This window comes from Anticarsia gemmatalis, chromosome 3, assembly GCF_050436995.1.
Source record: "Anticarsia gemmatalis isolate Benzon Research Colony breed Stoneville strain chromosome 3, ilAntGemm2 primary, whole genome shotgun sequence".
Classification (NCBI taxonomy): Eukaryota; Metazoa; Arthropoda; class Insecta; order Lepidoptera; family Erebidae; genus Anticarsia; species Anticarsia gemmatalis.
This window is the reverse complement of record NC_134747.1, coordinates 496,692-740,484: the sequence shown is the minus strand read 5'-3', so window position 1 is coordinate 740,484 and position 243,793 is coordinate 496,692. Positions and strand designations below refer to the sequence as shown.

At 36.2% G+C, this 243,793-nt stretch overlaps 14 protein-coding genes and 1 non-coding gene across 21 annotated transcripts; 8 read left to right on the top strand and 7 right to left on the bottom strand.

Moving 5' to 3' along the window:
* Positions 1 to 516: 516 nt before the first annotated feature.
* On the top strand, positions 517 to 20,899 carry LOC142987144 (uncharacterized). 2 transcript variants are annotated; one of them, XM_076135707.1, is made up of 11 exons: positions 517 to 774; positions 12,469 to 12,555; positions 13,162 to 13,265; positions 13,683 to 13,754; positions 15,449 to 15,598; positions 16,112 to 16,310; positions 16,864 to 17,034; positions 17,438 to 17,598; positions 17,974 to 18,194; positions 18,558 to 18,783; positions 19,271 to 20,899. In XM_076135707.1, exons 1-11 carry the CDS (start codon positions 762 to 764, stop codon positions 19,499 to 19,501), a joined length of 1,635 nt encoding a protein of 544 aa, XP_075991822.1. In that variant the 5' UTR covers positions 517 to 761; the 3' UTR covers positions 19,502 to 20,899. The 2 variants fall into 2 exon arrangements, with proteins under 2 accessions (XP_075991822.1, XP_075991821.1); XM_076135706.1 differs by lacking the exon at positions 517 to 774 and having other exon boundaries at positions 11,954 to 12,555.
* A 31-nt stretch (positions 20,900 to 20,930) lies between these two features.
* LOC142987143 (kelch-like protein diablo) lies at positions 20,931 to 35,985 on the bottom strand. The gene is made up of 14 exons (XM_076135705.1): positions 35,761 to 35,985; positions 35,564 to 35,634; positions 30,752 to 30,815; positions 29,809 to 29,988; positions 28,505 to 28,673; positions 27,883 to 28,062; positions 27,056 to 27,214; positions 26,482 to 26,674; positions 25,698 to 25,921; positions 24,085 to 24,237; positions 23,523 to 23,773; positions 22,651 to 22,789; positions 22,185 to 22,297; positions 20,931 to 21,100 (listed from the first exon to the last, which is right to left on the bottom strand). Exons 3-14 carry the CDS (start codon positions 30,796 to 30,798, stop codon positions 21,076 to 21,078), a joined length of 1,833 nt encoding a protein of 610 aa, XP_075991820.1. The 5' UTR covers positions 30,799 to 30,815; positions 35,564 to 35,634; positions 35,761 to 35,985; the 3' UTR covers positions 20,931 to 21,075.
* LOC142987142 (uncharacterized) lies at positions 24,858 to 25,610 on the bottom strand. Its single transcript, XM_076135704.1, has one exon. It carries the CDS (start codon positions 25,484 to 25,486, stop codon positions 24,998 to 25,000), a length of 489 nt encoding a protein of 162 aa, XP_075991819.1. The 5' UTR covers positions 25,487 to 25,610; the 3' UTR covers positions 24,858 to 24,997.
* A 432-nt stretch (positions 35,986 to 36,417) lies between the features above and the next one.
* Cog4 (conserved oligomeric Golgi complex subunit 4) lies at positions 36,418 to 41,856 on the top strand. The gene is made up of 14 exons (XM_076135703.1): positions 36,418 to 36,588; positions 36,661 to 36,858; positions 36,975 to 37,077; positions 37,255 to 37,387; positions 37,483 to 37,603; positions 37,789 to 37,974; positions 38,252 to 38,425; positions 38,659 to 38,786; positions 38,874 to 38,987; positions 39,237 to 39,465; positions 39,876 to 40,128; positions 40,633 to 40,799; positions 41,117 to 41,319; positions 41,604 to 41,856. Exons 1-14 carry the CDS (start codon positions 36,502 to 36,504, stop codon positions 41,644 to 41,646), a joined length of 2,139 nt encoding a protein of 712 aa, XP_075991818.1. The 5' UTR covers positions 36,418 to 36,501; the 3' UTR covers positions 41,647 to 41,856.
* A 286-nt stretch (positions 41,857 to 42,142) lies between these two features.
* Positions 42,143 to 56,032, bottom strand: LOC142987140 (CKLF-like MARVEL transmembrane domain-containing protein 4). Of its 3 annotated transcripts, none has more exons than XM_076135700.1 (4): positions 55,941 to 56,032; positions 52,170 to 52,314; positions 47,238 to 47,504; positions 42,143 to 46,932 (listed from the first exon to the last, which is right to left on the bottom strand). In XM_076135700.1, the coding sequence occupies exons 2-4, from the start codon at positions 52,302 to 52,304 to the stop codon at positions 46,783 to 46,785; spliced, it is 552 nt and encodes a 183-aa protein (XP_075991815.1). In that variant the 5' UTR covers positions 52,305 to 52,314; positions 55,941 to 56,032; the 3' UTR covers positions 42,143 to 46,782. The 3 variants fall into 3 exon arrangements, with proteins under 3 accessions (XP_075991815.1, XP_075991814.1, XP_075991817.1); XM_076135699.1 differs by lacking the exon at positions 55,941 to 56,032 and adding an exon at positions 55,707 to 55,934; XM_076135702.1 differs by lacking the exon at positions 55,941 to 56,032 and adding an exon at positions 54,997 to 55,131.
* Positions 56,033 to 56,530: 498 nt separating this feature from the next.
* LOC142987137 (CKLF-like MARVEL transmembrane domain-containing protein 7) lies at positions 56,531 to 67,605 on the top strand. The gene is made up of 4 exons (XM_076135696.1): positions 56,531 to 56,991; positions 58,493 to 58,658; positions 60,578 to 60,844; positions 63,937 to 67,605. The coding sequence occupies exons 2-4, from the start codon at positions 58,503 to 58,505 to the stop codon at positions 64,075 to 64,077; spliced, it is 564 nt and encodes a 187-aa protein (XP_075991811.1). The 5' UTR covers positions 56,531 to 56,991; positions 58,493 to 58,502; the 3' UTR covers positions 64,078 to 67,605.
* A 143-nt stretch (positions 67,606 to 67,748) lies between these two features.
* Positions 67,749 to 73,769, bottom strand: LOC142987139 (CKLF-like MARVEL transmembrane domain-containing protein 4). Of its 2 annotated transcripts, none has more exons than XM_076135697.1 (4): positions 73,556 to 73,769; positions 72,694 to 72,822; positions 71,872 to 72,132; positions 67,749 to 71,523 (listed from the first exon to the last, which is right to left on the bottom strand). In XM_076135697.1, the coding sequence occupies exons 2-4, from the start codon at positions 72,811 to 72,813 to the stop codon at positions 71,437 to 71,439; spliced, it is 468 nt and encodes a 155-aa protein (XP_075991812.1). In that variant the 5' UTR covers positions 72,814 to 72,822; positions 73,556 to 73,769; the 3' UTR covers positions 67,749 to 71,436. The 2 variants fall into 2 exon arrangements, with proteins under 2 accessions (XP_075991812.1, XP_075991813.1); XM_076135698.1 differs by lacking the exon at positions 73,556 to 73,769 and adding an exon at positions 73,450 to 73,468.
* Positions 73,770 to 74,104: 335 nt separating this feature from the next.
* Positions 74,105 to 89,440, top strand: Bmcp (uncoupling protein Bmcp mitochondrial). Its single transcript, XM_076135695.1, has 7 exons — positions 74,105 to 74,441; positions 75,127 to 75,274; positions 83,060 to 83,264; positions 83,799 to 84,056; positions 84,694 to 84,783; positions 85,428 to 85,607; positions 85,960 to 89,440. Exons 1-6 carry the CDS (start codon positions 74,378 to 74,380, stop codon positions 85,545 to 85,547), a joined length of 885 nt encoding a protein of 294 aa, XP_075991810.1. The 5' UTR covers positions 74,105 to 74,377; the 3' UTR covers positions 85,548 to 85,607; positions 85,960 to 89,440.
* Positions 89,441 to 89,845: 405 nt separating this feature from the next.
* Positions 89,846 to 97,284, top strand: LOC142987135 (uncharacterized). Its single transcript, XM_076135694.1, has 8 exons — positions 89,846 to 90,065; positions 90,417 to 90,548; positions 92,838 to 92,923; positions 93,426 to 93,518; positions 94,046 to 94,103; positions 95,655 to 95,753; positions 96,220 to 96,402; positions 96,799 to 97,284. Exons 1-8 carry the CDS (start codon positions 89,907 to 89,909, stop codon positions 97,159 to 97,161), a joined length of 1,173 nt encoding a protein of 390 aa, XP_075991809.1. The 5' UTR covers positions 89,846 to 89,906; the 3' UTR covers positions 97,162 to 97,284.
* A 3-nt stretch (positions 97,285 to 97,287) lies between these two features.
* Positions 97,288 to 118,485, top strand: LOC142987134 (uncharacterized). 3 transcript variants are annotated; one of them, XM_076135691.1, is made up of 26 exons: positions 97,288 to 97,409; positions 98,571 to 98,732; positions 99,619 to 99,737; positions 100,486 to 100,522; positions 100,882 to 100,904; positions 101,011 to 101,056; positions 101,241 to 101,269; positions 101,645 to 101,690; positions 101,773 to 101,801; positions 101,962 to 102,007; positions 106,994 to 107,095; positions 107,432 to 107,557; positions 108,699 to 108,773; positions 109,243 to 109,329; positions 109,697 to 109,837; positions 110,232 to 110,312; positions 110,890 to 110,994; positions 111,675 to 111,740; positions 111,892 to 112,002; positions 112,484 to 112,583; positions 113,023 to 113,141; positions 113,559 to 113,689; positions 114,282 to 114,419; positions 114,914 to 115,166; positions 115,453 to 115,557; positions 117,282 to 118,484. In XM_076135691.1, the coding sequence occupies exons 1-26, from the start codon at positions 97,350 to 97,352 to the stop codon at positions 117,378 to 117,380; spliced, it is 2,436 nt and encodes an 811-aa protein (XP_075991806.1). In that variant the 5' UTR covers positions 97,288 to 97,349; the 3' UTR covers positions 117,381 to 118,484. The 3 variants fall into 3 exon arrangements, with proteins under 3 accessions (XP_075991806.1, XP_075991807.1, XP_075991808.1); XM_076135693.1 differs by lacking the exons at positions 97,288 to 97,409; positions 98,571 to 98,732; positions 101,011 to 101,056 and having other exon boundaries at positions 99,636 to 99,737; positions 117,282 to 118,485; XM_076135692.1 differs by lacking the exons at positions 109,243 to 109,329; positions 109,697 to 109,837; positions 110,232 to 110,312; positions 110,890 to 110,994 and having other exon boundaries at positions 117,282 to 118,481.
* A 300-nt stretch (positions 118,486 to 118,785) lies between these two features.
* Positions 118,786 to 129,137, bottom strand: Atg14 (autophagy related protein 14). Its single transcript, XM_076135690.1, has 7 exons — positions 128,878 to 129,137; positions 127,724 to 128,146; positions 126,396 to 126,523; positions 125,414 to 125,558; positions 123,306 to 123,506; positions 122,732 to 122,864; positions 118,786 to 122,142 (listed from the first exon to the last, which is right to left on the bottom strand). The coding sequence occupies exons 1-7, from the start codon at positions 129,054 to 129,056 to the stop codon at positions 122,038 to 122,040; spliced, it is 1,314 nt and encodes a 437-aa protein (XP_075991805.1). The 5' UTR covers positions 129,057 to 129,137; the 3' UTR covers positions 118,786 to 122,037.
* On the bottom strand, positions 124,647 to 124,719 carry TRNAT-UGU (transfer RNA threonine (anticodon UGU)). Its single transcript has one exon. It is a non-coding gene; the product is annotated as a tRNA-Thr (tRNA).
* A 72,406-nt stretch (positions 129,138 to 201,543) lies between the features above and the next one.
* On the top strand, positions 201,544 to 206,076 carry LOC142986604 (uncharacterized). The gene is made up of 4 exons (XM_076135133.1): positions 201,544 to 201,731; positions 202,442 to 202,553; positions 202,968 to 203,032; positions 203,137 to 206,076. Exons 1-4 carry the CDS (start codon positions 201,646 to 201,648, stop codon positions 205,691 to 205,693), a joined length of 2,820 nt encoding a protein of 939 aa, XP_075991248.1. The 5' UTR covers positions 201,544 to 201,645; the 3' UTR covers positions 205,694 to 206,076.
* A 19,288-nt stretch (positions 206,077 to 225,364) lies between these two features.
* LOC142986594 (uncharacterized) lies at positions 225,365 to 228,525 on the bottom strand. The gene is made up of 4 exons (XM_076135120.1): positions 228,379 to 228,525; positions 227,835 to 227,970; positions 227,212 to 227,297; positions 225,365 to 226,542 (listed from the first exon to the last, which is right to left on the bottom strand). The coding sequence occupies exons 1-4, from the start codon at positions 228,462 to 228,464 to the stop codon at positions 226,482 to 226,484; spliced, it is 369 nt and encodes a 122-aa protein (XP_075991235.1). The 5' UTR covers positions 228,465 to 228,525; the 3' UTR covers positions 225,365 to 226,481.
* A 9,480-nt stretch (positions 228,526 to 238,005) lies between these two features.
* On the top strand, positions 238,006 to 242,230 carry nop5 (nop5 ribonucleoprotein). The gene is made up of 5 exons (XM_076135688.1): positions 238,006 to 238,186; positions 238,886 to 238,962; positions 239,391 to 240,539; positions 241,450 to 241,579; positions 241,923 to 242,230. Exons 1-5 carry the CDS (start codon positions 238,142 to 238,144, stop codon positions 242,133 to 242,135), a joined length of 1,614 nt encoding a protein of 537 aa, XP_075991803.1. The 5' UTR covers positions 238,006 to 238,141; the 3' UTR covers positions 242,136 to 242,230.
* The last annotated feature ends 1,563 nt before the right edge of the window (positions 242,231 to 243,793 follow it).

The window sequence follows — 243,793 nt, the reverse complement described above, 5'->3', positions numbered from 1 at the left end:
ACATACACGTAGCGTTATCTAAACAGACTATTTCTAACTAAATAACTAGAATACATTTACAGTTAAATTTTTATACAGGTGAAATAATAAATAACTAATTAATTCTAAAAATAAAATGTATTGTAAAACAAATGTAGGCAGTATAAATTAAAAGATACATGCCTATATTAATAGGTTACGAGAAGTAAAATCTAAGTATCTAATAAAATTGGTTTTACTTTATCAACCCGTAATAAATACATTTATATACTACAGGCTGATAAAGCAAAGATGTGACAAAACAAACATGTTGGTACTCAGTCTGAGACCACACGCCAGACCACACTCAAATTAACATAACTCCGCACAAAAGACATAAAACTTTATACAACCAAATTATTTTCCAATTACCGTAAACTGAGTTTAAATTACTTATGTAAATGTATGGAGAAACGTAGGAATATCGCGTGCTTCGGTAACTTAGTAAGTTAAAGTTATAATTGGGGGAACGCGCAGTGGAGCCGCGATCGTCCGACGATGTGGTTCACCAATACTTTCAAATAGTCTTACTATAGTGCGGAAACTAAACGTCAAAATAAAAAAAATAAAACTGTCAAATTCAATTTGTCATAATTGTGTTCTATATTTTAAATATTATACTTTTTCTGTGACGAATAAAAAGTTCGGAAACCTATAAATAGATCTGTCAAACGAATGTTTTGTTTATTTAAATAGTGTAAAGACGTTGTTTTGTGTATAGAGACTGAAGTGAAACTGCAAATATGAGGCTCTCTCGTCAGTATTAGCGAATATTCAGCTATTTGTTTTCAAGCTTCGACACATGATTAGAAAATATGCACTAGAAGTAAACTGCAATTGATGCTTAATGCAATGCTTCATACTCAATTTCAGCAAATATACTGTTATGCTTATAAATATATTGATGTAAATTTGGTTTTATTTAATGTAAGCTTATTTTTAGACACTAAAAAAATGATAAACACGTAGAAATACGCATAGATTTAAATAACATATTTTTAATTTTGACACCATACTTAACGATCCTTCCTTTTACCAAAAAAAGTATAACGTAAGACTAACTGAATTATGTGGCTCCGCTCAGGTACAAAATTTTAAGTCCGGTTCAAATGCCCAGGGGTCTGTTATTAGAAAAAAAATAGCCTTTGACTCAGCAGATAGACGAACAATACTAACTATATAGTGAAATGAAACATTAAAAGAGCACCTGTTTATAAGTAACACGTCGAAGCAATTAGCATTATAAAAACAAAATAGGTTGTTATTTGAATTTGAAGATATAAATTATAGTAGTAATTAGTTTGCAGCTAGTCTAGTTTACTAGAATGTAGTTCGTGTATTAATTCCTTTCTCCTCACACGGATGTCGACTTCCTCTGGTGTACCGCAGGACAAAGGGAAGCGGTGTGACATGAGTATGTGCATGACGCATACATGTCATGTGTGTTTGTATGTCTGTGTGTATGTTATACTCTCTCACGTTTACTACAACAATTGAGTTAAGAGATTTAAGAATTGTAATTTTAACTTTACAAACTAGATACTGAGTTCTTGTAATCTTACGCAATTTTAACCGACTTAAAATAGAGGAGGTTCTCAATTCGACTGTATTATTTTTTAATGTATGATTTTATTTATATCATATTTTACCGCATATTTCCGGTACTCATAGCCCGATGTAAAAAAATGTTTTTTTTTGTAATGACCTGTTTAGCAGACCACGTGTGATAGCGAAATGTACGTGTGTCTAAAATATACGCTTAATAATTTGCTATTTCTTCGATTTTTCTTAGAATGCCTGCTCTAAACAAAACGATAAAAATGTCAGGTTATATGACTGATCAAACATAATTTCTACTCATAAATATTATATCAACTTAAGTAATTTCAAATTCACCACAAAAAATAAACAACAATTATGAAAAACTCAGTCACAACATCTGAAAAACTCCCAAACATGTTGTTAAATATAAAACAGATCCGAAGTCCCGGGTTCGTGGCCCGGAAGTGATAAAATATGAACTCACCGCAGGAAAGATTAGTGTGTGCATGATAAAATTATGCTTTTTGAATATGCTTTGATAATTTTAAATGAATTCTACCCCTGCTTACCCACCCTGTTTAAGGAGAGGTTTGTTCGTGAAATGGTAAAAAAAATGCAGAGTTACATGAAATTAAATATGAGCAATAAACATGAAAATCTAAATTTAAAATAGTGTTGCGTCTTTGGTCTCTGCCTACCCCTATGGGAAAAAGGTGTGATTTTATTTATGTAATAGAGGCCCGCGTGTTAACCCTTCCCGTGTAAATCCCGATACCCCGGAAACTCCGGGGTAAAAATTCTATGTGTAATTCTGAGTCTTCAGCTACCTATATACTAAATTTCATCGTAATCGGTTCTGTAGTATTTGTGTGAAAGAGTAACAAACATCCATACAGATATTCTCAGAAACTTTCGCATTTATAATATTATAGTAGGATGTACCTAAGTATTTTAAATCATTATACATATAGCTCTGCTTAATTTCGAATAAAATGGCCGTGTGTGAGTTGTCCAATGATATTTATATTTATTTATATATTTTTATACCTAAACAGCACATACTATTACATACCTTACTTCGACAGGAAGGAAATGACTCAATAAGTTGGGAAAATTATCAAGTAGTAAAACATTACTAGTAGGTAGTATTACTAGGTATCGTTTGATGTAACTACCTCTTTACATGGATAGCATGTTGGTTAGCGCAAAAATACGATTCATTTGTCAAAGCGTTTTTCTTTTATTTGTTGCTACTATTTTCAGGACTTCATGCTTAACATTAGTACGTAGTAGTATATAGGTACTATTAGTGTTACTAAATAATATTAAATGTTATTAGATTAAATGTAACATACATTTTACCTCATATTGAAATGTTATTAGTATTACTCATTTGTGATTCTTGAAGCCAAAGAGATTTTATTACAAGTTCGTACATACTATGTATAATGCGAAAATACTTTTCCCCGACCTAATAGGTATTATAAAACAAAGTCTCAGGATCTATTTGTTCGTAATAAAATCAAAATTAACTTAACGAATTTTCTAAAAATCAGTTTCCAATATCTAAGCACACATAGGAACAGATAGTGCAAACCGACTTTATTTTTCACTATGTCCTTTTTATAGCTAACCCAGGCGAAGCCGGGGGAACCGCTAGGTTTCGTATTACTAGTAGTATTTCCTCAAGGTCACAACTAAAGATGAAAGGTTTGATAAAGCATGTCTTTACGGAAATATGTGTGTCGTTATATTATTTATTAACATCCTGCTTGGCCGCCATTTCCGACAATATGGCTGATATCTCTGATGTATTGCTCGTCAATACGTTGGTCTGTTCAAGGGTATTGCTTAAGTGTATGTATTCAATAGGTTATTCAATGTTCATAGTTTATGGAAATTATGTGTTGTGGTTTCGTATTATTAATAGTATGGTTATATGCAGCGGCTTTGAAAGTTATGAACGACTTTATAAATGAAATGTTGAGATTAGAGTTAATTCTACAAATTTTATTGAACAACTTTGTCCTTAGAAGTGTTAACTACTAAAGCACTGACTAAAATTGTCTAGACTAGCTAGTAAAGAGTAAGTAATATAAGTAAAAATTCATTCTGTTACCAAATCGCCCAAATTCGCCTTAAATTGTACTTAGTCGATTTCTTAATGTCCTGTTTTACGAAAAAATAATAAGTTTTGTTTTTTATATCGCTATTTTGTAATATACATTCTGAATTCAAATGTGAAACGAGTTAAGTCCAAACTATACTTTATGTATCTGGCTGAAATATTTTAGATCAAGTATAAATAAATAGTTTAAATTTCGAATCCAACCTACGATCTACAATTCACCAGTGGCTAGATGGACATGGCATTAATGTGCAGACTTGACAAGATAATAAATTCATATTGTACAACAGCATTAACTAACAATCAGTAGCAGCGGAACCTTTCTCAAAAAGGCGGTACCCTCATGTAAATAGATTATTAGCATATTAATGTGTGGGGTTCTGCGTCCGGGGCATGTACATAATTTAGAAGCGCATTAGCTTTGTGTCGAGAGCTTGGGGCCGTGGGGCCTTAACGCAAAGCTTCGCAAACGTACCGCAGGGAATCACTACTTACTTACATGTCCAAAGAAAGTTTTTTAATGGTAATTTTTAATGGACCTATTGTGAAGTTATGATGTGGAAACTTAGGAAAATATCTTAATCTACGTTTGTAGCGACCATGATAATAATATTATTATATTCTTTTGCGTAATGACTCAGATTTGAACTAATCTTGCAATGAGAAAATTTTCATTTGCTTAGGTCCTTTGGTGAAATAATTTCTTTGTATTTAATGTAATCTTAGCTAGTTTCTCTTTCATTATTAAAAGTTTAAGAACATTATCCTTATTTTCTAGACTAGTTTTTTTTTACATAATTTTTTTTTCTTAAAGTGAAATAATCTTAATATTGCAAAAAATATTTAAACCAGGGCGAAGTCGCGGATCAGGCCTAGTACTGACGATGCTATAGATCTATATTTAGCCGCCTCAAATCCATTACGCCAGTACCTAAACGCAGCCTAGTTACAGCAGAATTAATTTATTTCCCTCACTAAAGGCTGTACATAATAAAGTTTATTCCTTAGCCATTAACCTGATGGAATTGAACTCACGACGGCTACGGAATGGGAACAGACAGAAAAGAGTATTATAATTTATATTTCTTTCAAATAAGGTAAAATAGTATTAATATGAAAATTGCTTGGATTTTGAAAATCTTAATTTAAAAAATAATTAGGTAAATCTATGCATAAAAAAGTTTGATATATAATTTTACTTATTAATGCTAGCTAGCAATGCTGAATTGTTAATACTAGCTTTAAGGGCTCATCGTAAAAGGTTACAGTATCTGGAAGTAACTAACAACTCTATGCTTAAGACAATGGCAGTAAATGCCATAAAGATAAATTACACCACATCCATAAAATTACACACCTAAGACTATCACACAACAAAAAAATATATTTCATAATCCTAAATTCCAAACTATAAAAGTCTTTAACGAAAAACTTTAAAAGTATCATCAATAAAAACTGTCTTGACAATTTCCTTCGCTACATTTTTTCATGCGAACGTCCCGCGAACTGTCATGGCGGCTGGCGGCTAAATAACAAACAAACTGGCACGTGGTCGCGTGAGCACACTATTGTGAATAGACACAAAATATACGTAAAACTAGCTATAACCCCGGGGTTTGGACGCGCTGATGGTTCTCACGATTTTCGTTATAACGTTACCTCATTAGATTGTTTTGTTTTATTTGTTTTTTAGGATTTCATATCTAAAGGGTGGTAACGGGTCCTTATTACTGCTTTCCAATCTGTCTCTCTGTCGGTATGTTACAGGATGTATCTCTTGATATGGAACCTTGCATGCGCGAGTGCGACTCGTACTGGGCCGGTTTTTAAATTGAAAGTATGCAATTTTTCATTAACCACGTGAAGTTTTACAAAGAATTTCATTTACTATTTAAGTCAGGTCTTAAAATATCTCCATACCAAATTTGTCAAGTACTGATATTGCTTATGTTTTTTAATAAGAATAAGTTACTAAAAAACACAACTCACGTACAAAGGATTGCTCTTGTGTCGCGGGGACTTTTACAAACATAGAAAACAACGGACACAGTACAACCAGACATGAAACAATTATTTGTAAAGCGCACAAATATTTATTTCATGTGGGAATCGAACCCACGCCCTCCCGACGCACTGGTAGCGGCGTGGCGACCTAAACCACTGAGCCACAAAGGCAGTCAGAATACCAATAGTCAATTATTTAGTTACTCAATGAACCAAGTCTATCACAATTTAACCAGCTAAAAAAATATTTTCAAAAACTATCAGTAGATTATTTCCCCTCTATTTGACCTGCTATTACTCAGGTATATAAAATCAGTTATAAATTACACAATACATACCTAAATACATAAATCTTCCCCCATGATATCATGATTTATAACCGAAGTACGGAATGTTTCAGCTTGTTCAGTAATGTTCAGGAGTTATTTGCATTAAATGCTGCATTCTTATATTGTTATGATTGATGGCTGTACAGGATCTTTTTATAAGTTCACTGAATGTTCGTGTGTAAGGCCGGGGCTAGGTACCGATTTGATTAGAATAAGGTATTTTTTTTATTGATTAATTAAATAAAATGATAATATATTTATTAGTTGTTAAAAGATTCTACATAATGATTGTTATTGGAGCCTTTCGTTAAACATTAACAGCCTGTATTGGAAGACATCGCTTTTCCATATCGTTAACTTAAACATAGAACCAATAAAATTTTGTAAAATTATAAATGCATACGTATGTATGTAAGAACCAAACTATAGTTTAGTATGAATAAACAAAGTTAGTTGTTCTTTAAAAAGAGCAAGTTTGATGCACAGATAGTTTATAAAGTGGATTAAACCATAGAATACTCATACCCCGCCAAATAAATTCATGCGAGCGAAACCGCAGACAGAAGCTTGTCCTCAAAATAACTACATGAGAGAACCACCTATAATAAAACGGGTAAAACCCATAAAATCCTAATGCATCAAACTCTAGAAGTCAAACTTATTGCATGGAGTCATACATCAAATGATTCATTAATTCAAGTCACTGTGGTCGGCGTTACTCGGCTAAACTCGGCTATATTCGGCTAAACTCGGCAATATTCGGCTAAATTCGCCTGTATTCCGTATTTTATGAGACAGCTATCTATGTCAAGTCATGCAATCAGTACATTTGTACAAATTAATACGTTTCTTAACTTTACAGTTACGTTTTACTTTCGTTTGAAGGAAACGTCTAGAACTTTCTGGCTATTTTTGTTTGTGAAGGTTTTATAGGGCTTACCTTGGGTTAAATTTAGACAATGATAATAATATGTAAACGGCGTCCATAAACTTCAAATTTGTAAATAAAATGAATGAATAAACTTTGCTTATATAGTTCTTACTAAGTTAAGCTTCTGTTTGGTTCTGGATTTGATCTATTGGTCTATAGTTTATTAAATTGTAACCTTCCATTTATAATATTCCATTAAAATTATAACAACAAAAACCCCGGATTTTGGAATTTAAATCAAAAATATAAAAAAGCCAACACAAGTTTCCGACACAAGAATCCTATTAGTAAAATATCAATTGATTCTAAATAGGTAGTCATCGTCTCTTTGTAAAGATACATGAAATGGTGTAACTAATACTTTGTTTAACTAAAGTGAATAAGCTACCAAACTAAGCTTTTTCTCCCGAAATAAGATATTTTCAAGAATAAGTTCTCAGAACATATTTTTCTGCAAAATGTTATACATATATAGGACAGGTTTTTTTAAACCCATAACTTTCTCGTGACTTTGGTTACTTTTGAATCACGCAAAAAAAGCTTTGCATGTCATTTCACCCCCTTAAACGACGGGGTTTTTAACAATCGTAGCGTCTTCCATCAGATCCTAACAGAGCAAAAATTTAAGTAAAAATCTTTAAAATCAGTTTATGTCCTAAAATAAAGCACTGCAATGTATGTATGCAACTATGCGCATATCCTTTCAACAACGAACCCAAATAAGATAAGTAATTATTTTTCTAATACGTTTGTAACTGCAGGAGCAAGGTTTGTATGGGATCGACGGGATCAAAATTCTCATGGGAATGCAATTAACAGGATAATATTGTATATTTCATTTATATTATTATATCATCAGGGTTATTTATTTCTACACATATAAGTTTACATAAAAAATAACGCGAAAATCAGGCCCAATCTTTAAAATATTACATTTTACGAATAATGCGAATAATAGATGTGAATGAATTATCTATAAATTATACCTACTTCACATTCATCCAGTCAATTTATTTGAACGATTTATATCGAAAAGATAAATGTATTGCATAAAATTATCATAATTTTGATAAAGTGAAAGTGACATTGAACTTGAACATGATGCTTGCATTAATCGTAGATTTCAGTACTTTATTGGCAAAAATAACAAATGACATTTTATGATACGAAACTTGAATTTAAAATATTGAGTTGGTGCATCCATATTTTTAAGAAAAGATGTTTCTATTGTGAAGAAAACCTTGAAAATTTCAAAGTTTTTTTAAGTGCTTTTAGGTCGCGTACTACGTAATCAGCTAAGATTTATACCTCACAAATTGATCCAGTCACAGCATGACAGCAGTCAAGACTTAGCCATGACTTGTCTTAGTAACTGATAGCATCTATTAGAATAAAAGTAAGACGTTTAGGAGAAGGAAAGACTTCTGAATGATTTACACTAATAGCTTCTTTTTGCTGTATGTGACGCGGCGGATGCGGGAACTGTATTCGACTACTAATCTTTTTTTTTTATTCTTTATTTATTTATTTAGGGGACTACTAATCATGAGGTTCGAATTCGCGTTCGAAAACCGGGTCGGGTCAAAAAGTTGTTTCTGAATTTTTCTGTTAGAAGTTTATAAATGCCTGAGTATTATGTAAAATAGTATCTTTTTATTTCGCAGTGAATTGCAGGCAGAACATTAAAAATATCAATAAACAATTAAACACTATGGTAACCTGTACCATGATTTTCTACCACTATCAACTACTGATTAGCTGTCAAAAAAAATGTATGACAATAGGTTTAGCGCCTCTAGCGGGCGTCGTAGAAACTATTGTCTCAGTACATTTTAAATGTCAATCTCTCGTTTACCGACCAACAAGCTCAATTCCAGCGCTTTTACCTTACCAGCTTCTCCAAACTAAAACGTAGAACGCAACTACTAAATGTTGCCTCCAACCATCTTGCATTTACATTATAATAATAATATGCAGTACATTAGTGTCCGTTTGTGCACAGTCGCGAGTAATTCAGCGGTTTATTCATGCTACGAGATATTAAATCATGACTGAAAGCTCTCCCGCCGAGGATGTTATACTTTAACTTTGATATATTTTGTGCAGTTGCAATTTGATAGCTGCTTTAGTCATTCCTCATTCTGGGTGGAGACCTTTTGCCCAGCTGTGAGACAAAAATAGGATAACTTTATACTATGTTGTAATGCTTATAATCTAGTGTCGTTTGGGCAATTGCAATTTAATAGTAGCTCTAGTCATTTTTCAGTTTGGAATACTCTTTGCCCAGCAATGGGTACTTTTTTAACGTTACAAATCTACTTAGCAACCTTAGAGTTAAACTGTGTGAAAAGCCGTTTCTAAATCTTAATCCGATTTTCTTTGATAAAATTGATTTATAATGACCAGTTATGATGACAAAATAAATAATTTTGTAATCTATCTTTTCTAATAGAATACTGGTCAAGACAGCTTAGTTATAAAATATGTGCAGCAAAAGAGCTCAGACTATCGAAGAGAAACTAAGTTCTTCTGGTTACTACAGTACCTACGATTATTGGTTTCTAAATATTCAAAGGCGCTTCTCATAAGAATCTGCGGTATTTAACCCTGAGTAATCATTTATTCTAAAACTTCCCAGGTTTTCTTACACTTACCAAAATACGATAGAACATTTTCTAACGCCAACAAAAGTCCCTTCTAGCAGTCAAAAAGCCAGGGGTGGGCTAAAAGATTGCACGAATGCATTAACTGGCTGGTGACGGATTGCTCTCGGTCCGTAATTGATTACGCGTTGACAGCCCTAGCTGAGTAATTGAATGTGGTTCAAATTAGCCGGATTAAATAGATTTGCGAAGGTACGACGACAATTTTAAGGAAATAAAAAATGTGCGTTCAAGATTGTGTTTTTCACCTTTGAATATTATTTACATGTGGTTTTTATTCTACAGAGTGTGCTGAACACTTTTTATGTGGAAACCTGGGGTAAAATTATAGTCTAAACAGTAATCTAGGTATGTCCTTTTCTATTAGATTGAGTTTTATAACAAAAACAAGGGAAATACTTTTGACAGTAACTGTAGACAGTCGTATTTATGAATGACCAAATTATACATCACTTGTTTTGTAAAATTTTGAAACTACTAGAATGTTGGTTAAAGCGCCATCTAGCAAAATCTTAAATAACCTCTATCTGTGGCTGTCAAAAGCGACGCTATGGCCATCTAGTAACAGAAAATGATAAACAGGAATCCAGTTGTGTTTAACAGATGGCACTTATTTTTCCACTAGATGTCGGTAGGTTTGCTTTAAAATGCTACCAACCTAACCTAGAGGGCGTTGTATTTACGGGAGTAGGGTAGACCGTCAACTCAGCACCGATTCTCATTTTGTGAAATGTGTTAAGGTCAGGGTTGAGAGGCGTATTTCATATATGAAATCAAATCAGATCAAATAAAAATAGTAAAGTTACAGGCCTGTTCCTGTCTTCGAACTATTTTATTGTTTTTTCCCTTGATATTCAAGGGGTGTCGTCACTCAGTTTATTTATCTTTTAATTACTTTAACTTAACAATGAGTTGGGTATTAGACCCAAGTCTAACCGGACTTTCATTGAAAGAGAAAACCAGCAGAGTGATAGTACGAGTTAATTTTTTTCAATGGTTACTTACTCTCCGCACTCTGCGTGGTATCATTTTTTTTACGTAGGTCACGCAGGAGGACATAAATTAAACCACAGTCAAAAAGTACATCAAGATCCGAAACTATTTTAAATTGCTCATCAAAACTTTAGTAGGTACCTACTTCTTATTTGAGGATTGAACTACATCACCTGAAGCAATTAGAATAATGAGGTGACGACTTCATTCAATAGTTTAAATTATTTTCAATTCGACCTTCCCTAGGAAAACTGGCATCAGTGTCCTCTATTAAATCATGATCGATACAACATGTCGGCGTTTACGTAAAACTTTATTTAACTCGAGTTTATGTTCGCGACAACAGATAGCATCTACTGAGACGATAAAACGTACTTTTTGCTACTTTTTAGTTTGACATGCGAGGTACATGGAGCGAGCTTGAAGTGAGGTGGCGATTTACTATATTTTCGACATTAATATTGTTGAGAAATACTTAAACAAAGTATCGTTAGTTATACATGTGTACATAAATAATATCACGCCTTTTTCTATAGGAGTAGGCAGAAGCCAAAGAACTTGGTACGATAAGCAACACCAAAGAACGCCACTTGTTACGATCCTTACTTCTTTTGCCTCTCTTACCTCCATACATCTAGTCATGTAGTATAACGTTATAATCTATACTAATATTATAAAACTATAGGTACTAATATTATAAAGCTGAAGAGTTTGTTTGTTTGTATGAACGCGCTAATCTCAGGAACTACTGGTCCAATTTGAAAAATTCTTTCAGTGTTAGATAGTCCATTTATCGAGGAAGGCTATAGGTTATAATCATCACGCTACGACCAATAAGAGCAGAGTAGCAATAAGAAATGTTACGAAATGCGCGGGTCAGCTAGTATTCAATAAAATGTCTTTGGTTAGATAAAAAAAAGTCGCTCCTGAATGATTCTGAATTCATATGGTTCACATTTATGGGCCTCCGTGCCTCATAAAACACGTAGGTAGGTTCTAATAAATTTCGCCGACCGTGTGTGTTTGTCGTTCCATCGGATTATGGGAGTGATGGAAATTAAGTGAAGGAATATAATCACATTACAGTTTCAAGCACTCTCAATTTGGAATTTAGGCAGGTTCTTTCATTATTTTTCAAGTCTTTAAAAAATACGCGTTGTTCAGTAACTTTCGATAAGAAAAATGCAGAAGTATTTATTAGCTAACCTAGAGTTAAAATACCTACTTAAGATTTAAATTCTTGAAAACTATGATGTTTGCTATACAATAATTACTAGACTACACAGTAACTAGAGAAACAATTACAGCTCAAGATCTATCTAGTAGGCTTGCGAAGAGAAATGTTTATTGTCATGATTTGTTTTGATAGTTGTTTTCCCTATTCCTGTCAGCAATAATGCACTAAAACACAGCAATAATAACACAGATGCGTGACTGAACTAACCACAAACCGTAAACACATAAAGCTATTCACATGCCGCCTCCACGCTGCGATCGTTGGCTCCCATCATACACATACGCCATCGCTTACACCATACCTCGCATACCTTACGAGGAACACGGCATTTGCTTCCAATACGCGGCATACCGCTGCCGTGTCGGCGGCAAAACGCGACAAAAGAGACTTGCTGGCGGCAAACGACAACGGCACAAGCGGCAAAGTTTTACTGCTTCGTGGCAAACGCATCATTTGGGGCAGAGATTTGTCGTGTTGGCAATTGGCGACAGTCGTTTGTTTCTCTTGCTGTGTCAAACAATCTCTGGCTCTCGTTTTGCCGCCGGCGTCGCTTGCACCCGCGTGCATGGCTCTGACGAGTGCGGTCGCGAACGCCGCTGCCGCTGCCGCCGCCGCCGGGGCAGGCAAGAAGGCGGCGCAGGTTCAGTTACAGGCCGAGCTGAATACTGATGATGATTGGAACAAGTTCCTGACGAGAGATGGACTTTTGGGTGAGTGCTTTTTACATTTTTGTTTAATTACTGTCGCACTGCTGGGCAAGAGTCTCCTCCTATACGAAGGAGAGGTTAGGCCTTAAGTCCACCACGCTGGTCAAGTGCGGGTTAGGACTTTGCATGTCCTCAATAAATGCATTAGTGCAATTTAATGTTTTCCTTCTCCGTTAGTCACTGATGTGTTGCCTCGGCAAAGAACACTCGACCACTTACTTTTTTTTTGTTTAGATTAAAGTTTCATTGGTTCTGTAAAAATTAGTTAGTAGATAGATAGATACATTTTTTAAATGGAGCCTTCGGAGTGTTTTGCGTAAAAACCCATAAAAACTTTGGTAAAGTTTTTGATTAACTTTTTCGTATTGGAGTGGTACGAATATTGGAAATCTATTTTAAGTTTCGCTACAGCTCCAGTCAACATATGATATGAAATAGCTACCTATTTGTAGAGAATTTAATAATTTGACAAGCAATAGTAGTTATGGCCTTAAGGCAATTATTTTGTGACTAACTTTTATCAGTTGACTGCACTGTAAAAAGTATACCTGTTCCATTTATACCAGTTCTATTTAGATGAATAATTAAAAGTGTTTTCTTTATGTCCAGTGGTGGACGTGTATTCGGAATGGTGTGGACCATGCATCGGCATGGTGGGCAACCTGAAGAAGATCAAGGTGGAGTTGGGAGGAGACAACCTGCACCTTGCTGTCGTGAGTTCTGTTACATTTACTACATTAGATAATACATTTGGCCGAAATAAACGACCGAAATGAACAATGAGTTAATGAGTGGATTAGGCATTTATAATCTATACTAATCTATACTAATATTATAAAGCGGAAGAGTTTGTTTGTTTGTTTGTTTGATTGTTTGTTTGTTTGTTTGTTTGAACGCGCTAATCTCAGGATCTACTGGTCCGATTTGAAAAATTCTTTCAGTGTTAGATAGCCCATTTATCGAGGAAGGTTATAGGCCATATATCATCACGCTACGACCAATAGGAGGGGAGTAGCGACGAAAAATGTTACAAAAAACGGGGAAAATTATGTGACGCAAGCGAAGTTGCGCGGGTCAGCTAGTACTGCAATAAACTAAAGACATTGAGGCTAACAAAAAACTTTTTTCAGGCCAAGTCGGACACGATAGAATGTCTGAAGAGGTTCAGGAAACGAAGCGAGCCAACGTGGATGTTCATAGCTGTGAGTTATTATCTATCTGCTAAGTACAGGACCTACCTCTGTTTATTAACACTGTATCTGCCTAGGTTTTACATACAGAAATGTACTTACCTACCAATCTAGACCACTGCTAATGGTACTTAAAAGATTTAACCGAAGAATATGAGATTTAGATGAAGATTAGACCGGACAAAGCGGACGTTCCGATAGCCGTCTGGGAAAGTCGGACTGCAGAATGAAGAGTTACGAAACGTAGCAATACAATAAGTTAACCTTAGGATGAATTTCGAAACATTGATTTTTAATATCAGTTAGACATCATAGAATACGAACGGATATAATATACCTACACCGTGAAATCTTGAACCAAACCTATCCTTATAACTACGGCAATACAAAAGCCCTCGCACAATCAATTCCTAGTTTAATTAAGTCCAAACACCTATTGAATGAAAGCTCGAGTCATGTGCCCCGCACGAACTCGCACCGGTGCGTCCTTGCTCGTGTGTTCACATACTAATAAGCTAATGAGGAACTGTCCGTTTGTCATGTGTGACGTAGTAAACTGCTGGATTTTAATGGTAAAAGGGAATGGTCGACATGTATTTTTTTTAATTCGTAGTGTTTTTTCAAAAAGAAATAGAAATGATGACTGTTTAAGGCAGCATCTCTTTTGCTTTGATATTGAATTACATATAGAAATAGCTATTTCTTGATTTCCAAGACATTATTTAAATCAGTTCTTATTTTAATTATTTCATTAAAAGTTATTAGCAGTTTACACTAAAATCAATCACATTACGCAAACAAATCCGAAGACAAAGCTAGTATCCAACAGTCGTAGGTAAAAGTCTTTATAGCCTCATATGAAGCCAATGATTTGCGAGCCAACAACACGAATGCTTATCGACCAAACGCCTTTGAAACAAACCAACTACTTTTAAAAGTAAAAGTTCTTTTAAAAGTAAAAGTACTTTTAAAAGTGCTTTGTAAACTTTTATCTACAAAGTTTATACTTTTAATCGGTTTAATGTTGTTAATGGTGTTTAATATTCATGTAACAAGGACTTGTTAAGTCGTTATTTAAATCTTTAGGTTAGTTTTAACATTCTTAAGTGATAAAATTCCGCTTTAGTAGAAAACTTTTTTCTAGACTTTTGGTAGAAATAATAAGTATGTTAAATAGGTACTTACTCGTTACAATATTTAAAGGAGAACCAATTATTAGGTATACATAGTCTAGTCGGAAAAAATAAGCCACGCAGTATACGCATGCGCGTCATTGTAGTTCTAAATTCAAAATGTTGTATACAGACAACTATGCAGGCATCTAAGCCTCTCTACTAAGTTATTAGAAGATATGATTATAAAGATAAGTTATTAGAAGATAAGATAGGAAGATATGACCTTTCAATTACCGAAATGGACCCATTAATAAGCGCAAATTGTATAACGTATTTCTACCAAACTGGAATTCCAAAATACCTATGCCATTTGTGCTTGCGACTTTAACGAAGTAAGTAATTCATGAATCCGTTCCACTCGCGGTGGAAACCGGGCTTAACTTTTGAATGCCTATTTTTCCAAACTACTAGTTGAAATTACAATAGTTTTTATCCTTTACAATACGGTAAACAAAATCTCGAAATTCTTATCCTGTCCTGTCCCGCTATTGTCTCACAAAGTTGTCTTAAATAAACTTACCTGGTTTCCAGTCCGGTCAGCTCATCAACGTGGTCTTCGGCGCGGACGCTCCTCGCATCGCGAAGACCATAGAACAAGAGCTGATCAATGAGGAGCTCGCCAAGAAGGGGGAACTGCAGCGGGTGAAGCGAGCACCTCATGAACTAACCACTCCTGAACAGGTACCACCATTAGACGAGCCACTTATTTTATTTTATTGTATAGTAACGGTACGGCAGCGACTGCTGAATTTTTGCAATAAAACAATTGAGAGGAAACACTAACCGCACTTTACAATGACACCTGATTTTATTTTTGTTAGTGGTGTACCTAGTGTCAAAGTTGTAGTTGGCTTTTGATTGATGTGACGCCACTTTGCCGCCTAACCTCACTTTTTTTATTTTTTTTTTAAATTATTTATTCCATGGGTCCTTGAAATACAGCCTCTGCAGCGTGGTCGCTCTGAGCTATGAGAGTGACGGAGAAGAGAGTACAGGCACCCGTGTATAGTGCGTATACTAGGACATTATAAGCAAAGTCCGACACATTTGGCGGGATTTATTTAAACTTGTCGCTATGGCCGAATATCGGTTAGGAAGACATACTTACTATTCTACGGAACTTTTCATTCCTATAAGAGCGCTCTTTTATTAATTGAACTGCTATGAAAATAAACGGTTTTTTCCTCGTTACAGGAAGTAGCAACAATCCAAGAGAAGCTGCAAGAAGAACGCAAAGCGAAAGAGCAGGCGGCGGTAGAAGAAGCGAGGTTCGACCGCCGGGAGACGCGCGCCAAACGACTGGAGACACACTTCAATGACATCTGTCCCGGGCTGGTGATGCCGCACGCGCAGAAGAATCTCAGGAAGATCACTGATTCTATTGAACCTTTTGGTTAGTACAACGAGAGGAATAGTTTTCGAAAATTACATTTCCCTGTATTAGGCACCTACCTACGCTAGGAGAGCTGAGCACTAGCACAAATGTCTTGTAAAAACACGCTCGTTCGAGGCTCCGCAGTCAGTCCACACTAAACAAATTTGTGTTCGGCTCGTGCTCGGTTCCTCCAGCGTAGGTAGACGCACCTTTAGGAGATATTACTGGTTTTACATCGTGTTATGATTTCACTAGAGCTTTATCTAGTGAAATCATAACATCACGATTCATGTAGAAGTTGGTAAAGGTATAAATGTATTGCCAAGTCAGTAATTAAATGATATCCTCGCAAGCAGGCATAAGATATGGTTCATTTATAGTTATATTTTATCCATCATTAGGCCTAAAAATCTGGAGATTATTTGATGGTTAGTATTGGCTAGACTGCTTTTTAATGACAGGCGAACTAGTCCTGTACAGCTAAACTTGTTTTTATACAACCTCTAGGACATCGACTATTTCCTTAAAAATACTTACTAACCTAAACATTTTTTCTTCTTACTACTTCCAGGTGTGATATTAGCAGACAAATGTCCAATAGTAGTGGGTAAGGAAGGCGCAAGGATCCTGGCGGTGGAGGAGCCAGAGTTCGCTGACCCCGCTGCCGCGGCCGCGCTGATCGAACGACCCTCACTCGCCTTGCTGTTCAAGAAGGCTCCCGATAAAGAAGGAGATATTATTGGTAAAGGACTGTAGCACTATTGTTTGAGCTGATTCTGTTTAGTCTAACTCAGTTCAGTAGTGCTAGCGTATGCTGTTATTGCTGATCGGTTTGGAATTTATTCTCGACAATTCATATAGAGTTCTTATTAAAGACATGAAGTAGGTATGGTAATATGCATGGCAAATAACAAACGCCTGTTTAACATGAAGGACGAACATATTAAAGAAATCTACAGTGAGTTGATATTCCGTAAAATACAGGGATTTGGGAGTATCGCCATGGTGATCTCCCGGGCGCTCTCATTTGCAGACCTACCTATCTAAGATTATGTCTCAAGTTTGAACGTAAATATTTCGTACTTAGATTTTTTATAATCAATTTTGTAAAACACTTAATAATCAACATAGTAATGTGTCTTCAGAACTATGTCGCAAAGCGCTCTGCGGAGATGGTCTGGCGGAAGACGATGATGCAAGGAAGAAGCTGCCCACGACGGAGCTAAGAGCTGATAACATCATTGGCTTGTACATACCCGCTGATAGACACCAGCGAGCTGCTACACTTGATCTATTGTTTCCTAAGGTAATAATTGTACGGTTTTACTTATTTTCGTTAATGTGTTTTTTATCAGAGGTCAATCTAGTGTTAGTTAATACAAGCTGTTTGCAGTCTACGATCGCGGTCTCTGTCTCAGTCCCCTTTCTGTCTCGCTTGCGAATCGCCACTTTTACATACCACAATATTTATTTATCGTCTAACTACCATGAAACAAAAAAATAATATGTAAATCTCGCATATTCAGGACTAATGAAATTGTAGAACAATAAGCAGTAACATATACTTATCTTTTGTTTTAAAGCTTATCTAGTGCTTCCTATAATTATATTCAGCTTAATGCAGCAAACAACGAGTAAAAGTTCCTAATCAGCATACATTTTCTTACAATTTCTTTTGCAGATGGTAGCGTCAGTAATCGAGCCACCAGTGCCAGCAGAGCCTCCCCACATCGCCCTGATCTTCGGCGCGTGGCAACGTCGCGCTGTGCTCGGTATTACGTCACAACCGAAGTTGGCTACGAGGTTACTGAGATACGGGTTCTTTGCTGATGCAAGTCTTGAAGAGCCTAAGTTGTTGTGCAAGAATGTTGACCAGTATGAGCAGAGACCGGAAAAAGACTAGTGAGTATTGTTTGGATGAATTATTTACTTGATAAGAAGATTAACGTGACGAGATGATATTTTTCTAACTTGATAAAACCCTTAAGCGTTTATCGAACTGTAAAATAAACAAACGTTAATGTGAAGGGAACCCTAAATAAAAAAACATCAGCCTTCTAACGTACGAATCCTAGGCTTTATTACCGCCAGTCCACGATGTCACCAGTATTTACAGCTTAAGTAAATACATAACTATTAGATAAAGTGGTATACGCATCATTTGTTCTAAGCGAATACGCGCACAAAAGTGCGTGTCCGCTCCTATACGTAGCTAAACATTTACGACTTTTACTTAAATTCAGTTTTGTATGTTCCCTCTTTCAGTTGCGAGACTATAGTCCTTATGATAGCAGTAGGGTTAGCCGAGCCATTACTAGCTGATCCAGAAGACTTGTTCCCTGACGGAGCCCCGGCAGAACTGCTGGCGTTAGGACCCTTGCACGTGAGTGAAGACGCCGTGAAGGGCAGCGAAGAGTGTGCCAAGTTCTTCCCGCCAGGGTACAGCGAGCCCGAGAGGAAACATAAGCCCAAGAGCAAGAAGAAGAAGAAGGTGGGTTCCTGATATTGTTTGATTAAGTTATTAATGAAAATTCCTTTGTACACTTCAGACCAGACCTTTGAAGAGTAAGGAAAGCAAGGCAATATGGCCGATTACCAAAAACCGAGTAACTTTTGATAAATATTTTTTTGCAATCGATCAGCACCCCTGACATATTCCACAAGCACTACATTACTCAAGTAATTTTAAAAGTCAAACTCGATTGCATCGAATGCAGTAAATCGCGTTGCTGGTCCTTGCATCCCTTGTTGAAATACGATCCATATAAATAGAAAAAAACAAATATAACCTACTTTTTATAAAATAGACAATTTAACATTACTATTTTATTATTAGACGATTAGAAGTCTATTATAGTTCTAGTTGTTAAATTAGAATTTGTATCATTTTAATGGACAAATAAAAAAGTTACTGTTTACTGTTTAAGTCTTTTCATATCTAGAGTCAGTCTACTCATATCCTTTTCATATTATTTCAGAGACGTCACGAAAACAAAGAAGAAAACGCAGAATCAGCCGAACGTACACAAAGCCAGGAGAACGCAGAAGAAGGCAACGGAGACGAGAACGGGGGAGAGGGAGAAGAGAATGGGGAGGGGGAGGAGAACGGGGACGGGGATGACGAGGAGAATGGCAATGGAGATGATGAGAGTGATGAACAGCAGGCGGTGGATAAGGCCACGTCGCCGCCGCCGCCCACACCACATTAGACGGTGGAGAATGCTGGTGAAGCTAGATAAAGCTGTTTTATATGAGTTTTGCAAGTGAAAGATAGTTTAACGTTAGAAAGTAATACCTTGAGGGTTTTAGGATATTTCTGATGTATTGATATGATAGTATTGAGATATGTTAATTGATAGTTTGATTACTTTTTAATACGTATTGGGGTTTTGAATGTTGCAGGGGCCGAAACAGGTCAGTAAAGTCAGTAGAAGTCAGTATTTTTGGACCTGGTCAGTAAAAGTCAGTATTTTTGAAAATCGGTCAGTATTGTCAGTATTTTTCCAAACTCAATTTTTGGTTTTCCTTTGCTGTTGGCCAATCAATCTATATTATGTGGATGATCTACGTAAATATTGAAACACCACATGACTTCAAAAAATAGCAAACTAGAATTTACTATTTTTTTAAATCAGCATTTTTGAAGTGAAAACTTCTTTAGCGGTGTTGTGCACTTTTTTTTGGGATGGGTAAAAACTTCTCAACTCGCGTCAGGATTCAGGGACACGCGACCTGATCAAAAACTCGTAAGACCTGATCGAAAATTCGTAAGACCTGATCGAAAATTCGTAAAATCTGATCGAAAATTCGTAAGAACTGATCGAAAATTCGTAAGACCTGATCGAAAATTCGTAAAATCTGATCGTAAATTCGTAAGAGCTGATCAAAAATTCGTAAGACCTGATCGAAAAATCGTTAAATTATCGAAAATTCGTAAGAACTGATCGAAAATTCGTAAGAACTGATCGAAAATTCGTAAGACCTGATCGAAAATTCGTAAAATCTGATCGAAAATTCGTAAGAGCTGATCGAAAATTCGTAAGAGCTGATCGAAAATTCGTAAGAGCTGATCGAAAATTCGGAAGACGGAAAGTTTATTAGAGTTTTTGGTGTTCAACGGAGTTTATTGGAGTCTATTGGACATTTAACACAATAAAAAGGCGGTGCTGGTTGGCTATGGGGATGGTTTATATTTCATTGGCTTTATATGTCACACCATTCACCCAAAAAAACGGTTTGGAAATGGTCAGTATTTGGTCAGTATTTTTGAATTTTTGGTCAGTAAAATCAGTATTTTCGACCATGGAACTTGTTTCGGCCCCTGATGTTGAAATATAGAAATCAATAACATTAGTAATAGCAACATATCAACGCACGTTATATGTTGACCGAGCCATAGAAAAAAAAATAGGGAATATCTTGCTCTAGGATTCTTATCTGTCGAGTAATCAAATAGCTGTAGAATCATTTTATAAGATGGCTGTGAAGAATACAAGAATAATGGACAATGAAGTTAAATGAATGGATAGCTAATCAGCAGCGCTTTTGTATTGTATATTTCAAATACGTAACTACTATTACTTCTAACTAATACTATATACTGCCAATAATAAAGCTTAATAAATAAAACTTCACACATAATATTCTAAAATTTGTATTTTCATTTATTTATAAATAGTCAATTAATTATATAGATATTTTTATTTAACAATAAAATAAATGAGTAACAACTTAACTGATACGAGTGGAGGGGGATATCTTACATCGCTGGGGAGGGGGTGGTTCACACCACCGAGTCTTTTCTGTTCCTGAAAACAAAACTACTGTTAGTACAAATATGTACGATGATGTAGCTATAGCTAGGGTTACTAGCGTATCTAGGGAATGTTAGGGGCAATAGCTCCTGAATAAATATTCTCTTTCTTAAACATTAATCTATCTAAAATTTCATCTGTATATTGAAATCACAGTTATCTCCTCTATATTGAACAAAAAAAAACGAAAAACTATAATATCATGTGAAAATCTTTAACTTTAGCAACAATTTGTTGAATTTTTTTTATAGGTTCACATGAACACTAGAAGTAGTAAGTATTAATATTACGACTATTATTAAGTGGCTAAGAAAGTTGCTCAACTAAAAAACCCCACCATATTAACGGCCCTTACAAAATAACGTTAATAAATAATACCTATATTAAACTATTCTTATGATATTAATCAAATATACCTAAAGAATTCTTATAATAAAGTTCGTTATATCGTTCGTAACAGACTTCGTAAACGCACATAACACCAGCATCTACTATGCGTATATAAACGTCAAAAGTCCTTCAAACTTGACAGCTACGGTAACTGTCAGTTTCATAAAGGATATAAATGTACTGTTTTATATATTAAAACAATAAATATATCCTCATTTTTATAGTTAATGATACCAACCCCCTCCCCATTTAATTGACTATTCAATCACTTATTTTAAAATTGTAATATTAATTAACTTTTCGTAAATCCCCCTCCATAGAACATGAACACACACTTGGTGGTTTATTTCTTTTAATTACTTCACTCATTTTACTTATCATAATAAATGCATTTTTTCATAAACAATCAAAAACACTTTTTTTATTAAAAATCCATTTTCCTACATCCTTTTCTGAAAATCACAATTACAAAAAGCTTACATGCAAAATCGATTCTTTTTAGACATTATACATCAGACAATACTTTGTTTAAAAACTTTTCAAAACGTTTGTTCGACGTAAATCCTCAGTATTTGGTTCTTACGCCGTTTTTCCACTGAAACGTGTACATCAAGTTCATTATAATAACATAGGCGCCTCAGATCTGTAAGGCCATAAGTATAGTACATAGTAAGGGGTATATATTTACCATATGTAATGGTTGTCGTGGTGCGGCGCCCGCATCACACCGACTCCGCCGCCGAGCCGTCTGTAGTTCATAGCGCCGCACAACCGCCACTGGTTCGATTCCGGGTCGAACACCTGTGTCAAACAAGACTTGTTATTGATTTACATTCATGAGCTAGTTTTCACTCATTCTTTTGGCCACAAAACCGGTGCGTCCATTTGATGTTAAGTATCGAAATGGCAAGCAGTGATAATCGAGTGGTTTAAGTTGGCACCTCCTACGTAAGTGGTCGCAGGTTCGAATCTGAGGCAACACATAACACACCAATGACTTTTCGAAGTTATGTGTGTATTAGAAATAATTATCACTTGCTCTAACGGTGAAGGAAAACATCGTGACGAAACTTTACACACACGTTTACATTCACTATGCTATGTGGATATTAGTCGTAAAGTTAACAAACAAACCAAGCAGTAAAACAGCTTACCTCTATAGACTTAAGATAAGCGGTTCCATCGAAGCCGCCGACGGCGTAGAGCTGTCCGTTGACGACGGCGAGCCCCACGCCGCTGCGCCGTGACGTCATCGCCACCACGGGCGACCACGTGTCCGTGCTTGGCTCGTACCTGCACCGGGCACGTACAAATAAATAGACAAGGAATTTAATATGGTAAGATTTAAATGTTATTAGGATTGTCATTGGCACCGCGCTAACGGCGATGATGCAAGCAGTATGATTGGTTCGAATCCAAACAAGAATCAATATTTGTGTAAATATCTTTTAAAGACTTCTAGACAGTCGTATTATCGATATAAAACTACATAGAAAAGTAGATCACAGAACTCATTGATTCAAACGATTATACCAGTGTATCTCTTATAGGATCATTGAGGTGTATGGGGTCGCATAAGTGCAAAGTTTGCGTAGTCATCGAGGTCACACACTTATCAAGGTCACATAGAATCGGGGGGCCTCAGAATCGCTTTGATCAACAGTACTATAATGTCATCTTGTGCTATTATACAGTATGACTTCAATACTCGGTACGGAGAGTACTCGGTACTCGATTCTCGTTAACTTGATATAAAAAAAATAGAAGCTTAATTTTTATCGAAATTTCTCTAAAAATAAGTGAAATTTAAATATTATACTCACGACACGCTTTACTAGTTTTGTTGCTAAGCGACAAGCTGTCAAAAATGGACTCGACTTTTTTACTAAGAAGTTATTTAATATTTAGTTTTTATGTTATTTTATTTCATGATATATGTTCGCATACTATCACGTCCTCAAATATTGAAGGTATCTCACCAGTCATACTGTATAATCTGTATCAACAAAGGTCATTGTTACTATACCTTTCAGCAGACGACAGTTCAGTACAATCATCCCTGCCGCCAACAGCATATATCTGTCCATCGAACACAGCGCAGCCGAGGTGCTTGCGCCGCGTAGACATGGGCGCTACGGGCGTCCACTTGTTGGCGCGCGGGTCGTAGCGCTCTACGGAGTTGAGCGGCGCCTGACCGTCCGACCCGCCTACGGCGTAGAGGTGCCCCGCTAGGACTGCTACTGCTACGCCTAGTCGTCTTGTCGTCATTGCTGCCACCTGGAGAATAGTTAGATTTTGTTACGTGGATAATAGGTTGATAAATATATCACTATCAGAATATATTGATACATTTATAAGAAATACTTAATAATAGGGATTTGGAGATAAATATATATTCATCTTTAAAAGATGTGAAAGTATTGCGAAACGGTACAAACGTATACGTACGCGCACGTAAATACTCGTGTTAACGAATGGTAAAAGAAGAGCTTATATGACGTGTCCAAAATCACTCACAAGACTTGAATTTATTATAACTCCACTAATCTGAATGACGCTGCAATACCTGTAAGTGACGTGTTACGTACCTTACTCCAGCGGTTCTCCTTGGGGTCGTATCTCTCAACATGGTTGAGGCACTGCACGCCGTCCTGCCCGCCCACCGCGTACAGCGCGCCCTCCAGCACCGCCACCCCCACGGACGTCCGGCATGATGACGTCGGAGCTACTGCACCGCACCACTGGAAACAATAAAGTTAAGTTTAATAACAAATTCATACATTGTCATTTCACTTTATACACTAAATACAAAGACTTTATACACTAAATAGAAAGTTTGGATTCTATACCTACGTCAAGGTTTTTCTAATAAACCAAATATTGAAAGGGATGAGACATTTGAGCATGGATCGCGTCTTCACGGACGTTTTTTTTTTTTTTTTTTTTTGTCCTATGGTTAGTGGTCAACCTAGTGTCAAAGTTGTTCAAGCCGCCCGAGAGGCCTTTGACGTGGCTTAACGACTGTTCTCTTAGTAGACAACAACCGGGACCGACTTTTAACGTGCCCTCCGAAGCACGGAGACGCCCAGTTCAAATACCACTATGCGGTCACCCATCTATGGAATGACCGCGCCAATGGTTGCTTAACCCACAGATCGTTTACCGACCGGTGAACGCAACTGGCTAAGGACGTACGAAGCTGTTTCACTGCATACGTTGGTCGCGTAGCTTGTTACACGTTAGGTTTGCTACGCACACACGCTTTGGCTGACTCGACGCACTTGTGGGTTGATGTACACGGACACACTGAGCAACACATCCGTGGAGCCTACGCACCTGGTTGGTCTGCGGGTCGTAGCGCTCGATGGAGTTGAGGTAGCTCTGTCCGTCGTGGCCGCCCACGGCGTACAGCAGGTCGTGCAGCACGGCCACGCCCACGCCGCAGCGCCGCTTGGACATGGGCGCCACCATCTTCTATAGGTCGAGCAACATCCGTGGAGCCTACGCACCTGGTTGGTCTGCGGGTCGTAGCGCTCGATGGAGTTGAGGTAGCTCTGTCCGTCGTGGCCGCCCACGGCGTACAGCAGGTCGTGCAGCACGGCCACGCCCACGCCGCAGCGCCGCTTGGACATGGGCGCCACCATCTTCTATAGGTCGAGCAACATCCGTGGAGCCTACGCACCTGGTTGGTCTGCGGGTCGTAGCGCTCGATGGAGTTGAGGTAGCTCTGTCCGTCGTGGCCGCCCACGGCGTACAGCAGGTCGTGCAGCACGGCCACGCCCACGCCGCAGCGCCGCTTGGACATGGGCGCCACCATCTTCTATAGGTCGAGCAACATCCGTGGAGCCTACGCACCTGGTTGGTCTGCGGGTCGTAGCGCTCGATGGAGTTGAGGTAGCTCTGTCCGTCGTGGCCGCCCACGGCGTACAGCAGGTCGTGCAGCACGGCCACGCCCACGCCGCAGCGCCGCTTGGACATGGGCGCCACCATCTTCTATAGGTCGAGCAACATCCGTGGAGCCTACGCACCTGGTTGGTCTGCGGGTCGTAGCGCTCGATGGAGTTGAGGTAGCTCTGTCCGTCGTGGCCGCCCACGGCGTACAGCAGGTCGTGCAGCACGGCCACGCCCACGCCGCAGCGCCGCTTGGACATGGGCGCCACCATCTTCTATAGGTCGAGCAACATCCGTGGAGCCTACGCACCTGGTTGGTCTGCGGGTCGTAGCGCTCGATGGAGTTGAGGTAGCTCTGTCCGTCGTGGCCGCCCACGGCGTACAGCAGGTCGTGCAGCACGGCCACGCCCACGCCGCAGCGCCGCTTGGACATGGGCGCCACCATCTTCCACTCCGACGTCTGCGGGTCGAAGCGCTCCACCGACGCGATCGCGTCGCCCGAGCACCAGCCGCCCACCGCGAACAGCACCTCGCCTGCGAACGACCATATACTTAGTCAATCTCCCGGAAAACAAAAGAAAAGATAACAAAAAACTTCACGAAATCCTGAGCTACATTCAAAACAGAACAGAGAAACCGCGCGGTTTCTCGCGGTTTAAGAACTAGCGCGCGGGTCGGAGCGCGCCGCACCGTATCGCGCGGTGATGTAGACGATACTAGCTGTTTACTTCGATCTTGTACCGCTCGGTTGATAAATCCGCGCGGCTCCGCGCGATCATATAACTTAGCCATAAATGCTTTTTTTTAAATTTGTGTTATGACCCTTTATTTTCTAGACAACTTTTTTCAAATGCTTTTCGCTGAATCGTCCTCAACTACCCACTATTGGGCAAGGATTTTCTCCTGAATGATAGAAGGACCTTTGAAATACATACCAAACAAAAAAGAAATTACGAAAAAAAAGATGTTGGGTGATTTACATCCCTTCAAGAAGCACACTTCTGCATTCCAGACCACAGACTCTCACTGTGCCATCAACCAACCTCTATGAAATATATGAATTATAAACTAGCCACAAAATTTATGTTCCCTACCTCGTCTGGTGGGTTTCCTGGGCCGTGTCCGGGGTCCCTGCATGAGCGGCCGCTCCTGCGGCAGCAGCAGGTAGTTCTTGGCCTCGTCCAGCAGGTCGCGGCACGCGTCGTCTGATCTGATGAGCAGCTCCGACGACACCGTGCCCACTAGGAACTTGGGGCTGAGCAGAGGAAGGCGAACGTGTTGGAGGACCTGCGATATAAAGTAATGTTTTTATGGTTTCGTAAATATAGCATTTGGGTAGAAATCGCCTAGGTTGTAACTATATTAGCTACAATATACATTGCAGACATTTTAAGAAGTATTAATAGCTTCTAACCTCCAAATATTTAAACAAATAGTGTTATCCGTCGAATAGCTGTTTTACCTGCCACTTTGATAGGTTCAGAAAAGCAAATATGTACAGCTAAAAACAGCGAAAAACTTTAACGACTTTAACATTAAGCTACTATACTGACAAAAATTAGTATCGCATGTCAAGTGGCAAAGAAAATATAAAACTTTTAAAACATGTCAGTATTCGGCCATCATTATAATTTTTATGTACAAAATAGGCTTAGGTTCAAGACATACTTGTGCTAGGTGCTGTCTCCTCTCGGCCACGTTGTACTTGACCCAGGACATGACGGCCTGGAAGGTCTGCTCCTCCGAGCGCACGTTGAGCTCGTCCGACGACACGATGTCGATCAGCTGCGCCGCCGGCAGCAGGAGGAACTCTTCGCTTTCCATTACCTAGAATAAACATTCATTTGTATTTTCACGAAATTTATACGTATAAGCGTATGCGTCCCGGTGTCAACTTATATACCATTCGGCTATCACTGCTATTAAAAATAAAAATATGCTGTAAAAATAGTTCATTAAAATACATTTAAAAAAAAATTGATATACATTGGTGGCTTAGATGTGTCACGTCGATTTACGATATTGTCGAAGTACAACATGCCTGAGAAGAGTACTTCGAAGTTTACTGCTGTCGACCTAGCATTATTTTCGAAGGAGTATGTCGTCGAAGTCGCATTGTTTCTTATTAAAGTTATGTCGAAGAAACGGTTTGTCGGTGTACAATAGTGTCTGAGACTAAGTATATAGAACTCTAGTATTGTCTAAATTAAAACGCATCGGAGTGCCATTTTGTCGGAGTAGAGTAGTGTCGTACAAGAATTTGTCGAAGTTCCGTTTTGTAGTCTTAACAATTAAAGAGCCTTTACGCAGAAAATACTGAAATCATTTGTAAAATGCTGCAATACCAAAGCTCTGTGACCTTGAATCGTGGATAAAAACGCTCAATTTGATGTTTTAATAGTTACCGTGATAAGTTTAAATTATATTTATTACTGTGTTATTGGTGGAATTCGGAATAAAACCAGGATCGACATGAAAATAAGGTAAACAACTACCTCAGGAAAGTTTTGCTGTGTGAATTTATCAGCGATCCGTAACAGTTCGCGACACGAGTGTGTGTCGGCGAAGGCGCGGATGCCGAGGCAGTTGGAGCAGTCCAGCTGACGCTTCAGGAACTCGCAGCACACGTCCTGGATCTCTTGTAGCTGGAGCAGGCACGCTGCTGGCAGGAGGGCCTGGAAAATACAACCTTAATTACTACTAGATTCATAGGCCGATGACCACTATGCAATATTAGTATTTCTTAGTGTAGTATTCTATATTATACAATGTAAAATAAAGGGTTTCTTCATTTTAATTTCATAATCAAAGCTTTTAATTTGCAATTTCGTCAGCAAGGTGGACTAAATTCCTCTCAAATTAGGATCCATCCCTTTATAATGGAAAGGTAATTTTACCCAGTCTAGTCATTCTACCAGGTCATAGGCTAAAAGGACTACGTCACAATAACCAACGTAATTTTATACAGGCTTCTATCCGCTTCTAGGTGTCCAATTTACGTCAGAAGTATAGGAAATCTTTGGTGTTACGCAATGGATACATGTTTAGAGATGAGCACTATGATTAGATAGCCACTTGCTAGTACCGGCGCATGTGGCCACATGTGGCTAGCGGTACCTGCACGTTGCTCTCCTCGACGACGATGTGCGCCGTGTAGCAGAACTCCACGAGCTGCTCCATGGCCTGCTCGTCCACGTCTCGGATGGTGACCTCGGTGGCGCGGGACTCCGCCAGCTCGCCCGTGAACATCGCGCGGAAGTACGGACTGCATGCTGACAGTATCACTCTGAAACAACAGTTGCCTTTACATTCATCGCTTTAACAAGTCAAGACTGGGAACAACATGGGCCGTTTGCTAATGCCGATTTACTGCTCTATGATAGTAGAGCATAAAACATGCAAATAGACATCGTGTAAGAAAGAGCGCGCGTGCAAAGATTGCTCTATCAACCAATACGTTATATAGTCGACCACGCAATCCTGGACGCTCCCGAGAATACTCCAGCAATATACACATTACATACAATGACCGTATAAAATCAGCTATTTAGAAACTTTCAATAAAAAACTAACAAAAGAATAACCAAAAATGACCTATAGCGGAAATCAAGAGACGCCGATCCCGAGAATAACAACTATCAAGTAAATAAGTGGCAACACAAATTATTCGATTCACTTAAGTGTTGCCATGCTACTGAGTACAATAACCGTATTATTTAACAACTGTAAATGTAACAATACATTAACCTCAATTGACACTAATTCTAATTACGTATGTAAATTAGATAACTATCGGACATTGTTCTTCCGGAATAATCTAATTTTACATTATAAAAGAAACTAGCGATTTCTAAATAAAACGGAGTCCGATCACCTGGCATTATATTTTTCTTCTTTTCATTCTCGTTATTTTTTTTTATTAAAAAGGACAACTCCCGTACGATTGTTTTTGTGTCGCGGGGGACTGCTAGGCAAGGGTCTACTGTCGTAGTGAGGAAGGAGTTAAGCCTTGCGTCCACCACGCTGGCCAATTGCGGGTTGGAGACTTTGCCTACCTTCTAAAGAACTGCTTTCACTGCTCAAAAATCACTATCAAAATTCCATCTGATAAACAATCTAATACTTATCCAGAAGATTTAAAAACCTTTACATAGCCAAAAAGCTTGAAGCAATACATTACGACAGGTTTCAAAGTGCAGTGTTAAAATATGTGGCACTAAGTGTTATTGGTATTGAGTGACCTTGCCGATAATTGCTTAATCTCACTGATCGTTTACCGACGTGAGTCTACTAATATCTACTAAAATAACAGTCGTTAAGCCATGTCAAAGGCCTCTTGGGCGGATTGAACAACTTTGACAATAAGTTAACCACTAAGCGAATGGCAAAAAAAAATTGTTCATTTCCTATGGTGAATTTACCTGTGTGCGAACAGTTTTCTATTAGCGACGTTTAGCACAACATCGCACAGCTCCCTGTGCCGGCGCAGCGCCGACAGCTCCCCCAGTATGGCGCGCGGGTGCTTCTCTGACGTGTGCGACAGCCGCGCCCCGCCGCCCGCGCCGCCGCCCCCTCCCCCGGGCGAACCTCCCTCGCCCATCCTGGGAAAATAAACTTTATACTTGTAGATACTGGTCGTGTTCTGATAGATCCCTATGTCCTGGCTAAAGAATAATAGATATTATAACTTCATATGCTAGGTTCTGGTGGGTCCCTATATTGTAAGCAAATAATGACGTATGTTGCTGGTAGATTTTGCTTTTTCAGAGTTGAACAATAATGATTTTAACCCCCGGTTCCTGAGGCACATTTAGCGGTAGTTTATCTACCCAATAGCGTTTAAGCTCATATAAACATGACAGTTGAATAGATAAACTACCGCTAAATGTACATCCGAAACATCGCATAAGTCAAAGGTTAAAAGACAATGTCCTTAACTTTCAAATGACGGAATGAATAGTCTTTATGTCACGTAATTTCTACTAAATTCACCTAAGTTAAATTCAATTGACGAATTGCCCTAGTTTTCCCTACACTAAAGGTGTTATTCGGACAAAACATCGGAAAACAAGCAATGATGCAATCGAGGCCCATTTACCTATCATTTTATTATGTAGCAAGTAATAAAAACAACACTTTGTTTATAAAAGTGAACTCGTAACGCTAGGGTTTATTTCTTATTAGTTTTAATAAAAGCCTTTAGAATACAAACTTAACGACAATAAATTATAGAAGAATTCTCACGCATTCTAGTCACTAAACTCACTAGTCGTAGCCCTGACTCCATACACCCAAGAAATGAAAAAGAAAGTGGAGGAACGATATACCGTTACCGAAGTTATACTGTTAGTAGTGAAGGAATACCTTAGACGACTCTTACGACACCCAAGGGAACTGGTTGGGTGTGCCATCGGAAGCCGAGCTCACCCTGGAACATATTTTATAGAAATCACGTTAAATATTTACAATGAAAAGAACAAGACAATAGAACAGTGGCGTTAGTAGCCAGTTACGCGTATGTTAACAGGGTAAGCGAAGATTTGTGTGGATAGGTTTTAGATGGGTGAGCCTTCCGTAAGCTATCAGCAAGGATATAAGCCAATTAATTTGATCATATCCTGATCATGTCGTAGTATCGTAACTTTGTAAAAAAGTTCCGTTAAAATTCCAGGAAAGCAAAAGTAAAATTACTGGACACGGGATAACACGCAAAATTCCGGGACAATCCCGGAAATCCCGGCCATCTAGCAACCCTAACTGTAGGTCATAAATAAATTAAATGTTTTCAAAATAAGCCAATGGAAGGTAAGTATGAGAAATCAATATACCGATAGCTCTTTGTTGAATAAATCTTCGCTCTTACACCGGAAGGTCAATATTGATTGAACTCACTGAGATCGCCTTTGTTCACATCAATGGTATATTATTATTAAGATTAATAAACTATCTTGCCTGAGTCGCTTCATAAAGGTTATACACATGTATTGAATATCTTCATGTGAACTGATAAGTTAAAGGTAATCTCGGCTTCTCGGAAACGAAGAAAACAATAGAAATTACTTTTATGCTTTCGTTGAAGAGGAGACTACATTGACTTTAGCTAACGTTTAGTAACCCTAGTGAAAACCCAAATCCGTCGGATATACTTAGCTAACCTACGGATATCTATGGTGCTTATATCTTCACAATAGAATTGGAAGGCGTATATTTAGTATTTTTGGTTTGACTATATACCGACTCAGCGTTTTAATTACCTATTTCCTTTTTAAAGCGTAATTATTGGGTTGGTCTTTAAGGAGAAAATGTTTGCACCTAGGGTGTCGTAAGGTTGTCAGAAGGATTTTCTAATATTAGCTAGATACTATAATATTAGAAGCTTTTTAAAGAAAATATACCGAATATAAATATTATAATAGAGTATAAGAGTTTATGTGACGAAGGGCAGACGATGACGCCTCCGCGGCTGGCAAGAGTTAATAGATTGAAGGCTTTTCAAGGGCATATCATTGTCTCCTTCACAGCTTACAAAAATAAGCCTGAGATCCATAATAATAATAATGTTATACATATTTATTTTTCAAGATTCTTGCTTTGGTTGTGGGGGGTATGAAATACGGTCTATGCTCGCAGGACCGCACGTTTATCACAAAATAAAAAAGAGTAGCCCATAATATTCCCCGTGAAATAATCTATCTTCGTCTGAGTAGTTCATACAAGCACTAAGCAAAACTTAGACACATGATGGGATTAATTATACAGCATACATAAAAATTATCTGATTTTCTTTCCGGGTACGTAAAGTAATGTAGTAACTTATAAATAACACTCAGTACGATACCTAAGTACATACATTGAGACACCATTTATAAGTATAATAACTCACATAATATATGCTTATCAAAACATCATACGAACAAAACGTAAGCGGAAGCCTCACGTAATCAAAATACTAATTAGGCTAAAACAATTAGGTAATTATGAGAACGTAACATCGTTCATTCATTGCGGCCCGTGACCCAGATGAGAGCTAGCACTATTTATGTCCGTGAAATTATGTAGGTCATCTTACACCCTGCTTGTAGATATTATGACAGGGGTGGTGACGTAAGAATAGCTTTTATTGCAACCTGGGGTGGGCATGGCTATTGGCTGTTTTGTTTTCATTCATTTGAGCGTCAATAGCTGTTAAATGAAGTCTTATCACAAAATAAATGTAGGTTTTTAAAATACTATTGTGAGCAGCACTTGAGTCATAGTAAAGCACTTTTGAGTTTAAGGTTTCATAATCTATGGCGACCGAAGCACGTAAACCAGTTTACCTCCCCTCGAGACGGACAATCGACAACCCTATGTACCTATATTTAAAACAGATTCAACTACCTAGGTAGCTAACCTGCGTTTCCACCACAGATTTGCGCGGTAGCAAAAAGAAATCGCATCATAAGGGTTTAAGCTTTAGGACAGAGTTTTAATAGCCGGTGTAATGTAGAAATGCAGCCTTACTGATCGCGCCAGCGATTTAATATATGAACTACTTAAAGAAAATAGTATATTCAAGATGCGTTACGTAGTCGACAATTTCTTTATCGTCAGAAGATTATCTTCAAGGCTTCCCATTCATAATCATAAAGCGGTTACAGCCTTAAGGTTTACTTTCTTCCGAAGCTGTTGTCGGACGAGTGTAAGAATAAAGACGTTGTTCTGTATAACACTGCACGGCGATGTGCTCAATCTACGTACGCGACCGATCCAGCGTAGAAGGAAATAAAGCCTTAGTTAAATGTTCAGTCATTGGGTTATGTTAGGGTGAATCATATTATAGAAAGCATGAAATATGCAGTAAGTAGCTGATGAATAAAAGAGAATGATCATATAAACAGAGGTATTTCTTAGTGAGAGTGGATTGCGTGCGAAAGGCTGAGCTTGGATGTGTGCACGGAATACTGAGTAATATGTTTGTATGACGAAGTATGTAGATGCTACAGAAGGAAGATAAGCATAATTTATTTTGAGGTGAAGTTTTTTGCAAACATAGTACTTTGAATGCAAAAAGTAACTTAACTTGGCAAAAATATCATTATTTTATATTAGTATGTGCCTTTTAGCGGTCAAAATCCCGGCAGCAATTTCGCCGGGAAAGACATGTTAGGCTATGTAGTGTGTCGAATAAAAACCACACTACAGCCACCCTGGGAGCTAGGGGTTCTTTGATTGGTTATGCCTCTTAAGACCTGGCATTCCATACACACTCTACAGCGATTCAGTTTTGGTAAAAACACGCTCCGAGTGGACCATACGCCAATGTTCACTCACACTTAACATTACCCAATGGCATACCCAGAAGTTGTGGAGTCTGGAGGGAAGAAATACAAATTTGTTTGATCAACAAAAATGTTGATAAACACTGAACAGGGACTATCATAACTTTGAAACTCACGGTATATTACACGGCAATTAACGCTACCCTTAACTGGTTGTTTTCTTGATATTTCAGCACAGAATATGTACATTATATTGAGAATGACCTGTGTGACCGAAACTTCCCGCAAAAACCCGTGATCAAAAAAATCTCGTGATATTTAATTGAACACCAAAGCCTATAATAAAGACATGTCTCTTGAAACCAAAAAAAATGGTGTCAAGGCAAACCACTTTCCTGTCCTCTATCAACAAATGTTTTAAGATTCAATTCACACGCTTCCCCAATAACCCAATAACCGATTGGTATGCAAAAGCAATTTGAGCAGGAAATAATGGATGTTCATTCACATATTTACACAATCACCTTGTGTAATGGCAGCTTTATGACGTAATGCTGAGCTAGCCATTCTAATTATATAAAAGTAATTACTCTTGTATGTGGACTCATTTTGAGCGTTTTTGGCAATGAGGTTAATATGCTAAGTTTGTATACTTTATTTGTTATATTGTTTGTTTGTATTTTTTTATTATTTGGCTATTAATTAAGGATTAAGTTGTATTATAATTATATAAAAATAATAAGGATATCCTTTATTATTGTTTTTTGTTAAATCATATTTAATTTTTCATAAAATTTGGGATATTTTCTTTAAGTAAAATAATTCAACATTTTTTTTTTGTTATGTAGAACTTAGATACAAAAAATCTTATAAATAGACTTGTAACTGTGACATGTGACAAAAATTAAAAATTACACTCATAAAAAAACTGCAAATGGTTGCTAGAATTAGAATTTAATGGTATTAAGACACAATTAACAAGTTTTACTCATTAAGGTCACCCAAATGATAGATAGGTATTATGGTAAAGAATAATAATTGTATTATTAGTGATGGTTAAATTTCAAAATATTTTTGAATATAGGTGGGAATAATATTTATACATGTTTCGTCCATTATTAATAGGAAGTGTTTATGTACACAAATCCTATAAACACATCCACTACATTTATTTATTTTTAAATTAAATTAGATTTATAACAGATTTCAACTCAATTAGGATTGCTCAGTGAACAATAGACACAGTTACTACACTGAATTAACTAGATTATGACAAAAATAATGTGCAAATCTTATACCTAGTATAATTAAAGACAATGTGTATGTGACCTAAAAGTCTACATAAATTGTAGCATTATACTTGCCAAAATATTTGCTTTTTTATCTAAATGAAGCTTATCTTTGTAGATAAAAACACAAATATTTTGGTAGGCATTGTTTTCAAAAATATTTCAGGGAATTGTTTCTGTCTAATTAGAACAGTTGTATTAAACTGATTATTAATGTTTTCCATAATAATATGTATGTTTATGCTTCTTACATTGTTATGTTAGTTGATTTCAAAACTATGTCTGACGCATTGAACTCTTATCAAAGGATGTGTTGCTACACAAAGCAAACATGTTAAATAGTTATGTATAAATAATTAATTTAATTATAATGTTATTGTGAAGTATTGAATGATATTGTTGTTGTGAGAGCTATACAAACTGTATCAAATGTAAATGAATGTTACTAGGCTGTATAAACAGTCAGCTGTTGCCTGCCCCAAATTCACGACAGAAACCCACCAGAGACAAAACAATGAGTTCATATTTCCAATGTTATCACAGCCACCAATTAATAAACTATTCAAACTATGTGAAAGAAAAATCGTGCCAATTATTTCTCAATGATAGCAAGAAAGTTCACTCACCTCTTGTGCCCGCGTGAGTTACCCAGCTGCAACCGCAGCGGGGGCGAAGCCCAACCCCACACGGAGTCAATCTGCAACCAACCGAACACACCATCCAACGATACCATGAAATAAGCCCGATTCACACAAAAAAACCAATCCTGTTTGCCAATACTAACTAATTTATGCAATGTATGCCCGTCTCGCTCGGGACTCACCTTTGACGATTATTATTCGACTCCACAAAGAAATCTGCCCTCGAAGGAGTGTTAATCACTTATTAAACTCCCCGAGGAATGTAAAACAGTTAACGGCACATCGATTTTACGATTTCACAAGTTTTTATGTTTACTAATGTTGCAGCATAGGTATCGTACTTTTGTCCACTAGTCAATTTTTAGAAGGTCTGATCAAAATAGCTGACAAGGCAACGAGTGGCCTTCACTCAGGGACGTGTTAATAACAACTCTTGAGTAATATAAAATAAAAATAATATTTATCACTCAAAATATATATTTTATATATACTTTATCATAAATAAATATAGAAAACATGTCTTCAATACACAACATATCAAACATCAAATGTTCGTCAAAAGTTTTGTCAAGGTTTCGAATGTTTTTGGGTAATGTCAAGTTTCATTATTGATTGCCATTCATAAAAAAATATTTCAAATTTTTACCTTCACAAACTCAAACAGGCTTGCTGCAAGTGAATAATATAATAAAATACGTGGAACACTTATTTCGTTTTTAACTAAATTATACAAATATTAAAAGGATTCACGAAAATAATCCTTTAAAAAAACGTCAAGCACTGATATCGATCACTCAGCTGATAAGAAATTGACATTTGATTTGACAGTCATCAATTGACATTTAATTGTTGACGTTCTCAGAATTTTAATTTGGAGGTTACGGTGTTAGTAAATAAAAATAAACAATATTTAAACATTAAGTATGTCACTAAGTCTTCTTCTGGAGAAATATGATGTATCTACAGATGAAGGACTACAGAAAGCACTCAATGAGATTGAGAAAGAGGAGGTAAGGTGTCAGTTTTCGTATTGTGATGACGATGGCACAGGAAAGGAATCATTCATCCTATATTTTTATTAGACGGAGGTGGACGAGGCTCTGTCAGGGGTTTTATCTCGGGCCTGTTCTCTAGAGGGCCGTCTGCGCACTGCGAGTCAGGCTTATACCAAGTTGACCGAAGTGAAGACAGATGCTCAGATCGCTGCGGATATGGTGGACAAGACAGCAGGCCTAGCGAGGGACGTTAGTGCTAAAGTACGACAGCTGGACCTTGCAAGGGTAAGTCACACATACAAAGTTTATAGAAATTAATTTGGGGAAACAAAGTTTCTTAGTAATTCATTTGGGAAATAAACTATTTCTATGTTGTTCATACAAACTTGTTTTTGATCCAGTCTCGTGTAGCAGAATGTCAGCGACGTGTACACGACTTGATAGATCTACAACTATGTAGTGCTGGAGTAGAAGCTGCTATCAAAGCACATGATTATGAAACTGGTATGCTATATTCTCTACATTTTTCTTTTTTATTTGATAAAATTTGACACAGTGAATGTTATTAAAAGTCCAAATACTCTCAGACTATTGTTATGTAATTCTAATGATCTCAAAATATTATTTGCTTTCATTACACACAGAAGTAAACATAATATAAAATTAAGATTCTGCTTCTAGGTGCGGGTCACGTATCTCGTTTCCTCAGTATGGACCCTGGTTCTGTGGCAGCAGCAAGAGCTCGTGGCGCACCTGACCCTCGGGACGCCATGACACGTGCTGCCAACACACTCAGAGAACATCTAGTACGCAAGTACGTACATTCCTTAGAAAAGATTCAACAAAAGTGTTAAACATTTTATACAAAAGTGACATTTTACTATTATTGTTGGTTTTGCTTGTTGTTAGATTTGAAGAAGCAGCTCGTAAAGAAGATGAGGCAAGCATAGAGCGACTCTTCAAGCTGTTCCCACAGATTGGACGAGCAGAAGAAGGTGTTGATCTACTAGCTAAATATCTTACTACTCAGGTACCTTATTTACTTAACATAAGTTTTGACCATGTTTCTTACAAGAAATATTTTTTCTTAAATGGTTGTCATTTTTTGCAACATTTTTCATCAAAATTCATCTAGATTTGACTTCATTGACTATGACTCCTATTGATGCTGTTTGACGAAACTTGTATTAAAATATTTTTTTTTTACTTACACAGACAGAGGCTTCAATCCGCCGCGCCTGCGTGGTGACAGACATAGGATCAGACGCGTGTGTGTTCGCGGACGCCGTGACCCGCGTGGTGGAGGCGGCGGGCGGCGCCGTGGAGCGCGCCAGGAATGCGCACCTGACGGCTCAGGCACACTCGCTACTTACTAACACTATCAAGATTTTGCAACCAGCTGTGAGTATCGTAAAGAAATAGCAACATAACACTTTATTAACTAAAGTATACTGTATAATAGAATATGCTATACTGAAAGCCTTCCTACTGTCTGCTCAATGGCTATGCTACACTTTTTGTTACTACTCATAATGACTTTCGGGCTCGAGTCCTCAATATTTCTTAGAAGTTAAGATCTGCATTAAATCCGCGGAATAATTTCATAATGTAGCAAAATCTAATTAGAAAATCTTTAAAAGTAAGTGCTCAGTTCAACAAATGGTCTTTCTCTTCCCAGGTGTGTGCAGGCGTTCGTCGTGTTTACAACGAATTGGTTGTAGCTCGTCGATTAGAGGCAGATCCGCAGCGCACAGCAATGTCGCCACTCAGTGCTGAACCGATACTGACAGAGCTGGCCCTCATACACTCAAGGATATGGCTGTATTTCATGTTCCTTAGGAGGAAGACTGAGGTAAGGAACATATACTTTTTCAAGAAGAGAATATTAAAATGTATGGATGAATTTATATTTGCCTTAGGAAGGATTTTGACAGCATAGATTACAGAAAATATATCAAATATCTAAAATTTAATAATTTACTGTCTTAAAATAAAAGGTTAGTGTGTAAAGGTTTAGTGTTTTAAAATAAAAATATATGCCAATGGAATGTCCATTAAGTTCTAAGAATTCCTGTCATTTCTCAGGTGGATGCGGCACCATCCAAAGAGGCAGAAAAAAAGGCGTGTATGGATAAAGTAGAGAAAATCATAGCTGACTGTGATCTAATGAGAACTGCGCAAGATATTTTAGGACATTATTTGGCTTTAGAGAGGTAAAACATAAAAGGCTTATTTTATTAGTGAGTTTTTATTTTATTATGTGTGAGATTTGTAATTTTGAAATTTTTGTTTGTTTACAGGTACTTTTTGGAGGAGAGCGTAAATAAAGCTTTGAAGATGGCAACACCACAGGCTGGTGTTACCACTTCCAGTCTCGTCGATGATGTGTTCTTTATCGCTAGAAAAGTTATCAGGTAAGTCCCTGTTTTTGTTACAAAGAGACATTTATTATCGTTGAATGTTTTGCATGTGTATTTCTTTTAATAATATCAACTTCTTACTTAATAAAAAATTACCCATAGATTGACCTTTTAATTCATAAATCGTGGCAAACATCAGAGGGCCCGCATGGTTCGTAATCAAAGCGTCTCTACCAAAAGTAAGTGACCCGTCGATGTTTACCATGTCATCAAAAAATTAAACGACATATTTCTACGTGTTAGACGCGCGATATCATCAGGCAGTGTAGACGGAGCCTGCGCAGTACTGAACGAGGTAGCGGCGGCTCTAGAGCGCGACGTGGCGGCGGCACTACGTCGCTGGCTGCGCTCGCCGCCACACGAACCACTGGCGCTGGCGCCGCCGCGGGGACCACAGGCGCCGCTCGATGCCGCCGCTGAGTTCGCACACCGGTTGAACAGGGATGTGGATGCACAGAGACTGTTGTATCTAGTGAGTTGTTTGTATGGTGCTAGGGTAGGGTGTTAGGAAGCATGTGATGAAATTAGGAAATAACTTTTAAATATTGTTTTTTCTCTTTACGCTGCAGACGAGAGCAGACGCTCGTGCTGTTGTTTACTAAATTGCTCCGTTTCGGACAAGCACCGTTGCGTTTCCACAGTGAACATACGCCTGCCACGGGCATCCGTTTAATGCAGTTTCAGGCTAAAAACAAAGTCTATGAACTCGATATTGACTAATAGAAATCAGCCTATTACTGTAAAAACAACTGGGTACAACCCAATAACTTTATAATAATAACGACATAACCTTAACCAACATTTTAAAACAATCCTAACGCACACATACGTGCACGTACACGCATTAACGTAACAGCATATAAACAAACTTGTTAATACCAGGCTCACATGAACGAAGCAGAGGCCGGGGCAGAATGGTCAGAGCGTCTAGCCACCGAAGCTTGTTCAGCATCATCAGCTCTCGCTCGCAGCTCAGCTGAGCGAGACAAGCTGACGTCATGTGCGGGCGGGCTGGGAGCCGCCGCCGCTGCTTTCCGCGCCGCTCATGACTTAGCACTGGCTGCGTTGACTGCTGCTATACATCCAAGACTGGTTGCCTGGGCATTAAGGCTGGTAGATCCTCAGCCACATGCAGGTGAGTCCAGTAGCTTAAAGAACAAGTTCATTCAACTGATCGGTTTTGTGCTCTCTGCTACATCTTGGTCTAGTCGATATAAAATTTGTTTTATCTTGACATACTAACTGCTATCAACTATAAAGCGTAGCGTACCATTAATTTCAGCAGATTGCTGTGTTTCTGTGAAACAAATAAAATTTTACTTAGATTTAACAGACAGATGTGGTATTAAAGTCACAATACAAACATTTGTCATGATTGATTTGTCTCGTTTTTAAATTACTTGTTAAGCATAATATGTGTATCCATAAGATTCTTGCCGTTTCTTCTCACGAGCAACAGCTTTTCCAAAACGTTGATAGATTTAAAATACTACGACGATTTCAAATACTTGTTGAAAGTTTATGAAATAAAACTTTGTACGTATACGTACATGTTCGTATACGCTCATTACGTGTGAACTCTAAAATACAAACTGACAATAATATGAGAATTACACAATATTATTCTTTCGTTCCTCAGATGAAATGGAAGACGATGCAGACGCATTACCTCAAGCATTAGAACAGTTCACGGAGTGTGCGCGGGCGCAGGTATCAGGGCGAGCTGTTGACACGTTGTTGTTGGCCGCGCTGACGGAGATAGCGGCGAGAGCCGAGGCTGCTATACTACATAATAGATATGATCGGGTATGTTCGTTGTAATATATTATGTTTAACTTATGAATAGGTTATAATGTTTTTTATCCGACTGTAAAGGAGGGTTAATGTAAAGAAGGGTTATTTAAGTAAAAGTTGTTGCAACAAATTATTGATTTTACTATTTGACATGTGTCTATTGTATGATGAGAAATGACGAAGGCAGATGTTTTTTTAATGTGTCTATTCGAATTGAATGGTAAAACTAGTATCAAATCGTTTTCTTAATTCCAAACCAATGAACTGGAATGGGGTAAGGTCGCGAAACTTGTCGTGTATTGTACCTGTTTGCCTCTCCCCTCCCCCAGGAGGGTGGTCTGGCGGTGGAGCGTCGTGCCCGGCGCGTGTCGTCGTGGGCGGGCGGCAGCGTGCCGGCGGCGCGCGAGCGCTGCGCGCGCCTCACGCAGGCCGCCGCGCTGCTCGCGCTCGAGCTGCCCGCGCATGCGCACGATGCACTACTGCCTACACCCAGGCTCGCTGCGCCCGATGCTAAGGATATACTCGCCAGGAGGTAACTGATGTTCTGTGAACTAGCACTCATTGACCTACAAACTACTATACACCTTTTTAAGTATTCCAACATCTATATTATTACGCGACCTTTTTTTACCTTACTCAGACTGATCCGATGATCATTATAAACCCAATCAATTAAGAACAAATTGTATCAGATCCCGTGTCATCGTTTAAATATTACCTTTGATGATTCGAAATGGAACGACCCATTCTCATGTAAGCAATTAAGCAATTATCAAAATTTCCTGAAACAATACTCAACGAACTTTTGTTTTTCAGGACCGACTTCAAAATGGAAGATATCAAGCGTCTGAAACTATAGTATTTAATGTTACGTCGCAAGCGAATCTACTATAAGAAATCATAACATATTTTACCTTAGATTACTTGACGTTTCGGCACAAGTTACAAAGACTCGCCCTTAGTGTAACCCATACAAAAACACTAAATAATCCAAGGTAAAAATCATAATATATTACTATAATACATATTATTATAACGATGCATTTAAAATAAATAAATATACTTACTATTTAACCTATAAAACCTGTTTCATTTCAGTAATAAAAAAATAACCCATTACTATCTCTGCTGTGCACGGGTCTTCTCCCGGACCGTAGGAAGGGTTAGGCCGTGAGTAGACTACACTGGCCTAGAACGGGCTAGTTTCTACTATTAAAAAACATAACTTCACAAGTCTTTATTTTCGTATTTTTTTACTTACTTTCCTTTATTGCTATACACTAATGGACGCAACTATAATAAAAATGAAAATGTCATACTCTCAAATATCGAAAGATCAAATAAAACGCCGTAAATTGTAAGTAATAATAACACTTTAATCTAATGATAATGTCGAAATACATTGAGTAACAGATTAACATTAAATACGATCGACTCTTAACAACAAAAACTTGACAACTATTATAAAACTCTGATTATGACACGGAAAAGAAGTAACTATTCGATTTCTGGACAAAGTATAACTCGGTCTAACCTGAGGGACCTTACCCAACGCTATGCGACCGTCGTCAAACGCCTTCAAATCAAAACTTGCTGACAATTTTATTTATAACTAGCTGACCCGCGCAGCTTCGCTTGCGTTCACATAAGAGAGAATGGGTCAAAATTTACCCCGTTTTTGTAACATTTTTTACTGCTACTCTGCTCCTTTTGGTCGTAGCGTGATATATAGTCTATAGCCTTCGCCAATAAATGGGCTTTCTAACACTGAAAGATATAATATAATAAATCATTTAAAAAAAATTAAATCGGACCAGTAGATTCTGAGATTAGCGCGTTCAAACAAACAAACAAACTCTTCAGCTTTATAATATTAGTATAGATTCTTACTTAGCTATTGAATAGTTTAGACAAAGTGCAAGATTTGATAGTATTTTTAGAAAACATAGTGCAGCTCTTTGAATTATTTTTTGGTTTTATATAGACAAACCCAATGACCAGTCATAGCTTGGTCAACATTTGAATAACAATCGAGTAACTCGGTCAAAAAGTAACGATGAGACGATGCGCATTCATTCACAAGAAATATCACTTCTTTTTCGTGTCCCAATAAAATTTGTGATAAATATGGTAAGTTTAAAGTACATGGAATTCTTAAGGCACCATTATTTGTGGTTATCATTAAAATACTCATAAAATATAGTTTAGTGTCTATTAGTAATTAAACAAGCTTAGGCAATGTGCAAAATTCTTACAAAGATTACAATCTTACATAAAAATATACAATCTTATCACACACCTATATTTTATTTTGAGTCCATGTAAATTGATTTTATACAAACACTAGCTGACCCGGCAAACGTTGTTTTGCCATAAAAATAAAAAAAAAGGGTCACTTAGGGGCATGAAAAAAAGATGTTGGCCGATTCTCAGACCTACTCAATATGCTCACAAAGTTTCATGAGAATCGGTCAAGCTGTTTCGGAGGAGTACGGTAATGAAAATTGTGACGCGAGAATTTTATATATTAGATAGTACGCCCTAATTAACATTGTGTCTGAATAGAGCATATAGCGGCTAGCCGATTCCGCGTTAACCACTAGTGCATAAGGGTGCAAAGTTAAATGTCATAGCTCAAAGTATGTTAATAAAATAACGGTAAATGGCAGTCAATAACATAATCTAATAGCCATAAATAATAATAAAAAAACATCTTAAATATACTGATAATGCATTCATATTTACAGCGCAATAATAATAATATAAAAGCAGACAGTATTTCAGCAAAGAATATAATACATTATTTCTGTTAAAACGATTGATGGCTGGTTTTACCTTTTCACCACTTCTGAATAAGTCTCGATTAGGATATCAGATGGAATACTGACAGTTTTATACATATATTTGCCGTCACCCATTAGATAGGTTATCCAGCACTTATTCATAAGCGATGAATTTGAAAACAACAAGAGTGCGATGACAGCGCCATCTACAAGTCATTAAACAAGCTTTTATTTAAAAAAAAATGCTTTTCTGCGAATTAGTTGCGTTGGGATCTTAAAATAAAAATATATGCTTAACATTTAAGTAGTTTAATAATAATATAGTATTGTAATATATTATCGTCATTTATATATTAAATAGAAAATGAGCAGTCAATCTTAAGTTAAAATAAAGTATTAAAATATTATTTAATATGTATAATATTTGTGTATAGTATACATACGTACCTGAACGTTCAAAACAAAATGGCGATTAACATATTAATACTTAAATTAATTTAAAAAAAACAATATATTTCCAAAAAGGCACATATCCTGTCTTTGTACCGAGACTTATGTCCTTTTCAAATTAGAAAGTTCATAGATTTGTTAAAAATAAGGATGCTATACAAAAAGATGCATAAAATGCTTTGAAAATAAGAATAGAAAGTTGTATATTGGAATCGAGATGACTATTATCTTGAAACGTTTAAGTTAAGCAACCGTTACGCGGTCAGTACAAAGATGGGTGATCATTTAAAAGTGCTTATCAGAACATTTCTTGTACAAACATACAAACAACGGAGACAAAGTAAAGCTAAAACCCGACCATTCGTGCTACAGTCGATTGTCTTCTGAAGAGCTCATTATAAAGTTTCGTAGCCTCTTGGTATTAAAAAAGCATGAGTTAAGCCTATTTTTGGCTAGAACCACTTTTAAGACTAGGTTAATTACAAAAAAATGCCATAATAAGTATATAGAGAGTATGAGAGAGTACATGTACTTATATAACATTAAAAGAAAAATAGAATATAAATACTTCGTTGTTATAGGAAGAGGTATATAGATACGTTTCAAAATCATTTGCCGACGACTTACAATCAATAGTTAACATTCACCGGCAAAGTTTCATGAAACAAATTGTTATATTAAAGTGTATTGTTTCAAAATGATTTGCCGATAAATTTCGTTTAATTGTAAACTGTTTTACTTGCGGTCATCGGCAAAGTCTTGTGAAACGATATATTAAAATTAATTATGACTATAATATAACTTCTAAGTTTTAAACAAACAAGGCACTGTGTAAGGCTATTTAATAGTGGTTTAAGGCTCTTTTTTAAGTGCTATAGAAAATATTTTTCTTTAAAAACGTGTATTTATATTTCAATATTGTAGTGTATTTCAGTTATTTTTCTAAGCTTTCTAGAATACCCATATTAATTATATTTCTTGTTATTAAAATGGCAGAGTGCATCGTTTGCCACGCCAAAGGCGATGTAAGCAACGGACTCTAGGTTGAGAATAAGATGGGTTAACAAGTCACTGTGACATAAGTGCTTAGAAGACAACACTAAATTCGGTAAATATGGGCGTTTTAACCATACTAGGTTTTTTTTAACTATTTTAATTCATACATTATCCCAAGAGGATATAACACCATATATTAAAAAAAACGTATAGCATTTTCAGGAAGGATATTTACTGAAATACACTATAATGTACATATTTTAACAATCCATAATAAAGTGCATACAAACATTTTGGTGCAAACATCGAATACAAAAATACATTAAATGTCATGATTCCATTCAGATCACCATGTATAATCCAGTCGTATTGAGCCGTAACACCCTGTAGGTACATTGTTTCTTTGGTTAATACCTTTTTGTGTTAATTACAAGTAATTATAACTATTGAACTAGCACACTATGATATTAAGAAAAAAATAAACAAAAAACATGATTTTTGTCCCTTTTTAATTTACTATAATAAGGATATTAATATAATTTAACGTTCCTATATAGTTACGCCATCATAGTTAGATGCACTTACCGGTCGATAAACGATCAAGTTAAGCAAATTTTGTGCGGATAGCTTATAGATGGGTGACCGCATAGTGATATTGAATTAGAGGCGCGTGGCGACCATCTTAACTATTGCGTAACATTGCTACGTAGGCCAACTATAAGAGGTAAAATCGGGTCTTGATCTTTTATAGATTGTAAATATCCCAATTATAATAATTATAAAAGAGATAAAATAAAATGATTTCTTGGTTGAAGTAATAAAAATATGAAAAAATGAAGTAAGTATATAAAAATGCATTTAGAAATTGTTCGTTGATTGTTCATTGGCGCTAGTGTGCCAGTATTTAACAAAAATAAGTAAGTAGAAATTAATTAATATAAGTACATGATTTTGTTCTATACTTAAATCTATAATTAAAAGCTAGAAGGTTAGACCAGAAAAACATCGGCTGAGCTGAGCCTTTAAAAAGAATAACATTATATACCAAAAAATATTTTACTAAAGTTTCAGCTACGTTTTGTTTCCAGTGTTAAAAACAGCTTAAGTGACATTATTTTCATTATCTCTTACGACTTTTTACAAATACGAAACATCTTTTCCATTGTTTTATAGTAAGTACTTCCAGAAGTTTTCTTATAGCAACAAGAAAACTCAATAAATGTCAAATAGTATGGAAATAGTTAAGATAAAGGCATACAATAGTTCAGCTCAACCGCCATGCGATGCATGCATGCATGCAACAATATTTACATGATAAACATTCAAAACACATCTATAAGTGCTTTGTGACTATGTCTTTTAACCTGTCCTATAAGTGTGGCTAGGGGTGGTTTAAGTGATAGTTAGCTTAACCTGTAGATAGTGATAATATGTATAAACGTATTATAAGTAACTCTCACAGTACAGTTACTCAAGAAACTGTTTACGAGTGCCGATATTATCCATTGTCATAATGGTATAACAGGAATTATGGACTGTTTGTATGTATGTCTGTGTGAATACATGGAAAATCTGCCAAATCATAAAATATATACATACATCAAACACTAGCAACTGACTTGATATTTCGGCTTTGATAATAATACTTTTCATCAGCACCTACTAAACTTGCACATCACACAACAATATTTTCAAAATACCTTCCTCTCTTCTCTTCTCTTAACTTCTAAAGCTCTTATTCTACCTCCTAGCCACATCAGAACTTATTAGTAACCTTCCCTGGGAGGTGGGGACTCCACAGAGGTGGTCTGCTTGGAGACGACACGAGAGCCCTGGGCCAGGCCACCGGCACGGACGGCCACCCATTTGAGGTAGCAGTCACCCGCGTATGCAATCATTGCTACGAAGCCGAAGAACTGGAAGAATAAATACAATGATGAATTGAAAATTTAAATATCATTTATTTCTTGGGACAGTAATAATATGGGTCATCAAGGGTCGAGCTGCCAGAAAAGGCTACACAAAATTACCCTTCCCGAATCAGACACAAAAATTTTAAAGATATCTTTTACCAATAGCACAAGCATATGCCAGCCTCTAAGCTGCGAGTTAATTTTCACACTCCCACCCCCTTGGAAGCTGAAGAAATAATTTGTCTTCATGCCTATTTTGGCCGTTTATTAATTAAAAATATACTTATTACCCCAAGAAATCAACTTACCGAAGCAGCCGAATGCGGGTTATCATGCACAGTAGTCGCTAGAATCGACACAAGCAGATAGAAGAAGGTCCACAGCGCACAGAAGACAAACTCGATCTTCAGCCACGGTATCTTGTAGAACTTCTCCAGTATGTGGAACAGGTAGAAGCCGAGGAGTATGCCCGTGAACCAGAACGCGATCATGGAGATCCAACTGAAGAAGGAGCCGCGACTCGCGCTGTTCAGGTTCGAGAACTGAATGCAAATGAAGCCTAGGAGACTGCATGACTGGAATTAAAGAAAAGTTTCCGTTAAAATATATGTGATAGGTTAAGTTACGTTTTTGTAAGATTGTTACATAAAACATAATTTAAAAAAAAATACATGTTTTTGTTAACGGGCGTTGTGGTCTTTTTGAATATGCATATTTTTAAGAGTTGAAAGTGTCTGAAAAGTTGGTTGTAAATAAATATGACTCTTAACCACTGGACGTAAATGCTTTTCTGATAAAAAAAAAGAAGTAAAAGTTCTTGTGTGCGGGAATCCAAGAAGAGTTCTACGCGTAGAATTAATTTGGGCTCGTTTGATAGCAATTTTATTTAGATTCTAGCAATATGCTACTAACAACTAAAATTAGAATTTATCCTAATATAACCCCGCGAAACAATTGATTTCAAAGACAAGACCACATTTATTTGAACAACAAAGAAACTCCTTATTTTTGCTTTCCAAAATAACTAATTAGCTGATATCAGAATTGTATTTATAAGATTATCATATTTAAATTATGCATATATCACGCATCACAATATTCACGTTAATCACCTGTATCATTTAACGTTTTCGCTGTAATATTACGAACAATACCAATATAATTATTTGTGGTTTCTACCCATCTTTTCCTGTAATTATGATACACTGATCTAATTTAAATAATCTGATACCGATCAGGCATATAGATTATTTGTTTCAAAATTGCCCAATCAGATTATCAAACTTTATAAAATATTTGGTATCTTTATAAAGTTCTACTTAATTTAATAATTCTTTAAGGGATACAGTCGCTAATCTGTACTTGGCCAGCATGGCGGGCTTAAAACACCCATCTCTCACTACAGGTGGTGGCACAGGTCCAGCTGTGGGACAGTCTTATTGCAAGAGAATAGGCGTCTCACCTAATATCGACAAACATACTCCTAACTAAGTACAATTAAACAGATAACTAAATAGAGGATTCCGCATACGGTTAACAGTTTAAAAGCACAATAAAACAAATTCAACCCATTAATGCCCCACTGCTGGGCAAGGGTCTCCTCCCGGAAAGAGGGAGTGCTTATGCTTTGAGTCTACAACGCTGGTCAAGTGTGGGTTGGGGACAAAAAAAAACGCAATCATCTTCTAAATTCTTGTTTGTTTTGCAATTAAATACATACAACCGAATACCTACTAAATTCTTTTAGCTATTTCGTATACTAAACCTCATAACACTAACTCTTACAACATATAAGTAGCGAGTTTTACGAGTCGTGAGAAAAGTTATTGTGTTCACAGTCGGCGGGAAAACATTTTGTTTTATTGTGTACTTGGCCCAGTATTACAAACATACTCATAATCAAGGGCACACATCATTTACCATATCAAAGTTCAGAGGATTATGGAAGATTTAATAACTTAACTTACTCTACCCTGTAAAAATTGTAATGCCTGAAAAAGGCTACTAAGTTTGTCACTACCCTAATATAAGATCATTTTGTATATATAACTTAGTAAGCAATAAATGATTTGAATTTGAAGAAACGAATGTACTTTAGGAATAAGAAACTGTCACCTAACGACTGAACAATACTCCGATCATATTTCATATGGATCGTTTGTGATAAACAAATCACAATATCGACATTATACATTATTATGATAGAAGTCTAAGTCTGTGCAGAGAAGCTCTGATGATTTTAAGTCGTTGTTGTTAGTCCAAAACAGAATTTAATCGTTGAATCTACTCTAACGTGTCTGTAGATATGAACAAAAACTGGTTGTTGACCATAGATAGAGAGAAATTTTAAGGATCAATGATAACAATGAATGAGACATACGCTTGGCAGACGATTGATAAAAGAAAAAGGATTACAATTTTTTCCTTCTGACACCACTTTTGTTTGCCAGACATAAGCTACGTTACAATTTTGGACGAACGCTTCTCAAATTGGAACTCCTAACACCCAAGGACCTGACATAATGGACTTTTCAAAAGCCTTTTTGATAACTTTTTGGGCCAAGGAATTACAATAAGTTTTATAGAAATACAACAAATACAAAATACAAAAGGCAGTATCGCGTGTATAACACACGTCGCAGCGGTGGTCGGTGCCGGTCACGTCATTTAGCCAGTTGATAAAGGCGATAAGGTAACATTGAGCCGCACAAGGACACTGCTCTTTACAAACAATACACAGCTTATTGATTCTTAACAATAACAATAAATCTAGGCAACGATTTACTTTGTTATTTGCCTTTAAGGAAAATCGATAGACTGATACCGAAATCAGAAATGGCGGCCATACATGAGCAAGTTTACTTGCGGTTACAGAGAGTTTTTACGAAAAGCAGAGTAAGCCAAATATCGACGAGATTACTAGGGGAAATCACTGACTTGCCTAGTAACTCTGCAAGTCTGCTGCAGGCTTTATAGTATACTTACTCCCGGTTTCTGAGGTACATATTCGATAGCCTTAAAAATAGAGATAAACTACGGCTTAAGGAGCCGACCTTTACAGAAACCCTAGCAACAAATCGGGTGACTAACGCAATGTAGTCACTAGCATGACGAGTTGTGCATTGTCATGCATCATCACCTGTTTTTTTCCCTATGAACTTCCCTTCTAGCATCATGTTAGTATGATAGTGTTTTTGGGTGCCGTTATGCATATAAAAGGGTCACTTAAGGATTTTGGCACGACTTTATACTTGAATAATAAAAATTGCTACGTTCAACTGTCTAGCTAAGTACAATAGCAGACAGAATCGATAAAGAAAGTTCTTTGTTCATAACTAACATGACATTTTTCACGGCAATATTATTAACGCGAAAGCAAAGAATATGTGTATTCGGAGACGCTAAAGCGGTGCGCCTTCACAGCAATAAAATTTTATATGGACAGCGCTTATTTATATCATAACTTTTTTTATATGCTTAGCTTATTTATATGCTTAGTAAAAACCTATACTAGAGGTAGAACTGCCTACGGTCTTCAAGACACCGCACAGAAAGAGAAGACCCGATGTCAGTAAACCGCTGCTATACCTACAGACAGGTCTATGGGTCTAACAAGTACAAAAATTGTCTAAGGTAACTGAGTGATGACTAAAGTATTATTAAGTTTAAGTCAAGTGCACAAAATCACCAGGAAAATAGCAATTCAAATAATGGCAAAAGTCGCGTATTCGTCAGTCATTCATAAAACAGACAGCGTAACTGCGTATCTAATACCTAAATGACTAGTCAGTTGAGATCATCAATACAGCTATAAACATTAACGGTTACGACAATATTATTATACACTAACTAACGTTAATCCTGGTCGTTACTTTATTATTGTTTGAAGTTTTGGCCCGCGACTTTACGTGGATTTAATTTAGCAAATAACCTGAGTGAGTGTGAGGTTACAGAATACGGTGTCGATGATAGAGGGAAGTATAGAAGAAGAATTTGGAAGGCTAACGCCACTACCACATGGGAATTATAATGGGATGCATGTAAGGGAAAACCAAGTAACTGGCCTAGAAGCTGCTAAGGTCTTAAGACTCCTCAAAAAGCTGCTGAGTTAATTCCTATCAACATCGCGTTCAAGCATCAAGCTTCAGACTTCCAGAAACCGTAAAAGGCCCCCTCGCACCAACACCCCGAATCGACGCTTCATGTACCCAATGTCCTTCTCTATGAAATAATAACATTTAATTTTATTGTCCTACCAAATTATATTTAAATTGACAGTTCGTGAACGGAAGACGAATAAACAGAGTTACTTTCGCACTTATTTCTATAATGGTATATGTATACGAATGTCTATGCCTTGGTGGGGTCTAGGCTAAATGTAGTCGTCTCCTAACACTTCCTTTAATAGATGTTAAGATAAAGTGGCGTTAAATACGGTCACTATCGTAAAGGTCAGGTGAATTGACTTCAAGTTCACGGTCGACTAAAATTGGTAGCTTCGGCCGCAGGGTGAAGAAAGCTAAGGGTTTTAATGAACTGTGTCATTTACATAAAATGGTCTACTCACGCAAGTATTGAGTGGCTTTGGGGCCAGTATTAAAGGTAGGTTAAGATTTTATGCGTCACGATGAAAATCTTTGTTAGCAAAATTCCGGGGTTTCAACACATTTTTGTAAGTAAGCTGTGTAAGCTTAAATACTGCTGTACCTTAGAAAAAGCCTAAAGCCTAGGGACAGATTTCTTTGATTTGAACTTTGAACATTATTTTTCGAGGAAGGCGCATGCCAATTGCCACGCCTTGCGACAATTTAGTTGCCTCAATGAGCAAGCTTAGTTGCAGTTAGCCAACACATACAACACCGGACGGCGGCGCATTTTGAGGATTCAAAACAATGCACCTTTAAGTGTTTCAACTAAGATTATTTCAGCTTTGCGACGAATAGTGATGTAAATGAGTTTGTGATAGCGGCACTGTAACTTTTTCTTTACGAGATTACTCTCGCTGTAAGGATTGCTCTTGTATCGGGGGGACTTTTACAAACATAGAAACAACAGACACAAAGTAGGTACAACCAGACCCGAAACAAATATTTATGGATCGCACAAATAATTTTCCGTGTGGGAATCGAAACCAAGACCTGATAGCGACGTGGGGACCTAATCCACTGCGCCACGGAGGCAGTCACATGGCAATCATCAATAATCATAGTAATAAAATATTATAATGTCTTGGTACTTACAACTTGCACAATCTTGAGTATGCCAGGTATAGTCTTGATGTAGGACGGATCAAACCGTATGTTTGTCTGCACGGCGGTGCTCGACGTCACTGTCGTCGTCGTCGTGTGCTGACCGGGGAACCCTACTTCTGCCATTATTGATTATCTGAAGACAATAAAATGTACACTTTGTATTTGATTCATTTCTTAATACTCGTAGTTACTAACTATTTGACCGGATGCTTCCACTCGTATGAAATTGGACTAAATCCGTTGAAGAGGTTTTGCGTAAAAATAGCAGGATATTAGTCGACCTCTCGTGAACTGCAGTTCACGCAAAATACGACAAGCTTAACCACTCCTTAAACACTTCAATTGGCACCAAAAAATGAGTACTTTTAAAACAACGAAATAAGGATAACATTAAATAACATTATGCATTCCTATAAGCAAACTACTCAATGTATAATAATTTAATCTGAGGTCTAGTTTGTGAGTTAACTAATTATACTTTTTGCTATTTCATTCAGGAAATCTAGTCAAGGTCTACATAGCAAAAAATGTCTTTGAAATGTTTGTCAATTTCAGCCACTCAAACAACAAGAATGTCTACTATCAGTAGTGGTTTTTGCCTAAGATCTGTTAGAATAATCTACAAAGAGGTTGTAAGATGTTAAAATTCATACATTATTAAATAGTTACCTAGGTAAGCACTGCAAAACAAGACTAACAGAAAAAATTAAAAAAAAATGTATCAATGCCAAAATATAAATACCTAAAAAGATATTTAACAAAACATAATGTCACAAATTGGTACATTGATTAAACCAACACCAAACCTATCTTATCAGTTAAATACAATTTTGGGTGATGATAGCATACCGCACTGGTTTATTGATAAAACGTTCAACTCATTACGGACACATTACCGCAGATAACGGTGCCTGAACAACGTGAATGACATATGCCAATATTACTGATGACAAAATTGTGACTAATTCTGATAATGTGCAATGGTATAATGATTTTATTGGCCAGACATGATGGCTGATGATTAAAGAGTTTTTGTTGAATAGATAAAGTGCATTGATTTATTTCACATTGAAAAAGATATGAGAATGCCCTTTGATTTCAAAAATTATAGACATATTGCATAGAATACCAACATACATCTTAATTTCACTGATCATACTAAACTGCTTTAAAGAATTTTTGATGATTATAATTTATAAGCCTCTATTGTTCCTCTGCAGTTCATCCCTTCCCTCTTTTCATCTATCTCTACCCAAAGCTATTTGATGCCAATCTTTAATATGAGATTGCTATGCATCTCTCTTTAAAATAATTACTGTGATATTTTTTTAAATATTTTAATTCAGGGGAAAATACTAGCAATCATTTAACTTTATCAGGTAAGCTGGAAGGTGTAAATTAAGAGAATAAAAATAAAAATGGGTAGTGAAAATTAAAAGGGATATTTAATACAAAATTAAAGGTATATTTCTGTCCAATTTTTTTGGCAATAGGACAAGACTCCTATTTGATTTTGTTATAATTACATTATTATCAAAGTAAATAGAGAATAGAGGTGATTAACATTTACTAATGTTAATCATGTTATAAAATCTGATATAATGATTAGTTGGAGGCAATAATTACAATGAAATGCTACACACAATAGCCTTACTCTCAAGGGAGTGTGTGGGCATGGTGCATGAAAAAGAAAGTAATAAGGTTGTATAACAATATTACTACAAGAGAAAGTTGTTTACATATTAAATAACACTGAGCCCTCGATGAGAGACGACTTTTTTGCATTATTGCTGGAGCACATAGTAAATAACAGTTTTTTTAAAAATCATGTTTTAATTAAGTGTCAAATTTATAGAATGAGTCACACCAATGATTTTTGTTATAAGCATATTTAAAAACTAGGTACTTCAAGGATAAAAAATCTGTTTTTATTTTTTTCGTATCTTCAAAAATGACCGAGATATTAAACGTCAAAGTATGGCCTTCGCGCCAAACTCCGGCGAAGCGGCCGCACGGACGTGTGACGTCATCTTACGACACTGCTATTTCGTTAGTACTTGCCGATACCTACATAGGCTCGTTGTCTCTCGCGGTTTCGCTTTAAATCATTTGTTTTGCTTATAGTGGACAAACAAAATGGTTAGAAAATATTGTATTGTTCCTATGTGTACTAAGTCCAGTGAAAAAACACCCCAAAAAATGTTTTTTTCTGTACTATGTACCTAAACTGTTTTATATTTTTGCAAGAGACACCTAACCTAAAACTTAAAGCCCGGTTCAGATAATGTCAAGCGCAAATGTTAAATAGAAGTTTATTGCCTTTTGAACACTTCCTCAAGATCAAGATGCCATATCATGTTCATACCTAGCTAGCAATGAACATCTACTAAACAGTGGATAGGTACTATTTAATGAGCAGTTCAATGACCTCACAGGCGGCGGCGAGCCGAGCGCGGCGGTTGAGTTGGCGTTGGTTTTTTGTTTTGAAAATTGTTGTAGTTGTATTAAATCTAATAATATCAAAATTAAATTGTTTAATTAAAAGTTCTCATTACACACCCAATCATATAAGACATCCTACAGAGTAGATTCATGCATTCATATGATAGCCATAAACCTGACTAAAATTAGAGGCAGGGTGACAATTTTTTTTTTATAATATTATATTAAAGCTATGTTTTCCAAATTTACACTTGGTAGGTACGTAACACTCATTATTTGTAATGCCAGTTGTAACAAACTTTCAATTTTATTGTTAACTACACACAATAATATTATTAGTAATTTAGTAGTATACGAGTTCAACTTTCTTTACCTGGGTCTAGTTGATGATTGTGTGCGTGACGATCGAGATCGAGGATATCTTAGTGGAGGCTTATTTTACAAAAAACACGATGATTAAATTTATAACACATACACATACACAGACTCTTTAAATATTAAATGCAAATCACTTTTCAAGTCAAAACTCCGCATCACCCGCAGTCGAACAAGCGTGTCTATCGCGTCGTGACGTCAGCGCATAGCGCGCGAAGCAACGCAAATTTAAAAATGCAGTGAAACTTTATAACGCTGTAACTTCGGTAATTTTGACCCGATTTTGATAAAACAAAAACTATTATTATCAGCATAAGTACACAAATTTAATGCAGTATGTTTAATAGTCATATTTTGATGTGCTGGTGTGACTCATTTTGGGACTGTTCTGGTAATTAAATAAACGGCAACCCACATTAAAAGTAGGTGGTGACTAATAACTACTCCCCTATAAAGCTATTATCGATCCATTTATGTAATCAACCAGCCAGGAAATGCTGTAAAAGGTGTTACAAAGAAAGCTACCTGTTAGGTAAACTACGTAATCGTATCTCGTAAAATATCAATAAACACGTTAATTCTGTGAGTGAACAGATTTAGTTACGCTACGCCGCCTGTCACCACTTAAAATAGCGATTATTGAGCAACATTCCACTAAAATAAACACAACAATTCAAAATTCTAAAACATCTTGTAAATTATTCTTACCTCGTACGTTACTCTTAAACTAGGTCACATACACTTATTCTAACAAGTACACACGGTTTTTCACACACTTGCCGCAATTTCACAAATTAAAAATAGGTGTAAATTAATATCAAGTGATAAATCGAAACTTGACAAACGTCAAACGCAGATTAGCATTTTGTAACAACTCGAATTTCTGTTTACATTAGCATTAAAAATAGATCAACAAAATTCTGGCCGGAACGATTTACTTACGTGCGAATGCAATAGCAAGACTGATGTTTAAAAATTGCAAATGAATGTGAACGGAACACAATCACTATTTGACATTGACAATTCGTTTGACACCCACTTTAATCGTTCAGAAGCTAGGCGTCTTAGGATGTTAACTTGACTTGTTGTAAGTTTATAGAATACCATCTGAGACACATTTGTTTGGGTACCTATTGTTAGTCATATGGAAAATTTATTAGTTCAAAAACTTATACAAAAAAATATTAAATACAATGCGGATTCTATTGTGTTTAATATTTTATTGTACCTATAAAGAATTCAAAGTTTTCAACTTCCACAATGTTTAGAACTCGAATAGATATGACAGTTTTTTGAGAAACGTCATTTGATTTAGTAACACAAGCCTCATCTTTGTATCGACTAAGATATATCGGAAGCTTTCTAGACCAACAGAATGAGTAAAAATTAAAATAATTCCAATATCTCTTAGGCTAAAAAATATTTCATCGAATTGTATCCGTTTCACAGCCCGCTCTTCAAAAAATCAAAGACTGACTTCCCGATTTGACGTTTGGTGTAGTCGATTAAATTATTATCAATTCGTTTGACAAACACTACCGAACCTACCTCTACTTCGCAGTTATTTTTCTATTGTCGTGATAGCGGCCTGTGTTTCTTATTTTAATTTAAACATTTTAATTGCGGTTACAGTTAATTAAACCCTAATTACCGAAACTACTCAAAACGTTGCACAAAGTGTTAACTTAAGTCATAAAAACTTGTAGTTGTTACAGTCAGTAATTACGTGTGTACGTTTCGTATGAGTAAACAAATAACACCCGCGAAGTTATGTACGACCGCTGTATTCTTCAGACGTATGTTATTTAAAAATATGAGTCATTGATGTTTAGCACGGCTCGATATCGGTTAGTAATATAGTGTCAAGGAGACGGTGACTGAATAGCTAATAGTTAAGAGCATCCTTCCTTATCGCGATGTGGGTGTTGCAGTTTACGTGATTCCTTTGCGTGCTAGTGTTGTGCAGTTATAGGCTGATTATCGCGCTGTTTGTGTAAGTATAATTTAAATTAATTTTATCGTTAATAAATAAAAATAATAAATTACGTGTTACAGGTGTCTCTGAATATTAATATTTTCTTGTTGGATTCAAATAATTTAGAAGTTGACAACTTGTAACACAAATATTTAAATGCAGTCTTAGTATAATTTATGTTCTAAGTATATTTCAAAGTCCTTGACTTATTACTTTAGTCATAAATATAAATTAATAAATAAATTCAAGGTCTGTATTATTATTCTTTTAAACAAGATTCTCTCATATTGTCATTCTTTTTTCCTTATCTCAATACCGATTACTTAGGCTTGAGATAAAAACAACAGAATATTTATCTTATATCTTTAATTTGAAAACTGGGATTCACATGTTTTATATTACCTTTTTTTTTATCTGAGCGATAACATCTACTATCACATCTCAACATATCAGTACAAAAGTTGCTCTTTCATTAAAAGTCTAGGTGTAACACAAACACTTTCCACTCTGTAAAATATCCTTTTAGTAATATGTTTCTTTTCTGTTCCTGTTCCCAATTATTTTCAGCAAAATTTTGTCCTTTACTTATGAGGTTTCCAGTTTATATACATTGAATTGTGTATCTTAGCTAGTAAAGCTGTTGAGAATAGTATTTATTGACTATTTCTTGCCCTACTGATTCTCCTACTAAGAGCTAAGCATCTGTAGACATTTCTTACAAAAATCCTTTATTTGCTTTTGCAGAAGAAACCACAGACAATAGCTAGTCATATACATAGATAATATTATGAATAGAGTCAATTGCTATTGACCTCCCAATGTTATGAGTAATTTGGTGAATCACTGTTACCTAATACAGTTAATAATAAAATCTTCAGAATATAAATTGACTCATAAGCCTTATGGTATTCTAATTATGATCTATGACTATTAAAGTATGAAACATGATGTTGCTAAGGCCTCCAATAAAGCTTTGGAAGTACTCCTTGTACCTATATGAAGTAAAAAGAATTTGAAGGTACTAGCAACAAGAAAATAAAATCTTGAATTCCTCTGGATCCCTTGTCATCTATATTTATTCTTAGTTCTAAGTAATGAAGGGCAAATTTTGCTTTAGAATCCTGTTTGATGGTTCTCAGCCAGTTTTGTTGGAACTACTTAATTATATGACAAAGTCTTATAGTAATCACCTGGCCACATAAGGAGCGCATTTTATTGAGACACTCTATACCATCTTCTTGAAAAGACAAGAGGCATTGGACCGATACAATCGGCGTAGCAATAACTGCGTGACGTTAAGCGCTCTCTTGGGCATGGTAACCCGTTACATAATATATCTCCGAGTTATTCACGAAAAATTTTCTTGACAGCAAGATTCAGCATTGAATTTCAGCCCAAATTATGTCGAAATCGTTGTAGTACAGGAGCAGTTCGTGTACTTTTTGCCCTACCTTCGCGATACATTTTGGAAAAAAGACCAGTTATTCATACAGCATTCACGCATTACCTGTTGTTTCAGATGAGAAACCATGGCGTACCCCAGCCGCCCGCCACCGGCGCCGCCCGCGCCGGCCGCCCCTCCCGCCCAGACTATGGGCTCCTCAAACACTGTGTTCAACACGGAAACCCGTTTTGACCTCTCCTACATAAAAACACCGCCGGGAGTCATTAAGATTGTCGTCATAGTAAGTATAAACTTGAAGACGGTACTTAAATTGCTTTTTGTTGCTTTCTTGATACTGAAGAAATTTACCTGCTAGTATTCCATAATCTATTGTTAGTTTAGTTTAGCGATCAATAGGTAATAGTCAGAGTATCTTATGTATCAGAAGTACCTAATCTGTGGTTCGCGACGAAGTAAAGCATCTTTGTTGTATTCCTACTCCTAGCCTAGAATGACTGTTTTCTTCGAACGCTAAACAATCGTCACTAGCCAAGTTCTTGGTGGTCTATAATATAAAGAAATAAATTAACAGTACAAAAGACTATCTTGATCGAAGATTCTTGCAAAACGGCTAATCAAAACTCAGTGCTATTAAAAAGAGAATAAGACTAAAAAGATCGTTACTTTACGAAAAGTCGACGAACTAAGTGTGTATTTAGTATCGCTAGTTACTTCATTATTCCAATTAAAATAAGTGCTTATAATTACACCGTACTTTCCATGAGGACAATTTTATAAATAACTGCGCGCCACACCTGCTCGTTTTACTTAATTACTTAACTCCCTCTGGATACACGTACAATTTTAATTACTTTGTTCAGAGCTAGATAATTGCCTTGTAGTTGTAATGTACGATAAACTTACTCTACTCTTAGTTGATATGACATGTGATCCCGGCTATAAGGTACACCCCCGAGGTCTATTTGAGAAGTAGGTAGCAGCATTTAAGTCCCGTTGCATTATAATATTAAGTTCTTTAATCAATTTAGAATACCTACCACAAAAAAATGGGCTAAGCATTCGTGGTGTAATTCGCGGACGGAAGTTTTATATGACTTTATAATTGCAAGTTATGATATTTATTGCAACAGGAACTTAGTTATCAATCTACTTGTTCCTATGTTTAGTATTACACATATAGAATTTCATTGCTCGTCATTATTTCCTACGTATGGTGTTGGTTACCTGTTTGTTTAGTTATTCACTTGTATGAGTTTACTCGTTAAGCTAATTACTCATTAGTTTCTCATTATCACTCGGTGAATATCGCTTAAACTATGTTGTTTCGATTGTAGGCCTTATATAAGGTGCAATCCGGTAAAAGAATTACAACAGTTTCGTTTTCCGCTTGAAAGAAAACCCAGGAAAATGTTCCATAAATACCTATTTTAAAGTTATTGTATTAAATACATTACTTTATTTGTTTAAAAGTAAAAAGAATAAAATATTGTTATGGAAAATACCTTATATAATTAATAGCTGACCCGCGCAACTTCGTTTGCGTCACATAAGAGAATCATAATTTTCCCCGTTTTTGTAACATTTTTCACTGGTACTCTGCTCCTATTGGTCGTAGCGTGATGATATGTAGCCTATAGCCTTCTTCGATAAATGGGCTATCTAACATCGAAAGAATTTTTCAAATCGGAACAGTAGTTCCCGAGATTAGCGCGTTCAAACAAACAAACAATCAAACAAACAAACTCTTCAGCTTTATAATATTAGTATAGATTAATTCTTGACACTTATTACTGAATTACCACATCTACTAAGCTAAATAGCAATGTAATGCAAAATACCGAATCACACTGATTAGCATAATTGTAAAGCATTATCTAACGTAGCGTTTTACGAAGTAAGGTAGGTTTTATATAAACACTAGAGGCCGCCCGCGACTTTGTCCGTGTGGAAACCCTTCCCGTGTAACTCCAGGATAAAAGTCTATGTGTTAGTGTGGGTCTACAGCTACCCCTATACCAAATTTCAACGTAATTGTTTCAGTAGTATTTGCGTGAAAGAGTAACAAACATCCATACTTTCGCATTTATAATATTAGAAGGATAAATTACGTAACCCAACAATTATCCTAAAACAACTCCATCCAGACTACCTTTAACCATTTTAAAGTCAAAACTCTGAACTACTATACTTTCCCAACAGGTCTTCAACCTAATTGGCTTCATCTGCATACAATCCTCAGCGTTCTGGTCAAACGGCCGAGGGGTCTACTTCAACATCGTGGCTCACCTTGGGCTCTGGTTCTCAGCCATCCTGCTAGCCTGCTACCTGTTCCACGTGGTGGAGAGGTATCATAACATCAAGTGGCTGAAGATCGAGATGATAGGGTACATCGTGCTGGTCTTCCTGTATCTAATCGCCTCTACTATTGTGGTCGCGTTTGGTGCTGCTGCGTATTCCGCTGCTGGGGTAAGTAAACTTTTGGATTTTTGAAGTAATTGATTTTTAAGTATGTGTGTATAGTGTTAATAGTAAAGGTAGGGGTCCACTATAGACCGCCAACAGTAGCTTCAGACAGCAGCAACAAGCTGTATTTGCCTATTTTGCATATTTTAGGGCATCTTCTACAGTTGTAGATTGCCTAGGAATCGATGTCATGCTAAATAAAATTTCATGCGAATCATAAAGGTCTTTACGACACCAAATTATCATTTCAGGTTGAAATAATAGTGTGGTCTCAGTCAAAATGATCGCAGAATTTTGTTTTTTTTTCTTTTTTTCTATTCTCCGTATATTTAAGTTCTAAATGACTGTATTTTTTACACATAGACCTTGACTTATATAAACCAGCAGCATGGTCCTGTATCAGGGATATTGCTCAAACAGTATTATTATCAACAATTTCGACACTACTCATGAGCCGTGCGTGACCCCTAGCTTGGATGCCCGCATACAATATTTGCGTAACCTATTGATAGCAGCAGGGTACCTATTGCCATTGAGTTATAGTACTACACAAAAGATATTAATTCAATTACTGTACTATTTTTCGTTCGTAGGGACTCCCGCAAACATTTAATTTAATGCCACTCTTACCGATTCAGTTTCCCTGCAATATACTAAAAATACTTTCCTTAATTTTGATCGGTGTCCCCATTTCAGATTTATTTTTAGGAGTCCGTCGTGATTACTTAATAACTCAGGCAGCTCACGCTTGACCACAACCGTGTATACGATACCATGTTATATGATTATTTCCATCGAAATATAACTAATAGTAGAAAAGTATCTATTGAAGACACTGCGGAAAAAAGAAGTTAAGTTTCGTATTTCTTTTCGTTTTTAAAACTACACACACGTCCTTCACTCTATACATTTTCTTCTCTCAATCACCATAATATTATTGTTATACTATAAACTTTCCCTTCTGCATACAATAAAGGACTCTCAAAACAAACCAAGCACACCTGTGTCTCATATTTGTCCAACAATCACACCGACACACTTTACCTTAATAAAATACCGGCGATACGTGAGCGAGCTATCAAACAACTATTTATATACGCACGTGACTACATATTGCATGTTTCTGGGTTTACGGCCTCTAATGAGAGGGTAAATTACCATTTGTATGGTGTAGTGACAAATTCTGGGGCAGTTAGTGACCTGGAATACGGCTGGGTTAGTGGAAGATCCTGGAAGCTTGGCAACATGGAAGCCTTGGAGCCTATATGTAGTTGATTATAGCCTCTAGCTAACTCGCTATACTAACTCACAGCTTCTTAGGGGCTTAAGAAAAAGAGTAGCCTATGTTTAAACAACTATTTTAATGCAAAATTTTATTAAAATTGGTTTAGCGGTATAGCCGAAGCGTGAGACTGACGTGGGTTAAATGCGACATTTTCCCAAAAAATCGGTTTATTGGTTTTGAATCATTTCATCTCTAAATAAACTAAGAGTTGTATTAAAATACTACGTCATTTTGGCTAATTAGGTTTTCACGGGGACTGTCCCTTTGAGAATACAATAGACCGTACATTTAATTTTATGCACGTTCGTGACTACTACAAGTTTATGAGTTAGAATAATACCTGTGTGTAATGTTCAAGGGCTATTAGAACGGAGTAAATGGGTTTATGACTAACATGCTATGTTAGGGCTGAGGACTCATAATTTTACTCTTTTCTAGAATACTGAGTAGGTTCTAATTTCGGTCACATAGCAAGAGTACAGAACAAGTCAGTTCTTCAAAGAGAATATCAAATAAATATCTTGACTGCCTCCGTGGCGCAGTGGTTTAGGTCGCCACGCCGATACCACTGCAACGGGAGGTCGTGGGTTCGATTCCCACACGGAGCAATTATTTGTGCGATCCACAAATAATTGCTTCGGGTCTGGTTGTGCTTTGTGTCCGTTGTTTCTATGTTTGTAAAAGTCCCCGCGACACAAGAGCAATTCTTAGTGCGGGAGTTGTCTTTAAAAAAAAAAAAAAAAAAATAGGGACTGTTTTAGGTAGTAAAGGACTGTGAATAGGTAACATAACTATAGGGCTTGGGTAGATAAATAATAAGGAACGTAAAATTAAGATAACTGCACGTTAGGCGCAGTGGCTAAAGCGGTCACCTCTCGTCGCAATAACCGCAGCGCCGCGTGTGATGGGTTCGAATCCCACTCGGGGCATATGTGATAAGCACGAGTATTTGTTCTGAGCCTGGTTGTCAATTTATCTATATAAGTATGTATTTAGAGATATATAAGTAATTTTAATTGTTATTTAGTTACCATAGTACAAGCTCTGCTTAGTTCGGAATCAAATGACCGTGTGTGAGTTGTCCAATGATATTTTTTTATTTATTTTAAGATGCGCTCTCCAAAAGAGGGAGCTTTTATCGTATACGACCTACCGGTGTATCTTATTGTCCCGATGATCTAAAACGGTAGTTTGCTGTTTCCTAGCTCCGTAATATTCCCTAGAAATTTACAGTTGGTTATGTCAACTGAGACTCATCGTTGTACGTTGTTGTTAACGAAGCGTGGTAAATCTATAAATAGTGCCTTATGTCAGTTTGTCGTTTACGTGGAATTATGCTATAAAACTCAGCTATAAACTGAACGTTATTGAACTTACAGGACACCTATAAATAGAAATATTATGAGTAAAATGTTTAATGTCAGATTCTCTGACCCATGACTGCGTTTCTGTGTGTTTTACAGCAAAGATGTGGTCTCGCGTATCTATGCTTGTTGCAACATTTGTTGGAACCAAAATCGTATCGAAGTATGAGTGTTACTGATTTTTTTATCAGCCCATCCTTTCCAAACCTGTCTGTCCTGTGCCATATTTCGCCACGATGGACCCGCAAATGCCATTAAATCGTCATGACACCTACGACGTGGTCGCCCTCGACAACGATGTCCATCTTATGGTGTCCAATCTGCCACCAGCGGCATCCAGCCTATTATTGTTAACTTTTGTATTTTTATGAGTTTAAAAATTACAAGCTTGCCCTACGCCTATTTAGCGACATCTGTCTTCAACTAAACGAAACCTCTCTTTTCAGTTCTTCGGCTACCTAGCGATGGTGCTGTACGGCATAGACGCGTTCCTCAAGTACAAACAACTGAAGGCTGGAGAACCGGCGCAAGGTCATAAAGTCGTGGCCAAGCAGACGCATGTGGTGACGCCGCCCGCGTTGCCATAGCAACCAGGCAGGTGGTAAGAAAAAGTGAACTGTGGAATATTAGTAGTTAGACTGTTTAACTGTGCTTCTACGAGTATGGGCTTTATATCTCAGTTTAAGAGGGCTAGGCTACTCTCTTTGCGAGATAAGTTTCTTCGTAGTGAAGGAGGAGTAACATCGAAGCCCTTTGTGAAGACTTTTGTTGTAATCATTTAAAAGGTACACCTTTTTAAAATGGATGATTGAAAATAACGACCGTTTTGTGAGTTACCAGCGTTTCATGGGCTGTATATTTGATGCTTGTGCCTAAAAAAATTGTCTTTTCCGCGCGAAAAATAAGTGTCTTCATAAAAAAAAGAAAATTGGTGTCAAATTATAACTAAACTGTTTTGTTATTATCGGAAATAAGAAAATAATGAGATTATAATGACTCGAAGAGAATGTATAGAAAAATCAACCTTATTATGAAGTGTTAAGGTATAATGTTGATGTTTTGTTTGAAACGTTTGTCGCAGAGGTAGTACGTAAGTCACATCACAAATTATTGTATTTATATTTAGTTTGTAAGTGTATTTAATTCCCACCTATTTATTTTAGTTGTAAATGTAGCTGGAATATAGTAAAGACAGAATAAATCAGAACTGTAAAATTCATGTTTACAATTTTAAATAAATACCATTGTCTGTCTTTCCATTCCAATAAAATCTATATTTAGTAACTCCTTTGTAAGTCTACTTGACTTGGTAACCAGCATGTTGTTTTTTCTAAATCTTTAATTACGTCAATGTACAATAATGTTCTACATTTATTCTTCTCACCAACTTTTCATTCTATTAAAAAGTTTTATTCCTTATTTCTTCATCATCCTAGAACTATCTCAACAACTGTCACTTAAACAGATAATAAGAGAACAGTAATATCGAAACCTTTTCTTAACCGCAGATAGGTTATTGAAAATGACAATTTGTAAACCTATATTTCGGCTACGTTTCGCTCAGTTTCTGACACAAGATAAATCTGAAATCATGTAGCAAAGTGTCCTTTATATAGAGATAAAATATACGTTATTGACCCACATTGTTGCAGATTGCAATGTTTGCAGGAAAACAGGACCATGATGTCATCATAACAGTGGATATAGCACAATCATTGTTATATTATATTGTACTTATCTGATTTACCCTAATAAGCATGAAATTAACTACATTATATGCCCAAAAGAAGTACTAGGAGTCGCTTTTGTCTCTACCCCAGGGTAAGATTGATCGCTCGTCAAACTTTATCCATATCAGTACAGCCGTTTTGACGAACGTAATCCCGAAGCTTACAAAAGCAGAATTAGGAGGTATGTCATAGATAGGCATGCATCATCCTTGTTTTATGGTCACTTACCATCAGCATGGGAGACAAATAGTTATAGTAATAGTTTTAATAAATTATTAATTATAGGATTTAACCTATAATTAATAATTTATTAAAACTATATATTGAATGTATCCAATAAAAATCTCTTTGTCCTTCAGTTGTTATCGCAAAAATCTCTGAATTAGGTTTATCTTATATCTAAAAATGTGTGTTAGTGCTCAAACATTTGGCATGCACATTTGGCAATTTGTAAATGATGTAGGACACTGTACAGTCCGCTACAAAAGTCGTTTAGCAAATTAATTTTATCAAAATCCCTTTATCACGAAATTTTGACGCGAAAACGTACCTGAACAAAATCAAGTACAATAGAAGTAGTTGGTTATAAACCCAACAATCAATATCATTTTTTACTAAATACTATGCATGCTTCAAAATTAACGGTTTTGAATATATTTAGTGACTTGTGGAACTGACTGTACCAAAGTAACTGTGCAGTGTTCACTATGTCATATTTATTTTTGTAGCAATTCTTTGTAATGAAATAATCTATACTAATATTATAAAGCTGAAGAGTTTGTTTGTTTGTTTGAACGAGCTAATCTTAGGAACTACTGGGCCGATTTGAAAAATTCTTTCAGTTAGATATAGATAGTCCATTTATCGAGAAAGGCTATAAGCTATATATCATCACGCTACCACCAAAAGGAGCAGAGTAAAAGTAAAAAATTGTTTTGTTGTCAGAAACTAAGTATTTAGTTTAAATATGTATTAATATTGCACTAGGGTTCCAAATACCTCTTTGCGTACTTACTTATTGATATAAATTGTATTATTTTATATACTTACTAGCTGACCCGCGCAACTTCGCTTGCGTCCAATAAGAGAGTATGGGTGAAATTTTTCCCCGTTTTTGTAACATTAATTACTGTTACTCTGCTCCTTTTGCTCGTAGCGTGATGATATATAGCCTATGTCCTTTCTCGGGTATCAAAATATCTCCATACCAAATTTCATGCAAATTGGTTCAGTAGTTTAGGCGTGAAAGAGTAGCAGACAGACAGACAGACAGACAGACAGACAGACAGAGTTACTTTCGCATTTATAATATTAGTATGGATTATGTACATCAATATTTTTTTTAAGAAACTAATGTAATGTTAGAAATTGTGATATATTACTAAGTAGTAACTTATTTAATCAATTTTATTGTAAATAACGAACTTTGTATATCTTATTTATAATGTAAATAGTTTGTTAATAAGTGCTTAATGTCTATAATCTATCCGTCCAAGCTATTACCCCCTATATTTGCTCATATTGTGTCAAATATATAATAATATGCTCACTGTAACTGTTGCTTCAAGATCAAGCTTAAATACTAAAAGCAATTTTTCGTAGAAAATGTTTTGGCTATCAATTTTTGCTGTTAAATGTATGTAAAACCTAAAAATAAAAATGTTAATTTTGGTCACTATGTTGTATGTATTTGCTTATACGTTATGCTGTCTCGTTTCCTCACATAACGAATGATAGAGACAGAACTATACTATACATTTTTATACCTTTATTGTGTGTAACACGAGGAAAATAGTCTGTGGTCGGAATTCTATGAAAAATAAACGTTTTCCTTTTGTAAGTAAATATTTATTTATTGTGGTCATTTACCTTGCAATATTAAATATAAATAATTCCAGCGTTATTGCTACAGCTCATTTTATATTAATTACAATTGATATTTGTTCATATAATGTATTTAAAAACACATTTTCTGTAGCATTAAACGTGTTTAACACCATATATATTATGTTCATGTTTTAATCCGTGCACGCTACAGAGTACTTACTTTATAATTACTGGCGAATATGCGTATGTATCAATCTTATCATTGATATAGGTATTGATTATATAAAAAAATCCAGATATCTTACCTTGTACAGTGCAAAATTCTTGATGGAAATATACACAGTATCAAAAAACTTGCTTATTCTAACTTTAAAACTCCCGCGTTGCATGTTTAATGTATAATAGAATGCCGGAATTAACGCGAACACGAATTTTACCTTAAAACTATTAAAAATTCTTATTATTATATTTATCTGTATTTGTATGTAATCCGGTGTGACCGGCTTTTTGTTGATATTTACGTCACTGTTGTAATAAATAAAACAATATGAAATGTAATAGTCGTTTTATTGTGGTACAGAATTAACGTGAAAAACATGATTATTTGAAGTTTTATAGTAAAAAATCTTTCGACTTTTTTCGTAATTCAACTAACTTTCAGCTAAATGAATATACCGAATTGATGCCAGAATTATATGGTGATGTATATTCTATGATTTTATAAATACGTAATGAATTTAACCCATTACTGGGGCATCCCACTGCTGGGCAAGGGTCTCCTCCCGTAATGAGGAGAGAGGAGGGATTAGGCCATGAGTCCACCGCGCTGGCAAATTGCGGGTTGGGGACTTATAGTTTTGTTGTGTATAAATTGTAATATCTGTGAAGTTGTTTACATAGATTTACTATTAAACTCTAAATAACCAATCCCTTTTAACAAGAAGGTAACAATAGATTTATAACAAGGTAAGGACAGTAGAAAAATGTGTTTTTAGTAAACTAGTTAAAAAATTAATTATTCATACATCAAACATGAAAATATATACATCAAACGCTTTCAAATACAAAAATCAAGGATCAAAAACATATAAGAAATACAACGCATCATCGACAAGTTTAAAAGTAAGATGACGCCGGATTATGTCTGAATTGGTCTTGAATTCCTTAGTTATCAAAGAGCTGTTGAAAGTGCGTATTGACATTATTTACTGACTTGACTTTTTGAACTAAAGACCAAGACATAAATAAAAATAGCAATATTTCTTATTTTTGGAAATTATTACAATATATGAAATATATTACATAATTTTATGGCAACACTAAACGTGTCGCCATTTTTAATATGTGTTGTAAGTGTTAATATCCTTATTACTACTGTTAAACAGGTACGGAGCAGTGTCCTTTGGTTATTTAATAATAAAAAAACAACTAAAATTATCAAAACTTTTGCGTGACATGACTAATCTAATATTACAAAATACTTGTAATAATAAACAATACTAATATATGACTTGATTGAATTTAAAATATACTTAAAAATAGTATTAAAAGTAACAAAACAAAATATGTGCGTCAATTGAGTCTGCCACAGTCTCTTGTATTTATTTTTGATTAACTACCACTACCATTGCCAGTAGCTACGGTTATTAACTACAAATTTATTAACCCCCGGTTTCTGAGGTACATTTAGCGGCAGTTGATCTATTCGATAGCGTTAAAACTAATGTGAAAAAAACGCTATTGAATAGATAAACTACCGTTAAATGTACTCAGAAACCGGGGGTAAGACACAGAAAGTCAAATGATGTGTACTAAAACTAATTTAATTAAGTCAATCGGTATCTTAAGATCAAAATAGAACCTTAACTTCTTACAAATAAAGTCAATTTTCCAACATCATACAATCAAAGTTAGAAAATTCTGTTCAAACATTTTGCATAAACAAATAGTATAGTTAATAACAATTAAATGGGCACCAACTATATTGGACCCTTTTACCAAAATGGTGGGCATTTTTGACAAAAAGATTTAAGAATCATACCTTCGTAATATCATCGATAGAAAATACATTAAAAGCGATTATAATACTTGTATATTGAGAAATAATACTACCACCATGAATACTTAATTACATTTTATGTTACACTGTCATAGAAACGTTAAATAAAAAATACAGGACATCAAAGTAAATAAATATTTAAGCCTAGAAATCAGAAATAATACATACATTGTCCGATTCGGGAAATAAACTCGAGACTTTGTAACCTGCAGTCGTACACAACCGCGCTAATCATATAGAAGCAATAAAAAATGTTAGTCTTATAGTGAGTTTTATAAGTTATCAAATGAAATAATATTAGTGTTGCCATACAACAACTTAGTAAAGAGCTTTGTACGCAAGGTTCGCGGCTGGCGTAGGTATATTAAATACAGAATTCACAACATATCTGACCTTTTTTCAGGTTTATGCAGCTGACTGTACTCTTTTTTGGAAATACTCAGAATCAATAGTCATTATTAAGATAAATCGTGCACGTTGCTCTCTACTAAGTTGCCGGACTATAGTAGCGTAAGCACAAAATATATTATTTGTGCGTATTACAGTTGGTTATACCAGTACATTAAATGCAATATAAAGGCACATAGATCGCTTATATAAACGTTACATAATAGTAAAATATTACTCTTAATATTAAGCTTATTCAATATTGTGATTTAGAACATCTCATCTATGTTTTTAAGATGGTTTTATAAACTTGTTAAAAATTATGTTAGGCGTCTTACTGTTTATGGATAAGTCATTAGATGATCTATCTAATATATTAAGTGACAGAGTGTGAAAAAAGTGTCCTAATTCCAACGAAAAAGATAACCAATACTTATTCAGAAATGGTGAAACCTGGTCTTCGTATTACAAAAGTGTTAGAATTTCACATTTATACATATTTGCATTCTTACCGTCTTATTCACAAAAATATCTGAAGCTATGAAAGGCTTATAAAGAGTTTTGATTCTTTCACTTCTTAGTGAAATGAAAAAGGAAAACATATTGTAGTAGTTTTTTAACTAAAATAGGTTTATAGTGTGTTTATGAATTAGAGGGTTACTAATTAAACGTAATGTAAGCTGTGATTAGTTTTGCAGTGTATTGTCTTTTTTATTCATATACAGTTTCAAATTTGATTGAAAGTGACAAAACACTGTACACAGCGTTAATTAGTCAGACATATAAAGTACAATATAAAAACATGTATGAAAAGAAAGTTAATACAAAGATTGATTAGAAGATAACACTTTTATCTATAAATTGTATTTTTTTTCAACTGGGTGGGGCAATTTTTTACTATCAGTACAAAAGACAGATATTTTATCAATTTTCGTAAGCACCTATCTACTTATGTATAAAAAATATACACTTACAAACATTTAGAATTCAAAATAGACTTTTATCATAATGTATAACAATAGTGTAGATTTTATGTAGTCATAAATAACGTGATAAAGTCGTGAGTCGATATAAAAATATTTTTTAAATGTTATTTTAAAATACTTATGTGCAACAAAATATACACACATCCTTAAAAAATAGTTTTTTATTTAGGACATTTTAAAAGGACATATGTAACATTACGCCTTTTATACCAGTACGCGTAGGAAATACACCCACATTTCACTATTTTCAAATTTTAGTCCTACGCCGTACGAATTAAAATGTTAAAAAACTACACATTTTAATGTATCCAGCTTAATTAAACAGATAAAAACAGCTGACTGTTGAGTATCCTCACTCATACAAAAATCAATTTGCATATATTTGTATTATTCATACTTTTATCTAAATTTTAAACTACAATTCAAATAATAATTTAGCCCAAAATATAAATACTGTATCTGAGGATGTGTGTCTTTCCTGTTACATATTGTATAAAGATAATTTTATATAATATTTTAAAAAGGCACTTATGTATTATTTTCCTGTTACAGTATTGATCTAAATAGTTACTTTTAGATCGACAAGTTGAATCGTTAGGATAAAACGAATGGCCGATCTCTACTCAATTATATGTAGATTGATCATAAATTGATGTACATACATACATACATACATAACATCGCAAATGTTTCGCATAGGGGTAGGTAGAGACCATAGATGTCACTTGGTATGACTGAACCCTATTAAAATCGTAACAACCGGTTACTTTGATAATCATATCCCTATCTATCTTAAGATATAGGGACTGGCCCATAATCTATACCAGTATATCTTTTTCACTTAACTTATCAGTAGCTGATCAAGCAGGTTTCACACTGTGAATCTCGCACTCTGACATAATAATTAACTTATTTAATTAAGTTAGTCTTATAGTACTGGTCGTAATCTTAAATATGTTACTGTGGTGGTAGGCCTCGCTGCCAGCCCTTGAATTTGAGGTACGCGTCGAACGAGTACGCCAGGATCGCGCATAGACCGAAGAACTGGAATTAAAAGTATTATTATTAGAGCAAAAATATATAAATTCAGGTTATTATTTTAATCTAATAGCTAGGTTTTAAAAACAGTTGTCATTTGTCTATCATCTGATTGTCTCTGAATGTGCCTTCCTTAAGAGACTCAATACATAACTAACCATGACAAAATTATGGGTATTAAACCACTTTACATTTAGCCATCTCTAACATATCAAAAACTGATCATAAGGCATTAGTGATGGATTCATAAAAGGATGGTCTTTAATTTACTCTCTTTCTTAGCATCTGAATGATTTTCTAAACAGGGCTTGAATAGAGCCTTCCAAACAGCATACAAAATATTATTAAACTTACCCCAACAGCATATCCAACGTTTTCACCAATCGTAGTAGCAAATATAGAAAGTCCAAAGTAAGTGAGAGCAACTATCCCACAGTACAAACACTCAAACTTATGCCACGGCCACTTGTCATACTTCTCTACTATGTGGAAGGTATACATGAGGAGTAGCAGACCGGTGATGATGATCGCTGCCCAGTATAGGATGTTGTAGAAGATAGCTGATACCCAGGTCCATGATATCTTGATGCAGATAAATCCTATTATGTTGAATGCCTGAAAGAAATGTGTTATTTGCATTAGATTAACACCAATTCCTTAGTAAGTAGTGCATTGCAGGTTATGAATGAAAACATGAATGTATTGATAGCTTGCAGCCAGACTAAAATTTAACACTTTGGCCACCACAGTTGGCTTTACTCGACAAATCAGACAGTGGCAGTGAAAGGGTTAAATGAATTGAATGTTTTTATATAGTCTTAAAGAAACTAAAGAAATGTACTTAATATACTATTTTGTTATCTTCTCTATTATGCTCATAGTAAATTGGTAATTCTAATCTATAGTAACAGGATCACAAATACAATGGCTGAACATTATGTTAGACTCAGTTACTCACTACTTTATGTTATCATTATAGAATTTCAGGGCTTACTGTAATTTGTAAACACACTCAAATTAAAGGTTTAACACACAGATATTTGGTTTGGCATGTGTAGATGTACCCAATCAGCACAAGCTGAACAAGTGAGTCAACTTGGTTTTGTTGTTCATATGCTGAAATGAATATTTGTGTAGCAAGAACATATTAGGAGAATATAGATAAGTAGTACTTACAATTTGAGCTAATTTTAAATAACCAGGAGTGGACTGTATATAGCTTTTGTCAAATCTGACTATTTTCTCTGGTCGAACTCTTTCTGTGGGAGATGCTTGATTGCTATTGAAATTCGACATTGTTGCTGGCTGAAAACAAAAAAAACCAAATTAAGATTCATAAATCACTAGTGTATGCCAGTGCTTTCTTCTTTTTGTTTATCTTGTTCAAACTTTATTTGTGAAATTGGTAGATCTTCACAAACTTTCGCAGTTATAATACTAGTAGGATTATATTATTTATTATCAGTACTGAACATTAGTCTAGTTAATGTACAAAAACTAAGTGTTAATAGAAAAAAAATATAACTAAGTGGGTTATCCTATAACTAGTTTGGTACCATGGAGGTAGCTATTAGGTATTTCCATTGGTTTTTACAATAAAACAATAGTAAACCTTATCAACTGTTAAAGTTTACCAATTTACTTCTACCATTCACAACCATATGCAAGAATATGCAAATAAGGATATAATCTATAATTTGATGTAGCCACCTCAATCAGTAACCATATATTATAATAAAATTTTAACCAAGTATTTAGTTAGGTATGATACAATATTAATATAAAAACGTTATCCATTTTAATACAAAACTATTCTTCTAAAAGTAAAATTTTCACAAACAAACAGCTTGATACAAATGACTGTGGAAGGGATATTGGGTTGGGCATGCGTAAATTGTTACTAGTAAAACTATTTTATTGATACTAACGTACACAATAAACTCGCGTTGGTCACGCCCAAAACGTTTTAACTAATTAAATGACAGCCGGCGTTATGAGCTAATTTGTAAATAGCGAAAGTAACTTTTGACAAACTTACGTTATTCGGAGTTAATAACGTCGCCCCTCGCACTCCTGGAGTTACAGCAGTTCAGATATAAAAATCACTTATTTTTATATATGTTCTAATCTAAATTTAAATTCTATTGATAAAGATACACGTAAAAAGGGGAAAAACAGAGATTTAATGATTGATTGGCGTAGGCAGCAACCACCAACCAAACCAACAAATATGAAATGTCAACACGTCAAACTGACAAAGGTGACAAACGAACTGTCAAAATCCGGCTGAAGTTGACAACTGACAGTTTTTGGGCTTAGCTTAGCACAGACAATTTCCCAGTCCCTTTGCGCTTTGCTGAGATAAGGTAAGAAGGTAGTAATAATATCGTAAACTTTACCATTTTATCCAATAATAATATTAATATTCCTATTCGTGCTATACTCGTAATTATTGCACTGTGTGTTGCAAATGTTACAATGCAGATAGCAAACGGGAAGTAGGTAACGTTCCGTTTCTAAATCAATCAATTGCTCACTGAATGAGGTGAGCAATTTAAAGGTATTCTGACGTTTCTAAAATAGATTAATTTCATTCGGTCTAGTTCAGTTCAGTCAAATGGAGTCTCGCTGCGCGCTATGAGTTTCGGCTGCAGACGAATTTTAATAAAGCGATAATTTTATTTCCCCTGATAGTGGTAATTAATTCCTCAGTCAACCGTTTCGTGATTAGTGAAACTATATTTTTGCTGTGAATTTAGCTTCAAGTGCGTTTACGTTTTACTAGAAACTGTGTGGTTAAGGTTTCCGACTCACCGGTACCGGGATAAACATCTTAATTCCTTGAAGATCTTCATGTGTGATGGGAGATAGCGACTGGAGACCGTTTATTTACGGCGGCCTTGCGTCGATCGTCGCTGAATTTGGTGAGAATAATGTGAATTCTTAGTTGCGACCAACATAACCTTAAATATGATATTATATCACCTGGAACTTGTATGAATGGTTCCACATATAAGTATATAAAGATCTTGTAGTCCTTGTGCTTCATGCCGTTTATTATTTAACCAGATACCTGGTACGTAAACCATATTAACACGAAATCATGAGTTTAGTTGGTACCAATCTGCATATTGATCTGGTGGCTATAAGGCCTGTATGTTTCCTAATTAGGTTCACAACAAAAACACCTGTTTTCAATTCGTTGTATCTTGTCAACCCATGTGATTTAGTTTCCCATTCTTGTTAGTTTCTAATACACAGCTCTCTCATCACACTTTAACAATATTGAAGGTTCTCTATTATAATGAACGGCTAGTAATAGCAAACTATATATTGCTAATTACAGAACAGTTATGGAACAGTATACTTATAAATACAAAAAATTGTGATCCTTAGGTAACCTTATTCAAGTTCCTATTAATTTAATTTTACAATAGATATCTCATATTTATGTTGTTTGTTTGTTCTTATGTTTATACCTATATTATTTATGCTTTTCAATAAATCTTACCACCAAGTTCTGTACATAAGTTGATCAGTACCTTGGTACCCTTACTAAATGAAGCTTGAAAGATGCAAATAATAATGCTATATTATTGTTTTGCCCAGGTACATTCCCAATAGACACAACAAAGACTCGCTTGCAGATCCAGGGACAGAAGATAGACCCTCGCCATGTGGAGCTGCGATACACGGGCATGGTGGACTGCTTCGTTAAGACCTCGCAGCAGGAGGGGGTCAAGGCACTGTATTGTGGGTAAGTCAGTTTATCTTTTTTGAGATTTTTTCACTGACTGTTATTATAGGTATCTGTGTCTGTTTGTTTTACTAGAAATAGTTGTTATATATGTCTTAAAAGTGCTTAAAAAACAAGATTTGTAATAAGAAGTTGATTGTTCTTTAGCTAGCAATGACAAGAAAACAATAATGCATAAAACCATACTCTTTAAGTGTCATCAAAATCAGTTTGATAGTTGCTAAAAGAGATCCTACATTACACACATACTTATTTAGCTATAATAAGTACTATAGAACATATTCTGTAGTCCAACATTCTGGGCCTTCCCATGTACAGTTTATCTAGATTATGAATAATATTTCTGTGTATTTCCAAAATATTTTTTTTTTAGTATTTCCAAACAGATGTAACTGTATCAAAGAGATCACTATCAGCTGTGTTTTAGGTCTATCAGTGAATGATGTAAAACTTTTAGTATTTTATATACCTCTGTCAGACTTAAACCTTACATACAAGGCTCTCCACTGATGCCTGGTTTCTGAGGCACATTGAGCTGTAGTTTATCTATTTAAACTGTCATGTTCATACAAGCTTGAATGCTATTGAATAGATAAACTACCGCTAAATGTACCTCAGAAACGGGGGCCATGTTGTTGATCTGTACTATGTTTGTTATTTTCTATATCTCTACTGTTATATTATCAGCCAGCAGTAAACAAATCTATTTACCCCATTGATACATGCTTATACTGCATGTCAAACTTCCTTAATTGACAACTACAGTGCAATAACAACCATAATATGATGCTAATAAGATTCTAATTCACATGTGATATGTCTTTATAAGTATTGTAAGATTGCAGGTCAGGAAAGTCATAATTATTGAAAATGATTTGATGTTGCAGACATAATAATGAAGTATGTTCACTCTTTTATAAAATGGTTCTTATTTATCAATTACAAAGATTTATTTTATACTGTGCAACTAATATCTAAAGTCTAAACCTGTGTTTAGAATAATAATAAGTAGGAAGAGTGGAATGAGATGGAAGCCCATATTATTCCTAAATTCCTTTATTCTCTAAGTTTATATCCTCTTGGTACATATGTATTACTAAGGCTAATATTTTAAATGTGAAAGTTTGTAAAATCTATTCACGCGGACGAAGTCGCGGGATGAAGTTGGTGATGTGTATGAACTGAATTCCTACAGAGTTCAATAATCATCAATCAGTATTATTAAACATTTATCCGTACCAATCTTCATATTTTATATATTATACAAATGTAAATATTACAGAAACTCGTGCACGCGTAATACGGAGCAGTTTGTTTTGATTGCAAAGTCTTTGTTTCAACTAATTACAACTCGTACAGCCCGTACACGTCGCCGAGGACGCAGGTTCATTGTGTAAAGGATTCTTGTATTTGTAACACGATAGCGCTCACCGGCCGGTAAACGATCTGTGGGTTAAGCAAACCTTAGCTCGGTCATTACATAGATGGGTGACCGCATGGTGGTATTATAACCGGGCATCTCCGTGCTTCGGAGGGCACGAAAAAATTCGGTCCCTGTTGTTGTCAATTAAGATAACAGTCGTTAAGCCACGTCAAAGGCCTTAGGGCGGCTTGAACAACTTTGACAATTGGTTGACCACTAAATGACTCAATTATTTTGTGTGTCAGAAGAAGTCTGAATATAACAGCAAGTTACTGCGAAGGAGCAAAAAAGTAGCTGTACTGTAGATGAGTTATTTTGGTTAAAGTTTGAATTACGATAAACTATCTATCACGCAAATAGAATCGCGGGAGGTATGCGGTAACTTGGTAAATAAAGATAAGGTTAATATCAATTTGCGACTACAGTTTGAGTACAGACAGACCATTGTCTGTACTCAAACTGTTTGATTATTGTTTAACTTTATTCGAAGTCAAATTGGTTTTGTTTTCGACGGAATTTTAAAAAATGAGTCATTCAGTGTTATTCAAAATCAAGTACCTAATTTATTCATATAGGTCAAGTACTGACACTTATGATGGTCAATGACACAGTGAGGGAATTTACCGCCAGTTCGGAAGGTAGGGCCAATGAGAAGAGATGACAAGAAACTACATATTGGTCCCTTAGTCCCTTTTCCTCACATTATCTATCCGCCCGCGGCTTTGCCCGCGTGGAATTTCGCCCTCTTGGGAGCGGAATTTCCAAACATGCTCTCTTAGCGCTCATCTACAGTTCCTAAGCAATCTTCATTCCTAATTATTTTGAACTTAATACGCTCAGTAGTTGTTCGTTATCCATCAGTCGGTTATTCAGTTATACCTAAAGGTTCTGACGACGGCCTTATCTATCAGATATCTATTCACAGTAGGGCAAATTGTGAAATATAATATAAGGTTTTGTAAGAAAGAACTTAGATTTCTAATCGGCAATTTGACCGATAGTTATTATCAGGTGACATTGCAAAGTGTGGTTAGTGGTTCCCCTTTGATATCTGGATTGTTTTATTATAATTTTATTATAAGAAGGCAGTAAGTCCCGTTGTTGCATCACTTGATAAGCAACAGTTAATTGCTTTCGTAGTTTGCTTATCTGCGGGTTAAAACAACCAGACGTAAACATGACTCCTCTGTAAATGTAGGCGTGCTTGTGTGTGGGTGTGGCACGCAGGGCTGGCCACTTGTGAGAATAAATATAGACTTAACTTATTGCTGTTTGGATCATTAATCAGTTGTTTTAATGGTGAAGATGTTTTCTTGAGTGAAGAAACTTTGCATCCCCGTGAGCTCATTAAACAGTTTTTAAAAGAATATATATTTTGCATGCTGCTGTCTTCGATAGGAGACTCTTTCCCAGCGGCAATTAGCACTGTGATAAATTTACTTTAAATATTTTTAGTTTTTGTTTGTGGTGCGTCGAACAGCCTAAATATGTAGGTACATAAACAAACTTTCGCGACTACAATATTGGTCAGAAGGTGAAACATAAAAATATCATAACTATTATTAGAAAAGCTCGTTTTCGAAAATATAAGACGTTTGTCGAACTGTTATGATCTATTTATAGTCATTTAGGTATCATAAAATTTATAGAAATATAAATATGACAAGATTTTTTATTAAAATTAACCTGTTCGTTCACGGGTGACTCAGTGTTCAAGTTGATCGTCATGCTAGTGACATAGCACCGGGTGTCTCAGATACGATGCCCGTGAACTGTTTTGACTGTACTGTCTCCGTAAATTGGGTGGTTGACTGGGTTTACGAAAATCTTTGTAATTTTTTACCCGTAACAGGTTTATCTACAATGCTCGGGCTGCGTATCTTTTTTATTATTTAATATTTAAATTGTAATTATTGCAAACTGAATTATTATATTAGGCACTCACTTAATGCTAACGAAAATACAATACTAATGACGTCACTACACCGTTTTTATTTTATATTTGTAAATCTGAGTAATAAAGGTCACTGCAAGTTGGTCATTCAAATTCATCTTACTAAGTAATCAAATAAAAACATGACGTCAAGACGTAGCAAAAAACATTTGACAGGCACCCCACCCATCGAAAACAAACGTCACAATGTACAAACAAAACATTTAGGTACGTCATTAATTAAACAAAAGTGACAAGTGTCAACCCTGACCCTCCTTCAATGCGAATATTTGTTTGCATGTGTGCGTAAGTGATTGTTTGTACACGTTACTTGCGTATGTGTGTACTCTAGGGTTACTATTGCATTATATTCTGATGTTATATGTTATCTCGTGTCTTCAGCTGTTGTTTAGTACTGAAATCACTTTCTATAATTACGTGTGCTATAAAAATAATGTATTGGCCTTTGTCTTTCAGACGAAAATATTTATTGTTTGTATGAGTGATGAATAACATGCATACATACGTAGATAATATCACGCCTTTTTCCCATAGGGGTAGGTAGAGACCAAAGAACGCTACTTGGTACAAACTTTCCTTGCCTCATTCATCATCATCAAAGAATAATTGTTGAAATTTTGCAACAATATGTCTTAAAATATCATGTAATTGCTCTGATTATAATAATATAATTATGTATATTGTATATCTCTATAATATTAGCCATAACTCACACAATTCCGCTGACTACCTAGTCAACATTTAAAGCATTTTTAGTCATTTTAATCAATAATAGTAATTTACGGTTAGTCTAGGGTCAAAATGATTCAGACAACCCAAAATAATCATATCTGACTATCAATCTTAAATGGTGTGATGCTTTCTTTGATAAACTAATGAGATTGTGTGTCTTTAAAAGATTCTCCTATCTTTAAAAGATATTTAAAAAATCTCAAGTCATTCTCCACTCATAATACGTGTGCATTTCTATCAGTCCATCGATGGTTTTCGTCATCTACCTATTAAATGCAAAGATAATAGTAAAATGAGCATGGAATTTAGGAACGGTATAATTGTGTTAAAGGTTATCCATGGCAATCTATTTTTGTGTTTCTAACTTTCTACGAACTACACACATATTATTATGTTCATACATAAAATCACGCCTTCTGCTCATAGCGGTAGGCAGTGACCAGAGAATGCCACTTGGTACGATCCTTACAAACTTCCTTTGCGTCACGCAGATCCATACATCTTGTTATACAGGTCCGCCGAGGTTACGAGTACTACACACCTGCAAGACATCATTGATGATTTGTGCATGTCTTTTTCGGGCGTTTACGTCCGCAGAGAACTTTTTTTTTATTTATTCTATAGTTAAATAGTACCCTAAGTAATTCCTGTGTTCTTTTGTATAGTCATTGTTTAAGGTATTTGAAGCGAGGAAGCATCACACCACAGAATGCATTATTTATAGGAAATTTCTTTGTTAATTTTAGCGAAGCAGCTGATCGGTTTACTGGTATTAATAAAGCGGATAGTTTATGAGAAAAGCATAAGAATACTGCGGCTCTTAAGACCACTAAAGCTTTAAGCAATGGTTTCGCAAGAGATACACTTGTCACTCATTCACGTGCTTTCAAAGGTCGTCTACTATCAAAGTAATCCATCCGTAGCGTGGATTTGTTCGCTAATGTATCTGAACATCGTACTGATAACACTAGATGTTATCATTCCTAATCGCTTGTAAACCAAACCTTGTACTTGATAATTTTACGAGTTATTTGCGAATGTCACGGGTATTAATGTTTGAGGAATGGCGAGGTCCGCGATATCGCTTGACTTTTGCGTGGTACATTTTTGTGGCTTCTAGTTTCTTATAGTATAGTATATTATTTTTCAAGGTTGATTTTTACTGGCTGGTTTGGGTATACTCGGCTTTTAGCGTTCCGTTTTTTGAATACGATATGGACTTTTGATTTAAAGATATTTGTTACATTCTTTCAGTTAGGTCAGGAATTTGTTTCGGACTCATACCTGCATATCTTGCAAAGGCTGTTTTTAAAACTAAATAGCTGTTACCACTGTATAATACATACACAATGTCACGCCTTTTGCCATTGGGGTAGGCAGAGACCAGAGAACGTCACTTGGTACGAGGCTCACAAACTTCCCTTGCCTCATTCACATCCATACTTGTTATACCGCCGCTTATAATTATTCATCTGACCTTTTTTCAGGACCGCGTCGCCGTCTTAGAAACTTTGAAAAATTACTTTGTCACTTTTAGTTAGTCAAAACTCAAAGTCAGGCTATAGAAGAAGTCGCAAACCATGTCGCGCCTGTAAATTAGTCTTGATAATAAATCCCAAAAGGTATTATAAGTCATACCATACAAAAGTTTGTTTACCAATCGGTAAGTGCAAGAAGGTACACTTCAGAACATTTTTAGCCTTTGCAAGAGTCTGACTCATGTCTTTGTCAACACGTGATGTCTCCAGTCGCGCGATTTATTCTCGTCACACACATTCGCGCCAAATAACGCGCACTTTCATGTAAATAACATTGTGAAGAGATTATGAATAATTGCGTTACAAAGCAAATATTTGTATGAACTACGTGATGTTTGTTATGCTTTTAAAATGTTTGTTCTGTTTATTGTGCTTTTGTGACCTGATAGCGACGGATTTTTCAATGTCGAGATGCGTAACAGAAAAAAATATTAGCAATTTAATGTATGGAATTTGCTTGCTACAGCTTTGATATGGGATAACTTATTTGTTGTTATTAAATGACAGTCGTGCTGTTTTCAGTTTTCAGACGTATTTTAGAGCGCATTTTTGAAATATGTTAGCCCTATCTAACTACGTGGAATCATATCTAAAAGTCAGGTATACTTAATGAATAAGTGTCGAATAACACACCCAGTAGATAAAGTGACAGCAAATGAAAGAATACTACTCAAAATTTCCGCTAAAAAGCTTATCGATATTTATTGAGAAGTGGTGTAACTGCGTTGGTTTAGAAACACGCCTAATTCTCATGCTACCATCATCTGACCGTGAACAAAAAAATCCTCTATAACGTAAAGTATACAAGCTCATTGTCCAAGTAGGTCACATTATAAATACGCTAGCGTTATCGAAACTGGCGAATATCTCGCGATAGACGGGACCTTGGCGAACACTCAACTTTGTGGAGAGATTGAACGCTCATTAACAACGCTAATTAGAAAACAGTTATGATAATAGCTATTTTAAACTGATTGATGGGCGATGCGTGAAATAAAATAACTACGATTTTCGTTTCGACTCATTTGGATAGTCGCACATTTGGCTAGCTTTGTTTTTTTGAGACTAGTCCCGTACTAAGAATGGCTCTTGTGTCGCAGGGAAATAATGATTTGCGGATGGCACAAATAATTGTCTCGTGTGGGTATCGAACTCACGACCTCCCGATGCAAAATAGTGGGGTGGTGACCTAAACAACTGCGCCACGGAGGCAATCGATCTGTACAGTTACGTACAAAATCTGAAACGAACGAAGCTTCTGAAGCTTAAAATATATTTTTTTTATTTTCAAAAGACAACGCAAATAAATAACAATTACCTATTTATTGATTGCGCAAATAATTTCATAGCGATATGTTTACATAAAAATCATGAAATCAATTTGTTGCAAAAAAATGTTATTTTAATAAGTGGATAAAGCAGACCCCTTATTTCAACGTATAACATACCAGATTCGATCTCCTACACTCAAATCAGGTGAAATTCAGCCATGACTGAATCTTTTCCTGTAAAAACATGAGTTTTTTAATACTTTACATATGAAGCTCTATTTAAAATCTCGTTATTTGTTTAAGTTAATTCATTTTTATTGGGTAAAATGACAGCAACGACTTAATATTTTTATATCCGTGCCAACATTGGGTAGTTTGCCAGATAAAGTTGTTGAAAACGTAATTTATTGTCAACTATTTGTAGTTTTTAATCACGATTACGATTGACCAAGTGCGCAATTATTTTATCTATGATTTAATTATCGAGACTAATATTGGACGCAGTTTTTATTAAAAGAAATATACGAAACAATTCTATTAAATTATAAATTTTATCTCTGAAATCCTCTTTGCTAGTTATAGCAAGCGATTTTCCTAAATCATTTTAAAAATGTAATATAAAATAATGGTAGCGAGAAATGTAATTTAAAATAATATTGCAACCTGTGGCATTAAATATTTTTAATTACTGAGAATTACTTTGAAAAAAAACCTTGGTAAAGTTTTAACCCGACCCGATTCGAGCTCGAAACCTCTACACGCACTCGTATAGATACACTATCAACTACGCCAGAGGCAGTAGAAAAACTAGTACGTATTAGAGCACCATACACGTTCCATTACTCAAATGCAATTTTTCTTTCCCAGCATTTGGCCGGCAGTCCTCCGCCAAGCCACATACGGCACGATCAAGTTCGGCACCTACTACTCCTTAAAGAAGTGGATAGCGAAGCACAGAGCCGACGGGGGCAGCAAGGAACACCTGCCAACTAACACGTTCTGCGCGGCCTTCGCCGGTGGACTGTCCAGTGCTATTGCCAATCCTACTGATGTGTTGAAAGTTCGGATGCAGGTGAGGGTTTTTATGTGATGATGTTTGTGCGTTGATGATATGGTTTTCTATACTGCTGCTATCATGCACAGAGGTTCTAGGTTGCATTCCCACATGAAGTAAATATTTGTGATATCCAAGTAGTATTCGAATTTGTCTCCTTGGTAAAGGTTGAATCGCGATAGAGGCAGAAGACTGACATATGCAACAGTTCACAAATGAGACTGAGACAGACAGACAGACAGACCGCCGTTTTAAGAGTGTGAGGGAATACAAAAAGGAGACAATAATAATAATTTTCTGGTCTGTGTATTAGAAAAAGAATCGGTTGTTAGTATGGTGACGGAAATCATCGCGATTAAATCTTGCATACCTGGAGTGCTTGAAGTTGAATTGACTATTGAGTTTCTGCAAAAATCTCGACGCATTCTGCAAAAATCTACGCACTACGTACGTCTACGTCTATACGACCAAATTAAGAGGGATAAAGACCCTTATCCAGATGTGTGATTACAAAAATTTTGACAAAAATAATGTTCTTTTCTTCTCGTGCAGGTAGGCGACGAGAAGCGTGGGCTAGTCCGTTGCTTCGTGAGCATCTACGAGCTGGAAGGCGCGCGCGGGCTGTGGCGCGGCGTGGGCCCCACGTCGCAGCGCGCGGCGCTCATCGCGGCCGTGGAGCTGCCCGTGTACGACGCGTGCAAGAAGCGCCTCACGCCGCCGCTGGGCGACACGCCGCTCAACCACTTCGCGTCCAGCCTGCTCGCCAGCCTCGGCAGCGCGGTGGCTAGCACGCCGCTCGATGTTATTAGGGTATGCTTTGATTTTTCTTGTTAGAAATTTGCAGGTGCTTTATGTTATCTATGTATACTAATATTATAAAATAGTAGAATCTGTTTTTTTTGGTTAAACGCGCAAATCTCTAAAACTACTGGTACGAATTGAAAAAATGTACTACTGTTCGATAGCCTATTTATTAATGAAGGTTATGGGCTATACCACATTACGCTACGACCACTAGGAGCGGAGTAACAACAAAAAATGTTACAAAAACAGGGAAAATTATGACCCATTCTCTCTTATGTCACGCAAACGAACTTGCGCGGGTCAGCTAGTTTTGCTCATGAAATATTAAATCCCCACTTTACAGCAGTTGTTTACAGTCATTACTATAAACTAGTGAGTGTTTAACGTTACAATTGCTTGGGCTTATCATTTTTTTAATATTCCATCGATTCTTTATATTGATAGTAATCTATTGAAAAACATTAAGTAAGGAACTAGCGCAAGATCGCGCTAACTATTAATTAGCAAGTCAATACTCACTACAAAGACAATTTATTGTTGCTAATTAGTAATTAACGCTAATACGTTACTGTTTGAACTATGTATTTTATAATAATTACTTACTCAATATATTGTAATAATTACTTAATGTGTTTTATTACAGACAAGACTAATGAACCAAAGAAAGATGAAGGACGAAGTGGTGCGGCCAAACGAGAGGATATACAAAGGAACTGTTGACTGCTTACTACAGGTAAGTACTCATTCCATACTTATTTTACAGTTTAATAACAAAAGCGAACTAGTTCGCTATTAGAAAATAGTAGTTTTTACCAATATTCGGCCATGACAATGTCATTGAATCAGCCAGTGCAGAAGACTATTTACATTATTGTGTTTGGGTGTGTTCACAATATTGGCTACGCTAGTAATATTTACTTGTCTTAAGCTATATACACATGTACACACCTATACACATATATACGTTTTATATTACAACCCAGCTGTATTCCGTCATCGCCTGCGACAGGACGGGTGCAGGACTAACTTTACGTTCTTACCTGGATTACGTCGAAACGCAATCATAATATCCATAATACGAACAATCTGTCTCCGTGGCGCAGTGGTTTAGGTCGCCACGCCCGCGGCGCTACCTTTGTGTCGGGAGGTCGTGCGATTCCCACACGGAACAATAATTTGTGCGATCCACAAATTATTGTTTCGGTCCTGGTTGTACTTTGTGTCCGTTGTTTGTATGTTTGTAAAAATCCCCGTGACACAAGAGCAATACTTAGAGCGGGAGTTGTCTTAAAAAATGAACTATTTGGAGAAAAAAAAAGTCCCTTTAATGGTATTACTATAATGTTTTTCTTACAAAAAATCCTGTTGTTATTACAGACGGTCCGCAACGAGGGTTTCCTAGCACTATACAAGGGCTTCATCCCGACGTGGCTGCGGATGGGTCCGTGGAACATCATCTTCTTCCTCACGTACGAGCAGCTCAAGCAGTTCTACTGAACACTGCCCACACATGGACGAGGAATAATGCGTCCAGCGTGCTTTGTATGAAGTGATAAGGCGAGTACTTTTTATAATAAAAGGTCGTTTTTGGGTCATCATGAACGTTTTAAATCGAGCAGTCCTGCTAAATGATCTATGATTTTTTGTTCACGGTATAATACCAATGGTATTGTTTATCGTTTAAAACGCATTTCAAGCAATCTTTTGAGAAGTAGCGAAAATTCTGTGTTTTTATTTGTTGATTAAATTCGCATTATGCATTTGTTTTAAGAAGTAAACCCCTCAAAATCATGATTTTTTACCATTGCTAAAACAAATCCTAGATATAGTTGAGCATATTTATAATAAAATTTTTACTGATTTCATACCTCAAGAAATTGTTTCTTAATAATATCATTTCTTATTTCAGATCTGCAATGGAGCGTGAATGTTTAGTCAATGGATCGTGAACTAATGAGTGAGCTTATAGTAATATAACAAAGGCCAGATTCACCCTTAATTAATACTGTCAGATAACGTATCTCCTAGATATACAAACTACAAATATTCAAAACTGTCAACTGTCGTTATTTCATCTGATAAGCAAACTGGATCTTAGTTGGCCACATTATAAGAAAATACTTTGAGATTTATTCTGTTGTTTGTTGATACTCTACGTATCATAAATGTATGTTTCTTTTTATATATAAGACCTTCACACAAGGCTACACAAATCTCCGATATGTTTGCTACACACATTTGGTTCGGCAATAGTCAAACCGGCCGGGCGTTAAGGCCGAATATGTGTAGGTGAATAAATAAATAAATATCATTGGACAACTCACACACGGTCCTTTGATTGCAACTTAAGCAGAGCTTGTACTATGGTTACCAAGTAACTGATAAACATACTTATGTTGCTTCGATCCAATTTTGTTGTTAGATAATATACAGTATGACTGGTGAGATACCTTCAATATTTGAGGACGTGATAGTATGCGAACATATATCGAAATAAAATAACATAAAAACGAAATATTAAATAACTTCTTTGTAAACTTCGTACACAGTACACCGAGAGACCAGTATTTAACTGCGGAATAATTGGAAACCGCGCGATTACATGGGTGAGTCCATTTTTGACAGCTTGTCGCTTAGCAACAAAACTAGTAAAGCGTGTCGTCGCCGGACAACTGCCTTAGGGAGTATAATATCCAAATTTCACTTATTTTTAGAGAAATTTCGAAAAAATTAAGCTTCTATTTTTTTTTATATCAAGTTAACGAGAATCAAGTACCGAGTACTCTCCATAAGTATTGAAGGTATCTCACCAGTCATACTGTATAATATTGTTGAACCGAACGTGCCGAAGCGAAGTTGTGTGTAGTAAGTTTAAGCCACATTCAACGATTTGTATTATCTGTCTAAAATATTTTAATATCGAAGACTTGCATAGCTTAGGGTATGAAGAGCCTTATTATATTTTACAATTTTTGTTGCATTTTGTTAAGGAAAGGTAAAGATGAAGGTTTATTTTAATCTAACTACGTACTAAATTGTACTGTAAAAAGTACTTAGACAGAGGTTAAACGACTGTCAGGCCTGTTTCACGGCTCATGGATAAGTGGTTGATGAGCTATCTGAAAGATAAAATGACAGAAAATGTATGGAAATAAAATTCTAGCTGATAAGCTAACCGAAACTTATCCATTATTTTTAAACCGACAGTTAATATTTCATATAATTCTGGATTGTATAAATATCATGTAGTTAGATTAAAGAGATAATTTGTCAATAACTCAAATATTTCATTCTGAAGCAATTTATCAATGCATTCACAGCAGTTTTATAGATGATATGTAACAAACGTATAGTCAATTAGATGTATGCAGCTATTTGTACAGAAACAAGCTTTTTTGTAGAAAATTAAATATATTTAAGTAATTTATAGAAATTACAATTTATTTTGTATGCAGTTTGTTGAATAGTTCCTTTATGTTATAAGTATAAAATACACATTTATTAATATAATACATATTTCTATTCTTTGTGCAAGTTTGTTTGATGTCAAAGTGAAACTTTTCGTGAATATATAAACTATTAAAACTCTCTTTCATTATATTTCGTTATGAGTGAAAATGAGACAACACAAATACACAATCATGAATAACTTAGTAAAAGTATGTAAACAGCCCAAAGTTTATTATTGCGTTCAATAGGTGGCGCTACTCGATTCTTATACGAAACGAAGAAAATCTTGGATTTGTAAACAGCTCTACGTTTTTTTATGGTACCCGATAGATGGCGTTAGTCGTTATTTATACGAAACATAGGGAAATCTTAGATTGGCGAATTATAACTAATAATATATGTACGTAGTGTAGTGAGACATATCACTTGTGCACATAGTGTACGTAACTGCACGTTGTAAAATGTATGTTTATACGCACTGTTATAGTAGATGGTTTGCTAGACTGTGTCATTTAAAAGTAAACTACAGAATTATTTAATATCGTTATTGGAAAGTCTTCTGTGCCGTTGTTTTTCGCTGCTGTGTTTCAGCAGGTGACAAATGAAGATGTTAGTTTGTTTTTTTCGAAAGAGTGGTGTTCATCGTTTCTCACAAAAAATCTCGATATGTGTTGTTAATGTAAGAGCACATAAATTATGATTATCTTATGATCAATATAAATCATATTAAACTCTTCCTTTACTGAGTGGCTGACTGATGGATAACGCACAGCTGAAACTACTGCACGTAGAAAGTTGAAATTTTGTATGAAGATTCCGCAGACGTAATGTTGTACAATAAAATAATGAACAATATGTACTACAATGTTAGGTTCTTCAAAAGTATGCTGTTAATGTTTTAAAATCACTTCGGCAATCTTCGGCTTCCGAACTTAGACACAGTCTAGCACTATTATTATCCTAGAATTCTCAAAATATACAGCAATTGTTGACTTTCACAAACAATGTGACAAACTGACTCGTAGAGTCATCGATATTGTAAAGTTGTAAACTTTTGTAGTGACCCTTATTCAACTTGTAGTATTTAAGTAGACAATTTTGTATGTATGTATGTATGTATGAAGCTACTAAGAGTAGTCCCTTATTATAAGAAATACTTTATTTTGTTTGACTATTGTTGTTTTTGAAAATAATTGGTTTTAAGAAACTCGATTGAAAAGAATTCAAAGATCATTATTATTGTAACATTACTGATTTCATTTTCTATGCAAGCAATAAAAATTACGTGATGTGAATGTAGCAGACGTCACGTCGTTATGTTGGACCATCAGAAATTCTTTTAAATACATTTTGTTGAGAAATAAGCAATTTCGCTTTAAATTCTGATTTTGTAGAGACTAGCTTTAGAATCTTCTTACGTGGAATATTCTTCAAGTTTATGGTTGTTTTTATGTGAAACTGTCGTTCTGAAAGAATAAGGTTAATGTTAAAGTCTAAGTGACAAACCCAACTCACATCTATTTATATGACGCGCAACATCTTATTGTGATGTAAAATTATCACAAGGGATTTACGAAAAGAGCTTTGGTCATATAAAAAATGAGAAACAATTACCATCAATGTTACGTCTCGTTCCCTCGCTCTCCTCTCTCGTTTGTGACACGTGCTATACATGTATCTGCGTGCACGTGCGTATACGTGCACGTAAATACTCAGTAACTACTTTGTAGTATATTTTCAGCATTAACCTTTATTCTTTAACTTAGTTTTAAGTAGACGTTCAATCACTGTAATTGACTGTGTATAATGTAATGTTGTTATTGCTTTCTTATATAAGTTATGTATGTTTGTCGTGTTGTAAACACTTGTACAGCTTACTGATATACTAGGTACAAAGAATTAGCCAAATTATTAATTAAATATACAACTCTTGTATACTATTTATGACTTTTATTTATGCATAATAATCCTCGAGTGATACCAAAACTTTTTATTATGAGGTTTTCCGTTTGGGTTAATTTCCCGACAGTGCAAAACTTATTGGGGTTTACTTAATATTCATTCGTTGTCATTGTCATGAAATAAATGGTAACAGCCTTTTTCTTTTGCCCAGCAACATTAAATAGAGAAACTACGTTTTCATGTGAGAGTTAAATTATTAGTAGAGTATTTCTAAATTGCATCGTTAATCGTAATATTAAAAAAGGATGCCTAGAACGCCTAGTCAATGTAGTAAACTAGCCAATGACTAGTCTAACCTATTCTTCTACAAACCTTTTTGCCACAAACTTCTGTCATCTGACAGAAGGCTTTAAATTCTATAAAAAAAAGAAACAACTGTCAAAAGTGTCAACAATATTTATCTGCATATACAATGAAGTATTTTTATACAATTTAATAAATACAATGAATCAGAATATAGTGGATTTGGACCCGGCGGAGCGGGACGTGGGGCCGTGTGTGTGTAAGAGTGGACCTACGTTGTCGATACTGAAGGATGTTCAGCGACTTTATGAGGAGAAGCTCGAGCTGATTGATAGAGTTGGAGGGGCGTCTAAGATGCAGGTTTGTTGAGTTGCCTTGTACAGTTTAGTCTGTCCCAGTATGACAAGCCACTGCGTGAAACAACTAGAGACGTAGGGAGTGGGCTGACTGAACGGAAACATGTTTAAGTCTTTGTAGTGTTTGTCTTGGCTTGATGCTATATTTTGAACACTAATTTAAAAAGCGATAGGCTATGAAGAGTGGAGCTATCCTCAAGGTATAGTCGCGGCGAAATAGAGAATAAAGATAAATAGAGATTTTCCATATTTTAAGTGTTTATGAAGCAGTGTCTTTGCGCTTATGTAGGTACGTGAAACTGTCGAAATAGTCTAGAATTAAGTTAATAAAGCCTTTATGTAAATTTTTCATCAGCTCCAAGTGGACGTGCTGCGGTCGTGGGTGAGCGACCTGGTGGGTCAGAACACGTTGCTGACGCGCGCCGTCGAAGAACTGGAGACGGAAGCCACCACCAAACTAGTTACGGAAAGAAAGAAACATGGCGAGGTGCGTGCATTTTAGAAATAATAGTTTCTAGTTATCGGTTTACAGCGTCTGATTTGAATTTTTGTAATGTGTTAATTAATAAAATTTTGTGTCTGAGATAGGCACGACCGAAAAATGAAAAGTTATGATTTTCTCGCTTGTTCCTAACGTCTACTTATTTCCGCGAATTGTTACGTTTATCTAGAGCTCGTACACCACCTGATATTTTAGAAGAACTCGAATTTTTATTTCTGTAACGAAGAGAACAATCCTTGGAAAGCTGATCGAAATAACTAGCATAAAATAAATTATTAGCTTAGTTTTTGAGGTAATTATTTTATTCACAAAACTATTGCTGGGAAGACATGAACCACACTTTGATAAAAATATAACCGTAGATACATCACATACCGTAAAGCTATCTTATACGGCTGATTCAAGCTTATGATTTAGGTGGTCTGGAAATCGGAACTATGTGTTTCATGTCAGTATATAACCTAGTGTTGTAAATGTTCAGGTGGTGTGCGAGCTCCGCGCGGAGGTGTCGGCGCTGCGGCGGCGGCTGGCGCGCAAGGACTCGGACCTGCGCGGTCTGCTCGAAGTGCTGAGACGACTGCGCGAGTTCGACTGCTGCACCGTTGATGGAATACACTTCTTTGAAGTCTCCGAGTCTGATATATTTGGATCTATTGAGTGGTGAGTAAAGACTTTGAAGATATTTGTTGCCATAAGTATTATGTTACTAGAATTGTCTATATGTTCTCGAGTCAATTCTGATTACTGTCTAGACTGTAGACGGTAGTGTATACGACTGCTGATTATAAGGTCTCGAGTTTGATTTCCGGGTCAGGCAAAGTGCTATTGGGGTATCCTACTTCATTATCCTAAAGGAGCTCATGGTGTCATGGCAACATGCCCGGTATATAGTAAACATTTACTACTCGCCCATCATTACATGTTTGTTTGTTTGTTTGTCGTATGGTTAGTAGATGAAACTAACATTGTCAATGCGTGGGTGTATTTCCTAGGCCTCTGCCTACACTCTTTCGGATTTCAATAGCGTGAAATTATGTATGTACTTTAATATTTGCTGCGTTATTTCAGGCGACAAAAGAAGTTGGAGCAAGGTGACCCCATCAAACCGCGCAGCGTGAAACAATCAAACAGACACAAATGTAACAGATATTTTAGACTTGTGTAACTTAATATACATATGTACTTACTTTTTGGGCTCTATTGTGTATTAATATACAGTTTTATTGCTATAATGACTTTTATTTAAACCTTCAATACCTTCCCTTTTTTAACCCCTTTCTGTCCCACTGCAGGGCAAGGGTCTCCTCCCAAACGAGTTAGTTAGGTTTAGGTTAGGCCTTGAGTTCGACACGCTGGCCAAGTGCAGATTGGGGACATTGCATGCCTTGAATAAATGTATTAATCAAATTTTTGGCATGCAAGGTTTAATCAAGATGTTTAATTCTCTTCACCGTTGCTGCCACTGATAATTATTATTTCTTATAAACCTTACTCTGTCTGGAGTTCGAATCTCGAAGTTAAAGGGACTCCCAATAGCGAACCAGTCTGTTGGGCGTTTCGGTTTTCGGTCTGTAATAATCATTTTAACATTATTTACTGAAACAAAATTACAAAGTGTGAGCATTTTCGATAAACTACCACATATAAATATTTTTTCGTTAACCCATTCAACTAGCTTTTATAGTAGGAAGTTACAACACAAAATATTTCCATCATTTCTTTATAATGGGACGAGAAACACTACAAACTATACCTTACGTAACTTTCTGTCGCCGGACGATATAAACAAGCTGCTGTAACAAAATTAATGCGGTTTGAAGTGTGTCATGTTAAAAATATACGCGCTATCAAATATAATATGAGTTTGAGTGAAATTCTAACGGTTAGTGGGAAAGAGTCGAGAGTTTCATTTATATTGCTTTAAAAATTAAAAGACTCATTAGTTTCGCACATTGTCTGCTTTAGGTTTAAGCATGTTAATAAAGCAGACCATATAGCTAAATTAAACACCTACTTACTGCATTCCCAAAATATTTTTTTTAAATCTTTGTATTTTCTTCTATTACCTAAATTATAAAAGTGTTTTTAGGTTGGCAACACACTGTTTAGATCGAGTATCGAATTCAAATTTTCTATCTACCTACCCACATTTTTCTAGACAGTTGCAAAATGTGTAGCGACTGCATAACTTGTCACACAATTACCACGATGTCAACGTGTGTTATATAGTAATTTGAAGTTTTATATACAGCATTTTTAATTCGTTTGATTCAGAGAGTATCAAAGAAGAGTTGCAGTAAGGTGTGCGAGCTGAAGATCCTCAATGATACGCTTCTGAAAGAAAACGTAGCTAAGGACAGGTAAATTAAAGAGTTTTTATACTGCAGGTAGTATAATGATATTAGTAAGAACAAGTATGGAGATGAGCAAAGAATGTGTCGAAAGTTAGTGCACGAGTGGCTGTGGCTGTTTGATTATCGTCTTATTATGATCCTATATACATATAGTTCTAGTTTACAAAAGTATAGTTTTGTAGCCAAAATATCGTAAGCGCCATGAATTTTAAGGCAGATGCCGTAAAAAATGCAATCAAGATGATGATGTTCTTGACGTAGAGGTCTATGTGACTTAAATCGTTACAGCGTCTGATGACCACCATTGCGCACAGCTCAGAAAAAACTTGCAAATCTTGATCTGCAAGTTTTTCGAGTTTCATTTGTATTTTGTGTGCCTTGTTCGTATGTTAGGAAAGTTGCCGTAAATCTTAACCTGAAAGTTAAAATTTAAAAGTCCGTTGGTTTGCAGGATTTGAAAAATTTTAGGCTTTTTTGTCGTTGTACCTCCATGTTTTCATATTTTCAGGGAGATAAGACAATTGAACAAAGATGTACAACAGTACGAGCAAACGATACTTAATCTTAGAAATGAGATCTCAATGTCTAAATATCAAACTCCGTAAGTACACTTTAGTTTTTATATATTAACTAAGTAGCTGACCCGCACCGCTCCGCTCATGCTTTCTTGTTTTTATTTAATACCGCGCATTTTCAAATTTATTCACCTTTTACACCTTCCCTGGACTTCCACAAATAATCCAAGACCAAAATTAGCCAAATCGGTCCGGCCGTTCTCGAGTTTTAGCGAGACTAACGAACAGCAATTCATTTTTATACATAAAGAGGAACTAGATGTAAGATTATGGGAGCTTCAACTTGTAGCATAAGTAGGTAACGCGGTAGACACTCTTAGGCCATGCGTACACATGGCTAGAGAAGTCTGAGATTTGCTCAGTCTTGTGTATGAACGGCCCTAAGCCCTCAACCTAACCCTTCACTCACGGTAGGATACTCGTAACAAGTTGCATAGTAATGGGTCCGTTAAAGATACAAAACACCTACAACTCCCAAAAAAACAAACAAACATTTCAATATCCTACTTCAGTTAACAAATCATTCGTTAGCTAACCTGTATTATTTCTACAGCGATGTTTCGAAGAGGGACGCGGAGGTGATGGCCGGGATGTGTTGCACCGGTGCCGAGGTAATTATAGATCGTTCTCTTATACTTGTGTGACTGCGTAGATTTGATGGTCCAAACACTTGATACTTTATCGAAAGGGTGATGAAATATGTATCCCTTCATAGCAAAATGTACAACAAGCAAAATGAGCACGGCACTTAAAATGTACAAATCGCATAATGTGCAAATAGCAAAAAGAGCAAATCGCATAATGTACAATACGCATAATGTGCAATACTTAAAATGAACACTATACGCAAAACGAGCAAAAAGCAAAATGTACATAGTCGCCTTCGTTCACACTAACCACTTACTGCCGTTTCTTAGTTTGGGGTTTGTTGGATTCATATAGCATTGTAATACTTAAAATTCAATATAAGCTTATTTATATATTAATAAAGGGAAAACTTAATGAGGCGTGGTATGAAATCCTTGAATCATCACCAAATAACAAAGCAATGAGGACTTGCGCAACAACTAATTGTGTTGAAATTATATTATTTATTTAAACTTAAAAGAAAACAAACTAAAATGCAAGTCTTGTATATAGGGTCTTCTCATAATAGCTGGTGATATTTTGGGAGGTGATACTGCCCATGTATCTGATCACCAATCGGCAAAAAAAAATTTTTTTTGGACTACTTATATTTTGCTTTTCTGTAGTGTGAGTGAGCGCTCGTGCACGCACACTTAAGTAACAATAATAAATACAAATTGATACTGATTAAATGATGTATGTATATAGAACAAACCCGCTGATTTTAGGATAATAACGATCAAAGAAAAAAATCTCCACGAGTCGGTCTTGTAACATGCCCTAACAGTATTATGTACATTTTGCTTTTTGCTCGTTTTGCGTATAGTGTTCATTTTAAGTATTGCACATTATGCGTATTGTACATTATGCGATTTGCTCTTTTTGCTATTTGCACATTATGCGATTTGTACATTTTAAGTGCCGTGCTCATTTTGCTTGTTGTACATTTTGCTATGAAGGGATATGTATTACAGCAAACATTCTCGATTGAAAATTAGCCTATATGTAAATGTAGTTTTTGTCATAATTATTTATATTGAGGTATTTTTTACTTTTCTATACATATAATACGTCTCCACAAATACTGGTCGACGTCTTAATTTCAATGTCCTAACTCCATACTTTCCAACACGTATTTTAAATCTCCGAATAAGTCCAATTTGTCCCATGTATGTTTAGAAAGCTACAATTTCGGTTTAGAACTAGTAATGTTATTTATTAGCTAAATTCTAATTTTCCCCTACACATATTATTTCATTCGTCTTGTTCCCAATTTTTGTCTTTCAGTACTTTATTGTAAGCGTCAATGACTGACACCCGGTTTTTAAGGTACATTTAGCGGTAGTTTATCTATTCAAGCTGTCATTTTGGTATATTTTACCCTGGGGAACAGTGTTAGAGGGGACAACTGGGAATATACCGTAATTTTATATGAGCTTATACGCTATTGAATAGATAAACTACCGCTAAATGTACCTCAGGAACCGGTGGTGAGTTATTTGTTTTTGTACTGGGGGTGTGTGTTGTGATGGCAGTGTGGCGAGTGGGAGCCAGTCAAGGACTTTACCGAGATGTTGCGAGATGAAACTCTACAGTTTCAGGAGCGCATTCAGAAGATGGAGGTCAACCTTAAGGTATAGTATAGTCATTTTTATACAGTTAGATTTTAATATTGAATACTTTGCTCTTAAATATTTTCAGTCGGTTAGTATTTTTGATGTCGTTTTTATATCATTGTACCATTCTAATTACTTTCTTTCGTGAAAATTTATAGTCTTAGGTTAGGCGGACGGTTGTCTATAAGAAACAGGCTCTTAGTATCAAGTGCTGCCGACACGTTTTCATCAGGCCACTTGATCTCACACATTTGCTCTGTTTTATTATGCATAATGGCACATCATTTTAAAATCTACTCCCATGCACTTTTTAGGAAAGTTAAAAACTTCTATATCTCCAATCATTCATTTGTAAACTTCGTTCGAACGGATTTATTTGTCAATTTTTTTTTTACGAATAATCCGATTGATTGTCGGATAGCCGGATAGCTAAACTTTGAATCGAAGAAACACAGTAGACGTTCAGCTCATATTCTCCTCTCAGGCCAGTAGCGAGAGCGTGCGAGCCCTGCGCAAGGTGAACGTGTCTTTAACGGACGAGATGCACGCCATGCGGCGCGTGTGCGCGGCGCTGGTGCAGGAGTCCCGCGCCGCCGCCGTGCGCGCGCAGTTCAAGGACGACATCATCCGCGAGATGAGGAGGCAGCTCAAACAGGCTAAGGCTAAGGTGACTAATTACTCAACTAACTGAACGCTGATAGGAAAGCTTTGAAGGTATTTGTAAAAGGCATGTATGTTATAGAGCATTGCGATATAAAACAAACTTTTAGCTAGCAAAGACAGTTTACAATAAATTGTGGTGCACTGCCTAGTTATTGTGCTCTACTGTAGTAGAGCTGTAACTGGATAACCAGGAAGTGTAAGAACTTCCCTGGTAACGTAGGAACCGCGTTTTCCAATTTTTTTGTTGATCGTCAATAGAAGAAGAAGCTAGAAATTAATCTAACGTAATACGACGTAGGAAGAATTATTTAGAGATTTTGGTGCTCTTCATTTGTGCTGTTTTTATTAACATGTTCAGCTCTTTTATTCAACTCATTCTAAATATTCCCACTATTTCTAGCTGAAAGAAGCCTCAGAAATCACAAGCCTGAAATCAAAAGACTTCGTGAGCGGAGACGGCGAGTGTCCCCGAGGATCAGCCGCGTCATACGACTCGGTCACCATCGCGTGTGTCCGCGCACAGCCCAGACGTAAACGAGAAGTGCCCATGAGAGACACTATACAACGGAATTTAGACATCGATAGCCGTATTTTAGACCGCCATAGCCACTCTATAGACCACGATAGCCGCACGTCAGACCGCGACGATCAAGCCAGTGTGTTCCAGAATGCCACTTGTGATGCAAATGATTTTGATCAAGGTGTCTTCGATTGTGGACATAATTTCAACGTGTCGGAAGAAGATGGGTTTGTTAATGAATAGTTTTTCTTTCTTGTTATGTTATTAAATGTTGTATTTTAGTTTTATTTTTTGATTTTTATTAAGTAAGCTATTCAGTTTCCTTATTTTCGTATCATTTTCGGTATTTTTTTCAATAGGATGGTGTCTTAAAAGGTTTGTTGGTTTTCCTTTTTCCAAATTCTAGTTGGTCGCGATAACCTATAAATGTAATGCTCAAGAAAGTTTTTCAAGCAAAATACTATGATACATCCCGAAAATGTCGCAAAAAGGTAAAATTTTAAGCTACTCTTTGAAAAATGTCGTTCGGTAGCCGCACAACAGCGCGATTAAGATTCCTTTAGATTTCTAAAGCAATTACAGCCGTGACGTATTTGTGGCTAATCTGTAGGTGTTCTGTGTTTCAAAAGTATTTTTATGAGCTTTAGGCAACAACTCAAATTTTAGTTAAAGCTTTGGACCACAAGTCAAATGTTATTATTCTTTGTTATTTTAAAATGAATTACAATACTACCTACGGTAGATGGTGTCTTCGAAATCTGTACCTATTTTTTAACAACTTCTTTATTCATCGACCAAAAATTACTTAAACATTATCCTCTTTTTTATATACTTACAACAATGACTTACAAGATAATGATTGTTACTTTTATCAAATAAGTGATAATTTACATTACAAGGTAAGTACTCTATCATTTTAATTCATAACGTCTAGTATCTTGTGTTTGGACCATATAAGAACACGTTTACAATGTATTTTTATGTTTGTTTGTTTGTTACGCTAGGTCCCGGTAATAGAGTGCAACTGTAAACGAACTACATCTACCCCAGAAGTTAGCAGGGCACAATGTGAATGTGTCGACAGTTCACCTGATGTATCACTTATTGAACGAGTGCGTTTTATTTTTATTGTTTTTTAGTATTTTTTATGAATTCCTTAATTCTTCAGGATATTACAGCGATAGGATGGATTTTTTGATGGAGTTAGTATTCCTACGTGTAGACTTACAACAGATTGGTTTATTGCTGTACCAATACATATTGACAGTGCACGCTTTCAGCTTTTTCATAATTATGTTATTAAATTGCTCCAAAATAGGACCGTAATATTATTATTATTTAGTTCTTCTAGCATACTTCTACATTTTTACACCATAGAATTCAGACATATAAAGAAATTAACTTGATGATAAGAAGATCCAAGTTGATTAAATTTTTTTGATAAAAAGAAGACAAATTCCGCATTAAGAATTCAATTTAAAACAACTATTTGTGGGTCGCATAAATATTTGTTCCGTGTGGAAATCCAACCCACGTCCTCTCGACGCACCGGTAGAGGCGTTGTGACCACTTTAACAACTACCGTCGTAAAACTCGATAAAACCTTATAAATTCTTTCCATATTTCATCTAAAAACTTTCACTTTATTTCAGTCACCATCACCCCCTATCTTAATATCGGACGCATCAGCAGAAGACCTGCAAACGCTACCGTTTAGATGTCCCCTGCCGAAGGACACGTCCTCCAGCTCCGATCATCAGTCCCCTGAGCGCTGCCAGTGTACCCATGGTCCTAGGACCTACGTGACAATTAAGGTATACTCCTGTTATTTAATCAAGGCCATATATGAGGCACGCATAGCCAGTTGCGCTCACCGGTCGGTAAACGATCTGTGAGTTAAGGAAATCTTGGCACGGACATTTCATGATGGGTGACCGCGTCTCTGTGCTTCGGAGGGCACGTAAAAAGTTTGTCCCGGTTGTTGTCAATTAAGATACCAGTCTTTAAGCTACATCAAAGGCGTGCAGGCGGCTTGAACAACTTTGACACCAGGTTGACCACTAACCATACGATAAGAAAAAATCAAGAACCTTGTTTTGATTACTTTATAACCTGCCAGCAAAGAAGTATTCTGAATTTATGTTTGAACCGGATACTTGAGTACCTACCTCGCCTCAATAACCGTAGCGCCGCATGTGAGGAGGAAAATATTGGAAGGAGAGATGCAAGAGTTGCTTATTGCGCGCTATTATAACCCCATTCCGGTACCCCCTTTTACCTGGATTCGCCACTGTCTAAGCGTGCTAGTTTGCGATAGTGATAGTAAAGTATTTGAAAGGGAGTAGAGTAGTAGCAAGTTTCCTCTACCTTCTAAGCAAGCAGTAAACTTCCTTCTAAAAAAGCCAGAAGTAATGGAGATGAATACAGAAGTTGCCTACCAGTCAAATCAGCTACTCTTTATGAAATGTCAAAAACACATTTTAGTACAGAAATACGACGTAGTGACGTCACTTTTGCAGATTTTCGTTGCTATCAAATGAGTGTCTAATAAAATGTTTCAGTCTGTAACAATTACAATTCAACATTATTTACGAAAAAAGCTACATAGCCTGAGCATTTTAGATGAACTTTTTACGAGTGAGAGTTTAATAATTTTTCGTTAACCCAGGCAACTACCCAATTATGTTTTTTGATTTGAAGGATGAGTCCCCCATGTTCAAGTGCGTGGATATACAGATTCCGGAGAGGAAGGACAAATGCGAGGAGTGCGTTGAAGAGCTGTTCTTCAACGCTCAGGCTAGGAATAGTGATGGATCTGGGTAAGAATACTTCTTTTCTTGTAGATGCTTAGAAGACAAACCCCTTTCAATGGCCACTTGTCACCTAAAGTTAGTAAGAAATGCTTAAAGTGGCGAAAGATTTTGATGTACTTCGTGGTGCATGTGGTTAAAGTGATGGCCACATCGCTACCCGTACGACGGGAGGTCGTGGGCTCGATTCCCACATGAAACAAATATTTGTGTGATCCACAGATGGTGGTTTCGTGTCTGATTGTACTTTGTGTCCGATGTTTGTATGTTTTTAAAAGTCTCAGACACGAGAGAAATTCTTAGTGCAGGAATTGACATTAGAAAAACGGTTTTTTGTCGAAAATTCACATTGTTTATTTACACTTCGAAAGTAATTGTGAATATGACATAAGAGTTGCTTAGATACTTCTGAAGATTCTTCTTAGATGTTAAAGAAATAATTGAATAAAATTTTGATTACAACATCTAATTAAAACAGTCTCAACGGCAATAAATATTGCTTTGCATGTCAAGAAAAAATGTGTTTTCGTTGCTGTCTTTGAATTAAAACATACATATTATTATTTAACACTACACATTTAATTTTAACGACGACTTTCAAGTTGTCTTTCATGGTTAACCGAAATAGTAATATAACACCATAAATACACGACAGTTATATTTTACGAGCGTCTAAATATAAAGGCGAGTTACGAGTTTATTTATGAGTTAATGAGCAATTTAATGACTTGTTTTATATCTAAGACCTGGTTTGCAGCGGTCATTGTAACGAAGAGGAAGATAAACCATGGGAGGTGAGAAGTTTATGTTAAATTTTCTTCTGTTTTGAAGATTTTCTCCATTTAAGTATATGCTCTTAAGTAACCCTAGTAAGTCTCGTAGGTTAGATCTTTTTTTTATTTACTTAAGGCTAGTGGTCATGCTGGTGTAAAAGTTGTTGAAGGGTGGCTTGAATAACTATTACACCAGGCAGGAAAGGCCCGTTTTGTTTTTACATGTTACTTGAACGCATGCACGGAGACGCTCAGGAATGAAGTTGTTAAAAATCGGTTACTTAATTAAGCAATAGGTAAATAGATTACTATTACTTTATCTAGGTCTAGTTCAGACTATTTATAATTGAATAAATATTCAGATTGCTTTTGTATTTCAGGAAAAGAAACCATCATCTGTAAAGTAAGTCGTTAACTTCATAAGGTTTTGTTTAACAACTATCTTAGTAAATACGGATCTCGTATATCTATTTTTATGGTCAAAGGTATAAATGTTTTCTATATTTTAGGTCGGAAAAGGCAGAATCTGTAACTTGTGTACGCTCCAAGAAGAAGGTAATTTTATTTACCAACGTTGAGTTACAATAACGGTACATAGCGATATTTCTCTCGCAAAAATTACAAACCGACTGGAATATAATTTTACTACAATTTTAATATCTCATCCCATCATGCAGTAAGCCTTATGGTATTAAAAGTAAACAGTCTTAAGTTTACTAACAATATTGTTAATTTACAGGCAGCTAAAGCGTCGTCCAGTGAAAAAAAGTAAGTCAATTTATATTTTTCATACAACTTCCTATATTTTTTAACAATAGCTTCAGCCGCGGTACGCGGAACCATGAATGTATGTAAGCAATTGTGCTTTGCGTTCACGCTAATTTCTTTAGGCGAAACAGGTAAGCATAGGCTTTTTAGTAAGTGTATTCAGAGATTAATTGTTTACACACATAGATAAGTTACTTTATCTCTGTTGCTTAAAATAGTCACAATTTTTTTATCAACATAGGTTCGTGTTCCACGGCCAAAGCATTTGTTGAGTAAAAAACGCCTCTCTCTTTAGTTTATTCGGTATTTACCTATTAAAACTATAATCTAAGATTACCTAGACGAAGTAAATAACAAATTATTGGTATTTTTTAGGTTGAAAAAGATACATATCGATGAATGTTTATGCTCCGATGTGAAGGTAAACTTCCATTTTTAATACCTTATGACTGAAACACGCTATGCCACTCATTACTTAAAGTATTCATGAAAATATGTTTCAGGAAATAAAAAAGTCGCCTAGCGGAATACAGTAAGTTTCTTCTGAAATATTTTATGAATAAGTAGTTAACATTGAAGTTTTCAGTCTATTAAATTAATATTGTTAGGTTTAAGAATAGTGCTTTTTTGTAAAATATACGTTTTAATAGAGTAAAAGTCATTTATATAGTAAACTTTCTATTTATTTCCAGGCTTGTCAAGACCGAACCTGGAACTAGTTCGAGTTTAAAGATCAAGGTAATTTTACATTCTATAAGTCCTTGTACTAATAATATAAATGTGAGAGTTTGTATGGATGGGTGAATGTTTGATACTCATAACTTTTAAACTTTCGCGTCGCATGTTTAATATACATAATAATATGTATAATAGGATAGGGGACTTATTGTGAACAGGCATTTTACCTTAGAATGCCCGACGTTTCGGCGCAGATTAACATGCAAAGCGCAAGTCCATACAAAAAAAATATAGTCTATTTCAGAAACTAAAAAATACATTACTGTATCACTTTTGGAAATTCCGTTTTAAAGCTATAGGTTTGCTCGTTGAGTAATGGCCGGCTTCTAAGTACATTTAGCGGTGGTTTATCTATTCAATAGCGTTATTTTTAGTTAAAACGCTATTGAATAGATAAACCACCGCTAAATCCATCTTAGAAACCGGGGGGTGAATCAAATCTTAAATGAGAACGATCATCAACGGTGTATTTAGTAGTATCTTGTTGATGTGTTAGGTTGATGTGTTGTGGTGCATTCAGTGTGAGCTCGTGTCTATGTTTAACAGTAAGGTGACGAAACGAACGGACGTGCGCGTCGGAAACCACCGCCACTAGCTTTTTACTAATGACCTACCTGATTATACAGGGTGTTGAATCAATTTATTATGTTGTTTAAGTCCCCAACGTGGCCAGCGTGGTAGGCTTAAAGCCTAACCTTCCCTCGTTCGAGGGTAGGTTAGAAAGTGGACTCAAGGTCTAACCTTTTCTTGTTTTGGAGGAGACATTTGCCCAGTAGTGGCACGGAAACGGGTTGTGTTTTAAGTCGATTGGGATAGTTAGTTGTTGTGCAAGCATACATTCGGTTATTTTAGAAAAGAATGCAAGCCAGAAAAGAACTTTAGTCTTTTAAAATATTAACTGGCGGTCTTGTACGGCTAGATATATGGATGTAAATGAAGCTAGGGAAGTATGTAAAAATCGTACCAAGTGGCGTTTTCTGGTCTCTGCCTACACCTATAGGCAAGCGTGTAATGATGTAGTGTGTATGTATGACACTATTTAAATAGTGTTTTTTTAAAAATCCTTCGGGAAAAGGCCTTCGCCTACTTAATTCACTTTACCAAAATAATCATTCGAGTGCGTAGGAGTTTCAATAAACCAACAAAATTGACGAATGCTCCCGCTTACAACTGGATGTCATTTTAGCACTAATGGTACTAGATTGAGACCTGACCTAAATCTAGATTTTGAGTATACTTACGATACTAACTGACGTTTTTCACGTAAGTACTGAAACTGTAGAATCGTGTGGTGATGTGATGAGCAAGGAATTAGCCACAACTGAATAATAATCCTTTTCAAGTTTTGTATTTCAAGTCTTACGCGATACAGTTATTTAATTTCTGCCTACCCTTATGGGAAGAACGCGTGATTTTATGTATGTAAGACCCCAACCTTTACTTGGTCAGCGTACTAGACTCAAGGCCCAACCCTTCACTCGTTCCAAGAAGAGACTCTTGCCCAGCAGTAGGACGTTAATGGGTTAATTCTATTTATTTAGACTCACGCGATACGAAACAATATTCTTTCATGATGTTTGTACCTGTCCTAAGTCTTCTTCCTACTGTTTAACAAATTCTCGATCATTCTGTAACCATACAACACGCTGTTCAGTGATCGGGTGAAGCCATAACCCATAAGAATAAAGAACACAAGTGGGCCACCGGCGCTTCCTTCAAAAACTTTATTTACGTTGTTCTAAATATACGCGGCGCAGGCGCATCTACTCGCGCGCATTCGGCGCACGCGCATGTCTCGTGTGTTCGTTTACAAACAAACATTATTTGTAAATATTGAACATTATTCAAACATAGTATTTGTGTATACTTATATTTTGTAATTTCTGGTTGAGTCGTTTCGCCTTCTGTGTTGTTGTTAAAAGTTAGAGAGGGTTTATTTATAAGTCCAGGTTTTGTGTTCGTGTATTAAAATATGATGTTTAACGGCTTATTGACTTTCGGTGATTCGGATAACAGTGATGTTACAAAAGTAAGTAGTATTATTTGCCTTGTTAAGTTTCTTGATTTTCTATGGTCTTGTGTGTGTTTGTTATAGGTAATTAGGATTCAGGTACAATAATAAAATGCGTTATACTTTCCTTCTTTAAGTAAGTTAAGTCATGCTTTCGATTGGCAGCTATCTACGTAAATATACTCGAGTTCAATTCCTAAACTATTTTTATTTATATAATAATCGTTGCTGTGATTGATTGTCGGCCCTGCTATCTTTTATTTCCTTGTTATCCGTGTGATATTCACCTGTCCAAACAAAAAATAACTTTAAACTCACCACGTTTAGTTCTTCAGGAAATTATACGGTGTGACGAAATTCAATAAAATATTGTCACAAAGAAACTCAAAGGTATTTGTGACACGTTAGAATTGTGGGCTAAACGCATTAAAAGCAGGAAACAAAACAAGACACGCGTGTCGTTCCGCTTGTCTTTTTGTGTGGCGACTCATTCTGTTTGGGTGTTAACGATCTACAGGTCATGTCGTTAACGCGTTTCAGTTGCTGAAGGTATGCTTAGATTGTTCGGTCGTGTAGGGATAATGAATGAATGTAGAATAGAAAAAAAATAACCCATTAACATCCCACTGCTGGGCAAGGGTATCCTCTTGGAATGAGTCCACCGCGCTGGCCAATTGCTGGTTGGGAGACTTTGCATACCTATAAAAACTGTTCTAAAGAACTCTCAGGCATGCAAGGTATGCAACCTTTCGTATATTTCGGTGAATAATTTTATTTATAGGTATTGATAACTACATAGCTTTACCAAACTCTTCCGTATCGTCAGAAGTAAACAAATAGTTCAGATAAAGGCTACCTTTTAACAAACCCTGACAGTTATAGCGCTCTTTCATTAACCGCTGAGTGCTATAAATCGTTTGATCATTTTTATCTTGAGCTCAATTAAGACATCAACTTTCGGCGGCTGGCTCGAGATCATAAAGTGGTTCAGTGTAAATATTGGCTAACATCAAACTTAGAGGTAGTTTTGTTTGTAAATATTTGTATATGCCTGTTTTGAAGCCGGTTTTAACGCCTTTGGATAACTAGCAGATAATTTGTCAGATGAAATTTTGATAGTTCCGTTTTCGTGAATTCCTTGTCTATAAGATAGGTTGGCCGACACTTATTCGTGAGCTTTGAAACTGGCCGTTGGACTTAATTTAACGATAACTTTAATGAGATAGTAAATTATGTATTGAATCATGATCGAATCTATGTAATATTACTTTATGTCTGGGTATCTATTTATATTTTTAATTTATGTATCGAGTAAATAAAAAACAGACATACATTGCATCGCTCGGCTTAATCCCAATTTCCTTCAAGAATCTTTTAACTGAAATTCCTAACAACACTTTACCTAGCTTGCAATCGAATTATCAGATAGGTGACATAGTATTTCAATGCCTAAATCAAGCAAAAACTAGCCTAGTACCTGGACTCTTTCATGTCCTTAAAATACGGCGCTATATACAGTCCAAATTCTAATTAATACAGACGTTAATGGGCTCTATACATTAACCGTCGAGTGGTTTCTTACCTTTGATCATTTTTTATTGCAAACCTAAACAGTTCAACCACAGAACTTAATAATAAACTCCAATATAGTTCAACCACAGAACTTAATTTTAGACTGGTTCTTTTGGACAGTTTTCAAAGGATTTTCGTAAATTCCATAGGCATATAGGTAGGTACCTAACTACCTACACATCATTTATCTCTCTTTCGACAGTAATTCCAGCCTTGAGCTAGGTTTTTTAAACTTTTGTTAATGTGAATAAAGTATGTCTCTTTGCGACAGTCATGCGAGCCTTGAAGTAGGCTCCTTTAAGCTTAAGCTTTTGTTAGTATAAATAAAGTATGTCTCTCCGTCAACTGTGTTATACTCTGTCATATTGACTAAACCCACTGAAATATAAATATGGCCTTACTAGCTTTCCGCCCACTGCTTTGCCCCCGTGGAATTGCACTCTTAGTGTTCCTCTACACTGCTGGAATCTCCACCAAATTTCAAATTTCAAGGCTCAGTAACATTTCGCTGTGCATTTTCCATCAGTCAGTCACTGCTTTTTGATTTTGTTTTAAACACATGCCACGGTTGATTGTACGTGTTTAGTGAATAACAACATGGATTATCTTTAGGATAGTTTAGGATGCTCTAAATATATAAAGTTTTATGTATCGTAAGACAAGACTTAAGTGGGATTAAAACGACATCAGGTTACTAAGTTATATTTTAAATAGAAGGGTTGATAAGCATCAACCCTTCTATTTAAAATATAACATCAGTTACATCTTTAAATATATTTTCGATAGAAAAGTTTATTTTGAAACATTGTAAATGTATGTATGAGAGGCTAGTTTTTCCAGAGATTAATCTTGCTTATTACATTGCAACCTTGCATGCCCGAGAGTTCTTTAGAACAGTTCTAGAAGGAATGCAAAGTCCCCAACCCGCACTAGGTCATAATATGAAATGAAAGTACCAAATGATGTTAATTCTTAGAAGACTCCTGCCCAGCAATGGGAAGTAACTACTTAGTTGTGTATTTTTTTTTATGAATTATTTATGTGGCAATAATTCGCTGCTTAAAATTTCCTAGCGGCAAGGCAAACGTTGAAGAACATTCAACAAATAGATAAAAGTAGCCGCAAAAATCGTAACCTTATCGTCACTTCTTCTTATCACTTTCTTTATTTTTAACGCGCCAATCGCAGTAACTACTGGTACGATTTGAAAAATTATTTCACTGTTAGATAGCCCATTTATCGAGGAAGGCTATAGGCTATATATCATCACGCTATGACCAATAGGAGCAGAGTACCAGTAAAAGATGTTACAAAAACGGGGAAAATTATGACCCATTCTCTCTTATGTGACGCAAGCGAAGTTGAGCGGGTCAGCTAGTAATTAATATTTGTATTGTTCTTAGGACAGTGGTGGTGCCTGCAGCTTGGACAGTGCCACCGGTTCCTGTGATGCTAATTCTCGCGCTAACTACTATCAAAATAAACTGCTGTCTACCTTACAGATTGTGAGTATAAAGCTTTATATTACTTTTACTTTAGCCGAAATTAAATTGGCTTTTCCTAGTCTCTACTTTCGCCCATGAATTGTCAAGGATTCAAGTGAAGCATGTAAGGATCCAAGTAGCGTTCTTTAGTCTCGAGCTACCTACTGTCATTCAATAAACCATTGGACATTAGGATGTTTTCTTCTTAGAAGTTTGTTACGCAATTTGTCCGCCAACTGTGAACGGATTTTGAAGAATCTTTTTTTGTGTTATAGTGTATTACTTAGTCATCATGTTTATTGTAGTATGCGTAATGTAACTATATTTCATAAATGCTGTTTTTATATGTTACGTTAGCTACAAAACAAGGAGGAGACGATACGCGTGCAGGCTGAAAGCCTGGCAGTGGCGGAGGGACGCATCTGTTCTCTCACTGACAGAGCCTCCGAGCTTCGGAGGGAACTGGAGAGGAAGACCAAGGAGGTGAGGATTTAGCACTACTACTTATACTAGTGCGGCTAGTTCCATCGTATTATAAGTTTATTTATATTGCTAATTACTTGCTGTCAGAAAGGATATATAGGTCTATTTTAAGGCATAAGCCATCGTTCAATGGTTTGTGTCAGTCAGCCTAGACTTTCTTCCAACTATGTTGGAGTCGACTTCCAGTCTCACCGCATGCAGCTGGATACCAATATTTTACATGGAGCGACTGCCTATCAGACCTCCACAAACCAGTTATGGGCAAGATAATATGTTGTATTATATGTTTTTAGTAAGGTCTTACTTAAAATTAAAAATTATACTGCAATAATCACGGTGCATCGATTTTGATTCTTAGATAAGGTTACTTAGTTAGCCTCAAAGGTATTTTAAATAGGGTACAATGCTGTTTTTATAAAGTTTTTCAAGACGTTCAAATAGCTGTTAATTTGGAAAGTAATTAAAGAATCGGGGGCGACACTACACTACTGCGATAAGACTCATGAATTGTAATCTGTAATTATTTCGTGTTCTCTCAATAAGAAGGAATAACGCCATGCAAAAATAGAATTCTTCAGTATAAAGTAAAAGTAATATAGTCTTTTTAAAAAGAAACAGGAAACTTGTTATTTAGGGTAACGTTTTTGACACCCACACACATTTTTTGCGCGTTTACCGAGAACAGATGTTGTCCCAATATTTGCTTAAACTTAGCTATATTTAGAGACATTTTTTTTCAAATTTTTGGCGTAGTACGGTGCATACCTATGTAATTCGTGATAGATGCACTGATTTTGGTAAACATTTGGCATAAAGATAGACTAGCCACTGCTCGCGACATTATCCGCGTGAATACATTTCTAGGGGTAAAAAAGTACCTATCATATTCTGTTAATCTGTATTTTAATGTGTACAAATTTCATAAAAGTTGTGTACGTTTTGCGTGAAAGAAAAACAATCATACACCCATCAATACTCACAAACTTTCGCTTTTATAATATTAGTAAGATTATGGCACGTGGACCGCCATGGTAAGATGTTTTTTTTTTAATTCCAGATTGCCAAAATCAAAGGTTTCCCTCAGAATAGATCTTGAGTAAGGAATAAAAGTATTGAAATTAATATATAATTATGTTTATAGATACAAGCTCTAAGTAAAACTCTCAAGTGCTACAGCAGAGTTGAGAAAGCCGACGTCTCCATCACGGCAGATTCAGTAAGTGTACTGTTTTTATTATATGATAATATTTAAATATTTTTAAGTCTTATTTAAATATATAAACGGTTACTAGAATAGCCTTATTTTATATGTTTTTTTAACCCGTTACTGTCCCACTGTTGGGCAAGGGGAGGCCTAATTCCTTCCCCGTTTGGTAAGAAATTCCCAAGCGGGGATGGAATTAGGCCTTGATTTAACCTCGCTGGCCAAGTGCGAGTTGTATAGTAGAGTATGTTACATGTCCTTAAGAAAAAAAAGCCTAAAAAGAATTAACATTTTGTTAAAACTTGGATTTCAATATTGCAACTTAACAATAAAAGTAACAAATTATATTTCAAAGATTGATATTCAAGAAGAGCTTCAGCGGTTATTGCCGTCTATAACAAAATTGCTCCTTATTTTGGTTAAATTAAAATTTGTTTTTTTTTCGATATTACTGTGTGTTATGTGATCGAGACTGTTTTAGGAGTGTGGAAATCAAACAGACATAGTGAATACACTTCAGAACAACCTCAGTGTCATTGAAGACCTGTACCGCGAGTGTTTCTATGAGGTAAGACAGATCTATAAGATAATATGATAAGTAGATATTCCTTATTTTCTAAAATAATAAATAGTTACCTTTAACAGATTAAGACGTGCGATCTTGGGTTTGACTCCCGGTCTAAATGTATGTGTTTCTTCGCGGGTTAATATTTTTCAAAGTGAATAACAAGTTATGTGAAAGCAGCAATGTACAGAATAGCGACCATCAATTCGACGTACACTAGTTGTCAACTTAGATACGTGATACGCTTACAGGTCGGGGATATCACTATTGGTCCTTTCATATACTTATACATTAGAATATTGTAATAGTAAAATGAATAATGCACTATACTTTTTTTGTTGCTTTTCTAACTTGTTCCCTGTTCTTTCAGACAGCGAAGCAGGAGAGTCTAATAGACATGTTACGTAAGTCGTACTTGGACGTGCGTCTGATGGACAAGCAGAAGGCAGACCACATCGGACGACTGCAGACTGTTATTGACAACCAGAAGTGGTCGCTTGATAGATGCCAGGTAATATTGTGAATAAATTGGGTTGTTGACTCGGTTAATGAAAAAATATTAAACTTGTACTCGTAAAAGATTCGTCTAAAATGCTGGAGCTATGTAGGTAGTTTGTTTCGTAAATATCTGAGTAGAGACTGCCTCCGTGGCGCAGTGGCTTAGGTCGCCATGCCGCTGCCTTTGCGTCGGGAGGTTGTGGGTTCGATTCCCACACGGAACAATTATTTGTGCGATCCCCAAATTGTTTCGGGTCTGGTTGTTACTTTGTGTCCGTTGTTTGTATGTTTGTAAAAGTCCCCGCGACACAAGAGTAATTATAAGCGCGGTAGTTGTCATAAAAAAAAGAAGTAGAAAGAACTAAACAAATTAATTACCCGGTTATATCTCCTTGATTTTGTTATAGGATATTGCTCTAGAAGTGGACAGTCTGAAGATGGAAATATCGAACTTTCTGAGCAGTTCGACATCAACGAATAATGACTCGGTAAAACGAAAATAGAATAACAATCATTTTGAAGAATGGCAATACTAACAAGAAAAGTCTAGTGTATGTGTATGAGGTCCTAATATCGCATGTATCTTTCCGAAGCTATACGACCAACGACTTTAAAACGGCGCATATCGTATTACAAAGACTTAACATATGCCCTTTTGATATTGATATGCTACGTAAAAGATTCGTAGCTCAGGCTCTCTTAAGTTTTTATATTCGAGGCATTAAAAATTTATACACGATTACAACATAGCATTTCAACATAATCTGAAATTACAATTCATAAGACTAGGTTGGGGAAACAGTCTTTTCGCATTATAATATGTATGAACTTGTTATAAAATCTCTTGGCTTCAAGAATCCCAATGAGTACACGATTCATTAGGTTTCTTTCAGTGAGCTGGTGAGGTAGCCAAATATCGAGTTTTTTTGTGCAGAGAAAAGATTTCATTACAAGCTTTTTGTTTTAAATTCATAAGCTTTTTATACTAACAATGTTTTTTTTACTAACAAATGTATTGATAATAAATGACCTGTTTCCCTGACGTTGTTTGATTCTCCCCGCCAGGGTATGTGGGAGCGCAGTGAGGAGTCCTTCACGCCAGCGCCGGGAGTGATGGAGGACCTGCAGGACGTGATGGAACAACTCCTCAAGCTCAGAGAGCTGCTCACTGTATGTGGAGGGAACTGACAACTTGATTATAAATAACTGAGTCATTCTCGCAGCCGCTTTGATGTGTGACTTTGGCAAAGAAATTGTCTAACTTAAAATCTTCATGTTTTTTATCAAACTATTAAATGGGTTAAGCTTGCTACACACGTATTCGGTTCGGCAATATTTATCGAACAATAAAACCGACCCGACTCACTTGTATGGCTTGTGCCAATCGGGTTCATCTACTCATATTCAGTTTTGCCACCCAGCTAGGCCGATTAATACCGAACCGAATATGTGTCTGCCTAAGTCGTGAAAGACTATAGACTTTTGCGTTTACAATAATAATTTTAATATAAATTGACACTAAGCTATGTACTACAATTGCGCGCATAAATAATTGTTACGGGCCTGGTTGTACTTTGTGTCCGTTGTTTGTATGTTTAGTCCCCGCGACACACGAAATCTTAGTCCGGGAGTTGCCTCCCAACAAACAGAGATTTTTTTCTTTTACGTATCTGTTATTAACTAACCGATAACAGGAGATATCCGAAGGGTGTAATGTATGGTAAAGCCTCGTGGGATAGATCGAGTCTATTTTTTTAATTTAAAGCCAAGTGTTCAAGCTGCCCTTGAACAACTTTTACCGTCTATTTCATTAAAAAACAGAATAGTAATAAATATAATTTTATTTACAGAGTGGGTGCACTTGTGGTTTGGAGAAGGAAAATGCTAGATTAAAACAAGAAAATGAAGCGTTATCGGTGAATAACTGACATATTAACTTTTGAAGGAAAATACCTACTATTTTGTAAATTTAATTACGTAACTATGCATTCAGAAGAGTATATGTATGTTTATCAGTTGTCTGGTTACGATACTGCGAACTCTGCTTAGTTTTGAATAATGTTTCAGCGAGAAATCGTGGAGTTGTGTCAAAGAAGAGACGAATTAGAACAAACATTGACGAAGAAGGATAACCTCGAGAAGAAATACAAAGAAGAAATACATACGAAAGAACAACAGGTATGTACCTTACTGATTAAAACTATGACTAAGTTAACGTCCCCTTTTAAAAATAAATTCAACCCATTACTCTTTACACGTCTCCTGTTGGATCATACAATAAAATTAAATAGACTGTGGCGCTGTCGGTAGTGTATACGACTGCCGCGCAAGAGGTCTTGGGTTCGAATTCTGGGTCGGGCCGAAACGTTTCTCCTGAGATTTTCTGTTAAGACAATACAATCGTCTTGGACAATATTATTATAATAATAAATTTTGGTTGTAATCCAATATTTAATATCAATAAGTTAATAATATTGACTTTCTAAACTATAAAAAAATCCAAAATTTCTTCACCCACTCCTTCCACTTCAGTTTCATTGAAACGTTTCTTTCAAGAAAACTAGGTAAGTTTTCGCGCTGCTTTCGTGCTAACCTACTGATCTTAAAATTAACGACTTGTCATATTCAATTTGGTTAAACGTGCTGTGTTGAATTCCAGCTAGCAAGTTTAAGGGACGAGTTGGAGAGAATGTCCGAAGGTTCAAGACATAACAACAATACGTGTGAAGCGCTCTCCATGCAGTTACAACAGATGCAAAGTAAATTAAATCATTTTTTACCCGTTATTGTCCTCCTGCCTGGCTAAGGTCTCTCCTGGAGGGAGGGGTTAGACCTTTATACCACCACGCTGGCCAAGTGCGAATTGGGAACTTTGCATGCCGTCAATAAATATATTAAAAATTTTTAGGCCTGCAAGGTTTCATCACGATGTTTTCCTACAACGTTATCTTAGAGCAACTAATGATTATTTCTAAAACAATAATAACTTCGAAAAGTCATTGGTGTATCAAAAATATTTGTCTTAGCATATTGCTGCAGGATGTAACGATGTCATTTAAAACAAGAAGTAGTTTTTATTATACTTAGTGTCTCATATTTATAAATGTACCTAGATGAAAGGAATGCAAAAATAATTCCCACATTTTGCTTTTGCGACAAAAGAACTGCAATGGTGATCACTAAAGATTTTTTCCCCAGTATTATTATCAGATAAGGGTGAAGAGCTGTCAAAGATGCAGCAACAGTGTGCCGCTCAACAACAGACCATCAGCGAACTGAGGCAGGAGCTGCAGAAAGCTGACAGGATTTGCAAGGAGGTGGGTTGGTAGTCCTTAGTCAGTAGTTATTTCGGGTCCGATCACAATTCGGTAGAAATATTAAGGCGCGGCGACGTCAAACGGCATTTTCCCGAACATTCATCTTCACATTGATTTTGCTGAACGGCTAGGCTGATTAAACGCTATTTTTATGATTGGTACCAATCAGATTGTTTCATTTGGATTATTTTTATAGTAGCTGACCCGCGCAATTTCACTTGCGTCACATTTTTCGTTGCAACTCCATTCCTAAAAGCCGTAGCGTGATGTTATATAGCCAAAAGCCTTCCTCGATAAATTCAACACAAAAATATTTTTTCAATTCGAACCTGTAGTTCCTGAGATTAGCGCGTGCAAACAAACAAACTCTTCAGCTTTATAATATTAGTATAGATTACCATACAGTGTGTTGTGCAGAACTGCGCGATTCGCGGCGAGGTGTCGTACCTGACGTCGCAGGTGGCGGAGTGGCGCGCGCAGCTGGCGGACAGCGAGCGACGCGTGCACGTGCTCGACGCCAAGCTCCGGGAGGCGCAGGCCTGCTACAGGTACCACCACCATTATGTACTTGCTATAGAAGCTCAAGGTCAAGGTGAACTCAAGTTCTAACCCCTACGATCACGATGTTTTTCCTTGATCGTGAGAACGAGTGATAATTATTTCAAATACACACATTACTTCGAAAAGTTATAATGTGTTCTGTCTCGGATTCGAACTTGCAAACACTTGCGTGGGAGGTACGAACTTATACCACTCGGCTTTCGAATAATAATAATTTGCTGATCCAGCTACGGCGGTCAGTTTCATTGAAACTGGCCATCGATGCAGGACTGTTTATAGCGTCCAAGTGTGTGCACAATACACAGGTACACTCTGTATACTTTTGCTCTCATAACCAGTGAGGCCAGGCACAGGGCCGACGGCTTTACGTGCTCTTCGAGGCACGGAGGTCTTCGACCTCAACTTCCTGACTCCGGGCAATTTCTAAGAAAATCTTAACAGAAAATCTCAGAAAATATTTTTTTTGACCCGACCCTGGATTCGAAACCGAGACCTCTCGAACACCGTTCGCATACACTACCGACCGCGCCACATTCGAATATACGTAATATAATATGCAATGTTACGTAATGTTGTCAGAGAGAAGGAGCACAGCGTGTCGCAGCTGCAGGCGCAGCTGGAGCAGGCGCACGCGCGGGGCGCGGCGCTGTGCGGCCACGCGCGCCGGGCGCTGGGCGGCGTGAGGCACTGGGCCAGGAGGATGCGCGACCGACACGCGTCTGTATACTTACCTCTATAAACCGCCTTTGACTATGGGATTTAATACCTTTCGTCATACATTTTCTTCGAGAGCATTGACTCTGCGTTGTAATATACCACGGAATAACTAACACAAGAAAAAAGAGAATGTCATACTATTTAATAGAAGATGGTTGTCGCCAAACTCAGCTGATGACATCTAACGCACACTGAAATATGAAAAGGAATAAGACGATAGTGATTTGACGATAATGTGACAAATTAAAATATTTAACTTGTCACTAAGTGCTTTTAGTGTCATCTCTTACGTTAGTACTAGGGCAGGTATAGCTAATCATACTTCATATGGCACGCGCGCCATGCCCAAATGGCCCTTCCCTTCTTGTGTTAGTTGTGTCGTGCAAAATACCTTTATATTATGATGTTACATCCCATAGTCAAAATGGAGCACGTTAAGGACTCCGCCAAACGCAGAGTAAAAAAATACACAGTTAATTAATTTCCCTTTACAGAGAGCAAGAACAGCTATTAAAAGAGAAAGACGCGCACCTATCATCTCTGCAACGTCGTTTAGAAGAGCAAAGCAGCACGCAATCAACGAGCGACAATCGTCCGTCCTGCTCTAAATGTTTGCGGCCGCCAAGCTGCTGCCCCGACGTGCGAGAGAGACAGTCACAGTACTGTGCGAGCGAGATAGCTAGCTGTTCCTCGGCTCCTACACCGCCGAGGCGCCTGTTGAGGAAGAAACCGACTTGTGGAGATAGAGTGAGAGAATTACTGTTCTTATAACTTTTTCACATTATGCTAATTTTATATTAGTATATAAAAAGCTCACGTAGTTAGGCTTGTACCCATATTCGGTTTGGTACTTTCGGCTCGGTCATATTTATTGAACAACAAAACCGACTCGACTCACTTGTTCGGCTTGTGCCGATCGGGTTCATCTACTTACACATATTCGGTTTGCTAGGCTAGGCCGATTAATGCCGAACCGAATATGTGTGTAAGCCTTAATTTCGCTGTTTTCTGATAATATTCTGGTTGCTAGCAGCAGTGCCCGGCATCCCCTTGGTTATGTGACGCAACCATGCAACAACCAGAAAGTCGAGACGGGTGCAATGAACCGCGCTTCTGTACGAGACGGGAATCGAACCAGGCGAGTAGACTATATTATTAATTAATTAGGTTAAAAAAGTCCTTATTTTTTATAATTATTATATAATTGTATAATTAGATACGGGAAGCAACGTGAATGTTAACTTAGGTTGCTTGAAGTTTTGGTGCAGGAAACATTGGCCAGGTCATTTAACTTGACTGTCTCCGTGGCGCAATGGTTTAGGTCACCACGCCGCTGCGTCGGGAGGTCGTGGGTTCGATTCCCATACGGAAAAATTAATGGTGCGATCCACAGATAATGAGTCACACCAATGATTTTTGTTATGAGCATATTTAAAAACTAGGTACTTCAAGGATAAAAAATCTGTTTTTATTTTTTTCGTATCTTCAAAAATGACCGAGATATTAAACGTCAAAGTATGGCCTTCGCATCAAACTCCGGCGAAGCGGCCGCACGGACGTGTGACGTCATCTCGTGACACTGCTATTTCGTCAGTACTTGCCGATACCTACATAGGCTCGTTGTCTCTCGCGGTTTCGCTTTAAATAATTTGTTTTGCTTATAGTGGACAAACAAAATGGTTAGAAAATATTGTATTGTTCCTATGTGCACTAACTCCAGTGAAAAAACACCCCAAAAATTGTTTTTTTATGTACCATGTAAACTGTTTTATATTTTTGCTAAAGACACCTAATCTAAAACTTAAAGCCCGGTTCAGATACTGTCAAGCGCAAATGTTAAATAGAAGTTTATTGCCTTTTGAACACTTCCTCAAGATCAAGATGCCATATCATGTTCATACCTACCTAGCAATGAACTTCTACTAAACAGTTGATACTATTTAATGAGCAGTTCAATGACCTCACAGGCGGCGGCGAGCCGAGCGCGGCGGTTGAGTTGGCGTTGGTTTTTTGTTTTGAAAAAAGAACCCATGTTTATTAAATCTAATAATATCAAAATTAAAATGTTAGTTTAATTAAAAGTTCTCATTACACACCCAATCATATAAGACTACCTACAGAGTAGATTCATGCGTTCATATGATAGCCATCAACCTGACTAAAGTCAGAGGCAGGGGTGACAATTTTTTTTTATAATATTATTTTAAAACTATGTTTTCCAAATTTACACTTGGTAGGTACGTAACACTCATTATTTGTAATGCCAGTTGTAACAAACTTTCAATTTTATTGTTAACTACACACAAAAATATTATTAGTAGTATACGAGTTCAACTTTCTTTACCTGGGTCTAGTTGATGATTGTGTGCGTGCGTTGTCGATTTTACAAAAAACACGATGAATAAATTTATAACACATACACATACTCTTTAAATATTAAATGCAAATCACTTTTCAAATCAAAACTAAGCATCACCCGCAGTCGAACAAGCGTGTCTGTCACGACGTGACGTCAGCGCGTAGCGCGCGAAGCAACGCAAATTTAAAAAAGCAGTGAAACTTTATAACGCTGTAACTTCGGTAATCTTGACCCGATTTTGATAAAACAAAAACTATTATTATCAGCATAAGTACACAAATTAAATGCAGTATATTTAATAGTCATATTTTGATGTGCTGGTGTGACTCATTGTTTCGGGTCTGGTTGCACTTTGTGTCCGTTTTTTTATATTTTAAAAGTCCCTGCGACACGAGAGCAAATCTTAGTGCGGGAGTAGTCTTAAAAAAGTAGTAGTACCTAATAGTAAGTAGTAAAAAAAGTAAGTCTTAAAAAAAAATCGCTAACGCTCTATTTCATTACAGAGAGACTTATCTCCGGCGGAGTTGTTTCAACAAGTGGAGCAGTTGACTGAGGCGTTCGCGGAGAGATACCGGCGATGGACGAGAGCCGCGCCGCGGTGACCACTCACTAATATATGAGACTGTTTATAACAAGAACAGGTACAAGTGGCGTAACTATACCGCTCGAGGCCCGTGGCAAATACATCAATGGCCCCCCTCCCCAATTTATAACACACTAGCGGACCCGACAGACGTTGTCCTGTCTACACGTCTTTAATTTGAAAATTTTAAACTTTTTTTAATAATCTAAACCATTCTCAGATCCCCTTGAACACACACAAAAAAATTCATCAAAATCGGTCCAGTCGTTTAAGAGAAGTTCAGTGACATACACACTTACAGAAGAATTATATTTATAAAGATTTTTTACTTCTTTATGCAACTGAGTAGGTAACAAAAATAAATCAAAGACAGAACTGTTTCTTACTATACATGTATGGATACATAGACAGTCATAGCCGAGTGGTTTAAGTTGGCACCTCCCACACAAGTGGTTGCAGGTTCGAACCCGAGGCAACACACCAATGACTTTTCGAAGTTATGTGTGCATTAGAAATAATTATCACTTGCTCCAACGGTGAAGTAAAACCTTGCATGTCTAAAATTTGTTTAATACATTTATTGAGGGCATGCAAAGTCCCTAACCCGCACTAGGCCAGCGTGGTGGACTCAAGGCCTAACCCCTGCCCCTCGTTTGGGAGGAGACCCTTGCCCTGCAGTGGAAAAAAAACATGTATGATAAATAATACATGTTGGGAGCTGGAATTCTCCTCTAATAGGGGGCCCCTTCCGGCTGGGGGCCCGTGGCATTTTGCCGACTTGTCACCCTATAGTTACGCCACTGGCGAAATAACATATGACGAATTTTCGTTTTCACGGACCTTAGTAGGCCCTCTGGTGCTTACTAGGACATAGTTGATAATAATGAAGACATTTTAGTGCATTTATTTAGTTAATAACAGTATTATTTGCTAGTCTCTATAGTCGTTTGTAATTTATTTATATTAATAATTACTTTGTTTTGTTTAACTTGTTTTATTATTCCGAAAGAAAAAAACGATTATTTAATATACGAACAGTTGTGTTCACCGGTGGTTATATAATCAGTGGGTTAAGCAACTTTTGTCGTGGACATTTAAGCGATGGGTAACCGCTTATTTTGGCAAAACGAAAGTACTTCGGAAGACATGTAAGTAAAGTATTTTCAGTAATTATTATGTTAATTGTATTTATGCTGGTTCAAAAATATTTGTAAAAAAAAAATATTTCAGCCTACACTTAAATAAGTCAGTTATTAATAAATTTGTGAGCTTTGATAAGTAAAACAGTGTGTTGTCTTTTTCTCTCATATACAGTTTCAACATTGGTTGAAAGAGACAAAACACTGTATAACTTATCAGTGCTTACACGAATTTTATAAGTTAGAAAGGTAATACACAAAATTATTGCTTTTAAATAAAACACATTTATATAAAACTATTATTTATTCATGTCATTGATGCACAGAAATATAAAATAAACAAAATTATTTGTTGAGTCGAAACTAATTTGGTTACACAACCTTTTTAATACTAAAATCTTTTGAAATGGATCAATTTTAATCGCAATACACACCATAGTGCGCGCGAGCTCTTATGCCCGGTTTCTTAGGTATTTTATTTATTTAATAGCCTTTTAATATGAGTCTAAACGCCATTGAATAGATAAACTACTGTTAAATGTACCTCAGAAACCGGAGGTTAGTCCTATTGGCAGTTAAGTGCGTAAAATTACGGCGGTTATATATTCAACTGTAAAAGCACTTACCCCCGGTTTCTAAGGTACATTTAGCGGTAGTTTATCTATTCAATAGCGTTTAAACTCATATAACAAAAAAACAGTTCGAATGGATAAACTACCACTAACTTGACTGCCTCCGTGACGCAATGGTTTAAGTTGCCACGCCGATACCACTGCGTCGGGAGGTCGTGGGTTCGATACCCACACGAAGCATTTATTTGTGCGATTCACAAATAATTGTTTCGGGTCTGGTTGTACTTTGTGTCCGTTGTTTGTATGTTTGTTAAAGTCCATGTGACACAAGAGCAATTCTTAGTGCAGGAGTTAACTTTTAAATAGTAAAACTAAATGTGCCTCAGAAACCGGGGGTTGCCGCGCGGTTAGCCGCTCGGCAAGTTTACCGCTAGTGCGTAGGGGAGCTTAGAGAGATATAACATATTTGTATGTGCATAATTAGTAACGTAAAAAATATTATATTAATAATGAATCTGGGGGCACGGAAGTGCCCCCGCAAGTCGAGCAAAAAAAAAGCAGCACGGCCGTAACATCCTTTTCTGGAAGCAATTCGGGCTATTTTTGACACCCCTATAATTTCGTTGTGGATAAAACAAGAAGCCTGGATCTTCAGCAACTAATTAGTCATTGTATAAACACGATATATTTAAAATTTCAGTCAATTTGAACCAGTAGTTTAGGAATGACAACTTGTTAAAATTTTGAATTTTGTCACTCACTGATTCACTGACTCACTGACTCACCGATCATCAAAAGTCTAAGGTACTTCTAGCAGACTTAGAAGCTTAAAATTTAGAATACAAATAGGGTTTAGTGTCTTAATCATGGGAAAAATTTAATATTTTCTAATTTCGGTCCAGTTTTCTAAATACACCAACTGCAACAATAACTTTGTAATCCCATATAAATGTATAAGATTACAAGGTTACATTTGTAGTTAATGAATTATTATTACAGTAGAAAATAAAATAAATAGGTGTAAATAGGTACCTACTATATGAGACATAACGGGGGAGGGGGTATAGGGTGGATAAGGGTGTTTAGCCCATGAAACTGAACAACATTCCCATAGCAAAATATGTTGAATTATGAAAAAAAAACGTCTTTCCATACAAATTGGACTTATGTTCGCTCTACAAAAAGAAGTGAGATGCCATCAAAAACATTCTGTAAAAACCTCAAGTCTCGCCGTAAAAAGTTGTGAGATCTATATAATACCAAGTCGATTAATCTATTTAGTCTCTACTTAAAGGACCTTCTGTCTTAAGTTATTACACATGTTATTATCATGCCAATTTAAAAAAAAATACCTTTAAAACAATTAGATCGACTTGGTCATCGCAAGAAAACACAAATTCGCCATTAACATTTCAGGAGCATTAACTTCTCGTCGTGCTGTGTAGTGTGATACATACTAATAATTAAATGATGCGATGGCCAGGTCGGTCTATTTGTTTTAAAGGTTTTTTTTTTAAATTGGCATGATAATAACATACGTAATATCTTAAGACAGAAGGTCCTTTAAGTAGAGACTAAATAGATTAATCGACTTGGTATTATATAGATCTCACAACTTTTTACGGCGAGACTTGAGGTTTTTACAGAATGTTTTTGATGGCATTTGCTATTTCACTTACACACACTTTTGATATTGTTTATAGAATTTCATCATTTTGGGGCTAGTTTCTGCAAGTATATAATATAAGGATTTTAGGATTAATGTCATGACCATGTAATATTGAAAACAATAGTTACTCTTAAATGAATCAACATTTAATAAAAACGCCATTAAAAATTTCTTAGACTATAAGCTATAAGACTGCCAAACATATCCAAGTCGGTACAGCAGTTTAGGTGTGACAACGAAACGAATAGTGAATTTTTCGCGTTTCAATAAATTTCTAGAAGCTAAGTAATATTAGTATGTACATACATACATACATAATATAGAATCACGTCTTCTTCCCATAGTGGTAGGCAGAGACCAAAGAACGCCACTTGGTACGATCCTAACAAACTTCTCTTGTCTCATTCACATACATACATGTTGTCATACATGACCGCCGGTTACGAGTATACGCACCTGATCTTTTTCTAAGACAGATCTTCATGTTCTAAGGAAAAAATGGCGTGATTTTATATACTAGTAGCTGACCCGCGCAACTTTGTTTGCGTCACATAAAGAGAATTGGTCGTAATTTTCCCTGTTCTTGTAACATTTTTCGTTGCTACTACCGCTCTTCATGGTTATAGCGTAATGTTATACATCCTATAGCGTTCCTCAATAAATAGGCTATTCAATAATAAAAGATTTTTTCAATTCTAACCAGTAGTTCAAGAGATCGCGTTCAAACAAACAAACTTTTCAGCTTTATAATATTAGGTATAGATGTATTTTGATAAATTCTATAAACAACACATTTGAATCACATAGAGTTATCTACAATGTCTACATTTATGTATTGGACTAGACAATTGTATTTGTATTACATTAAATACACGATAGAATATTGTTTCTGAATATACAGCATGCTTCCAAACTATCATTGCGGAAAGTCCTAACAAAATTGACTCAGTAGTTTTTAACTAAAACTGTATTTAAATTAACTACAACAATGGTATATTCACTCGTGTTTAATACATAATATTATTATATATTAGGTCGGGGAAAAAGTCTTTTCGCATAATAGTATGTATGAACTTGTAATAAAATCTTTTCTCTACACAAAAAGCTCGATATTTGGGTACGTCACGAGCTCACTGAAAGAAACCCAATGAACCGTGTACTCATTTGTGACTCTTGAAGCCAAATAGATTTTATGACAAGTTCATACATACTATAATGCGAAAAGACTTTTTCCCCGACTATATATTTTTATATCGAAGGCAAAATCAGTGTATGTAATGTATATAGATGTATGTATCACTTGGTAAAGACTCGCCACATAGAGGCGAGTGAGGCGGCGGCTGACGTCACGAGGGAGGGGGCCGGCGCCGGCGCGGGAGGAGTGCATGATAGCTCTTCCATCTAGAATTAATACAGAACTTTAGTTATTTATAATAGCAACTATATTTTTATTAATATTTGTATGTCTGTTTTAGACGCAACTTGTAGAATCTATGCCTATTATACCAAAATAAATTATCTTTATTGACACGATTGACAAATAAATTATCTTTATATTTTATCTGTATAAAACAGACGCGCGGATCGATCTCTGAGGTTAAGCCACACTTGCCGAGGTTGTTCTGTGGATGGGTGACCATCTTATACATATCGAGTTCTTTCGTGTTTCTGAAGGCACGTAGAATTGTGAGCTGTCATTTGCAAAAAGATCTTTGACAATCGTTACCAGTGGTTAGAGGCTTGGAAGTCTGATAACCAGTCGTCCCGAAGGGTATTGTGTTATAACCCAGGTAACTGGGTTGTGGAGGTCAGATAGGCAGAAGTTCCATGTAAAATACTGATATTAAGCTGCATCCATTGAGACTGGAAGCAGACTCCAAAATGGAGGCTAATGACTTCTTTCATTAAAGAGGGTTTTTCTTGCACACAGTATTAAAATACTGCTTGAAAATCTTAAAGCTAAATAGGTTTGTGAAGTGCCTGTGTGTACCTCCATGGTCTCCGGCCAGTGTAGATGTTCAGGCGGTTCATTGTCGTCGGTGTCGAGGTCGCCGAGCGCCGCTATGGCGTCCTCCCACGCCGACCGCGCTAGAGACGAACCATCGCTCATCCATGACTCAACTCTGAAGAAATTGAATCATAAAGTTTTTATCGGTAAACTATATGAAAGGGATTATTGTAGTCAAGCAACTTAGTAGAGAGCCTTGGCCTGTATGATTAATCTATGAATTTCCAAGATAAAGAGTTGTATAAAATAGGCCGACGTTTTAAATCTTGTATAACTTCGTTATCCACGAACCTTGCTTTTAACTTAGTTGTTAAGTAAATTATTGGTTAAGTTATTTAGAGATTATAAGGATGAGAACATTGTTACATTCAAGGTAGCGTCAGCAGTTATGAGAGTAAGGCTGCGTTTACACGGAGTCATGTCTTACTCTGTTGGATTACATTTTTTGCAGGACCCGTGTTAGAGGCAATTGCGTTTCTATGGAAGAGTTCATACGAAAATTTGGTTTTAAGATTCCAAAGTCAAATGTAGGAGTGTCACGTTATTAGCTACTGACCTGCCAAGCATGGGATCGTCAGTGCTAGCAGCTATCACAAGCGTGTGTAGCGCCTGCAGCGCATGCGGCGTGTGGTGCGTGCTGCCCGCCGCGTGTGGCGGCGCCAGGCGCGCGCGTACACACAGTGCTGCGCTGCACGCTGACACGCGGCGCGCGCGCCATGTTACTCCACCCTCTGATACTCGCCAGTTGCAGTACTCACTATATACGAAATAATATATTAAATAACGCTATCGTACCTAAAGCTCTACTATATCTGAGACTCGACTAAAATCGACAAAAACTTCCATTCTTCGTTTTTTAAAAAAAACAACTCCCGCGCTATAATCTGTTGTTGTGTTACGGAGACTTTTACAAACATGCAACTACGGACACGAATGGCAACCTGACCCGAAACAATTATTTGTGAATCAAACAAATAATTTTTCCGCGTGGGACTCGAACCCACAACCTCCTGACGCAAAGGTACATAGCGACCTAAACCACTGCACCACGAAGACAGCCAAATATCTCAAAACCTAACTATAATTGACGAAAACGAATATTTGTTGAAATTTTTGTCGCTATTATGTCCGTTATAAAATGCCAATCGAACTATGATACATAAATTTTAGGCATGCTACTCCATGCCTAAATAAATAGAAAAAGATCATAAGCGAACACGTTCAATATTTAACAAATATTTGTTTTCACAAATAAGCCCTCTGTTTCCTTTGAGCCTTTTCAAACATGACGACCAATAGCACGATTTTTTACAGTCGGTACTGTCAAATATCAAAAGTTTGACATTTAAAATGTACTGCCAAAATAGTCCTTACGACGCCCGTTAGAGGCGCTGATCAGATTTTCATAGAAAATTTCTCGATGACTAACCAGTTGACGGTAGTCGTTAGTAGTAGAGAATCGAGCTACAGTTCTTGAATACACTCATGTACTGCAATTTGTGTTTCATCACTATATGTATGACCAAATTTAACCAAGACAATCACATTTTAACAACTTATGCTCATCAAAACTTCATATTAATTTTATATCCACTTTTAAGAACACAAGTAAGTAGTAGAAAAAGTATAACGTCGAACAAACCAAGTAATAATTAAATATGTAAAATATTAAATAATAAAAAGAACTGAATTATTATATTTACTACATATAATGCTAAACATTATAATTTACCATATACTAACATAATCACCTCACAAAACAAACACTTAAAACTAACCAATATTTTTTTCAAAATTGACATTTAAATATTTCAAATTATTTCAAAATTTGTAAAAAAATACAAAAAAATCTACAAAAAGATATTCTAAATGTATAAAAAGTAATTCTGAAGGATACTGCCCCCAGAGAGATTTGAACTCTCGACCCCTGGTTTACAAGACCAGTGCTCTAACCCCTGAGCTATGGAGGCGATGGAACCACACGACGAAATTAACGATCTATTACTAACATCGTTCTTTGTAAACATAAAAATGTTTTATAATAAGTTTTGTTATCAATATTTGTTAAGCTGTTATCAGTATATACTTCAAATAAGTTTTATACTTATCATTGTTTAATTAAATGTAAAATAGCATTGCTAATTAGCTAATTAACGTAACAAATGAACGTTTTTAATTAGTTTTTTGAGATATAGGTTTTTTTTTAGGGTCAACAGTGGTCAACTTTCTTTCGTTTTCGTTCTATTATCCATTAACTATTACGGGTTATAGGTAGGTACTATGGATCAACTTGGATTATTAACTAACTATTCGTCTGTTCTATAATATTCGACTGGCGATAATCGAATTCCAGTTGTTTAGTTCATTAATGACACAGTTTAGAGACTGTAGTTAGTTTGACCTAATTAATTAAACACTGGTTCATTGCATTCGCGTAGAACAGTAAATATGTACATACTTTTATTACAAAAATAGGTACTTACAAGTCTCTTGTTACGCTATTGTTTTCTGTATATTTTGATAAAACTTTATATAGAGCCAAAAGCTAATCCTATAGTAAAACATAATCTAGCATTGGGGAATACACCCATAAAAAACAAGCAATATTTTTCAAAAATCAACTCATAAACAAAGTAAAAAGTTTGTGTAGTGTGTGGTACCTACTTGAGCGAGATGGTGTGCGGCAGCCTGGCGTCGAGCGCCCAGGCCAGCAGCGCCAGCAGCTGTCCGCACAGCGACAGCGCGGCGCACACGCGCGCCACCGGGCTCGGCGCGCACCCTGCGCTCATCGACTCCTTGTTCTCACGTACTGGAACAACGCAAATGGAAATATCTTTATTGTACTTGCTATTGCCCGCGTGGTTTGTGACTTAGAACATAATTTGTAGATAAACGTTCATCCCTTATTTTATCTCTTTGGGGGTAGAATTGATCAAATTCCTTTCTTAGCGGATACCTTCGTCATAACAACCTTGCCAACAGTGCAGAACTTTATATAAAATATCCAAATGTGTGCCCAAATAAATAATTGGCAATGATTTTCATGGTAGCCTACCTATAACCTACAAATTTAATGTAGGTACTTATACTTAGTTTGATTTTGTTTCGAAACATGTATTTTAATAAAAACCGATCATACAAAGTTTGCCGTGCATGAAACCATCTCGACTTTCTAACGCAGTGATCGAAGCGTGGCGACCAATTTAAACATAACGTCCCAAATGCCATTCTTTAAAAAGAATATAACGTTGATTTCTCGACAACTTGTCTTATTCAATTTGTTTATAAATAATAATCCACAATATGCGTGACTAATTTACATTAAAAGAATCGTGCAAAACAAATTTGTAAAAGGTCATTTACAACAAACAATCACCATATGATTTAAAAATTCAAGCCCCACAACAAATTATAGATTCATCAATAGTAATAAAACTCTTCGGTTACTGAGTGACTGACTGATGGGTAACGCACAGCCGAAACTACTGAGCGTACAATGTTGCAATTAGATATGAAGATTCCTTAGGAAGTGTAGACAAGCACTCAGAAAGGATTTTTGGATATTCCCAATTGTAATTCCACGGGGGCAAAGCCGCGCTCGGAAAGCTAGTATATTTATAAGTATATGAAGTTATATAGTACTTACACCAAGCATTTATCTGTGAATGGTCACCATCAATATTGATCCATGGTGCTACAATATGTAGCTGTGGTTTCTTTGGAGGCTCTTCTTCCGTGTCCTCCCCTATAAACTCCATGTCCTCTATACTGTCACTGAAAAAAGCATGATTCATGTTATTAAAGAGAAATTAGTATACTCCTAGCTGATATTGGATTATGGCCAGTTTCAATTTAACCCTAGGTCAATGTGAATTTTATGGCAAGAAAAAGAAAGACCACTTTTAGGGCTACCCCAGGATTCGTACCCGAGACTTATGTGCTGCAGTCATCATATTCATGCAATAAGAAATTTACTTATTTCCTTTCAACTTTCACATTTTTTTCATCAAAACCTGTCTTCAGACAAGCATTTATTTAAGTGGTTTAATGTACATACATAGCATCATGCCTGTTATACTCAAAAGTGTAGATAGGAGTATACTGAATACATATATACATTTACCCACTAATTTTGTTATAACCATGTAGAAGGAGATAAGGCTATTGCTTGTAAATCTATACTTATAATAAATCTGTAGACATTTAGGTCAAGGGGTCTTCCTGGCTGTATGTTCCACTATCACGTAAAAACTATGGGATGGATTTCACTAAAATTTGGCACAATCATAGAATAGGTATTGGAGTAGCATATAGGATACATTTTATCACATAAATAAGTAAATAAATGTATGTTTATTTAGTTCTCATCATTAGAAACTATATAGAAAGTAAGATTGTTGGTAAAAGCTATTAATATCTGAATGTTAAACTTGCAGATAACATAATGATTTAGACTTCAACCAGACCTTAATCACTTACATGATAAGATAATAACTGGTCTATATAGATAATGAAATATTTATTTAGGTGATGTAAGTATGGATAAGTCAATCTATGTTTTGTCACTTTCAATCAAATTTCAAACTTTGTGTAAACGAATGAGACAAAACACTGTAAGTAATTTATTAGAAAGGGAGATTGTATATAGTTTCTAAACTACTATCATCTTATTAGAAAAAGTTGACTGGTTTAGTGAAAAGTTATTAAACTTGTACTGGAGCTAAAGGTGCTTCTAAAGCACGGGATATGTAATTTATTTTATATATACTATTGAAATTGTAATTATTACAGACTGAAACCTTTTAATAGACTCATTTGATACCAACGAAAATACGAAACTGTGACGTCACTACACCATATTTTTATACAAACATGTGTTTTTGACAGTTTATGAAGAGTTACTTATTGGCTTAGCAGTGAAGTATCCTAATGTAAGAGACTGTAAGAAAGAGTAGGTATTTGATTTCAACTTACCTGGTATCATAGCTCATGTAAACCGGAAATATATACTTCGTAAGCTGCCTTATCCGTGATCTACGTAAAGCTGCCAAAGACTCTGCTTGATCGTTGTACGTGCTCACTCTATTCTCAAGCTCCATGCGCTGCATCTGAGCTAATTTCCCAACGCTCGACACACGTTTCTGGTATTTCGGTAACTTAGCACTTAATTCATTGTTGTAATTCCGTAGTTCTGTTAATTCCTTGCGTTTCTCTTCTATGTTAGTCCGTCTTTGTTCTATGGCTAAGCGTAATAGGTCAAGACGGTCTCTTGACTGTTTTGCTTCGGTTAGTAGTGTGTCACGTTTTAACTTTGATGATAATAGTTTTTCGCATCTGTCTAGTACGTGTTTTCTGTTTGCTTTTAGTCTGAGTAGTTTTGCTTGTTTTTCTGAATATCTGTAATTTTTATAGTTAAATTATTTGATGTTTTAAGTTTGTCAGGTGTTGGTGAATTTTGTGCCAATAACTGTTTTAGGCTCTATATTTTTCAAATTGTATGTTTTAAAATACGTATAGGTAGGTAGCTAACATTTTATAATGTTGGAAAATTTGTTATTGCTGATTACTTTCCTTGTATATGACGAAAATAGAAGGTAAAATGTTTAGTATAACTAACATAAGGAAGTGTAACAATCTAGATAACAGGTACCTATTTTAATTGATTAACTTTTAAGTGTGGTAACTCTTAACTAAAAAAAAACAATTTAAGCTATTACTTCCTGAACATATGTTTTTATAATAGATACTAAAAGCCTGAGTCATAAGTGACGAAACTATTATAATAGGTAAGTAGAACATCGCACTCATTTCCACATTCAAGGTTATGTAAGTTTGTAAACACAAATCAAATTATAAATGTCACTAACATAATGACTTGTCATGTCGTCCATCATAAAGAAACGTGCGTCTTTCCACTTATCTCGAAATATCCGATCGCCTTAACGAGAATTTCCGCATTGTTTACACATAAATACGACGCATATGTTGTCTTAAATAATAAATATTGCGACACAACGAACGTAATTTCACTTCGAAATAATTACATCCTATCGATTTGATGACAGTCAAGCTGTTTTAAATATAGAAGCATGGTTAAAATACTGCGTAATAATAGTAAAAGAACGTACCTGTCTGCGTAAGGCATCGAGGAATGTACAAAATTGCCCGCCCTGACGCAATCGGGACAGTAAAAGTTCCTTTTGACCGTGTAACATAATAAACATTTCTTGTAATGGCCATCGCTCTCAGTGGACGACACGCGGAAGTCCCGAGGAGCCTCGCTTTCATTAAAATAACTCAACGCCATAGCATACACAACACTTTTACGTATTTATTTGTGATTGAATTGAACAGTGAACACAAAAACTTGTCATATGTCAATGTCAGCTGGCGAAATCGCACAGATCATCTATTTTGACGTTCCGTTTCACGCAAATAACTATATAGGTAGCAAAAAATATTATTAAAAAAAAGAGAGGAGATTCACACAAGAGATTTTACTTCAGATTTCGGAAAGGGTAAGCGTTAAATGAACCGTTTACATTTCGTCATATCATTTATGTTTTCAAGTTTGTCACACTGAACAGCGCGCGCTTTTTAAAACTTTTCTCTCACAAGATATTAGGTAAGGTACTACGTTCTTCATTATAGAGTAAGATCCCAGAGCTGCCAGACCTACGTCATTTTAGCAAAGCTGAAACTTTGAGGATTGTTAGTATAAAGGGTCTGTTAAGAGGTATGCACATCCACTACCTTGAAAGCGGGGCCGTTTCTGAGGTAGCGCGGAGTGAAGGTGCGTAAAAAACGACCCAACCTACGTTATAGTAGCAAAGTTGGTTTTCAGATATGTTATTAATGATATTATGTAGAATTAAAATTGACTATTGCCAGACCGTTTCCCGGGGCCATTACTTCTGCCAGACGCCTTAAATGTTATAAAAAAATGAGGTCAACTACGTCATAGTAGCAAGCCTAAATTTTATATATGTTATTAAAGGTACAATTTTAAGACCCCCTGTATGCGGACAGACCATTCCGCAGGGCCCTTCGTCCCCTAGACGCCATTAAACTTTCCCTATGAGTGCGAGAGTAAGAGCATTATTCATACGCATAAATGAAAAACAATTGAATTAAAAAAATAAAAATTGAAAAATTATTGAATACTAACTGACCCGCGCATCTTTGCTTGCGTCACTTAAGAGAAATAGGTCAAAATGTTACATAAACGGGTTATGTAACATTTTTCACTGGTACTCTGCTCCTATTGGTCGTAGCGTAATGATATATAACTTATAGCTTTTCTCAATAAATAGGCTATCCGACAGTAAAATATTTTTTTATTCGCACCAGTAGTTCCTGAGATTAGCGCGTTCACACAAACAAACAAACTTCTCAGCTTTATAAAATTAGTATAGATTAAAAGTACTTGGAATGTTTAGGAAGATAAGTAACATTATTTTGGGAATTATTTTAAAAATAGATATGGTTTACACTATTCACAAAAATTATGAAAAAAAAATTGTAGTCATTCATCATCATCATCATTATCTGAGCTCTTACTTCCCTCATCAAATTGAATATTTAAATCATCTCCACCATCGTCTTCATTGTTACTTGAATTCTCTGTAAAAAAAAATGTAGGTAATGATGTTGAAAACAGTTACAAGTAGGTATATTGAAATAATTTATAGTTAAAATAAAATACCTAATTCGTTTTCAAGTGATTCGCTTACGAAACTTGGCAATTAGTCACCATCAAACCACTTAAAATGATAATGGTTATCCTTTAGAACCCACCCTTTATTTGCTGGGCTTAAAATGCTAGGACGCTTTATATGAGCATTACTCCAGACACCCGCAATATAATTTGCTCGTCGAAATTGTTGAAGCAATTCAGATTTACAAGGAGGTAAATTACTTGCGTCGAATTTTTTAACATTTTGCCGGTGGAATTTCTCATTCAAATCGCCGACTGTATACGTGTTAATGAAAAGTTGTAGCCGTGCAGCATCTACATCAATTCAGCTCAGACCATTTAAAATTTTAAAGAAATCGCCAGAATATCAAGAAGCTTTTGTTCAATTCGGAGAAGTTGAATTATCTATTGATAAAGCGAAGGAACAAAATATATTTGATGTAATTCAAAAATTTATCTGCGAGTTATATAATGTTCCCGGATTAATTGACGTAGATGCTGCACGGCTACAACTTTTCATTAACACGTATACAGTCGGCGATTTGAATGAGAAATTCCACCGGCAAAATGTTAAAAAATTCGACGCAAGTAATTTACCTCCTTGTAAATCTGAATTGCTTCAACAATTTCGACGAGCAAATTATATTGCGGGTGTCTGGAGTAATGCTCATATAAAGCGTCCTAGCATTTTAAGCCCAGCAAATAAAGGGTGGGTTCTAAAGGATAACCATTATCATTTTAAGTGGTTTGATGGTGACTAATTGCCAAGTTTCGTAAGCGAATCACTTGAAAACGAATTAGGTATTTTATTTTAACTATAAATTATTTCAATATACCTACTTGTAACTGTTTTCAACATCATTACCTACATTTTTTTTTACAGAGAATTCAAGTAACAATGAAGACGATGGTGGAGATGATTTAAATATTCAATTTGATGAGGGAAGTAAGAGCTCAGATAATGATGATGATGATGAATGACTACAATTTTTTTTTCATAATTTTTGTGAATAGTGTAAACCATATCTATTTTTAAAATAATTCCCAAAATAATGTTACTTATCTTCCTAAACATTCCAAGTACTTTTAATCTATACTAATTTTATAAAGCTGAGAAGTTTGTTTGTTTGTGTGAACGCGCTAATCTCAGGAACTACTGGTGCGAATAAAAAAATATTTTACTGTCGGATAGCCTATTTATTGAGAAAAGCTATAAGTTATATATCATTACGCTACGACCAATAGGAGCAGAGTACCAGTGAAAAATGTTACATAACCCGTTTATGTAACATTTTGACCTATTTCTCTTAAGTGACGCAAGCAAAGATGCGCGGGTCAGTTAGTATTCAATAATTTTTCAATTTTTATTTTTTTAATTCAATTGTTTTTCATTTATGCGTATGAATAATGCTCTTACTCTCGCACTCATAGGGAAAGTTTAATGGCGTCTAGGGGACGAAGGGCCCTGCGGAATGGTCTGTCCGCATACAGGGGGTCTTAAAATTGTACCTTTAATAACATATATAAAATTTAGGCTTGCTACTATGACGTAGTTGACCTCATTTTTTTATAACATTTAAGGCGTCTGGCAGAAGTAATGGCCCCGGGAAACGGTCTGGCAATAGTCAATTTTAATTCTACATAATATCATTAATAACATATCTGAAAACCAACTTTGCTACTATAACGTAGGTTGGGTCGTTTTTTACGCACCTTCACTCCGCGCTACCTCAGAAACGGCCCCGCTTTCAAGGTAGTGGATGTGCATACCTCTTAACAGACCCTTTATACTAACAATCCTCAAAGTTTCAGCTTTGCTAAAATGACGTAGGTCTGGCAGCTCTGGGATCTTGGTCCATTATAACGTCACGTTTAGACGCTGGACTAGTAATAATTTATATATCTTTGAGTATTTTTTAATTGGGAAATAATTGTAGGTAGGTACAATCATTATGTGCATAGATAGCATAAAAAAATCGCAGAATGCACAAATTTCAACTATTATCTATGTGGCTATTATTTCACTCGGAACATTCTATATGATGTATATTATCGATATAAATAGTATAAAGCAATACTAAAAAAATACAATGTCATTAATATAAACTGTGTTAAATTCACATCCACTAACCTGATTAATTAATATAAATCAATGGTAAATTTACATAATTCGTTAATTAAACGCACATTAGTCTGTCGACTGGGCGGTACAATAAAATTGTGGTTGCCGTAGACCTCAACATACCCGCAAAATAGCAATATTTTATGTGCATTTGTGTGATCGGAACGTAATGGCTGCAGGTATAATGAGAATAGCTTCGAAATACCTATTCGGTATTATTTTGCATGCAATGAGTCACTAAATTTAAAAAGTATATAAGAACTTTATAATTACATATAAGCACACGCCTTTGTAGGAACCAAAATGTATCCTCGCGTGACTAGTCGTGGGTTCGATTCCCAAATGTAACAAATCTGTTATTCGTTTGTTTATCGGACTCGGTTCGTCTAACTCAGAGGGGATTTTATTCGATATTCCGATAAGCTGTTTTATATTTCTCTAAATGTTTTTTCTAGATTTGACGCTCTTCTTTACTTACTGTTATGCTATTGGTACCTACCTACTTACTTATACTTAATAATAGATGATTTTACGTTCTAAAAAACAACTGTAGACGAATAGTTTACTACCAACATCTATTAACACATTTACAGCATAAACGAAATGTTATTGGAAAAATACAGCCAATTACTTGAAGCACAATAAATAATTCTCTTCAATGAACTCCGTTCGTCGTTCAGCTCCAATCTACGCAGTATTTATTCGGTCAATAAAAAATATCCAGCTAGCTATTTGCAATATTCAGTATAGGATAAAATCTATGTACACATATCAGCCGTTGAAAAATAAATACGTTGGATTGCGCAGTCTTGGCGTAACGAAAGGGTCAATGTGAATCAAGCAGATTGGATTACCGTGTGTCGGAGTAACGAGCGGCCATGTTGTTTTTATTTTGGCGGGTATTTCGTCGCCCGCCATTGCGAACGTTCAGGAACTGGGGAACTAGGCTAATCTTGTTAGGTTTTTCAGAGGTAATTAGATTTTGTAAATATTTAACCTCTTCATTAGTGGAATACGCATGAGAGTTAGAACGAAACCTGAATAGGTTTAGACAGGTCGGGACAGTAGCGCTAACAGGATTATAAAGATACCTACTGTTTTCAAGAATTATCATAACACATCATTCAATTAGTTTTTGTCAAAATTTCAAAGGTAGGTACTTATATTTATCTCAACTCCGAAATTGAAACCGACACCTCCATGGCCATCGTTTACACTACCGAAGCACCACAGAACCAGTTACATTTAATACATATGTATAAGCAAGTGGTCAAGTATCGTCCCTTCATGTTCTCTCTAAACGAAAGATTAAAATATCACTTCATTTTAAATCTCATCCTCAGTATATCGCATTAGTTTAATAACGCAACGATATTTTACCATACATTTCATTACATTCCTGATTCGAGCTCCGACTGAATTTATGCGATGAAATCTTTTACCTGTAACTGCACGTGATATAGCACTTAATATTATCTAACCTATTTCATTTACAGATTTATACTGATACATTTTACGACCTCGTTTTTATGAGGCTATGTATCTTCGTGCTTCTTAATATCTTTTAAGTTTGTTCCTTATACCTACTAACTCAGATAAATTACCTATATTTTTTAAATAGATATTTCCTGCACTATGAATACGATTTGTCACGCTTTAGATTTTAATTATAGACATGCAGTACAATATAACTAGAACCGGAAAAATAGAACATATATTTTTTGCATGGGAAGTAAACCTAGGACAAACCTTACCACCTCACGTCACCTTAGTCTGTACAGCCATATTTACGATAAAAGGAGTATGGGTGGAATCGAATCCGTGAATCAGGTTTTATAGGTCCAAAAGTTTTTGGTGTTAAGTAGAAATGTGAAAATGTGTCCAGTAAACGGTTATCATGTCGTTGCCCGCTCCCGTAACGAGCTTATTGACACGTTTGAGTGTGGTATGTTCTGCCAAGCTCTTCAACTGAGTTAGCGTGATGACGTCATAAAGAAAAATGATTTACTATGGATATATAACAAGATTTATTATAACAAATCGCGACCAAGTAATTGGTGCAGATACTTTTTCTAATAATCATTACGTTTTAATTAAAAAAGCTATGTAATATTCCGAGTACGTTCACATAGGTATGAGCACAAAACGCAATTTTAATCCGCCTCTCTAAAGTGCATCTACTACACATAATCCCGGTTTAATCCGGCTTAGAGTGGATCCACACATTCGCGCGAACACGTCCATTTTTGCATATGATCTGGCAAATTATTAATACCATTAGCAAGGGTGGTGCTCGCAATCACAGCGCTAACGAATGTAACATTTCTGAACGAACCATTTTTACATTGTTCTTTTTACGTTCCGTTTTAGCCTTTTTTGTGGGAAAATTCAACCGCGAATAAAGCAATTAGCGAAACTCGATTTTACATTATTTTGTTTGATTGCGTGGAATGTTTGCCCTTTCAGTCATTTTATTTTAATAATTAAATCGTGTAGGAAAATAGCGTCAATCAAATGTTAATGAACGTGCTTGGTTAATACATTATATGGTTAATAAGTAGAGGTGTTATATTTGATTAACAACTTTTTGATCGAGTTTACGATATAACTGTGACACATTATTTTGTATGCCTGAATCCATAGGATGATGTTTTATACTATTAACGACTAGTAACCAAAATGATATTTAATATGAAGTTAATTTAATATTAATATGCATGATTTCTATCAAGACCTAGATTTCACGCTGCTTTTCATCTCACGAATAAACATTTACTGAAGTAGATTTTTCAATTTGCAACCGGAATGGCTTAGGTACTACTTTACCTATCTCTAGACGGCTCTCAGTATAAACCATATTGAATTAGTGATAACAGTATTAAAACAATTGAAGAAAACCACTTAAGTCCTAACTAAGTTGGCAAAGAAAACAATTAGTCGGAGAGTTCCGTTTAATTTCTTGCAAACTGATTATCTATCTCCCAGACTATAAAAATGATGCTTTATTGTTTTTTTATTCGTTGCAGAATTCTTAGCAGAAAATATTGTTAAGGTGCACTTTAATTGTGTTGCAACAATCTGAAAGTGCATTTAGGAAAAGCTTTCCTCGATATGGGGTTTCCTAAAAGCATACATTATTTTATCGAAGGGTAAACGTTTGTATATTTTTTTTCCTTAATAAAGACAACTCCCGTATTAAGAATTGCTCTTGTGTAGCGGGGACTATTACAAACATACAAATAGCGGACACAAAGTACAACCAGACCCGAAACAATTATTTGTGGATCGCATAAATAATTGTCCCGTTTGGGAATCGAACCCAATACCTCCTGACGCACGGGTAGCGGCGGGGTAACCAATTTCACAACAACTTAACAAATTAAAATTTTGACTGCCTCCGTGGCGCAGTGGTAAACTACTGACCGACAAAATGACTGAGGCTTAAGGTCCTAAATGTCCTTATTAAAATGTATACTAAACTTAGGTTAAATAAAGCACTACAAAGCTACACGAATACCTAAAAATAACATCTTTCTACTCAACCAATGCACTCTCAACCACACAGCAATCCAGAAACACTAATTAAAAGTATCATAGGCACAAGAAAAACGCCATTGAGCCTAGTGGTCAGTATAATTACAGTTCAGTACAAAGGTTTCTGAACGCACGCCGGCCGTCGACACTGATTTCCCCAGGGCGCGGGACGTTGGTTTCCGAACAGACCGGTGTTTGCGCGCGCAATGAAGACGCCTGCGGTTTTCATTAAGCGGCAAATCTTGTTTCACAATCCTATTGAAATACTTCGTTTTACGATTTACTTATTTATGTGGGAAGGAGTTTTATTTGAACACGAGATATGCCTTTGAATACAACCATGAGATGTTTTTTTTATTTATCTAAACCACAAATTGGCAGAGCAACTTTGTATAATTGAAATTTATTCTGCTTAATCTATGCCCCAAAATCAAAATATAGGTATCTATGTCAAAAAAAATCCATGTAAATGTCATTAGAAAGAATGATGTAGGTTTGGGTATAGTTAACACTTTTTAAGTGAAACGAAGTAGAAAGTGTTTTGATATGATTTCTAAATTACATAGTAACTTGTCGAAGTAGATAGGATAGGATGACTAACTATTTGAAGTAGCTAGGTATTTACCAACCAGAGATCTATAGAGTATACGACTATTAAACATTGTTTTATATATCAGAATCGGTCACAACTGAGTTTTCATCTAGTCAGTCACCTCAACGCTCAAGAGTTTAGCAACATGCTTGGTTGTGTCCCTATTATATGTTACTGTAAGTATGTAATACAGAAACTGAAAAAGGGGAAGCATAAAGAAGTAAATAAATCAGTAAATCAAGTCATTAAACAAAATGTCTTTCAAGACATTACATTACATTACTCCATTATCAAACGTGGAATCAAATGGAGGTTCGCTATAAATATAGTATGTTAGTAGCAGCTCAATAAGTTCTGTGGCAGTCTGCCAGGGCGCGCTGAATTTACAACCAAACCCTTTTCACGTATCGATTTCGTTTTAAGGAAACTTGTCGCTTGCATGTTAATAATGTTCACAAAACGTTAAAATCAAAGCCTTCGTTTATGTGAAAAGTACTCATAACAGACGAACTAAAACTCAGACTGTTTGTAAAATAATATACATTTTTCAAGGTGTCTGACATAATATCTGCTGGTCGTTTTTGATGGACGAACTCTAAAAAATCTACGGAATTAATTTGAGTTATATTACGCCTATATTCTATAAAGAGCAAATGAAAACTGTGGCTAAGAATACACCCACGTTTTGCGTAGTTTACTTTAAGTCCCATGTACTGGTACTAGGACACCTTAGCATGGGACTTGGCATTTACCGGACACATCTTATTAGGTCGTCATTTGTAACACTTTGTTACCGAACAAAATCAATTGCTAAACCCAAGGTACACGAACATGATCTAGGTGTTCCATGGTTAACTTTTAATGAACAGTTTTCCTAACTTTGGACAATAGTTTAAGCTTTTCGATTAGCACCAACTAACAGTCGCCAACACCAATTTAGAAATTTCTTAACCGTATTTCAGCGCCCAAATCCCTTACATTTCTCACGTACACAGGAATACCTGGATGTAAATCCGTGCAAGTTTATTCAAACAGAGATTGTACAGTTGGCGAGGTGCCTGACCACGTTTGTCGTCTGCTCTGCAAACACTCTGCGAGCTAACATATGAATTCTGATCTTACAATATACCTTGTGAACTGAACTACTGAGTTTTGTAAATAAATAGTAGTTTTATAGTTTTTAGCTACGACTCTGTTAAAAACTCAACAGTCTTTGGCACACCCAAGTTACGCTCAGTCTTCAATATACTTATTTATTTAAATGCATCAATAGGTTCGCCCAATATTACTACTAACACTGCACTATTATTGCTAATAGCGAATTTGGGTCTATTTTGTACACCTCTTCCCCCATTACATCCTACATACTCTACATTAGAGTATAATAGAAGTTACTCGAATATTTGGTATCAAACAAACAACTTATTTCTTCAAAAAATACCCATAAAATGTTGAAATACAGTTTAGTTGCAAGCAGAGCAGTTTAGAGTTTAGATATCAGCAAATTTATTCATAAATCCTTTATTTTAAACTACAAATTGAATAAAAAGACAGTATTACCAAGACAGATGAGAAAAGCCACTGTTCTCAAGGTGTACGTCAGTTGCACGAGTTAAGTCTCAGTAATTTATTCAACGGCATCTCTGGTGATTTCCCTTAGGACCTCGTCTTCCACCATCACCTTCACCGCATAAGTAATATGCTTAGCTTTCTATGCGTTATGCTAAGCGAGTGCTTGCATAAGATAGATGTAGTTAAAAGTGAAAGTAAATAAGTTTATTTTGTTTTATATTTTAGACTGGGTAATCGGTTTTATTGTGTCCCTACATACTCTAAACAGAAAGGTTTTTCTCTGTTTAGCTGTTTAAGACAGCAGCTCGATTCTCTACTACCATCGACTACCGACAACCGACTTGTCATCAAAAAATGTTGTATGAAAATTTTGTTCAGCGCCTCTAAAGGGCGTCGTAAGAACAATTTTGGTAGTACATTCTAAATGTCAAACTCTCGTTACTCGACAGTGCAGATTATACAGAATTGCGATTTCAAATACTTGTCAAAAGTTTATGAAATAATACATATTTGACTTTGACTTTGAAGATGCATTGATTGAAAAGATTACTGTAATATTTTTCGATTGCTACATTATTTTCCCACTGTTGGGGTCTGAGCCCCTGAATGACTCACGATAGTGGCACTCGATCCATAGTCAGACCACTTCTCAACTGCATTCGCGAACTTAGGATTCTCTGTTATTAGGATTAGAAAGCTTCCTGCACCACAATTATTGGTAATTATTTCTAATGCAAATCTTTGCAGTTCGTTATATTTTTTGCCTTAAACCAAATCAATTCTTATTTATATCGTTTTAGAGCCTGCTCTTTTGTCCTGACAAAGTATAATTTGGCAGTGATAAATGTAACAAATAAATATGCCTACAAGAGTTGGCGCTACATGCTCTATTGCTAAAGTTTCAGTTGCGAAACAAAGTTTAAGGGATCGCCTGAAGAAAAGGTTTGACCTTTCCAGTTGTTGAGGTCATTACCCTTAAACAGGGTAGTTGTCGTATTTCCAAGGTCTTATGACTATAATAATGGTTGAAACTGTTTTTATGTTTGAAATAAAAAGAAGAGTGTTAAAGACTGACGTGTATCTAGGAACATAGTTTGAGTAAGCAATTTACTTTCTAAAACAAAAAAACATCATGTCCCACTGCTTGATAAAGGTCTCTCTCCTCCCGGAATGAGGTAGGGGTAAGGCCTTGAGTCCACCACATAAGTGCGGTTTGGGGACTTTGCATACCTTCAAAAACTATACAAGAAAATTAAAGGATGGCTCTATTGAGTTTGCATAGAGCTGTCCCTTTCTTTGTCCTAATATTGTGTGTCTGTTTGAGCTATTGCAGCTACTAAACGAAAGGACCTTATATGACGCAGTTTTTAAAGCATGCAATGTCATTGTTTTATTCCAACTTAAAAAAATATCTGACCAAATTTAGCTTTAATATTCATGTCAAAAACACACTCAAATATATTTTCTTTTCGACCTTTATCTAGTCTATCTGTCATCAGGACACCTCGAGGGAAACGCCCAAAAATAGCCATTCTAAGCCTTCGTACGTTTCATAAAATGGCTGGCAAGTACTGCGAGAGAAACCTTTGAATTTCATAACAGTCTCGTGGGACGCCTTCAATTATTTCTTACAGAGGAAATGTTAGTAATACTCGGGATTTCCTTGTCTTTTCAGGTTAGGAGTTTTAACCAAGATCGTGTGTGTTTTTTAAGCTTCTTTTTTTTTTGTATGGTGTTCTTTTTTTATTTGGGATACGCTTTTGAAAATGCCTTGTAAGTTTGTAGCAATTAATTACGAGTTCCTGTTAGATCTTAACTTGTTTGTATAATTGTTGTTACACAATACTTCTGATACAAAAATACAATTATTTTTAATAGTTACTTGTCCTTTTTGCATTTGTTTGATAACACAAGACATCTTGAGCCACATAACTTTGTTGGTACATACAAACGCATGAAAAAAAATGAGTTGGTAGATATACAATAAACTTTTTTTATGAGTATGACGTCACGATTTCAATTTTCTTCCAGGACGGTACAGAGTTAATAAGCAAAGTTGTAGTTATAATTGAAATAAAACTACGACTAGAAAGTATTACTGTATTAAAATGTATTTTTTAAAACTATCGGCTAAATTAATTTTTCATACAATATCACGAACGCGTTGCAAACTTCTTTAAAAAGTATCCTACTATAAGCTGGTGTGTAACAAGTCTCTAGTGGGTATGATAAGCTAAGTTTAAAGTTAGTGCACGTCTAAGTTCCTGTATCGATGTGCTGTGTGGTATAGTATGGCGTTGTGAGAGGTAGTATGGCGTGGTATGGCGTCGTATGGTGTTGTTCGGTGTTTGGGCACAAGCGCAGAATGCAAGCTTCGAGATTAGTCGGAGGAATTTAATTAATATAGTGTTTGTGTTTGCTTGTCTTGTTGTTCAAAGTCTACGTAACTCTTGAAACAATTAGAATTTCATGTAGGTTATTTGGGCAATATTCATAATTTTAGTACATAAAATACATTTAACACAATTGCCCTTCGAAGAACGCCTATGACATAGGTTTTTGAATATACCATGCCGTTCATAAGAGGGTTACAACCATAATAAATATTGATTTTCTTTGTTACAGGATTATTTTCTTACTTTTGATTGACTATCACCACTGAAAATATAATATTAAAATATAATTTTTCAGCTGGTTGATAATTTTCTTAGAATAACACCTGAAGCAAAATAAAATTACGGAAAGGAATAGTATCCTACAGAATGAATATAAGTAAAAAATTAACTCCAAAGCATAATAAAAACATCGCTGCCTCTCACAACTTAACTCCCACCCAAGACATAGTCACTATCCGCAAGTCTTGGACACGCTCTTGGGTAATACCCCACCGGCCATACATTACCCCGGTCGGGCGAGCAATGCTAATCGATAGCACACATTAGGCAGAACGCTAAGACGCCTGTGCCTGCCCGCCCCCGGGGAAATAACCGGCCATGTGTCTATTATCGCGCTGTCAACTTGACATGGCCAGTTTCATGGGACGGTACACATTTTTAATATGATTTTCGGATCTGCCGGTAGATGGGTAGGTATTTCGGATTATAATTTTTATTTAGACGGATTTTATACGAAGTCCCCAACCCGCAATTGGTCAGCGTGGTGGACTCAAGGCACCTCTCCGTCGTTACGGATGGAGACCCTTGCCCAGCAGTGGGACGTTAATAGGTTAAATTTATTTATTATTATATACTAGATGCGTTACGTGGCTCTGCTCGCGTATCTATAATAAAGATAAAGTTACATTAAATGATTTTAATGAAGTAGCCTATGTATGATATTATGTATGTAGCCTGTATTTGCAAAATCCAACTATTCTGCACAGGCACGTTTTGTGTGTTAGTCATTAAAAAAATAAAACTGAATATTATAAAATTTGTACGTATGAAATAATATCTAACTTTCAAGCAAAAGTTTAACATTTTCTCTAAACAAAATCTACGTAATAATTTCCTTAAACGAACGTTGCTAAGCGCTCAAGCGAGGTGTAATACAGAGCAGTGAATAAAGAATATTGTGTAAGATATCATCTCTACAACACAATGCTTATCTACATGTTTCTAAGGAAAACTGGTGATTTAACTCAGCGATTTCACAAAAATGAGGATTTAATTATTTATAGAAGATGTTTAAAAAGTTTGAAGATATTGAATTTAAATATATCTTGTCGTGTTAGATTAATGTCAATGCTAAATAGTCAGTAAACGATCAGACAGTGAAGCAACCACGGCACAGACATTCTATAGATGGGTGGCTATTTGACGTGGCGGAGCAGATTTCTTGAAGGTATGCAAAGTTCCCAACCCGCACTTTAGCATGGTGGACCCAGCAGTTGGACAGTGATAGGTCATCATCAGCCTAGTGTTTCTTCCGATTATGTCGGAGTCGACTTTCAGTCCCACCAGATGCAGCTGAATACCAGTATTTTAAATGAAGCGACTGCCTACTGGACTTTTTCAACTTGGGTAACACGATAGCCTTCAGTAAGACTGGAGGTACAGTAATGGGTAAAATTATTATATTGCCACTCACATATTTCAGTTTCAGAAATAAACCACTTACACATTGAAAGTACTCAATCCCCAACTTCCTTTTCAATAAAACTTTACCATAGTAATTAATTTCCAAGTTGATTTGCTACACAATAACCCACTCTTTGTGTTTCAATCAACGCCCACTTGTGTACAAAGTTACATTTAAGAAAACTTAAGACAATGTGTTTATTTTCAGCCCACGCTGAAATTTTGATATTGTGGTTTTTGAAAAACCTACACTTGTTTATCTGATCGCTGTATTTATAGAGCCATCTATCGAAATGAAAAATAAACCTAAATAGTCAAACCGGCTTAAAAATAACATTTGCCAGCCGGCATTTTACAGCCGGCTTAAAAACAAATATATGAGTTTTGTACGGGTATCGAATTCTTATTATTAGGGGTATTCCATAACTATTAGAAGTGTGTGGTATTTGATGTTATGTTCAAATCAGCTATTACTGACTAGGCCGTTTCTAAACAAGTTTCAGGTTTTTGATATATCCGTATGTATAGTATATGTGGAGGCTGTCTTTATCGCTTTTATAGTTAAACTCGTAGACCGCTTTGAATTAAATCTGCAAGGAGAAAGAAAAGAAGAGCCTAAGTTAGTTTTTTCTTAAACAAATTTAATTTTTCGGAAAGCCATGACAGCCAACTCAGGTCTTAACATTTTTTTAGGATAAAACATAAAAGTTATACCTCTAGAATAGTCAATATAGGCAATAGGTATATTTTTTGATAATAAAAGAATTTCCCTTTAACTAATATTTCTTAAGCCGACCGATTTTTTCTATTTTACTTTGTGCGTATTTAGCTTTCAAACATGCACAGTTCTTGTACCATTACCCAATAAAACACGAGAAAATCACTCAGACTTCCAAGAAAGTAAGAAACAGTAGAAAATAAGTAGTAATGAAACAAAACTAGGTTTATTTGCTATTAGTTTAGTTGTGCGAGGGCTCGCATCTGGAACGAACACAAAAACTTTGTGAACGAAACAAATTTAATCAAATATAGATTTACTGTGGGACTAGGTTCACATGTCACGGTGAAAATCAATCCTTATTGTATATGTTTATATAGATTACTGTGCACGATGGAATCATATTTAGGCATAAAATATTACGTTTCATTCACGCACGTAGAACATTGTAGAAATTCGTAGAAATAAGTATATTATTATTAGAAAATTCTAGTCGATAAGAATAGTACGAAAGAACAATCGCGAACAATGTAAGCGGCGGCGATCCTTCGATCAAGCGCACCGACTGTTCCCGAATAGATGGAACGAGAAGGACGTATAGGCGAGTCGCGTACGCGCGAGTGAGACGGCTGCGTTCTCGAACCTCGCGCGGTGCGGCACGGAGCGCTTGATCATTCGGTTTGATTCTAGATTAGTGTAGAAACAATGTTTATGTTTATATAAATAGGGACGCGCGCTGCGTAACATCAGTTTAAGTTTTAAGCTCATGGTGATCACTTGGAAGAAAAGAACATAGTATGAACATAGTGAACATAGCGAATATTATTGTATAGTTTACGTATTAAACTCATGGTGATCAGATCACTCGGAAGAAAGAACATTGTACCTACGAACATAGTGAATAGTGAACATAGTGTAGAATATTATTGTAAAGTTTAAGTTTTAAACTCATCGAGTGAAGATCTCATCGGAGAAAGAAGAAAAGTACATAGTGAATAAACCGTACATAGTAAAGTATATGAACAGTGTATAGTAAATAGTTTATAATACAGTCCACTTTGAAGATTTGAAGAAAATAAAATAAATATATTACTTCGCAACCGGTGTTCTTATTGGAAGAATAGTAATCCTCCACATTGCTGGTCACTTCGAGCGCCGGATTGAAACAGTGCCTGAACGAAGGAAGAATGCCTATTACGCGAAGTGGAAAAGGAAAATCTGTGGAAGAATTGGCGACATCGGAGACTACTACTGCCCTCACGCCAGCCACAGACATGTTGAACACCGCGACAATGTTGGAGCCCGCGACTTCGACGGGGTCAACGACCGCGATTGCGCTGGGATCGGCGACCGCGACTACGACCGCCACTACAGCTGCGCCTGCGATGACCGCCGAAGGTGCGAGGTCACGCGGGACGTCGCGTGTGTCAGGAAAACGAAGACGAGAAATTCTTGCGGCCGAAGAGGAAGTAGCCGCACTGAAGCTCGCTCTCGCTGAGTTAAAGTTGAAGCGTCTTCGCGCCGAGATCGAGGACGAGGAAGAAAATTGTGATTCATCATCGGATGAAGATGAAGATGATGCACACAGCCGAGTGAAGGAATGGCCGGACATGAACGAGGTCACCAAGGTGAAGGATCCTGTTTGGCGAGGACAGAATACTCCCAAGGAGGAGGGAGTACCTGCGCGTCAGCTGGACGTCACTTTGTTGACGGAAGCGCTCGTGCAAGCTCTGCGGATGTCCAGAGAGGCACCGCGGTATATTCAGGAGCTGCCAATCTTCACCGGCGAATGCAGTAGCTGGTTGGCGTACCGCGCTGCTTATCGAGAAACGTGCGGAATGTTCTCGAAAGTCGAGAACATCGCAAGAATAAGGAGAAGTTTGAAAGGAGCTGCTCGTGATGCCGTCAGCAGTCTCCTCTACAGCCAGCCGGATCCAGAGGCTATCATGGAGGCATTGGAACGAAGATTTGGAAGACCGGACGCACTGGCTATGTATGAAATAGCGAAATTGAGAAAATTGCAGAGAGTAAATGATGAACCCCGCGAACTTTGTATATTCGCGAACAAAGTATCGAATATCGTCGCTACCATCGAGGCCCTTAAGAAGCCCCACTACTTGTATAACCCGGAGCTGGTGAAGATTACATTGGACAAACTCACACCTGTATTGAAAAGTAAGTGGTACGACTACACTTACAAGTACAAAGAAGATGTACCGGACTTAAAGAGACTTGCCGCATTTCTGAACGCCGAAGTTGACAAGTGTAGTGCGTACGCAATATCCGAGAACGTCACGACGACAATGAATGAGCCGCGGTACGAGCGAATTTATACAGTGGTGGATAAGAAACCACAGTGCCACGTATGTATGAACGAACATAGACTGGACGATTGTAGTAAATTTCGTAACGCGAGTGTGAATGAACGATGGGACATTGCAAAGAAATGTAGATTGTGTTTCCGCTGCCTGCTTAGCACGCATAGGCGTGAAAAGTGTCGTGCAAAAGCTTGCGGCGAAGATGGCTGCAACATGTCTCACCATCGGCTGTTGCACCATTGGAAGAACATTGGGAAAGTGCAGCTAGCGTTAGCGAAACCTGCTGAGATACCGCCGCCGCCGACTGTGGAAATGGTAAAGACATGTATTTTGCGCGGTCATGAAGCTCCCGCTGAAAAATGGAAAATTAAAATGGTCGGAGATCGGACCACACCGAACAAGTGGCTCACTAATCGCGCCACAGGACAATTGCTGCAGTTCAATGACCCGTGTGGGAATAGTAAACACGTCGTAGCTGCAGCATGGAAATGTACAAGGGGAAGGTCGCCCAGTGACCCTACCTGGAGAAAACGTGAAGAGATGAAAGGTGGAGAGAAGCCGGTGTTGAGCGAGCAACGATGGCAGCGCTGGATTTATAGCCACCAGCCTGCACTCCAACACCGGCGGGAGCAGCGCACATCGGAATATCTACAACCGAGGAAAATGGACATGGACATCGCCACGGACAACGTACATCCAGTGACGACCGAACAGAGGAGCCATCGTGCTGCCAAATTAATCGCGAGTTGCGACGGCGGGAGAAATGTGCACGATGGAATCATATTTAGGCATAAAATATTACGTTTCATTCACGCACGTAGAACATTGTAGAAATTCGTAGAAATAAGTATATTATTATTAGAAAATTCTAGTCGATAAGAATAGTACGAAAGAACAATCGCGAACAATGTAAGCGGCGGCGATCCTTCGATCAAGCGCACCGACTGTTCCCGAATAGATGGAACGAGAAGGACGTATAGGCGAGTCGCGTACGCGCGAGTGAGACGGCTGCGTTCTCGAACCTCGCGCGGTGCGGCACGGAGCGCTTGATCATTCGGTTTGATTCTAGATTAGTGTAGAAACAATGTTTATGTTTATATAAATAGGGACGCGCGCTGCGTAACATCAGTTTAAGTTTTAAGCTCATGGTGATCACTTGGAAGAAAAGAACATAGTATGAACATAGTGAACATAGCGAATATTATTGTATAGTTTACGTATTAAACTCATGGTGATCAGATCACTCGGAAGAAAGAACATTGTACCTACGAACATAGTGAATAGTGAACATAGTGTAGAATATTATTGTAAAGTTTAAGTTTTAAACTCATCGAGTGAAGATCTCATCGGAGAAAGAAGAAAAGTACATAGTGAATAAACCGTACATAGTAAAGTATATGAACAGTGTATAGTAAATAGTTTATAATACAGTCCACTTTGAAGATTTGAAGAAAATAAAATAAATATATTACTTCGCAACCGGTGTTCTTATTGAAAGAATAGTAATCCTCCACAATTACATACTTACGACAAAATATGTTTATTTCTCAATCTACTTCAATACTTGCGGAATCCTGTCACTAGAGCATGTATGGAGGTACCTTGTAGCCTGACCATATACCAAATCTGTTATCTGGTAGGTAGTTTTAGAGTTTAGCGTGTGTTGTATAGTTGAGATATTATATACCTTTAGAAAAGGCTTTGTACTATAATATAAACCCAATTGTAATATAGTATATTAGCACTGATACTTTTCGATTAAGGAAAATATCGAAAGCATAAAAAAATCTTTAAAGAAAATTAAAACCAAATAAAAAAATACATCTTTTTTCCTCAAATATATAAATTCTCCTTGAAATCTAAACACAAGCTTACTAAACAGCTAGCAGAATGCAAAAATCCATGAAAAAACACATATTTTTTTCCTTAAATACTCTTTGAAATCTAAACACAAGCAAGCTCGCCAATTTCACTGAGTGACATAACAACTTGAGCTATATTCACATCGTTATTCACATCCATACATAAAGGGATTGTGCCCCTAAGCTGTGCCCCTGGCTCCCAGAGGTCAGGGCTGCACATCAAGGACGCAGCTGCGACCGTCGCGTTCATTATTTAAGGGCACCATTATAGATTATGATGCTCGAATGTTATCCGGACAGACCTTCCGATATTGAGCATCGCATGTGTGTATGTGTAGAGTGTATTGCAGTTAAGTAGCAGGTATCGTGTTATAACCCAAGTAACTGGGTTGTGGAGGTCAGATAGGCAGTCGCTCCATGTAAAATACTGGTATTCAGCTGCATCCGGTGAGACTGAAAGCCGACTTCAACAACGTTGGCAGAAAGGCTAGGCTGATACTTATAAAATTCTAAAAATAATCTTCCTTTACATTTTTTTTTACTAAAGTTGTTTATTATACCTCTAAGCTAAATATTAAATGTGATTGCCTGCGTTTCCTAATAGAATATAAATAAAATCTCAGCATTATTTTCACCGACATCGAAAACGCACCTGAATAATTGTAATTAATCTGCAGTCTTACTCATTAAATCACAGACCTAATTGTTGAATAAGATTATAATGTGTTAAACCCATAATATTAAAACCAACTTAGGTAAACATAGCTGAAAAAAGTCGTTAAAACCACTCATGTAAACATCGCCACACGAGTAACTAAAAACCTTTTCAACTCTTTACCCATAAAAATAAATCAAGCAGCATTTTCTCACTGGCTCCAGTATTGATACTAAAAGAATTCTTCCAATCTTACCGGGGTGTAAAGCCGGCTTTGCTTTCAATAGCCGGCACCGGCCGGACGGGCCGGACGGCTAATCGAGCGGTCCGGCCATCCGGCCCGGCTTACGTGCCACGGGTTTGTTAACTTATTCCCTTAATTGTATACCCAAGTTAATTCATTTTCATTCGTATGCTTGTTCGGTACGAAGTTTTGAAAAAAAAACTGGTGATTTTTTTTATTGTATTGTGCAAACTTTTGGGAAATAAATAATAATATGTGTGAGTTAGCGAAATGTTTGACAGTTGTTGTATGATTTTTATTTTGAAATCCAAATGAATGTTATTGCAAATAATAGGGGAATGAGAAATTATTACATTGCATATAGTACGTACCTATACAAAATTGTTCGATGAAAGTCAAGTGTGTTTGTGTGTGTATAATTAAGTAGTCTCACGAGATTTTAATTAGAAGATAAAATTACAATTAACTACGTGTGCAAACATAATGTTCTTATTTTCATACAATTTATTTATGCTTTTTACCGATTTCATCGTATATCTACTTCTTTGATATTCTCTACATTAGACATGTTACATTTAACAAAAACATTACATTGGACAAAGATTGTTAATAGCGAAACGTAGGTGTATTTCCTACACCTCTGCCTACCCTTTAAGTATAAAAGGCGTGATTTTGCATATGTAAGTTATTTGAACGTCTGAAGTACACATTTGATTTCATTTCGCACATATATTCACAGTTTCATTGAAAATTGTAACACATTCAAAATTGCTCCAATAACAGTATAATCTTAGTCCATTATTGGTTCATTTCCTATCGTGCCGTACTGTGTCGTACCGTGTCGTGCCGTACCGTGCCGTCCAATTACCGCCGGTGGACAATCAGCTCGGACGCGTCTTGAGGATCCAATCAGAACCACTGTACCGACGACGGATCTGACATGGAGGTGAGAAGAATGGAATACGGCTTTGATGAGGTATTTCAAACAAAATTGTGTATAGTAGAATTATGGGCTTAGGTTAGTTGCTGCTTTTATCACGGATAACTGTTGTTAAAATTTACTAATATGAATAAGTTGAGTTAAGATAAAGCTGTGTTTGATTTTTGGACGAAATGCGGCCGATTTTTGATAATCGACCTTTAACTACGTTAATACCTTTAATTCAAAATATTCAGCCATTTTGTAAAAAAAGACATGTATATAGGTACATACAATTACAGTATTTTTTGGATTAAGAAGACCTTTATTAAAAATGTTTGAATGCAGTTATTAATAAAAATAATGCACGTTTTCTTTTACTGACTAGCGTATCTTCAATATTTAAAGTTGTTTCCGCCCATCGCCAATTACTTTCCAATCTATTATTCCAACAGATTTAAATTTCAAAACTGCCTCATCCCACCCTTCATAGTGCTACCCTATTTGTGTTATTTCCCGTAGTTGTTATGATTCACATCGCCGGTCATTACGAACACTGGCCGGCTCTGCGCTGTTTCCTCCCGCTATCCTCCCAGACACACAGACACACAGACATACAGGCACAAAGACACACAGACACACAGACACACAGACTAATCTGACAACTTATATATTGAGTGTTGAGGTATGACATTGTGGAAACAATTGGAAGCTGTGTTGGAAAGAAATTGGTTTAAAGATTTCGGTTTTGATGGATTTTGTGGTGCAATGGTTAAGGTAGTTGTTTCGTCGCTATCACTGAGACAAGAGGTCTTGGGTTTATTCTCATGGAATAAATATTTTTGCGAATTAAATATAGTTGCGCACTGCCATCAGAAGTTGTATTTTTTGGCTGCTGTTTGTATATTTGACTCCGTAATAGAAAAGCTTTTCTTAGTGCAAGATAATATTTACTATAAATTATCATTGCCTGTTTACATAAAATAAAATCCAAGACAAAGATTAAAACCTCAAGCCAAACCTTATGAAGTATCAAGTGAAAACAGACCAATCTGTTCTTTCTTCTTCCATCCCTCGACGACTATTTCCTTCTACAAACTCACTCTTACACTCAACACAAAATTGCATATAAAACCCACCCTTCACCTATAAACAGGGTAATTTTTAACAAATTCCATTTTACTTTGCAAGTACTCGCATGGCTGGGGGACAGGGGATGTCAATAATTCCTGAATTCAGTTTTACGAGCTGGCTTTATGCCCGTGACACCCAGTATTTTTAACGGCCCAACTTTTATGTATTTTATTTAAATTTTTGTGATTTTTTCATTACAATTTAGACGTAATCATGCCGTGATATGCTTTCACTGAGATTGAAGATTGTCGTTCTAGTTTTATGGCCACGAATGTAAATGTAGCGCTAAATTTGGATTTAATGTTTTAAGGACTGAGTATGTTAATGTGTAATTTTGTTCAGATTGATAATATAGTAATATATCGCTTAGCAAGCAAACTAAGTAGAATAATACTTAAGAAAATGTAAAGTATACCAACATTTATAAAAAAAGAAGATTATTTAAAGAAAAAACTGTAACTGTGTGTTTTTATATTTAGTAATATAATTAAACGTACGTAACTAACACATTCTACCTCATTTGCCAACATATCATGCAACACTTTTTTCTAAATTACGGCACTTAATTTATTCTCAAATGTCAAATTAAGGTCATCAATAGTGATGTAACACGAAATCTCTTTAATTACATTGCATATAGTAAAACCTAAAATTTTTAATTAAATTACACTAAAGATAGTAGTATAGTCCTTTTTGTAGCAAAACATTCCTCTAATAGTCTCCTAACCACCGCATTACAATGTAACAACACACGCCAACATGAATCACGTTCACGTTTAATCACTGCCGATGTCCTAACGAACGAGGGGACATGATCAAACACGATCAATGCTGATCAAATACTCGGTAATTGAATGAAAACAAATTAATCGAGCCTCCCTTCATGGCCTCTCATTACTACGTGTTATGAATAATGGGATTTAGTTCATGTGTGGATGGGTTTCAGTTAATATTGCTCAGTTAAAGTACATAATTAAGTATATATAATACCTCTTGTCATAGTGAAGCTGTTGTCGTGTTTGTAGTTTGAATAAAATATGTTTTAAATTAGTTCTTAGGTATAGACTGAAGGGCAATTTCTTACTAGCTACAACCGGCTAGCTATCGAGAAATTTTGGCACCATTGGAACATTTACATATTTTTGATTCTCAAACTTTGGATACCGCTTTCAATTATGTTTTCTTAAAAATAATTTTGTGAAGAAACAGGAGTTGACCTTCTACATAAAATATTAATATTTAACATAGTCATGCAAACCTCTACGCCCTTAGAAGTTGGTTTATTTCATATTAAAAGCAAAACAGATAGTAATATAACAAAATTACATTCCACTACAAAAAATAAACGACAAACAGAATTGCACCACGCCAATTGAATTAGAGTGGACGGTTTTAATTTCGTAGCCGCGCTACGCCTCTACGGTGCTACGGAGCTACGCCGCTACGGGACTACAAAAGGCTAACGCTTTTTATGCACTGGGAAATTATTGTGGGGTAATATTGCTTTACTAACAAGATCTCCTGACTTTGCCTCGTTTAAACGCTTATTCACGATCCTGTGCGGTTTTCTAATATCTTTTATGAGTACAAAATTAAAAAATAAATTGACTACCTCCGAGGCCCAAGTGGTTTTGCGGTCTGTTTTCTATTGCCGGGCAAAGTACTGTTTGGTGTGTTTTCAATTTATCAGTTATCAGAAAGTAAACTTCTGGTTTCTGGCAATAAGATTGCCCCCTACTACATGGAACCAACTTAGTATATAGCAAAAGGTAGATATACTTCTGATTCATGAATCACTAGTCCACTCAATTCTCAAATAAGTGACATTAGCCTTATCCGTATAAACTGGTATCGAATCTAATCTTAGCAGCTGTAAGAACATGACATTTCGTAAAACGATAAACAAAAAACAGTCGAATTGAGAACCTCCTCCTTTTTTAAAGTCGGTTAAAAAACAGCAAAATTTAAAGAAAACATAAACTTGGTAAGTAGAGTAAGTGGCTGAAAGTCAATGCATCAAAATTCCGCCCAGCTACCTAACACTGTGACTTAACGATTATTTGTGATTCTTAAAAAGCCTCCTGAATCCCCACCAGTGGAGGGATTACTGGTAATCCCTCCCCCTCCCCCTTAACCTTCGCTTTATTTAAAATAACGCGGCAAAAGCTTTGGAAATTATAATTGAGTTAAGATGGCCTATATTTATTATGTTATGTTTACCTTCGGAGAACGGAAGACGTGTTGTTTTGTTACTGTTTTTGAAATTTTACTATTGTTATGTACTAAATAGACGACATTAAGATTAAAAACTGGTTTAGTTTAGACCGTATCTATTGCCGGAGTGGTACTGTTGATCCTGGGGTCTCGGGTTCAATTACCGGATCGGGTAAAGTGCTTCTGGATCTTTTAAGATTTTATTAACATTGTATTATTCTTAATATTAGCCTGATGTTTGGTAACGTGCTTGGTATACGTATATATGGAAAGAAGCTTGCCCCAGGAACGAGACTGACATTCTCAGGGGCTTTCGTGGGTGTATTTCATTCACCTTTGCCTACACCTACGGGTGTATCTGTAGGTCGATTCTCTACTACTATCGACTACCGACAACCGACCTGTCATCGAAAAATTTTGTATGAAATTCTGATCAGCGCCTCTGACGGGCGTCGTAGGAAATGTTTTGGCAGTACATTCTAAATGTCACAAATTCGATAGCTAGCCGGTTGTCGGTAGTCAATAGTGGTAGAGAATCGAGGTACATGATTATGTATGTATTGTATTATCCTGAAGTAAGAGAGGGTTCAAAGATAGATCGGGTTAAAGGCCCTTACCGTTCGTATTTATGAAATAATGAACTCAAATATCGCTAAAATATATTTTTCAACCATTTCATTTACCTGAATACCGTCTCGTTGAGTGCACTTTAACAAAAAGTGCATATATCGAATCAATCACACATATTACCAATTGGAAATATTTTCAGTTTGTATATTAAATAAAGTACGTTTCCGTCCCAGTGGCCACGATCAACGTGTGCAACAGTAAACCAATTATATATGCACTAGGTTTTACCGCGGCGCCACTCACGCGGATATTTTTGATAGTTTTGCTTTTTTTAATATTTGTATGGATTAGTTGGTCTATTCAGCTATATTTATATGTATATATACAGATATGTAGTCTTTGTGCTATTCAAACAATAGTACTTTAATTGTATATTTTGCGAGAACAAGTACGTGTTGTATACAAGTCTGTCTTTATTGTTTGTTAATTAAGATAGCTAATTAGCTTTCAACTGTAATTTTTTATGTATAATTAAAAATCGCATGGAAATCGAGCATTTTGTTTCTATAAAATTACAAGGTTCTCTTAAGAAACATTTAATTTTACAGATAGACATAAAATCAGTTTATAAAAAACTATTATCTACTTTTAAGCAGCCGTTGGCGCGGTCATTTTATAGACGTGTGACCGCATAGTGGTATTTGAACTGAGCGTCTCCGTGCTTTGAAGGGCACGTAGAAGGTTGGTCCCGGTTGTTGTCAATTAAGATGACAGTCGTTAAAGCCATGTCAAAGGCCTTTCGGGCGGCTTGAACAAGTGACACTAAGTTGACCACTAACCATACGATAGATAGATATAGAAAGTTTTATCAAAATCGGTTCAATAGTTTAATGGCAAGCTTGCAGATATACAGACAGTAACTTTTTCGCATATTTGTTCTGTATCAAATTATGGATATTTCATCGCGTTGTTGTTTTAAATACTCCATTTAACGGAACAGGGAATAACGGTAATTGGTTTATCTTCCATCCATTTGTATACATGAATACAGCGATCAATATGAACTACGTATTTTAAAAAGTTCATTGTTTTTTTTACTGTAACTAAACAATTTAATCTTTTAGAACTTCTGAGATATTTTTTTTCGTTGCTTATACTTAGAGTGTTTTGCGATGTTTGTTATAAGGCCACATAAGTCATTGCTAGGTTATGCTAACTTGCCTTTATGCAGTTTGTATGCTACTAAGATCAGCTGTTAATTAAGCACACAAGTGCCCAGCGAATGTCAATAATGTATATTCATCCTGAGATTAAGTAAAGGTTGGGAAAAATCGTAGTTTGTCAGAAAAAATATAAGGATAGTTACAAATGAACACTAAATGCAGCACCTTCTGGTAAAGAGCTTACTACGTAGTCTTGACTATCAACCGAGGCATATGACGAGTACATACATAGACTGATCTTATTGAAATTTTGTTCTTATTTCTAGTATATACTACCGACATGTACTATACATGTATTCATTTCAATAATCCACTTAAAGTTCCATTCAAAGGTTTAAGACTAAAACAAACCCAAACCTTCAATACTTGGAAACAATCAAAAGATTTCAAAACGTTACCAAACTTTAGTGGAAGCCTTCGTCTGCCGTTAACACATCCGTCGGATGTACCCGAGTACTTCCTACAATTCACTCGCCAAATGTCGCAAGTACAACCACGATATAGATACTACACTTATAAACCTTAACACAGAGGCATAAGGTTCATTTTTATGTAGTTTTTTAAAGGATAAGTTGGTGCAAACGTTTTGCCTGTTACGTCATAGCTTTCTTTATGCGCGCGTTCCTCCGAGACAGTTTATTGGGACCCTCTAATGCGTTTCAAAGGACTCATGAGAGGGAAAAATGAGTGTCGTAATGGGAATAATTGTAAAATACGAGGTTTTTGCTAAAGTACTCCCGTTATGGCGGCTGCTGAAATTAAGTGAGGCTGTAATTGAAGTGCTGGTAATTGAAATACCGGGGAGGTTTAGTTTTGAGACTGAAATTGTGGTGTTATCGCGGTCTTATCTTTATGATAGTGTTTGTTTATGCTAGAGTGAAATCTGGCTTGTCGTTTTGGATGCTTTTTATGTAGTGTGATATGGCGTGGGCTTTTTCAAATGACCTGCATTAAATAAAATATATTATGTATAATAGTGTAAGTACGTCATAGTTCAATCCACCCTCCCATGGTAGCAAAATAAAAGCGACTTTATACAAAACTAGCGGACTGGCCCGATTTCATCCGGGTAAAGTACAATCTTATTCCGTTCCCGTGGAAATTTTGATCCCATCGATCTCATATAGTCACAAACATATTAAAAAAAGAATTATCCAATTTAGTTGAATTGATCAAAAATTATGCGCGTACATACTTTTCGATGATTAATTTTTATTTATATAGATTCGCAGTGCTCAATACTTTAACAACCTAGGAAATATGAAACTATAACTTGCTTTATGAAAGCCGAAGTAAATTATAATATTATAGAAAATAATCTCAATCCCCCAGACAATCTATTAACTGTGACAATACCATGAATGTTGAAACAAACTATATAGTGAAAATTTTACTATATATTTATAGAACCAGTCGCTACATCTGCAAATCTTCTGAAGTCTCTAGATATAGGGCCTCCTTCAAGATGCACCTTGTATCCAGCGAGCCGGAACATCCAGTTATCGGAAGCTGCAGTGCCCTCAGACTTGCTACATTAACTTCAGGAGAGAGCCTTCGAGAGGTCATTCACTTTAATTGAGGGGGGACGTGATCTTGAGATAAAGGCTGATTAGAATAAAGTTGTTGAAGACGTTACATACTTACTACCTTTTGCCACTGAAGTCGCCGTGTGAAAAGGTTTTTCTTAATTTTTCCAATCATTTTGTAAGTTTAATGTGAAGTATGTCTTTACTGAAAACTGTATAGCTATTCTTTTGTGATTAAAAAGTAAAACTTTTTTTAAAATGAATAGCCACGTTCACACATAGACTCTATGGCGCATGATACAACGATCGCACATGAAAGAACGCGTGTGCAAGGGGAAAGGAAAGACCACGCGTTGCGCTCAACTGTCAAGCCAGCGAAGAAAATCGCGAGCGAAGAGCGCGCTGCTTTCCCGTGCGAAATCATGAATGCTCTTAAGAACGTGCGATAGAGTATGTAAGTAAAGGTGGGTGTTATTGGCATTGGTATTGGCATTTAAATGCTATCTCACCTGATGCAAAGTGATGACAAAGGTAAGGATGCATTCATATTTAAGAGACGTCTATTTATTCTGCTTTTGAAAGTTTCAGTATTGTTTTATGATAAAATTATATTTAAGCTAGTCGTCCTCTTCCTAGTTCTTCCCGCTTAAAAAGCCATTTGCAGATCTTTGGTAACAGATTTCTTGGTAAAATGTACAATTATATTAAATTTGAATGCTTTGAACTGTCTTGAGGTGTTGAAAACACACGAAACGTTCGGCTTACAAAGTTGAAGTTATTTCTATTATTCCTTCCGAACTCTTGCAGACTCAGAAACAATGAACAATTGTTTCCTATTTCAACAACAAACTGGCATTATAAACATTGTTGTATTATGTTCCAAGAATACGTAGCGACTTCGTAGCGAATTCGTAGCAAATTTGTAGCAACCTCGTAGCACTTTGATATAAAATTAAATGGATGCCTGAAATATGTTCTCGGGGAAGCGCTGCCAACATTTTAAAGATATTTTTCGCTGAGGAATATAAGAAAAGACACGTGCTCATGGAGGCGAGGCGGTAAATCAGTTTTGATGTTCTCAAAGGCATGGCAACCGAGTTGGATTGCAATATAAAATATTGGACGCGGAGATATGCAATAAATTTAAAAGCGACTCCTTATATTTTATAGCAGACTGCCTGAAATAATGCACCCATTTTTCAGGAAGTCTGTATTCAGTCTCGTGCAATAAAATGTAGCCTATCATTTGCTTTATAAAGCTCTAGGTTGATACAAACGAGTATCCATAACTTATTATGAAGCTATGTACAATTGACTTGCTTCGTTTAGAGCATAACAATCATCTCTAATGTCTTTAACAATTTCTGTAGTGTTAATGCAAACATTCAAACCACGCCATTTTTTTTGGCAAAGACGCGACCAATATCTAAATAACTTTAAAAGTATCATGGTTTGATAAGACCAACAATAAACAACCAGAAAAAAAAACTGTTTACCCAATCCAGCAATCGATCCTATGACCTCGAGGTTATTGACCAGTCTTTGTTCTCCAAGGTATCTCTTACCTCTCCTATAAAGTCATAATATGCAAATCCCGGCTGAGTTTCAACGTCAAACACAGCTCGCCCTCATTAACAGTAATTGGTTGATAATTAGTGCAAACAACCACGCAAATTATATTATTAGGGGACCCCTAACGAGACCTTTTTGGTATAAAATGTTAAAATCACCTATTGAGGTTTTGGTCAAGATTTTTTTATGTCACCACAAATATTTTGAACACCGCTATATCTGTAACAAATTGTTTGATATTTATATTTTATATACTACAAACAATTATATAGCAACTGCCCGTTCGGCGCAGTGGTTAAAGTGGTCACCTCGCCGCAGTAAACGTGGCGCCGCGTTTGATGGGTTCGAATCCCACCCGGGATAAATATTTGTGTGATGTGCGCGAGTATCTAGTTCTGAGCCTGGTTGTTAATTTATAAGTATGTTCACCAGTTATTGGTTACCATAGTACAAGCTCTTAGTTTGGAATATTTAAAGAACTAATTCTAAATTATAATAAAGTGTTGAATTTAAAGTGACAGCTAGATAGCGGTGTGTTGTATACAAAATGGCCGGCGGCATTGTTCTCGTCAAGTTTAAACGAACATCTCCTAATGATCTGTAAATAAGTTTGTTCATAATTGAAAGCTTTCTCAAATGTTTCACCGCCCGTCTAAGTTTTTAATCACGAAATATGATTATCGTTAATTTGGGACGATCAAAAGATTTGGAGACTAGCTGCGGGCTACGGTTTTGGCTGATAGATATTTTTTATTTGGAGTATTCCTCTTTCAGCACTAAGTTCTAGCATATTATGCTATAAAAAAATAGATACTAAAACCGGAAATGCAGAAACAGGAATATATTTATTTTTATGTAAACGTATACGTGCTATTTCGTGGCAATATCATAAAAGTTTTTAAGGTTTCTATATATATATGAATGCCGATAATTAACCAATAAAACTAAGAATTTCGTTATTCAACATTTATTGTCAATAAATGCTTGTAAAGGCAGGATTTATAAATGTATTTGCACGACAGCTGTTTAAGTATGAAAATAATTTTGAAAGGAAATCCTTTAATATTTATTACATCAAGTTACGATTGAGCCAGTTGGTACGCCTAATAACATAATAAGTAGTAACAAACAGGTTTTTAAATGGATATATATTCAAGTATTTCTTTATGTTTTTATCCTCAATATCCGTCTTAACTTCAGATAAACTAATCAACATAGTAGGTTTTCCATTATAGTCCGTGAAAGCCTGTGATTTGCGCGAGTGCTGTCAGAAACTAAGGCGGACAACTGCAAGTTGCTTACAGCACAACACTATAAGCCTCCTAGTCAAGCTTAAGGCTTACTATCCACTACGAGTAAGCGAGAGGCCATACCCTTGCGTAATATACATATTTACGAAAAATATCACTTGTTCCCAAACCTTTGCGAGCAAAGGTTACTATTATATTTAGTCCAGTAAGAAAGAATACAGTTGATTTACCTTGATTTTCGACCAGTGGACTCGGCAGTGGAGTATCGGGCAAAATAAGAAAAAAATCATTAGGATTTTAATACCACCTCTACATACGACAAGAAATATACATATACATATATGACTCTAATCTCGCGATTTAAATATAATCTTTCAATACAAAAAAATATTTGAATCTTCAGAGAAATTTAAACTAAGTGTATGCGGTGCGATGACAAATCTAATTTGAGATATCTTAAAAAATAAATGCAGTAATCTACAAATCACGTGAAGACTAATAAACTACGAAATTTTTCAACATATGAAAAGTTTTTGACATAAGAATATACCTATAGACTTTACAAAAATAATTTAGCTATGTGGTTTTTCGCTTCGCTTGTTGGTGGGCAGTGATCCTACCCCTTCTAGTCAAGCTTAAGTCGTCTGTACGAAGCTGGGGACGAGAATTACATAAAAATGATTTACTTGCCATTGTCTCGACTTGTTATTGCTCGCAGATTTGTTTGTGCAGATGTCGGGACTTTTTGCTCGCTTCTTTAAATAAAGGAAATATTGTTTTATTGGACTCTCTAGATTGTTTCTTGTTAAGTAAAATGGCTGTGAAATTTCTCAACAGTGAACTGATTGTGGAATGTAAAGTTGAGATTGACAGCTACTGAAGATATGATATCCTTTATATAAAGAATTTAATTTAAGTTAAATGCTAGGGAATTATTTAATGTAACCTTTGTTTTTATTGCCTTTTTACAAAATAACGTTAAGAAAAATACAGTTTTAATAATAAAGCAAGTAAAGCGTGCTCCAGAGGACACGTAGAACGATTTTCAAGCGGCTTGAATAACTCTGACACTAGGTTGACCACTAACTCTGTAGGCGGGTGAGCCGCGCATGGCGTGCGTCTAACGGTACTAGCTTATAGCGGGGATTCCGGCGCACGTCTTTGCGTAAGCGGTTGGACACTCATCAGATTTTAAGTGGGCTCTATGGCGGACCCGGCTTGCGCAGTCCCAGCGCGACGGGGACCTAACCGGTGGGTCAACCCTTTACAGCGACCCCGAAGGCTTTCTCCGACGAAAAAAAAAATTAAAAAAGAAAATCGTTGACCTCTAACCACACACTAAAAGAAGTGTACTATACTATTTTGCTAATACTTTAAAACGAGCTCTAAATAGTACCAAGTAGCAACATTATAGCCAATCTAGTTACTTCGTTAAAAACTCGACGCGAACATCTTTAATTGGTTGTTTCCTATCGGGAACTAATTGTGTCGCCCGGCGTCGCCCGTAATTGTCTCGACGATGTTCCGCTAATTATATTGTTCTGTTGTGCACTAATAATGCTCAGTTATTGAGTAGTCTTAAGCTAAACGAAGATTAAAAGTTGAGACATTGTTTAACGAAAATAAAGAAATGACTACTAGCGCGATTCTGTACAGTCGGTACTGTCGAGTATCGAGAGTTTGACATTTAAAATGTATTGCCAAAGTAGTTCTTACGACACCCGTTAGAGGCGCTGATCAGGTTTTCGTACAAAATATCTCGATAGGTTGTCGATACTCGATAGTTGTACAGAATCGCGCTAAAGATCAATCAAATTTTGCGAATGAAAACAAAAGTAATAGTTTGGAAATAAACTGTAACTCTTTTAGAGCTAGAATCAATACTTCACCATTTTGATTTTCTCTCAGATAAACTAGCTGGTGGATATATTCAGTGCTTTGAACTTATTCCTGAGAGGGTTTTATTTTTTGTGTGTTTTTGAGAAACGACTGCCTGGCGGGCTGCCAGAGGTAAAGATGCTTTTTATTCGTTTCAAAAAGCACTGAAAAAGGTTGTTGAGTATTTTTACGATTTAATTGTGACATATTTGTAACTGTCTGAGTGTCTTTGTTTTAAAGTTTGGGTTGGTTTTCAAAGCTATTGTGGCTAGCTATTTTTTATAAAAGTTTATAGATCTTTATCTTGGGTACCTATCTATCTATTCATAATTTTTTTTGTTGCGTATTATGGCGCTAAAATAATGACACTACTGAGTTGTAAGGCGGTGTCATATTTTGTTTTACATGAATTGACATTGTTTTTTTTTCTCGTATTTATAACTTTTCGACGCAAGTTTCCTTAAAACGTGTCTACGTACTATGTACTTTATGATACTTTCATAGAGCCAGTTTCACAGTTGTTTTTGTAAGTGTAAGTGTTAGATGACCTATCAGCTAGATAAAATGACAAGCTATCTAAAACTTATCTAACAGAGGTGAAACTGGCTTTTAGTAATTCAAATACATACATAGCATACAAGTTTTTAAGTCTTCATTAGCGAGAGCCTGGATACGATACGAAACAAATATAAAAAATATACATACTTCCCAATATCACTCAATCACAGAAATAAACCCATTATAGTTTATTTAGTGAGGCGAGTGTACACTCAATGAACCACTCTTCACACGAATAAAGGTATATCAAAAAGAAATACGCTACTTTTATAGCCGCTGTAAATCTTGCTATAACTCCGCTAACGGTTCAAAACCGAATAATAGTTTTCAATAGCTTGTGTTACGGTGTGTATGGGTATACTGGACAGAGAACGAGCTTATAACACCACGACATACGGACATACAAAAATACTTAGTGGTGGTTTTATGTGATAACTTAGTTTTATAATAAGAAAAACGTAAAATAAAACGTTTATTCAACGGATCAATCCCTTCCTTTTTTGCTTACAATCTGAGCCCAGTAGTTTTTTAATAATGACTTACGAATGTTTAGCAGTGATAGCCGAGTGGTATAAGTTGACACCTCCAACGCAAGTGGTCGCAGGTTTGAACCCGAGGCAACACACCAATGACTTTTCGGAGTTATGATTGTATTAGAAATAATTATCACTTGCTCCAACGGCGAAGGAAAACATCGTGATGCAATCTTGCAAGCCTAAAAAAGTTATTTTTTATGCAAAGTCCCCAATCCGTACTTGGCCAGCGTGGTGAACTCAAGCCCTAACCCCTCTCTCATTACGGAGGCAGACCCTTGCCCAGGAGTGGGATATTAATGAGTTAAATTTGTTTATTATACTATTTAGATCTACAATGTGCGTAGAAGATGCTTGAAGATTCACACTTAGATATTTATGGCACCTGGGTTCGCTTTCCTTGTTACTTATAAGCTTGTTCTCTATTTCCGTGATAGCTAATGGTTTAAAAAGAGTTTATTTCATATCCTCACTGAATATATTTCAGATGATAAATGCTGCGATTTGGATAATCTACCTGTTTTAGTGCCAAAAACACTATATTTTAATGACCATTTTCGGACATAACTGCTGTTAACTAACTTTAGAGATTTAGGGGTTATTTTTATGGCTTTCATTAGGTTAATAGTTTTAAAACTGTGTTAAACAATCGCTATTTTAGTCGTAAATGTTTCGTGAAAATATCTGTTGACTATGTTATTTGAACACACCATTATAACATACATAAAATTATATCTTCATTCCATAAATGTTGGCAGAGACACACTATTTAATGAAATAAGAAAATATATTGGAACGCAACGTTTTCTCTCTTTTTCGTATAACAAAACTTTATTTCTAGACAACTCATGGTCATTTGATAGAAAAGCTAAGCAGAATTTCTACAATGGTTATCAGACAACTAATAAACATACTTATATACTTCAATACGTACATTTATATCCAGGCCCGGAACGAATATTCGTTGTTCATCTCACAAATATTTGTTCTGGGTAGGATTTGAGCCCAAAATAAAATTATATATTTGTGGTGATATCTTCTATTACAACAAATTCATTAATTAGATCATAAAAAAGATAAAAATCATATCTCCACATCAATTAATTACAACTAATTAAAGAAATAATTAGCGTAATAGCTGCCCGTATTTGCGCATGTTTGTTTGTCTGTTTGTTCGCCATGTTTGCTGTGCGTTTAGCCGGGATTAAGCGGCGGCGCACACTCGCGCTGTTGGCTTTGATGTTCAAAGCGCAGAGCACACTTGCCAATGTATAATATTGACGGGCTGTATGAAATGCATCGCGCTCTCAATTGCACTTTTATGCCATGTTTTTGAACTCAGTTTAAGTGTTATAGAGTTGAGTTTTAAATGGGATTTGCTGGTTTAGAGGGATGAAAAGGTTATTATTCTGTTTTATAAAGATTGCTTTATAAACTAGTCTTATTTGAGCTTGAATAGTCATACAAATAAAATTAAAACGAAGCTGAAATAAACATATTAAGACTATTTATTTCTAAGGTACGTTGACGGGAAAATAACGTTTTTAAAGTTAAATTCTTTTCACTTCACGCGAAAACGGCTGAACCGATTTGGATACAATTTTTCAGGATGATTGTTTGTTTACCGAAAAATAATATAGGTACTTCATTTTCTGAATTTAGATCAGCGGGTCCCCACGAATAATAAGATAAAAACAGACACAAATTGTTAATCCAAATATGACACTCAGACAGCAAAAATGTTCCAAAATTTGAACTTTTACAGTTTCAGCAATCTGAAACACACTTGGCCCAATTTTTTATTCATGAGCAGTGATCTACGTCCCAATTTCACCGCATCCACTTGTTATAAAATTCGTCATCATTTCACCAAAAATGTTTGCAACAAGTCTTGACACTAATTAAAACCTACGGAATTGGCTTCAGAAATGCATTTTACAAAATCAGCAACTATATTTCAATGGTAAAATGGAAAATACGTTTTAATTGCTCGTTTGGCGCAGTGGTTAACGTGGACAACTCGCTGAACCGTAGCGCCGCGTGTGGTGGGTTCGAACCCCACGCGATACTGATAGTTGTGCGATGAACACGAGAATCTGTTCTGAACATGATGTAAACTGATCTATTTAAGTATGTATTTAGAAGTATATAAGTATGTTTATCAGTTATTTGGTTATCGTAGTACAAGCTCCGCTTAGTTTGGAATCAAATGACCGTGTGTGAGTTGCCCAATGATATTTATATTTATTTTAGAAACTTGTTCACTTCAAACATCAGTAAATACAGGTAGTTAAATAGTTTTAGATATTTACGCGAAATTTATATTTTGAATTTCATAGCGTTATGTTTTGGTTAAATTTATTTAAGTTAGTTTGTTGTAAATATTACATGCTCAAAACTAGCTGATGTGCTTTGTGGCAAATTTTCGAAAAATATCTAGGTATGTAGGATATCAGGTCTTTAATTAATTTCGTGCTCATTTTCATCAAAAAAGCGTAGCAGATACGCAAACAGTCTTCTTTCGTTAATATTTTGGTTATTACATAGTACAAGTCATTCTAAGACTAAAATAAACATACAGTAAAATGTTCCAATACTCATAAATCAGAGAATCTCTCAAAAAACTATCTCTGAAAAACATACTTGTAACATAACTCGCGTATATTTGATTCAGAGCATTGAACTGGGAATACCTAGAGAATACGCTCTCAAATATTGAGTTCAGGGCTGAGAGCTGCACGGCTATCAATACTTTATTGTGTTCGAGAGTTCAATAAAACAATTTGATTTTGATATTCGTATACTATATTTACCTTTATAGAAAGTTTTGTCAGTTTTTTATACAATACAAGCTAACCCGCGCAACTTCACTTGCGTCACATAAGAGACACATAATTTTCTCCGTTTTTGTAACATTTTTCACTGGTACTCTGCTCCTATTGGTCGTAGCGTGATGATATATAACTTATAGCCTTCTTCGATAAATGGGCTATCTAACAGTGAAATAATTTTACAAATCGGACCAGTAGTTCCTGAGATTAGCGCGTTCAAACAAACAACCAAACAAACAAACAAACAAACAAACAAACTCTTCAGCTTTATAATATTAGTATAGTATAGATTTATAATATTAGAAGCCATGTCAAAGGCCTTCGGGCGGCTTGAACAACTTTGACACTAGGTTGACCACTAACCATACGATAAGAAGAAGAAGTATAGATTAGCTTCTGCCTGCGAATTTGTCTGCGTGAAAAGATTTACTTACATATATAATAATTTGTAGTAATATGTTTTTTGCACGTAGTTGAAATAGTGTTACAGATGTTTAATAAATAAATCCAACCATCCATACTCAGAAACATTGGCATTTGTAAGTAGGATTTATTATTCTGTTATAGAGTTGCAGTCAAAATGTTAACTTACCTAACTTCAAAAAAGGAGGGTATTCTCAGTTGTATTTATGTTTGATGATTATTTGTGATTTCAAAGATCTTGCTTCGGGTGCTTTCCATTTGGTTTTATTCAATCCAATAGGAATTAGATTGGAATTATCATTTTTGAGATACAGTCTTTTAAAATGCGCTACCTTGTCTACAATAATGATAGAAATCTGAGCCTATAGACATAAAAAAGGCGAATTGAGAACCTTCTCCTTTTTTAGTCGGTTTTAAATTTACATAACTATTAAAACCTCTAGTATATCTAAACCTATGCACTCTACTAAAACGGACTTTTCATAGCACCTAACTTTCAATCAAAGTCTATGCCGATAAACTTTTAACGGCGTTGCAAAAACCGAGCAGAATTTAGGCTTTTTCGTGTTTCAAATACGTATAGAAGGAATTTGTGAGCGAGTAACAGTGGGGTGCGGTAACAGTGGGGCCGGTAAAAGTGGGGACGGTAAAGCTGGGGACGGTAACAGTAGCGGGTGGTAGTAATTTTGTTGCACTCTTTTGTTTTTCTTGTTGCCGACGCTATGGGATGCGTGCTCGGACAAACAATAGAGTTTTTGGATGCGTCGAAGTTTAGTCAGACGGGACTTGATTTTGCAGAAATAAATAGTTTTGCGTATAATGTCAGCTTTATGATATTTTTATGATGATGCCTCTGACCAAATTCCTTATCAGATTGGCGCTAATGGTTTTAGCCTGGAGATAGTTATGACGTTTTAACTATATAAAGGAGGGGACTTTTTGAGATCAGTAACATAATTACACAAGTCTTAAATCCGTTTAGAATCTTAATTGCTAACGCCATACCGGTTCGAGAATTATGAATCATGGTTAATTCATGCCATTTACTACTTACTTACAAATCTTTTTTCTAAGAGCTAGTTAATAATAAATTAGTCTGAGAGCAATTTAATCGTCACCGTATGAACACGCCACTAGGTCATGCAAGTGTACTAACAAATAAACTGCGACACGCAACTATTATGCCTTTGAATCGCTGAACACTGCCTTGTAGAGCCTCTCTCCATCATAGAGGTATAATGTTTATACAGAAATGAAGTGCCAATACGATAAAAGACTAGTCACTAGCTGTAAAGTAAAAATAGTTTTTGACTTTGTCCGTGGCGCAGTGGCCTTACAAACCTATATTTGACAGGTTCTCTTTGTGGACTATGCTAGGTGCTATAAGAACGGGTGCTCTAGATGGACTACCTCGTTTAGGTTGCCACGCCGCTACCATTGCGTCGGAGCAGTTATTGTTTGTGCGATCCACAAATAATTGTTTCGGGTCTGGTTGTACTTTGTGTCTGTTGTATGTATGTTTGTAAAAGTCCCCGCAACACAAAAGCTATTCCTAATGCGGGTGTTGTCTTTTTTAAATTATTGGAATAGAATAGTGGACGATGTTTAGATGGTGCTTCTTAGTAGAAAAATGTTAAAATAATCATCAATCCATGATTTAATATCTTATTGCAACAGACTGTATAAACCACGGAAAAGGTTTAGTTGAAACAGATAGTTAAAAATATGAAAATGCAGTTGAATTTTCTTAAGTCGCGATGTTCGCGAGCGGAGTCGCGTGTGTAAGTTTGTATAATACAAGTCAGGTAAGCCAAACCTAATTCTTTAGTATCTCAATAAAAATCAGTATCTAAAGGAAACATTTTCAAAAAGAAACTTCAAATAATAATTTTGGTTCGCTATGCTAAATGTTAAATGAATTTTAATTACGTTATAATTTTATGTTCACATATATTTGCGTTAAAATATTTAATGATTATGAATATACTTTAAAGCACACAATTAAAACTTGGTAAGCACCAACTTGTTTTAATTTAAATATAGTTCTGAACATGCATGGCTATAAACTGCACGCGATGTAATTTAAATTGAAAGCGAGGTATTATTAGTTTATAATAAAATTAAGCTTTATTTTAATTGTATAATTAATTTTTAATGTAGTTAAGCTATATTTTATACAAAAATTTTAAATGTTTAAAATAATAAATAAGCGGGTGCACTATCTGAAATTACGTTTTATATTGCTGTTACTGTTGCAAAAATTGCTAAACGGTTTTTGATGCAACTTTTCTGTGCTATGATTAAATAGGTCTTCTAACTTCGTATAGAAGTTAATTTGTGTTATTTTTAATATCTGCCAACCACCGCAAATCGAGTGGCATTTTTTGGTCTCTGCCTACGTATATGGGAAAAAAGCATGAATTTGTATGTTTGAGTAATGGTGAATGAGTTTATAATAATTTTGACGCATAGGTACTCCACACATAACTAACTATAACGTCATAATTAGCTATACTCCAAATACGTAGTTATGTAGCAATTGAAACATAGTTTCCCAAACTACACGAAAATTAAGCCATCGCATGAAATATTTCCATGCTATTATCTAGACCGAGGGCAGGTATACTTATGGGAGCTGGTGAACAATGGCGGCTGTCAGCGCGGATCCCCTAAATAAATGGTTTGACCGCGGCACTGAGTCGAATGCATAATCGATAGGAATTCAAATAGCACTCGCAGGGATGGTACGAAACTCAGTTATTTTGAAAAGATATTTACAAAGGGTAAAACTGGACCCTATTGCTAAGACTCCGTTGTTTGTCTGTCTGTCTGTTTCCAGGCTGTATCTCATAAACCGTGATAGCTAGAAAGCTGAATTTTTTACAAATAATGTATTTCCGTTGTGAAATCTTAGTGTAGGAATCTCAAGTATTCTAGAAAATTATATCGTTATCTCATAAAGAAGACTTTTATAGTTTAATTTACATTTTAATAGCACGTTGTAGAGGCTTAAATTATCTCTTAATTTAATCTGTAAATTACTGCGTTCATTTAAATCTATGCCATTAATAAATCGTAAAAACTAAAACATTTGTTACTACATGATTTAAATATTCATAAACATAAAATTATAATAAAAGCAGTAACATAAGAGTAATAGCAGTGGGACTACAAATAAATCTAGTCACAAATAAATTACTTGGACATAATCTATACCTACTTAATATTATAAAGCTGAAGAGTTTGTTTGTTTGTTTGAACGCGCTAATCTCGGGAACTACTGATCCGATTTGAAAAAATCTTTCAGTGTCAGATAGTCCATTTATCGAGGAAGGCTTTAGGCTATATAACATCACGCTACGGCCATAAGGAGCGAAGTAGCAACGAAAAATGTTACAAAAACGGGGAAAATAATGACCCATTCTCTTTTCGGTGACGCAAGCGAAGTTGCGCGGGTCAGCTAGTTACAATTAAAACGTACATAACATTGCTTATTCATTACTTTAATATATTTATTTTTATAGCTGAAATTATTGTTAACAGCCTAGCCTTTCTTCCAACTATGTTGGATTTGACTTCCAGTTTCACCGCATGCAGCTGAATACCAGTATTTTATATGAAGCGACTGCCTATCGGACCTCCACAACCCGGTTACCTGGGTTGTAACACGATACCCTTCGGTAAGACTTGTTGTCAGACTTTCAAGCTTCTGACTACTGTTAACGATAGTCAAAGATCTTTAAAATGATAGCCGTGACTCATAATTAAGAAAAAACCCACTGTGAGTTTCTTGCTAGCTCTTCTCATAAGGCTTCTACCTCCTTTCCGAGCGAGTGGTAGATTCAGTAATTGTAACGATTATCATAAGTGTCAATATTTGACCTAAATGCATAAATTTGATTCTGATTTTGTATATATGAATAAAAATTGCATAGTATTACTATAAAATACTTGTTTAAATAAAGTTGAATTTAAGTAAAGATATTTGCATGTTGTATAAGAGGTACAGTCAGCTCCAAAAGTAGCTTAACAACTTCATATTTTCAAAACCTCTGTGTTTTGTAACTTTAATAAATAACTGATCAAAATCAGGTAGAATGAGTTAGAATTAAACATTTCAATCAATGGCAAATGTGTTTTCCATGGAATAATGTGCACACTTCATTATATAGGGCTTCAAAAGATTGAATATGATCAGCTACTTTTGGAGCTGACTGTACAAGTCTGATACAGCCGTGTTCATTATTTCGTTCTCATTATGCAACGTTCACGGGCTGCGCCGTTTTAATGATATGTTTCTTACATAGTTTTTGTTTAAACGTTTGTTTCAAAGATCTTTTAGTTGTGATGTTTTGTTGCATATTCATTTAAATGCTATAAAAGAGACGTTTTTTACACGTAGCTCTGTGGACTTGAGTTCTTTGGTTTTTACATCACGTTAAATCCTTCTATGTGATGCTATTATGTGTATGTGTATAAAATAGTAATGTTTTGACACTTACACAGTTAAGGAGTAAACCTGGTGCCATAATGTCGTGCACTATTGAGAAAAATGTGATACAAATGAAATATGATCAATTGCACTTTCCTCGTCGAGTCGAGATCGAAACCACCGATTTAGATATTTGCCCGGATATTATTATAAGACTAGCTACTGCCCGCGACTTCGTCTACGTGGATACATTTCCTGGAGTGAAAAGTATCCGTTGTGTCAATCTAGGTTACAAACTAAATGTGTTCTAAATTTCATGAAAATCCTTCGTAATTTTTGCGTGAAACAGTAACAAACATTTCCTTAAAATTAATGTAGAAGTATAGACTGGTATATGCATAAAGAAACACTTTTATTATTAACTGGTTATTTATAAAAAAGATTTTTTTTTGCTTGGCAGTTGGCAGGATGTCAGTGGCAGCCCTACAAAGCCAGGGGCATAGAATTAGCGGGCGCGTGTTTAGCGTGAGCGCGGACACAAAATACTGCGCTTACAATTAGCACCTCTATTAACCGCTCATTGTATTGCCCTGATTGTACCACCTCAACGATCGTGGGAAATCTATTTACAATACAAATCTATACTAATGTTATAAAGCTAAAGTGTTTAATATATAATAGGATACGGGATTTAACGCGAACACGCATTTCACCTTAAAATGCCTAACGTTTCGGCGCAGTTTGCACTCGCCGTGGTCGCAGGCTGAAGAGTTTGTTTGATTGTTTGAACGCGCTAATCTCAGGAACGACTGGTCCGATTTAAAAAAATCTTTCAGTGTTAGATAGCCCATTTATCGAGAAAGGCTATAGGCTATATATCATCACGCTGCGACCAATAGGAGCAGAGTACCTGTAAAAAATGTTACAAAAAGGGAAAAATTAAGACCCATTCTCTCTTATGTGACGCAAGCGAAGTTGCGCGGGTCAGCTAGTATATTTATATCGATCTAAGTATTTAATTTTTTTTATGATGACGTTTCATACATGGGTGGCCGCATTGTGGTGTTTGAACTGGGCGTCTCCGTGCTTCGGAGGGCACGTAAAAAGTGAGTTCCGGTTGTTGTCTACAAGATTACAGTCGTTAAGCCATGTCAAAAGCCTTCGGGCGGCTTGAACAACTTTGACACTAGGTCAACCCCTAACCATACGACGAACGAACGAATAGGCAAATGGAATTCAGTGAAATTAAGTAATAGCTTGTTATAATTTACAAAATAAGTATATATATTTTAAATCATGTTTGTTTATATAGATATATGTATACTTAAACTAAGACGTTTATTTCAATACACCTCCTGAATATTACGCATAATTAGTTTTAATTCACCGCTAGCTCAAAGGACGTCGTTCTAAGGGGCACGGCTCGGTCTTGACGTTTTCTTTTCATTCAAAATACGAGGTAAATCCATGTTAATTTCAAGCTTTAATAGTGAATGCGGTTTTAGGTGTAAATTAACTCCTTTTCATTATTTGTATGAATGGATGAAACGTGAATGATTTCTCATTCATGCTGGTTTGCAAGCATTTTCTGTAACTAAGATATTTTTTTACCAAAATTAATATAATGGATATCTGTCATTCGGCACTATCGACTATCGCGGGTTTAACATTTAAAATGTACTGCCAAATAGTTCTTAAGTAGCCCGGTAGAGGCGCTGAACAGATTTTCGTGTAAATTTCTCTATAGCGTCAGGTAATCGGTAGTAGACATTCGAGCTACTGTGCCTGGTATATGGCAATAGACTTGCTCCCGTACGTGGAACTGGAATTGTTAAAGGCTAACGTTGGTGTATGAAATACACCTCTGCCTGTATCTTCGGGTATAACAGGCGTGATGCATTGCATGCATGCATATGCATTTATCGTGTATGGATAATAATATTATTTTATTTAACGAAGGTTACTCGTCTAGAATTTGAAGTCTCAAACTTTTAGGAAACACGTAAAATAAAAGAACTTTATACGTTATTATAATACGATAATCAATTTCTTTTCAATAATAAATAATGATAATAAATTAAACAAACTCCTGCGATAGCTAGTTTCAAAACGGACATTATTACCATTCGCTATCATTGCATATTTCACTAAATTACCCAAAACAGCTCACACAAGATCATCGCGACGTATAAACAGTCGCATTAACAGCAGCAGTCAGTGAACTGTGCGCCATTATGCACGAGCCACACAATTATGATCAGTGTGCTATCATCTATGTTGCATACATGATCAATTGCGGTTTAGTTTATTAGTGAAATTGTTTTGTATGGGAAAAGTAGTAAATAATGCACTAACACTGATTGTTGTTTCATGCGCGATAGAGTGCTATCGCGCATGAAACAACAATCGCGATAGCACTCTATCGCGCATGAAACAACAATCGCGCGTGAAAGAGCGGCGTTGTGAGGAGAAAGGAAAGACCACGCGCCTTGCTCAAATGTCAAGCCCGCGAAGAAAATCGCGAGCAAAGACCGCGCTGCTTTCCCGCGCGTAACCCTGTACGCTCCTAAGAACGTGCGATAGAGTGTGTGTAAAGTCGTCTAATAAGTAAGAAGTAAATATTTTTGAACACTCACACTCGATCATCAGATTCCAAATTAAGCAGAGCTAGTACTATGGTAGCCAGACAACTGAGAAACGTACTTATATAGTTACAAATACATACTTAATTTGTATATTTTACAACCAAACTCAGAACAAATACTCGTGCTCATGACAAAAATATTTGTCCCAGGTGGGATATGAACCCGCTACACGGCGACGTGACTACGCCAACCACTGCGCCAAACGTGTATTAAACCTTCAGGTAAACATCTATGTACTTTATATTGTGTTTAGACTCTCTCTTACACTACTACTAAGCATTTGATATTAAATTTAATTATATATCACTGTCATTATGTATTGTGCATTGTGAGTGCGCCGTCCTCGTTGTACAATGTGCTTGAACGTCTTGTAGAGCGACGCAGGACCTGTGTGCAAGTGGCTGATAGTTTGTGGCGTATTGTTTGTGGGCCGAAAGTATGCTGCGAATTGTGAGCGGGTGGGATATTTTTGTAAACAGTGGTTTGTGGAGTGGAAATGATATAGTAGCTTGAAGTATACATATGTATTTGTTTGATCATAGAATTAATGATTTAAAAGACACAGACACAAGACTACTTTAAAAGTTAACTGTAGGCTTTTTTTACAAAGTTATATTATTCTGTTTAGGTGACTAAAAACAATTTGCTTTCGAATAAAAAGAAGAATGTACAGTAATTTGTATCAAAATATGTCAGCTGCTAAGTTTTTACTAATTACTAAGAGCTGGCAAACTATTTGCTTGAAGAGTGCAAATCTTAAAAGGGTGTTTCAGGAGGAGGGGGATGTATCACTGAAGCCCGGGACTTAAGGCGAAGTCCCCAACTTTGTGCTTCTTCCCAACTTGAGCTTTTTTCCCTTTTGCCTTTTAAACCTTGTGTGGTTCAGAAAGTCTTTAAGGAAATAGTTAGTAATTAGAAATCTTTTGGTTTCGTTGCAGTTTCGTAAGTGTTAGTTTTAGTTAATGGATGGGTGTTTCGTTAAACTAAGATAGATTATAGTTTTAAAAGTTGTACTTAAATCTGATGTTGAAAAGATAAAAATAATTTAAAGCTGCTTTAGGGCTTTTGCGTTTCGGAAGTATTTACCGCCTATCTGCGTCGAAACGTCGAGTAATCCACAGAAAAAAGTTGATCGATTTTCTGTATTTTTTGAAAAATAAGTTCGAGCGGCAAAATTATATCATTAATCTGTATTAAAATTAATTTATGATTGGTAGGAACTTAATATTGACCATTCATTACCATTTTTTCGAATACAGATTTCACATGTCGAAAAAATCATATAGTCATGTATAAAAAATCATACTATTACATACAAGGCTAGTTTTCTTAGCGACCAAACAGTCTGAACCTTAACAAAGGTAGCAATGTAAGTTAGATAACAAGTAAAGTGTCTATCGATTGATGTTCAGACGTCGCCAACAATACGGACTGAAGACTTGAGGATCAATGAATGTGTTAGACCACCAATGGTCTGTGGGCTGCGGGCTGTGGGCTGCGGGCTGTGGGCTGCGGGCTGTGGGCTGTGGTCAGTCTCGTCTTAGTGATACGATTATCTAGTCTTGTATTGTGTGGGAGAGATTGTTGATAAGTGTAAGATGTAAAGCGTCTCAGTATTGAGGGTTTTCTGAAATGTTCAGTCTTGTTTAGATAAGAGATGAGTAGTTGCATGATGATAAATACAACCGATATGATTATTTTTAGATAATATATAGGTAAAAAGGTCCGTCTATTTATTATCTTGTAAAAAAACTAAATACTAAAACCAAAAAAGGAACATTATCGCCGCTTCTTAATTTATTTACTGTGCTTAGAATACAAACTATTTGCGACTAGAGACTCCATTATCTAAGTAATATATTTTGCGTATCTATACTATAATATTATAAAGCTGAAGAGTTTGTTTGTTTGTTTGTTTGAACGCGCAAATCTCAGGAACTACTGGTCCGATTTGAAAAATTCTTTCAGTGTTAGATAGCTCATTTATCGAGGAAGGCTATAGGCTATATAACATCACGCTACAGTCATTAGGAGCGGAGTAGCAACGAAAATTTTTGACTTATTCTTTTAAGTGACGCAAGCGAAATTGCGCGGGTCAGCTAGTTATAAATAAAAATAAAAGATGTTATTTTTTGTAGTAGATGTAACGTGAAACGTTGGTAAAAGAGATACATAGGAGAATTTCAAATTAGTAATCTTGGTACTAAAATTAAGTTTAGATTAGAAAAAAAAATGACAATACAAAACATTAACTCTCTTATTCATAAAAATATATGAAGTTATGAAAGGCTTATAAAGAGTTTTGTTTATTTAGTTTTTTAAATAAAATAGGTTTATAGTGTGTTTATGAATAAAAGGGTTATTTAATAAATAGACTTAAAACCTTACAACAATTAAAGTCAATAAAAAATTTCGTACAGCAAAACGAAACTTCACAAGCTACGAAATGAAAGTTCCACAAAACCATTTTATAACAAACTAAGAAGGATATTTTCAGCTGATACCTTTACTATCGACACACAGACACACTAGCGACGGAACGGAAACAAATGACGAGCGCATCAAGAGGGAGGGAGTCCAACAGACTTGTGCTGACAAAAACTTCAGATATTGGCTGATTGTACTGTTGTAACTGTAGTTTGTGAATTAGTTAGAGAAAGATTTACATGATGAGTGAATTGAATGTTGTTCTTGTCTTTGTGTATTGAAAAGATAAATATTTTTGGATACTATATAATATGTACAGTGCGTTTCACAGTGAAGTTCAACGAAGTACAATTTTGTGTTTCTGATCTATAACGTCTATCATTATATTAGGTGTGTATTTTTTAAGAGCCGAATTAATATTATACATTAGCCGAATTAATATTAACACAATTTAGAAAAACTGTACAGAAGAAACTAATTATTGGCCCGCATTTCAGTTTGCTACCAAACTTCAGGAGAAACTAGATAAACCAATTAAAATTGTCTCGAATCAGAAATCGAACCCGAGATTCGAAAACGCTTAAGAGAAAGAGGCAGTTCATGTGTCTAATAAGAAAAATCTCTGTATATATTTCTTTAGAGACAATAATTTAACCGACAATTTCTTAAACTTCGTTTAGCATAGTGCAACTGGTATCTAAATGACACCTTCACAGAGGGCTTATCGACACGGCTCCTTAAACTTGAGTTATTTCCTTCTAGAACGTTCTAGAAGAGTGAACGCTTTCCAATGTGCACTTACTGAGATACCCGCTGTTTTATCAAACTTTTGAAGACTATCTGTGTGATTTGGTGAGAATCGTCGAGACGAATGATATTGTGGAGAGTATGTCGTTTGGAAAATGAAGTGTGAAATGCATTTTATTTTAAAGTGGTTTAGGTAATGCTTTCTTTCGGTAGTCTGTTAGTTTTGCGATATAATAACGCTTCGAATTTGCAAGCTTTTTCTGCGCCTAGGTGTGTACTAATTAGCTTGTTATACTTATAGGTAACTTCGGTGTTGCAGTGATAGATGCCGCTACCATTCAATGCAAGTTCTAGGATTCGATTTCCACTTGGGTAAATACTAATTAATTGTATATTATTGCATAATGCGTCCGTTGATTGCATGATCGCAAAAGTCCCTATTAGGTAATCCTATTTAACGTAAATACGAATAAAATTAACTAAAGTAAGTCTATCCAGTATCATAAACCTTGGACCATAATTAGAAGAAACTTATCACGAAACGAACAATATTCTACACAAGTACATCAATAGCAGACACCTAACTACCATAAGTCCAAATGAATTAAATCATTTCATTCACGAGCTAAAAACTTGCCAACGCATATACAGTCACATTCCGTTTCCCAATAATATATGGACATGGAAACAATCGTCCACTGAATTTCCACTACAATTAATTTTCCATTGTTTGGACACCGAGCTCCGATAATTAAATTAATTTAGGTCATTACATTTTAGCATTGCGATGCAAATGTACAGTCAGCTTCAACCGTCGCTAAACATATATGACAGCACTAGCTGACACGCGCAACTTCGCTTGCATCACATAAGAGAGAATGGGTCAACATTTTCCCCGTTATCTAACACTGAAAGAATTTTTCAAATCGAACCAGTAGTTTCTGAGATTAGCGCGTTCAAACAAACAAACAAACTCTTCAGCTTTATAATATTAGTATAGATTTTACATGCATATTATTCCATCGAAAAAAAAACATTTTACGTTGATTTAAATGTTTAATTTATGTTTTCCCTTTCTTTTTAAATTTTGTTTAAATATCTTTTAAACTTGTTAAAAAACCCTTGAATTAAATACAAAATATTTCAATATTAGGACCTATTTTTGTTCATACATTTATTAAGGTTGTTTATTATCGTAATGAAGAGATTTTAAAATTTTAAAATCGTTAAGCGACTCTTGGAGCTGACTGTCCATTAGTATACATACAAACATACATACATACAAGTGTCTATATTTATCGTAGCTCCATGGAATCGAACACGTAATAATGCAGTTCACTGTGTATTGTATTTTGTATTGTTATTGTATTTGTATTGCAATACAAGTGACAGGTTAATGAGTCGATTGAAATGTCAAAAGTGTTAGGGTGTGTATACAATGTACGCGGTAAATAAAGTGTTTTCACTGTTTGTGTTGAGTGAATACAGAATTTTTGAGGTGCCCATAGCCAGTTGCGCTCACCGGTCGGTAAACGATCTGTGGGTTAAGCAACCATTGGCGCGGTCATTCCATAGATGGGTGACCGTATAGTGGTATTTGAACTGGGCATCTCCGTGCTTCGGAGGGCACGTTAAAAGTCGGTCCCGGTTGTTGTCTACTAAGATAACAGTTTTTAAGCCACGTCAAAGGCCTCTCGGGCGGCTTGAACAACTTTGACACTAGGTTGACCACTAACCATACGACAAACAAACGAACAGAATTTTTTTTTGACAACATCTCATAACTGTATTTGATACATTTGGGACAGTATTTTTGTTAATGGTATTTAAGTTAAGACAAAAAAATATTTGAAGAATAACCGAGCCGTTTTTACAGATTCTAAGTACCTCATCATATTTAAAAATCTTTTCTTAATTAGTGGATAAAAGTAGGCGCAAAATTATGACCCGTTCTTTTATGTGACGCAAGCGAAGGTGCGCGGGTCAGCTAGTCAAAATCTAAATCAAATCATTTATTCATATAGGTCAAACACTTATACAAAGATACAAAGTCAATGATACAAAGAGTGAATTTACCGCCAGTTCGGAAGGTAAGGCCAATGAGGAGAGCTGGCAAGAAACTCTTCGCCACTGTTTTTAATCGCCAAATGGTTTTAACAATATGAAACCTTTGGCGATTATAGATATATTATATACGATACGATAGTATTTAGTAACCTGACTTCAAAAAACAGTGAACTGAACAACACAATACCAAACAAACCTTTTACAAAACCTTTCAATTTTCAACGACCACACACTAGTATGTTCAAATAAAGCCTAGCACACACTGTAGTATCAATTGTAGCAATAACACGGGGCCACACCGGGTGTGCTTTACGCCTCTTTAAATTGGAAAATTGAAAGCATCGGGTAGGCTGTGGCGCCTTTTATTTTCTATCGCCGATCTGACTGAGTGCACAAGTTAATTTGACTTCGCTATCTTTAGAAATAGCTTTTTCAGTTCGTAGTTTTGTTGGTTTTAAATGGTTAGTTCCTTTATTAAAGCAACGATAATTATAATCCATCAATCCAGGTCTTAATTGCGATTAAAAATTATAGGTATTTATATTTATTTTTATCCTATGGTTAGTGGTCAACCTAGTGTCAAAGTTGTTCAAGCCGTCCGGAGGCTTTTGACATCGTTTAACGACTGTTATCTTGGTAGACATCAACCGGGACCGACGCTTTACGTGCCCTCCGAAGCATGGAGATGCCCAGATCGAATATCACTAAGCGCCAAGGTTGCTTAACCCACAGATCGATTACCGACCAGTGAGGCTTAGTGCTTGCTATGGGCGCTTATGACATCTTATTTGTTTACTCGACGCGACGTTTCGATCAATTTGACCCGTCACATTGTAATATAACGTGTACGACTCACGAGAGTTTATAATCGTTATAGCAACTAACAACACCTAACAACTATTTTTACTATTTGGCGCAGAAGCTTTCTTAACGATGCTTTTCTTCATAGTTACAACAAGAAATAACATGTTTAATACACGCATAACTTTGAAAAGTCTTTACTGAATCTATGTCAGTTACAAAAGCTGGTATTTAATTTTGGAAGTCTCATTTCTAGTTTTTGTTGTTTTTAATTAAAACTTGACATCTAGAAGTAAATTACAATCGTAAGAAAACTGGGACGGGATTAAGAAAGTTACTCAATATAAATTAATTTTGTCAAATTTTTTTGTTTCTTCTAGATGTCAAATCATACTAATATTATAAATGCGATGTTTGTGAGAATTTGTGTATGTTTGCGACTTTTTCACACAATGAATTTTGATGTAGCATATACATATTGATACACACACAGATACACATTGATTTTAATTTAGATTTATTAACCGGATTTATTATCACGGGTATGTAACCTTTTCATGCAGATGGAATCGCGAATACTGCCGTCCTTATGAAAAGTGCAATGACTCGAGTTTCGAGCCAAATTGAGTAAATGACATATTATTAATCAGCAGATCAAGGTCTATAATAATATTGTCTTTTTAGACGGTTTTTACGTATCTATGACGGAGCGAATTTTAACAGACTTATACAGTTACACTTCATAGAAGAATATTGATTTAGGAGTTTTAGGGTAAGGTTTTCATGGATTTTTTGTAGGGATTTTGGGATAGGATTGACTATACAACCCTTATCTTGAGAAGAGGCCGTTAGTGAATTATTATTTTGTCGGATCCAGCAATCAAAGCTAAATAATATGGCTACAATGGCTTAAACAAAATATATTCACAAGACAATTCACTCTTAAATTCTTAAAATACCAATTTAAATTCAAGCGTGATCATTCAAATATTACACATTTGAACCAAACGAGTGAAGTACGCGACTCCCATTCTGGAACGTTCCCCAATGTTCTGGAATATTCCGGAATATTCCACAGATTATACAGAACGGTACGTGTTTCACGGACGTGGCGACAGGTGGCGACACTGAATACCTAACTATCCGTTGTTATTAGTTTAATGCCCAATTTCACAGAAATACAGTTATGAGAATCAAAAAGGATATAATTGCCAAAGCAAATTTGCAGAGCGACTAGAAGGCCCTTAAAAAATTGTCCGTATATAAAGTTTACTTAACTGACTAGTGACTTTTAAACTTAGAGGATGAGAATAGGAGGGTCAATTCAGGGAAACAGTATTTTAATTCCAGCTGGCTTATATCAGTTTATAAATAACTAATTGAAATCACAAACAAATTCAATACGAAGATTCGGGACTGTTTTGAAAGTACTTAATTAATATAAAATCTAGCCCGGACACGAAGGCTGCCTAACACAAATATTATCTACTGATAAGTAGCCTTAACCAGCCATATAGCTATTTAAAATTCACCCCACTACTGAGACCAACCCTAACCAAAAAACTTATGGAAAATTTTAGGGAAAATTCGTACAGCCATTTTATTTTGATGCGATACCTGTCCGATATAAACAATAGAGTATATACGCCATCGACACACATGGCGCGAGTTTATGTGATCGTAAATCTGGTGTAAAAGTGCCCGTTTTTATGGCAACACTGAATGTCCCGTGAATGGCAACATTCCGGTTTCGATTTGTGTGTTTTTTTGTTGATATTACACGGATATATATTTGGAAATGGTTCGCTGTTGTGTTGAAGTATGTGTCGTTTTGAGAGGTAACGATTTGGCTTATGATTATATTAATCCTACGGTATCGGTTTCGGAAAACTGGAATAAACCACACTTCAGAAAGATTAAAAGCTTTGTGTGTGCCAATCTTTTTCAGCTCAAAGTTGCATTGGTTTCAGCATGCCCAAAGTCTAAAGCTACTACACAATTCTTATTACTCTATCTACCCATCTGTACTCAGGAGAAGGAGCGGTAGTTTATCTATTCAATAGCGTTTGTTTAACGCTATTGAATAGATAAAGTACCGCTAAATGTACCTCAGAAATTGTAAGCAATACATGCTACTAAGTGCGTTTTGTGATATATATGTACATACATATGTGACCTATTAGCTTTCACCAAACATCGCTCACCTCACCTCTCATTAACGATTGCAGTTACCTATAAACTTGTACTCCACTAATGAGTTTTATTCAGCAAATTAGTGGCATTATCGTAATGATCGTCACGAGTGATCATTAACACAGTAGTGTGCGATTCAGAAGGAATTAATTACGTGTCGTGTAAGGCTGTGGGGCTGTAAGACTGTAAGGCTTCACTCAAAGAAGGCTTGCTTTTGTGAAAGTAATTGAGTGTCGGGGCGGTGCTTATGTTTAAACGTTCCCTATTTTTATTATTTATAGTCTAGATCTTGTATTTATGCGTATAACTACTTGAATACGTAGAGATCTTAGCTTCAGATAACCTAAAAATGTGTACATAAGGGAAAGGTTTTTTGATTGTAATATAGACTTATGTACATTAATTGGTATAGTAGGTACAGTTTTCTTCTATTTAGTCTAGTAGCATAGGGTTATTCCGATACCGAATGGAATAGTGTAAAAATCCGAGAGTTTGACATTTAAAATGTTCTGCCAAAATAGTTCTTACAGAGCCCGATAGAGGCGCTAAACTGATTATTGTGTAAAATTTCGCGACAGCCGGTTGTCGGTACTCGATACTTGCAGAGAATCGAGCTACTGTTCATTATTGTAAGCTTACCTATTCCTTTATTGCAAAAATAACGCTTATTTGTACTCTACTTTACCAAAATTGACACAAAATCTGTCCCAACTTAAAAACTCCCTTAAAACGAGGGGTGACCTTCCAAAATGTCTGATTGATGACTCCACAATGATGGCTACCTTCACGCCGATGACGTCACGCTCGTTATACAGCCCTGATTGATGGACACGAGTTGACTTGACTACTTTTATATACTTATTTAAGTAAGTTTAAGTGGAACAAGCTTTTGTGTAATGTTTGATGGTTTTTAAAAACTAGACGTACTTAGGTACAGATGGATGTGATTGCTGATCGAATTGAATTACCTATTAAGAAAATTATTATTTTACTTGTTAGTTTTAGTCTGTAAGATGTACTATGTGTTGTATTATGCACTAAAATAAACGCTTTTTCTTCTTCTTCCTTTGATTTAAAATTCTTGGGTTTCGATCCCGTATGGAATCTTGATTTAGTGTATCTTTTTTTTCGGGGGAGAAATCCCTTCCGATGCCCAACTGTCCTAAGGGAGAAATGTTGGGGTATGTGGTGTATTTTCCACTAAAAACCCACCCCGGTAGCCAACCATCCGGCGTTATGAGTGGAAAGGCTCTGGGACCTAAAAACTCCAGTGTATCTAGAATGTGAAGGACGATGACTTAGTTCATATTTCTGGATTAGTCTTTCGGGCTTAGAGACAAAAACCACTGGGAACTAGGAGTTTAGTTTAGTGTCAAACAAACATGATGTTCGGCGTTACATGGAATGACTGAATGACTGTGAACAAATTTGAGTGAATTGTTTCACCTTAATCATATAGTAAGCGTGATAATGTTGATGTATGTTGTTATTTCAAATGTTGTCAGTTCTTGCAAAACATGTTAGGGGCCAATTATTATTATTATTTATTATTCAACAATATAAATTATTCATTTTATTCAATTTAAATAGCCGTTATACGTAGATAATCACCCCATGACGTATTCATTGCATTTTTTTATTAGATTTTATGCCTCAGGTTCTCTAACAATACATGCGACATAAAACTACATTTATTTCTAACACTATTACAATCAATGTTTCTAGGATAATATGTAATCATTTGATTGAATAGTTTTACATATAAATGAGCGATGTATTAGCATGTTCCCTATACTCTGAGCACAGGCGATAGATCTAGGTCTATAATGAGACCTAGATAAGGCCCCGATTGATAGTGTGACACTGTTTTATGCTATTCGTTTTTCTAGAGTTTAAAGAGTCTGCGGTTGGCCTTTATTGATAAGAAATTATCTGATAGATACGAGTAAAAAGGCTTTGGTAATTTAATTTCAAAAGTTAACCAATTATGCAGTAGCAGGAATAAACATTTAAATAAGACCCATTTTTAGTCGGCCTAACTTTGAAAAATAAATAAATATACGGAAATTATGTATCCACATTTATATTGGCAAATGAGAAGAAAACATTTCCTAAATCAATTTCATCTTAACAAAAACTCAAATTACAACCCTGAGAACACTGGCACCTAAACAAACGCACTATTCCCATAAATCAGTTGATACAAGCATCTCATTAACCAACTGCGCACGTTTGTCGAAGCGTCCATAAAAACGTTACTCTGCCCGTAGCCACCAAAAACAAGCCGGGTGAAAGTGTCAAAGTTTGCCCGTACCACCCGGGTATAACCGATTCTAGCCGGATATATCGCATTATCTCCGCGGGCCGCACCCGGACATATTTACGGATGTGCAATAACAATATTCCTAATAGTTACTGTTACGGCTTAAAGCTGAGAGAGAACGATGCAAGGCAGAGGTTACTTAAGAGAAATGTATAAGGCACGGAAATCGAGATAGAAAATCGTAAGCGATTATTGGTTTTCCTTTTCGATATTTAGTATTTGATTTTGAAATATTTAATGCTGTAATTATTTGCAAAGGTTAGACGCAGTTTCAGTGTTAATAAATTTGTCTTATTCTTTTTGTTGGTATCGCTGCTTACGTGTACGGACGCGTGCATAACACATAATTAATATGTTTCAAAAAGATGCGAAAAATGCGATTTGCATTAATTCGACTGCTCGCGAAAGTCTGTTGTGGAACACAAATCCAAATTATTTTAGTTACCACTTGGATTTCAGATAGAAAGCATGTTACATGTAATTTACAAATCAACTAGCTACACGTCTCTAGGCAACCAAATGAATAATTTGCTTCTGCAAGTCTTTAACAAAATATAGTATTTAATCTGACTTACCCCCGGTTTCTGAGGTACGTTTAGCGGTAGTTTATCTATTCAATAGCGTTTAAACTGTTGCAAAAAAAAAACGCTATCGAATAGATAAAATACCGCTAAATGTACTCAGAAACCGATCATCAGTAGTCTAGTTATTTGTAACATCTATCTCAAGTCGTGTTCCGAAAGTCTCTCTGTGTGAAAATTTGTGAGAATATAAACAATGTTACGAGTCCACTGTTCTGTGCTCTGTGTGCGGTGCTCCGACACTCATCAACAGATCTATATAACTTCACACTGTTTATCTATCAATACTTATTACTAAAGATTGCACTTAAGGCAGAAGATTAGAATTAAGGATGTATTTTAGCAACTTGACGCCCTCTTGCTATTCGATTCTTTCTAATCTTATAAATGCCAAAAGGCGCCTAAAGTCAGTTGGACTCTCTCGGTTGCATGTTTAATATATTATTATGTTAGGATCAAAGAGAGAACACGTATTTTACCGTAAAATACCTAAAGTTTCGACGCAGGTTGCACCTGCCGTGGTCGCAAGCTAACGCAGGCCGAAACGGAAAGGCATTTCCAAGTAAAATGCGTGTAGCATTATTATTATAAGCACCTTTTTCTATGGATTCTCTCAACTGTGTGAAGTAACCAAGTTACTTAAGTTACTTACCCCCGGTTTCTGAGGTACAATTAACGGTAGTTTATCTATTCAAGAGCGAACTCATATAAAAATGGCAGTTTGAATAGATAAACTACCGCGAAAGGTGTTGTTTATTTTTGTGTGTTTACTATTTGCGTGGTACAGGTAGGTATCTAGTGTATCTAGGTTTATATCAGGCTGGATGCTTGCCAAACATTACTGGCTGTTTGATTAATAACATTGCATGACATTATGTCTGTGTTTACGTTTGTATATATATTGTATATACTCTATGTACAGAGATGACAGTTATTGTTATGTTATACTCGCTATGACGTCACACGGTTCTCTCTACCTATTTTCCACGTTTAGAATTACGGAATCAATGTGTTACCGTCGCTACCATTGTCTTTTTGTGTCGTTAAATTATCTTGATACTAAATAAATAGTTTTCAATTGAGTAGGTATTGTGTATTTTTTTTCAGCACTGTAAGCCTTGCTGCACACTGTTTTACGCATTCAGTATCGTACAAAAATCTGTATCGTACCTACTTATTCAGTTTTATTGATCTTCAATTGAGACATTAATATTTTATTTTGATTTTATAGAAGGTACCGACAGCTGATAATAAAAAATCTAGCAAATTTATCTCTGGATAACACATACCTCAACTACAGTGTACAAACATAGTACAAACAGTCCAAGGTACTCTGTGATAAAAATGTCCAAAGCCATCTAGCTTTTTGTATAACACGTCTCTTTAAAAATGCAACTCAGAAATCAGCTATTTTCATAAAAAATAACGGCATTTCCCCCATTTTCTTTGACTTTACTCAAGAAAAAATTACGATAACTGCTTTAAAACGAACATAGGTATATGAAAATGATGTGCCATTAGTTTAATGGGGGTTGTGGCGCAATTTGCCGGCGAATACTACGGATAAATGACGTCGTTGTCTCGCGGGGGTGTAATGCACCCTTGTGCTTCTATTTATTGTTTTATAAAGACTTTTTGAGGAATACTGTAGTCTTCTTTTAGTATGGTTAGTAAACCTAGTGTCAAAGTTGTTCAAGCCGCCCGAAGGCCTTTGACGTGGCATAACGACTGTTATCTTAATTGACAACATCCGGGTCCGACTTTTTGCGTGCCCTCTGACGCCCAATTCAAATAACGCGATGCGGTCACCCATCTATGGAATGACCGCGCCAAGGTTTGCTTAACCCACAGATCGTTTACCGACCTGTGAGCGCAACTGGCTATGGGCGCGAATTCAGTAATAAAGCAATAATATACGATGTCCTTTTCCCTTGGGCACAGAACTGATTCTAAAGGGTGACTGAAGATGCCTTAAGGCAGTGTATGGTGACGTCATTATCTTGCAAGTTATGACACGGTCGCACATTCCTTACCACTATATTTTAATCAAAACCATAACTTAAGGGCTCCTTTGAGGGATCATCGCAAGGGATATTAATTTTGGAACTGTTAAAGGCTGAATGGTAAAGTTTTGAACATGAACTGGAAAACATATTTGAAATGCTGAGTTATGTATGTCTTACTTTTCAATTTAGTCATTTTATTATTGGGAAAAAGTGTATTTATCGTATAAAAATTATATCTTGAAGCACTTATTCCCAATTCACAACATTCTGACTCACATTCATGTTAGGTGATGATTTTCTGTTTCTATCACTATTGGCAAGCAAGTTTCACCAAATTTCGTTTAAAGTACTGTTTAGTAATCCTAGCGTTCTCTCTCTCTCTCTCTTCCATGCTATGAGTCCCATATGGTAGTGGGGTCAGCCTTCCTGGTCTTTCTCCTCCACTTCGCTCTGTCCTGGACATCGTCTTCGGTAACCTCGCACTCACTCATGTCTTTCTGCACTACAGTTTCCCATCTAATTTTGGGCCGTCCTCTGGATCTACGACCGGGGAGGGAAAGTTGTAGTGCTTTGTTTCCTACGTAGTCTGCAGGCCTCCTCTTGACATGGCCATACCACCTCAGCCTACTCTCCTGCATTTTGTCGGCAATGTCGCGTACGCCCAGGCTTCCTCGTACGTACTCGTTACGGATCTTGTCGAGCCTGGTCACGCCGCACATCCACCTCAACATCTTCATTTCGGCAACTTGAATGGTATGCACATTCTTTTGTGTCACGGCCCACGTTTCACTACCGTACATAAGTACTGGTCTAATGATGGTTTTATAGACCAGACCTTTGAGTTTAACTGGCATTCTTTTATCGCACGTTACACCGGTGACTTCTCGCCATTTCAGCCATGCAGCTGCTATGCGGTGCTGAATGTTGCATTCCAAGTTACCAGAACTGTGCATCATGTTACCCAGGTACTTGTATTGATCGCACATGGCCACTAGTTGTCCATCAATAGAAATCGGGCTATTGTCGCTTGGACCTGGTTTATTTAGGGACATAAACTGTGTCTTTGCAACACTCAGCTCAAGGCCACCGGTCTGTAACTGATGCTTCCACGATAAAAGCGCTCGCTGTACCTCGTCCCGACTGTCGGTACAGATAGCCACATCGTCTGCATATATAAAACTCCACGCTGCTGAACTCTGCGCTTCCTCTGTGAGTGAGTCCAAAATCAAGCAAAACAGAAAGGGGCTCAATACAGAGCCTTGATGGACACCTTCGGAGACCGCTATCGATTTTGTCTCACCCACTACCGTGCGTATGTTTGATTTGGCTCCTTTATACATGTCGGCTATGATATTCACGTAATCCTAGCGTTCTCTATTAAAAAATATTATGTATATATTTTTAAGCTACTTTTAAAAAAGAGGAGGAATTCAATTGTTTTCGATCTTCATGTATGTTCCTTCATTACCTGAAGACCTATTGCTTTTTTTTGGGTGATTGGTCAAAATCTGATTATAAGATTCAAAAAAGGAGAGATAGAAATTCCTTGAAATTAATCCTGATTTTAGAAGTTTTTCATAGTAATATTTAATGTACATTAGAAGCTTAACCGTTCGTTCACGTAAAGTCTCAGATCTGAGAGGGTAGAAATACGCGTGGAATGAAGGCATACATCCCCTAAGATTAACGGCAGTCGGTAATGGCAGCCCCTAGTTCCTTACTCCTTACAACCTTCGCTGTTGTGTTTACAAAAACGTTTGATGAAACTACATTTAAGTAGGGAAAGGTTGTGTAGTTCGTAGATAAAATAGTAATGAAAAGGTACTTGGATTGATATAAAATCTTGAGTTAATGCAACTGTTAAGTAATTGCGCGAAGCAATATCATGACTTACACGGGAGGTGCAGTGGTTGATGCGGTCACTTGTTAGTTATCGATGGAGGAAGTCAAGACTCAAGAGTTTAATTCACAAATGTAAAAATTTTAGCGTGTGATCTAAAAGTGTGTTTTGGTTTCGTGTTTGGTAAAAACATAGTGTGTGAGTTATTTAACACAAAAAAGTACCTATAAAATTCCAATCCTTTGAATTGGGTTTCGGTATCAAAGTTTAAAAACGTGACGTTTCCATTACTAGCTGAGCAGCACAACTTTGCTTGCGTCACATAAGCGAGAAGGGGTGACAACTTTCCCCATCCTTAAAACATTTTTCGCTGCTACTCCGCTCTTATTGGTCGAAAGTGTAATGTTATTATAGCCTTCCTCAATAAACAGGCTATCCAACATTTTTTTTTCAATTCCCACCAGCACGTCCCGAGTTTAGCGCGTTCAAACAAACAAACAAACTTTACAATTTATAATATAAGTATAGATTTAGAAAATCACGTTTTCTAAACACAAAAGTGTAAATATAATACGTAAGCAGGCTGTCTAGTCGACATTAGCGAGGCGGTACATCAAGGTAATTTATTGCCGCCACGTCTGTGCCAGTGAGTTGCCACTGCTCTACCACTTACTGCAACTTCCTACCACTCTCGTGAGTGCACTGAAAAACCTACCTTTTATATTAGTTCACTTTGAAAGGATGAAACTCTAGCATTTTGTGTGAAAAACCGGAAGAATTTTCTATTATAATAATATATCTAATCTACTGGCTCGAAGATACAAATAAATCAATCTCCATATTATTATGTCTGTAGTTACATAAAAATATTTAGTCTAAGCTCGCATTTAAGCTGTCATAATTATTACTAGCTATTTTTAGTTTATTTTATCGTATGGTTAGTGCTCAACCTATTGCCAAAGTTGTTCAAGCCCGAAAGGCATTGACATGGCTTAACGATTGTTATCTCAGGATACAATAATCGGAATTGACGTTTTATGTACCCTCGAAGGAGATCATCAGTTCAAATACCATTATCACCCATCTATTGAATGATCAGGCCAAGGATTGCTTAACCCCCTTAATTAGTGTTTGTATGTTGATAACATTTTCCGCGACACTAGAATAATTCTTAGCGTGGGAGTTGTCTTGAAAAGGAAGAAAGAAAACCAGTTACTTATATTTTGCAATTTTCAGCGCCTATACGATGCTACCCTTATTTTCCTCTTCCGAATCAACAAGCAATAATCAGAAACAAAACTGCGAGTTATCTGTGGAGCAATAAAACTAAATATCGTGTCGTGTGACGTCAGCACTACTACCACCTACAGCTGACGGCTTACGTTCAGTGTATGACCTGTTTACATTGAGTTATGAACTAGTTACTGGCACAAGTATGTTATTCATTAATACGTATATTGAGTAAGTCTCTTAACTATTTTTTATTTTCTGTTTAAGATTATTTTTATATTTTAATCGAGGGGCTAAGTAACAACAGACGCGCGGTTCGATTTCTCAGGGTACTTTACGCTTGTAGAGGTTGGTCAGTGGATGGGTGATAGAGTTTCTGCGTGTTTCGGAAGACACGTTAAATTGTGGGTTCCCGCTGTATTTTTTTTCGTTTCGCGAAGTGACCATTTTAATCACTGTGCGAAACGTGAAGTTTGGATGAAATATTTTTGTTCTAAAGACTAAGAAAGCTACAATACTCTCCAACAAACTGTCTCAATGTAAACAAAGCATAAAATTCTCAGTTATCTCGCCGATACATTTGTCGTCCATTGTTCCCTCAGTTTATTTACTTCTTACACCCCTCCCCTCTCCCCCCTCGCGCCACGCACACCCGGCAAATATTTTTATTGTTCTTTCATTGTGATTACAAGAAAAAATCTTGTATTTCGGAATGTAGGCATGCTTTGATAGTATTCAGATTGAAAGACGGCTATTCGCACAAAAAAGTGCCTTTCGCAAAGACAGGATTAGGAATGCGACTATGCTTGTAATTCTCCCGAATTGGAATTGTATTTACTGCTACACGTGCTATTATTTTTGCTATTGAAAAGAATTTAATCATTTGGGGATTGAAAAGAGTGGCCCTGAGTTTCTTGCTAGCTCTTCTCATAAGGCTCTACCCCCTCTCCTGCTAGTGGTAGATTCTGTAATTGCAACAACTATCATAAGTGTCAATATTTGACCCAATAAATAAATGATTCGATTTGATTTGATAAAATGTATATAAAGTTTTGTGTAACAATTCAAGTAAATAAAAAAAATGATTTATTTATTAAAAAAAATGAAACTAATATTATAAACGTAAACGTCTGTTACACTTTGACAGTGAAATTGATATACTTACTCTTGTACAAAACAACTGGACGAATTTTGATGAAATTTGGTACACAGGTACTTTATAATCTGAATAAAAATAATACACTAAAGATTGTTACTCTAGAAATCTTTTCGGACAAAGTCGGAAGCAGAATTTAGTCTGTTATAAAAATGTACATCGAACAAAGTATAAAAGCAATTAATTAAAATATTGTAAAGATAATTAGAGTGGGTGTTAGGTTGCTCAATTAAGCTCTATTACAGTTATTAGGGTAAAAGCAAGCAATTATTGCTAATTGGTGTCTTCAATTCTTGATGCTGAATTCTCGGTAATGTAACAAACTTACGTATTTTATGTCCAAATTTTCAGAATTTTCAGATTGATTTTGGACTTGATAAAGAGAGGTTTCAAAATTTTTGAGGTTAAGCAAGGTTATTGAGCGTAAAATCTGGATGGGTAGCCGTTTTCAACAGTTAACCCAATAACGGAGAAACATACTCATATACTTCTAAAAACATACTTATATAGATAGGTAGGATAGATTCTTAGCAACCAGGCTCAGAACAAATACTGCTGCTCATCACACAAAGATTTGTCCCGGGTGGGATTCTAACCCGCCACACGCGCTACGCTTACTGCGACGAGGTGACCACGTTAACCACTGCGCCAAACGTGCAGTTAAAGCGATTTATCTCAAAACATACCCTACTACTTACAATGGACAGTATAATCTCAAGTTTCAACAAGCGGCGACAGTGGCTTTTTACCAGGATTATGTTCCGAGCACAGCTGTGAGTGGGAGACAAACAAACATACAGTTTGTTCTGTGTTCTATTTGAACACGTTGTTGTGACTTCACACCTCGCGGGGACTCAGTTTATAAATGTACTAGCACTTTATCTATACTAGTATTTTAAAATTGTTGAGTTTGTTTGGTTGAACGCGCTATTCTTAGGAACTATTTATCAGCCTAGCCTTTCTTCCAAATTATGTTGAAGTCGGCTTCCAGTCTCATCGGATGCAGCTGAATATCAGCAATTTACATGTAGCTACCGTCTATTTGACCTACACAACCCAGTTACCTGGGTTATTACACAATACCCTTCGGTAAGACTGGTTGTCAGACTTTCAAGATTCTGACTACTGTTGCCGACAGTCGAAGATCTTTGAAAATTATAGCTGAAACCCACAATTTACATGTCTTCCGAAACACAGAGGAACTGTATAAGATGGTCACCCATCCACAGAACGACCTCGGCAAACGTAGCTTAACAGAGATCGACCCGCGCGGCCGTATAAGTAGCCTTTTTTTAAGAGTACGACTTACCCGCCTCTCCAATTAGATTTTCAATACCAATTATTTGTTTTAAAAGATGCAGGACGTAGTCTATTTGTTTCGTGGCCGTCACTGGAAGGTGGCTGCAGGTCCTATAACGGGGGAGGTGTCGAGGAGTATCGTTTGTTACGTTAACACACCCTGTATAATGACGTCTAGATAGCTGTTGAACACAGTTCACGGGCGATACTATATTTTTATAGAGATATTTTTCTTTAAGCAGTCGTGGTTATTTTTTTTTCTTTTCAAAGAAATAGACTAATCCTTAGTCAAAGTGCTATCTTGTTTTTCGAATTAGTATTGAAACATTCCCTATATTGACAATTCTATTGAGTCTTTTAAAGCCTATAGCGCGATCCTCAAATCATTGTTTCGGGTCTGGTTGTACTTTGTGACCGTTGTTTGTATGTTTGTAAAAGTCCCTGTGACACAAAAGCAATTCTTAGTAGGGGAGTAGTGTTTTAAAAAGAAAGAAAGAAAAAGGATATATTTTTGACTTTACCTACATATTTCGTGCTTTTTATGTTCAGACTTAGTAAATCATATCTTTAGCTCTCACTACTCTACAAGGCTACTTTAAACGAATGTCCACGTCTCCCTCAAATACAAGTAGTGCTTATTTTTCAGCTAGTTTTACCCAGCGCTAGGATATGAGAATACAGAATACTTATGACCGGAACGTTCTCTACATTTCCTTGTATAAATGAACGCTCTTGCGTCGAAATAACTATTGTTTTTGTTTAGTTTAAAGTTTGTATTGCTGTGGCTTCAGAATAAATATTTTTTATTTAAGATCTTTCGATCCTTTTTGAGACGGTGCACTAACTAAATTCCAATATTAAAAAATTACACAATAGAATACGTGTAATGCCATTAATTTTGGTAAGTTATTTCATAAGTGCTATACTTACATGTCACTGAGGAATGATAAAAGTCGGTACTTTCGAGTATTGAGAGTTTGACATTTAAAATGTACTGCCAGGCACTGGTTCGATTATAATACAACATTTTTCGATAGCTAGCCTGTCGATAGTCGATAGTGGTAGAGAATCGAGGTACAGTACCTCGATTCTCTACCACTATCGACTACCGACAACCGGCTAGCTATCGAGATTTTGACATCTAGAATGTACTGCCAAAATATTTCCTACGACACCCGTCAGAGGCGCAGATCAGATTTTAATACAAAATTTCTCGATGACAGGCCGGTTGTCGGTAGTCGATAGTAATGGAGAATTGAGCTACAGTTTGGGATCATTTACTGGACAAAACTCAGTAATTGATCGATCAAAACCCTAAGTTATTTTGGTAGAAATCTCAATTTGTATCATTTTCCTGCGACATAAACAAACAACGAATTAGCTATACATTCTTAGTTATAGAACTCTGTCTACGCTTATAACATACAAGCGCGATATAATTCGTAACCCAACCCAGTTATCATACACAGTAATACTTTAGTTTGATAGGATTTGTGCCTCATCCGGGATTAGAACTCGTGAATATTCAACTGGGAGCTGTTACGAGTCGGACCCTGAATAAATAGATGAATGCAAAAATACTGAGCTTTACTTAACACAGGTTTAAGTGAAATGCTAATTTTAGTATATTTCGAGGCTTTTTGTGTGGTTAGGGCTTTGACTTAACTTTTGATGCGACTAACTTCACTTTAAAAATGATTTATTAATGATGATTATAATTTGGACTTTTGAGGTACTTAGTGTAGTTTGATTATATATTACACTCAACAATTTAACGTAAAGGAATTGAACCCGTGCACTCGTGATGACAAACCTGTCTTTCACGGTTTGGCTTCGCAACCCATCACATTACTCCAAATTTATTACATCACTTAGTGCATAAGACTTGGAATAATAAAAGTATGTGGCCATAGTTTTCGGCTGGCCATATTTGACCCAGGTACCTTATAAATACAAAAGTGTGTTACGCTTTTTAGGGTAAACTGTAAAACTAATTTTGATAAAATTTAGCATGGGGATAATTGCAAACCAATTAACTTCCTTTTTAAAAATGCAGCCTTTTATGTGCTAATTTAAGGAATGCAAACGAGTCCCGTAGTAACGTTTCGGCTGTTTAGTTTTACATAAAATACAGAAAGTGTCAACGAAAACCCCATAAAATTCAGGTAATAAACCCATCAACACCATGAGTGTGCCACCGACTCCCCAATTAACGTAATGACGTCACATCCGCCCGATAATGGCGGCGCCCCGTCCATTTCCGGCAAACAAACCACTAAATATCCTGGTGGCGACAGACGGGGTGGATGGCAACTCTTATGGGTTCACAAACCATTGACCATGCTTTTATGGTGGTTGAAGGGAATTGAGGTTCTGTCAATTTAATGCACCGTTTTATCTTATACGGAGTTCTAATATTATGTGGGTGGAGCTCGTGGCTAAATTAATAACAGCCTAGGTCGTTTTGTGGATGGGTGACCAACTTATACTTATTGAGTTTCTCCGTGTTGCGGAAGGCACTTAAAATTGTGTCCCGGCTGTCTTTTTTAAAGATTCTTTGACAGTAGTCAGAAACTTGAAATTCTGACAACCAGTCTTACGGAAGGATATCGTTTAAAAACCCAGGTAACTGGGTTGTGGAGGTCCGATAAGCAGTCGCTCCATGTAAAACGCCGCCTGAAAATCTACATTTAACCTGCAAATACAATTTCACATGAAACTGTAGCCAAGTAAAGAAAAACCCTCGAAACATTGCCTTTAATACTCCAAAACAGAATAAAACAAATTATTTGGGGTATGACCAACTCAATCGTATCGCAATAAGTACTAAATTAATAATAATTCATCCCAAACGAAAGCATTTAAAGAGCGTCCCGCCTCCATTATTATCGAGGCATTACGCGTAATTTATGCGCTCATAAAAATTTTAATGCGAGTCCGGTACCGTTATAAGGCTATCTACACACACACATAGATGCATAGACTTAACACACATATATACACTGTGACATAAACACACACTATTGAAGAATAATTTGACAAGTACTATTCTACTATCTACTATATATATATAATTCTTCTGTAAGTGAAGTTCTCTTAAACGACTGGACCGATTTTGATGAAATTTTTTTTTTTTTGTGTGTCTTCAAGGGGATCTGAGAATGGTTTAGATTCCCAAAAAAAAAAAATGTAAAATATAAAATTCTTGCGTCACAGTTTTCGTTGCCATACTCCTCCGAAACGGCTTGACCAATTCTCATGATTTTTTTTTTTTTTTTTTTTTCTTTTTTTTTTTTTTTTTTGAGCATATTGAGTAGGTCTGAGAATCGGCCAACATTTATTTTTCATACCCCTAAGTGACAATATTTTTTTTTTTTTTTTTTTTAATTTACATGGCAAAACCACGTTCGCCGGGTCAGCTAGTCCTACTATAATCACAAACGTGCATCGTCGTCATAATTAAAAGAGTAAAATTAATGTGACAATGTGTAAGTGCGAGCGAGAGACTCCGATAAAATGACATGACTTAGTTCGCACGTTAGAAATGACCCGAGTATAATATTATGAAGGAGGATATAGGAAAATCTACTGAACGAATTCTAATGAACACATAGTTTATAACCTAGATTTACACATAAGATACTTTTTACTACAGAAAATATTCCCACGCGGACGAAGTCGCGGTCGCAATCTTATATAATACTAGCTGACCCGGCGAACGTTGTTTTGCCATAAAAATTAAATAAAAAAAAACATTGGCCAGCGGACAAAATTGTGAATCTAAACGATTCTCAGATCCCCTTGAACACACACAAAAAAAATTATCAAAATCGGTCCAGTCGTTTAAGAGAAGTTCAGTGACATACACACTTTGACCTGGAAAAAACACCAGGAGCATATAACCAATAAATCCTTAAGAATTTTTGGCATGCTCAGGAGGGCCTATGGCAAAACATGGGGACTCCAACCAAAGGTACTATACTGGATCTACACAATGATGATCCTACCCATCATCAAGTATGGAAGTGTAGTATGGTGGCCAAGAACCAATAAAGAGACATGCAAGAAAGCGCTCAGCACAATCCAAAGGGTTGCCTGCATGTCTATAACAGGTGCCTTCAGAACAACACCAACGGCGGCAATGGAAACCTTACTTGGAATCACTCCATTGCACCTTACAGTCCAAAGAGAGGCAATCAATGCGTTGAAAAGACTCAAAGATGCAAACCTCGGGACAAGGAAGATGATGACGTGCAACCATACAAACATATGAACTCTGACAAAATACAGACAATACTAGTCACTCACAGAAACTTTAAGATGACGATTCCGACGAGAGAAGAATGGAGTCAAGGTCTCTACACACAAACCAAATCGAGACAGATATGGTACACCGATGGCTCCAAAATGCAGAACGGCACAGGAGCAGGCGTCCACTCGGAGGACTGCAGCATAAGCACTAGCCTAGGCAGATATGCTTCAGTCTTCCAAGCAGAAGTACACGCAATCATCGAATGCACCCAAGAGATAATAAAACGAGATACAAAAAATCGCGACATTTATATACTCAGCGACAGTCAAGCAGCTATTAAAGCTCTTTGCTGTTTTAAGGTCAATTCGGGACTTGTACTGAATTGCATAAAGAACCTGAACAAGGTAGGTCGTACAAACAACGTTAGGCTAGTTTGGGTACCAGGCCATGCGGGCATAGATGGGAATGAGAAAGCTGATGAACTTGCACGGAAAGGATCAGAATCACTCCCAATAGGTCCAGAACCAATAATTGGACTACCTGATGCGACAGTCAAACTGGCAATAACCAACTTCACCAGGGACCAGCATCTGAAAGAATGGAAAGCCATATCTGGACTAACCCATTCGAAACTGTTCATAAATAACGTCAACAAAAGCTGGAATAATAACCTAATAAACCTCAGCAAAGACAGCATCAAGAAAATACTTGGTGCTTTCACAGGACACTACGGCACGAACTACATGTTAAACAAAATAGGTGCCATAGATGACCCCAAATGCAGGCACTGCAATGAAGAAGCAGAAACCATGAAACACATACTGTGCGAGTGTGATGCTTTAGGAAGGAAAAGAATGGATCTTCTAGGATGCGGTTACCCTAAACCAGAAGACTACAGGCTGCTTCCGGTGGGGTGCATAGCAAAACTGATAAGTTTTGCCCTGCCCCCCAACGTCTAGAGCAGCAAAGGAGGGGGTGACACAAAGGATCAGGAATGGTCGAAGTGTCAACCAGTCATTAACTGGCACCCCCACCCCTAAGATAAGATAAGATAAGACATACACACTTACAGAAGAATTATATATATAAAGATAAAGATACGGCAAATCTTATATAATATACGGCAAAAATTATATAAAAATTGTCTCTACGGTCAGAGTGATAGTATATACGATTTCTGATCACGGGGTCTCAAGTTCGATTCCCGGCTCGGGTAAAATTTTAAGGATACTCATATGGATACTAAAACTCTTAAATTCTCACTTTAAAATGTTACTAAAATACGCGTCTAAATATGAATCACTTAACATCATCATTTTGACAATATCCGTAATTGATAAGTATTGTGAGTAAGAGTATAAGATAAGATACATAACAATATTATGTAATTTGATCATGTATTAACACATACTAAACTGGTGTTCTCCGGTTTAAAGAGTAATCTATGTGTTAACCTTTAAGTACCGACGTGTGGTCTGACAGACACTTTCGTAGGTCAGAAAGTCTAGTTACATAGGTTAGCGAATACGTATCCCCCCGTGCTTCTCTCTACCCCTCAGTAAGTCGCCCGGCAGCGTTCGTGGAGAGTTGCTGTGTCGGCGCTTGCGGTTCCGGTGAGTTATGGCTTTTATAAGATCGCGAGTGGTCTGTCAGACCACTCGTCTGTATTTGTGTAACTTTTTTTGAATATGACTTTAGTCAGATAATATAGGTTTTTTCTTATCTTTACAGTTGCTTATAAAAATAGATAAGCCAGGTACTTCGGGTATAAAACGAGCAACCACTAGCGCAAATAAAACTGTTCCTCCCATGAAGAAAACTTACACGCAACTACAAGTACAAGGCCTCAAAATAAAGACCATGAAGAAATTTTAACGGAATGGCTATATGAGAGTTTAGAATCCCACTATGATGAAATTGACCCGAATTTTGTTGCCTTGGAAAGTGACTATAATTCTGTCACATCTGTTCTTCAAAACTAAAGAAAGAACGTAAGAAACATGTGTGCCTAAAATGCAGCAAACCTGTTTGCAAAGAGTGTTTGTAAACTTTGATAAATCCTACCATTTGGTGCCTTGTGATTTACAAGAAAATTGTCTTTAACCTATAATTTTTTTTTTTTGCTTATGTGATTATTTATCTTTGAGAAAAAAGGACATTTAAAATGTTTTTATAGTTTGTTGAAATATAATAATTAGTAATATAAAAGTAACGTTTTTCGTCCAAAGAATTTGAGGCTGTAATTTAGTTGTTAAATTATTAATTATAAATGGTTGCACTACTATTTTTTTTTCATTTATTCAATAACTAAATACATATAGAATTCCTAGAAATATTTATTTACATATGATATTAATAAACATAAAAGATTTCTTTATTAAAGCTCTGGTGGTCTAGCAGACCTCACGTCGGTACTTAAGTAACTAAAATAGCACGTCGGTACTTAAAGGTTAATCAAAGTTATATGTATAATCTATCCCCCTTTATTCATAAACACATTATAAACCTATGTTAGTTTAAAACTATTATATTATGTTTTCTCTTTTTCATTTCGCTAAGGAGTAAAAGAAAAAAACCTTTCATAACTTCATCTATTTTTATGAATAAGATGGTATATGTGTACAAAATTTTATGAAAACCGTTGAGTAGTTTTTGCGTGAAAGAGTAACAAACATACTTACATACAAATGTTTACTCAATTTAATTGGATTAGTAATTAGTATTAATATAGCCATATTATATTATCTATAGGTAACTACTATGAGATCAAAGCCCGAACTCATGGGTTATTTAGTTTTATGTGCAATAACTGTCAAATTGAATTGTACGTCTAGCCGCTCCGTTCAAATGGTTAGCCAATACTGCTCACTGCTCATATAGAATGGTTCGTAAATTTTGAAAGTAATTCACTTATTTATTGGAAACTATACTTTTAGATTTGTAATGAACTAATGGTTTTAGTATTTGTTTGTCTATATGGACTGTATAAGCTTCTACAACTACGTCTCTAAGGATTTGTTTTCTAGATAATATAAAATTGCAGGGTCAGGAATTGTTAAAAAAACAGATTTTGTAGATTAGATTTAGAAAGATATTAGATTTTGAGTGGAATCTTGTAAAGTCTTGAGGCGCGCGCTGGTCATCGGTAACGGTCGGTAACGATCTGTGGGTTAAGCAACTTTAGCGCGGACATCGATAGATGGACAGCATAGCATAGGGAAAGTTGAGCTAGGAGTCTCCGTGCGTCGGAGGGCGCGCAGAAAGTCAGTTCGGTAGTTGTCAATTAAGACAACAGTCATTAAGCCATATCAAATACCTTTAAGTGCATTAAACATCTTTGACACTACGTTGAATACAAACCATACGTAATACCATGAATAATGAATTTCTATATGATACATTATCTATTGGATAATAAAACAAGCCCTGAGACTAAGATTTCTCTTTAAGACGTCTAAAAGCTAGCCAAATGGATATATATGTAAGTAAACATCAAACAGAACAGATTCAACCACTAACATCGTGAACGTTCGGGAACACTCGTGCATTTCCGTGGAAACCCTCCCGAGCTATTCACAAGTCCGTTTCCTCAAATATCTTAAAAGTATTCAAAGCAAACAGGTCTTTTGGCATCCTTTCAACGCAAGTACTTAGCTCAAACAACATTGGGAAGAGTTAAGAGACCATTTACACTGTTCACTGATATCAAATCTAAATTTTGTGTTCACGAACATTTTACAAACTTAAGTTTTGGATAAGTATTAGAACCACAATAACAATATTTTTCAAAGCTAATATTTCATATATTAGGAGGATCCCCTTAGGAGGAGAGCTCCAAAAATCCTGTCATAGTGTGCCTCTACACTTTCTAAGGAATCTTTATACCAAATTTCAGCTTTCTACGCTTAGTACCTAGTTTCGACTGTGCGTTGTCCATCATGCAGTCAGCCAGCCACATAGTAACGGAAAGGTTTGATATGATAATATATTGATTGATATAATCTTATTCTTGTAGTATTAATACCACTTGTCTGGTAATACTATGAAGCGTCTACCACTCACAATGTCTGTCAACACGTGCGGTTCAGATTTCTTCCTAAAACTAACTTAAGCTGCAGTAAGCTCGCGAACAAATCACTGGTACCTACTAGCGGGGTATCTACTGACCTGCTCTTTGTGTGCGCTGATATATAACACGTTAGTTCCTCCAACAAATTGTAGCTAAGCAAAGTATATAATAGTTTTAAGAGACCTTAATGTATACGATAATATTACAGCGAAATCAGATTTACAATATATAAATTAATACGATTAGTTTTGGGCATCATTTTAGGGGGGGTCGTGATTAGGATAAAATTATTCTAAATTTTTTTTATGAAGGAGGGAGATGGTGTCGAGATAAGGACAAAAATCAAACCCTTGATCATATCCATTACATATGCATGTATTTAAAGCGCTTGAAAGATGAAATGAATTGCAGTTTTTCGCTAAATATTGTTCTAAAAAAATTGTTAATATTCTAAACCAAACTCAGGTAGACCGTCTATCCCGTCATTGTAATAACATAGACGGACGTAATTAGAGAACTACGCACTTAACCTTTTTACAAGACATCACTAATATGATCTGTGTATGTTTTTCTGAGAAATCACTAAAGAAAATAACGAGAACAAGGTTTGAACCAACCCGGAAATCAAACCAGAGATCTGCACGGCACACTCTCGTTATTATTTTGCACAAAGACAGTTTATAAGCTATCCCACCTCAAGTTAAATCACGCATTAAATACAATGTTAATTGTGTGTTGTGAACACGCGATGCCGAGAAATGCGTGCAATTTGATGAATGCGTGCAACGCGTGCAATGCGTGCGATGCGTGTTCACTGATGCGTGCCGTGATCACGTTAATCCGACGTTTGACCAGAGATTGGGCTTGTAATTAGCGTATTAGAAGCGATGCATTGACTTACATAATAATAACTGGAGTATGTTAGGACTAGAGCGAATTCCAGACATATTTAAGAATTTAAATATAGTGTCCGATTAAAAGTGGTGTTTTCGGTCGAAACTGTATTAGACAAACGGTCTCAGTTACGACCGAAACTGAAAAAAAGTTCCTTAAAAGGTTCATATTTTAAAGAAAAGTTAAAGGAAGCGTAGTAAAAAAATAAAGATATTATTTTATCTTTAAATCACGTAAAATTAATAAAATTAACCCATTAATGTCCCACTGCTGGGCAAGGGCCGCTTCCCGTAATGAGGGAGGGGTTAGGCCTCGAGTCCACCACGCTGGCCGAGTGCGGGTTGGGGACTTTGCATGCCCTCGATAAATGTATTAAACCAATTTTAGGCATGCAAGGTTTCCTCACGATGTTTTCCTAAATCACATGGAGGTGCTCAATATATGGCAATGGACTCGTTCTCCCTATAACTTGTACTATCATAGTAATTGTTGAAATGCGGGTAAATTTCATACACCACAGCCTAAATCCTTCGAGTAAAACAAGCGTGATTCTATAACTGAGACAATCGTCATAATGACTAAATATACAGATATTGTACCGATTAGTCATATTAATTTGGTTAAATCCCCACATACATATATTTATCTCTAGTTGTTCTAACGGAAGCCTTTATCAGCTTACATAGGTATTCACGAACAATTCGTCACCGCATATAATTATGACGCTATGATTATGAAATATATTCAATACTACCGTCTGGGTATTTACTACAATCTTATACAATTGATCCCATTCCCACGGCAATTCGGACGTATATAAACTTCTGCGCGATACATTTCGATATTTTTTAGAGTTCTTTATCCAAGGTGAAAAAACGGGACCTTATACAGAAACTTCGCTATCTGTCTGTCACCCTGTATCTCATGAACCGTGATAGTAAGACATTTCCATGAAATTTTCATTGCGAAATTTTCATAGATGATTCTGTAGCCGCTTTAAAATCAAACGCTATTAAAACGTTACCAAATATCAAATTCGTAAATATGTATATGGCAAAGATTGAACATTTCAATACAAATTAATAAACCGGTGATAAAGAGTCACACACAGAAACACACACAGTCGTTCAGACCACAGATGCAGCTGATAGCGCAACTCTCAAATACTATTATGTTAGTTTTTTAAAACATTTTGAATACAATTTGCGAGATTTACAGCGTGTAGACAAAAATCGCAATGTATTATAGAGCAGTTATAGCCGAGTGGTATAATTAGTCGGTAGTCGGTACCTCCCACGTAAGTGGTCACAGGTTCAAACCCGTGTCAACACAACAATGATTTTTCTAAAGTTATATGTGTATCAGAATAATTATTACTTGTTCCGACGGCGAAGGAAAACGTCTTGATGCATCCTTGCATGCTTGAGAGTTCTTTAGAACAGTTCTTAAAGGTATGCAAATGTGGACTCAAGGCCTAACCCTACGCCCCATCCTCATTACGGAAGGAGACCCTTGCCCAGCTGTGGGGCACTAATGAGTTAAATTTATTTATTATTAATTTATTCAAGATCATTACACTCGCGCGCGATTGTGACAACGTTCACCGCTATAATGACGGACGTTTTCAATAAAAGATCAGACAAAAAAAAAATTAAAATCAATAACTTATTATATTATGATACTAACGTTTTCGAATAAAACACATCCTATATTACACAAGACTGTCAAATGATTCATGTAACTTCCCATCGAAAGCTCTATTATCACAATCGTCCCATACTGTCGCGAGTGTTACTCCAGATCGTACATATTTATATAAATACATTTAATACAATATATTTAGCCCATTACTGCCCTACTGCTGGGCAAAAGTGTCCTCCCGAATTAGTATATAATTATTTATTTATTAAAATGGAGCTGAAGTGCATATTTTTGTGCGTTTTATTCGCGTGGTGTGTGGTTAACGTGACTTCGCAGTATTGTCAATATGAAGTAAAGTAAGTGTATCTTTTTAAATTGATATAGGCCCGACGAGTTTATTTTGAGAAAATATATGTTATTTTACAGTGCTATTAATGTGATATTTTTGCTTTGAAGCCGGTTTCACTTTTAATTATAGTGTTACACATAAAAGTGAAGGAAAACATCTTGGGAAGACCTTGCATGCCTAAAATTTGTTTAATACATTTATTGAGGGCATGCAAAGTCCCCAACCCGCACTTGGCCAGCGTGGTGGACTCAAGGCTTAACCCCTCCCTCATTATGGGAGGAGACGCTTGCCCAGCAGTGGGACATTAATGGGTTACATTTATTTTTATTTAACTGGCCTGCCTCCGTGGCGTAGTGGTTTAGGTCCACGCCGCTACCATAGCGTCGGGAGGTCGTGGGTTTGATTCCCACACGGAACAATTATATTATTTGTGCGATACACAAACAATTGTTTCGGGTCCGGATGTGCTTAGTGTCTATTGTTTGTGTGTTTGTAAAAGTGCCCGCGACACAAGAGTAACTCTTACCCCCGGTTTCTGAGGTACATTTAGCGGTAGTTTATCTATTCGATAGCGTTAAAACTCATATAAAAATACGCCATTGAATAACTAAACTACCGTATAACTCGTTAAATGTACTCAGAAACCGGGGGTTAGTTCAGGAGTTGGCTTTAAAAAAATACTAAAAATAAACTTAACTCACTGTTGCTCATTTTCAGATATACAATGACAAGGGTGAAGCCGGGTAGATGGAATAAGCGATTTTGTCTGAACAAGCTCACTGGTGCTGTGGAGTACTGCTCAAAACCAGGACGTCGGAAGACAGAAACGGTACATAATACTACATAATTATTTATTTTATTTAATTCACCGAAGTGATATTAACTCAGTGGTATAAGATGGCACCTCCCACGCAATTGAACGGCAGTTCAAACCCGAGGCAACACATGAATGACTTTTTGAAATTTTGTGTATTAGAAATTTTAATTATTATCACTTGCGTTAACGGTGAAAGGAAACATCAAGCTATATTGTGCTTCTGAGTTGATGCAAATCGAATCAAATAGTACTCGTTTAATTTTATCATAAATACATGCAAAATACATGTCCTATATTTTTTGGTTACCTGCAAGATTATTAAAGCAGTCTTTTCTTAGTAGTAACTAAGCCTTAACATACAAAAATATCGTAATCTCTATCTACATACATATTATTATGTACTAAATAGTAAAACTTTTGTTTCAGGTTGTAAAATTGAAACGATTTAGAGTGTGTTGCGATGGATACCAGGCAGAGTTTAACAACAACAAGTGAGTTTATATTATGTTTTATATCTTCTATGTTAATACCCATCGCTTATTATAATATTTTGCAAAGAAAATACTCTAAACTTAATATATTTTTTAATTTTCAGTCAACTCTTATGCAAACCCGATTTCGCTACTACACCTAACATCACTGATAGTGGTACATGGAGCAACGATAAAAACGTCACTGGCAGTGCATGGAGCACCGACAGTAACTTCACTGACAGTGCATGGAGCATCAACAGTAAATTCACTGACAGTTCATTGAGCACCGACAATACCGTCACTGGCAGTGCATTGAGCACTGACAATAGCGTCACTGGCAGTACAGGGAACACCAACAATGACGTCAATGACACTTCATCAACCAGTGACAATACTGTCACTGGCAGTACAGGGAACATCGACAATGACGTCAATGACACTTCATCAACCAGTGACAATACTGTCACTGGCAGTACAGGGAACATCGACAATACCGTCACTGACAGTTCATTGAGCACTGACAATACCGTCACTGGCAGTGCATTGAGCACTGACAGTACAGGGAACACCAACAATGACGTCAATGACACTTCATCAACCAGTGACAATACTGTCACTGGCAGTACGGGGAACATCGACAATGACGTCAATGACACTTCATCAACCAGTGACAATACTGTCACTGGCAGTACAGGGAACATCGACAATACCGTCACTGACAGTTCATTGAGCACTGACAATAGCGTCACTAGCAGTGCATTGAGCACTGACAATAGCGTCCCTAGCAGTGCATTGAGCACTGACAATAGCATCCCTAGCAGTGCATTGAGTACTGACAATAGCGTCACTAGCAGTGCATTGAGTACTGACAATAGCGTCACTAGCAGTGCATTGAGCACTGACAATAGCGTCACTAGCAGTGCATGGAGCATTGACAATAGCGTCACTAGCAGTGCATTGAGCACTGACAATAGCGTCACTAGCAGTGCATTGAGCACTGACAATAGCGTCCCTAGCAGTGCATTGAGCACTGACAATAGCGTCACTAGCAGTGCATGGAGCACCGACAATAGCGTCACTAGCAGTGCATTGAGCACTGACAATAGCGTCCCTAGCAGTGCATTGAGCACTGACAATAGCGTCACTAGCAGTGCATTGAGCACTGACAATAGCGTCACTAGCAGTGCATTGAGCACTGACAATAGCGTCACTAGCAGTGCATTGAGCACTGACAATAGCGTCACTAGCAGTGCATTGAGCACTGACAATAGCGTCACTAGCAGTGCATTGAGCACTGACAATAGCGTCACTAGCAGTGGATTGAGCACTGACAATAGCGTCACTAGCAGTGCATTGAGCACTGACAATAGCGTCACTGGCAGTACAGGGAACACCGACAATAACGTCAATGACACTTCATCGAGCAGTGACAATAAAGTTACTGTTAGAGCATCGAGCATCGACGATAAAGTCACTGGTAGTGCATGGAACACCGACAATACCGCCACTGGCAGCACAGGGAACACCAACAGAAACTTCACTGACAGTGCATTGAGCATTGACAATACCGCCACTGGCAGCACAGGGAACACCAACAGAAACTTCACTGACAGTGCATTGAGCATTGACAATACCGTCACTGGTAGTGCATGGAGCGCCGAAAGTGCATTGACCACCGACCGTAATTTCACTGACAGTGAATTGAGTACCGACAATACCGTCACTGGCAGTGCATGGAACACCAACAATACCGTTACTGTTAGAGCATGGACAACTGGCAATACCATCAACGACAGTGTAAAGAGAACCGACAATACCGTCACTGGCAGTGCATGGAGCACCGACGGTAACTTCACTGACAGTGCATCGAGCACTGACAAAACCGTCACTGGCAGTGCATGGAGTACCGACAGTAACTTCACTGACAGTGTAAAGAGATCCGACAATGCCGTCACTGGCAGTGCATTGAGCACCGACAATACCGTTACTAGCAGTGAATGGAACATTAACAATTCCGTCACTGGCAGTGCATTGAGCACCGATAGTAACTTCACTGACAGTGCATGGAGCACCGACAATCACGTCAATGACACTACATGGAGCACCGACGATAAAGTCACTGTTAGAGCATGGAGAACTGGCAATTCCGTCACTGACAGTGCATATAGTACCGATAACACCGTCACTAACAGTGATACAAGTAGCACACAAATTATACAAGATGTCACTAAAAATGTTATAAACAATGACTGGTATCGTCGCAACATCTACCACGTAACAGATGATAACCTTAAAACTCTTGATCCTATATTTAATGTAGAGAAAAATGGTACGTTTTACGATACAGTCAATAATATCGATAAAATTTATATCAGCGATGTTAAAAACTTGACCAGTAACCTGACAGTTAATGTTAGGAATAATGGCTTTGACGAAAGTAATGCTGAAAATATCGACTTAGTTTCTCTGCCCGGCTGTGGAGATTCCTCCAGTTCCAATATTACGTGTGATATAAAGAAGTCAGTAAATGGATCGGATTTGATAAAAATATTTTTGTCAATGTCATATGGGTTGAAAGATGAGAAGACTTCAGAAGAATCTAGGTCGTGGAATTTAAGTCCTGAATTATCTGATTCAACGATGCTGAAAATTCTACTATCAGTGAAAATTACACCATAAAAACTTAACTATTGGTTTTTGTAGCGCTGATGCAAAATATGACCTGTACCTCGATTCTCTACCACTATCGACTACCGACAACCGGCTAGCTATCGAAATTTTAACATTTAGAATGTACTGCCAAAATATTTCCTACGACGCCCGTCAGAGGCGCTGATCAGATTTTCATACAAAATTTCTCGATGACAGGTCGGTTGTCGGTAGTCGATAGCAGTAGAGAATCGAGCTAATGTATACCGTATCTTAGTTGACAACTACTGTACGTCAACTTGGTGGTCACTATTCAGTACATTGCTGCTTTGACGTAAAGTGTTAAACTAAGGAAAAAAGCAATATACAGCATAGTGGTTTGAAATAGTCGTCAACTGAGATACGTGATAGCCTCCCGGGCACAATGTATTGACATAGTTTATAAGATTTTATTATGATTTTAACCATGTTGATGTTGTTTGTAAATCTTTTAATGAAATATACTTCTAGCTTCTCACGAATTTGTTTACGATTTTTCGGAGTTAAAATAAAAATCCTGTGTTATACATCATTAACCCCCGGTTCTGAGGTACATTAAGCGGTAGCTTATCTCTTCAATAGCGTTTAAACTGATATATAAAATGCTATTGAATAGATAAACTACCGCTAAATGTACTCAGAAACCGGGGGTAAATATTTTTAAAATTACAAAAACAAATCATGAATCATACTAACACGTTTATTAATAACGCCCAACATTCTATCTCATTACCTCACAACTTAATTCACGAATTCCTCAACTCGGGGGTGTGTGATTAAACTTTTCCTTAATAAAACATTCAGGGAGGGGGTTGGGGGCCTCCCTCCCCTTACAGGGGCATTCTTCGAAGGTATAGGTACGTGACAACTTTCTGACTGCTAACTAAATTATGGTTTGCGCCCCCGTGAAGCTTTTCAAGGTAAAAATGTAGGTTACTTTGAAAACAGGCGTAGGAAATTTCCTTGTGTAAGAGAATAAGCGTATTGACATACGCTACGACATAGTGTGAGTGAATTTAATTTTGTAATTGTTGTATAAAGTTAAGTTATGTTATTAAAGTGCTAAGCTTTTATTGAATTAGCTGCTATTTCAGTATGTATTGACTACTTTTGCGGTCTAAGCGGTAGTCTCGGATTAAGTCTTATCTCAAGATCTAGGATTCGTTTCATGGGTTCGACACGTGTTTTCTTATTTATATTACAATATTCTCAAAAGTAGCCTGGAGTTTGGTCTGGTTTATGACAATATGCTCATCTACAATTACATAGGACAAACATTACTAATGGCAAATATAATATATATCCTATATTAGCGATCAAAAAGAGCAAGCCTGGTATATAGGCGTAACTTCTCACGAGTAACAATAGATTTTCCAAAACGGGCAATGAAAATCAATAGGTTGTAGGTATGATTATTTCCAATACTTAAAAAAAGTTTAGGATATTTTGAATTTGAATTAGAATGTTTGTAAAATTCTCCGTAATATACGGCTAAGGGCTAGTTTCACAGATACTAAATAACAGTCGGATAACCTATCTGGTAGATAAGGTGACAGCAAGAGTAGTAAAATTAATATTCATTTTAAAATTCCACCTAACGCTAGGCATCTTGTTCATATCCTTAAAGCTTCAGTAAAGTATTATATATTATCTTTTTAATACAGTAACCTGTCACCTCACCACATAACGAACTTTGAACTGAATATTTCATAACAACCGTCTGAACGCGTTTGTTACTAATGAATTTATAACCACATTTGTGTCTTAAATGCAAAATTATAGCTTTCCTTACAATTCAACTCGTTTTTCGCAAGTTATTTGAATATTTACGATTACAAGTTAGGTTTGGTGATCCTATTTTTTATGACACGCCTGTTTTACTCGAGTATTTAAACATACATAGATAATTATGTACTACTGCTATAATTTAGTTTTATTTATCGTAAGGTAAGTTATCATCCTAGTGTAAGAGTTGTTCAAACTGTTCAGGTCTAGGCAGAGGTATGAAATACATCCGCGTTACATCCGGTCCCCATTAATATCCTACTAATATTATAAATGCGAAAGTTTGTGAGAATGTATGTACGTATGTATGTTTGTTACTCTTTCACGCAAATATGTACTATTGAACCGATTACGATGAAATTTGGTATATAGGTAGGTGAAGAGCCAGAATACTGAAATAATAGAGGGATCGAGATTTAGGGTTTCCACGCGGACGAAGTCGCGGGCGGCCTCTAGTACTGCCATATACTTGGACATGTTACCAAGCTTCGGATTACTATTGAGGATAATCTAATATAAATAAAAAAAAGCCTATAGCACATTGCCCGACCTGGGAGTCGAACTCGGCACTTCATGGTTAACAGTCGGATACACTACCGACCGGATCGTCTCATTTCAGGTACGACAAGCCTTACTAAGCTTTTAAATCGAAAACCCTTGCAAAAGTAAAAACATTATAAGGTACGAGTACACGGGTATATGAAACAATCCATCAGACATCCCGGGAGAGCTATTACGTGCGCAGTTAATTGAGTGAGCCTTATCTCGCCCGTGTGCAGCGAGCCTTATTAAAAAACTTTTACCGATATTCTGTACTCTGCTTAATCAATTTTTCTAATGGATGGAGTTTAGATGTTGTTTTTAAGTGGAAATAAATTAGATTATCGGTATTTAAGTAATTATTAGGAGTAGGGAGGATCTATATAAATAATATTGCATAATCTACAAATATATGAAAGTCGAATGTATTACTAACTTAAACGCAAAACTTGAGAACGTATATACGTTCTCAAGTTTTGCGTTTTAGTCGTTTTTAAATACATTTTCTTTTTGCCACTAGGAAGACGTACGTATTGAAAAAAACAGGAAATAATTCAAAGCGCGAATCAGCTAGTATATACTATTAAATTTTGCTATTAAAGAATTAACCCAAAAAAGAATCGCGCGTGGTGATTTAGATTTTCAGTTTAGCCCTTGTTTTGTAGATTACAAGTAAGACTAATTTCTGGGAATTGAAACATGGATTTTAGTTGTTGTTGTATATGAATTTATAGGATGCAAATTATTTTTTTCTTCACTTTCTTTATCAATTAGAAATTGATCTGTTCCAATAATTATGTACTAAGATTCAATAAAGTGTCATGTAATTAGGATAATTATGTGAATCTGACAAAAGATAAAGAAATATTTCACAATTATAATACACCCCCAAAGAGTCAGTACCGAAATAAATCGGGCCATTAGTCTAAATATAACCTCCTAGGGAGTAATTACAAACAGTGAAGTGTGCTACGACCTTTACGTCACGAATTCTCAGAACTTTACGCCTTATTAAAAAACTTTATCAATTTGTTGTTTTTTTTAATATCATTTTTTAAACTTTTGTTTTAAAAGTGAGTGATATTTTTTTGGTTTCCCGATGAGCGGTTTTTTCCTCTATTGGATAGCCCTGATATCTTTTATAAGCTTGCAATATTAATTTGTGACACTTAAAATTCAGAGCAGTGATAGCAAGTGGTTTAAGTTGACACTTCCCACTCAAGTGGTCGCAGGTTTAAACCCGAGCCAACATACAAATGACTTATTAAATATGTGAACAATAGACTTTCATTTTATATCTAATTTAGCTACTCTGCTTCTATTAGTCGTAGCGTGATGATATATTATAGCCTTCCTCGATAAATTGACTATCTAAAACTGAAGGAATTTTTCAAATCGGACCAGTAGTTCCTGAGATTAGCGCGTTCAAACAAACAATGAAACAAACAAAGTCTTCAGCTTTATAATATTAGTATAAATAAGGTTCAAACGGGTCATGCTCGGGAACAATATTTAGTCAAACTGAATATAAACATGCTTGTACAAATACAGTGTTGTGTTGTCTAATACGCAGTGCAGTGAGTCGACGGGATATTGGTGGCCTGTCAACTTGTCACGCTCGGGAACAACCCGGGAACTGCGGTGCCACAACTATTGCACAGATTCGGACGTTAGACTGGCGTGTTATTATGTTAAACTACTCCTGTCTGCAATTGCTTTGTATTTGATTCAACTATTAATTTTCAATTATACTACTATGTTATTGAATACTAATTTTATGTTTAAGTGTTTTAAATTATATTTTATGATATATCGTAAACAGGTTTAAGCCTTCTCAGCCTTGTAATTTCACTATTTTAAAAATGTCTAAAATTAACAAATTCTTTGTTAGTAGTAATCATGAATACCTACTACTACCGAGCAAATGGCGCGTATTATCAGTAAAGACTCAGAAGTGCATTCGAATTACAGCTGAAACATCTTTTACGAAAATATATTGTCATAAAAGTATTTGTTACCACTTAACGTGTTGGTCTATCCCTAAATGTTAAAACTGGAGTATAACACAATCAATTAAACTAAATGATTTAATAAGTAATTGAGAAATACTCATTTATTTATTAAATCATTCAGTATATTAACAAACGTATCATCCAATTCCACGAACCATCAATTACAGTACACAACAAACAATAAAATTACAAACATAATCAAATCCGAAACATCTTTATAACAGAATTACTTCACAAACTTGAACCAAAGTGTTCACACCAATATCAGGCTCTCAACAGTTTGTGCAATACTCGGGAACGTTCCCGGAACTGATCTGTTTTAATTACCAACTTCTTAGTAATGGGTAAATATTGGTAAAACATGGGTAATTCTGAGACACGAAATCTGGTGAAACAGATTGTTACAAGTTTTTGAGGGTAATTGAGCATGATTTGTTTAGAATTATTTGGTAAGTACTAAAAGGGTTAAATAATTTATCTTTTCATACTACGTTTCCTATGTCTGTAGATTAGGCAGGGGTGTATGAAGTACCTACTTTTTACTTATAGTGATACTGTCTTAAATATCACGCGTGCATTAACGTAACTTAATTTTAAACTATTGGTGAACATATTTCAATGTAAATGAAAAATATAATCTTAGTTTTAAAGTACTCGAGCTTACTTAGTCATCGAAATCGAGACCTTGTACTCAGCAGTTGCACACGAGAACTAACCATGCAAACATTTTTATTAACTCGTTTCTGTTTCACGTTGGGCAAGGGTCTCCTCCCAAATGAAGGAGGGGTTAGGCCTTGAACCCACTACGCTGGCCAAGTGCGGGTTGGGAACTTACTCAATAAATAAATGTACTTATTAATGTATGTATTATGTACATATATAAACATAAATAATACCACACCTTCTTCCATAGAGGTAGGCAGAGACCAAACAACGCTCCTTACAAACTCCCTTACCCTCAGTCACATACATACATCTATGTACTTATACTTATAATAGAATGAAACCAAATAAAGCAGTACCCGTACATAAAATGGTTGTATTAAAACGATTCACAAGGACTGAGCTATAATTCATGCAAATTAAAATGAAAACATTTCCCGTGCAGTGGGCGCGAGGTATCTTTTATTATGTATATTTGCCGCTGATAATGTACTAATAATATTAAATCACTGTTCACTGAATATATTTATCGCTTTTGAATATATTTTCTGTAGTATTGTGTTGTTGTTGTTTATAAGTATTTAAGGGTGAAATACTCTATACATACCTTTGTGTAAAACAGGAGTTGAGGATTGTGTATGTAAATATGTATGTATGTATGGTTATAAAGTATGCTAAGATCTAAGGTTCGATTGAGCGCTGGACATCATGATTATATGGTTCACATTTTCGAAATCTAAAAGGACTAAAAAAACCGAACCTGGAACTCCGAGATATTTTTGCTTATGCTTCATGTAAAGATGCTGTTTAATAATAAAATCTTAATTGAAGCAAAAAAATGTTTTTCCGTATATTATGTAATAAATAATATTACAAACTAAATCTAAAAATTGGCCTTAAATGAACCGAACCAACAATGCGATGCAGTTTCGTAGCACTCGTAGCGCTGCGTAGCGTTCGTAGCAAGTTCGTAGCTAACAAGCACAATTTGTATCACGTATTTGCAATATCGCGTAGCAGCTGGCTGAAGGCTTGAAAATACGAATGCAACTTTAATATTTGCTTCAATTGTGTTTCAATTTCGAAATTGTATTTTGAATTTTGTATTGCACTGTGTATTGAGCTAGCGTTTATGATTTTTCACTATACATTTAAATTAATATAACGGAAATATAGATATTTTATTATATACATTTCCCACACACCTCACATACAACGCGATGCCATAAACCTGACATTCCACACCCTTGGAGCACATGTGTACTGTAAAAATCTGTCGCAACGTCTGTTTATCTCCGCAGATGTGGTCGCGTTAAGCGTTGACGAGTTTTTCACGTAAATTTACGCATAACATGTAAATTTCCTCCGAGTCTCCTCCCCGGGGGGTGCCTCGAATGGATTAGGGGAGGATACATACGGCCTGAAAAGTTGACAGTGAAAGAAAATGCTAAAGATTTTAAGTTGTTGAAATAAAAAGAAAATGATGTTTGTTTGTCTCTTATTACGGCAATATGTGTCATTGACGTAGAAAAATAATTTAAATTTTGGTTTGTTATCTTGAACATAATACACTCAATAACATCTAGCAAGTGACTGAGGGGTTAGGCCTTGAGTCCACCACACTGGCCAAGTGCGGGTTGAGGACTTTGCATACCCTCTAGAAATGTACTAAACAATTTTTAGGCATACAAGGTTTCTCCAAGACGATTTAACTGTTGTGTTGTTGTGTCTTAACTGTTAGAGCATGTAATATTGGTTTCTAATACACACATAACTTCGAATAGTCATTGGTGTGTTGCCTCATGTTCGAACCATCGACCACTTGCGTGCGAGGCGCCAACTTAAACCACTCGGACAGCAGAGAACACAATTTTAAGTTTTTTCTCTCTTTATTAAAACCTTCAAGCAAATCTCACTTATTGAACAGTAGGTAAATAATATTCTTCCAAAATTTAAGTGTTCGGAATTTCAAAGTTTAACAAACTTACTTAGAACTTTTTATAAAAGTGAAATGTTTTTACAAAAAATCTTAGTGGATTATCTCAGGGAAGAATCTTTGAATTTAGTTTAATTTTTTCTACGGATTTTGAGGAGATTTTTGAAGAGAAAATAGTGATCTATGAAGTTTTAAAGTGTTGATTTATAGTGACAGGCTTAGTCAAGAGTACTGTCGGCTTTTCATCTTCTTTAGTTAAAGTAATAGATATCAGTTAGATAAAAGACATTTTGACTGATATTTTACATCTTTTATCTACAAATTTACCTATTTTATCCGTACTTTATATAATACAGTTCGACTGGCTAAAACACTTAATCAATTTTAATGAAATTTATCCAAATGTAGAGGTAGTGGAGTATAGGTGGTAATTGTGGGTCCCGGCTGTCATTTTCGAAGATCTTTGACAGTCGTTAACAGTAGTCAGAAGCTTGAAAGTCTGACAACCAGTCTTAACGAATTGTATCGTGTTATAGCCCAGGCGACTTGGTTGTGGAGCTCAGATAGACAGTCGCTCCATGTAAATACTGATATTTAGTTGCATCAGGTGACACTGGAAGCGGACTCCAACATAGTTTGGAAGAAAGGCTAAGCTGATTATAAGTGTATGTTTAAAAATGTTTTCTATTTGTCCGTGTGTCAGAGGGATGCTCATGTGTCGTCGCAACCTCACATAAATAATTATAACAAAGCATTTCATCAACACCGAGCACCGATACTTACGCGGGATTCAACACATTGTCACATCAAACAATTTTACTGAAGACATACGAGTACAAACGTACTCTTTTACACGAAGTTCTGAGGTTTCAGGGGTTTGCATCGTACTTGTTTTAGATCACAATTTATCATACCTCTCGTACTATTGTTCAACAATAATTAGGAAAGGTAATTTGATAAGGCTGACCGCATACATTCGGTTTCACTAGTCTTATGAAATTTCAAATCTAAATTCCTGATAAGGGCTATCACGTATCTCATTTGACAACTATTTGAAAGTTACTACGCTGAACATTGTTTCCTCCCTTAGATTACAGTGATAAACACGTTACGTCAAAGCAGCAATGTATTGCATAGTGGCTATCAATCCTACGCACACCAGTTGTCAACTGAGTTTAGGGACTATAGAGTGTGTATAACGTTATTTCTCATGTGAAAATAGTCATGTAACGTGAAAGTTTAAAGTTACTAAGCCACTGTTATCCTGCACCAGCTGCGTAGTTAAAGCACCCAGCAATAAAAACTACTTTGTACCATAACTCGCTTTAACACAGCTCATAATCCTCTAAACCCACTTAAACGTACAAATAAGCTTGTAAAACGTCTGTAACGACTACATTCGTCACACGTAGTAAATGCAGTAATGCGTGGTAATGCGTGGTAATACTTGGTAATACACAGTAAGGCGTGGTAATTCGCAGTAATTACCAGTAATAATGCGACGATTCTTGAGTTATGAGTACGGTTTGTATGGAGTTTTATTACTTCAACACATTGTTGATCTAAAGGCGTATGCACATTATACTCTAAAAATTTGACTGTGTGTTGCAATTTTGATGGATCGGATATGTTTATACCTTAGAACACAGGTCAGAAAGAATAGGTAAAAAGAGTGAAAAAGGCGCAATCGTGGCGCCTTTTAAAAGTAGTACATTCCATTATCACTGTACTATTGACATTATGATCATTGTTAATCATTGAAATAAGGGGTACCAACTACATTTGTATGTGTGCTTCGTTAAATAAATTCATTTTAAAAAAGCATCCAGAAAATGCAAAATAAAAAGACTTCATGAGAATCGGTTTCGTTCTCTTTATTCGATTTGCTCTTTCAGGTTTGAATGCATGCAACCGAATAAAACAAGGTCTTTACCCTTTAGAAGCAACAAAACTCTCTAACCCGGTTTTTGAGGCACAGTTAAGACTAAAAATAATAAACTACATAGTCAATCGTGGCTTAGTCCCTTAAAATAACTCTGTACTTGGACATACTAAAGTATATTTGACAAAACGTTAAACAATATGGACTCGATAATATCGTATTGAAAGCTTTTCATACCTTTTTGTTACACCTAAAAATAACGCCTAATATTTTGTCTATACGATGTTATTGACTCCATAAAGTACAGACATAATCGACAATCATCGCTTTAAAATAAATATTAGTTTCGTATTGAAATTGAACTCCCAACACCGGGCCAATACATGCGACATGGCGACCAATTAAACCATGGCTCATGTACTTTTGAAAGCCATCATGTAACTCACCCCTTAGCTAAAAAATAATAATGAGTCGTAATGAGTGCACATAAAGTGACGCACTAAACGCTCGCAGTACAAGAGTTATGTTTTAATGCCAGTTTGCTGCAAAACGTAACTACAATTTTGCTACAAACGCACTTGCTTTGCTACAAATGTGTTTGCGACAAAAATAGGGTGTTTTTTTATTGTGGGTTTTAAATTTTGTGTTGTGGTAATGGCGTAGGCAGAGGTAGAACAGTCATGTTAGTAAGTTTACTGCGGCATTCAGAACTTTGGGCTGTTATTAAGAATGTTTGAATAAAATATTTTTTGTACTCTACTCTAACCGAAAATGGAACCAGAGACCTCGTGATCAACAGCCACATAATACTGAACTACGGCATAGACCACAATGGCAGTCGAGAAAGTAGTATAAGTAAACTTTCTTATTCCCAGGAAGATTATAAGCCATTCACATATTTAATGAAACTGAAATAACATGAAATTCAAACTTTTATCACAGGGCAAATTCATAAACACAAAAAAGAGATTAACCACTAATCAAAACCAAATAAAATAAAGTTTCATCAATCACCCGTTACAAAAATAATTATTTACACTACACAATACAAAATAAAAAGCCACATTCACTTCACAATACATAATACATGTAGCTAAAGGTCCTCCAGGCTCAGACTGAAAGCCTGTACTGGAGATATTTGTTGGGATCTGTTCTGTGATTTGTCTGTGTAATAGCTCTCGCTGTGAAGGAATCCTAATGTAGTGGTGTAAGGTTAGTTTGTATCTGGCTGATGATTTGCTGCTTATTGTTAGCTTGGGGATTGGTTTTTTGAATCGAGCGTATGTGGTTTGTTCATGTTAATACGACAGTAATTGATAATAACTATAACTGTAAAATGGTAATAAAATATTTCCATAGTCCCATAGCGTTTTATAAATGTTGTTTTAAGTATTCGGCAAAAGTTTGATATTACTCACCCCCGGTTTCAGAGGTACATTTATACGGCGATTTTTAAATGAATTTAAACGCTATTAAATAGATAAACCACCGTTAAATATACTCAGAATTATGAGTAATCGCTAGTTCTTTTTATAATTCTTTTAATTAGAAATGTTTTAAGCATGTTACAAACAGACACTTCGTGGCTACAATACACAGCGAAACTCAACGATATATACTTATTTTTATTTCATTTTACAATCAAACCCACGATGCTTGATGCAATGTGGAACGATATTATCATTGACTCACACAAGCTAACTGTATTAACTTTCCGTAAAAAAGTAACCATTTTAAAATTAGTATTCAGACCGAGTCCTTTAGAAATTATTCCACAAAAGTACGCCACAAACTCTAAGCCTAATGAAACGTAAGTGTAAACATATATCCATTTCCCAACACGTAGGAAAACAGTTAATATATAGGAACACTCTTATTTCCTAACACATTGTGCCTACTACAAATGTGTAGGCATAATCTTGCCTCGTGGTTTCAATCAAGTTAATAAACTTTTCGAAGTTATATTAGAAATAATTATCACTTTGTTCCAACGGTGAAGGAAAACATCCTGATGCAACCTTGCATCCCTGAGAGTTCTTTAGAACAGTTCTTGAAGGGCCAGCGTGGTGGACTCAAGGCCTAACCCGTTCCTCATTACGGGAGGAGACCCTTGCTCAGCAGTGGGACATTTGTAGCCATATTATTAAATATTATTTGTTTAAATACGATTGGTAATTGTTGTGACTTGAACTTTGAAACCAACAAAGAAATTAGTCAGCTCAACAATAAATATATTGTACAATTATGTACGTACATAGATCAATGTACGCCCGTTCCGGTAAATAACAACAGTTCTTGCGATAACTTTTAATTGATTCCCGAAGTCGGCTTTCGGCGTTCGTCCGTCGGCCGTCGGCCTCGTTTGTTTATAATCAGGATTTGTAACAGTCCCTTTAATAAGATTTGTGGAAGAACTTCAAATGGCGGAGAGAATTGATCGTTCTGTTTCTGTTTGACTTCTTACTTAAACACTCTTGAGAATGGATTTAATATCGCTTGGAAATTTTACGTTTATTGAACTAAGAACAATTGAAGTATGTTAGTACTTTGATAAATCGTAATATTACTCGTTTCCTTTGAATTGTATATTAAATCAATTCATAATAATACTAAATTCAAACATAGTCTGTCTTATACGCTTTGATTGATAATTATTTATTAATTACTAAATGATTAAACTGTTTTTATTTTAACTAAAAAGAACTCCCGCACTAAGAATTGGTCGTGTGTCGCGAGGGCTTTTACAAACATACAAACAACGGACACAAAGCACAACCACATTCGAAACAATTATTTATGGATCGCACAAATAATATTCAAGTTTGTTAAAAAAAAGGCTGAACAGGCGCTGAAACGTTAGGCAATTTAAGGTAAAATGCGTGTTCCTGTTAATTTCCACATACATCAAACATAAGTGCAGCTAAAGAATAAAACTACCTTCAACTCTGTAGTTCAACTACACACCAGTCAGTTGCAGGTCGATATAAGTACAATTCAAATATATTTCAACAAAATCTTGCAGACGCACGTCGCTCCACGCACGACTGGGGACCAGAGGCACAGAATACTTGTTATAGCAGAGTGTCAACTCAATAGCCAGCTTTACACACACACCCTCTTATTCATAAAAATATATTATGAAGTTATGAAAGGCTTACAAAGTGTTTTGTTTCTTTCACTCCTTAGCAAAATGAAAGAGAGAAAACATATAATAGTAGCTTTTTAACTAAAATAGGTTTATAGTGTATATACCTATATGAATAAGATGGACACTCTATCGCACGTTCTTAGCAGCTTGTAGTATTACGCACGGGAAAGCCGGCGCGCTCTTCGCTCGCGATTTTGTTCGCGGGCTTGACAGATGAGCGCGGCGCGGTCTTCCCTTTCCCCTTTCCTCTTTCACGCACGATTGTTATTTCTTGCGCGATAGAGTGTGAGTGTAAAGGCGACTAATACATGGAACGTATACACGCGTTTAATAGAAAAACTTAAAAACATTTGTAGATAGGGGTTTATAAGGTTTGTATTACGATTTATCTATTAAAAAAAATTACTACATAATCTTTTCACGTGGACGGAGTCGTGAGCAGAAGCTAGTTATATATTTTTTTTTATTTAGATTAGGTAGTTATCAGGCCACGGTGGTGCTACAACTCCTCTCTGTATTTTATACTCTGTGGTTATCCCATACGCACGAGTGGCACTTGTGATAGGTCTCCACTTTGATGTCCGTAGTAATCTTCATACTTTCCTAACATACATATATCATAATAACTTCTGATATAATAACTAGCTACTGCCTTCGGCGTTGCTTATTTTTGTACCAAAATCCTTATGGGCTAGTCATTTTCAGTATGTAGTCAACCTGTACACATAGTACTTAGTTGCTTTCCGCATCGTAAACACGATGAGAATTTAATAGGTTCATTCATTCCGTCGGCAAGCTATAATCTGGTATCAAAATTACTTAAAATATTCTATTTCACTATGCACTATGTACGTGAATATATGCTTTTAATGGTAACTAGGATCCCAGCTTAAGTTAAAAAATATGTTTGACCCAAAATTTGATTCCGCCTAATCGTACTACCGCGATCCTGCATAATTTTCAAAATACCACATGCTAATATCATTATCTAAAACATCAATAACACGTGTTGTATGTGCAATTTAATTAACAATGTGTAATTAAAATTAACTAACGCTATTGTTATTGTGACGTCATTTCGTTAACGGACTGTAATTTTGATAGTTCAGCAATTAGTGATCTGGTAATTATATGAATGACTAAATTTCTGATATTTAAAGCCTCCGTGGCGTAGTGGATAACGCCACTACCAGTGCATCGAGAGCTCGTAGGTTTGATTCCCACACGGAACAAACATTTGTGCTATTAATGTTTTTAAACTCTCGCGACTAGTACACATAATATTATAATGCAACGGGTCTTATACGCGATTGAAAATTTAACGTCGGGCAGCAAATAAGGTATCCTAACCTTTAAATTTTCAATCGCGTATAAGACCCGTTGCATTATAATATTATTTGTGCTATTCACAAATAGTTATTTCAGCTCTGGTTGTACTTTGTGTCCGTGTTTGTATGTTTGTAAAATTTCCCGCGACACAAGAGCAATGATTAGTGCGGGAGTTGTCTTTAAAACAAAACTTAATGTATACATAGCATCACGCCTGTTATGCCCGAAGGTAGGCAGTGGTATGAAATACACCCACATTTCGCTATTAGCTATGCTGGTCCCATGTAATAATACGCGGGCCTAACGTCATATATCGGGTATATACATATTATTATGTATGTAAAAGGAATAAAAAAACCATAAAATCTGAAAACTGCAAGTCACAATAATTCCAAAGCAAAACTTTGCAAAAAATATCCGCGATAATGGCTGGCAACTCGTCCAGCAACTTTTGTTGGCAACTCGTAACGGGATTACTGAAGATTCCGAGACGTCACAAGTTCGATGCTCGTCCTTTGAATTATTTATCACTCACCTGTACAGGTAGGGCAGGTTCTGAATAAAATAATTCACATTTTTGATGGCATAAGGCATGAGAGATAGCGGTTGATCCGCTATCTCTTTTGATAAAAAATTCTTGAACTGATTTTGAGTTTACGTGATAAGGGGATAGTGCCAATCTACCATACGTAAATTGCTGACACTTTGTATAAGTTTACAGTCGAAGTTTTAGTTTGATTTTTTTCATTTCAATAGCTTTTAGCCTTATTTTTTAAACTGGCCAGATCAACGAATTGCCAACTCTTTCCATTGCATGTGCTAGACTTTTCTTATCAATGAGCTACTGGAATGCTTCTATTTTTTTCGTTAGTGACAACTTTCGCACTAAGAAATGCTCTTGTATCGCGGGGACTTTTCAAACATCCAAACAACATGCTATTTGTGGATCGCACAAATATGTTTTCTGTGTGGGAATTGAACCCACGACCACCCAGAAGCACTGGTAGCGGCGTAGCAACCCTAACTATTGCGCCACGGTGGCAATAAATTTGTTATTTAGTAATAAATTTCCACTAACAATTGATTATAAAGCTGCGAACGACAGTTAACCTAACATAATTTATTTACACTAATTGTATAATCAGACTTTCAATGATTGCAAATTAATTAAAACGGATTATCGCTAATTGTTACACTAGCACATTAGCACTCGGTTTAAAACTTTATTCGTTTAAATAAACGTTCATTTGCACTCATTGTTGCGGCTTTCGCTTAATGTTTATTAATTACGTTTTATTTAATTTTGTTCTCACCTTTATTAAATCTAATAAATAGCTCTTGGCTACACCTAGCTCAGAAATTATTGTTTTAATAGAATAGATAAATTTCGCCTATTTACTTACAACTTTAATAATTATTACTCACGAATTCACGTTTTAATTGTTTTTTTTTTGCCTTTACAAATATTACTATATTGCTCTAATTAGTCAAAAGTTTTTGTAAGTACCTTACGGTGCGTCTGGCAATTACTTAAGGACGACTTTATTACCATTTTTAGACAGCTCTTGGCTTACATTTATAGTATCTAAACGTTGTCCTTTGATAATTTTATGATATTAAACAAAAAATATAAATCGTTTAATATATACACTTTAATTATAATTTATTATGAATGAAATATTTTTCGATCTGCGTTACATTACAAAGCATAAAGCAACTATCAGTAAAACTCTCCCGCTACCTCTCACAACTTACTTGAAAACCTTCTATCAATTTTAATTAATCAAAAGGATCGTTTTCGTAACAAGTGGGGTTCCGTTACTCCCCTCGGTTTCATTATTACGCGATTCGGCGACAAATTAGAAAGAAATTACCTATATTTGATTAATAATATTAGAGACGACGTGACTCCAAGTTTTGTTGAACGGGAGAAGTATGAATAAAACGAACTTAGAACTCGTTCAAAAGGTTTAACGCCACCGGATTTTTGAATACTTTGATTTTTTCAATGATAAGCAGTGTATTTGACTGCTTCTATAGCGCTTTGAAATAGATTTTTTTTTCTTTTTAAAAAAGACAATTCCTGTACTAAGAACTGCTCTTGTGTCGCGGGGACGTTTACAAACATACAGACACAAAGTACAACCAGACCTGAAACAATTATTTGTGCATCGCTCAAATAATTGTTCTGTGTGGGAATCGAACTCACCACGACCTCCCTGGCGCAATGATAGCGGCGTGGTGACCTTAATCAGTCATTTTTTTTACTGTGTAATTTTCTGTGTATGGTCGTTTGGTCGAAATAAATGATTGTTATAATAACACTATGATATGACTAGGCATTTCTCTGTATAACTGATTATACCAACATATATTATTATCGGAACCTATTCGCAAGTTTCCGGAACTAGTCGGAACTTTTCGTAACTTATCGACAAGTTATCTGGCAGATTTCTTGCACAACTCTCGATAATTATAACTGAGAAAGTTTTGCTCTGCTATTCATCTATATTTTTGTATTTGTTATATACTGCAGTTATCCGATCCGTTCGTTCCGAGTCGTCCGATCCGTTATTCCAGATTTGGTATATAACTAGAAATATTTATAGAAATATTGCCTAATTGTCTTTTTGGAAACTAATTCTAAAAACAGGGGAGGAAATTCTCCTTGTTTGGGAGGAGACCCTTGGGTAATGGTATGGGTTAAACAATTTCTAAAAATTAACCATAACAAAACCTTTAGGTAGCCCCCCTTTTTTACCAAATGACTGGACTATATTTGTCTGACACAAGTACGGATGAAGGAGCTTCGAGACAAGTTAGCGCGAAGTTCTCCAAAGCCTACGTTTGCTAATGACCGATAACACAATCGCAGTGTCCGATGTCGGTGTAGTGGCGATATTAGCTCGCAGCTAATCTTGTTGTGACGCAGACGGATCGAGTAACCCGGTTATACTAACTCGGTTATGACTGAGAGCATGTTTGTGTGACTGTTCATGTTTGTAATCATAGTATAATAATATGTGGTATAAGTTGATACTACCCATGCAAGTGGTTGTAGGTTTGAACCCGAGGCAACACACCAATCACCACCACTACTAACCACTCAACTTTTCGTAGTCATGTGTATTAGAAATAATTACAACCTTGCATGCCTGAGAGTTCTTTATACCAGTTCTTGAAGGTTTGCAAAGTCCCCAATCCGCACTTGCCTAGCGTGGTGGACTCATGGCCTAATCCCTCCCTCATCACGGGAGGAGACCCTTGCCTTTGATATTTCTCGTTGTTACTCCACTCCTATCAGCCACACCCTTAAGTTATATAGTCTAAAGCTTTTCTCAATAAATGGACTATTTAACACAAAAATAATTACTCGAAATCGATTTGAACCTTAGTTTCTGAGATTAGCGCGTTCAAAAAATAGGCTCTTCCACTTAATAATATTTTTTATACTATTTAGTATTAATACTCTCGAGTTAAATCCCAAATGGACAAGAAATAACATTATCGTATCTAAAATAGCTCACACAGAATGTCCACAACATTTTATTTAAAGGAAATCCATTGTAATGTTAAACTCGTCCTATTTTCTTGCTATACAGAGAGAATTCAAAGTATTTTGCGTGGCGTTATTCACAGGACTATGTATACATACACGTATTTCTTATATAATAAGAGGTCGAGGTGTCTTCATGTAGGTACTATTTTTCCTACATCTTTCAATACATTACATAAGTTGTTAGGTGAAAATTTTAGATGTCGTGATGAAAATTGAGTGAGGTTTCTTCAGAGAGGACTATACGCAAGCAAAAAAGATTGACAACATTACCTCCAACATAGTTGGAAGAAAAGTTAGGCTGATTGATACTGTTTGTTTGTCGTATGGTAAGTGGTCCACCTAGTGTCAAAGTTGTTCAAGCCGGCCGAGAGGCCTTTGACATGGCTTAACGACTGTTATCTTATTTAATAACAACCGGGACCGACTTTTACGTTTCCTCCAAAGCATGGATCTGCCAGTTCAAATACCACTATGCGGTCACCCATCTATAGAATGACCGCAACAAGAATTGCTTAACCCACAGATCGTTTACCGACAGGTGAGTACAATTGGCTATGAGCGCCTCATAGCCAGTGATTTGTACTACTTTGTAGCAACGAAATTAAACTTCAATCACGTCAATTATCTACTTTTTTTAATAACCGTTGTATAAACATCAATCAGTCATAATTACCCAGTGGATCAAGTTCGTGGAATTGAGCGGAACTGTACGGATTTATTGAGCCATCGATCACAGCTCATTGTTGCCTGTTGGACCAACTGTTGCTTTGTCAACTTAATTAACAACAAATATTGTGGTTATATTTTATGAGAAGATATTATTTTTTATTTTTCATGTAGTTTTCCTTAATGATTGTTATTTTTTGTCTGCATTATACCGCTCTAAAGCCTGGCACTCATTATCGGTACTGACAAAAATCTTTCGATATCTCTACATACACGCATGCACGTCGGATACAATACCTTGGCATGCTTAACCGTTTGACCGCCTCGGTCGACTATACTCAACAAATCAAAACAATGCTCAAGACGCTATATTATTATTTTTGTCGACATTTGCCGACGAAAGCGTCGTGAGCACGTTCTGATTTATCGAGAATAGCCGACCGTGGCGGTCAAAGGGTTAAGGTATCCTTGATATCCCTAGGGGTATAGTTTTCATGAGCCTGCGTTTGGATATAGAGATATGTATTTAATCCCTACCTGGCCAATATCAACAACAGGCGCTTGGCCTTCATCATAATGTTTCAATTCTTCATTGCTATATCTATTTGAGATGAAGAGCTCTCCTTCAAAGTTAGGTTTGAATCGGACTACAGTACCTATATATTCTACCAAGAAACCAATTCCGTTTTTATTCCTCTTGTTGTTGACTGTTATTAAACAATAGTAGTATCAGAACTTTCGTAAATTTTAATATATTGAGTCATGAATTAAAACTTGCTGAGGTAATCTAGTACCTTCTTATAGGACTACAAAGACCATAGAACTAGTAAAGCAATTATGTTTTTCTATCTAAATGAAATCTCCCAATAATTTGTTTCCACGTCCCACTGACCCTGAGCCCACAGCCCGTCCATTCGGCTTGCTACTTAACGCCAATTATAATACGGAGCACGGCAGGGTGACTTATTGCTGCAATCTGGACCGCCAGCCATCGCCCCCTCTTTAATTAAAACGATTGTCTGCACAATCAATAACAAGAGATTTAAGGACATTGCGTTCAAGAAAATGGCAGAATAAAGATTTGCTGGTTTAAATTAGTTTTAAGTTTTGCTGGAATCGATTTATTTACGGTAGACCAGAGGCCGCCCGCGACTTCATCCACGTGGAAGCCCTTCCCGACTAAATCCCGGTCCCTCGGGAATTTCGGGATAAAAAGTAGCCCATGTGTTATTCTGGGTCTTCAGCTACCTATACACAAAATTTCATCGTAATCGGTTCAGTAGTATTTGCGTGAAAGAGTAACAAACATCCATACATACATACAAACATACATACATTCACGCTAACTTTCGCATTTATAATATTAGGATAGGCCACATAGTGTCAAACTTGTTCAAGCCGCCTAAGGCCTTTGACGTAGCGTGACGACTGTTATCTTTATCGACAACAACCGGGACCGACGTTTTACGAGCCCTCCGAAGCACGGAGACGCCCAAATCAATTACCGTTATGCGGTCACCCATCTATGGAATGGCCGCGGCAAGGTTTACTTAACTCACCAATCGTCTATCGATCGGTGAGCGCAACTAGCTATGGGCGCGTATACTATGACAAAGACTTGAACTGGTCAAGGCCATCACCGTTTCTTCCTCTCCCGGAAGGGTCACAGTGACCCAAGGTTTTATTGGCAAAGTTTCTATCGGAAACCCTTACATATTCTATAGCAAAGATTCGATTCGTCATTAATGATAGGGCTAGGACAGACTTCTATTAATGCTTTCGGGTCCATAAATGTTACACAATTAAACGAAAAAATTAAACAACATTATTAGATTATAAAAAACGGCCAAATGCGACTTGGACTTGCGCACAGAAGGTTCCGTAACATTATTACATAAAAAAATAAGTATGTTGTACAGAAGTTTATCTATATAATTATATATTTAAAAGTATACAAGTATGTTATCACTTATTTGGTTACCATAGTACAAGCTCTGCTTAGTTTATGCACCGCGTGTGAGTTGTTTAATATTTATGTATAATTATTATATCGACAAAATATATGGTATCATTATACAATATACTTTAACCAGTACTTTGTCCGATTGTCCGTCAGTGTGTCATAAGCCTTAGCACCAATATTTGATGTTAATTCACCCTCTATCGTAAAACATAGGCACATGTGTGTTCAAATAAACATGCGAAGTGACTAATAATATTTTATTGTTCTGTCATAAAATAATACATTACACAGTAAACCAGTTATACATTATTTTAAAGGATTATAAAGCATAGTAAGCGCTAGTTAAGTTTGAGCCTATTTTGTGTTGATTTAAACAGCTTACCAAAATGCGTATTCTATTATATATTAAACATGCAATATATATATATTCGCTTAGCCTTTTGTTCCAAACTATGTTGAAGTCGGCTTCCAGTCCCACCGGATGCAGCTGGATACCAGTGTTTTACATGGAGCGACTGCCTATCTGACCTCCACAACCCAGTTACTTAGGTATTAACACGATACCCTTCGGTAAGACTGGTTGTCAGACTTTCAAGCTTCTGACTACTGTTAACGACTGTCAAAGATCTTCGAAAATGACAGCCGGGACCCACAATTTAACGTGACTTCCGAAACACGGAGGAACTCGATATGTATAAGATGGTCACCCATCCACGGAGCAACCTCGGCAAGCGTAGCTTAACCTCAGAGATCGATCCGTGCGGCTGTTGTAAACTAAGTCACGAGCTCCTCATATTAAACATGCAATGCGAGAGTTTAAAAGTTATGAGCTTACCAAAACACAATTTTTTCATATCTTTTCTTTTAAAAGACAACTCCCGCACTAAGAATTGCTCTTGTGCCGCGGGGACTTTTACAAATATACAAACAACGGACACAAAGTACAACCAGACCCGTAACAATTATTTGTCGATCGCACAAATAATATTAATATTGTTCCGAGTGGGAATCGAACCCAAGACCTCCCGACGCAATGGTAGCGGCGTGGCGACCTAAACCACTGTGTCACGGAGGCAGTCAATTATAAGCTGACATGTTTCAATCCACATGTCATAGTAGTTAAAGTATATTTTAAATTATATACATTCGTCTTCGTTATCTTTTCCGCGCCTTCGCTGGTTTGCTTAGTGTGTTAAACAAATATCGGTTAAAAATATTTAATAGGAATTAATATAACAAAATAGATGCAGTACGATGCGAAACGCGACGCGATGCTTCGAACTAAATGATCATGTTTTAGTTGTTCCCTGGTGTAGCTTCAATTGTATTGTTTCCAATTGGTTTGCATACTATGTCCCTGAAAGTAATAAATAACCATATAAATTATAAACTAAACAAGATTAAATGAGTTTAGAAACAATATGAAACTAGTAGCAGTGACAGCCAAGTGGTTTAAGTAGGCACCTCCAAAACTCGTGGTCGACGGTTCGAACCCGAAGCAAAACACAAATGACATTTTGAAGTTATGTGTGTGTTAGAAGTAGTGACAACTTATTTTAACGGTAAAGAAATAATGTCATGAAACTTTGCATGTCTTATAGTTTTTGAAACAGTGGTTGAAGGTGTGCTAATTCCCTGCATTTGGCCAGCGTATTGGACTAAACCCAGACCTAGTCTTCTACCAGTGCCTTCTCTTGCCCAACAGTGGGCTAGTGATGGGTTGGATCAGTGGTTCCCAGCCAGTAGTCCGTGGACAACCAGGTCCAGTGGTCCGCAAAAGTCACGGGCGATGAGAAGTTTTAGTTGTAGCGGAGCTCAGCGAAGATGGCACAAAGTGTAAAGTGCAAGAAATTACCAGCACTTTGCTCTATCATTCATTTGTGATATGTGTCAGTAATAGTATTTAGTACTACTGGCTTTTTGAGGCAGTGAATCATTCATACGTAACTTTATTTGTTAAATGCAAGCTCAGAAATCACATTAATACAAAACTACAGTAGTTTATCTTCAAAATAATAGTACTTACTCAGGGAGATCAGCAAGGTCGTATTTCTCATCGTAAACTAGTGCGAAACCTTCACAGCAGAGAGTAACGAATTTGATCACGTTTGCCTGAAACAAATGTTTCATAAAGTATTTCAATACTAATAATTGACTGCCTCCTTGGCACAGTGTGTCCGTCGGGAGGTCGCAGGTTGGATCCCACACTCCCACTGGTTATGCTTTGTGTCTCAGTTGTTTGTATATCTCTAAAAGTCCCCGCGACACAAGAGCGATTCTTAGTGCGGGAGTTAGTAGGAAAAAATCTATTGATGCACAAACTTATCAAGTTTTACACATAAAACAATATTGCCTAATTAAATACGTGCCTATTAAACATTAATCCTGTTGTTTCCAAAAGTATGTTCCCGGGTCCGGCACTCACACACGGTCATTGGATTCCAAACTTAGCAGAGCTGTATACTTTGAAATACATACTTATATCTAAGATAATTCACAACTCAGAACAAATACTCGTGCTAATCCCACAAAGATTTGTCCCGGGTGGGATTCGAAACCATCTCACGCGGCAAAACTTGGGTGTATTTCATACAGCCTCAGCCTGCACCTTTGAATACAACAGGCGTAATATTATGTATGTATACTTACGGGTTGCAATTTCGTTATAATAGTAAAGGAAGTCTTGGTTTTCCAGCACGGGTATTGAATGTAGCCCTGACTGCAAGTGGCTATATACGAGTCTGAATGCGCTCTCTTCTCTGTGAAGATTCTCGTAGATGTAAAACTAAAAACAAATATAATTATATATTATAACGCCATTGAAAATTGTGGGTGTCACAAAATGGTCGGCGGCAACTGCATACAACACTTGTACTGCGAGGCAAGGGTCTTCTCCCACAATGAGGGTGAGGTTAGGCCTTGAGTCCACCACACAGGCCTAGTGCGGGTTGAGGACTTAGTCTACCTTCAAGAACTGTTCTAAAGAACTCTCAGACATGCGAAGTTGCATCACGTTGTTTTCCTTCACCGTTGGAACAAGTGATAATTATTTCTAATACACATAACTTGGAAAAGTCATTGTTGTGTTGCCTCGGGTTCGAACCTGCAACCACTTGAGTGGAATGTAAGTTGAAAATAAAAACACTAGAAAGAACTGTGGGAAAATCAAAAGTAACAATACAAAGGTACTCACTTTATAAACTTGTGGCATACTTGAGGAGCCGCCATAACTACACAGCATGCGATGAACACCGTAAATATTATGATCTTGGAATCCATTTTATAAAATAAGTTATTAATATTTCACAACTTATTATGTTTTTAAACTGCGTGTGACCGGGAACGCAGACCGAAGTGAATATGTGAAAATATCAGTATTTATTTCTTTTTATAGGCAGATATTATTAATACATGATTCATTTTGTCAGTTAGGTTTATTACACACATACTTATCTCATCAAATACATATTCCATAACCTTTTTACAAGTATTTAAAATCGTCATAATGTCTTTTATCTATTTTCGTTTTGAAAAAGCTGTTGCTCGTGGGAAGAAACGGCAAGAAAGTCACGGCTTGCTCTTATCGGCAATATCGGTTCGGCAGTTATTGCCAGTCTGAATGTGTATAGCAAGCCTTAGTTTTGTCACGAAAATTTCGCTGTTGCAAAATGATGGCGTGCATTTTTTTTTCCAAACAATATTTAATTCATACTACCCATATTTACTGATAAGTGTTTCCGCTTCAACACTGATAATTACTTTGTTATTGATGCATGGGTATTTTCTTATCACTCGTCATTCGTTAAAATATTATAAATACTTTTAAAGTAGGTACCTCCTGTTTTTTCCGAAGGTCTGTATAATCTAATACGTAAAGCTTCCTACTTCCGAACCCTTTTTACGAAAAGTGCGCCGGCGGTGGAGCATGTAATTTGGCACCCTGCTTTGCTCAGTGCAACGCTAAAAATTTTCAGTAATAATGCTTATAAAGTTAAATTATTTAATTAAACATAAAACATTATTCAATCAACATTAATAGAATCAGAATCTTATAAAAACAACTTTTTTCACACATACCGATGCTGAAATTTTGAGTTGATGTAAAAGCCACAAAGTCCAATTACGTCGAAACAAATCATTTTTCCATACAATAATGTATGGTCTCATAAATACAGGTACGAGTACTTAACCGGCACATATTCGGAGCTTAAATTACACTTAACCATAAGTTCGGAGTCAGTCCCAGCGGATCGCTTAGCCAACATAAATTCATGAGCAAAACCTTTCAAGTACAGTCAGAAACATAAATGGAAACAGGTTTGGATTTTACAAAATATTATAAAGTCATGTTGGCAAATTCCGTCTATGGGGTTTAACCGTCTATTTGAAATAATACTCGTTACTATCGAGTGGCTTGTTGTAATGTAGTTGTGAATTAAAATAATATAAGAATTACTCAATAAGCACGTATAAACAAAGTTGAATAATGTGAAGAGGTATACCTATAATAATAGTTTAAAGTTCGTATAGAAGTCAGAGCATAAAAATTTAATCTACTATATTTAAGTTAAAGAAATAACAGCCTAAAGAATCATAGGAATGTAGCAATGTGTAAGTGCGAGCGGGAGACATGACTTACTTAGTTCACATGTTTGAAATGGTCAGAGTTTACAAAAAACAAAACATTGATATTTAAAATTGTAATTACATGTACAGTGAATTTGTTGGTGACTGTACACAATGTACAGGTGCAATATGCTTTACGATCAAGGTTTCGAAGGTTTCAGGGTGAATGAACTCCAGTAATGTGATTTATAAGGGTGCTTCACTGCTGAAAACTTCAGCAGGTGACGGAATTCTTGGTTAAAAATAAAAAGCCTTATTAGTACAAAAATGGTTATAATGGAGCATTTGTTTTTCACGTCACTTGTGAAAAATGTTTAGTCTAATACATTTTTTTCATTGCATCTGTGATGTGATTCATAATATCCCGGTTCGACTCTCGGGTTAGGCAAAAGATCTACTTATTTATCTTTTTCAATAGAAACCCAGATTTTGGTGGGTACAACCAGACCCGAAACAATTATTTGTGGATCGCACAAACAATTGTTCCGTATGGGAATTGAACCCACGACCGTGCCACGCAATGGAGGCAGTCATAAGTATGCGCTTGCATGTAGGGGTACCCAAGGATCCTTTTCCTTAACGATGCCAGTAATAGCCGTCTGGCCTATTTGTAATAAATGCCTGTTTGTTTCACCGCCGCCAAACATTTTTATAGGTACAGACCACGAAACGACCTGTAGTGTAATTTTACCAAATAACGGCAAACTTATAATTTACTAAATACGTTTCTAGTAAACTAAGTAAATTACTGAGGTGAATTATAAAGTTTTTTACTTTAGCCTGTCACGAAAGGACATCCATAACTTTGAAATAATACACTAAATGTTATATTAAATAAAAGTTTGATTGTTTCATTGTTTCGCCCTTCATATTGTTTTATCATTTATTCTTTATCGTAAACAGTGTATTATTAAATAAAGATTATAATATGAATAATTACTTTGCATGCTTAAATGTTAAGTTTTGGAACAAAATTTTGCTCATGCTGGGTTTTCAACTTCCAACTATTGCTAGCATCTAAATCTACTAACTATTGCATATCTAGCAATAGTTAGTAGATTTTGTAGTCCATGAACATCGAAATATGAATACGTGAAAGACATGCAGACTTTTGCGTCTATAATATAATTTGATCTGCGTTTTAGCAGCAACAGTGAGTAAAAAACCAATGACTTTTGCGTAAGTTCGTTAAGGTTCGTAAGGTTTAAGTTCAATCTTTCAGCATGAAGTTTTCATTCAGTCATTAGTTTCGTTTGTAGGTCGAGGAGCTTCGTATAGAATTCGCATAACTGAGAGGCTACACTCATGTCAATCATACATACATCAATACTAAGAACTGTAAAATACACGGTGCAAATACATTTGCCTACAGCTTTACCTCGAGTTGGTGTGGATTAATACCAACTACCGTTTGGTAGCATTTATCTAGATACGTATTGTTTTTTTTTTGTGCCAGAAACTTCTAACATATTTGAAAGCTGTTTTCGAACAGTTTGATACTACTACTAACTCTACTATAATTAATAGCTACCGAATAACACTTCATACCCATCTGAAACTTATTGAGGATGTATGTTTGTTACTCTATAAGGCAAAATGTACAGAACGAATTTTAATGAAAATTAAATAAGGTACATAGATAGCCCAGTAAATAGCCTCAATTGACACATAGGATCCTTTGAACCGCTGTAAATCTTTTCACGCTGACAAGCACTCGCGATTAGCATTAGTCGAAATAAATTGTCCCATTGGTGAATAAGATTTTAGTTTGATAGCTTTGATAGATATCTTAAATCAAAAATATTATCCGGTAACAGTAAATTACATACGTCCCACGCGATATCGAAAATGAAAGACAAAGTATGATATTAAAGTATTCATAAAATCACGCCTTCTTGCGGCAGAGGACTTAATTGTTTTAAGTTGACTGAGGAAACGTAAATTGAAAATGTAATCTTTTATAAGTTTTCAATATAAAAAGATCCTAGACATTTTGATTTAACTTTATATCCTAGTACAAAAAATATCAAATAAATTCTCATTTAATTTATTAACATACCGAATTTAAGGAAAACTTTCATGTTGGGAACACTGGGTGCAAATTAATCAGAGTATCGCGTGGGTGTACTGCTTCTCCCACGCGTCATACGTCGTGAAGGCATCGTATTAACTTCCCACGAGCTACATGAGAGATGAGGGTATACTCTATCAAAAGATACCGTATTAAGACAATTATCATTGTAATTTATATTATTAAACTTAAGAAATATACGGTTTAAGTTGGCTCCTCCCACGCAAGTGGTCGCAGGTTCGAATCCGAGGCAACACACCAATGACATTTCGAAGTTATGTGTGTATTAGAAAAAAGTATCACATGCTCCAACGGTGAAGGAAAACATCGTGAGGAAACCTTACGAGCCTAAAATATGTTTAATACATTTATTAAGGGCATGCAAAGTCCCAACCCGCATTTGGTCAGCGTGGTGGACTCAAGGGCCTAACCCCTCCTCCTCGTTTGGGGCTCTTGCCCTGCAGTGGGACAGAAACGGGTTAAAAAAACTTCCATTTTCACATTTTGAATAGAAAACTATTGATATATTAAGTTTACTAGCACTAACTATGTGCCAGCAGTTGTGTTTCAACAAAATAAGTTAATAGTCTAAATAGTCACAATAAGCTAATAACAAAAGGTCAAATGAACCAGCTCGACACGGCACATTAACTAAATTACACCGGTCTATTGCGTATGTACTGTCCCGTGATACTGGCAACACTGGCTGTAAGGCGACAGACTGGAAACTTGTCAACATAATCCAATGAATACAGGCCATTGCTGTTGTGGGCAGAATAAAGGCTCTAGAGCCTTTAAGAATAAACATAAGGCATTGGACTCGGCCTATGTAATATTGAGAGGGCTCTTGATTATATTTTTGCACACCCGTATCAACTCAGTCAGCCTATTTTTCTTCCAACTATGTTAAAGTTGGATCCAGACACACCGGATACAGCTGAATACCAGTATTTTACCCGCAGCGGCGGCCTTACGGACCTCCACAACTCAGTTACCTGGAATGTAGTACGATACCCTCGGTAAAACTGGTTGTCAGACTTTCAAGCTTCTGACTACTGATAACGAATGTCGAAGATTCTTGAAATTAACAGCCGCAACAATTTCAAGTTCCTTAGGAAACACTGACACCATAAAATGTGAGTCTAAAATGACTACATAGTTAGTTGTACAGTCTGCGCAGATTGTTTCATTCCAGATTTTTCTATGCTAAGTCTTTATCAAAATCCATACAGCAGTTTAGCCTTAAACAAATGACAAATTAGCCCAACAGGCAAATAGACCTTCTCATTTTTATGATATAACAAGTAGAAGAAAGGCAAATAAAAAGTACCAAAATAACATACGTAATATTATTATATGGCAACCCTGTGGTACAATTACGTTCGCGACACGTTTGGCTAGCAATTAGTGATGCGCATCGCCGAGCGGTCCCGTGTCCCGGACACCGGGGCGTTGTAAAAAGGTGATTAGGAAGGATTGGCCTTATCTTGTTATTTCGTCACGATGCGCGCCAAATAGCAATCAGAATCGGATGTGTTGCGAATGAGAAAATCGAGAGTCAAAGCTTTTTGCTTTGGTAGGAATAAGATCATCAGTATTATGTTTAAAATATGTTTCTTTCCTTTTAGGTAGGTACTTACTTTCTATTACGTAGCTTAATAAGAAGTCTTATTACATAAGTGTCTCAAATACATCAGGCACTTTAGTGGAGTAGTGATTAGATCACCATGCTGTATCACTACGCACGGGAGTCTTCACTTCGAATGCTACAGGGAATGAATGGTGCTATCTACAAGTATTTCCTTTGGACTAATTATCCAAAACCAGTATAGAACAAGGAACATTATAACCACACGATAACACAAATATACTTATTAATAAAATAAAATATCACTTAAGACTACCAGAAAACTACACCAACGGCTATAATTCTCTCAGTAATTTTCCCCCATCGATCATATTGTCACATAATCAACAACAAAAACAGTAATATCCCGAGTAAATTCGTTGATAATTACGACAGTGTTTAACCTCACTAATTTGCCAGGTCATAACGTTAATGAGCCGGTATCGCTGATGCGTTAGCTTATAAATCAATCAGTATTCGCGCCGTAACCAATGACTGGTAATTAACTTGATGATATATACCAAATTAATCACTAAACTTCACTAGTCGCTAGCTTTGAGTTCGTAATATCTTTTACATGAGGTTTATATAAATTGTTTTAAAAGAGCACGAGAAATTTTTTCAACAATAGGATCATCAAAGTATAATATAAAAATATCACAAAGATTTGACTACTTTAACACAGTAAGTAATTCTTCAAGCGTTTATCTAAAAACGCAATTTATCTTTTTAACACATTTTCCATTCCTTTTTCCTCCATAAAACATTTTAGTTCCCTTTCTCTATTCAGTACTTTTCCTAGAATAGTGACTTTAATCATACAGTGTAATTAGGTAGCCTCAAACGGTCCCGTACCTGACAGGACCAACCACTAGCCTAAAATATGACTACATTTCGCCTCAAACATATTCACACAAAGGCCGACCCATCCTTCGACGTGAGGAACAATATTAGTAAAGTTAAGTCGCCGTGGGTGACATAAGTTATAGATATTGTAAGTTATTTACAAGCCCAGGCTTAGTCCCGGACGATGAGTTCCGTAGCTCGAGCGCCTTATACACGTGCTGTTAGGCGGCTGTATGCTTCGTGATATTAGCAATTTGCTTTGAATATCGCTGTATTAAAGTTTAAAGTATCGTTGCAATGGAAGTATTTTTCTAGTAGGTTTTTGGGATTCGTAAAATTTTGTTAAACACATGGCCTTCTAAGGTTGGTTACAGTTTCATTGAGAGAAGTAGAAACGTCAGAAGTCACAAAGGAATAATATCAACCTTTAAATAACAAGCAATAACTATATTTAACTTATTCAGAAGCCGAAATCACGAATAAAACTTCCATTATTCAGATCTGTACAATAAAACCAGTCATGAGAGACATTCTATACCTTTCCATTTACATTGAAACTATCTGTTCAGTAACAATAGGCCCTCTTTTCACACATTAGCTCCAAACAATATAAGCCTAGTCTAGCAGATAGCACAATAAAACTGAATCACCAAACATTCACAGTCACTGACACTCGCAGGCCCTCACCGAACAGGGCCCATTAACCTTACAATATCACAAAAGAAATAGCTACTAGAAAAATACCCGACTTTATCAGCCGTTACGTTTTCTCTCGACGTTAAACTTTTGCCACCCTTCTCAGTCCCGAATTCTTTCAATCCGTTACCCTAGATTTTACATGTGAGAGCGGCTATTTATAAAGATCAAACCCGAAATCGGCGGCTACAAATCTGAGTAGGTAAAGAGGACATTTATCTTTTAACCGTGCTGTCGCCACTGGGGTTATAGGCGGGTTAGTGGGCCGTCAGGTGTGTTGTGGCGTGCCATCAAGCCGGCTGCGGTGCTGAGGTGCCGCCGGGAAGGATCACTTGTCGATACTGTTGCTAATCGCTCCCCTGGGCAACCTTCGTTGGCTCGCATTAGCCGGGGTCGGCCCAACGTCTCACTTTAAAAATAAAATCGTTAAGATTCTTCCGATTTTTATATGTATAGGTACTCTTGGGATCCTGTGAACTTAAGAAAATATGAGAACTTTAAGGACTTACTAAACCTAAAGAATGAGTCCTTGCACCCTGAGTCCCTTACATTATATTTTCTAGAAGTTTAAGTTACTAAACGTTACTGAAAATCTTTAGATACCAGTCAAAGATAAAGAAAAAATATAGATTCTTATATCTACAACTTTTTGACCGTTTTCCAGCATGAAAGGCAAAGTTTACTTAAAACGTCCTAATTAACTTCTACTTATCATAATCCATTTTAAATGTTATATAGTTTCCGAGTACTAGTTAATCTTTGAATGAAAGCGTTCTAAACATAATTGACCTAGTTAGACACAAAGCGTCGATTCCTGAGCGTGTGGCACAATGGCGTCTGTCGTCTGGCCGTTACCGCACTTTGTTTGCTCGGAAATAAACGGACTTTGATCGAACAGATCGCTTTTATGAATTACATTGAGTTCCTCACAAGTAGTTTGTGTTTGCGGGAAATTGATTCTACACGTTGTGACTTATGTCGTCGGTTGTTTAAAATTCATATTGTCTGAAATTATTTATTTACCACGATCGTTTTTAGATAAAAAAGAGCGTAAGGAAGCAAAGAAGTCCGTGTCGTTGAAATTCAACTAATATTTCTGTCATATTTTTGTGCTCTGGTTTTGACGAACCTAAGCACATTATCTCCCAAGTTTTCTCAGAAACCTTAAAGCAATATTCTATAGAAAAATCTAAAAGCGTTCAACGCAATCCAATTTCTTGTATAAGCCTAAAATGTTTTGAAAATAAACGAAATACCTACGTTTCAATCGGAACATCCAATACAGAAAATAATCACGTTCCTTATTCGGATTGACGCAGACGCTCGTTCACTCACCGCTCCGCTCGATGGATTCCATTCACTGGCTCATTCGCTCAATCATTCACCCCGCTCGCGAGTGGATGCATGCCTTTATGCAGAATTATTGAATTTCCGAATCCAAATAGAGCGCCAGCCTTGGGGTGGAGCGCACACAAAAATCCATTTGGCAAATATTTATTCGTGTAACGACGGGGAAGGCACTTAATGTGGATAATAAGTTCGCGCGCGTGCTCTTCATTTCGATTTTAAATGTCCGGGAAAGCGGGAATGCTGGAAATGTGAACTTAATGAGACGAAATTCGGTTTTGTTTATGAGTGGTTCGAGTTTTGAGGACATGTTTTTTTGCTTTTATGATTTGATTCTCGGTTTTCCTACTTACACAAATTGGAGAAGATATTTTTATTGGCGTAGGACTTTTTCGTAATGTTATAATTATTAGTTCTAATGTGAATGAACAGAATTGGCAGTCATGACATCCCGGGTTTGATTCCCGGGTCATAATTAAGTACGTTACCTAATACCTTCACTTATAACATCTTTTTTAAAAGACAGCTCCCGCATTTGGGATTACACTTGTGTCGCGGAGACTTTTACAAACATACAAACAGCGGACACAAACCGCAACCAGACCCGAAACAGTTATTTGCGGATCGCATAAATAATAATTGTTCCGTGTGGGAATCGAACCCACGATCTCCCGACGCAATGGTAGCGGCGCGGCGCGCGTAGCGACGTAAACCACTGCGTAACGGAGGCAGTCAGTATTCATTATTAGTTAGTCAAATTCTATTATGAATGTAAATAATCTGATTAACTGCCAGAAAATTATAATGCCTGGGCATGGCAATAGGCCTGATCATTTAAACTTACTACGGAACTAACTACGTAGACAGTGAAATGTGGGTGCAATCAATATACAAAAGGTAAAATTATTATGATTGACAAAAATAATTATAAGTTTAGGATTTAAATATCTTTCGTTAACAGCTGAACTTCCAATTTGCATGACCAAGGAATCGATCCCAAAACCGACTTCTGATACTTATCTACGACTAAAGGCAGTTACCTAATCTAAACAGTTTATAAAAAGGTAATTAAAGTAAATTACTGGTAACATAACAAGATAACTAACATTTAAAAAAATAACTGTGTCCTTCACAAGTATTTCACTAAATCTTTTACCCCTGGTTTCAGGTACATTTAGCGGTAGTTTATCTATTCAACAGCGTTTAAATTCAAATAAAAAAAAAACAGTTTGAATAGATAAACTACCGCTAAATGTGCCTTAGAAACCGGGCATAGCAAAATTACATTTTTGTGACGGGAGCGCAATAAATAAAGTTACGTATGCTAGCGATCTATCGATCTCGAGATGACTGGAGATCGAATCTAAAGCATTGCATGAACCGATCGCGATCGGTGAAGTAACGCCTAGTTTTGGCAAATTTAAATGAAACTGACATTGTTAGCAAGTACTCATTTTTTTAATATGGCTAAAAGACCTCTCAGCAAAGGTGGTCATCATAAATATAATTGTATTAAATACAAAACTTTATTTAATTTCTACCAAAAAATACCAACTACCATTTTTTTTATACAATTTGTTTTTTTATGACAACTGGCAACATTGCAGCTGTCATTCTGTCAATGTGAAACTCCCGCGATGCTGTGATAGCGTCCCTCAAATTGTTTTAAATTTAAATTTAATAAAAAATATTAAGATTGATCAGTGAAAAAGACAATATTTAGTGTTATTGTGAGTTTTCAAAATGTTGGTTCTGTTCGAAACCCCGGCGGGGTACGCTATATTCAAGGTAATAACCAACACGTGTTGTTTCCTAACCTATACGCATGGATGCTTTTTTATTTCGAAAATATTACTGTATTTACTATAATATTCTAGTGTTTAAAACAACAAATATGAGCTTATTTTCTTTTACTTTCGTTTGATTTGGATGTTAATATTGTTTGTTGTGATAAAAGCTTTGTTTTTAATGTATAACTTTGTATCTACAAACGTGTTTTCTAGTTATACCACAATGCTATTTTGTACACATTTTTGCGAATTTACAATGCCTAAATGACTAAAACTACACTGTGATCTCCAAGCACAACGCAATTAATGCTTTACGGTGGGAAAAAACTGATTTTTAATATAATTTATGTCGAAACTCCTGATGTCTTAAAATACATTTTGGTGCATCGTATTTACACATGCGTCCACTGTGTAAACTTGTCAAAAGCTATTATAATAGCTTATCCCTGCAATATTGCTAAGTCAAATAATGCAGTAATTCCACAATATTAAACCTGTTATCAATACATACCAAATTGAGGTTATGTTCTAATTCAAAGTAAACAAGTACTATACATTGTACCAAGTTAAATATTCTACAAGACTTTAAAGACTGAATTACTACACTATGTCTCTGTAACTATTTTATATAATAATGTATTAAGTTATTAATATGTATGAAGATATTTATTTTAATTTTTGTTCTGTTTTGTCATAGTTACTGGACGAGTCGAAGTTATCTCAGATAGATGACTTGTATCAAGAGTTCAATACACCGGAGGGAGCTTCTTCAGTGTAAGTCATATCTATTTAAATTTCTATACTAGTACTTATGTACTTTCCCTCTAAGAACACTTAAAAGTTATTAAACTTTGTTTCAATTGTAAATAATGAGCTATATTGTATTGCATTTGGGCCATGAATTACTAATGAGGTATGCTCAAATTCATATTGGTACTTTTTGAATTATAGCAGTTTAGTCAATTTTATCAACTGAGTTTAAGTTTGTATGTTTCTGTTTTGATGCCAAAACAGAATCTATTTTTATCACTGAGCTACTGTAGTTTATTATGAGTTTAAGACTCAGTTGCTGAGATAAGGGACTTGTTGCTATGTGACAACACATTGACCTAATATATGGCTTTATCTATCTACCAATTTAAAGTATAGAAATACACTGATATGTCCTTAGGGCCTATACTCACATGATGATTCTATTATAGTGTAAAACTCAAGAACTTCGTGAAATTCGAAGACACAGCGGAAGCCCTGGCGGCAACCACAGCAGCTATTGAAGGCAAGCTCTCCAAGCCATTGAAGAAAGCCCTCAAGAAATACGTCAGCAAGGAAGTACAGGACCAACTCCTGATCGGAGATGCTAAACTCGGTAGTGCCATTAGAGAAAAGTTTGATTTACAATGTGTATCAAACAACAATGTTCAAGAATTGCTTAGATGTATTCGCTCACAGATGGACAGTCTTCTCGCTGGGCTTCCGAAGAAAGAGATGACTGCTATGGCCCTGGGTCTTGCTCATTCTCTATCCAGATACAAGCTCAAGTTCTCTCCTGATAAAATTGATACAATGATTGTCCAAGCTCAATGCCTGCTTGACGATTTAGACAAGGAATTGAATAACTACATCATGAGATGTAGAGAATGGTATGGTTGGCATTTCCCTGAGCTTGGAAAGATTATCACAGACAACACGCTGTTCGTCAAAATCGTTAAACTTATTGGTACAAGGGACAATGCTTCACAGACAGACTTATCAGATATTTTACCTGAAGATTTAGAGGAGAAAGTGAAAGAAGCAGCTGAGATTTCTATGGGTACTGAGATCTCTGACGATGACATCTTGAATATACAGAATCTTTGTGATGAAATCATCTCTATCACAGACTATCGTACACATTTGACTGACTACTTGAAAGCCAGAATGATGGCTATGGCACCTAATCTAACAGTTCTTATTGGTGAGCATATCGGGGCTAGGTTAATCGCACATGCTGGTTCTTTGATGAACTTGGCTAAGCATCCCGCTTCTACTGTCCAAATCTTTGGAGCAGAGAAAGCCTTATTCAGAGCTTTAAAGACAAAGAAAGACACACCGAAATATGGTTTGATCTATCATGCGCAGTTGGTGGGACAATGTAGTACTAAGAATAAGGGTAAGATGTCCCGTATGTTGGCCGCAAAGGCTGCGTTAGCTACTAGAGTGGATGCGTTTGGTGAAGATGTTACATTTGAGCTGGGAGCAGAACACAAAGTGAAGCTGGAGAACAGGCTGAGACTACTGGAGGAAGGTAATCTTAGAAGAATCAGTGGCACCGGAAAGGCTAAGGCGAAGTTCGAGAAATATCATAGCAAGAGGTGAGTAATTTATTTCTATCTTCTTTCCAAATTTTAGTTTCTAGTTACCCTTGTTGTTCACTTCCAGCTGTTTTGCATGGTTCTTAAATGGAACAAAGTTATTGATTTATAGCAGTTTAATTAATATATAACACTACTGGGCAAGGGTCTCGGATTGGGGGACGGTTTGGCCTCGAGTCTATTATTGCGCCAATATTGCATTATTATTTGAAAAATAAACCAAGTAAATGATCTCATCAACTGTGGATATGACAGTTTTAAACCCCCACTAGCTCGGTTCATTGGCTATTTCTAACAAAGTTGTAGTTTTTCCTTACTTTGTAAATAGTTTACGGTCCACTAAACAGTTGTGTACTGAATCTGCTTCAGCACGCAACTTTGTTACTTTGCTGTAAAACTCTGTTGCTCTAAGTTTTATTTAGTTACTTTCAGACTTACTAAATGTACTAAGGTTTTGTATAGAAAAGATTTAAGTTATCTTATTTCGAAACAAAATAAATAATAAGAGAAATAATTGCTTCCAGTCATACTAAAAATCATATTATATTTGTGTCAGTGTGACTTTATTTCAAAACAATAGACTTGGTTGGGAATATGTTTCAGATTTTTTTATTTTCTATGTGGATATTCTTAATTTTGAAGATTACCAGCGTTGCAACTACTTCTAGATTTTTGTTCTTTGATCAATGATTTCAGGGTCAAATGTAATTTAACTAAAGTATAGTCTAAAGTATAATGTATACCTTTGGGTGTAACTAGCATGATAATACATATGAGAGACCATTGCACAGCAGTGGGACATAGGAAACAGACTAATAAAAAATAATATAAAGTTCCCTAGCCTAAAGTTTCTTATACCGGAATCAACACAGCCCATCCTTCAACAATTAATATCTTTTATCCCCCACAGTGAGGTGTTCTCCTACCAAACGGCAGGCGACAGCACCCTGGGTCAGAAGCCGGCCAAGCGCGAACACTCGCCTGATGAAGATGGACAGGTCTCCGCCAAGAAGATCAAGTTGGATGATGTGGCTGATGATGTAAGTTTCTTAACACTTTTATATGTAGGTTCATACAATTAGAATAAATTTAAAGTACTGCTAATTTATTAATTAAAATTAAAATATTAATTATTATTTTGCATTAATGACCTAAAAGTTTTAGTATGATAAACTATTACTATAAAGTTCAAAGTTCAGCTGTGCTATTAATTACCTATATTTAGGTTTTATATAATAATAATATAAAAACTGGCACTTAAATATTTAGAATTTGGAGACACTTAAATATTTCTTATTAAAGTACCTGGTAGTAACCTATCTTAAAGAAGAGAAGATATGCTTGCTTTATAATAAATCAACTTCATTAATAACTCTCCCACAGGCTACACCTAAAAAGAAGAAGAAGTCGAAGTCCGAGAACAACGAAGAAGACAGCCAAGATGGCGCAGGGCCTTCTGAACCTTCATCAGAGAAGAAAAAGAAGAAGAAGAAGAAATCCGAAGACCAGCCAGAAGAATTAGACCAAACGGTTGAAGAACCCAAGAGTGAAAAGAAGAAGAAGAAAAAGCGCCAATCCCAGGTGGAAGAAGAATAGTCTACCTCTACTCTCCAGAATAAGTTTGTTTTATAGATTTAAGTGAAACATTATAGTATTATAACTTGCGTTATAATAAATGTTTATATTCTTTATGTTGTTGTTTGAATTGTCTTTACCTAGTTAGGGAATCTAAAAGTCAGTAAAAGTAAAGAATCGAAAGTCTGTCTGTTTGTCTACCACACTTTCACAAGTAACTTGCTTAAACATTTTGAAGATAAATATAGAGATTGTTTAAGATCAGGGATGAAACAAATGCTATATATTTTGTTTATAAATGCCCCTAAAGTGCTGTGAATGGGTCAGCTAGTTTTCAATATTTTTTATTAAAATTTCCTATGACATTGAAGAAAAAACAGTTATAATATAATGGAGAATGTTAACAAATTTGGATTATTAGCTCTCCATATTCTCTGTTAAAAATAAAAAATACTAGTGAAAGAATTACTTTGATACGTCAATTAGTTTCCGAATTATAAGTAAAACAAGTTGTAACCGCGCGAGTCGGTGTGACGTCATTGTACATTACGCTAAGTCTGGCTCACATAGTCTTTTTTAACCTCTCAAGCGCCCGGCCACCGTGTCACGGTTGAATGTTCTACCCCCGTCAAGCGCCCCGCCACCGTGGTACGGCAAAACGATCTTACATTTAAAAAACGTAAAAACGAAATGCTAAAACTATGTTTATCCCTTTCAAACATATTTGACATTGAAGCTGATGAAAAGAGACGACGATCTAATGCACACACTTGAATAAGTGGTTGATATAGGCCAGAGAGCACCTTAAACAACATCTGACCCAACGACATGTTCCTTTATGACCAATATTGTAAATCCTTTTTTTAACTAATTTTAAAGATTTGAGTATATTTTACAGTTGGATTTTAATGTCATTATTCATTAACTACACGATAAGACCTTTCGTCATATTATTTTTTTTGCCTAAAAATATTTTTTAGACTTTCTTCAAACACATGCCTAAAGCACAAAATATTCAGATTAAACCGACTATTGTACTACCACTATCAAATATTATTTGTGGTTTATTGTTTTAATCTATAGCAAATTTTATGTAGATTTCAAATATATAAGGTATGACTAGGGTGTTAGTATTAAAATATGACGGAATCGGCGCTTAAACGCCAACCGCCAATTCAATTTCGCGCGCCATTTTTGGCCTGGACGCTTAACGGTATATTTGAATTTTGACGTGGGGCGCTCGAGAGGTTAATAATATTTACTATTATTACACTTTAAATGTAATAAGCAGACGAAAACACAACAAAATACTGCATAAGCTATTACATCTACGGCTGGAGACTTGATATTAAGCGGGACGCGGCCCGCGCCGCATGGTGTACTATGACGTCACGCTGTTAGCGGGACTTGATATTTTTTGAAACTTTGTATGCTTGTAAAATCAAAACTTCTTGGTATTTTTGACTGAAACAAAAACTAGTTTGCATGTACATGTACAGGCTTTACTGAGTAAAAATTTTAAGCGATTTGGCATACCTAGTAACATTCTCCATTATGATTGGTTTTGAACAAACATCTTCATATAGGTATCTATTTTCTATCCACGGATATTTTTATGAGCCGCTGACGGCATCAATCCTTCAAAAGTCATGTAGCATTCAACAACGTGTTTTATTATT

Bases quoted from the DNA above. Each gene is read 5' to 3' on its own strand.
- LOC142987140 (XM_076135700.1), bottom strand. From the start codon at position 52,304: ATGGCAGAAGTAGGGTTCCCCGGTCAGCACACGACGACGACGACAGTG. The intron at 47,505-52,169 runs GTAAGTACCAAG...CTTTAATTCCAG, and splicing joins TACTCAAGATTGTGCAAGTT to TCATGCAGTCTCCTAGGCTT. The intron at 46,933-47,237 runs GTAAGTTGATTT...TTATTCTTCCAG, and splicing joins ACCCGCATTCGGCTGCTTCG to TTCTTCGGCTTCGTAGCAAT.
- LOC142986594 (XM_076135120.1), bottom strand. From the start codon at position 228,464: ATGGATTCCAAGATCATAATATTTACGGTGTTCATCGCATGCTGTGTA. The intron at 227,971-228,378 runs GTGAGTACCTTT...ATTTGTTTTTAG, and splicing joins GTATGCCACAAGTTTATAAA to TTTTACATCTACGAGAATCT. The intron at 227,298-227,834 runs GTAAGTATACAT...CATTTGTTTCAG, and splicing joins TTATAACGAAATTGCAACCC to GCAAACGTGATCAAATTCGT.
- LOC142987135 (XM_076135694.1), top strand. From the start codon at position 89,907: ATGAATCAGAATATAGTGGATTTGGACCCGGCGGAGCGGGACGTGGGG. The intron at 93,519-94,045 runs GTAAGTACACTT...TTATTTCTACAG, and splicing joins ATGTCTAAATATCAAACTCC to CGATGTTTCGAAGAGGGACG. The intron at 95,754-96,219 runs GTATAGTATAGT...TTCTCCTCTCAG, and splicing joins AGATGGAGGTCAACCTTAAG to GCCAGTAGCGAGAGCGTGCG.
- Cog4 (XM_076135703.1), top strand. From the start codon at position 36,502: ATGTCACTAAGTCTTCTTCTGGAGAAATATGATGTATCTACAGATGAA. The intron at 37,078-37,254 runs GTATGCTATATT...TTCTGCTTCTAG, and splicing joins AGCACATGATTATGAAACTG to GTGCGGGTCACGTATCTCGT. The intron at 38,787-38,873 runs GTAAAACATAAA...GTTTGTTTACAG, and splicing joins CATTATTTGGCTTTAGAGAG to GTACTTTTTGGAGGAGAGCG.
- LOC142986604 (XM_076135133.1), top strand. From the start codon at position 201,646: ATGGAGCTGAAGTGCATATTTTTGTGCGTTTTATTCGCGTGGTGTGTG. The intron at 201,732-202,441 runs GTAAGTGTATCT...GCTCATTTTCAG, and splicing joins TATTGTCAATATGAAGTAAA to ATATACAATGACAAGGGTGA. The intron at 203,033-203,136 runs GTGAGTTTATAT...TTTAATTTTCAG, and splicing joins GCAGAGTTTAACAACAACAA to TCAACTCTTATGCAAACCCG.
- nop5 (XM_076135688.1), top strand. From the start codon at position 238,142: ATGTTGGTTCTGTTCGAAACCCCGGCGGGGTACGCTATATTCAAG. The intron at 238,187-238,885 runs GTAATAACCAAC...GTTTTGTCATAG, and splicing joins CGGGGTACGCTATATTCAAG to TTACTGGACGAGTCGAAGTT. The intron at 241,580-241,922 runs GTAAGTTTCTTA...ACTCTCCCACAG, and splicing joins TGGATGATGTGGCTGATGAT to GCTACACCTAAAAAGAAGAA.
- LOC142987134 (XM_076135691.1), top strand. From the start codon at position 97,350: ATGCTCAAGAAAGTTTTTCAAGCAAAATACTATGATACATCCCGAAAA. The intron at 101,057-101,240 runs GTAATTTTATTT...GTTAATTTACAG, and splicing joins GTGTACGCTCCAAGAAGAAG to GCAGCTAAAGCGTCGTCCAG. The intron at 108,774-109,242 runs GTAAGTGTACTG...AGACTGTTTTAG, and splicing joins TCTCCATCACGGCAGATTCA to GAGTGTGGAAATCAAACAGA.
- Bmcp (XM_076135695.1), top strand. From the start codon at position 74,378: ATGGGAGATAGCGACTGGAGACCGTTTATTTACGGCGGCCTTGCGTCG. The intron at 75,275-83,059 runs GTAAGTCAGTTT...TTTCTTTCCCAG, and splicing joins GTCAAGGCACTGTATTGTGG to CATTTGGCCGGCAGTCCTCC. The intron at 83,265-83,798 runs GTGAGGGTTTTT...CTTCTCGTGCAG, and splicing joins TGTTGAAAGTTCGGATGCAG to GTAGGCGACGAGAAGCGTGG.
- Atg14 (XM_076135690.1), bottom strand. From the start codon at position 129,056: ATGGCGTTGAGTTATTTTAATGAAAGCGAGGCTCCTCGGGACTTCCGC. The intron at 128,147-128,877 runs GTACGTTCTTTT...TAAAAATTACAG, and splicing joins TCGATGCCTTACGCAGACAG to ATATTCAGAAAAACAAGCAA. The intron at 122,143-122,731 runs GTACACACAGGC...TATTAATTCTAG, and splicing joins ACTGGCCGGAGACCATGGAG to ATGGAAGAGCTATCATGCAC.
- LOC142987144 (XM_076135706.1), top strand. From the start codon at position 12,411: ATGGCTCTGACGAGTGCGGTCGCGAACGCCGCTGCCGCTGCCGCCGCC. The intron at 13,266-13,682 runs GTGAGTTCTGTT...AACTTTTTTCAG, and splicing joins ACAACCTGCACCTTGCTGTC to GCCAAGTCGGACACGATAGA. The intron at 17,035-17,437 runs GTAAAGGACTGT...ATGTGTCTTCAG, and splicing joins TAAAGAAGGAGATATTATTG to AACTATGTCGCAAAGCGCTC.
- LOC142987137 (XM_076135696.1), top strand. From the start codon at position 58,503: ATGGCGTACCCCAGCCGCCCGCCACCGGCGCCGCCCGCGCCGGCCGCC. The intron at 58,659-60,577 runs GTAAGTATAAAC...CTTTCCCAACAG, and splicing joins TCATTAAGATTGTCGTCATA to GTCTTCAACCTAATTGGCTT. The intron at 60,845-63,936 runs GTAAGTAAACTT...CTCTCTTTTCAG, and splicing joins CTGCGTATTCCGCTGCTGGG to TTCTTCGGCTACCTAGCGAT.
- LOC142987139 (XM_076135697.1), bottom strand. From the start codon at position 72,813: ATGTCGAATTTCAATAGCAATCAAGCATCTCCCACAGAAAGAGTTCGA. The intron at 72,133-72,693 runs GTAAGTACTACT...CATTTCTTTCAG, and splicing joins ATTTAAAATTAGCTCAAATT to GCATTCAACATAATAGGATT. The intron at 71,524-71,871 runs GTAAGTTTAATA...TTTTAATTCCAG, and splicing joins ACGTTGGATATGCTGTTGGG to TTCTTCGGTCTATGCGCGAT.
- LOC142987143 (XM_076135705.1), bottom strand. From the start codon at position 30,798: ATGGCACACCCAACCAGTTCCCTTGGGTGTCGTAAGAGTCGTCTAAG. The intron at 25,922-26,481 runs GTAGGGAACATA...GGTCGTTCGCAG, and splicing joins CAGGAAACCCACCAGACGAG to GCGAGGTGCTGTTCGCGGTG. The intron at 21,101-22,184 runs GTAAATATATAC...TTTTGTTTTCAG, and splicing joins CACGACAACCATTACATATG to GAACAGAAAAGACTCGGTGG.
- LOC142987142 (XM_076135704.1), bottom strand. From the start codon at position 25,486: ATGGTGGCGCCCATGTCCAAGCGGCGCTGCGGCGTGGGCGTGGCCGTG.